The following is a 275,786-nucleotide window of genomic DNA, read 5'->3' on the forward strand; positions in this document are numbered from 1 at the left end:
AGAATATCGTTCTAATAATTTTGTTGAAAAAATTAACGGAAATACACAAACATGTATACTTAAGTTTATTTGAACCATATATACTTTTTTATATGTACGAGTATAATATTATGCTGTGTACTAATTACATATTCTGTAACTGAGTGACATAACTACAGTGGACCGGTCACATTACGAGTTCAATGCTACAATTCATAAAGAGACATGTGTTTATATGTATGTATATTTATATATGTATATGTATAAACGAGTATTTATTTCACATATGTAGCATGAAATCAGTAAACATAAAATTAATTATGATTTGTTTTCGTTTGGTTTTTGCGCGCTGTTTATGGTTATTCTTGTCTATGTACATGCATATTTATATTTACTGTTATAATTTTAAAAAATATTCTTAGCAACAAACAAAGCCAGGGTTATCAATTTGACCTGATTTTGTTTTTATTATCGAGTTTTTGCTTTATTTGTACTCACATAGGAAACTTAATACATACATATGTACATCCGATCAAATTTGATTCGGACTGGGCCAATATAAATTGACGCGCAAACGGAATCGATAAAACTTTTCTTCAAGATTTTTTTTATGTTCATGTGAAATTTGATCTTTGTATATAAATATGTTAGTTAGTGTGTGTGAGAGAGTTATTTGACGGGAATAGATTGACAGGCAATTCTTACTATGAAACAATGCGAGTCGGCCATACACCTCTGTTAATGAAGATGACAACGAATAGTTATAGAACCAATGCTGGAAAATCGTCGTGTTGGGATCGGAGAGTTAACACCTCTTAAGAATAGACTCAACAAAATTTAGCTAATGTTGTGGGACTTGAATCTTTTGCAAACCTACGTCCGACTACTAGGTCCTTAAGAAATGTTTGAAACCATAGCTGAGGCCCCTAAATTCATCAAACGCATCATTATTGGTGGCGTGAGGTGGATTTAAGGAGTAGAATAGGTTTACGGGTTTCAAAAAATCATTTTTTTTACTTTCTTATTAAATTCTACCACACCTCTAGAATAGTGTCAAGTTGATCCGAGTAATAGTTTCGGTGATACGGCCTTGTGAGCTTTTGCGCTCGAGGCTAGCTAGACTAAGTGCGCCGTCTTTAAACGCGTTTTTCTCTAAACTGTGTTTTTAAAGTCGGTTGGCAAAATTTCTCGAGAACTACTTCACCGATCTTCATGAAATTTTACACAGATTTTTGAAATACAATTCTTAAAGGCTCGGACAAATGATTTTTTTCCATGACAACTATTTGTAAAAAAAAATGTTATAATTTGTATGAATGTATAAATTCGACTTTCTTATAAAAAATGTTTACAATGATTAATCATTACGCTTATGTGAACAATTGTGAAGAAAACAAAACCTTCAAACCATCGAGTATATTTCTGGCATTAAACAACTTTCAGCTATACGAAAATATTAGGCGGTTGGCGTCATTTTTGCAATTTTATAATTTTTTTAACACCAAACATGGCACGTATATCATGATTCCTGCTATTTACGATCGTTTAGAAATATTAAGTTGCTTCAAAATATTTTTCTTTTCGGTACTCAAGATATGCGTATGCTCTTCAAGACAGCTTTTCTTGTTTTTTTATTTCTTTTTATGAATCTCCTCTTGCGTACATACGAACTATAAATAAAAAAATATCTTAAAAAGTGTGATCTCTCGCATCACAGGCAGCGGTTCTTTACGCTTCGCGATTTTTACCGTAAGTTATTACTTTTTATATAACGAAACATAATTGTGTGGGTAAATATATATGAACAGTATCTGCGGAAATTACGTATAAAATAAGGAGAAGTTAAGGCTTTTCTAAAAATTATGTTTTAAGTAAGTCTTTAAATTTCCTCATTTCGAGATTATTACACAGACTTCCAGGAAATATAATTTTTTTGAGAATAGAGGTGCAGTTTAGCAGATCGAAGGAAGGAAAGAAGCAGTGTCAATTTCAAATGAATATTAACAAATCGGTGAAGACGATTGTCCGCATAAACTTTACATACAGGGTTTGTCCGGAAAGTAATACGACTCAGTCGATTTAAAAAAATTTATTGAAACAATCGTTACAATACTTTAAAAACTTTTAAAATAGGTTCCTTCTACGCCGATGCAGCACTGCCAGCGCGATTTCCAAGCATTGCAGGCGTCACGGAAGGCATTCTCCAGAATAGCCTTGAGAGCCGATGTACATGCTGCTTGGATCCTTTTTCATCGGCCTTTTCGGACAAGTAAATAAAACAAAGTCCGGGGGCCACATCTGGGCTGTTGGGTGGCTGGGGAAGCATTGGGATGCCGGTCTTGGTTAGGTAGCTGTTCACAAGAAAGGCGATGTGAGCCGGGGCGTTGTCGTGGTGCAACTTCCAATTGGTTGCGATGTCTTATCAAACCCGATTGATTCTTCGTTTGAGTCTCTTGAGGATTTCCACGTAATACTTGGCGTTGGCGATTTGCCCAGAAGGAACAAATTCATGGTCGACAATGCCTTTGATGTCAAAAAACACAATGAGCATCGTTTTCTTCCCGGCCCTCCAAAAAGGCCTGGAGAAACCGAAACACACCATTTCTTGCTAAAGCAACATCTGGATAATCCTACTTGATCATATCAAACGCCTCTGTGACAGATTTACCGAGTTCCAGACAGAATTTAATCGCGTACCTCTGCTCTAACGAACGCTGCATTTTCGGCTTGCACCACTCACACAAACACGTCGCGCGAAAATGTTTGCCCTAACTCTCCAGGTGCTCGGAGACAACTCACCAGCAGACGTTCTTTAGCTAAGAACGCCCTCTACCGAATCCAGTCGTTGCGCGCACGCTCCGAATTACAGTCGCGGCGAAAGAAAATCAGTGCTATTACTTTCCGAACAAACCCTGTATCCGACAGGAAAAAGTCTGAAGGTGTGATATCACACGATCATGGTGGCCAATCGATCGACCGAACCGAAGTGTTCTGACGATAAATCCATTGATAGATGATATGTGTGTGGAGTGGCGCCATCTTGTTGAAACCAAAAGTCGCCGAAGCCACGAGCTTCAATTTTAGTCATCAAATTGTCGGTTATCATGGCGCGAAAGCGTTCCGATGGACCTGGACCTACTATTTCACCGGCCCACAAACGATACTCAATCGTAGATTTTCTGGATTAAATGGCAGCCCTTGAATCTCTTTAGGTTGCTCTTTGTCACAAATGCCAGAAATGAACCCAATCGCTGAACAAAATTTGGTTCGGAAACGTTAGACCCTCTTGGAACTTTTTAAGAACCCATAGAGCGAAGGGAGGGTCTAGGGGCTTCAGTTCTTGCAAAAGCTGTATTTTGTACACTTTCAAGATATCGACGTAAAATGCGCCAAGTCGTTCCATTCGTCAGTGCGAGTTACTGCGAATGGCATCGAGTCGACTCTCCAGGGTCTTTGTGTACACTTTCACCTACGGCTACTATATTTTCTTCACTTCGTACTGGATGTGGTCCGCTCGTTTGAATATTATCCAAAAATGAATGCTGGGTCTCAAAATAGGTGATGGGTGGCGAATAGTATGTACACTCAGTAGGTCGATTATGTTGACCATAAGTTGATCGAAGTCTCATACTCATACTTTACAGACTTTATAGAACATGAATTTTCGTAATAAAGTTGAACGATTTGTAAACGTTGCTCAGGCGTAAGTTTTTTCACGACGAAATGCCAAAAAAAAATAACATGACAGCGAGTGAGACGTGATCAGTCAAAAAAAGGCTGTTGAAAAAACTACCTTTACTTTTACCTACTGAAAAAAAATTGGTTTTCGTGTATTTTATGACAAATCTTTTTTATTGCCTTTGAAATAGGCTCTTGAGCCGATACATGCAATGCCACCGTTTAATAATCCATGCGGGTTTTCTGTTCCAGCTCACTTTTGGAGCGTCACTCGCTAAATTGTTGGACAGTTTCGACGTCATATTCAGGAATCCACATCTCGTCAGCAGCTATGCTGATACTTTGTTGCTTTTTGACATAAAAAATTGATTTTGCAAATTTAGAAAAAAATTGTTCATCGATTTAGTTTCCGCGCACACTTTAATTGGACCAATCCAGTACAAATTTGATAAGATGTATATATTTAGTAAAACTATATTTAACGTGTACGATCATTTTTATAACATACTGTACGTGTACAATCTTTATGTATGTACTTGTATACTATGTGAGCACCTAAATTTGTTTTCATGTTCTATTTTAAAGGTCGTTCGAGCCAACAAGCCCCCTTTAACGTACACAAAATGGACGCTGTGACGCGCCTCCATGCCGAAAAAGATCTCATTTTCTTTTTTAATGTTATTAATAACAGCATGTGCCATCAATTCGCTTTTTTCTGTTTAAATCGCTTTAGGCAGTAAATATTATATGCGCATACGAGCAGGAGAAGTAAGAACAAGTAAGGAAGGGCTAAGTTCGGGTGTCACCGAACATTTTATACTCTCGCATGATAAAGTGATAATCGAGATTTCATTATACGTCATTTACATATTTTTCAAATACCGTATTTTTGTAAAGTTTTATTCCGCTATCATCATTGGTTCCTAATGTATGTACTCGTATTATACAGAAAAGGCATCAGATGGAATTCAAAATATTGTTCTATTGCAAGAAGGCGTGGTTGTGAACCGATTTCACCTGTATTTTGTACATGTCATCAGGGTGTTAAGAAAATATTATATACCGAATTTCATTGAAATCGGTAGAGTAGTTCCTGAGATATGGTTTTTGGTCCATAAGTGGGCGAGGCCACGCCCATTTTCAATTTTTAAAAACGCCTGGGTGCGGCTTCCTTCTGCAATTTCTTCCGTAAAATTTAGTGTTTCTGACGTTTTTTGTTAATCGGTTAACGCACTTTTAGTGATTTTCAACATAACCTTTGTATGGGAGGTGGGCGTGGTTATTATCCGATTTCTTCCATTTTTGAACTGTATATGGAAATGCCTGAAGAAAACGACTCTGTAGAGTTTGGTTGACATAGCTATAGTAGTTTCCGAGATATTTACAAAAAACTTAGTAGGGGGCGGGGCCACGCCCACTTTTCCAAAAAAATTACGTCCAAATATGCCCCTCTCTAATGCGATCCTTTGTGCAAAATTTCACTTTAATATCTTTATTTATGGCTTAGTTATGACACTTTATAGGTTTTCCGTTTCCGCCATTTTGTGGGCGTGGCAGTGGGTCGATTTTGCCCATCTTCGAACTTAACCTTCTTATGGAGCCAAGAAATACGTGTACCAAGTTTCATTAAGATATCTCAATTTTTACTCAAGTTACAGCTTGCACGGACGGACGGACAGACGGACGGACAGACAGACATCCGGATTTCAACTCTACTCGTCACCCTGATCACTTTGGTATATATAACCCTATATCTGACTCTTTTAGTTTTAGGACTTACAAACAACCGTTATGTGAACAAAACTATAATATTCTCCTTAGCAACTTTGTTGCGAGAGTATAAAAATATTATATAAACATACACGCTTACGTATGTAGATGTTTTCATATTTATGCTAATTACGTATATTCGAATAAGTAGTGTACTAAATATTTCTGTATTTTTTCGAAAGCGTTAAGTAATCAAGATTTTTTAGACACTGCTCTGCAACAATAGTTCGAATTGCGCATGTTCTATTGCGTACTTTGCACTTTGTAATAACATTTCGCAATAGTTATATTACAATACATATTTACACCGATTAATATGTTTGTAAATATGTCAGAATTACACTACATACTATATTATAATACTTGTCTATGCTCTATCAGGGTTCTAATCTTTCTTCAGACGATATTCTCGTAAGTGCTGTGCTTTATTATACATATGTGTGTGTGTATGTAGATGTGTAGAGGCACTCGCCCAAGTCTGAACGTCTAAATGACGCATAAACGCCGGAACAGAGGTTTTAATTAATTCTCAATACAATAGCACTTGAAAACCTTCAAATCAAATACGAGTTTGATTCGCCTGACTCAGAAATGTTTGAATCTTTACATACATAAGAATGCAATTGGACGGCATAGAAATACTAATAACAAATTAAATTGTATATAAAATACACATACATGCATATATTTCGAATATTTAAAATTATTTATATTCAAAATATTTATATTTATAAAATTTATTATTTTATTCATTAAATATTACTCAAGCAAATTATATCATTGTTTTTTGTTATTAGACCCCCTCAAATTGAAATAAAAAAGAAAAAACGTTAACTCGGCTGAACAGAAGCAATAATACCCTTCAGAGATGCATTTCTTTTTGTAAAAAATAAAATAAAATAATTTATGAAAATATAAAAATATTTGAATTTTTTTTATTTTCCATCGGTCAGTTTGTATGGCAGCTATATGCTATAGTAGTCCGTTCTGAACAATATCTTCGGAGATTGTAGCGCTGCTTTAGACAATAAGATGCACCAAATCTGATCAATATCCCTTGTCAAAACGTTTACCACCTATGGACTTGATTTTATTCTGTTTGATATCATCATATTCATCATTTTCGTTACACGGCAATTCGAACAAATTAGCAGCATTTTGGTGAAAAAAGGTCATATGCGAAATTTCAGATCAATATCTAAAAAACTGAGGGACTAGTTTGCGTATATATAAAGCCAGAAATGGATAAATCGACGCATCTCGCCTCATTTGTCTCTATGGTCAAAAAATAGTAAGACTTTTGCGTGCGAAAACCCATTCGTCGAAATACTTCTTTCCTAGGTTGGAATGACTGTCAGTGACATTTGTGCCAAATATCACAAAATAATCAGTAGTGTTTAGTATACGCTGGGCTTTCTGAAGTACGTATATTGCGTCCTGCGATTATTACGATGAGTGAAATTTTTCAACAACGAAGTTCCATTAAATTTTGTGTGCGGAATCAAATTTCTTTTCTTTTTTTTTTTTGAGTGGTTGAGACGAAGCTCGTCCAGGACGGCCATCAACATCAACTGATGATAAACACGTCAATAAAATAAAGGAACTGGTGCTCGAGAATCGGTGACTAGCAGTTAGAGATCTTACTGGCATCATTAGAATATCGCAATGATAAGTGAAACCATTTTTACAGATCATTTCGAAAAGTGAAAGCAACATTGGTTCCAAAATCACTCAATTTTTTTTTCGAAAAATATCGTCCCGTTCAACGTCTGTGTAACAAACAATGCTTTCCAACTACCAGGATATCATGAAATGTATTTTTACTAGCGATGAGTTTTGGATCTCTGTTTACGACCTCGCAATAGATGGCCGAATATCGTGGCCAAGATGAGCCGAAGACGAAAAAACATGTCAAAGTAGGTAAAAAATCAAGGTTATGCTGACAGTTTTATTCAATTATCGATGTGTGGTGAACTCCGAAATCTTTTCGACCGACCAAACTGTCAACAAGGAATACCATTTGAGTATCGTTGCGCGAAGCTATTCGTAAAAAGAGCCCGAAACTCTGGGCCGACAACTCTTGGTTTTTGCACCACGATAATGCACCGTCTCATGCTGCATTGAAATTTACAACCAATATCGTTCCGCAACCACCGTATTCATCTGATTTAGGTCTGTGTGACTTTTGTCTTTTCAGCAAACTCAAACGACCGCTCCGGAGAAACCGCTTTGAGGCAATTGAAAATTACGTTTTGTTCTTAGTAGAGTCTTCGACGTTTCCTTCACGAACTTCCTGGCAAACTTAATATACCCTGTTCAGGGTATAAAAATTCGTCTGCAGGTGAATTATATTGTACATTACAACATTGTTTATAACATTTTTAGAACTACGTTGCTAGAAATGTGCGGAAATGCTGAAACAAACATCAGGAAGCGTGTAACTTACACACTAACGGCCATTAAAACCGCACCTGTTTTGAAAGATTTCCACGAGAACGTTTAAACAAACTCGTTCGCCGAGCGTCTCTTATAGAGTGTAACGTTCGGTTAGAAATTAAGGATCCCACAAGCTTTAAGAAGATCTGAACAGCTAATAAGCTTTTGTAAAAAGCTTTTCTTGACAAAAAATATGCTGAGAGATTTCAAATGTGCAGTTTAATGACGGTTGAAATGCAGTTTTCCATAACTTTAGTTTTTCGGACCCATATTTGTGCCCAGAACTGAAATAATGATATTCGGGTACCGTGCTGCTGAAACCTTAAGTGGTCTTATAGATAAGTAAAGATGACAACGTCACCTGATAACGACAGCACATATATGACTAGTGTGGCTGTTTGGTTGTAGAGCCATAAATTACAGTTTTCCCTCATTAGTAGCCCACTCAACCTTGAATCTTGTATACAATACATAATGCTTTTCCACTACGTGTTTTTGGTTAAATTTCTCTTTGCGTCTTCATTTGTCATCCTAAAATCCGACAGTAATTTCAATATTTAATAATTTCTTAAAATGTTTTCTTGATTTTGGAAAACCTGATAAGAAAGAGGAAATGTGATCAAACATAATTTTAGATTGCCTTGAACACTGGTTTCTACATACCGACATACTCTCCTGTGGTGAAAATACACAGATCGTACATAAGCACCTGCAATGCCCCAACCGGCGACATTAAAATCCTAAAATATATCTGACCTTACCTGGACCTCATTATCAGTTGTGGCCAGTAACTGCGCTGTGGTTTTGGCTCCATAACAATTATATATTTTAAATCACAAAAAAAAATTATTCCTGTGGTCTGTTGCGGTTTGGCGCGTGTCTGTTTAGACTACCAAGCTTTTTATGAGGGGAATTATCAATAAATTATGAACTTTTTGAACAAGTTCAAATTGATAAGAACTCATGATGTTCTCCATTAAGTTGAAGCACACTAAGAATACAATGACAATGGTATTTTACTATGTCAATTAGTTCATCAGAAGAGTATTTTCAAGATTCATGACATCCAACTTATAGCTCAAAGTTTTCAAACGCAAAAATATTAGGCATAAATCTACTATTTGAGTTGTCATAAATGTTTTTAATAATTTTTTGATTTTGATTTGGAAATATGCCAGCATTTGAGATTAAATCTCATAATACAAATATATATTTATGTGGTTATGTGTATAATATTGAGTATAATATGAAAGTATAAGCTATGAATTGCATCATTCTTTCAAGCAACCACCGATAACTGGCGCAAACTAAGTTTCTGTATATTTCTTCGGAAATTCTGAAATTCGCTAATTCATTCCCTAATTAATCAGATTTATTTAGCACGAATAATACGTTCCTTTAAAATTGGGCCGTATAGTGAAAAATCTTCTGTGATATTCAAGGTTTCGTATCTGTTGGATTCCAAAACTTCAATGTCTGATAAAGTTCAATAGTGATAAAGTTGAACACGTGCTATAGTGGGTCATTCCCATTTTTAACGCATGTTCTCTAAGTGATCAGTGTCTCGTAATGTTGGCTGTAAGTCAACTATACTTTTCCTTATCCTGTGTAATAAGTCCTTGGTTTTTGTTCTGTCATAGTTTGGCCATATCTCCTTCGTTATCTTGCATTTGGTTGTAGATCTATTCTGCGCTGTTCGTTCAAATTGCGTATTGAGCTCCTTCTTGATCGCTCCCAGCGGACTTGGTAATGGCTTTGTCTTGGATTCGTCTAGGAGGGCTCGTGAAATAAAGCACTAGTCTGCTTTTTCGCTGCCGAAAATGTTTCTATGACCGAGAACCAAAATTGTGGATAAGTTGTGTTGATCTGCCAGTGAGCTTAAAGCCGCTCTTGCTTTCTGTTCAACGCTGGAGATGATTTTTAGCGACGATAAGGCCGTTTGGTAAATGGTTGCCTTCTATATCCTCAATCAATGTATATCCCATAAAAGAACTTCACAGCTCTTCTCTATGCGCAGTACTTCCGCTTGGGAGATGCTAGCTGAGTTAAGTAGACAGTAACATAAAGACATATCAAGCTCTTCGGAGAATACCCCTGTGCCTAGACCGCAGTTCGTTTTGGACCCGTCGATATACATATATTGAGATAGTATTATATCATATATACATATATAAAATAATACTGAGGATTTATTATTTTATATAATGTAGATTGTTACGTTTTTAATGACGGTTAGTGTAGATACACACATATGTGCTATATAGCTTGTATGTTTGCGTCTACAGTTATTTACGGTTGTTACATAAAATGTACATGCCCCTTTACAAATACACACACAAAGCCAGTTTTATCTATCTATACACCAATAATCTCAAGTTGTTATTAAAATTTATCGCTTATGACTTTTTGCAAAGCTGAATGCCAATTAATAATTGCGCAAATTTATTGTTTACACAAGAGAAATTCCGTGAGTATTTTGCATTTCTATCATACAAGAATTTGTTAGCGAAAAAATTCCAAGTTCATTTCAATAAAAATAGTGTGTCAAACTCTCATTTCTGCTTAACTAATTGATGATTTCTTCTTTTTATTGCGTATTTGTAATCATATAAGTCACTCATCATTGAAATTAAGCAGCATTATGCAAATGCGGAATTTACTATAATCAAGCGCATGAGAGCTCTTCAATTGGCTATCATTTTCAAAGGAGGTTGACTTCTAGAATGTTTTTTAATCTGCTAACATACATACGTTGCAGATTCAAGTTTATGAAAATAGTAAAGTCAGTGACTTTTGAAATTTCTTGCAGGTGCATATTATTTCGAGAATCTTCTCAAATTTTTTTCATTTCATATCTACCACAACCTAAATTTTCTTAATCTACTGCTCCTTGTCTTGCCAGAAACTGTTAGATTTCTCCAAGAAACGCACTAAGTTCTCTTATAGATGAAAGAACAAATGAGAGAGTGTATTCTGTTCATTTTAAGTCAGTTATTTAAAGTCGCTGTTAAAATTATAAAACCTTCAGTTGTAATGAGTTGATAAGACAACGGAAAGAATACTTTAGTTTCCGCTTTAGTAATTTTTTAACGTTCTCTATAGGGTTTGTCCGGAAAGTAATAGGACTGAGTCGATTTAAAAAAATTTATTGAACCAATCGTTACAATTCCTTAAAAACGTTCAAAATAGGCTCCTTCTGATTATATATATATTTGTATATATGTATTTGTAGTCTTTGGAATAAACGCCGTTGACTTCACCAATTTGAAGGTATCATCTGATCGGCTGAAAGTCATTATATTTTGGTGGCAACTTGAGGTGAACATACCCTAACAGGGCGAATGTGACAAAAGTGGTTCTGGGCAGCCATACAATTTTAAGATGAAGAACTGGAAGCATTTCACGATGAAGATTGTTACCAAACACAAAAACACAGAACGTTTTAGAGTCACTCAAGCAACCATTTCAAAATGTTTATGGTAAAAGCAGTCGGAAATTGGTGTTATATGAATTGAAGCTTCGAAGTCTTGAAAAATTAATTTGCATATCATAAATGGTGTTGCATCGGATTGTGACTGTTGTTGAAAAATGGATCAATATCGACAAATGATAAGTGAAACTTACTTCTACTAAAACCGGGCGAAAGAATTATTAGGAAATGCTACCCATAGCAACTCATTAAATTTTAGCGAACGGTTGGCAGAAAATGCGCAGATGGTAAATCTAAAACACGAGACAATAACTTTCCATCGTGAAAACGCTGATGTTATAAGACAGACACCAGCTAAAAACTATTTGGATAACTTCTGGTCCATGCTAAACGCCCTTACTGGTATATGATTGATTCATTCTTGGCTCACAAGCCGGCTGGGTTGGGATGGGATCAACAAATTGCCGGCAGAAGAAGAAAATATTTTACATTTAAATTGATAATTCCATTGTTCATGTTTATCTTAAATGAACCTTCAAAATTTGCAGAAAACAGCACGACTATAGTTGGAGATCAAATAACTACGCTAAGCCCTGAGGTATTTAGTTGACTGACTCCTTACTAGCACAATAGGCTTGGCTTAGCTTATTCCATCGTAATTAGTCAATTTCAATAAGATTAATTGTAAACACGATAATCTAAAGAAGATATTTCATCTCATTAAAATAATTACATTGCTGCCTAGCTACGGGTGATGCAACCTTGGAGATAAGTGACCGCTGATGATTCTTAACAATTTACTAATCTAGTCTATAAATTTGAAAAATTTTAAACTTTTTTCATAATTTGATAGTTTAGATATTCAAAACAAGACAAAACGTTAACTTCGGCTGCACCGAAGCTAATATACCCTCACAGGTGTATTTATTTTAGTAGCTATGTGTTCAGTTTGTATGGAAGCTAAATGCTATAGTAATCCGATCTGAACAATTTTTTCAGAGATTACCTTAAGCAGTAATCCATGTCAAATTTCGTGAAGATACCACGTCAAAAGGAAAGTTTTCCATACAAGCCCTTGATTCCGATCGTTCGGATTGTATGGCAGCTACATATATGCTATAGTGAGCTGATCTGAAGAATTTCATCCGATATTACATTATTTCTATGAACAATAACTCATACCAAATTTCGTAAAGATATATCGTCAAATGAGGAAATATCCCATGCAAGCATTCGATTCCGATCATTCAGTTTGTATGGTAGCTATATGGTATAGTTAACCGATCTGAACAATTTCTTCGGAGATTACATTGTTGCGCTAGAAAATAATCTATACCAAATTTTGTGAAGATATATTGTCAAATTTGAAAGTTTTCCATACAAAAACTTGATTCCGATCGTTCAGTTTGTATGACAGCTATATGTTATAGTGGTCAGATATCGGCAGTTTCGACAAATGACCAGCTTCTTGAAGAGAAAATGACGTTTACAAAATTTCAGAACGATATCTTAAAAACTGAGGGACTAGTTCGTATGTATATAGACGGACATACAGACAGACAGACGGACAGAGAGACAAACAGACATAGCTAAATCGATTCAGCTCAACATACTGATCATTTATATATATACTTTATGGGGTTTTCGACGCATCCTTCAGGGTGTTACAAACTTCGTGGTAAACTTAATATACCCTGTTCAGGGTATACAAATATCTGCCTAGAAGCACTTTTCAAAATTTAAATTATTTCCGAAGTTATAGCAGTTTCAGTGTCGTGGCAACTGGACCGAATTAGCGAACAACCGCAAAAATAGGCGAAAAACAGGCGTTTTTCAAACAACATTTTCTCTCATATAAAAAATGAATTATTTTATTAGAATTTTTACTGTTACAAATATACACTATTAACAAAGAAATTCTGAAATTTTTGGGGAAAAAATATTTTGTACGTGTTATAATTAAAACCTTAACTTCTAACTTGGATGAAGGAAAAAAATGAAAATTGGACTTTTTTTTAGCAGGCATTTTTACAAAAAAATTTAAATTTAGCGACATTTTGTTATTTTTTTTTAATAGTTGTAATAGTTTTCTACATCAATAATGAAGAAGAAGGGCACGACATTTCCCCCACAAATGATTTTTTTTATCAAAATTAATAAACAAGATATTTATGTCCGGAATTTTGAAATTTTATTGTATTTCGTGTAATTTATTTGATTTTTATGTATATTACAGAAAATTAATTTAGAAATCGTTACAAATATGGTAACACTGCAGTGATCGTGTTTCTTAACAGAGCTGTATCTGATAGTAGTACGCTGCCTTTGCAGCAGAATGCTTATTATTATGAATATAGCGTCAAAACCCTATTCGGTTAAGTAAAAAATATCAACTTTTCGCTTCAGCGTGTTTAAATATTTATTTGTTTATGCGAGGTACAAAGTAATATTGACACTTTAACCAATTTTTCATAATAAATAAATATTGAACTCTACTAGATTTGTGAAAAGGCACAAGTGGCTTATTTATATTTTCATAAAAGCTGGTAGCACGGCATAGTAGAAATGTATATGTTCGAATTAAATTTGTTGATTTGCTCTCAGTGTTCAATTGGAGATCTTTGTGTATATTTTCAGTGAGAATTATACAAGTAAATTTAACAAAATATTAAATAAAACGCTAAATAATACGTGAAATAAATAATAAAGTGCCTAAATCACACGAAAGTAATTGAGTTCGTATCAAAACTACATGTTTGTGATGTGACTACAATTGGCTACATTTGTTTGCATATACGCAGGAGAAAAGCAAAACCGGAAGCAATTTTTAAGAGCGAACCACAGCGCGAGAGCAAAAAGCCAAAGAAAACAAAAACAAAACAAAACATTCCTATAAGCATTTCACTAAGCCGCCGCTGTGTGCCTGTTCGCGTGTATGTGTGAGTGTGGGAAGTAAAATTGTCGCAATACAAATTCGTTTGTTGCAAAGTTGCCGATCGTGCGTGAGTTTGAGGCTGTGAGAGCGCGCTAGCAAGAGAGTGAGCTCTGGAAATCTGCTATTTGTGCGTTTCGTGTCGCAGATACATAGATATTTAGATACATTTACCATTGGTTGCACTTGTATTCACTTAGTAGGTAAAAGATGTCAAGCATCTGCTTACAAAATTTTTTGTTTTTAGAATAACTGCAAGTTGAGTGAAGTGAAAATGCATAAAATACTACTTTGCGACTGAGGAAATGGAATAATTTTTTTTATTTTAAAAACAAATAAGTGCAAACTGCTCAATTTTCTTGAAAAATAAAGCGCGAATTGTGAGTAAAGTGTTGTGAAAGCAAACCCACACAAGATGAAAAATCCTACCTGTTGAATGCCGCTGAGCAAGTGAAGAAGCCCTCTAAATGTGGCTCAGTTATCGTGCATTCGAATAAATTGATATTTTTTATTCAATTCCAATTCAATTCGCGTAAAAAATGTGTGTTAAACTGCTGCTTAGTTAATGTCTACAATATTTATAGAAATCTAAAAGCTGAGTTTAATCTCGTGGAGCAAAATCTAATTGGCTTGTGCGCCACTCAAGTTCAGTGTGCAAGCAATAAGTGACCTCGATTCGGAGAAACCAGAAAAGGATGTTAGAAATTAATAGCAAGCGATATGTGCATAAACGCGACAATTTTTATTAATAAAAGCGCTGGTTTTTTCAACTACGTTTCATAAGCAAGATCAATATGCAACACCCCACATGAATAAATATATGTTTAAAGTACACACCCATACATACATGTGTACATACATATGTAAGTTAATGTATGCGTAGAAAGGCAAGTCAACAGCTTTTCGGTAAATCGCTTTTATCGCCAACGTAAATCTAATGACATATCACATATGTATGTATGTATGTACATTTAATATATGTACATATATACATGGGCACATACATTCATACATTTTATATTTATATGTATGTAGGCGTGTCTATAGCGCCTCGAAGTTGTGCGACAACTCTAGCAGACGTTCGCTGAAGTGTAACACTTTTCCTTTTGATACTGATACATCCATTTATGTAGGTAGCCCCATAATTACATGCCTAAATATGTAGAAAGGCGCATAGATCGGTATGTAGGCCTAAGGCACATTCCGGCTTAGCAAATATAATAATGCTGCGCATATTGACAGAATTATATTGTACAGATTTTATGCGCGGTTACGTCTCTTTTACTTTCTCCTCATAAGTATTTGATATTTCGTAAAATAAATTTTTTTTTATTATAATTTTTTTTTGGTGAAGTCTCTTCTGGTATACAACAAAGACATCTACCAGCTGTACTTGATAACCATAATAGAGATCGAGAGCACTGTATTGACTGAAAACTTGGTTTCCAAACCCTTGTTTAATACATTTACAGTTATTAGCAGATATTGATTTTCATAGAAATATGCTACTTGTTGTTGTAATTCGCAAAAGCCCGGCTTAAAATAAGACCCACTGTTACTGATTTTGACTTTTAAACCAATATTAGTCTCTATAAGACAATTCGAATGGAAAAGTTCGATATTAACCAATTATACCATCTGATCAAATTTGACCCGGACTGCCAAAAATTCTACGTGTTCCCGTATTTGAATGCCAGTTTGTATTATCGTCTTCAAAATAGATTCCTGATTTTTTAGAAACATGCCAACGCAGAATTTTCCATACATGTGTTGAAAGCCTCGGCTGGGATGGCATACAGTGCCTTCAGTGCAATGCGTTGGCCGAGCTTAAAAAAGCATTCCAACGCATAATTTTGTTATAAGCCCCGACGCATACAGTGCCTTCAGTGAATTTTCTTTTTTTCGGACTCGACTAATATTATATTTGGAGCGCTATTCGCTGAATTCTTCTACCTTTTCGCCGTCACATTCATAAACCCATGTCCCGTCACCAGTAATGAAGCGTCTGATAAATGTAGGGTCAAGCATGTCTATAGCAACGCCTACTCGATGTCGTTTTTGCAAAAGATTCAGGCATTTCGATAATAGTCTCGCATTGACACATTTCATATCCAAAACGTTAACCAAAATGCCGATCGATAAGAGATGTTAAGATCCTTTCTAGAGCTCCCTGATGTTTTCACGACGCTTTTCAAAGACTGATTCTTTCAATTTTAGGATGTTATCGTCATTAATAGAGGTGGATGGACGACTCCTGTGAGGCAAGTTTCGATGATTTATTACATTAGAAAGGCTGTACCAATCTAGGAAAAAACTAGTAGCGCCCCGCGGTATAAATGGACCAGTCCGGGTCAAATTAAATCAGAATATGTACTAAACAACGAGTGAAAATGGTCGAGAGGGTTAAAATAATTGATTGTCACATGTTACTAATAAGAGTTATTCCAAAGAGCCGCTTGAAAAGTTTTATTTTTAGGAGTTGAAATGTTTGCAAGCTTCTTAGCATCTTTAAGCTTTCTTCAACTTTCTTATTTAAATTTAAGAATTTTTTGCGTTCTTCGTCACCTATCTGGGTCATAACGAAGCACAGCTTGTCTAACGCCTCAAATTCGTTCATTTATTTTCATTTTATTGCCTTCTCGTTTACACTTTGTCGAAATTCTTTGCCTTTCATGGATGGCACGCAGAAAAAAAGCAACGCGTTAGATGTTATTTGCATAGACGCCAATGTCATAGTAATTTTTATTTCAACACATTTAAATATGTACAAATATATCTACGTTTATATGAATATGCCCGCTCATATTTAAATATGCCAAAATTTGTAGACGATTACAAAAGTTTTAGCAATCATTTGTACTAAACATTTCTTTGGATACTTATTCTGATCACTAAGCGTGAAGCGTAAAAAAATTATCGTTAAATATTTATATTTTGAAATGTGTGTAAGTGAAACTAATATGGTCGTTACTTAATCCTAGAGGAAATAATTACTCTTTGATTAAATAAATTACACTCTGATGCGCCTATACCATATTATGAAATCTGAAAAGAATTTAATTCTTGAATGAAAAAACCGGCTAGCTGAGAGACCTGTCCTTAGCACTGTTGGGGTTGTCTCGACTTCGTGTAAAATGTCCAGTACGTTTCTTCTAATATTTCTACAACATATAATTTCTGTCCATTGGATTTTGAAATCGCAATAACTTAGTAAAAATGTATATAAAGGGTGATCCATTGATTCATTTCAAGGTTCTCAACTTTTTTAAAGAAAACACAAAGAAACGTCCAACTTATTGGATAATGTTTATGATCAATCGAAAGAACATGGACCTCAAAAAAACTTGGCTCAAAAACGTCGGATCTTCTTGAAACTTTTCAAGAGCCCACAGAGCGTAGAGATGTCAGTTAGGAAGTTCGAGCGGCTTCAGTTCGTGCACAAGCTGTATTCTGTATGCTTTCAATTTAAGATCTTGACGTAAAATGCGTCAAGTTGTTCTATGCGTCAGTCCAAGTTGCTGCGAAAAGTGCCGAATCGACTTCACGGTTTTCGTGAACTCTTTCAGCTACGGCTGCTATATTTTCATCACTGCGTGTTGGACGTGGTCTCTTCGGTCGAAAATTATCCAATAGTGAATGCTAGGTATCAAGATGGGTGATGGTGTTGCGAACAGTATGCTCAGTAGGCCGACTATGTTGACTATAAGTTGAGCGAAACACATTCTTTACAGAATGTGAATTTTCGTAATACAGTCAAATGATTTGTAAACGCTGTTCAGGCGTAAGTCTTTCCATATTGAAATGCCAAACAATACTGAGCAAAAATAACATGACAGCTTGACACGACTCACCCATGATCTGTAAAAAAGGCTATTGAAAAAAGTACCTCTACTTGGATCACCCGTTATAAAAAAATTCTTTATGAGTAAAGATAAAATTGTTTTCAAATATGACAAAGCAAAAAAGCAACGACTGTGACCTAAACTATGACTAGCATTAGCTGTCTATTCTTTAAATAGTAGAGCTTAGGTTAGGTAATCAGGTAGATCTGAAGTCACAAATGATCGCACTTGAACAGCCAATGGCGTCAGTCCATTGTAATGCTGAGAACTCCTATGAATGGTACGAATAGGTCTCTGCATGTCGGGAAAGTCTTTGAACCTGTCACTATTATTTAAGAGGGCTAATATCAATTCGCCTAGTTCAGAGACGTAATGATTACCGAATTGATACCGAATTTTAACATTTTCAGTATTTCGGGATATGTACGGATAGAACAGTATCCAATAAGAACTCTTGCATTGAGGTATATAAACCTTGCTAAGACTAAGTAATTCTATAGACAACTCACGTTGTATCGCAGCCACGCGTATTCTAGTTGATAACCAACGCATACCGAGCTCGCGTCAGATCCGAAGGCCAAGTGTTAGAAAGCAAAAGGCCAGAGGAGCGCAAACTTTTTCCCAGTCTGATGAGATTTGGTTAAGCTCATCGATAACAGTAATAGAACTTGAAGCTCTTTATCAATTTGAAAACTTTGGAAAGTATGCTTCATCCAACATCATAGTCAATAACTCTTTAAACTTGCTTGGCCTTGACTCAGTACTTTCAGCTAAGACCCTCCTTGGTTGGAAAATAAAATTTCTTCTTCTAAAAAAACTTAAAAAGAAGGACAAGCAATAAAAAGTTTATGTTCAAAACAATTAATATCAATCTCAATTATTTTCGTTCCTTCTTTTTCGTTCTGTAGACTGCTTAAGTATGTCTAAGGGCAAGGAGGAGCATTGGTAGACTTTGGGGTCAACAATACCCAACTACAACATAAACAAACAGCAAATGCCTTAAGCAATGACTAAGACGTCTAATAAAATGTCTGGTATTACTAACAACAACAACAATAATAATAATAACAATAACAACAATATAAACAAACTGAGTGAAAAGTTTTTGAATGCAAGCAAAACAAAAACGATAGAAACGTCGTCACACACATTGCCAACTGGTGTCAACACCAACACAATCAACAATAACAATAACAACAACAACAGCAACGCCATCTCCCATAATAACCCGAAATCGAATAATAACAACGAGTGTGACAAAATAACACAACAGCAATTTTCTGCTACGATTTCGAGCAAATTACAAGCACCACAAACCCGACGCTCGCTGCCAGCTCCCAGTGCGGTGCAAACCTTGGCGCAACGCACACTCCAACAGCAACACCAGCAACAGCAAAGCGTGACGACAAACTCATCGGCGTTGCCATCAGCCAACCCAATTACAAAATACTCCAACGGCGCCACATTGCCTTCGCACCAGCTGCAAACCATCGCCACTGTACACCAACATCACCCACAGCAGCAACAGCAACAGCACACGACCGAGCCCACGACAGCTGCGTCAACTGGTGGCATTTCAACAGACGCACAACAGCAACAAACAACACACCTACACCCAACATCCTCGAGTAGCGCAAAGGATAAACGTCCCCACAACCATAACCAGCACCACCACCAGCAGCACCACCCACAGCACCAGCCGCACCATCACAGCCAGCAACAACAGCAGCAAACACCTTCGAAGCATTTGAGTGGCGAGAGTGAAGGCACTTCGTCTACGATAAACGGCGTCGCCTTGCAGCAGCAAAGAAACACATACAATCTGCAGGCGCTGAAAGCTGCCAATCATTTGAAGGCGCCAGCACATTCCATACCGCCACGCTACCAACCACCACCCCAACCGGCTGGCAACCAGGCGGGCATATTGAAGCACATAAATACGCTGCGCAGCGGCGGAGCGGAGAGCGCTGAGACCTTCGGCCAGCGCCAGTCGGCGACGGGCGGCAGCAAACAGCTTGCGTCCGCGAATTTCGATACTACGCATTTCAATCTTAAATATCCGCCGGACATACCACAATTGTCGCCTGTCTATATACCAGATTCGTTGAAATTAAACGGTGGCAGCGGTCGTTACTTACCAACGCATCAAACAGCGCTTGCACAGCGACAAAGTACGCGACTTGCGGGTGGCGCTACGAATCCGCAATACTTCTATAATTCACAACAACAACAGCAGCAGCAGCAACAGTACCGGCAGCAACAAGTGGAGCAACAGCAGCAGCATCAACAAGATATGCTTAAGTTTGTGCGTAAAAGTGATCAGGATCATCCATCGCCGAATGCTTCGATCACCTCGAGTGCCGCTGCTGTGTCGACAGGCACCACTCGTCTCACCGCCGAACAGAATCGACAACTGCAGGTAAATATTTGTTGAACGATCAATTCTTTTGTTCTAAGTTATGAATTACTATTTAAACACTAGACTATCTTAGTCCGTGGTCTGGGTTGGTTATTTAAGTTCTGAGTTTCGTGTTCCTAAAAGATTCAAAACTTCCTAATCAAAGGTAGATCTCATATTCGTCAATGTGAAATTTATTTTGTACTACAAATAACCGAGTCAATGGAAAAGTCCCCGGGGACACCATAACAAAACATATTTTTTTGGCAAAATTCGTTTTCTTTATTCAACATACTTTCTTTCAAGGGAGATTGATTATAGCGACCCTACCACTTTTCGATACCAGTTTTGTAGTACAATTTGTCGACGAAATCTTCCAGCGAATATTCTTTTGAGAACTGAAATCAGAAAATAGTCGTTGGGGTCTGATCTGGAGAATCCGTGTATGCGGAAGTAATTCGAATACTAATTCTTGGATTTTCGCAATCGTTTTCACTGACTTGTGACACGGTGCATTGGCTTGGTGAAACAGTACTTTCTTTTTCTTTAAGTGCGGCCGTTTTTCGGCGATTTCGTTCTTCAGACGCTATGTAATTCTCGCTGTCAATGAATCTTCCTTTTTCAAGGTAGTCAATAAAAATTATTCCATGCGTATCCCAAAATACAGACGCCATAACCTCGACGGCCGACTGTTACATTTTTGCAAGATTTGGAGTGGGTTCATCGTGTACAGTCCGCTGGGATGACTGTCGATTGGATTTCGTAATGAAGCCATGTTTCATCCATTGTCGCATATCGACGTGAAAATTTGGTTTTATTAAGCTTGAACATCTCCAAACATTCCTCCGAATCATCAACTCGTCGGTGTTTTTGGTCAAAAGGGTTCAAACCCAAAACATTAACCAAAATGGGTTGAGTCGATCCATAAGAGCTTAAAGCAAACTCATTAAATTTTTCCCACGGTAAAAATCGCGATACAAACTGTTTCGTAAGCAAGAACTGCCAAACACGTACTAATTAGTATATAAAGATCAAACTTCCGGTGACTTAAAAAAGCTTGTACCAATCTATAGAAAAAACTATCGGTTTCAGGGCACTCCTGGTTAAATTCGATCAGATGTATATAATAATACTTCCGTTACTTTAAAAATATTATATATTTTAACACTATTTTTCCAACATTTCAAACGATCAGGGCCTCATTAATGAGCTACGCGTCTTAAAGGAACAGAATCAACGTTTACTCGACGACAATCAGGAATTGCGTGACTTGTGTTGCTTCCTTGATGACGATCGTCAAAAGGGTCGGAAACTCGCAAGAGAATGGCAGCGTTTCGGCAGATATACCGCCAGTGTGATGAGACAGGAGGTGGCCGCTTATCAGGTAGGTCTGATGGTCTCATGATCTTAACTCTAAATACTTAACGAATGATTTCTCGTAAAGCACAAGCTACGTCAACTCGACGACAAACAACAAGAACTAATTACCGATAATCTGGAATTGAAAGAGTTGTGCCTGTACTTGGACGAGGAGCGCACACATATTGCGGCGAATGCGCTATGTGCCAATTGCGGTAGCTCGGTACGCAATCCGTTACGGGATGATGGTGATGGCAGCAGTTCAAGCACAAATGCAGAAGAAACTTTATCGGCGTTAAGGAACTATGAGCGACAAATGCCCGTAAGTACATCGTTTGAACAGGATGAGAATTTAAACTTTTTTGACGGGAAGTTATAGAGTTTCTTGAGCAACCGGTTCCATAAATATATCTTTTACAAAACGCTAACAAGTCTGTCAGGTGCTTGATAGAACTTACGCAGAGGGTGATCCATTTTGAGGTTCCCTACTTTTTTTTTTAGAAAAGCACAGAAACTTCAAATTTTATGGGTAATTTGTATTATCATTCGAAAGCTACATACGTCTCAGATGATCCATCCTTTGAGTCCAATTTTCGATGATTCGTTCGAGAATTTCGACTGGTAACTGGCGAATGACACGCGTGATGTTTTGCTCCAAGGCCTGAACCAAAGCGGGATTGTCGGCATAGACCTTAGACTTTGCATATACCCAAAGAAAAAAGTCTAACGGTGTGATATCACACGTTCTGAGTGGCCAATCGACCGGCTCAAAACATGAAATTATCTACTCAGCGAATTGTTCTCTCAATAAATCCATTGATTGATGTGGTGTGTGTGAAGTGGCGACGTCTTTTGAAACCAAATGTCACCGAGATCACGAGCTTTAATTCCAGCTATCAAATAGTCAGTTATCATGGCGCGTAAATGGTCGCAATTGACGGTTACGTTCTCACCGCCATAATTTTTGCAGAAATATGGTCCGATGATTCCACCGGCCCAAAAACCAAACCCTTGTTTTTTCTGGATGAAATGACAGCTCTTGAATTTCTTCATACATCCCCATTGAGCCAGAAACGGGCCTCATCGCTGAACAAAATTTGGCTCGAAAAGGTCGGATCTTCTTGGAACTTTTCAAGAGCCCATAGAGCGAAGCGATGTCGCTTGGGAAGGTCCAGCGGCTTCAGTTCTTGCACAAGCTATATTTTTAACGATTTTAATTTAAGATACTGACGTAAAATGCGCCAAGTCGGTCTATACGTCAGTCCGAGTTGCTGCGAGCAGTCGGAGGATCCATTTTCCACGGTCTTCGTGTACACTCTCAGCTACGGCTACTGTTGAAAAAAGTAACTCTGCGTGGATCACCCGCTATTTAGCTTATATCAAGTTCTTGTATGAAAGGATTTTTTATTTGTGAAGGATATTATATGGGAACTTCGGTTTAATCGAAGTTAACGTACTTTCTTATTATTTTCATCATTCGACGTGCATATAATTTACCTTTCCACCTTTCCTCTACACCAAAGTAAACTATACAAATTTGTATTATGCATAAAAAAACTTTATATTTTATTTTATTTGAATAGGAAGCAACGCTACGAACAACGCTAAGTGATCAGACCGTCCAATACGTGCGCTCGTTGGAACGACGCATACGGCAATTAGAAGAGGAACGCGTTGGCACAACAACGCCAACATCCAATATCCTAGCGACACAACATACCCAAACGCAAGCACCAACCGCACAAACACAGCAACATCAACAACAACAACAGGCGCAGCAGCAACAACAACAACCAGCACAAAATCCACTAATCGATCCGATATCGAGTCGACCCGAAGCTGTGGTGCGTGCGCTTCAAGTACTCGAGGTACGCGAACAACTGGAACGAGATCGTCTCAGTGGACTCATTGAGAACTCAAGAGACCAAATGGATGACGGCGAAAAGGCGTTGGTGCGCGAAATGTGTAATGTAGTGTGGCGTAAACTCGAAAGTAATGTGCCGAACGTGTCGAGCAGTATGTAACTAGTAATGTTAACGGAAAAAGTAAGATGAAGAATAAGAAAATATTGCCAATTTCAATCATTAAATGAATCACTAATCACGTGGAAGGAGTTGATTGAAAACACTCTTACATCACAACTTATTACATATGTACATTATTTATATACAAACTTACAAATGTACGTACATATTTTACGAAATAATAAAGCGTGTTTTTTAAAAATATGCAAATAATTAGTAACGGTTTTTAATTAATATTTATTGATGTGTAAATATTTATACCATAAAGAGGGGTTCTTTTCTCACCAAGAAAGAGCTCAGTTTTCGGAACAGCCGATATCACACCAGTATAGTATAAAGCTGCTATACAAACGGATCGATCAACATATAGTCCTCGTAAGGATAACTTGCATCGGATCGGACAATTGTAGCTTCGCTGGAGTGAATTTTTTAATTTTTCCATTAATTACGTCCGACGGGTTCGCGCAGCGGAATATGACGAATTGGTTTTTTTGCCGAAATAATGCATATATCTCGAAAACTATAAGTTTGCGGCGGTTATAATTATATATTTTCTTAATCTGGAGCATCAGCCCTATCCAACCATTTTTAACCCAGAAATCGTGGGATGGTATACTAAAGCCGACCCGAAGATTGACCCAGCTAACCACCTGTGCATATTGAAACCAACACAAAAACAAAGTTTAACTTCGGTTACTCATACGACTCATTAGTACGATTATCAAAATTTATTGAACAAAAATCTGTTTCTTTCAAACTTTTGCATACCTGACTTTTGCAGCATTTAACAAATCAGATTATCAAAAATTAAACAAGATTTTGAACTTATTCAAAAGCGACAAAAAGCAAACGAAAATAAAATAAATTTACATACTTACATACATATTTACATATTGCTAACAACTATTGGTAAGATAAACTGATATCTAAGCGCATGCTTTGCTTTACAGGATAAACAATCTCAGCAAGCAATGCTCACGGCGCACTACTCTCTGCTGAAGCGCTCGCCTTTAGCGGCGCTGCGAGGGCGTCTTTGTAATCCCGATACACGACAATTATTTGTGCTAGACATACAAATCGGCGAGACACTTGGCGGTTTGCCATACATACGCAGGCGCTCAATACGCTGTTTCGGCGTCGGATTCGATTCCATTTTCATTATGTTGCTACACGAGGAATTTGACAATCTGCTGACATTGAGCGAAGTGGCGCTTTTATTCACACTGTCATTTTCCCAATCAATATGCTTAAATGAGCCATCATTGGTCGGGGTCGTGATTGTTGTTTTGTCTTTTGTTGTAGTTGGTGTATTCAAAGCGGCTGCTACCAATTCCGCCCGCTTTCTGGCACGTGTGCTCATGCGCGTTTGCTGTCGTACTGGAGGCTGTGGAGTGCTGGTGCTCATGGCGGCTGAGTTGAAAAATTCTTGCAAGTTTGGTATAGGTGTGGCAGGTGGTGATTTGGGTTCATTGACCCTTAGCGCAGCGGTGGTGCCGCCGCTTCGCTTCGTTGGTGTTTCAACCATGCTACTTTCTGACTTGAAGTCGTGATGTTTTGAAAATTTCACCTTCAATTTGTTACTCATATTTAGAGATAGCAGATTCTTACGCGCTATTATGCCATGTCTAGCGCGATAATCTGGCGGAGTGTTTACTGCCATTTCGCTCAAACTGGAATGAATGATGGTCGCTTGTATGTGAGCTAGCGGACTACGTTCTCCACCAGTCGATTTGCAAAATAATTTTGGTGTTCGAGGTGGAGATGCAGATGTTCGTCGATTTTGTGCACTTTCGCTATCGCTACGCTTTCTCTTATTCAATCCATTCAATGCTGTTTCGGGTTTATCGGTCATTCGGTCTTCAATTTCTGTAGCTAAAGGCCATTCAGGAAAGAGAAAATTATCTAACGGTTTAGTTTCTGAATTACCTTTGATATTCTCAGTCTTCAATTTCTCAATGACACGCAGTTCTGGTAAGCTTTCTAGTATAACAGCAGCTCTTTGTTTTTTAGGTGCTGTCGAAAATCCAGGAATATTTGTTTTGTGTTCATTTGCAGTATTTGCATTTGTCCCTTTTTCATTCACCAATTCTTCTTCCTCTTCCACTGGCCACTCACTAAATTGTAAATTTTCTAAAGACCGCTTAACATCGTCCTCAACACTTTCTTTTTGAAATTCCATCACGTCTTCTAATATGCGCGCAGCTCGTTTCTTTGCATCATCGCTTATTTGTATCGTTTTTCTTGACACAGTGGCAAATCCTGTCAATTTTTTCGCATCAAGTTCCGCTTCCATGCCATCATTTGGCAGTTGCTCTAGTATTTTTAACGCACGTTCCTGCGCTTCTTTCGATATATTTATTAATTTACTAGAAGCTGTGCGAAACCCAATGAATAACTCTTTACTAGTCGAGGCATCGTTTGAAGTAGCGTCATTCTTTAGACATATTTCGTCCTGTGGGAGTGGCGTTAGCATCTCTAAAGCGCGTGCCGCTTGTTGCTTTGCTTCATTTGAACTTGTAATTACTTTATAGGAGGTAGTGGAAAACCCCCCACAACCCGGCATTTCTTTGCTGCCGATCTGATCATTCGGATTTGCTGAGGTATCAACTAAGTTATCACTTGTCTTTGAAATGGTTATTGTTCGGTTCATGACATTTTGACAACCTTCTTCTTCTCCTGCTTCGTCTTCGATAGGTAACTCTTCGTCACAACTGTTATTTATCGGTAGTGGCGGTAGATTTTGAAAAATGGACGCCACGCGTGCTTGAGCTTCTGCAGATATTTTTACTTCTTTATTGGAAGCAGTTCGAAAGCCTATTAGTGGCTCTGCGTTCATTTGCGCAAAATTACATCCGTTAGTATCTATTGTATGATTTGCTTCCGAAGTTTCAATTTTTTCCAACTTGAATGATGAAGCCGCATCCAAGGCAATACCCATATCGAATTTCGCGAATATATCACATTCATCATACCATTCATCGTTTTGCTCGTCATTATTTGTATCGTCTTCTATATTAAAAAAAAAAATATAATTAGAATGAATATGCTGTATGTAAAAGTAAATAAGTAGCATACCGTTAGGTGTTAATGTATCACAGTTTTGTTTTGTGTCCTCTTCCTCACTGCTGAAGCCATTAAAGTCTTCTTCGTTTGAAATGTGTCCATTGGAACTGGTCTTGGATTGTTCCTCCGTTTCCGGTACCACTAGTTCTTCGTCGATCTGCATACAATCATCTTCTACTCTGTTCGTTGTAAATGATATGAGCGAACGACTTTTAAATTGTTCCTCCGTTTCTGGTAGCACTAGTTCTTCTTCGATTTGCATAGAGTCATTCTCTGCTTTGTTCGCTGTGAAATATATTTCCGAGCTACTTTTTTCTTCTAATGTCCTTATGCCTAAGTAGTCTTCCGCTAACTGATGGTCCACAAATTCCGTACTTGGATCTTGTTTTTTATCTCTTTCCCCGGACGACTCAGTAAAATAAGCGCTCAAATTTTGTAAATTTTCACATAAACTCTGTGAATGCTGCAATACCACAACTGCTTCTTTCACAGGTATATGTTCAGTTTGATCCTCCTGCACCGAAAGATCAGTAGATGAATCATTGCTTAGCAAATCATCATTAAGCACGCAATGTGCAACACTATTAGTAGGCTTGTTATATTGCTCAGCAATATTTTGACGTGCCATTACGATTTCGTGTTTGCGTTTGCTGTACGTTCGCAAGGGTTTATTAGTAAAGCGGAAATTAAAATTACTCTCCTCGGAGGACTGCTGCAGTTCAGGAGATTGTGGAGAACTACAGAAATCCTCAAGTATTAAATCTACTATCGACTTTGTTTTTCTTTTAGGCGTTGAAGGCGATTTGTTTATGTCCACCTTAACTTCTTTTATACTTGACAAATCAATGGTTTTCTTTTCTGTTTCTTCGCATACTTGCAACAATTCAGAATCTGTGATTTCAAATACATCAGTCTTATTACGATTATTTTCACTAATTTTGTCTTCTCGCTGTTCGAGAGATTCAATTAAAAAATTATTACATGGCTCAAAACCTTGTGTAGCCTTAAAAAGGCGCGAGCTGCTGGGCATTGTTCTACTTCGATCGGCAAGGACAAGAAGACGATGCTCAGCAAATGGATCGTAACTCGTATTAACTTTTGATATTGGCTTTTCGTTGCGCAGACACTTATTTTTAATAGAATTTTCCATAGTCTCGTCGGAGTCATACATTACCAAAAGTGTGCAGGATAAACCTTCCTCCTCTTCATGTTTACATGATGTTTCCGAAGTTGTAGTGAACGTTGCGTTAAGCCTTTTATGTCTTCGATGTAAACGTGATTTGTGTATGGAGTTATTCAATTTTCGTGGACTAGAGTTAATACTTTCATCAGCCATCGAGGAAGTAGTCGTCAAAAATATTTTTAATTTAAGAAATAAACAAAACTAAACTTTCAAACATCACCAACAGACAGCTGTCAACTACACTGAGGAAAATAAGGTAAATGATGTAGATAAGTAAAGCACAAAATTTAATAACTTTTTTATTTTGTAATTAAAATATAAATTTTTTGCAAAGTAAAAGTTATTATTTAAATAACTACCCGCAAAATACGAGTGGTTGCAATTTTGTGGAAATTACTTTAATAATAATACATACAAACATTGCGTATATTGTGTAATATCAATGAGTGCATTTATAATGCATCCACTCACTGCAGTGACTGAAAATTATTTGAAAGAGTAAATAAAAATTATGTGATATAAATCGGGCTATGTTTTGTGACTCATTTGATAAAAAATATTAAATAATTTATAGTCGGTATAAATATAAATAAATTTATTATTACTGGATGGCAACATCTTTTCACTTACTGCTGAGTGGCCACAGCTTTTCACGTTGCAATACGTGCCCATTTTCTTTGCTCGCACGCAAGTTCGTGGCTCTAGTCTACAAATCGTTTTTTCGCAAAATAAATTTGTTAAATAAGAACTAAGTAATTTGGTTCTACTAAAGAAATTTAAGAAACTAATATTCTTGTTATGCGATTGTTAATTGTTGTAAAATAACATCAACACCATAATTTGCTATTATATTAGTAGGCAATGAAAAAATTCAGGTAGAATAAGAGCAAAGAAAAGTGTTAAAGCATTAAGTGAAATTTTGGAGAAAATAGAAAAGAAGGAAAATACATGAAATAGCAAAGGAAATAAAGTAATCAAACAAAGAAAAGTGAAGTGAAACAAGGCAAAGCAAGGCGGAAAAACGATTTTTTGCAAAACGCACACGCAAACGAAGACGAGAAGCGAAGCGAACTAGCGAACGGACAAGTTACGAGCAATTGAAAATTGTTAACACGGTTGGAGAGGTGTGTGGGATAAAAAAGTGAAAACTGTTTGTTGGGCGTCAAACGGTGCACATAAATTTTTAGGTAGCTGATCATTTACTTTACCGCTTTTCACACATATTTATTATAAATTGTTATTTTTTATTGTCTATTGATTTTGTGAACAAATAGTGAATTGATATACGTGCATGAAATATAGGTAAAGCATAACAGTAACTGAACGTGCGCCGGTGCTCCATTAAAAAGAAAAAAACTTCAAAATTCTTAGCTACGGCAGCAATTCTTACAATAACGCTTATAACAACTCTATCGTCACCACCACGCTCCATAAGCAGCCCGCAGTGCCGCCACTACCACCTCCAATTATGTTTGTCAATTCGATGACGTTTCGCGGCAATCCTGCCCCCAACCATCATTACGCTGGCCACCCATTGGCTACGGCACATCATCCACAACAACCGCAATTGCACCATCATGCTACTACGGGACAAGCTGGCGGGCCAATGGCTCACCATCCATCGGCGGCACATGGTACGCATCCGGGTGCCCATCCCGGTTCAGCCAATAACAATATTCACCATGCCGCTTCGGCTATGAATCGTCATGCACCTCATGCGCCCATGGGTATGGGTAGCGGCAACATCACTTCAATGTCGCCTCATATGCCAAACAATGGCAGCGGCATGCCAGGTAGCGGCAGTGGCAGCGGTGCAAGCTCTAGCTCACCGGATAGTGGTAAAATTTATATCAAGAATTTGGAACGCTCCATTGACAACAAAGCAGTCTACGACACGTTTTGCGTGTTTGGTAACATTTTAAATTGCAATGTTGCTAAGGATGAGGATGGCAATTCACGCGGCTATGGTTTTGTGCATTTCGATTCAGAAGAGGCTGCACGTATTGCTATTTCAAAGGTGGACGGTATGTTGTGCAATAATCAGAAGGTGCAAGTAGTAAAATTCATACCACGCCGTGATCGTGAACAAGAAAAGGCATCGCAATTTAGGAATCTCTATGTGAAGAATCTCAGCGAAGATTTCACTGATCAACATTTACATGAAATGTTCGAACCGTACGGACGCATAACAAGTCACCGGGTAAGTTTCAGCGACCTCATTCATTAATATATGGTGTAGTTGTAAAGCAATGTTAACTGATAAACAAGCCAACGTGAAATATTAATACATATTTAATGTTGCGCAAGTGTCTAACAGTGAAACTGAATTATTTGAAACTTATTACGTTATTGTTTTTTTTTTGTATATTAAGCTGACAGCTATGTATTTTCAAAAATATGTTAATTTTTTTTTGTGCTTAATACCATGCCTGCTCACTAGCTCTCCTGCCCTTAGTGCCCCCTGCATCTACGTTACTCTGTTACACAATTTTTCCTAAATCCTATGCTGTGGTATATTCAGTTTAATGTTTGCTTCGTAACAATATAGCGTTGCGCATGTCCTTGTTTATGCCTTGTGCTTTGGTGTGCCACCCCAACTGCCCCCTCTTGAACACCCGCCTTACTGTCCAGGTTAGGCCTTGGCTTGACAACTAATGGTATTGGTTAATCATGCATATGCCTCGTTTGATTGGTTTAAAATCAACTTTTATTGAATTAAATTTTCAACATCATAATTAAGTTGTTAAAATCAGAAAATAAATATTTGATGTTTATACGAATATGACAGTCATTGGTGTGTACATAAATGTATTTTAACATAATTTTGTTCAAAAGTCAATGTAAGTGTGAGCGAGCGTTGCAATTTGTAAAATGTTCAAAAATTTTTGTTTAAAATTATATATTAATATTTTAATTTCAAGTTTGGAAGATCTTTGGATTAGAAATTAAATTTAACATTTAAATATTTTCGATTAAAAAATTAAAATTTAAAATCTAAAATGTTTAGTATTAAAAATTGAGAAACTATTTAAAAATTAATGGCTGGATTGAGAAAAGATAAAAAGAAGGCAAAAAGAGCTAAACTATGTTTTTTTAATTTAAATTAAAATTTTAAATCCTAAAACAAATATTTTTTTTTAAATTTTTTTCCAGTTATAAGTTTGATTAAAGTTTTTTCAACCTTTATTTGGGATCAAAAATTTAAAAATAATTTCTTATTACGTTCTTCGGGTTTACAAGATAAAAATAATTTAATACACTTATTTTTAAACGCAATATTTGCAACCCTGATTAACTTAATACCACTTAATAATCTTAAGTGTGCATTTCACGCGCCTAGTACATCTTCAACTAACTCGGTACTTATTCATTTTTAAGGTGATGCTGGATGAAGAGGGCCGCTCTCGCCGTTTTGGTTTCGTGGCTTTTGAAAGCCCACAATCGGCTCTAGCAGCTGTTATCGGTCTAAATGGTAAGCAATTAGGAGACAATAAGTTCTTGTACGTTGCACGTGCACTGAACAAAGTCGAACGCCAACAGGAGATCAATCGAAAACTCGAAGAACGTAAACGGCAGAAAGCTGGTCAAGTATTCTACTATTAAATGAAAAAAATAAAGGATGCAAAATTAAGAAAATAACCGTTGATGCAGATAAGGATGAAATATGAGCCGAACATTGATTGCGAAGTGGATTAGTGATGAATATTAGTTTCGAGCTCATGAGGTGGTAAGTATAAGAAATATGTTTCAGTGAAGCATTGGTGAATATGCTTCAATGCTACAACAACAATTAGCTTCACAAAATTTAGTTGAATCGACGAAAGTTGATAAATGATCATGATAAATGATGTATCCACACATACATACATAAGAACTTTCGCAGGCGAGTCGATGCAACTTGATTGAAAGAAATTTTCGAATATCGTATATAATTAAGAATTATTAAAAATTTAAAATGAATATTATAAAAATACCAACTAAATACACATACATACAAACAAACACATATATGTACATGTAGAGATGTAAAATTTAAAGCAAATTATGGGATTTTTCAATTTTGGTTTTGATGTTAAATGAAAGTTTGCATTAGTAAAAAAACATAAATATATAAAAAAAAATGTATTGCTTATTGTTAACTTTTAAAAACTAAAAATATTCCGCAAGCAAAATTGAAAAAAAGAAATCAACTACCACAATGAAAAATGAATGGAAAAGTAAACTTTATATAGAAACGCCGTTTAACGTTGATTACACAGTAGAATTTATGAATGTCACATTGAGCACATCTCAATGATTTGCAGCTAAAATTAAACATAAATTTAACTTCGAATTAAATGACATATGTATGTATGTCTCTATCTATATATATATAAATATTACTATTATAGCTACTATTACAATTATTCATGCACTCCTCCTAAATGTACACAAACAAACAAAATTTTACACACACACACACAGCTTAAACAAACACATACTCACACAAACCCACACATACAACCATGTTTGCTTATATACATATGTATATGTAAAATGTATAATGAATTTTGTCACGAATCGGCAAGAAATTAATAAACACTATTGAAAACATGAAAAAGCACATTTCATAAATTTGAAGGAAGATATGACGCGAGAAACGCTAATATTAACATGAAAGTACATTTATATTAAATTACTCACTTTGCAAAAACAAAATAAAAAATAATATTTGTAATATTAATGATCCCCAATTCCATATTATGTGTAAGAGTATTTAATTGTATTGCAAAAAGTAAAATAAAAATAAAAAACGGAATCGTAATATTAGAAAAAAAAAATGGAAAACAACGTAAGATGTCTAAAAACAAAAAGAACAGCAGAAACCCAAATGCAAAGAAAAGGCAACAAATTTTAAGCGTAGTTGTAAAATCGATTCAAAATGCAAGAAATGTGTATTTACTGTAATTAAAAAGGCGAAGAAAAATAATACTGGCATAAAACAAATAAATGAATATAAAATGATAATAAAAACAAAAATATGTGTAATCAAAGGTGTAGAAAAACAAAAACAAAAAATGTAATGACAAAAGGTAAACATCAAGAAAACATTAAATTAAGCGAAGAGAAAAACAAACGCAAAGCACAGAAATCCAGATGAAGTAAACAAAAATATGACTAACCGTAATTTATTTTATTCTAATTAACCCAAAAAATACTGGTAATAGGAAAAAAAAAATTATGATTGAAATTATTATACTAAATGTTCCCAAAAAAATTTTAACATTTAAGTTCTTAACGTAGACAAAATGTATAGATATTACACAAAGAAACACACAAATGAAAATAAATGTAAAAAAAAATACAAAAACGCAAGTAAAACAAAAAACAGAAAGGACATTAATGAGTTAGTAAAGAAAAACAAAAACAAAAGAAAAGTGAAGTAATGCATATACATATGAAAAGCAAAAGAGCAGCAAGAAAAAACTGAAAATTTTATTATTAAGCAAATGAAAATTTACTATATATTTTTACTAGACGAAATGCAATTGCAATTCTTTCCATTACAAAACCCCTTTTTCTCCCCTCTTCCCTTAAAAATCTATAATTACAATATGATTAAAACAATGTATACATGTTGTATAAATATGAATTTAACTAGTAATTATTTTTTATTGAAACCAAGGTGTTGCAAAATAACTTAAATGAGGAAAAACAACCAAACTGTAACGAATTGAATACAAACAACTCGAAAAACAACAAATAATTTAGAAAAAAACTAAATAAAACAAAACTGGCAGTCAACAAAGCAAAAAATTAAAATTAAATAAAAACTCAAAGACAAAAACAAAAACAAGAAAAGTAAAGACAAACGTAATAACAATCGAATGTTACAAACTTGCCTAATGGCAGAATCATAGCGGTAACCGGCAGCAGTGGCCACAAAATATATGAGAAGAATAAGGAGAAATCAAATAAAATCTACGCTTTTACATTTTAACTTCATGGGCAGCTGGGGAGAGGGTGAGACTTTTTCCTCTTTAATCGCCACTGCCATGCCCAAGAATTGTCGTTGCTGTCATTACCCTATGATTCGGCTGTACCATATTTATATGTTAAATGCAAAAATAAAATACACACGTGTAAAAACAAACAGCTCGAAAGGTGAAAATTTTTGGACATCACTTAGAGCCATTTTCTATTTTTTATTGCAGTAAATTGTTGTAACGTTTTCGAATTTGTCTACAAGCAAGCAATTGGTCTCGTAGTTATTCAGTTATACATTCTTGTTAACGATTATTAACAATATACTATATGTACATACATACATATACTTTATTTTATTCTTTTATCTCCTAAATTAAGTTTAAGTATGACGCATTTTAGCGGCAACTATGATGACTTTATTATATTTTGTTTTTTTTTTTCTTATTATATATTCATACATTGGGATTTACATTGACAAACTGTTATACAAAAATAAATAAATAATAATAATAACAATGGGAGTGATAAAAATTGAAATATCGGCAAACAGAAAAAATGTACACAGTAGCCAAAAGAGAATCGACAAAGATTAAAGACATCTAAGATGCGATAAAAAGTATTACGCCTGAGGTATAATGCAGGAGAATACACAAGCAGCACGATTGTGTAAATGTAAGGCATTTGCAATAAAAATAAAACATATACACATACACACATAGAGTGTGGAATCGCGTTAAATAACCCGTTATGGGAGGCAATTTTGTTTTCTCTGCATTTAATGCACATACATAAGTATAAATGAATTGTAGCCTCGTGTTTGTTTGTTTTGCGATAATGATTGGATGTTTCACAGTGTCCCACACACCCTCCAAAAAAACACTTTAAGAATATTTTCACATTGTGAACGCCTAAAAGCAGGTCAATAAAAAAGTGCGACACATTTACATGTCGATCTGTTCACTGCGTAAATATGCCGTTAATGTACAATTTGCTAAAAAAAATATAAGTAAAACAAGCAACTATGTATTAAATTTCAAATAGCAGCAAAACACATTAAATCAATCAGTGCAGTCAGTAGTAAATTTTTTTTAACAAATTGACACACAGTGAAACACACCTACACACACACCATATATACACATACACAGGGAGAAAATTGATTCAAGCGATGCAAAACACAATCCGGAAAGTTGCGTACTTCATACCGACATACACAAGATTTATTTATCTATGACCATATATATGTATGTGATCTTCGTATTTTGTGTGAGATTGTGCATTTACAGTATTGCGATTTGCATCGCTAGAAAGTGACATCGATGATGTCTTATATACAAGTAAATAACTTATATACACACATTCATACATATTAATTCCATCAACTATCTATATAAATATAAAATATATAAATATATATATATACTTACTTGAAAGAGAAACAAACAAAAAAAAAAGTAATAAAAATAAATAAATAAAATGCTTTTGCAAAAAGTGTTTAACAAAAAATAACCGTATTTTGATTTATATGTTTGTTCTCGGATTTTATTGTAATCTTCTAAACCTGAAATATTTAGAAATGTACAAAAATTTATTAGTAAGAAAAAGTCAGAGAGAAAAGGCCAACAACTCCAGGAAGTAGATATTACATTAAGTGTGATCCAAAAAAATGCCAAAAAATTTGAATATTTTTTTTCATATAAATTAATTTTTACTTTCTCCTTTATTTATTTTGATAAAGACAGTTTTATATCGGTCTGCGATACGATTTCAGTTGGTTGTGGTCATAATATTTATGTATTATATCGTACATGTTGGCAAAGAAAAACAGCAAGTTATCATATTGTCCATTATAGGGCGCATCACGTGCTACATTTGTAGCCTCCGCGTCTACTAAACGCGCAGTCTCGTGAAAGCCTTGCCCAATTTCGAGATTATCTAAGCCACGATACTGCCTATTGAGGCCCCAAGCATTGACATGTACTTCCAGCAAGAACTGATGTACAGCTTCGATTGTAGCGAGATACCAACGCGGACTGCCACGTTGATGTCGCCAAAATTGCGAAAAACGATTTTGTAGAACTACGGTGGGTAAACCCTTTAAGCGTACGTCCTTATAAATACCGCGGCTTTGATTCCACGTGCTATCAATGAATATAGCACGCTTTACAGGTAGGTTATCATATGTATATATTTTATTTGTGTATTCTTCGCCCTCTTCTGGTTCATCTTTAATTTCATCTATGCGCCACCTCAACATTGTGCCAATATTGTGACCTTTCGGTAAGCCGTAATTGTTTTCCGTTTTTAATCGTACACGTTGATTGAAGAGCTGTGGTACCGTTAAGCTTTTAGCACTTGGAAATATCAGTATAACACCATCCATTTTTGAATAATCCGGCATATCTGGATATGCATAAACATGAACACGATCTTTAGCCAAAACTGCAGCGTGTGCTGATGTGCTCTTGCCGTCAATTTCCTTTTTATGCTTTATTATATCGATGTCGATTGGTATCTCAACGTGAGGTATGAAATCACCCACATTTCCAACCGGTACATAACAGTTGTAACAATAAAATTTACGTGACCGATTGCATTGTGTGCAGGTAAAGCGTCCTTCAATGGCATCCAATTGATGTGTGTCGTCTAGACGCATTTTTGCAAATGGATATTTCCTAGGTGCTGAAACATTCTCCACTGGGTGAGTCATTGCACAAAAAGTATATTATGAAAAATTGCAAATATTATATATATTTTTGCAATTTAAATAGAATTGTTTTCAATTCAATAAAATTAAGATATTGTAAACACTTGTTTCGGCGCCATCTAACTTGGCGAAATCAGCTGTTTGGATTTTCAGCATAATAGGTACACATGTGTTTACTTATCGATATTAATTTTTATGATTTTTGAAACAACGGTAAAAGTTTTCCCCTTTTTGTTAATATATATAAATAAAAACTAAAGAGTTGTTACATGTGAAATTAGTACAAAAAAACGCAATCGATGCAATTTATTATACAATAATCGTTTCGATTAATGGCATATTCTATCTTTCCAATAATGTTACACTCTGGTAACTCTCAAATATTGTTCTCTTATTTGCTATTTGCTTTTATAAATAAATTTCAAGTTTGTTGTTTTCCATTGCTTCTCATTTCGGACACACACATCATAAAATTGTGTTAATTTTTTCACAAATCTGGAGAGTAAAAATTAAGTGAAAATATTGTTAACAGCAGTGGAAAATGGAAAGTTGCTAATTCGTGTCATCGTCGTTTATAACATTTTACTCTGCGAAAATCTAATTAGATTGCTGAAACAGAAGTTGGAAGGAGCAATTGGAAAACCTCCGACGATAATTCATAAATACATTGCAGTTATTTTGGAGTTGCTGGAATAGGTAAAAAGATATTGTGCAAGTGTATTATGCACTTACATATGTATGTAAGTACGTATATTCACATATGTATAGAAATGACAGTAAAGAGGAAAGTGAAGTGCGCTGGGAGGAGATCTAAACTGGAATCATGTAGTTACATACATATATCAATATTATGTGATATGCTATTTTATTTTAGGAGAAGCAGGAGCGAAATATATACGCCAATGAACTCATAACTAATAAAATGCAATACAATTCTATTGATGTGCTACTAAATGCATATGTTTATATATATATACATACATAAGTGTGTATGTATATGCATCCGTTCATGCCGTGTCATATGTAATAGTATGTTGCTATTAAACCTGCATACAATTTACTAATGTGCATATTTTCTGAAAATGTAATGAGATGATGAATGAGGTACCCAATTGGCATATCTTACAAAATTGAAATTTGTAAAAATGGTTTTGGAAGATGTAAATACATATCCCGTTGTATGGACACATACATACATACATATATGTATGTATAAATGTGCATTGTTAGAACCTGGTTTGATTATCAGTATTCTACAAGTTTAATGCAATATTCCAAGCTTTTTTCCAAAGGTCGGTGACAAATTGTGACCTACAAGTAATTGGCTTATTCTCGTTGAATTGTTTTTCATGCTCAGTGATAGTTATCTGCCTATCAATTGGGGCTTTATATGATATATTTACTTATATAATAAATGATTTTATAATATTTTGGATGCCTCTGTTAATAAAAGAAGGGTGTAACTTAAATTAATTTTTTACTTTAACATTTTAACAATATATCCGGGCTTATGCTTTGGTATTTTTTATTTTTGTGTGGTCTAAATTAAGCCCTAGGCGTCCTTCCCGTTTGTTTTACTTGTCTTATCTCTTGCTAAAAAAATGTAAAGAAATACAGTGAAATGTTAGAAAATGATGAAAACATAAACATACAAACAATAATAATTAAAACTTGTCATAATGCCAGACATTTTTGCAAGCTACCCACAATTAATGTGTATTCTGTTGGAATTTACTTCGTTCAACTCGCATTTAGAAACCTTATCAGTAAAACGAGACGTGTGAGGAAACAATTTGTGTGTTTTATGAGCCGTAATTACACTCGATTTGTAATAAACTGAACAATTCAAAATCTAAGGCTACATTTCAAAGAGTTATAGAACTGTTTAGTTGAGGTAAAATTTTAATGAAAATAAAATTATTGTGTACGTATCTATGTATGTATGTACATACATATATGTTGGAAAATTATCTTAATAACACTTCTGTATAATAATTTTATATAAACAAACAAAAAAAGCAATGTTTTTGTATAGCAATGTTTTTGTATACATACATATATACTCTTGATTGTGTACATTAACTACAAACAATTAATTGCTATAATATTTTTAAAGCTTGTGGAGAAGACACGTCATTTACATATATACATTTTGTTTTAAGTTGACACCACACAAATAAACACGGATAAACACTTGATACCCGACTCTCTCACTTTGCTGGAATTAATTTAGATTTTATCTTGTATTTGGCAGTTAAACAAGCAATAGTAGTGGCAAACCTTTGAACGCACAAAAATGGGTGATGAATTTGATGGTTGCGAGTGTGTTTGGTCGCACGAGTACGCAATGCAGCGACTATTGGCGATGGTGAGTGGGAATCCTTGCACAGTTTTATGTGCGCGCTAACTTTCATCAATTGTTTCTCTTACAGATACGCCAGAGTCAGAATCATTGCACGGATACGGAATGCGTCGATAGTAAGTTTCTGGGGGTTGACATTTCTCAAATTTATTGGTATTATTACTTTTATATTATTTTTGCAGTATCGGGTCGCATGCGTGAGACCACTACAACTGGCACTGGAAATGAGGAAAGTAACTTCACTATGGTTACAATGTTTATGATCTTTGCGGTGCTTATGTATTTGATACGGCCAGAATCGATTATGAAATTAACAAATACAAAACGGCGTTCGCAGAGACAAGATCCTAATGGTGGCTTGCCACCACCACCGCCGCCACCGGCACCGCCTGCAGTCAATTAATATTGGCGCTTCGTTACGTGCGAACTGCAAACACTAAATTTTTTGTCTATCAACTGTAAATCAATACAAATAAGTTAACACCACCTATTTTTTCCAAGTATAATTCTAAATAATTGTTCCCTAAGGGCTTTCTATCATGCGAATTTACATTGCAACCGTTTTAAAATTATTAAAAGATGTTTATAATGGGTTCTAAAGAGCTTAAAAACAAACATTTGGAATAAATTAAATTATTGTGCAATAAAAATTGAAAACTTTTAGGCATGTTATAGATCACGCGAAGAAAATATATGTATTTATAAAATTTCTAAATAATTTGTAATTATTCAAAAAATATATAACAAACTTTTTCTGCAACTAATGCAAACCATTCCATACAAGGATTTCTCAAGTGAAAATTAGGAACACCAAATTTGCCCGCAAATCAATAAGAATATATTTGTAATTGAATATATAAGAATATATGTATATATGTACATGTATGTACATTCATATAAAATATTTGATTGTGCGAGTGTTTTAATAATGTGATTTTATTGTGAAAATTATATTGGCTCGCCCTTGGTGTATCTTAGAAGCGTGAATGAATATAAAGTGTTCTTTGTGAAAAGCATAAAAATTAAAAAAAAAAAAATCTAAGACGATTTAACAAATGCCACTTATTCAAAGCAATTAATATTACCACACATATATACATATATATGTATATATAAATGTGCGTATACATATCTGCATAAACATACTTTGTTTTTGATTAAATGCTGCAGCTTGCATTGTATATCACGAACTTGAAGTAGATAGTTGGTAATATTTCTTATGTTAAATTCTTATACATAATCTGAATAAATAAATTTACAACTGCACACATAAATTCTATCTCTGAACAGTGCATATTAAGTTTGTTTCGAAGTTTGTATTACCCAGAAAGAAACGTGGGAGACCCTTTAAAATATACGAGTACAAATATATATGTAAATGGTAAACACGAAGAGCCTTGCCCGTTTCCACGACAGTCGGGTCTAAGTAACTGAAAGGGACTCAAATTTCTATCTGGCCAAGGAATGTCAACTCGGCACCATGCCTCCAAATTTCTTTAGAAATGTTTTCTACCGCTACAACAACAACCATGACCGTCTTCCTTTGAGAAATCAACTTGAAATTTGGGTAGCGTCCTTTTCTAAGTAGTTTTTTTTGTAGATATGGGAAAATTTTATTCGTGCTTTGAGAAACGATCGTTTTTGTATAGAAATATTGTGTAAAAAATTTATTTTCAGTTTTGTCTTGAATAAATTGTTAGCGTTACAAAGATTTATTTAATTACATAATTACACTCATTATATTTATTCTACTGTAATTTATTTGTAGCTAAAATTAAGTAACGAAATCCTTTGTAGGAAAATCGCGGGATTTGAATTTTAGTAAATAATGTAATCATTTTATTTTAAAATTATTATGTATTTAACAATTAAAATTAACCACAAGCATACGTTCACACAACCATTCAGACATTTTACAAAATGCAATTTCAGACCGAATCCAATACTTAAACATGCAGTACATTGATATTCGCTGTTTATCCGTCGTCATCGTCGTTATGCAATTTGGTAACGATATTTCGTACTTTTTTAATAACCTCCTTCATTTGCTCATACTTGCCAGTTGAATCCGGCAGATTTTCAAAATTAATAACATCACTAACACCCACTTTGAAATTGTCACCAGCTGGTAGTTTTTCGTATGGTGAAAATTGCAACACAGGTGTACCCATGTGTGATTCCTTAATAATATCCAATGGCGTAGGCGTCGTTGGTTCAACTGTGTGTATTTCGTCCATATTTTTTGGTTTGGATATTTCGCTTGTTTTCGCCTCATTATTGCTACTTTCCAGTGCGAGTGATTCTTCGGTCGCACTACTTGAAGACAAACTGTCAATATCACACAGACCAGACTTCAATTCGGCAAGTAGCTTTTGTTTGCGTTCCTCCAAATAGTCTAAAGTGGGCGAACAAGTACGTTCATTTGCAACGGATGAGCTTTCTTCATTCGTTGCTGAGGTAGTTGCATCATCTGGCGATGTTGGTGGTGGTGGTGGTTTAATGTCGTTTGCGGGTTCCGGTGGTGGAGGAGGGCGAGTAAATACCACATTTTCATTAATCGCAACGTCGTCTTCAATTTCCATATCGGCATTGTCCAATATACTAGTTTTAATCTCAGCCATATTAGTTGTTTGTGGTAGACTCTTAAGTCTTTTATGTTTATAACCTTTTACAACATTGCTTCCCAATTTCTTAATGAACTCTTCTTTTCGTTGATGGCGAGACAAAGGCGGCACGTTATGGTGCTTATAGTCCTAGAATAATTTAATTTAAAGTTAAAACATTTACAAATAAATTATATATAACTTACATCATAGAAATTCGGACCAGGATCAACATTGAATCCTGGGAAGTCTACAATTTTAGATATGTCATATTTAATCTCATCGCTTTCCTGTGAATTTTCCTCTTCCGATGCCATCACTGCGTCTCCCTTCAACATAAAAATTTATAAAGTTATCGTTTGAACTAAAGAAAAAAAATATTTTTCTTACATCTGAATTAATTAGAGATATGCCAGAATGCACCACTTTTGCCTCCTCCAACCAACCTGGTGGATAACCAAGCTTTCTCATGCGGTAGAAAAAGAATGGCAGTTCTCCGCGCTTTAAACCAAGTGCTGTCTGTAGTTTGTCACTTATCTTACCCGGCCTTAAATGTCCAAATCTTTGTTCAATATCAATGTGGTATCTCTCTTGTTTACGTGCTAATTTTGCACGATTTATACGCGCGTTATTTCGCGGTTTAGGACATTCACGTAATGAGTGACCATTTACTCCACAATTAAAACAAGCGACTGTTGTTCGCACCCTTTGGCACTCGTTTTCCTCTTCTTCTAACTTTTGTCGTTTACGCGCTGAAGATTCTTCATTCAAAACATCTTTAATACTACGTTTATATGAAGGTACACATTGCGTGTCAAGTTTTTTCGAGCCAGAGGTATCAATTGTAAATAACGAAGCCAAGTCTAAATCCGGCGAATCATCTTCATTTTCTGACATATGGCGCTCAGGTGCTACTTCTGTTATGCTCACCGCCTCTTCACAATCACTTAATTCATCATCGGAGGGGTTGGCAGCTGATTGTTTTGCTATATAAGCGTTTATACTACTAACTGTAGTATTTTCAGAATTTGAAATTTTAAATGCAAAAATTGAATTATCCTCAGACATATTGAGTGCTTTATCAAGCGAGTCCAATATTTTATGTCCATATTCTTTGAAAACGCTTTCATTTGAAAACTTTATTTCAAAAGCCAATGTTGGTTTACTGCCTGTTGGTTCACATATTTCCGCAGCTTCTTGTGCTTCCTCCACCTCTCCTTCTTCGAAATCAACGCAGACAATTGCCTCTTTAACCGTAACAGCCACCGGCAATTTTTTTTCAGGAGTTTCATTCATACTAGTGTCCGAAGTTAAGTCAACTGTGGTGGTGTCACGAACACGGTCATCCAAATCTTCATTATCACTATCCAATTTGATTATATCAGCATTTTTGTCCATTGTGAATACAAAAATTCACAAAATATTGTCCATAGAAAGTAAACTTTCGACCGTGCTTAAATCGAATTGGGCTAAAATTATAGAAACGCAGTGGAATCAGTACAGCACAAGAAGCACGAAAAATATAACAGTTGGAAATTGAGAATGATAAATTTTCACAAATTTTAATAATATATTTTTACATACTCAATGTTGATCATATAAATTATTCAACATATTTTTATATAAGACTCCCCCCAAATTAATATTATGGTAGAGTTGAAGGCTTTAATGTTTATATCAAAAACTAATAGAAAGTATTAAGAATTATATTAGTTATTTGATAAATAATTTCGAATTTTGTTTCTTTGAAGCACCCTGTCTGAGGACATGGCCAGAGAACGTTTAATATAGAGAAGGTTCACCGCGTTGCCAAACTTACGATATTTCATTTTTTGGAGGGGTACTCGTTTCTATTAGTGGATTTCACCGCAAAAGTAGGGGTACTATTTTCTATAAGCGGATTTCACCAATATTTAGCAGGAGCGTCGAAAATAGCAGAATTGAGCATTTTCAGTGTTAAATGAGAAAAATAATGCTAATTTCAATGTACGCTTACAGATTCGCATATTTACAATGCGCAAACGGCTATGGATATCATTTATATATGTATGTACATACATATATTCTCCATATATTTGATAACAAAGCTCATTAGTATGTATGTACATATGTATGTATGTATGTATGTGTAATTTGACCTATTTAATGATAAATTCCATTAAATCTGTTGAAATGTATAATAAAGTGTAAGGTTTGTATTATTACTTAAATATTTAATTAATATAATTATAAGTAATATAGGTTTATTAAGTTATACATACATATGTATGTACATATTTAATTCTTTGGGCATTAGAAGTTTTGATAACATCTTAAAAGACGATGTCATATGCATGTAATCATGTGTATATGTAAACAGATTTTAAAAACCGTACGCATAAAGTTCACATATTCACATATGTATGTAATTTTGTGTTCATGTAAACAAATTTGAAAGAATTATTCGCATAATGTTTGTATATTTGTCTACACACAACTTTATGTGTAAATATATACACCCATTGTTTCATACATAAACTCTGTTGTCACGGACAACCAATGGCCGAACTTCACGTTTTGTCAAAAAGTCAATGTGTTGTTGGTAGAAAATCCGAGCTATACCAAAAAAAATCAAACGATTGTCACCGCTTCCCTTGCCGCTGTACAGCTCCGCCTACAAACCAGCGTAAATATGTATGTTTGTGCGTGAGCTTGCATACATATCGACGCAGCTGCGTAAAAATATTTCAGAATCACAAAATATTTTTCACATTCCTTGACAAATACAGTCAATCCCGGTTATGTGCCACATTGAAAGATACAGAATTTTGTGGTTTGTTAAAAATAAAAATATAATATGGTACATAAGCGACCGCGGATACTTAAACGAGTCGTACTTAAAACAATAATTTCTATATGTTTCAAAAAACAAACCGTGAGATGCAGCAAGATGTAATATAGGCTGTTAAGAGTGATGAGGGAGGGATTTGATTTTCATTTAAGCGGAGTACTACTTAACCGGGATTGACTGTGCACAAAAATCAGAAGAATATTGAATATTTTCTTTGAAAAATTTATAGACTTGAAATTCGACAAATAAACTATGTTGTCTATTTTATTATAATATTTTTTAATACTTATATTTGCGGGGTTGTGACTTTTTCCATTTCCAACTTTAGAAATATATTCAATTTATGATTTTTAGCTTTTGAAATCGTCGCGAAAAGACGCTTGTAGGCAAGGCATGCTCGGGGAGATGAAATGGCGTCTGCTTTTATGAATGAATCGAATATGCTTTTTGAAAGTACGTTTGCGTTCATGAATGAACATTTTGTTGTTGGGTAATTTACTGTAAATTTTGACGTCGGCAATTTGGCTACCATATTGGTTTTTGATGCTTTTTCAAATGATTGTTGGTTTTGTAAAACAATATTTGTAATTTTTGCGGGTGACATATCCACATGTGAACGCATGTGAGTATGTATGTTGTGTATGCATTGTTTGTGTGGGAATGCCATACGCACATATTTACATGTGTACTCATATTGTAAGTATGTATAATGATTTTTGAGACTATTGTTTTTTTCCAGAAGAATGTTTGTATTTTTTGATTTAGATGCGTACGCATATATTATTTGTGTGAGAATGCCATACGCACATACATACATATGTGTGTACGTAAATATAGAGCAGCGCGCGCCTTTTTATATTTCTGATAAATGATAATTTTTTGATTTGAAATTGATTTGTACTTGCATACATATGTACATATGTATGTATCTGCAGGATAGATGCGTATGAAAGTTTGAAATGATAAGAGGTGTGATTTACGTACATATATTATTATTGTAATATATTATGATTTTAGGATATTACGATAATATTTCATATATATGTATGTATATATAGCATATACATAATAATGGAAACTTCTAGCATTGTGGCGGCATTGTGGAATAACATTCGGCGTTATTTGGATGAACTGTATAAACTCTGCCGATGGTGTCTGCAAAAAAAACGCCTGGATGACCATCAACAGGTGTTCCTTGTTGATTCAATGCTGAGCACGTGTTCAGTATTCGCCAAAAAATCGAACAATTTACTGCAGTATAACGAATGCAGGACACAATGGAAAGTGTATTCAAGAAAATCTGTTGAAAAAAAATACACACAAATTCACACACTGCTTTCACAAACATGTACTTACTGCTTGAGCTTTAGAACCGAATATGATTGATCATTTAAAATTTATTATTTTATATTAAATTTATGCCACAATTATTAGCCCAAATATATGAATTCTTTTTTTTCTCAAAAATACATTTGTAAAAAAAAGGATCTTTATCCTTTGTTATTATTTTATTTTTCCCAGAAATACATTTGCAAACAAAAGGATCTTTATCCTTTTTTTTGCTTTAGCTTTAGAACCGAATATGATTGATCATTTAAAATTTATTATTTTAATTGGTATATTAAATTTATGCCACAATTATTAGCCCAAATATATGAATTCTTATTTTTCTCAAAAATACATTTGTAAAAAAAGGATCTTTATCCTTTGTTATTATTTTATTTTTCCCAGAAATACATTTGCAAACAAAAGGATCTTTATCCTTTTTTATTTTCCACATAAAAGATTTAAAGAGTTCAACAGCTCAAAAGCTCAAAACGTGCGCTACATCAGCTACCTACCCGACGGCATTTCGCAAATGATAAAATAAATTTTTCAAGAGCTCAAAGCATGGGCTACATCAGCTCGAACCTACCTACCCTACGCCTTTGCGCAAATGATTATATCATGATAGCAAATGCCCACATACAGATTTGGCAATGGCAATAGTTATAGATTTGACAGTTCGTATTCTATATATTCTATCCTGTCGAGATGCCTCGTTATGCATCATTCTTGCTAGCTAGCTGAGCGGCGACTTTTTTCTAATACTTACATTTTGCAGTGCAGTCCGTAGTTGAACCTTCTCTATATTATACGTTCTCTGTTGCTACTTATCATTAACCCTTTTTTTGCAATAATAACAAAAACAATTTATTAGAGTTTGAATTATACAATCTTTATTTTACGACTAGATCCAAAGAAGTTTCAATTTAAAAGTAATAATCATACAAAACTCAAAATCAAAAACAAATAAAATATTATTACAATCATAAAAAATAAAATCTTAATACGCGTTATGATATTCAATGTATGTATGTAAAGTGGAAAACAAAGTAAAAAAGATTGTACAAATCTTTAGCGAAAGTTACATTTATGTGTGTGTATGTAGTTGCAAACGTATTTTTTTAGTTATATTTAATGCACATGAATGTTAATGTACATAATACAAGTTTATGCACACACTTACATACTTATACATGTGTATATATCGCATCATATTTATGTTAACTACACACTTTCCGTCATTTGTGGTCTATTGAATTTACATATGAGTTTGTGTGAGGTGTTGTTTTTATTGTTTGTTGTTGTGTTATCTTATTATTTGCACAGTATAAAAATCATCGTAACGATAGTACAATATAGCATATACATACATACATATATATATATATATATTTACTATATATATGTAGGTATGTTTGTATGTACATATATAATTAGTAAAAATAACTTAAGGATATTATTGCAAAAATAATTTACAAATTAAAAATACTTTTATGTTTTCAATACAATGCATTCATATTATGTTCTGCAAGTATATTTATGTATATGTATGTAAAGTTATTAAATTGTAAAAAATAAAAACCTCACGATTCGATAGCTACTACTTATAGCACATAATCAATAATTTACGATAGTTAAATTTTAACATAATAATATTTATATTAATATAAATATAATTACAAATTATTACAAAATAATAATAAAAAATAATGAATCATCTATTTACATCAGACATTTAAAATACTTGTTTCTGTGTTTTTCCGTTATATTTATATATATTTGTCGCTTGTTTGTTGCTTGTTATCGGTTTCGATTTAATCGATTTGTTGCATTTAAATTTAATTTGAATGCAATCGGATTTTTGCTTTATTTGCATTTTTTCGTTTTAACGCACACTGTGTTTTAACAAATTGTGTAAATGGAGTATTATTTTACGCTGAAATTAATTTTTCTTTTGTAAATACTTTTTTGAGGCTGCAATTATTTTTTTTGTAAATAATTTTTTAAGTTATGAAAGCTTTAAATTAACCACTGGAGACGGATATATAACGCAAGAAACAAAAACTTTACACACATTGTATTTTGTTCAATACTCACATTTTGAAATTATTTTTTACATTTAACATTTTTGTGCATAAACTTAGTTTTATTTCATGAAAAATAGATATACATACAGAAATATAGAAAATATGTATTTTGTTGTTATTTTTTTTTAATTTTTTTTCAATTAATTTGCTAAAACTTTGCATTATGCAGACATCAAAGTACATCAACGAGCAATTTGAAAGGATTATTTTTGCTTTAAATTTAAATTTCAATTATTTTATTAATTTGTGCTAAATACTTTAGTTTATTTCATTAAATTTCCATTGATAATATGTACGTGTGTTTTTTGCTTATTCCTTTCTAAGTATTTTTTTAAACAAAATTGAATATAAAATTCCATAAATATTTTTTTTTAGTATTCCATTACTCCATAATCTATATTCATGCTTAGCTGCCAGTGTCGTCATCGTCATCGTCATCGTAGTCATAATCATCACTCCATTCATTATCAACGTTGTCATCATCAGAATCACATTGCCATTTTCGTTATACGGTTATACATACGAGTACATCACTTGTTTATTTATCGCCTTCATTTGATTTAACATTATCAGTGTTCCAGTCCAAGTCGTCGTTTGATCTTCATAAAAAAGCCAACACAATCGCAAAATCCACAATATGTACATACAAGCCACACACTGTTACCGTCGCATGAACGTCGTCCGCTGGTCGTCAACAATGAAATTAGTAGAACGCCGTAGAATGGCACACCTTACTTCTTGCCGAGAGTGAAGCGCCATTCATTGTATTTGTCCATCTCTTCATGCAGTTGTAGAGCCTCGACGCAGGCGGCGAAGAATTGTGAACCGAAGCAATCTTGCCTGTGTGTGAGAATGGGAGAACAGTTGCCGTTAGTCATGTAATATTATTGTAATTTAAATTTTGCAAAAATATTTCGAAAAAGTCTGTTTCAAGCGCATCAACAAAAAGTGCGTCTTCAATTGATAGTCAGCAAAATCGAACAAGTTCCGACAAAAAATGTTTGGAAATCTTGTTTCTAAGAGCGGACTTTGTCCGTCGTCTAAAAAATTTATTTACAATGTATGTACATATAATATTTATGGTTTGTATAGTTAATAAACTGTTAAAAATTGTATTTAATTATTTACAAAATTGCGACTAAAGAGCTTTGAAAAAATTATACTCTTGCGTGTTTGTGTCAGAGTGAGTGTACCGTTGACTATAATCAAAAGTACTAATACAAAATTAAAAAATAAAATAAAAAAATTATTACAAAAAAAATTTGTTATAAAAAATTTCTAAATTTATATATTTACATATATGTATGTACATTATTCTATTTTAATTCCAGAAATTTTTATCGCAAACTAATCACTAATTCAAAAAAAATCATAAAAACTTAAAGCATCATATTAAAAAAAAAATCTGTTGCAAAAGTTCATACTTCAAACTTTTTTACAAAAAAATTCAAAATCGGCAAAGTTTTATATACAAATGCATACTTCATTGCTCAAAGGTAGCCTAACTTCAGGCGCTTGAGCGCGCTGCAGCCTTACGGAGTGGGCAAAAATATATTTCGTTCAAAAAGCAGCCACACAAAGGGCCGTTCAACATTTTAATCAAATAAAAAAAATATTTTTATACATAAATCAAATGAAATAAAGAAAACAACAAACATACCAAAAAATCAAAAGTTCATTATTGTTGTTGTTATTGCACTGGTACATGTGTGTGTTTGTAATTGTAATGTGTTGATGCGCAAGTCCTGCAAGTTCAAAGCCATGCTGCGAAGCCAAGCACACGCAGACAAATATTTGTCAAATGTGTGTACTGTTTTTCGGTGCGATCTGTATTGTTGTAGGCACAAAACGCGCTCCTCTTTGTGGTTTCGCCACTCGGCCTCGCGCTGTGGTGCTGCCAAAGCCAGCTTACGCCAGTTGCTTGTGCGCTTGGTCGGCGTTATTGTTGCTGTGGTTCGTCTCGATCGTTTTCGCCGTTTCTTACAACATACTTTCTACTACATATTTATGCTTGCTTGTCGTTCTACTACTTTATCACAATAATTTTAGTAAATATTTGCTAACAAATTTCTTCAACCTTCACATACATAACCATATGTACATACATGCCATATAGGTGTGTGGTGTACATATGTATGTAAGTCGCTATGTATGTACATACATATATGTATGTACGTTTCATTACCATAACTTGATGCCATCTTTTTTTGATTTTAATATATTTTGAAATTTTTTTCACAGTTTTTCTTTTTATAAATTTGTTATAAATATAGTACATAGCTTTTGTAAACGATTCTAGCATATATTTATATGTATATTCTATATAAATGTATTTATTTATAAAAAATTTAGAAACTCTTAAAAGTGCTTCAACTGTCTTAGCAGTACATTCTGCATGTACCTGCACTGAGATAAATATTTTTGTGAAAGTGTTCGTATGTAGTTTTGTTGATGTTTGGAAAAATTTCATACTGGATTTTTATGTGTGCGTTTCACAAATTGCAAAATGTATAAAGGAATATTTTGTTGAATTTGTTTTTATTTTTTTGTTTTTAATTTATAAAAATAACATTTTTTCTAGATAAATACTTATCGGAAAGCACTTACTACAATAATAGTTTAATATTTCTTCATGCATTTATACCTACATATACACTTGTATATACTAACAAACACATGTAAATTAAAAACTCAAAGTTATGCTTGGTGATTTTTGGTTAAAAAAAATTCAAAAAAAGTACGAATATATTTATAAATACAAAATCAATACTTTCTAGTATTTAATATTCCCGAGACATGTTCTATGCTTGCGTTTAAGCTATTAAAGTGATGTTGCGTAGGTTGGAATTAGGTTAGCAGTACTGCATTTGAAGTACTGCAGTTAAACTACAGTTTTATGTAAACTTAACAGAACTGCCTTTGAAAATCTGTTATGCTACAGATTTATGTGTATTTAACAGTACTGCAGTTGAAATTATGCTATTTTACAGTTTTATGTAAAGTCAACAGTACTGCAGTTGAAATCAAGCTATTTTACAGTTTTATGTAAAGTTAAGAGAAGCAGCTTTGATATTCTACAGTTTTATGTAAGGTGAATAAAATTGCATTTGGCGCTCTGCTCAACTACAGATTTGTGTAATGTTACTGTTATTCTACAGTACTGCGTTGTATTTCTATTGATTGTCGAATGTTTTTGTGCAAAATTTTTCTCTAGACTCCACATTTTCCGTTTTACTTAGTGCAAATACAAAAAGCGTATTTATGCAAGTCCGTTATATTTAATTTTTGCTTTAGTTTTTTTTTTCTTTTTCCACTTCTAAAACTTTGAGTTTATAGTTTACATTATTTTTCACTTTTGCTTATGTCTCTTCTCTATAAAGTTACTAACTTTACTTATAGAATAAATAAGTTTATAAATATTTTGAATTTCCTTCTCTTATCTGCAAAGTTTCGTTTTGCGTTTTTCTATTGTATATATGTGTGTGTGTTTGTGTGGGTGTGAGTTTCATTTATATCTGTTTAGTTAGCTTTTAAGATTCTGTTGTGTTATTTAAAATAAATTAAGCATATTTTAAGCATAAACATAATTAATTACATATGTATGTAATAAATAACAGAAAATCATAAAACTCAAATGAAACTTAAACCATCGTAAAATACAATAATAAATAAGTACAAATTAATTGGAAATTGGAAAGTTTTGCATCTAAACTAAAGTTATGTTGGGACCGACTGTGGGAATGATATTGGAGAGCCGTTAATCACTTTAATAAAGTGCTGTAATTTCGAAATCTCTTCCGTTGGTATTAAAAGCACTTTCAGGCATTCTCCAAACCATTTCGAATCGAAGCAGTTTTTCCTAAAAATAAACAAAAGAATAAAACAACAACATAAGCATAAAGAAAACAAACAAATAAATTAATATTTAAAAGCAAACGTAATTTTATAAAATAAAATATACTATAAATTTAATATATAATTGAATCGACAAATAAACAAAACTTAAAAAAATAATGACTAAAACAATTTTTTTTTTAAATTTAATTAAAAAGTTTCGAAATAAATAAATTTAATATATAATTAAACTGACAATTAAACATGTCTTAAAAATTAATTATTTAAATACAAAAAAATTAAAAAATTATTTTAAAAAATATTATTAATAACGAAACCCCAAAATTGTGAAATAAACACATTTCATATGCAAAATATGTCTCTATATGTCTGCATGTATGTACATACATATATAATCTGTAAAATATGATATACCAAACAAAAAGTAAACTGGGATTGTGCAGTGTCTCCGTAATCTAACCAGAAGAAATAAATAAGTTTGCTTCCAACAATTTGAATGTGTGAGCTTCAATAGCACTTAAGGTAAAATGAATTTGTATGATTAAAGTTTACGATTACTTCCAGTTAAGTACTATCAAATAGGTATGTATGTGTGTAATTTAAAAGTATTGATAATATATTTATGTAGCTGTAAACACTAATACATTCTTAGCCGCATCTCTTCATTGCATGTTTGTAAAAGCGAATGGCATTGGCGAACCGTTTATAACCTTAACGAAGTATTGAAGTTGGCTAACTTCTTCTTCGGGTATCATTAGTACTTTCAGACATTCGCCAAATGTTTCGTGTGTAAAACAATTTTGCCTGTTTAAATGAGAATAATGCACAAAACGAACATTTTATGGTTTGTATTTAAGCTGAAAGGGATATTGGATAGATTTAAGGATTGTAGGATCATAAGTGGTGAAGTTATTTGCCTTTTGGGAGAGGAACATATTTACAAGTTTTTGCGCGACTTTTGATTAAATTTGCAGGCAAAGAGGCGTATGTAGAAAGATTTTTCTACTGCCAGTTTGATTTTATGGGTCATAAATTAAAAGTAGTAATAATAATATGAGCTCATAAAATGAACTAAATTTCATCTGAAATATGTTAATTTAACTAAAAATCTCCGAATATAAGCTATTGTATTACTTTAGTTTTATACTACCATAATTGAATGTAAATTTTATTAACCAGACTTTAAGATAAGAATATAAAATTTTTTGCTTAAGTAAAATAAGTGTGTAATATTAAATAATATATTATTTAATTATATATCAAAATGAATAAGATAAAATTATGGTAACCCTAGACTTAACAGGAAAATGCTATTAAAGGATAAGAAGTATCTCCTTACTTAACAACTTTTTGTATATACATATTGTAAATTCTTTATTTTTCTCTATGTAAACACCTTTTACCACATCATATTACGCGTCTTCGATTCGACTTACATATCTGCATTCTTTGCTTGAGCTCTGCTCGCTTGTCAGAACCAACAAATTGTCACCATTGAATTCAATACAAGAAAGTATGTTAATTATTTGATTCACTCTTATGTGACATATAACTGTTCTTTTCTCTCTCCGTTACTCTCAAAGAATTGGCGAATCGAAGACAGCATCTACAACACTTGTGATTTAATAATACTGTGAGAACGAATTAAGATCGGTTAAAGTTTGTGCAATAACTGTGATTAGCTCTAAATATGAAGCAATATTTTAACGAATTAGAACTAGGATTAAAGTAAGACTGACGTCAAACTAGCATATTGTTGTGACAGTATGTAGAATCATTGTGTAGAAAAACGTCTGTAACAGACAAGACTTTGAAAAAATAAAATAAATTGATACTAGTAAACTTTAGTCTATAATCTATTTATACCACAGTTATTGCACTCATTTAACCGACTCTATAGGAGTCTCAGTTCCCTCAGTGTTTATTAAATAACAAAATGTGTTTGGGTGTGTAACTTTTCCAGAGAACATGTGAGGCGACAACTTACTTGCATAGTCGGTGTATACTTGTCTCGCGGAAAAGTTGATAGCAGTCTTCGCAAATGCGATCCAAGCGGAAGAACATTGTTTTGTTGAAGATGCCTTTGCACTCTAAGTCGAAGAAATTGCTTCGCTTTGACAGATTGTGGTTGTTGTGTGGCAAGGCTGTGATAAGTGGAATCAAGACAAGAAACAGCACCAACGAGATCTTAATGTTGCGGGAACACATCTGTAATGAGATTGCAGAAACAAGAGATTTGTAGAATCAGTAAAAGATGTAATTAAGAGAAATTTGGAAGTTATTATAACAGGTTCTAGAATTGTAAGATTTTGAAATTCGCAATATAATGTAAAATTTTGTAAAAAACTTCTAAGAACTTGATTTATACATAAAATAAGTATTTTATCTTGAAAAATATGTTTCAAAACCTGAAAAAATGTAATAGGTATTATACGGATAGTAAACGTGATTGATCATTAAGCGGGAAAGCGAGGATTTTACAACAAAAAATTTGACTGTTGTGGTATAATTGAAAAAATAATTGATAGATAAATTTATAGTAAAAGTCTCCTAGTGTGAATATGACTTAAGCTTCATATGTCACAGTGGTTAGCATGCTTCCGATAGCGCGAAAACCACTAACTATCGTTAACACCATTGTGTCTGGGACGATTTTGTTTCAATAAAGTTGCAGCGAGAACGAATTGCGCTCGTATGCGTTACACACGCTACCTACACCTTGGTCACGGGCGTGATTTTTATTTATCTACTATTCTCATACTTTTTTTCGCTGTTTATGGTTCGCTATTTTTAAAGTTTGTCTGCCTACCGCTGTATTCGTTCGATTTTTTCGTTTTTTTTCGCTTCGTTTGTAAAAGTATTTATAGCTGCGTGCTGTCTGTCGTCTGGCTGGCGTATTCGAAGAATTGGGTAAATGGATATGGGCCAAGTTGAACCTTGAATTTTTCGTGACTACCCAGCTACACGACTGATTGTCGCTTCCCTTTGTCGCCTTTGTCGGCGGCAGGCGTCTGACTTCTGACAGCTAGCGACCGGCCGGTAGCCAGACGGCGTGCAGTTGCTTTGTTGAGCCGCTTGGTTGCTGCGACTGACCCATTGGTCAACACGACACGGCCGGCAGCTTGTCGACTTGAGCGCTTGTAAGCGCCGCATAGTCTACATTCTCGACATACATAAAAACATCTCGTGGTATTATCGACAAACGGTAGACGTATGCTTACCGCATGCAATACTATAAATAGCACCGATAGCGAAATACGTCGGTCTGTCTGTGGCGCTGTTGAGTTCATTGGGTGGCATTGCATAAAATTGTATTGCCACTTTCAAAGGCGCTACCGACAACATATATCATTTTAACATGTTATTGCTTTTTGTTTATTTTTTCTAGTTCTACCTTTACTGGATCTGGTTAGGTGAATTGATCGGTCGTCCATTGAAGTGGCCGCCAGACGATGTTATCTTTATGCAAAAAGGATAATACGTACGCAGAACAGACTAGACGTACCCATAGACACATATGTACGCACATATATACACATACACACATGTAGAGTAGTATAGAAGCCAAACCCTCCAGCTGCCTTGCGGTTAGTTGTGTTTGCGGCGCAGCGAGTCACGATCTGTGGGCAGCTCAGCAAGTGTGTAAAGTTTTATTTATGGCATAAGTTGTAGCTAAAAATAGCGTTATTCCTTGTAGTGCTAAGATTAATATTGCCAAAGAGGCAAGGCATCGCATACTACGAGTGCTTGCGGGCTTGTTTATTTATAGTTGGCGTATGAGCTTACAATATTATGAATTGCAGATTTAATCAATGGCTTGTAGTCTTAAAGAAAATATAATGCATATTATTTTATTACTTTATAGCAAAAGTGGGTTATTTTTAAATGTTAAATTATGACTTTGGAGGGCGTGTGTAATCTTTGCATGAAATAAAACATCCAATTTAGTATGCAAAGAGATTTAGGGATAATGGTTCATGTGTTGCCCCTGTGAGCAAAATACAATATAGTTTAATTTTATACCTTTCAGATTCTGGGAAAAGACGAGTCAAGCCAATAAAACTTTGAAAATATTGTAATACTGAACAGATTGTACTAATCAGACGTCGACGGATCTGTCAAATTTCAAAATTTCAGATCGAAAACTCGATTCTCAAAATCTGAAAGAATAGTTCGCGCATATACCGACAGGCAGAAGAAAGGCATGTATATATATACATACTCTTTAAGGTAACCGACATTTCCTTCTGGGTGTTACAAACTTTGTGGCAAACTCAAGAAAGCTATTATTATACCAACCATTTGAACATGTGTCTGAACCCTCGGAAATCCTCACACACTTTGACTTCATACCGGATCACTTGCAACATGGACCCACCAACCCGGCTCTTTCTCTATCGATATACTGGCGAGGGAGTTGTGGGTGGGAAGAAGCCGTTGGAGGGCCAGTGAACTTCTTTACGGATCGATCAAAGCTTGGGGGAAAGATTCGGCGAGGGGTTGGTGTGCCAGAAGCTCTCTATCAAATGCAGCTTCATACTTCCTGACTACGGTACCGGATTACAGCCTCCTTCAGAGAAGTGACCATCCACTCATATAGCAGAGCGGCGATACTAGTCTTGAACTCATTAACAGTGCGTTCAGTGTTGGTCAAGTAGTGCCTAACCTCGCCATCAATGGCATTGAGTGTTTTTGTGATAAGACTGGTATGGGTATCAGGGCAAAGCGCAATCGCAGAATATTGTAAAACCGATGAGCTAGCGATCTCTTTGTCCTCAGTAAGGCCAGCCTATTCCTAGTTGTGGTGCTTTTAACAGACCATTGTCGTATTGGAAGCTTACCAGACACCGACTGCAGAAGCTGCATGGAAGAAGATCAGGTGAAAACAACTCTAAACTTTCTTCTTGACAGACCCGCGTTTCGGAGGTCAAAACTTAAATACTTGGGACATGTCCGAATTTGTATTGGCTACTAAGCGTTTTGCTAATTTATATGTTCGAACACGGGAGTTCTTCTTTTCTATCGCTTCATGAAGGACTACATATAACAGTGCACTGGCGATCTCTCTAGATCAGCCACCTAACCTAACCTCATCATATTCTAAAAAAAAAATGTTTAATGATAGCTTGAATTCTCATTATAATATCTCATCGAACTGTTGAATAATTCCGCACAAATGATTGCACGCAAATTCTTTATATAACATTGTATGTATGTATCGCAACATTTTGATTAAATTACAACACACTTCTTAAGAATTGCTATACAATATTTGTGCCTTGCAAAATCTGATAAACAAATAGAAACACATAATAATTTTAATATAAAGATGAAGTCATTCGGCGGACGCTTTGAAAATTATATTGAAAACAAAAATATTATGCAAACAGCAAATAACAAATTGATCAACGCCTATCTATTTGCAATAAAAACACAAATTTATATTTTGTAACACACACACACACATAGACACATACAAATGTGAGCACAGCGTGCACGCGCGTCGCATAGAGATCGCTTTTGCATTTGGGAGCAGTGCGTCAATGTAAATTAATGAATGGCCGGTCACTCGTTCCCACAGACGTTTGTGTGTGTGCGGATGTGTTTGCTCTGTGTTTACACGAGTCTTAATTGAAATGGCATGCAGATAATGCTGATGCATCACTTTTAATTAATATATTTTATGCGACGACACTATGGCTGGCTGTGCCGCTGCACCCAACGATGATGAGCGATGCAATGATGAGGTTGCTGTGATGATTAACATACATATGTATATTAGTACATCTGTATGCAGATGATGATCGCAGTCATATAGACGCGAGCGATAATAATTTGTATTTCAGCGATAACGGCCGATGATGCATCACCGTGTGCCGCACTTTATTTGCATTTGTGAAAGACGCAATTCGTTTATGGGCGCGACGGTCGAATCCCCGCCGCCGCCGCTGCCGCCGTCGGCGCATAGCGTCACATAGTCAATGTGCTGACAAGCCCCCCTTGAAAAAATGTACAAATACAATAATAATAAATGCTGTTTGGCAGGCAGATTGGGTGGCGGTGTGCTGCGAGCGCCGAAGTGGTGACAAGTGCAAGGAAGCGAGTGTCGGCAGCTTCGTGAGCCAAAAACACCAAAAAAGCAGTAAAAGCGCGCGAAGTGCTATAAAAATACATTTACAGACACACCTTCATATATCAATAGCTACTAGAGGTCTGCAAGTGGCCGTGCGAAGGGGGGGCAAGTGCGTTGTAAATATACATATACCAGATATGTTTTTGTATGTGTGTTTGTAACTTGAATTGCGCGCGCTACTCGTGTTCAGCATGCTGTATGCATAGCGTACAACGCTTCTGCAGCGCGTATGTGTGTGTGAAATTAAAAATACAGCACACGTGCAAGCGCTTTCGTAAAACGCTGCCGCGTCGCGCTATGATATGCGTGGCAGATATGTAAATGCGCCAACGTTTAGGTGATATTACAGTAAAACCCATGCACACGCACATATATACACATACATACTATAAACACGTATTTATGTAAATACTTTCCCCCCACATTCATATCCTCATTTGAGCTATTTTCAGCGCGCTCTTTGCATACTCATTATTACTGCTGTTGTAATTTACGCGCTGCGCACCAGACGGTTGTGCGCCCACCGCTGAGTGGCAAGTGTGTGTCTGCGCGCCAGCAGCGCCAACGAGTTCGCCGTGACAATTTCTCAATGAATACGCGATACTAGTGGCAGACATTGTGTCTAAAATCAAATAATCGCGCTAAATATACACGGTGTCTAGAAAAGTAGGTACACATGTTCATTTATTTAAATACATACATATGCATGTATGTATGTATGTAGGTATGTTTGCATGTACTATATGCTAAAAATATAATTTTCACTCAATTAAAATAAACTGTTGTACAGTTTTAAGCGTTTTTGCTGCAAAGTTTAATGAGTTTAAGGTTATGTCAGTGAATTTTTGTACCAAAAAATAAAAGAAAAACCAGAAATAGTACTAAAAAAATAAAAATATTTGTATGTCTGTAAAAGATTTAAAAAGTAGCATTTGTAAAAAATATATATGGAATTATTAAAGCATTGTATACCTCAACTGTCTGTTATAACTGAAAGTCAGAGATGTTAAAATTACTGCAAACTGTATTTTTTTGTTTAATAATTTCAATAAAGGCATTTTTAATTTATTTTTATTTTTATTTTCATTAATATACTTAATATGTATGTACATATGTATACACACAGCGCTGCAAATAATGCGTCAAAAGATAATTGAATTGGACATTTTTTAATACGAAAATCTCAAATAATAATAATTTTCAAATATCAATTACAGGATTAAATAATAAAAAAAACTTCCAATTCAATTTTTCGAAAATTCAATTGAAATTAAAAAAAATTATCGAAGCTTTTATTGAAAATTCAAAAAAGCAAGTGATCGAAATTTTTATTGAATATTAAAAAAATTATTGAAAATTATAAAAAACTTAAAAGTAAAAAAAATATTTTTTTAAAAAGTATGTATATTGAATCAAAAATAAAAAAAAACGTTGCTCTTATTACCGGATTAAAACAAATCAATCCCAAGTTTATAATGGAAAATTTAAAAAATATTATTTTGGAATTTATATTTTTTCGCGCTTGCCTACTTTGTGTTTTGCCCTTTTGTACTAAAGCTCGCACATAGCCGTCATATTCAATCTTCAAGAGGAGTGCTCTACAAATTCACAAAATTAAACGAGTTATATTTTAATAATTTTTATTTCCAATTTAAAAATTAAATTACTGTTATTATGAATTTTTAAAATCAAAATTAAAAATTAAAAATCTAACTTTTAAGCCAAAAATGTTTAATTTGATTAAAATTCTCAACCCTGTATATACATAAATATGTATGTATGTATATCATATTGAGTTATTCAATTCTATTTTTTCGATTACAACTATTTGAAAAAAATGTCGAGAAATTTTCACCAAAAATGTAATTTTTTTTGTAAAAAAGTCTGCCGAAATTTCAATTTTCAGTTCTTTTTTTCTTCGTCCAAGTTAAGTTAAGTTAAGTTTAAGTTAAGGTTTTAACTAAGACACGTACTTTTTCACTTTAGATAAAGGCAGTTATCCAAGGCGGGTGCATCTTTTTTCCGAGGGGTCACCGCAAATGTCGTCGCAATGGCCGAGTTTAAAATATTTTTTTTACAAAAATTTCAGAATTTCTTTATTAAATAATAGTGTATGTTGGTACAATGAAGAATTCTAAACAAATATTTAATTTTTTATATGAGAAAATGAAAAGGCTGCTTTTTACCCAAGAAACCCATGTAACCCCTCAGGAAATTTATATTTTTGTACATTGAAACAGAGAAAACTAAACAATTTTAATGACTAATTTGTGTTTTAAAACGCAAATTTTTTATGCGTAGCAATTTTATATTGTTACTATTTTCGTTATTGTATTTTCGATGGAAATTCAGCATTCGCATTTTTATTTCGTTTTTTAATCATTTGTTTTCATGCAAAGGTAGAATATAATGCAATAGCTATGTAATATATCTTGCATTATTTTGTTCTAGCAAAGCAGCCAAAAAGTAGAAAATGTACCAAAAAAACGCAAAAACAAAAAAGAGCAAGGAATCAATTGCATTATATTTATTAACACCTCGTCGATAGAGATCACGAGTTACTAAAAGCAAATAAAAAGGAAATAAGAAAATAAACTTTCCGCATTGGACGAAATTGGCGGATGTGCCCAACCACAAACACACACATACAAACCATAATCACATATACATATGCGAGTAACAAAAATCTGTTTTCTCAATACACTTTGATTTCATACGCTTGTCAGCACGACTTTGCGCTCATTTATATACATACATATTGCTTATATATATATACATATATGTGTGTGTATGTATGTATATATGCAGCAACTTTCGCGCTTGTGTGTGTTTTCGTCTTGCTTAAGCATTTGCGGATGCCACTCAATATAAATGTCTGACTATCTGCTTGAACCCAAGCGACTTGCTTACATACATACATACATAGCATACATATGTATGCTTTTAATTGAATTTTTTATGAGCTTGTTGATGCTTTCAATTAAGTTGTTTAAGAAGAATATTCTACTTATTCTACAACGAAGATTGCCGATTCGATTTCGATGATTTGCGGCGCAAAAACTCATAAAATACTCGCAAGCGTCCTTTGAATGCTGAATATACTTGTATGTGTATTTATTGAAAAAAAGTGAAGGTTCATGCGAGTTATTGATTGAAACGGTTGGATAGTGGATTTTATATTTATAACCAGTTTCGGATTCCCATTTCGAATAATATTAACTATTTAATTTTTGCAAGCTTAAACTTGGTTTCATAGTGATCGGCTGATGCTGGCAAATATTAGGTTAGCTCGGTTTGTATCGAGATAGTCGATTCTTATACTTTTAAATGATTTGTGTTTTATCAATTTTTAATTCCGATTTTGCAATTAAAAATTTTTAAACCAAATTATCATAATTTGGAATCATCATTCAGATCAATATCGACACGAAGATTTTTTTTCATTCAGTAAAATTAAAGAAAATTGTTTACATTATAATTCGTTTATTCTCATAATTTTGTATTGTATCTCAAATTTTACCAAAAACCCTCCAAATCAAAATCGACGTAAAGAATTTTCTTTTCATCGAGTAAAATTATAGAAAAATATCTAGAAAACATATATTTTTTATTCTCATAATTTTGTATTGTATCTCAAATTGTACCAAAAACCCTCCAGATCAAAATCGACGTGAAGAATTTTTTTTTTTCATCGAGTAAAATTACAGAAAAATGTCTAAATTTTTTTTTTATTTTTATAATTTTTTTACTTTACCTCAAATATTAACAAAAACTGAAAACATTAGGAAAAAACAAAAATATAATTTATTTTTCATGGCTCTATCTGGCGTTTTAAGGCACGCGATAGCTCGCAAATAAAAAATATTTATTTATATCAGCGCTTAATTTTATTGTATTTAAGAAAGCGTGCACACGCCACATATACATACATACATATGTAGGCACATACATATCTATACAAATCTACGTACATATATTTGTGCAAATATAGTATAGGATAGCTAGCTAATTAATTAAGATGCTAGCCTCATCTACTTTATCGCTGTCTAATTTGCCAAGCGAAAATATTTATAATTATTTAATACACATTTTTGTACTACAAACTCTGCAGACCTACATAAATTTGAATAGAATTTGTATATATGTATGTATGTCTGAGCACATGTCTTATGCCGGCGCTATTTAGGAAATATTTGAAACACAAAATCATGTATCAAAACAAAACGCATAGAAGTTTTATATGTTCAAGGTGTCTGCCTCGAAATTGTATGCATGTTTAAGTGTACGTATGTATGTGGGAGCAAATATTTTTAGCTGGGTGTTTCCAAATTTATTATTGCGCATTAAGCATTTTGATTGCTAATAAAATTGTGTACAAAGCGAATAACTTTATATGCATGCAAATTCGCTAAGAAAATATTCAGAAAAAAAATGAAAAAATATTAATAAAAACATGCGCAATGTCTTCCTTGTATTTTTCGCACACATCTCATGAACTGATTTCATATTTACGGGCAGTTGACAATTTTATGAACTCATACATATATGTATGCATATGCCTGTACATATATACATATGTATATGTATATACCATATAAATATATACATACATGGTACACTCGCACAAAACCACGTAAAATATCGAACTCCCATTGACCGCATCCCATAAATGAAGGCAGTAGCCGAAATAGTAAAAAACAAACGCACAAATATGAGAAAAATCGCAAAAAATATTCACGCGAAAAATATGCATCGGCATACATATATGTATATATACATGTGTGTCTGTGTATTTGTGTATATATATGTATATTTGTTTATATGCATTTGAGTGCATTTGAGTGTACGCGTTTATTAGGCGACAAAAAACATGCCGCCTTGACAGTTATAAATTGCTATTAACCATTAAATTGCCAACTAATCAAAGCAATAAATTACACAGCGAAATGCGCACACACACAAACACAAGCAAATTTGCTTATATGTATGTTTGTAAGCCTGTCTATGTATGTGCGCATTCCAGCATTATCGTACACGCCGGCAATCAGATCCAGATCAGGGCAACAGATAGCACTGAACAACACGCAACAGATGCAAATGCTCGACAAATGGAGGCTTGGCGCATTCACATTAATTGCTCCACTTCAAAATGTTGCATGCACATGTGTGTGTGTTTGTGTGAACGCATGTTGCTGCCTTGCCTCCAATGCGTAGCCAATCAACTGATATTCATGCGATATTTGATATACCAACATACGTACATACATATGCAACGGTAGTTTGATTGACTCTTTGCAACAAATGCAGAGAGATAAATATGATTTTGCATATAACCAATATTAGTGCCGCTATTGATGCTCTGGAAATGTATCGCAGCAAGCGTGGACCCATCAGTGTACATACATACATACATACTATGTATGTATAGATATTCGCACAAACCGAGAAGTAAATAAAAAATAAAAAAATTTGTCGCCTCGCAAATTTGCTTCATGTCGCCATTGAAATTAAAAATATTCGCCATGATCACATAATATTTCCAAGATTTCACGAGTGTCAACAATATCGAATTTCTCGCTTGCGCCTCCAAATGTTTTCTATCGCCACGAAATTGCGCTCAAATTATTTTTGGTGTCAATTGGTGACGTTCATTGTATTTTTAGAGGAATTTAAAATAGATTTTTCATTGATGAATCATGACAGTGGCGTAAAATCAATGGTCAAATCGTTGGTCAAAATTTTAGGAGAACTCTTAAATTTCAATGCTGTATTAATTTGACGGTCATATTATATTTTCGGTATATTAATTGGAAAGTTAGTTCCACTTTTAAGCATTTGTATGCCACTTGAGTCCCAGTAATGTCATGTTCATTACGCGTATGTATTGATTTCATTTGCAAACGTCATTATATTGACAGCGGCTGTCATTTTGACACTGGCAGTTGTCTTTTTGACGTCAACTGTAATTAAAGTGGCGCATATTGACAGTCACTTTGACGTATGCATCTATTAAATTGTTGCAAATGTCAAATTAATCATTCGCTTTGACATTCACTGAAATAAACAACTTAATTTGAATCTGTTTGGCGTTAAGTGAACGGTTGTGATTTTTAAGCGTCAACTGAAATGTAGTTTATAAGGAAATGATGCATGAGGGGTTAATAAATTTATTGAAAAATATTTTAGCGGATTGAAAAAAAAAACATATTTATAAGATATCGAAAAATAATACAATAATGAAGTACATATATAAAGCGTGAATTATATATTTTATTTTTAAATATTAACTATATTAGGTGATTTTCAACATTTATCGGGTTTCGCTATTCAACATTCTCTTTCAAATTGCTTAGCAACATTTGTGTGTATTACTAGAAGGGTTTCAAGGCATATTTTGGGTAGTCGAAAAAGTATTTTCGTATTTCTAAGCATACTTCAACTTATTTCTTTTTTTATAACAAACTTAAACTTATTTTTTTTTTATATATAATAATAAATAAACAAATACCATTTTCGTCGACCACTTTTTGCCATTTTTCCGCTAGAGACATTATTCCATCGGTGTAAATCGAAATTTCGTAATTTCCAGAACGGAAGTGAGCGAACCATTGTTCTGCTATACAAACTGATACAGCATCTTCACCGTAAACTACAGAATTTTCATTGGTGGTTTGCGTGGCATTCTTCTCTTTTTTATAAAAAAAATTTCAAAATATAGCGAATTTCTTCATTATTTTCACTAATTTTTGAACAGTTGTAACTTTTTTTAACTTCCCCGAATTTAATTTTTTTCTGTTTAAATAAAGCTTAAAATCTCACCTTTCCAACATTATTTGGTATGACACAATGTGATTGATAGCACAATAAAAGTTCTTGATAATAAAAACAAGAAATTGTTAAGGCTTTGCAAACCTCAAAACTGAGCGTTCAAATTTATTGAAAACAAATTTAACGGTTTATCGATTAAACATAATGGCATTTGCCGGCCGGCATAAAAGCCAACAAACTGTCTTTCCATGAAAAATGATGCAGTCTTTGCGAAAATCACACAGCTACACAAACACATACACCTTAACGCGTATATGTCTGTTAAATGAAATGCGAAGAGCAGATTTTAAAAATAAAACTGTAATAAATTTTGCAATTGGATGCCAATTAGGCATTTGGCGGTACACGCCATACGACCCATGCCTTTAAGAAAGCACACAAGCACACGCACACACATGGGCACATGCCGCCAAGCGATTTCAAGCACTTACATGCCAGCGTTTGTGTGTGATGTAGCATTGTGATTTCGCTGAAGCGCCGTGGGTCTGCGGCTGTTTGGCGCTGCCAGTTAAGTTGCTCGTGTGGCCATTCGATGCCACAGTAGATTTGCGCGCGCCAGCCGTCGTGTGGCGGCAAATAACTTGAGAATGCCTAGGCAGCGGGCTGATCAAATCTGAAGTACCTACACACTTATGATGTCCCGGAACGATTGAAGCTTGGGCTTTAAATGATCGACAAAGACAGCACAACAACACAAACCACAGCAGTAGGCGGGTGTATGTAAGTATCTACGTGCGTTGGAGCATGTAGCAGCACCCACCGTACCACATACATATATATATTTATATATTATATGTTAGTATATATGCGCACACAATGCTTTAAGGTTGACTTTCGTTATGGTCAGGGTTGTGCTGTGTGTTGTTGTGGTCTACAAAAATAGCAAGAATCTGTAAATCTTCAAACGTGTGACATTTCTTGGAACGCGCATTTGAGGTCATCTAACATATGGCAAATAACAAATGGGACGAATTTGGTGGAAAGTATAAAAATAGATAAATGATGCCGCTGACGGCGATTGGCGATTGTGACAAGTTTGCGTATTCGTTACGCCCAATTTATTGATTTCAAAGAAATTGGGTAGTTCGGTGGTATATACATGTACGGTACACATATCTACTTACACACAAACATACATATAGTTATAGAAATATTTATGGAAAAAACGTTAATTTGGTAACTTTTATTTATTTTATTGAATTTCTCAGAATCCAATTTCAGTTGAATTTTAAGCTCTTCAGTTGAAATGAATTAGTTCACTATAAAAATGGAAAAATGTTACATAACTGCTATAAATAAATCACTTTTTAATGTCTTGCTGATGGGTTGTATGTGATATTAAATTTCATTAAAAAAAGCTTTGTGCTAGATTGTTATATTATAAAACCTTTTTTTGACAGAAATTGTAATTAAATTCCCCGGGTAAATGATATTGGGTAGTCGAAAAAGTCTTTTCGCATTTCTAATCAAACTTCAACTTATTTTTTATATTTATACTAATAAATAAATAAATAAACAAATATGTACTATTTTGGTTGACCACTTTTTGCCATTTTTTCGCTAGAGACGTTATTCCATCGGTGTAAATCGAAATTTCGAAATTTCCAGAACGGAAGCGATCGAACCATTGTTGTGCTACACTAACTGATACAGCATCTTCACCGTAAACTCCAGCAATTTCATTGGTGGCTTGTTTGGCATTTTTCTCTTTTTAATACAAAGATTTCAAAATACATAAGTATAGAGAATTTCTTCATTTTTATCATTAATTTTTGAAGAGCGGTAACTGTTTTTCAACTTCCCAAAATTTTACTTTTTTTGGTTAAATCAAGCTTAGAATCTCACCTTTCCAACACTATGTGGTTTAACACATTGTAATTGGTAGCATTGGAGATACACGACGGCAACGACATCTATTGACAAAATACGAAAATACTTTTTCGACTACCAATATTAAATTATAAAATTTGCATAACGGTACGATTTAGTCTAAACTCAAAATATGCACTTTTCTAAAAAGAAATCGTAAATTTTTCATTTCTGTATTTTTAATACAAAAATTTGTTTAATATAGTATAACACTTTAGTTAATTTTATTAGAAAAAAGTGTTTGAAACATCTTTGGAATGTCTTTAAACGCATGTTCATGCAATTTTAAAGTTTATTACTTTATTTATAACAATTATAGTAAACAAAAAGGTATAGGAATATTATCAAATAATTCTTAGTTGAATAAAGTAAATTTCTAACACAACGCATATTTATTGTATTTTCGGACTTCTTCTTCTTCTGTGAAGGACTTAAAATTGTTTATAGTAATCTAGAATGAAATTAATTATTTCTCAAAATTTTATAAATAGATTCAATCGTTCATTTTACTATGTAATAAAGAACACTCCTTTTTAATGCCATATTCCAGTCTTTTACTCCGAAAAGTAGGCTATATATTTGAGAAAATTTAATTTATGTGACGCACCTGTGCTATTGTTTCTAGTTTAACGTCACTTAATAATACAAAATTAACTACCAAGGTACTTCTTCAATGTTGGCATCTGTCTAATTCTGTCAAAGAAAAAATCAGAAGGAAAAATTTACTACTGAAATGCTAAGAGGTCTGTGTGGCATCTGTCTAATACACTACTCAACAAATCTGAACGAAAAATTTACTACTGATATGCTAAGAGGTGCGTGGAGTGTTTAAGATGTCGGTGATTACGAATTTGATTTCAAAATTTTTCCATCACGTACAGATATTTTGGTCATTTTAGTAAATGCTGATCATTTTAGTAATGGTACAACACAAATATCCTACGTGTTAGTAAATTTTTACTATCATTTTTTTATCAACCCAAAATAAGCAGGAAACAGCCACTAGCAACACAGTCCTAAAATGACTGTAAATTAGTAAAATCAATGAAAGGTTTTTTATAAAAGTTGCTAACCTTTGAAGAGCTCTAAGCGTGCAAAAACAATAAGATGAACAGCTCACCCAAGCAACTGACCAAATTGTAAGTGTAGGATATGATCTGTTTGAAATTCATTATAGTTATTCAATTTTGCTAAAGAAAATTTAATAAGCTCCAAAACCGGAGAATTCAGTTGATGTAATACACTAGATCATTAAATTTTTATTAGCACTGTCAAACGCTCAAATATACATGCACTAAGATTTGCATACTCAAAAAGCCATAAAATTATCCAACCACACACACACACACAATTATGCACATAAGTGTGTCCATTATTAATTGCAAGCAATCAAAGTATTTATTTCTCAATTTAGCTTCCTACAATTTCCTTATTCGTGCACTTGACCAACAACACACAGGTAGCACATATTTATGGCACACACACACACTTCATTATTATGAGCAAACAACTGATTGAAAGCGAAAAATTTAAATTCGACAAAAAGTCAGGCAAGTGACTTGCCCGGCAACTGATTGCATAAATTGTTAAAATATTTAATAAAAACCGTTAAAATGAGAGTAAGAAAACTGCGATTTCTTTCGAGGCGGTTCATTTCGGTTTCCCATAAATTGGCCGCTTTTGAAGGTTACACAAAAGAAAACAACAACAAAAAAGAGATGCGCGCAAAATCAAAGATGTCACACGCCCACATCAACATTACTTGCATAGTATGTGTTGGTATATACAAAAGTCGTATAAATATATACATGTATACTTATATGTACATATGTGCACGCTCTAAAGTATGTGTGTCTGTGTATAGCGTTGCAAAGTTGTGTCTATCTGCTTAGTTAGTGAGCGTGTCGCAAGCGGTCATTTCTGGATACAACCAACTTTTGCAGATCAACGGCAATGCGACAACAACAATGCGTTTGTGACTAGCGCAGCTACGCACATACTTACATACACTCATATATGAGTTGACATGTAGTCATATATGTATGAGCGTGTGTATGATGCTATGGCAAATATTTTTATCATTGAGTAAAATGGCAAGTTCAGGCGAACATTGCTATGCACTCACACGCGCATAGGCATTCATAAAGCTGTATAGTATATATGTACATATGTGTGAGTGATGACATGCGTGTATGAGTGTATCGATACACAAAGCTTGCTTGCGAATATTGTAGTTGTTCTGAATTTATGCTTTGTGTGCGCTAAATTTGCTATTTTCTTTTTCACTATATTCTTTATAGCAAAATGCAAAATAAAATAACTAATAAAAACAAACTAAAAATATGTACAAGAGATTCCCATACATAAATTAAGCGCGCCAGAAATCAATTGGACTTTGTGACAGTCATTTGTAGAGATTTAAAGTAAGTCAGTGCAAAAATGAACTGCTGAAATTGTTTTTTTTTTCTTATGAACGAACTAAGACAAAATACTACATTTACACATATTTTAATACAAATTTTTAATATTGACTTAAAAAAAGACTCATGCGACGGAATGTACATATGTATGTAACTCATAATTCAATTTTTCATACATTTGTGATAAGCCTCGGCTGTTATGACCTCGCTGACTTCAGCGAGTTGTGGTGTATTTTCGTTCAGCTCATTTTTGGAGCGCCATTCGCTAGACAGTTGAACAGTTCCAACGTCATACTCATAAACTCACGTTTCGTCTCCAGAAAAAAACGTGTGTCGAATCGATTTGCGCGAGCAGTTTATATGGCTCAATCCGGGTCAAATTTGATCAGGTATTACATATGGCGAATAAGTTCATTTGGTGGCTGTAATCCTCTGTACATAAACAGAATTGCGAATAATAATTTTCTAATAACATCAATGGCGGTAATATGTACTAATTTCTAAACTTCCGCTGACTATATACATATGTATCTATATATATGTATATGCAAATACTTGTATTACCATATTTTGGGTAGTCGAAAAAGTCTTTTCGTATATCTAATTAAACTTCAATTTATTTTCTTATATTTATACTAATGTACCATTTTGGTCGACCACTTTTTGCCATTCTTTCGCTAGAGACATTATTCCATCAGTGTAAAACTTTCATGAGTGTAAATTGAAATTTCGAAATTTCCAGAACGAAAGCGAGCAAACCATTCTTGTGCTACACGAACTGATATAGCATCGTCTCCAGAAACTTCACAAATTTCATTCGTGGCTTGCTTGGCATTTTTCACTTTTTTATACAAAAATTTCAAAATATAGCGAATTTCTTCATTATTTTCACTCTTTTTTGAACAGCTGCAACTTTTTTTCAACTTCCCCGAATTTAATTTTTTTGGCAAATAAGCTTAAAATATCACCTTTCCAACACTATATGGTTTAACACAATGTGATTGGTAGCACTGTAGATATATACGACTGCAGCGACAACTATTGACAAAATACGATGAGACTTTTTCGACTACCCAATATTATTATGTACATATTTGAACTTTTTTGCGATTTTCCCTTACTATTTTATTGCCTAATTATTTCTGCATATTTATTTCAACTTTGATAAATAATTATTTGAACAAAGTTTTCCATGCTTTCCACATAGCGTTGACAGCGTTGCGTCGCCTTTCTGCATACATTTCATGCTCTGTTGTGCATGCTGTGTGTAGGTAATGCGAATAATAAAAGATATTTGAGGTAAAATTTGTGCACAGAATGTAAGCCGAGTATGAAACCCAATATAGCACTGCAAGTTAGGAATATAAAGGGTGTATTTTTAAACGTATAGAACTTTTATTTCAATTGAATCAAAGGAAGAGGCTTGAAATTGCTGGTATGTTGGCTTTATTAAATCGGAAACTATTTGGCATTTGGTATTTGAGCATATTCTCGGGCATAAACCAATCCCGACTGCAGTAAGCCTAATTAACAGTTAGCCTAAATTTGCTCCAGTTTTTTGCAGAAAGTCAAACTTAACTCGACAATAATGTGACTCGACAACAATGCGAAGAGTATTGGTTACTCTCATTCTTCATTCTCTAACTCTCTCTCTTTCTTTCACAAACATTGGTCTAAAGAGTCAAACCACATAATTTCTTATTTCTTTAAATTATTTAAATGATTGATTCATTTCGTTCGTTTAATTTGTTTTTTTTTGTATCAAAAAAATTATGTTTAGCATCAATTCCCAAATTTTAACAGTTTTTAAATTTAATTTTTTTTGTTTTGTGTATAAATAGATGGCAAATCTCCAAAACAAATACAATGTGCCCATATTTGCCAAATTTTACCACTGGGTTTTACGCTGTCACATTTCTAATTTTCACTGCTGTTGTGGTTTTTCGTCTTCGCGTACGTGCAACTTCACGCTGCAACTGGAAAATGCGAGACTGCGTGGTACCAACATGTGCAACGCGCACAACAAACGCAGAGCAGTACAAAAACACACGCAAATACATATGTACATGAGAGTAAAAAGCTCACACATGCCTAAGGGAAGGAAATGCAACTGGTTTTACAAAAACAAAATATATATAACAAAAACAAGAGAAACAACAGCAGTAAATAAAATCGCTACCAGGAAAGCGTCAACAATTTTACGGCGCGGCACATCTGCCACAGCGTCATTAATAGCACTCTCGATAGCAACATAAAAACAACAACGACAACATACACACCAACATGCATACAGACATCAATGTGCTATAAACATCGTACAGTTATTAATATATACTTATGTATATATGTATATGCATCATAGACACCTGTTGGCTCGCCGCTTGCCACAGCAACTTGCAACATGTTGTCGTGCAATGATCTCGTTCGCAACAATTTAATGTCGCACAGCGAGTAAACTACACATATGCAATAATATTTTGTTTTATACAATTTTCCATAGAATAATTTGCGCGCCACCCAAGTGAGCAGTTAATTTAATAAAATAACAAAAATAAATAAATTAAAAAATGTATAAAATAAAAGTGGAAATTTAATTGAATTAACTACACCGGCGGGCAATAAATGTGCACAGAACAAGTCGCAGCTGTGTGTGGTTGGCTTTGGCCAGAGCACAGCACAGCAACAGGTTGGCGTAGGGAAGACCATTACATACAATAAAAACCAGCAGCAGCATGTTTATAGCGTTGTGGCTATTATGGTTATTATGGTTATCACTTTAATGATAATCATGTCGTTGACCATCATGTTGTTTGTTTATTAGCATTCTGAGGCGATTCGTGGAACGTCTGTGTGCGCTGGTTGGTGTTGATGGCACAGTAAAGTAGGGTGAATGCGAGTGAATTGGAGTGGCTTGTAGCAGACTTATGTTGTAAGGCTTGTCTAAAAATTAACTGCCGCTTCAATGTTGCCTTTTTGAGCGTTTGCGTGTTGCTTTAGGATTGCCAACTTCATGAGAATTCTGATTGTAGGTTATATTACTTGAAAATGTTGCTTAGAAAAGATTATTAAACGCTTAGAAAATAAAATAGCAATGTTAATTTCAGCGTAAGATCAAATCTTTCTTAATATTGAGATGCTCGAGGTTGAGGAAAATATTATAGACTGTCTAAAAATATATTACCAACAATTTTATATTATTAAAAATACCTTGAAAGCTTACTAGCACACTGAAACTGACATATTTTATGTATTTCCGTCTATCTGTCGGTCTTTATGTACGCAAACTAGCCCGCAGATTTCAGATATCGAAGTGAAGCTTTGCAAACACCTTTTTTCTCCAAGAAGATACTCATTTGTCGGAACCAACGATATCGGAACATTATTAGACGTGGCTACTATACATACTTCTCGGTCAAACTCAAGTCCTTGTATGGAAATTTTTTTATTTAACAATCCAGCTTCATGAGATTGATTGTAAATTTTTGTCCAAAGTAAGACGGTAAATTTCTGAACAAATTATTCAGATCAGACCACTATAACGTATACCTGACATACAAACTGACTGCTCAAAATCGAGCTGAAAATATTTTTATTATCTTTTATGCTAAAAGAAATGCACCTGTGAGGGGTATACTAACTTCGGTGCAGCCAAAGTTAACGTGTTTTCTTGTTATCTTAATAAAAGTATTTGGCAACTCTATTTGCAAATTTTGTGGAGCTCAGCATTTATTATTTTATTTTTTTTAAGCTTAAATTTTCAGCTTTCCCACTAATAAAATTTGATGCATGGAAAAAATTAAAAAATTTAATTTCATAAAGTTGGCAACCCTGCTAAGCTTACTTATATCGTTTATTAGTGTATGCGTACAGTAGACAGCGTGCTTGGCGTATATAACAGCAACAATGGTTACGATTATGCTAATCAGAGTGAACGTTCGAGACAATGTGACGCGCCAACAGTAGTTAAGGTAAGTAAACATACTACGAATATAAGCGATAACAACAAAGATAAAGTTATAAACGATCGTACACATATACGTACATATACTTAACAGAAAATACAACAAATATGCACATACATATATAACAGAAAATAAAACGAAAAAGCATAAAAGCTAAGCGAACATTGATTTTATGCCTTTTTGTTGCTTTTAGGTCGCCAATGAGTACATATGAATTGAGCGCTCACAGTCTGCTCAACAAGTGCCGCACACGCAAGCCAAACGTTCGCCATCAAACGGCTATCGAACTTCCACAACAATGTGTACTTGAAGTTTCCGCAAGCATTCAATTACGTATTTAATTAATTACATATTATGTACGGTGTATTTGTAGTGTATGTAAGTAGGCTTGTTTGGCACTTGTCTGAAATTGTTTTGTAATTGCGCAAACATATTCATTTGCTCAATGCTAATTAGTTGATTAATGAATTCTGTAATCTTCCGAACTGTTATACCAACTAGTTAATGAAAATGTTAACATTTATATCGGCATAATTTGCGTCGCCTGTCACATATAATTCATTTAATATGCAATTGACGTGAGTTCGCTTACAAAACATGTGTGTGTGTGTGTTCGTGCTGAAACTTTTTCTCAAGCTGCGGCATTTGCCCGTTGAGAAATTAATTTATGCGATTTGCTTTGCTTGACAAAATGCCACGTGTCATTCACTTCACGTTGCCAAATGACAGCGGCAGGGTTGTCAACAATTTTGCATGGCAAAATTAATATTATTTTCACTTAATCAAAGGACAGCAATGATTTGCAGTTAGTTATGCGCAATGAATTCATAAAAGCTTCAGATTTCTCTGCATTTTTGCCAAGCATATAATTAATGTAAAGTAGTTGCAGTATAGAGTGTGTCAGTGCGTATGCGTGACATTAAATGCTCTGTGTGTGATTGCACTGTATGATAGTTTTACTTCTTTTGAACGACAAAAATGTTGAAATTTTTTAGTAATGATAAATGCTTAAAGTTGTAAACTATCGAAAATATATAAAATTTTATTTTTGAAAATTTATTCTTATTAATAAAAAAAATTTTTACGAAATGAATTTTAAGGATGAGCAAAAAAAATTACAAACTATCCAAAATATATAACATTTTATTTTTTAAAATTATTTTTATTTTACAACTCCTTAAAAGAGCAAATATATTTATTTTTCAGTACGTTACTGTTGATTTTCAAAATAAAACAAAGTTAAGACTAATAATGTTAAGATTCACTATTTTATATAAATAATAAGTTTTATAAAATAAAAAATACCTTAAAATTTAATAAAAAAAATACAAGCAAAAGACCCTAACTACTCCAACTCCAAAGCCATAATACACAGGTGTATTTCTTATACCAAAAAATAAAAAAAATGTTCATCTCTACTCTGATCCGTCAGTTTGTATGGCAACTATATGCTACAGTATTCCGATTTTAACAATATGTTCGAAGATTATACTGCAGTCTTGGAAAATAGTGCATGCCAAATTTCGTGAAGATATCTTATCAAATAAAAAAGTTTTCCATACCAGAGCTTAATTTTAATCGGTCAATTTGTATGGTAGCTATGTCTAATAGTGCTCCGATATCGGTGATTCCGACAAATGAGTAGCTTCTCGGGGAGCAAAGGACATGAGCAAAATTTGAGATCGATATCTCTATTAAGCGTGTGTACAGGCCGAGATATAAACATCGGACAAGGTGAAACCAAACGAAAAATACACTAATTTATAACCAGTTCACACTTTTACCCGTTAATAAGTAAATGAATCATTATATAGAACAACTAGTTGCTCTAAACTAATACACAACTACTTTGTAACCAGTTCAAAAACTAGTAAACAGACGAAAAATAGTCGCCTACATAAGGTTAAAAATATATATATGTATGTACAAGCGAACACGCCAACTATATACATACATACATACATATATAACTAAACGTACGCATCAACGTCAACTTGGTGGTCGCTTGTTACGCTGACAACAATGCATACGTTGACATGTTAGCGCAATGTTGTTGTTGTGCTCCAGAGCTTGTGTCTAAATTTAGCAAATTTTGCTACAACCGGTTGCAACTGGTTTTCGTTACACTTTATTTTGCTTTCAATTAAAGTAATAAAATTCCAATTGCACACGAAGCTAGTAAGCACACAAGCCCACAAGCCCACATGGCGGTATGTGTGGCGAATTGCCTGCAATAGAATATGCATGAATGTAGAGGTAAATGATATGGCCAAAGGTATGCCGCGCATGCGCTCTACGCGCCACTACTCCCAAGCACCCAACCGGCTAAGCGCGAGCTAAGACTCTGCAAAAGACAGTCGCCCAAATGGCTAGCAGACCCACACGAGCGCGGCGAGCAACAAGCGCAGCCATGCGCGGCAACGGCAACGGCAACCAAGCGACTTGGCCCGCCAGCCGCGCCATTCACAACATTGAATAGTTTGTGCCGTGCACTAAATCACAGCGAGCTAAAATTAGACAAAATGCAAGCGCAAGCCACAACAATAGCAAAAAAATGACAAAACACATACACACACACACGCATGTGGTTTATATTTGCATTGCAAGTTGTTGTCGTGGCTTGTGAGTCGCGGTCGCGGCGGCAGCTTGTTTCGGCTCACCTTGTTTCTTGCTTTTGCTGCGAGCGTACGGCGAATTGCAATTGACTTTTTATTGTTGTTGTTGTGTAAGCGCGCTTGTATGTATGTGTGTTTGCGCAGTGTGGCATGCAGCGCTGTTGTTGTTGTGCTGGCTCGTTGGTGGTAACGTGGCGTGACCGGGCGTGCCGTGTTACTGTTTGTTTTGTTGTTTTCGGTTGTTGCTGTTATTGCGGCAGCTGCAAAAAAAGCCGATGCCGCTCACTTCAAGTTGTGCATAGGTAAGCGGTCGCTGGCAAGCAAATTAAAAAGCGCAACTTGTGTGGCTTGCCGCGAGCGGGTGGCCAAGCCCCACATGCGCAAAAAATTGTACGAGATAAAAATACAACGGCAACAAAAACAACAACAAAATATAAAACTACAAAAATTGCCGCTTGCAATTCAGTTCAAGTTGTGTATACATACATATATATATATACAGACGCACATACACATATAAATGTATATATTTTTTGTGGCCACATGAAGCTGTGGTTCGACGCAAACGCGGCAATGGCAAACGTTAAACGATATAATTTTTATACTCTTGCAACACGTTGCTTTAGAGTATAATAGTTTTGTGAGATAGATTTGGGGTTATGATGACGAGACGAGTTGAAATCCGGGTTACTTTTTGTCTGTCTGTCCGTCCTTCCAAGTAAAAATTGAGATTGAAATTGTATGATAATTCCATCAGCTCCCACATAACTACACTGTTAAAAAGTACTTAAAGTGCGATAAATCAATAGCTAAACAGGTCAGAGACATTAAATTTTACGCCCAAGATTTTCACAGGGCTTCATACGAACCGGGTAAAAAATGGACAATAGGCGTGGCACCGCCACTTTTAGGTAAAATAACATATCTCAGGACCAACAAACGTTTGCATCTTAGGGTCTTTTCCTGGCTTTAAATCTTGCAAGTTGCGGGTATATAAAATATACGGTTGCACCCGAACTTTTCTCTCCCTTACTGGTTCATTCAAAACTTGTGTCCGTAAGAGCGCATATTTGTTAAGGAGAGTTGACGCTGTGTATATTTTACGACAAATTTACTTTTGGTATCTTTACATATGCAAATATTATATGCATTTGGATACATACATATGTATGTATGTATATATACATATCTTCTTCTTCTCTTTTTGTTTTTGTTTTTATTATTAGTTATTAATTCTCCAATTTTTATGAATACTATTTTCATTTGAATTATTTTCTTCAAAATCAGCTTTGAAAAATCACGTATCCGCCATGATGTACCCAAATAAATATTATATATGTATATATAAGTATACCTAAAAAAAGGATCTAATACAATAATACGTGATCTTACAGTGATCTTTCTGTAAACTAACCTTCCAGAAACATTACAACAATATTCACTAATTTATTCCCTTTAGTAGCCAACTCGGCTATAGCCGCGTAAGCGGTGTCTACGCCAGTAAAAAATAGGAAGCTAGGACTTGCACTAACAGTTTTACATCATATGCATATAGTGAAAATTTATTTGGTTTTGAAAATAGGAATACTATTCAAATGGCAATGTCTGTTCCCTGTGGCTACTATATGTATTATTGGTTCAAAATTCAGTTTGGAGGAAAAATTTCAAATTTTGTACGAAAGGTTTGGTCGTTTGGCTTTTTAACTCACCGAACGTTAGTTGATACATAATGCTGATATTGTTTAAATATATAAATGTGCAAAAATTAAATAAAATGTTGCTTTTATAAGATCTACATATATAAATATAAATAAAACTTGCTTCAGGAGAAAATATTGAATAAATGCGAGAAAAAAATAGTAAGAATTTGGAGTCAACTCGGTAGCGGCTGTAAGTGAGTGATTATCTGTATTTGCTCAAAGGAAACATAATTGTAGAGTAATCGTTGTTATACTTATGACTAGATCTGCAAAATCTAAGCTTATTTTTTCTAATACCAAAGGGTTGAATTACGCCACGATCATAAAAAACTCTTTAAGAAGCACTCAGGTACTTTTCATTAGTGATTTGAGGATTGAAAGTAGTATTGCAATAAGTATATGACATTAATTGACAAATGCAAAATTCTTATATAAAATGTCTTAGTAAAGAAATTGTTCGTACAATGATCTACGATCGAAAAAAATTAAAGTTGACGAAATAAGACATTTTATAAAAAGTTGAATTTTACCCAAAAAAATTCAAAAATGAATACATTTTTGGGCAAATAATTTTATTTTTGATCAGATTAAAAATTGGTATGTCATAGCGTGAGGAACTATATATAGATTAAGTAAAAAAAAATTGATAATGATCGGTTCATTTGCCAACGAGCAGTCATATCTTTCAAGCGTATTTAGAAAATATAGTTCTGAGGAGAATGCTTTTAAAGGCAAACTATGGAGATGGTTGAACTAAAGGGTTATCCATTTTAAAGTTCCCTACTTTTTTAAAGAATAAACACAGAATTTTCAAATTTTATGGGAAATGTTTATTGAACTGAGCAGCTGCACACTCAACAACTCTTTGATATAACGTTTTCAAGTTTTAATATGCTATTTTTTAAGGTGTAATCTAAGGATATATGAAAAAACTGTTTTTATTTTTGTTTATTTATATACATATGTATGTATGTGTCTATACAATATATAGTGTTCATACAAGTATTTTATCGATAAAGATAAAAAGGTAAGTTTTCAAAAAGGTTCCATGTTCACCAAAAACAAAATATTTCGAACTTTACGGAAAAATAAAAAACGTTTTTTTCATATATCTATAGATTATATATAAAGATATACATATAATTTTAAATATATATTTTTTTTCTTTGTACACACGTCATATTAAAATTTTATCAACTCATTTCCTCCAAACTTGTGAAACAAAAATCTTAACGCTTTTCAGCATAAACTTGTTTACCTTTAAGTTAATATTTATAACTATATATTGTCTTATATTACATGATCTGATGATTGTCTAAGTGCTTGTACAGCGTCAGACTGTCTGTGTTTTCTTAACTGAAACGTTTCACTCTGCGAATTTAATGCAAAAATGCAGATTTGCGTACGTGTTAAGAATGTAGATACATATGTATGTATATACATATGAATATCGTATATGCAAAAATGTGTATATATGCATTTACATACAAAACTGTGAACATTGCGTTAATTATAAGTATATTTGGCTAACTTATCAGCACTTTTTGTTTACCATCTGCATAGTTTTGCAGCTTTTATTGCGAATTAAAGCAACAACAACTTGTTTACATGCAAATATTATAAATGTAAACTATAATTGTAGGTAATTACTTGAGTGAATCAAGTATGCGTGAAATATGCACACACACATGGAAAGCCATTCACATACACATATGTACATATATGTATATAGAGACATACGCTTGCCTATCAAGTACTTTGAGTATACAATAAAAAATTAAGCACTAAAATAAATCTTTAAGATAAGGCGTTCAGATTTATGCATGTAAATTTAAAAAACAAAACTTCAATTAACGTACACCTACCTACAAACAAACAAACACACACACATGCAAAGAAAACACGTCAACGGACCAGTTTAATATATTCAACTATCCCACACACACAAACACACTGCCACAAATAAGTGTACGCGTGTGTGTTTGTGTTCGAAAGAAAAAACAATGAAGCCAACGACGACACCCAGTCTGCCATGAACGCTGACGCGATTGCGGGCATGTTAAACACATACATACATATAGTATGTACACATACATATGTATTATTTATGTACTTGTGCTGTTGCTTGTATCTAGCGCAATAGCTGCTGAAGAGCCAGCTAGAGTTTTGCATTAACTTGGCTAACTGGGTGGTGTGGTTCGTTGCGGTTGTGGGTTGGCTTGTGCGTCTGCTGTTCGCCTGGCCACCTGGTTACATGTTACAAATAAGTTGTTGTTGCTCATTACAAAACATGCACACGTTCGGACATATGTATGTGTATGCAAATGTTTTTGCTGATTGATGTTTGACAAATTGCTGGCTGGCTGGCTCTGTCAAACAATGTACGAAACTCAATTTGACGATCTGTCAAAGTGCCAATGCTGTCAGTTATAGATTATGCCAGAAATTAACTGTACAATCAGAGTGGCAGGATTATATGAATTTTTATACTCTCGCACCAAAGTTGCTAAGGAGAGTATTATAGTTTTGTTCACATAACGGTTGTTTGTAAGTCCTAAAACTAAAAGAGTCAGATATAGGGTTATATATACCAAAGTGATCAGGGTGACGAGTAGAGTTGAAATCCGGATGTCTGTCTGCCCGTCCGTCCGTCCGTGCAAACTGTAACTTGAGTAAAAATTTAGACATCATGATGAAACTTGGTACACGTATTTCTTGGCTCCATAAGAAGGTTAAGTTCGAATATGGGCAAAATCGGCCTACTGCCACGCCCACAAAATGGCAAAAACCGAAAACCTATAAAGTGTCATAACTTAGCCATAAATAAAGATATTAAAGTGAAATTTGGCACAAAGGATAGTATTAGGGAGGGGCATATTTGGAGGTAATTTTTTTGGAAAAGTGGGCGTGGCCCCGCCCCTAATAAGTTTTTTGTACATATCTCGGAAACTACTATAGCTATGTCAACCAAACTCTATAGAGTCATTTCCTTCAAGCATTTCCATATACCATTCAAAAATGGAAGAAATCGGATAATAATCACGCCCACCTCCCATGCAAAGGTTATGTTTAAAATCACTAAAAGTGCGTTAACCGACTAACAAAAAACGTCAGAAACACTAAATTTTACGGAAGAAATGGCAGAAGGAAGCTGCACTCAGGTTTTTTTTTTTTAAATTGAAAATGGGCGTGGCGTCGCCCACTTATGGACCAAAAACCATATCTCAGGAACTACTAATCTAATTATATGCTGAAAAAGCTGAAGGCCATCCTATAAGAACTGTAAAAATTGCTGACATAAGTGTATTACTTCTGGTTGGAATTACTTTGAAGACGACAAAATAAATAAACTAAAAGATATTGATGAATAATTAAATATTTTGAGCTATATTTACAATTTTCGGTTACTTTTTTGTCACAATGTATGTAGCAAGTAACGTCGAAAAAAGACTCTTTATCTATGCTCATTTACGAAGTTCGAAGACAAATTTTTTCGATTTAAGAGTTTAACTTCAACAAAATCAGAAATTATTTTTTTATTACTTATGACTCTTCAAAAAAGTTGACAGGGGAGTATCGTACGATTTTATTACTGGAAATATGTTTTTAAAATTAAATTTCGTGCCTGCCATGCTCATTAAGTGATCAACACTTCTAAGTGACCATCTGCATACAAAGAAAAAAGTGGAGTGAACAAGAAGAGGTCATAAAGTAAGAGTCATAACAATACACAATTACACATGGTCACCCAAAATGCAACAACGCATCATCAAAAAAATTAAATTGAGTTTTTATTGTTTACGATTAATTACATCATATTACATATATGTAGCATACAATTTTCAGCTACCGCTGATATATAACCAATATATAACCATTATATAACCAATATATAACCATTATATAACCAATACATAGCCATTATATAACCATTTTATAACCAAAACTCAATTTTTGTTTCAATACGAGTGGTTTTTATTGTTTTTGGTCTGTCGAAATTTGGTTTTGAGCAGAACCGGCAGGCCATTAATTTTAAAGGTATAACCAAAGCAAAGAATATCAAAATTTTGAAACTTCTATATTTCTATATACTGCTTAAATTGGAAGTTAAGCATGCAACAATACATGTTACTCTCAATTTGTGCTTTTTTTACAAAGTATGACTCATATGGAGAAGGGACGGAAAAATCTAAAAATCTCAAACACAGCAACAAAAACGACACAACTCAGCTGTCAGCGCTACTGGCTAACTGGAACGTTCTCTGTCAACGGCAAATGGAGATCAAACGAAAAACCAAATACAAATTGCAGACAGCAGGCAGTAAGTCACCAGCGAAAGGAAACATAAAACCGTACTCCACAATATGACACTTAACTACATGCCACAGGCTTGTGTATGCATGTATGTATGAATGGTATATATGACACCACCACTAGACAAGCATATTGCGGCCAATGAAACCATGTCCACGATGATCGACAAGACAGACGCCACAAGAAAGAGCAACAACACCAAACGACAGCAGTAAATACACATACTCACATACATACAAATATATATATACATGTACATGTATGCGGTGACTATGACGGCGATGAATGTGGCATGTGGAATTTCTTCATTCTCAATACTTTATGTTGCATACAACATTGCGGAGCATTGCATCAGCATAGCAACAGTCGCAAAAGCAACGGCATGTGGCTACTTGACCAGTTGAAAATTAAGCGCAAACGAGCAAAGACCAAAGCATTAGTTTGGGGGCACGTACCACACACGCACGCACAGTGCTGTGGTGTTGCCGAAAAAAGGTGTGGTGCCGCAGGCATTATAATATTTTTTTCAGCTCATTTCTCATTTCGGTTAACAGCAACGCACAGCATAGCAACAAAACCGCAAAGAGACGAGTGTAAGCGTTTTGCGCATGCGCGTCATATCTCGGCCAATAGGTATGTGCATATGTTTTTATGTGGCTGATACACGGTTGCCGTTGTTGCTGGTGTTATGAATGTGTGTTGTATGAATAGTTGCAACAACGCAGGTGACTACCTGTTGGCTCAACGGCCGAATGGGGCGACGAGCTGTACACATACACACAAGTTTATATGTACATATGTTGATATGTGTGTCGGCACGCATGAATAACCCCAAAATACAAATACCGAAAGATCTAAATTTTTTATATGCGTACGAATTTCGGCCGATCGAAGCGCGCCGGCGCAACGGGCTTTCAAGCAGTTTCGCAGCGCAAGTGTGTGCGTGCGTGTGTGAGTGAACGATTGTGGCAATGCAAAAACCCGAATGCATTTTTCGGCAAAGCGGCATTTTTGCTGAGTTATGCGCTCATACACATAAATATTTAAGCGCATTCACATATACATACACACAGTTATGAGGAATGAGTGCGCCAGCTTGCGAACCCACCGCTCAACAGTCGCTTTTTAAAATAGTTGCGCGCATTTTTCTTCAACTGTACGCATTTTTCAACTTTACAAACTGCTTTTGCAATCAATTCTGCAGTTTTTGTTGTTGTTTTCGGTTTCATGTTAACTGTTGAATGTCGTCGCTTGAAAGTGATGAAAGATTGCAATTGTAAATTTGCACATAGCAGACATATACACACATACATACGCGCATATATAAATAGCTGTAAGTGGCATTATTTATACATAGCACTATGCCCGCTAAAATTGAAGTGTGTGCATGTGTGTTTCTGCACTTATGCTGTGACACACCCGCAAAAATGACTTGCAAACGTTCACTGCCTGACCATGAACTCGATACGTCGCAACAAATGTGAATGCCAAGAATGAGAGCTCCATCATGGCAAACACTATAAATATGAATGTATTTACATACATGCATGCTGACATACAGACATGCACTGCTGCTAACTATGTGAGTGCTAAGCAAGCATTTACAAGCTTATAAATAATTGCGTGTACTTTATATGCAAGTATATGTACATATGTATATATACATACATACATATACATATATATTTATGTTTAAAGTGCAGCTTGATTGAGATGTTAGTGAGCTCGATACTTGTTTGTTATAGTAGAAGATGCAGTTCTGCGACCTGAGTATAATCTACGGTATAATAAAATGTTTAATGTCAGAAAACTTAAAATTATTTCTTTTTACTTTTTTTTAATTTAGGAACTTAAAGTCGGCATCTCAAAAATTTAATTTAATTTTTGATATATTCAGAAAACATAAAATTATTGTTTTTTACTTTTATATTAACTTCTAGATTTCGGTATTGGAAGTCAGGATCCCGAAAATTTAAAACAATATTTTTATATAGCAGAAAACTTAAAATTGCTTCTTTTTTATTTTTATATTATCTTCGGGATTACGGGATTTGAAATCGGGATCCCGAAAATTTAATTTAATATTTTTATATATTCAGAAAACATAAAATTATTGTTTTTTTACTTTTATATTAACTTCTAGATTGCGGTATTGGAAGTCAGGATACCGAAAATTTAAAACAATATTTTTATATACCAGAAAACTTAAAATTACTTCTTTTTTATTTTTATATTATCTTCGGGATTACGGGATTTGAAATCGGGATCCCGAAAATTTAATTTAATATTTTTATATATTTAGAAATCATAAAATTATTGTTTTTTACTTTTCTATTAACTTCTAGATTTCGGTATTGGAAGGCGGGATCCGGAAAATTTAAATATGTATTTTTAAGCGTTTTCCTATTAAGCCAATACTTCGCAGCACCTATTACACGAATATTTAATGTTGCAGCATCTGCTGTAGTATATTATACCTAAATATTGTATGCTATAAGATGCATTTATGCGACTGTATGTATGTACAGATTATTAACGGCAAATTTTTAAATCCTTAATGGAAAAAAAAAATTATTTCAATGATACTTTTTATTAACTTCTGGATTACGGGGTCCCGGGATTTAATATGGGCTCTTGAGAATATCCCGAAAATTTAAATTATTTTTAGTTTTTCTGGTATAAACTTCGTGGTTTCGGGATTTAATATCGTGATCGCGAAAATATCCCGAATATTTAAATTCTTGTTTTGGTATTAACTTCGGAATTTAAAGTCGGGACTATGAATTAAAAAAAGAATTAAAATTTCCTCAATTTGTTTTTTATTAACTTCGGAATCTTGAAAATATTCCGAGTATTTAATATATTTTAAGTTTTTTTAGCATTAACTTCGGGATTTAATTCGGGATCCCGAAAAATCCCGAAAATTTAGAATAATGTTTTTAAAGCTTTTCTTAGTTATGAAACGTTTCGGAGTATACTTGAAATTATAACTCTAAATACCTACTAATTACCTAATGTTCTAGCAGCTGACGCTGAATATTTCCCTAACTCCATAGGCGCTGGTTGTAAAAGCGATGATGAACTAACTTTCCATTTATTTAAATAAATAAATCATTGGAATGCAATGAAATTATCAAAAGAAATCTTGAAATTGTGTAATATACTAGAATTAGTTCTCTTTCTGATAGACGATCTGGTGTTTTGGGAAATATAAACTACATATAAGAGGAAATAGCTAAATTTTGTAGCGGAAGAGATTCTTACAAGATGATAAATATTGTTAATTTTTATAATTATTTTGAAATTTTCTGTAAATAACATTCGAATTTTAGAAGACTTTCTTGGAAACTATAAAAAAATATATAGATACAAGAAATAATCTCAAATTTTTGCGGTTTTGCTGCAGTTGCGCTCCAGTAGCACCCACAGTGCCCGCTTACTTCTGCTTGGCGAGCCAAAAAGACTTTCTCCTAAACAATTCACAAGTGCGCTTGAATGCAACGCAGCCACAAATTTATGTGTGCTTGTCTGCACATACTTACATATGCTAGATATACATATACATATATATATAGATATACATATACATATGTATGTATACACATTTATATACAAAAAGTTTACGCATGTCATTTTTGTCTTAACATAATTATGTAGTCACCACACGACAATTAGGAAACAGACGGAATGAAAGTTAAATTTCATTAAAGATCGCCACAAAAGTTAAACCAAAGCGAGCCCGAAGCATATGCTTATACAATATTACATATGCAAGTACAAGTATATTATATACATATGTACATATGTGTGTATGTATATGTGTAAGTATTTAACCAAGTACTACCGCAGCAACACGCCCACTTTTCTTATAGTTTTGCGCCAAATGTTTCATCAGCAATTCTGCGCGAATATTCAATTTCATTACATTCAAGTCCACACACACTCACACATACTTGTGTACATTTAGTACATGTACCTATAAAGAAAATGTGCAAAACTAAGCTATTTGGAATTTGTATTTCAACCTGCAAGACAAAATTCATTAAAATTTGTTTTATAAACAACTCAATCAGCGGTTTTTAATTTTGGAAATCGCAAAACATTCATGTGTAGGCAACTGTGCATTGGTATGTGTACGTACATGTCGGCAGGAAAACGGAAGTGACTCACGCGATCCCGTGAAATATGCGCAGCCTGACAAAAATTTTGCAGAGAAAAAGAAAAAAAGTAAATGCAGACGCACATATTTGTGTCAGTTAGTATATTATAAGTTTGTGTGTGTTAATTTGTATTATCTTCACTTATAAGCAATGTCATTGCTGCAAATGTGTGCGTGTGTTAAAGCAAACTAAAATTTAAAATTGTATTTTTGGAATTTTCAATGATTCCAATTTCTTTCAAAAAAGACTTATCGCACTGGTAAATATGCATATGTATGTATACGTGTGTATGCGGCATATTTCTATTTACGCACATATTTATATTTAGTTCCGCTGAAAATAGCAAATACTTTTTGCTGGAAATGGTGATGCATCGCTGAGGTGGCTGCGGTTGCCACTTGTGTACATACCACTTACCACATAAATATGTACAAACACGCATATCATATGTGTACAGTCTTATGTAAACATTATGTGGGTAAACTCATAATAATTATTAGTTGGCAGCCATAAATACAAGTTCAACAACGCGATCTATGAGGCGTAGTCTGGGCAACGGCAGAATTTGCTATTTGCGTTGGAATAAACGAAAATAAAAACGCGAAAAACGTTAGCTTCGGTTGCAGAGCAGCTATAACACCCGTTACAACTGCATTGATTAGGCCAGAAAAATTGTATAAAAATAACTTTAATTTGCTTTGAATGGATACCAGCTTTGTGCTATAGTCGTCCGATCTAAACTACATATATGTTTGGAGATTGTAGCGTTATATTGGACTATAATCTAAGCCAATATTGTGGAGATATCTTGTCAAATAAAAACATTTTCAATACAAGGAATTGATTTTGAGCGGTTAGTTTTTTGTTAGTTTGTATGACAGCTATATGCTATAGTGGTTCGATATAGGTGATTCCGACAAATAAGCAGCTTCTTCTGGCGAAAAGAACGTGTGCTTATTTCAGGTCGACATCCCAACAGCTGAGAGCCTAGTTTTCGCATATACAGACTTTCCTTCTGGGTGTTACATTTTTTTTTCAAACTTAGTATGCCCTATTGCGGGGATAAATATCATATAAAGACAATCATAAATATTTATTTTTTAAACATATATTTTTGTTGACTACAACAAACATTTAACTTTTAGCAAAACATGTTTTTAATATTAAACTGTATTAAAGCGGTTAAAAGTGGTAAATATTTAATTAACTTTATAAGGGATCTATTCTTAAAAAAAAATAATATGATTCATAAACTAAAAAAAGTATGACATAATTGAAAAAGAGATAACGATATGGTTTCCAAATATTTTTAAGCATAAAGCTAACGTTTGTCAGTATTTTAAATTAGAAGTCAAAATTGTGTGATTTTTTTAGCTTCAGTAGCTCTCAATTGATTTAGAAATACATTCTGAAATTATAATTAAATTCTCCGGATAAATGATATTTCAAAAAAATGTATTTTTATAAGTTGGTAGGACAGACCTTGTTTACAGCAGCTGCTTAAGTGAGTACACCTCAGTCGTGCTTAGCGATTTTTGCAATGCATAAAAATATTGAACAAAGAATTTGTCCAAAATTTTGTATTTCTAACGAAATTTCGTGTGCGAAACCGTTGCGAATGTTGGAAAAGGCTTGCGGATATTCAGTTTCATCAAAAAAACAAGCCTACGAGTGGTACAAAAATTTCAAAGACGGTCGAGAAATCGTTGAAGACATGCCTCGTTTTGGACGAGCTACGATCTCTTCAACTGATGGAAATATTAAAAAAGTGAAGGATATGGTGCTTGAAAAAGCGTCAGGCAAGTGTTAGAGAGATGGCAAAAAAGCTCGACAACTCTCGCGAATCCATTCGAATGATTTTGAAACGTTTATGACTTGTAAAGTTGTTATAAAATAATATATAATTGAATTTTGTGTTTGATCGCTATTTCCTTATACTGTTGGCAAGCTTTTAAGCTTTCGTTTTAAAATTGAAGCCAACAAACTTAAGCAAACTGTATTGTATTGCTTTGTTTATGTCTGTGGTTATATTTTTTATTTGTGTAAGCAATAGATATTGTAGAAAAAACCACAAACATCTAAGATTGAACAGTTTTTTGAAACAAGGAATTTTATGAGCCAGTGTTAAGAGCAAAAAATTAACACTTAACAACTCTTAATAATTATAGAATGACAGTAGGAAGGACAATAACTATTTTGCTGCAAAATTTTTTATTTAAAAAGTAATTTTTGCAAACAGCAGCAAATATCTTAAACAATTATTAAAATCTACCACCAACGCCGCTGCACACCTCGCTGCACTGTGCACTTAGCCAGCGCTGAGACCAGCTGACAACTGCCAGTAGCGTTACCAAAAAATCACACTCCAATCACCAGATTCAGCTCTTATGCTAATTAAGTTTTTCGTGTGAAATTAAGTCAGCATTTAGCGTTTAATTCTTTGAACACTTAAATCAATATTAATGACGCTCAGCCAATTAAGCTGCACACGACAGCAACTGAATGCCTGAAATACGAGCAACACAAAATGAAACCATAAATATATGCAACCGATTTAGGCGGCAAAAAGCTGTTAAAAGCAGATGATAATCTTAATTTGGGTTTACCCCATGTAAACCACAATGAAAATGAGTTGAACAAAGTACAGAGCTACATACTTACATAGTATGTGTTTATAAAACAAGTTTTGAACTTTATAAATACATGCAGGTAAATGTATCTGTAGGTCAAATGTGAAGAAAACGACGCTTAAGCACTTAAAAGATCAGCTGATGTTGCAGTGACATTGCGTAGCACACACTTATATACCTACATATACATGGCTAGCGTATACATACATATATACTGCGTTCTTTTGTACAAAAATGATCTCTTATTGTGGTGCATTCCAAGCTTGTGACGTCATATCTAAATTTCTTGCTGACTTATCATTACCATTACGCTGCAAGGCTTATATTTATGTCAATTTGTATGTGTACATACATATACATATGTATATAAGTGCCCGCGTTTGTGTTTGTGTGTCTCGCTATGTGTACGTGAGGAATCACCACTGCTGCTTTGATTTCATTTACCTTTTCTCTTTATCTGCTTTTTGCTGACTGCTGATAAAATTGAAAGCAATTTCTTAGAAATTTTATTAGTCATTTGGAATTATCGATTTATTTGCAGCGATTTTAACGACTCTTTTCTGTAAATGGTTAATTTTACAAGTAGTCATCATATTGTTTGATTTTGGTTTGTAAAAGATATTTTCGATTATAAATATATCAGTTTAAGATAACCAATGTCAAACACTTGCTTACGCATATGTTCCCACGGCAGTCGGTTTAAGTATAATAACTGGAACGGACCCAGATTTTTATTCGGCCAAGGACTGTCAACTCAGCACCATTCCTTGAAATTACTTCAGTGATGTTTTATGCCGCTACAACAGCAACAACAACAAATACATGAGTACGCATCACCGATGACACAGCTAGATGAAAGCTAGAATTGAACCTAGGTCACACATACATATGTATGTACATAATTGAGGTGCGTAACTCTAACTTCAAGATAGGACATAGCAATTTTACTTAAAAGGAATTTCCATGGAAAAAAATCAATAAGAAGTTTGCATGAAATTTTGCGATTCCAGTGTAACCACGACTGCGAAATCGTTGAGAATGTTGCTGGACTGGGGCCCTATTCTGTATCTCGATTCGTAAATGTATTCTATTCGAAATTCGGATCTACTTTATCATTATGCGAAAGTTGTACCACCCTGTGCCAGAATAAATACGTACAATTTTCGTCTTTACTTTCTAAAACTCAAAAGCTAACGAATATCTTATTCGAAAATTGGCTTGAAAATCCGAAAATCGAGTTACAGAATATAAAAAATCCAAATTCGAGTAAATTTTTTTTCGAATCGAGTTACAGAATAGCCCCTCTGTTTTTGTGAATCTACCTTATCACAAATCCAAATATCTGAGTAGTCGTGAAGTCACCGAAAACTTGCCTCCAACGAGTTGTTCGTCTATCTCTTTTAATGTTGATAATATAAAAAAAGTTAAAGAAACGACGCTTGAAAGTCATCGTGTTGGCATCAAAGAGATTGCAGCGAGTCTCAACAACTATTATGGATCGACTCAATATATTTTGTTTAATGTTTTGGGTATGAAGCGTGTCAATGCTATACTCGTAGCAACATGAAGCTGAATCCTGTAGAAAAACGTCATAATAAAGCAAAAGTTTGCAACAGAGATACTTGACAATGTAGCTAAGGATCCCACAGGCATCAATAGCATTATTGGTGATGAAACGAGGGCTTATGTATAGCGAATGGCACTACAAAACTGAAACGAAACTCAAAAAAAAAACAAAAAAAAAAAACAAAAAAAAAAAAAAACAAAAAAAAGCACTGAAGGTCAACTCAGCCCAGGCTTACAGCAATTGCTTGGAAAATTGGATTAAGCATTAGCCCACCGTTATTGGCTCCGGCGACTAATTTGTAGACTAATTTATTCAGTCAAGTTTGATCAGTTGGTAAAACAGTGACTTCCATTATCATCAAATCACATCGTTAACATTTCTATATCATTTTATGCCACGAATATTCCGCAACTCTTAGTTTACAGCCGTTATTTTTTAATTTCTTTGTAATTATCATGGTTTTCGCTTTCGTTGTGCCTATGTAAGTGTCAAATAAAAAGGCAATAGCTTAAATCGCAATATGGCCGATTACTATGCGCAATCACTGTAAGTGCAGCATAAATTTCTCCGAACACAAAAAAATATTTATTGCGAGTTAATAAAAATGAATTGATTTGGCGACAAATGCGCGAAATTATGCTTAAATAGGTTGATTGCGCACATGTGTGATAGTAAAGTAAAAAGCGCGCCATAAAAGCGAAAAACTAGTGTAAACCGGTTGCGGCATTTATTGCATTGTTTTTGTAGCAAAGTGTGCACAATTGCACTTAAGAAAAGTTTGAATAAAATTTCGCAATATCAGCCGCGTGCAATAATAATGGCACATATTAAATAATACATAACTATAAATATTGAATCATGCCGGCCGTTAGCGCAGCTTGCTCGCCAAAAATGGTCTAAACTTAATTGGTTCAGTTTTACTTATGGCATACTTATTTTTAAATGCCCCATTCGGGGTTGGAAAGTGCAAATATAAATATATGCGCATGTATATAGATATATTGTATATATGGCCAATCAAACCGGCTTTTTTGATTTATAGTTCAGTGGAATTTCGTGCACAGCTTTTTATAGTATTTATAGCGCAGAAAAATAACCACAAATAAAATTAACGTATATTTAACTATTTTAGCAGCTGCTATATTTATAAAAGAAACAATTAAGACTTTATTGCTGTTGTTTGTGAATTACGACTGTGCCTACGCATATGTATTGAGTGCCGAAAAAAAGCGGTGGCGGTGAAAGCGAAGAATGGAAGTAGCTGCCAATATGCATGCAGCCTTAATATAGAGTTTGTGCGGCTACTTTGTGTCGCGACGATAACCTTGTGTTAGCTCTAAACTCCAAAATTGCGTATTTTGAAACGAAAATACATTATTTTCTAAGAAAAATGCAAAATTCGTAGCATTTGGTTGTTGGTGAAAATGTTGGCGAATTGCGATGTTCTGTTGCAGCTTGTAGGCCGTCTGCAAAACGCGAACTTGGCGCTCAGTTTTTGAGTTATCGATCCAGATGTCCTTTCTTCCCCAAGAACCTGCTCATTTGTCGGAACCGCCCATAACGGTTTGCTATAGCATACATATAACTATCATACAAACTATTTGATCACATTCGAGCCCTTGTATAGAAAACTTTTTCTTTAACAAGATATCTTATCGAAATTCGGCACTGATTATTGTCCTAGGTAGCGCCACAATCTGCGAGCTTATTGTTCAGATCGCACCACTATAGCATGTGGCTGCCATACAAATTGACTAATCAAATTTCACGTTCTTGTATGAACAACTTTTTTATTCAGTTATTATATAGCTTCGGTGCAAATGTTTTAACGTTTTTTTCCTGTTTTAATAAAAAAAGAGATGACAAAAGTTTTCAAGTTCTACACCCTTTTACATTCACGCATGAAAGTTTAATCCCCAGCAATACATCACCATATGGTAAGTTCAAGTGCATTGTCGTTGAGTGACGTCAGACCCTCATGCTTTTCGCCAATTTCCGAGCACTTTCACGTGATAAGAGTTTATCAAACAAGCATATTATGTCACATATACCATTTAACGGAAATTGATGATAATATATCTTTTTGTAATCAAAAGAGACAGCAAAATATTTATCTAATCAATGCCATTGATGACTTGACAAATTCCATACTATTTATAGCTGTATTGCGTCATTGTGGCAATTTATTTATTTATTTGCGACATATAGTACACGCCTACCGCAAATTGCGGAAGCCACATAAATGTACTCGTATTCAGCTACTATTTCGTTATCATTTTTATGCCCATTGCGTGTGGTCCTTTGGATAGTGCTTCATAATCATTAGTTATCGTTTAAGCTAGCAGACTTTGGTGGAAATCAGAGCAGAAACGGTAGGTTGATTTAGGGGCCGACGCTCTGATTTTCACTTTAACTCAAGCCTGACAATTTCTGGAATGAATACCTAATCAATTTTGTAGCTGCTCGGAAGTACTACTTCTTAGTTCCATGACAAGCTAGTAGAGATTCTTCGGTAAATATTTATCTATTGACCTAGAAAATATATTTTTATTATCTCTTCTAGCACAGGCCCGCCCTAAATATATTTTCGCTTTAACCGTTAAATTACTTCGTCTGAAAAAAGACACAAGTCAAGTGGCATCAATTAACTACTCCAACTAGGTATCAATAGTAGGTATAATAATCGCTTCTTCACAATGATTTAATTAAATTTCACGCATTTATCTTTTCACCGCTTAATCGATCAGTGATTATTGGTGGAAATTTTTTCGTTGTAATGATAAAAGCTCATTGACGCAATTGTAATGAGTTCTTATCCCTGCAATCAAATATTATTGAACTTAGTCTTGTGCGACTTAAAGCAACAAAGATTAATTAAAGATAGAAAAAAATTTAATTTTTGAAAATTTTAAGTTTCCATGAATGCGCATTACGAATTATATTATATTATCAAATGCAAACAGTTTATTGTAGAATAAAAGCTTTCTGTGGAAGCGGATTATGAAGTCGGGAAAGCTTTTATATAAAAGAAAAGTTGTAGAAAATATTTTTGGCAAAGTAAAAGTTCTCAGTAACATTTTAACCTTTCGCTTAAATTCCAAAGCTTACTCAGTAATTTAAAAATTAAAATATAAAATATTTTTCACATTTGAAAGCTTTCAATCAAAGCATATTTGAATTCGGTTATATCCCAAAAATCTATCTGGAACTTAACAATTAAATTAAAAAAAAAAATTGCTGCAAAGGCAAGGATTTCATTCGAAAACTTACTCAGTAATGTAAAAATTAATTCGCCGAAAGCTTTCACAATTGCAGGCGTCAAATTTATTTACCTTAGCTCAATGCCAGTTCGCTTAGAATACAAAACTTACTCAGTAATTTAAAAATGTTAGTTTTATGAAATATTTTTCGGCGTCGGAAAGCTTTCAATGAAAGCTCAGAGCGAATTCGGTTATAATCCAAAAATCTGACCGTAATTTAACAATTAAATTATAAAAAATTGTTTTACTGCTGGGCGAAAGCATTTAATGAAAGCTCAGTGCGGATTCGGTTATATTCAAAAGAGCAATAGTTTAACTTTTAAATGATTAAAAAGTTGATCTGCAAAGTCAAGGCTTTCAACGAAAGCTTATTGGCAATTCGGCGAAAGCTTTCACAATTGCATGCGCCAAATTTATTTATTTTATATTTTTATTTTAGATCACTGCGAATTCGCTTAGACTCAAAAACATATTCAGTAATTTAAAAATTAAAGTTTTATGAAATATTTTTCGGCATTGGATAGCTTTCAATGAAAGCTCAGTGCTAATTCGGTTAAATAAAAAAATCAACAGTTTAACAATTAAATTATAGAAAATAGTTTGGGTGCTTAGTGAAAGCATTCAATGAAAGCTCATTGCCAATTTCGCGAAAGCTTTCACAATTGCATGCGCCAAATTTATTTTACATATTCATATTCGAAAGAAAATTGTTTTTCCCTCGCTCGCTCCTCTATCTCCAAAAGTGGTGACCTCTTTTCAAACAAATCACATCAACCTTTTGAGGCCGGCAGACAACGTCAATTGCCAAGCGATTTGTATTGTGTTTTATTTGCCTTTTCTGCTTTTGTTTCGGTTTTTGTGTGTTTGTTTGTTTGCCTCTGTAAATCAAACACTTGCCTTCCGACACCACATGCTTAAGTGGCACGGGGTAATAACCTTTGCCGCTTTATTGCCAACACGGTAGCGCTCGCAGTATGCACATACAAACTTACACGCACATACATATGAGCATATATCTGTATGTATGTAAGTGGTACAGCTTGATGTTTGTTGGCCGCTGCCGGCTGCACATGTTGCCGGCTTGATGGAGGCTAATGAAGGCAAAGTCTGCACAATACAACAGCACGGGCACATGCACACATACTTATACACACATAAGGTATGTACATACATATGTAGATGTAGATGCTCGCATAAGTGGGGTTAATTGAAATACAACTGCAACACAAATCGAAAATTAATCGAAAATGTACAATTAATAAATTTAAATCAAAGCGAAATGAAAGCAAAAAGAAAGAGCCAAAAAAAAACCGAAAAAAACGCGAGCGCAAACGTGCGATTGCAATTGCTTGAAATGAGTATGGAAAATGGAAAATAATACATTATTTATGCGGAAAATCTCAAAAGCTTCGATAATTGCTGCCAGACACAATAGACTGCTTTGGGAGATCACTTTATTAGTGGTGTATGTATGTATGTATGTGCGGTGTATAAGTTTATTTTTCTACACTTTTGACTTGTTGCACCTCAATTGCTGCAATTAAGAGATCGCATTTCCATACACACGCACACACATACATTCATATACATGTATATATGTATATACGCATCGTATCTTCACTACAAATTACAATAACGCGTTGACTGAAATGCGCACAAGCCATTGGCAAGCGCAGAAATGGACCTACAAGATTTATGACGAAAATCAATTAAGTCATAAGTATAGTAGACATACGTACATACGCACGTATATACCGAAAATGCACATTGTGTATGCATTTACAGTTGGCGGTCGCAATATGACATTCAAATAGATTTTAACAACTCGCTCAAGGTCAGACTGCTTGAGGGCCAACTATGGTTAGTGGCTCTGTTGTGGGTGAAAATGCCGTTAATGCGGGAAATTCTTGTACACAAGCAGACACACAGAAGCGTGTGCGCAGCAGTATGTCACAGCGGAGTATTTTCATTAAAAAATTCTTAAGTTAAATTAGATTAGATTATGAAAAGATAATGAGAAGACACGTCTAGCCACTTATGGTAGACTATTTCTACTTTTATTTCTTACTAATTATTCAGTTCAAAAGTTTTTAAGGTGAATTGGCCAATTTTGATTTTTACTATATTTTTCACATTATTAATTTTTTCGACACCGATTTTTTCTCGAATCTTTAGAGAGTGATGAATCGAAGAAGTAACCGGCATTAGTGCATATTTTTCGTGTTGCATGCGATCTCCGCGATTTGAAAATGAAACATAAAAAAGTCTTACTAGCATATACCATATTGATCGTACAATGACTCCCGGTAAAAAATTAGCAAAATAAAAAAAAATTAATTTTTCAAAATTAAAAAAAAAAATTAAAAAAAATTAAGTTTTTTTTTTAATGATAATTTTTGTTCTGTCGCTCAATGACTTTCGGCAAAAAAATTAGCAATATCAAAAAAAAATTAATTAAAAAAAAGGTCTAAAATAAATAAAATTAATTTTTTTCAAAATTATAGTTTTTGAAAATTTGATTTTTGATCAGATCAAAAAACTGGTAGGGCAGTATATGAAAAAATATATGTGTACGAGTATACATCATCATACTTTTTCGAGTAGTCCCTCAAGCATTTTTGTAAAATGTAACTTTGGGAAAACCTGTTTAAATATAAACTTATTGAGCAGATTGAACTGAGCTCTTACATTTTAGAAGGTTGTAGCTGTGAAGCTATTTAAGTTATCAAAAAATGTAGAAAGAAAATGAATCTGACTGCCTGCTGATTCACTATGTACATTTCCAGTATTTCTTTAAAGCATTAAAAATTATTTTCGCGCAAACTTTTCCAACACATGCTTTATTTCCTACAGGGCACACATCATTTACAACATACAATGTTCAAAGCGAATGTGTAAAATTACTTAAGCAAGTGTTAAATGAATTATTGTGTGATTGCCTTTTGCCTTTTAGGCTGTCGCATATGCATACTCCCACACCACAAGCCATTACAAGCACACTTCATTTACATTAAAATCGTTAACAGTTCATTTGTTTAATTTTATGATTACGTTGAAAATATACGCGTAAAAAGGCGCACATATTATTACATACATATATGTATATGTATGTAAATAACTATATATGAAATTATATGCGCAGTTATATGAGAAATATTGACTTTCTAGTACAAATCCAGAAATCCACCAAACATACATACGTATACATATGTACATATATTTGTATAATGCAAAATCTTTTCTACCCAGAATATTCGGTAAGTTTTGGCTGCTATGCTGTTGCAAGCATTCATTTACTTCTACAGTTTAGATATTTGCTAATTTTAAACTTTTATTTTTTGCAAGCTTAAGTACCGCTAAATTCCTTTTCAAAGAAATTCAAAGTGAAAAATGTAATCACATAAGCATAGTGTTTATTTTGAGTTGCCCGTCAATTTAGGAATGATAAAAATTTCCGTAGTAAATAAAGCTGAACATAAACAAATATTTCCAAAAACTCTGGACATACATGCAAAGTTTTTGCAAATTCTATTTATATTTAAGTGCGACTGATGGAAAGTTACTTCGAGGTATTAGTGAAATTCTTTTGTTGCATTGTTTTAGTAAATTTAGCTGCAATAAAAAACGGACTCCAGACTATTGATGTCTAAATTTTTGCCGATATTGCTTGATTTCACTGGACTGTTCGATTTACTTGAATTATTTTCCAGTTAATCGGTATACTTATTTTTTTTATTAGTATATACAAGTCTTACGAGAAATAATGCAGTTGCTTCTTCATATCAAATCAATACGTAGACTATGTAAATGATTCGCCGCAACCTAGCAACAGTGTGGTAATACTTATTTTCCATTTTAAGCTGAAGCTAATGTAAAAATATGTCAGGATTTTTCACATTTTTCTTTAAAAAAGTTAAATTAATAATGTAAAAATTGCTGTCACCCATCTTTTGCAACATTGAAGTCAAATACCTCGCAACATATTAAGCAACATTGTAAAATAATTCTGTAAAATGTCGTTTACCTAAATCTTTGATTTTAAACAATTATTTCATAATATTTTCAATTGAACTTTAGCAACATGATTAGCAATCATATCATATTTTGTTTAGTACTTTTTAATTAAGTCAAGGGCAACATGTGGCGAGCAACATTGTAAAATAATTCCTTAAAATGTCTTTTTATCTAATTCTTTGATTTTATAAAATTTTCAATTAAACGTTTGCAACATTTTCAAATTGAGAACTACTTTTTCAACCTTAATGTTGTTAAAAACTTTAAACAAATTTTACAAAGTTTTAAAAAATAATTTCGCAACATTTCGGCAACATGTTGCTAGCAACATTTTCATAATGTTAACATTGATTTTGTTGTAGAATTTGAAAAAATATGTTTAATCTTTTAATTCATAATTTCGCAACATTTCAACATGTTGCTAGCAATATTTTCATATTGAGAACTACTTTTTCAACATTCATTTTATTAAAATTTTAATATAATTTTTGCAAAAATTAAAAAAAAATAATTTCGCAACATTTTGGCAACATGTTGCTAGCAACATTTTCATAATGATAACATTGATTTTGTTGTAGAATTTGAAAAAATATGATTAAACTTTTAATTAATATATCCTCAACGTTTCGGCAACATGCTGCTAGCAACATTTTCGTATTGAAAACTACTTTTCAACCTTAATTTTGTTAAAAACTTTAAAATAATTTTACAAAACTTTACAAAATTATTTTGCAACATGTTGCTAGCAACATTTTCATAATGATAACATGTATTTTGTTGTAGTTTTTGACACATATCAGCATATCAGAGACAGTTAGGCATTTCTAAATACTATTTAGCATATATAGTATACTCATAAAGACTTCATTTTTGAAATTTCATTTATAACTTCTACGAAAATTACTTACATTTATTGAGAACTTCATTTGTATGCAATTCAAGTACAATGCCTTTTGCTGGTTTGTAGTAAATTGTGGTGTTTTGTTGTTGTTGATTTTTATTTTTTCTAAGCAAATATACAGTTATATGTATAACTTGCTTTCAGACAGCGCTCGTTTAAGTACACAGAGTTGCGCCTCACTTTTGTTTCGAATTCACTTTTCACACAGTTGAAAAAACTTAACGAGTTTCTTCTACCTTTTTTACCGGAGGTGCGAATGTGGCAGCAGTATTAATTTATGAAATCTTTCACTGCCGCTTTGCTTCTTCTTTTTTTACCAATAAATACATATATATTTTCTACTTTTTTGGCCAACTCTCTTTCTGTTTATTTGCCTTCGGTGCAAATATTTGTGTGCGTGTGTGTGTGTTATAGCGAACTTTTATGGTATTTATTAAGTAACTTTTGCCACAAATCAGTTTATCAATATTTGTTTAATTTAGCAATACTGTGACCGCTGGCCGCCAGTTAGTATTGTTGTGGTTGTTGTTGCGACGAATACTGCTCAATCTGCATCAATAAGAAATCAACTCAATTTAGTTTAATTTAGCGCATTTTTTACACACAAGCTTTACATACAAATGCATACAAATAGACGCACATGCGACTATACACACACATATATATTTATATACATATATATATATGTATATATGTTGTATATGTATAATACATGTGGCTATGTTTGGTTTGTATGCAAAGTCTGTGTGCTTTCAATTTTTTGCGTTGCCTTTTCGTTTGGCGCTTATTATTGATTTTGCTATCTCTTGTTTTTGTTGCATTTTCAAAACAATTAATATTTATAAAACAAAGTTTATTGTTCCGCTAGTCGACGCCACTTTGTCACGTGCTTCAATTTAAATGATTCACCGGCTACCAGAGGCTTCGCTTTCGATAGACTCTGAAGAAAGCTTTAGCTTTTAGTTCGGATTTTTGATTTATTGTAAATTTAATAATTTTTTATTTTATTTATTCATTAGATTTATCAATGTATAAGTACCGATGTTAAATATTTTATAGGTTATGGTGTTTAGAAGCATTTTTTAATTATTTTTTTTAAGGTGTGAAGTCTTACAGTTTTTGAAATTCCTATCACATTTTATATACTTGTGTGTACATTTTTGCTTTTGTGTTTGAAATGTTTTCTTACAATTTCAAAATTTTTAGAAAATTTATAAATATTTGAAAAAAATATAAATTTTTGAAAACTAAAAATATCTTTTAAATTGATTTTAAGATATATGTTTATTCGAGAAAATCATAGTTTTACGGCTATTGAGTGCAAAAAATTACTTTTAATTTTGAATGACAATATTTAAAATATTTGCAAGACCGGTTAAAAACTATTTGCAAACCAGCGCTTCAGAAGTTTTGCTTCACCCACCTTATAGGCTAGACCCAGCCTCTTCGAACTGCCCTTTATTCCTCAATGGATTGTGGTTCACATCAGACCTGGGTATCAAAAATGAGCTTGCTTCGTTCTTGCGCGCTAAGTACGTAACATGTTGCTAGCAACTTTTCGCTTGTTACCACTTTTTTAATAAATCATTTCGTAGCTTTTAAACAATATTTTCAAAATAATAAAAAAAATTTCGACCCTGTTTTTATTACATATAGAATTTAAAATAATTTGGCCAGGTTTTTAAAAATCAGTTCGCAACATTTCGGCAACATGTTGCTAGCAACATATTGAAAACTATTTTTTCAACCTAAATTTTGTTTAAAAATTTAAAATAATTTTACAAAATTTTAATAAATTATTACGCAAAATTTCGGCAACATGTTCCTAGCAACATTTTCATTTCGAAAGCTAATTTTTCAAGCTTAATTTTGTTTAAAACTTTAAAATAATTTTACAAAATTTTAATTAATTTCATAAAATTTCGGCAACATGTTGCTAGCAACATTTTCATTTCGAAAGCTACTTTTTCAAGCTTAATTTTATTTAAAACTTTCAAATAATTTTACAAAATTTTAATTAATTTCGTAAAATTTCGGCAACATGTTGCCAGCAACATTTTCATAATGATAAAAATTGCCAGAAAGATGGGAAAATCTTATAGCTTGAGATGAAAAGTACTAATGTACCTATTTTTCTAAAATAAGAGCTCACATTTTGAAAATATAACTCTTATTTATTTTAAAATTATTATTTTTTCTGCTTTTTATAACTTCACTTTCCAAATCCCTATCCCAATAGTTTATTTCGATGGTGCCCGTTGCGAGCAACTCTAATATTTAATTTCCTTTCATTTCGAATTTCGTAAACATTTGTTATCTCCTCCGTCTACAAAGATTGTCTTTCTCGGTATATGCTTTGCATTGATGCTTAGTTGGCAGCAATTTTCTCTGCTTTTGTTTTAGTTTTTTGTTTTATCGCTAAAAGTACAAGCGTATTTTCAATTTTGCGAACATTTGAAATGTCGGAAGTGTTTGCTTTGCGCAAAATAATATTTCCTGTTGAGTTCAAACAAGCAAATGGCTACAACACACTGACATGCGAGTATATACATACCGACATACGTACAACTGTGGCACAAAGTACAAGTCATTGTACCTGCAGCAAGACTGGGACAATTAGAAGTGCGAATGACTTGTCTAAAAATAGGGCCAGAGTGTAGGCCAAAAGGTACTGATAATCAAAATAATATTGTAATTTAATTTTAAATACTTTTGTATATATTTAATATTAAATTTCAATTAACTGTCATAATTTTGGTTTGAAAACAAATAATTTTCTAAAATAAATATGTTAAACGCTTCAAAAGTTGTTCACGCGATATGCAATTACACATTAGTATATTGACTAGATTATCTCGCTAACTGAAAGTAATGCCTTTTAAGTAAAAATTTCAATTTTATTCTAAAAATATATTCATTAAATGTTTCTGCATATTATAAATGGGCATGTGTGTTTATAATTCCAGCTCCCACACACTTAGCGCATCACGTGCTATGCATGAGTAAGCGGATTTGACCTCAAAAGGCCTAAAAAGATTCGAAGAGTGCGGCAAATTTTTGAAATGCAATTTCCTTTTCAATTACTATTTTTGAAAATTCTATTTTTCCAAGAACTATTATTAAATAAATATCTTCGAGCATTTAAGAATTCATGAAAAGACTAATTTCAGAATTTCCCTAGTAATTGACCAGAAATTTCACTCTGGTGGCATAATTTGAATAATTTTCATGTGAAATAGAAGTAGTTTAAAAATGGAGAATGATTTTAAAAATATTACTTTGATGGCATAATTTCGGCCGCTCAACGTAAATTATTTTCAATGATCTCAACAGATTTGAGCCGGACGGAATCGATCAAAAACTTTTTCTCAGATTTATATAACCTTTTAAAGTTCGTTATATTCTTCCTTGTTAATTGTTAAAAAGCGTGAAAATGTTTTTTTTTTTCTCAATCCGGGTCAAATTTGATCGGGTATATATGTAAATACATATGTGTCAAGGTTATAATACCTAGTTTGTTTATGTTACGTATGTGTTAAAAAACGTGAAAATGTTTTTTTCAATACGGGTCAATTTTGATCGGGTATACAAATATATGTCAGGGTTGTAATTCCTAGTTTTTTATGTTACGTATGTGTTAAAAAACCTGAAAATGTTTTTTTTTCTCAATTCGGGTCAAATTTGATCAGATGTATAAATATACATATGTCCGGGTTGTAATTCCTAGTTTTTTATAATCATGATTTTTATGTTATGTTGATATAACCTTTTTATGTTCGTATAAAGTTTTGTGTTAAGAAACGTGAAAATGTTGTTTTTTCTCAGTCCAGGTCAAATTTGATCGGATGTATAAATATGTGTCAGGGTTGTAATTCCTGGTGCTTTATGTTACATATGTCAAAAACAATGCTAGGTTTCTAAGCATATTCTACAAGTCTAGTCCAAAATTATTTAATAACGAAAAAATTGTACATTTGTATGTACATATGTATGCGCTCTTAAATACGCAATGAAGTAATTGATTTTGTGTCATAATTGGACGTGTGCTCGACGTAAATCATAAAAAAATAAAAATTTTATTTTGAAGAAGCACAGCTTACAAGACTGTTACCGATAAATCTAACAGTAGCAACATAATTACACGCACACCAGAATTATTTACAGACATACATACATACATACAAATTTATTACAAATGTCTATACATATGTGTATGTATATGTATGTCAGTTACTTAAAAAATTTATTGTGACTTTGACAGTTGTTGTTATCATTGCTGCCGCCAGCGTTAACGATGCGGGCGATGGCACTTTTGATAGACCAATAATGAAGCCGAAAATCGCTGGCCCCTGAAGACATGAAACCAATAGGTAAACAAACACACACACATATACATATGTGCGCAGCAATTACTGTCTGTCTGCAAGTTTAGAATGTTTCAAGAATGTTTCTGCTACCAAAAAACACGGCGCTCGCAGGTAAGAGTAGTAAAAACCACTTGACAACAGTGGCAACAAAGGAACAGGACAATACAGCAGAAATGTAGTAAAACATGAAAAAGAGCAAAAAAAAATGTAAAAATCACTATTGTCTAGGAGAGTTGTGGCAATGAAGAAAACTATAGAAGGAAAGCAAACGCACTAATGAGCAAACAAAACGAAGTCCGCGTGTAATAGGGATGTCATTGGAGAGATTGTTGAGAGATATGAAACCGTGATAAGATCATTAAACATAGAGCATTGTGAAAGCAAACAATGGGCAGCGAGCTACGCTGTGTCAGTGACTCATTGACTTAATAATAGCTAAGCAAATAACGGTTTAACTTGTTGATTTTGTGCGATTGTAGGCGGCGCAATGGCTTTGGTGAATTCTGTCTTTGGATAGTTGGTGTGAAATATAGCTTCTTGAAAGTCATGCAAATATTTGGCAAGTTCGTTATCATTTCTATATTCAAAAAATTAATAAACTTTGATTTATATAATCCACCGATTAGAAAAAAAATTCTTTTTTTCAAGAAACTTATAATTAGAACAAATTCAACGCATAATAAGAGCACACATCATCAAACTGCCTTAGTTCTTTCTTTTAAACAGCAAAATATTCAAGCTTAAAAATCTGCGTTTCCAAACTGTATTAACAGTAACTTATCTTACTAAAAGCCAATACCGGCTGAAGAGCAACACACACGGCACCATCTGATGAGCAACCAAATGAGCCTTAAAACAAAATGACAAACAGTGATCATTTTAGTATTTTTCCATTGCAAATGCAAGTATGCGAGTTAAACGAATGCTAATTCGAAATTAAAAATTTCTCACTTCTCAAATATTGTCAATAACTACATACTATATGTCAATGAGTTAGTGTATGTGTGCGTGTAAGTGAACATTTGCAGTTATTTTTGTTGGTCTGCAGGCGCGCACGCCAAATAGCAATGAAAATGAAAATTTTTCAATTAAATAAACTACATCTCTTTATGAGACCTGCCGTGGGATGCCTGCTTTCTGTCGAAGAACAGAAAACAAAACCAAAAAACACAAGCAAAATCAACAACAACTTGCTGACAGCAATAGTTGCGCGCTGCACGTGCGTAATTAACACTTGCAATTTATATCTTTGGCGGAAAAATTGTTGCTTTTGCACACACACAATTGCTAGCGTACATTCTTACATAGTGCGCTGGCGTGTTGTTGCTGATGGAAGCTATGTTATTAGGCTTATTTTTGGGGAATTGAGACGTACTGTTGGCAGTTAAAAAAATATTTTTGGAATACGTTATTTTCGCCGTTAAAGAAATTATTATTTTTTATGAAGAGAATTAATTAATTTAATTTAAAATATATATTTTTTATATTTTTTCCAGTTTTAATATATTTATATTATATAAGAAACTAATTTTTTCTTAGAGAAAATTTTTTTGTAATTTAATTTAAACTAATTATTTAAAATTTTTTTTTCATTTCAAACAAAATGCATTTTTAATTGAAAAAACCTATTTTTTACTTAGAGACAATTATTTTTTTTTTACTGAATAATATATTTTTATTTCAAAAAAAGAAATTTTAGGATTAAATATGCTTTTTAATTTATTATTGAGCCTTCTAATAATATATTAAAAAGTAATAATCTTTTTCGTTACACAAAATTGTTTTTTAACAATTTTTATCGAAGGAGAATCTTTATAAGTAAATTTGTTATGCTTTATGCTTTATTTTTAATTTTTAATTTAACTTTAATTAAACTTATTTATTGTTAGCATACTTTCCATTTCTTAACACACTTTTTTCAATTTGCATATATGTACATATATACACATACATATATGTATATACATATAGTAAATAAAAATAAAATTCCTCATACACACAGTTTTTTAAAGCAAAAATTACACATCTGCACTTTTTTTATAGAAATTTCAAAATTGTAATTTTCGCATGCGCATTCTAAACACCGTTATTTTACTGTTTTATCTTCATATATTTTTTAGGTTTATTATTATTTTTTTATACAGACAGCTACGCTTATTGTATTAAATGAACAAATTTATTTTATTTTTTATTCAATAATTTATTGTTCCTGATTCATTTTCAAAAAATATAATTTTTTTTTATATTTTGTGTAGATTATTTTTTTCTAGGTATCAAATCAGATATGAAAATATTTTTTAGATTTTTTTTTAATTTATTATCATATCATTTCAATCCAACGAGAAATATACGAACTTTCTAATACATGTACAAAATCATTTTAATTTTATTAATTTTTTAAGCAGACATCTACGATCATTGTAATAAATGTACAAATTTATTCTATTTTTTATTTTTATATTTTATATAAATTATTTTTACTAAGAAATATCAAGTTTTTATATATATATATTTTTATATTTTTTTTTTTTTATATATTTCAAAAAAAATTTTTTTGTAACTTTTCTCGATAATAAATTATTTGCAATTAATATTAAAAAAATACATATGTATATTTTTATATCTTTTTTTAAAAATATAAATATTTTTATACCTTTTTTTAGATTGTATTAATATTTTATCCAGACATCTACGATCATTGTAATAAATGTATAAAATTTATTTTATTTTTTATGCAATAATTTATTGTTTCTGATTCATATTCAATAAATATAAATATTTTTATATTTTATGTAAATTATTTTTTGTAAGTAATATCAAAATTTGTTTGTAAATTTTTTATATTTTATTTTAATTTTTGTTTACTTTTTTATTTTTAAATTTTTTTATATGTTCTCTTATATTTTTTATATTTTTCAAATTTTTATATAAATTTTGATATTTTATTAATTTTTTAGTACAATTATTAAAATTTGTTTTATTTTTTAGTACAATTATCAAAATTTGTTGCTCTTAGGTCATCTCTCTGCATTTTTTGTTGCCAATATTTATTGGTTAATAGTCCGTTCGCCTAATGGCCACCTCGAAACCGCAAAATGCCGTCGCCACAAACAAACGTCGACGCTGACACGGGCAAAGCGTTGTGCGCTGTGCGCTCAAAAGCGTTTACATAGCCAAAAAAACGAATTGGAATCAAACTGGTAACGTCGCTTAAGCGCGCACAAACGAATTTTTTTCTAACTTTTTTTTCAATTTATTTAATTATTACTGACTAATTTATTTTGATTTCAATTTTATTTATGCATTTGTTTTCGTTGCGCATTTTTTACTTAAATAATATTAATTATATTTTTTTCTGTTGTTTTCAATACAAACTGTTGTTGTTATGTCGCAAATTTGGGAACGCTTGCAAAAAATCGTAAAAAAAATATATAAATCTTGCTTTTGCTTACATCTTTCAATTGGTTGCTTTTTTAACTTCTTGTATTCTTGCACTAGCTCATTGATTTATATTTATTTATTTAATTTCTTTCGTGTATTGCACACTGACACTTTTCGCTTTGCTTTGACTTTTTTTAAATTAATATGTTGTTGCTTTTTTGTTGTAAAACTGCGTTTGATTATCTAAGAAACAAGAAACTTGTTGCTGTTGTTATTTATTGAATTTGTATCTCTCGCGCAGTCAAATGAATTTGAGCTGATGTTAACTTGTTGCTTCTTATTTAAGGACTAAAGCAAATGCGACGTCAGACATTGTATTTTAAACCGCTACCAATGCATGCAAGCAATGCCAAGCATTATTGAAACAGTCAAGCGGCCAAGCAGTCAAGCAGCAAAGGCAAAGAGGCTGCCGGCTGGTCTGAGCGCGAACGGCAGCAAAGCAGCAAGCAAATCTACTCGCGCAACTGGCTCATAGAAGTTCCCACTACTGTCCCAAAGATAGAGACACTCGCACAAATCGCGCTTGCTTAGCTCACCCTACATATGTACATGTGCATGCGGAGTGGCAACAACTACACACATACAGCGTTACATGCCCACGTGCGTTCGTATATCCATACACGCATACATTTACTCGCTCACTTATCAAAAGTGCTATCCAATCTCGTGGTGGCACTCTCTTTGGCAACCAATAATTTTGGTGAGTAGAAGTCAACTCTTGAAATGCATGGCTCGCATAGATACTAATGTGTACACGAGCGGCCATATGCGTGCATGTGTGAGTGAGTGATAGTTGATAAATATGTGAAATGCCCAGCAAGAAATTTAAATTCACAAATTGTAGAGAAAATTGGTTTCGCTCATTTCTGTGATAAATGAGACTCTTTGGTAGTCTGATAATACATACTGACCAAAACGTTCTTTATGGTCAAAAATGTATTGCATAGAAGTAGAAGTCAGGTAATCACATTGGCATAGTTCTGCTCCATCAGGGATTCCGAAGAAGTATATCTCTAATTTTACTGGGTTTGTTGCAAATATTTCCGTAAAGCCGTCCGTTAGAGCTTTTTAGAATTCCTTAACGAAACAATTACCAACCTTAAAAAGTCTACGTAATTGTGTTAAAGCATGGGGGAAGGTTGGCTAAAGTGTCTACTGCCAGGAGCTCTCTATCAATTTCAAATTTCCTCACTATTGCAGTGTCTTCCAGGCCAAGGTTGTAGCCATTAAGGTAACAATAGATTTACTGCTCTGGAGTGGAGTGTCCTTCAGAGAAGTGACCATCCTCACTTCTCAGATAGCAGAGCGGCAATACTAGCCTTGAACACATTAACAGTGCGTTCCGGGCTGGTCAAAGAGTGCCTAACCTCGCTATCAACAGCATCGAGTGTCTTTGTGATAAAGTTGGTATGTGCTCCCATATATGTATATCTTCTTCTGTTCTACCACTAAATAGCTGGGATTCGCGATAAATGCGCTGTCTCAAAGACTTTTGGCCCAACATCGATGACAAGAGGTTTAGTGATCTCTTTGCCCTCAGTAAAGCCAACCTTTCCCTAGTTTAGAGCTTTTAACAGGCCATTGCTCTATTGACGTCTACACTATAAGGCGCTCGGAATTCTACCAGATGCCATCTGCAGACGCTGTGTGGAAGAAGATGAGGTGGAAACAACTCAACACTTTCTTCTTGACTGTCCCGCATTTACGAAGACAAGACATAAGGAGATAATAAAATATACAAAAATATATACAGAAGCTTCTTGTGTCATCAACTGGAAATCCTAAGACTTATTTATCTATCGTAGACGCTCAAATATCTAAAAAAAAAACAACTGTAAATCCAATGCGTAACGCCTAAAAGCACACCACATTTTCCCAAAACACGTTGTTTTCAAAAGAATTTTGATTTAGTTGTAATTTTCTTCCTATGTGAAAACCAATTCCACACACTCAAGCAAATCTCCTACGCGTTCAAGGTTGAAAGTCCATACTGACTAATAATATTTCTGTGTAATTATGTAGATATTTTCGATTAAAAAGGAGTACAACACTAACAATTACTACAAGTTCTCAAAAACTTTTTGAAAATTCATACATACATACATACCTACGTAACTGCATAAATGAATGTATTTTACGGGTTTTACCAAACGCCAAAGAGTCACAATCAACTATATTGACACACTTTCATATATAGCTTCGTGCATGCAAACACCGTGAGAGTATCACAAATATCGCAAGTACTCTTTTCCGTACTTGGCAACACCAGATGTGTGGCGCGACAAAGCGACAAATGCACTTCTCTTTAGCTCAACATATCTGCTTTAGCAATCAGTGATAAAAAAGGTTGAAATTTTTGTCAGTAATTAATAAATAGCGCTCTCGCTCTCTTGCACGATCTCATGCGCTCTTTTTTGTGCCCCCTTTTTCAAATGCTCTCACTATTTCGAGAAGATTTTCATTTTACAAGCAGTCAATGGAGGAGCGGCATATTCAAGAGAATTTTTGTATACATTTAATTTATATATGTATGTGTGTGTGTTCATGAGTTTGCAGCGTTGTGACCACTTGTTGCTTGCTACTCCAACAACATCAAATTGGAAAATGTTCACTCCAGTTCGAAATGCATATTAGGCACAGAGCATGCCACTTACTCGTACATACTTTCAAATATATATGTGTGTAATAAACGTTTATTCTTAATGTACATACATATATGTAAGCATATCTTATGACTAATATGCTCTTAACTGATGTTTGGAGTTTCCCCAAGCCTTTGCTATGCGGCAAAGGAAACTTTTTGAACTTTGTTAATTGCGGTACTCTGAATATTCCGCAATTTAATTTACTCGCTAAAATAGTTAGTCGCATTTACAATTTTTGAAATTAGAAAGCTTATTTCTCTTAATTTAAAACTATATAGAAAATTTGTTAGTAATACCGGTGGAATATTTGCAAGTTAGGTTTGGGTGCGTCTATAAACATGACATACATATAGAAAAGTTCTCTCAGTATTACTACGAGAGCTATAAGATAGTTTCAAACTCCTTTATCATGGTTACAAGTCTCAAGCAACATCTTAAATTTGCGTCCGTGAATACTTTAGTTGAAGTATGGATCAATAATATGTTATGTGGCACATTAAAGATTTCCATACTCTTACAACATACTTCAATACTTCTACTTCTAGATTTTCAACTTTTCGGGTAACTTTCGGGTACCGTATATGTCGGCCAATATGTCAATGTAAATGTAGTGTATCTTTGTACATAAAATGGGTAAAACTGGGTGAAAACTTTAAGTTGGAGTATATATGTAATTGTTTATTGATTAAAAAAATTACGAAAAAAAATATCAGCGTTTCCGAACTTTTAATTTCGGACATGCTTTTTGAGTACTTCCAATATAAATTTTTCAACAAATAACGAATATTTTTTTACTTTTTTCTCCACTAAATACTGAAATATGAAATATACTTAAAAAACAATATCCAAAATTTTCGGGATCCCGAAATGCTCTAATCGAAATCCCGAAATTAAAAAGATCCACAAATTGCATAAAAATTATGAATTTTTTAAAACAATTAAGCAAATTTATTTTTGTTAATTGTATACATACATATGTATTGTACATGTACATACATACATATGTATCTAAACACTTTAACGATATCGAAGTGTTAAACCCGAAATCCTGAAACTAAAAAGGTGTCAAATTGCATAAAAGTTATGAGTTCATTCATTAAAGACATTTTGTTAACTAAAATTATATCTGAAAGTTTGCGGGATCCCGATTAAAAAATATAAAAATTTAATAAATATTTTGACTGCTTTGTTTTTAAAGCAAATTTATTTTTGTTAACTAAATATATGTACATATTACAAAATTTTCGGGATCCCGAAAATTTCATTCCGAACTCCAGGGACTTAGCAATTGAAAAATTGAATAAAAGTTATGACTGTTTTGTTTTAAAAGCAAATTTATTTTTGTTACTAAATATATCTGAAATATTTCCTGATCCCGAAGCAATCAACTCTGGAAATTTTAAATTATTTTTTTTTTAAATTTCCATGATTAAACAAATCTAAAAATCGGATAAGAATTATAAACTACATTTTCTGAGGGTACTATTTTTGCAAGCTAAATATATTTGAGCAATGTCGGGATCGCAAAAGTTTTGTCCCGAAATCCCGGTAATAAAATTAACTTAAAATTGCATTCACATTTATATACTTATGTCTGATCACCTTTTTCACGAATGCATTCACGCGCATAGCTATTATTTTGCATTGTAATTATGTACTTATGTCTCGTGCTTTTTTCGATATCGCAATGTTGCCATGAACTTTTGGCTGCATAGCATGCGAAGCAACACCGTATGCCGCTTGTTGCTGTTGTTGTTTTACAAAATCCCATTCAACAGTAAATGCTCAATGATCGTGTACACGTTCGCCACAACGGTGGGCGATGATGCGTATCGGGAATTTTGTGAAAATAAACACAGATTACACAATCAACCAACAGGCAGGCATGTAAACATAAACAAAAACAATAAAAACGCAACAAAATATATTATAAACCTGTAATTCGAGCTAATGGCAAACGATCAATGCTCACCGAACGATCGTTAAAAACTAGCGCCTTCTTACACACACACACACTGAAGTATGTCTGTTGGCGTGTTTGTATGCGTTTGCATACTTATGTATAGTATGTTTGTAGGTTTGCTTGTAAAAGGAAGCAAATCCGTACACTTGGTCACACTCGCAGTGACGGCATGCTTGGAATTGCATCGATCGGTTGACTCGGTTGACGGTGCGCTGCAGTTGAGTGTGTGCTTGTTGGCGGTGATTATGCATACCCCTTGGGAATGGTGGTATTTGTGGGTGTTAATTGCATAGAATAACAAAAGCAAACATTTAAATTGGAATTTGAACATGACTAAATAATAACAATAGCGAAGCAGTCAAGTAGAGTTTAAGGGGGGCGGGTGACAGTTATTGCCTTAACGCTGTGCAACACCTTTACACTCCACTCGATGGATGTGTGTGTGTGTGTGTGTGAGTGTCTATGCAGCACTGTTTATATTGCATAATCGTTCGCTTCGTATGAATCAAACCGTGTTGCGTAGACATTTTCCGAAGCACTCACATTCAAGCGCACAATGTTGTCGGCGGCTTGCTCGCATAAATATTTGTTAGAAGTATGCACGAGTTTGTAGAAATATTTAGATTTGAAAAAAGTGATTTATTGGGCGCACGCTTCGTTGACATTTTCAATTGAGAAGTTTACTATTTGGCCGTAAACATAAACAGGATATTATGTACGTAATGAATAGCGGTATTGGGTGTCTGTCATGCTCAAGTGGTCTCTCAGTTTTGGTAACTTGCTTTGGTGAACTTTGCAACTGATTGCAAAACGTTTAGAAAGTACTGAGGCAGCTGGAAACATTTGTGTACAGACTCAGTCGCAATTTATGTGGTCTGAAGTTTGTTTACTACGAGCTAACCTATTTTAAGATTTTATGATATTTAAAAATTATGGAGGGAACACTTCTCCAGCCTTCTGAATGGCAGAAAGCATAACACCAGGAGATGGTCAACCCGATTCCCCAATCGACAGACGTTCCATTGCCCGACCACGAAGAAGTTCAAATAGCATTACCGTCTGAAGAACAACAAAGCAGCGGGGCCCATGGATTCTCGGCCAAGCTATTCAAAAACGGCGGCGAAGATCTGATAAAAGGCAGGCATTAGCTTCTTTGTAAAATATGGTCAGACGAAAGAATGCCCGACGATCTGGAATTTAAGTGTACTCTACCCATTCCTGATCCAGAAAAAGAGAGACCTCCGAACCTGTGCCAACTACTGTGGGCTAAGTCTCCTTAACATCGCATATAAGGTTCTATCGAGCGTAGCGTGTGAAAGATTAAAGCGCACCGACAACAAACTCATTGGACCTTATCAGTGTGGATTTAGACCTGGAAAATCAACAACTGACCAGCTATTGACCATGCGCCAAATCTTGGAAAAGACCCGTGAAAAGAGGATCGACACACACCACCTCTTCGTCGATTTTAAAGCTGCTTTTGACAGCACGACAGGAGCTGCCTTCATGCCGCGTTTTCTGAATTCGGTATCCCCGCCATATTAATGTTGTGTAAACTAACGCTGAGTAATACCAAAAGCTCCAACAGGAATGAAATGGACCTCTCCGAGCCTTTCGATACCAAACGAGGTTTCAGACAAGGGGACTCCCTATCGTGCGACTTCTTCAATCTACTACTGAAGAAAATTATTCGATCTGCAGAGTTGAATCGAGCAGGCACAATCTTTTATAAGAGTGTACAGCTGCTGGCGTACGCCGATGATGTTGATATCATTGGCCTCAACACCCGCGCCGTTAGTTCTTCTTTCTACAGCATTAACACCAACAACAATGTCAGCCTCGAAATTAAACACAAAATCTCTCTTGCCAACAGGTGCTACTTTGGACTGAGTAGGCAATTGAAAAGTAAAGTCTTCTCTTGACGATCAAAAACCAAACTCTATAAGTCACTCATAATTCCCGTCCTGCTATATGGTGCAGAGGCATGGATGAGGACAACCCCTGATGAGTCGACGTTACGAGTTTTCGAGAGAAAGGTTCTGCAGAAAATGTATGGTCCGTTGCACATTGGCAACGTCGAGTACTGCATTCGATGGTATGATTGGCTGCTCGAGATATACGGCGACAATGACATAGTTCAGCAAATCAAGAGACTGCGACTGGGCAAGCTAGGTCCACTTCGTTGGAGAGATCAGATGGAGAAGAACTGGCTACACTTGGAATCCACAATTGGCGACAGACAGCGAAAAGGAGGAACGACTAGCGCGCCAATGAAGAAGAAGAAGTGTCAAAGATCTTCAATTTTAATTGTCTTCTTCTAAATCATTGAGTATGAAATGATGAAATGTAAAATTTTTTTATAGCAAATCAATTGTTCTCATAAAACCAATGGACTTCACCGGAAACTTAGTTATTTAAAAATAAATGCTCACACAAAAAAATCCCCAATAACTTAATAACGATTAGAAAAATACAAAAATTCCGAAAAGTAATTATAAGTAACGTACCATTATTAGTAAAAGATTAGCAACCCCTTTAATTGCATACAAAGAATTCGAGTCAGGTGCTGTTGTTCGGTTGAAACGCCTACTGAGAGGTACAGATCTATGCATGATAAATCGCAAATCAATACGCTACAATATTGGTGAATAAAAAACATAAAAAATTTATTGGGAAAAGAAGGTAAACAATTTATGTAATTTACAGCGAAAACTTAAAGCATTCCTTTTGTCATAGAAATACTCGAGAATGGTGTAATTCAGTGAAATTAGCCGTGGGCAACATAGGAATCTGACTTGCATACCGAGGCACGGAAAATTTTCTGTTCGAGACGGTTATTGTGTCAGAGGCGTTCAATATTTGCAATTTCATGCATAAGTTGCAATAAATTGTTAGAGCCATGCAAACGCAGGAATAACTTATGAAATCGCTTAAAGTGTTTTGCAATTTGTTTTGAATGAATCATTTCCGAACATTTAATTGCCACATTTGCAGGCACTCGAATGATCTTTGCCGCACTGCAATGTACATATGTACAATCTGTTGAGAATTGCTCGCATTTGCTTGCGTTCTTAGTTCATATACATTTGAAAAACATACCGATTTCTCAGCAACAACAATGCATTGCGTAGATGGCGCAGATCCATTCACTCGTTTCTTCATTCATTGGCACGTTCGTTTGCGTGCCTGTTCGCCGTGCTCGCTTGTTTGCCTGCAATTTGCACGTCAAATGATCATGCAATAGAATTTAATGTTTATTGCCAGCGACTATTAATTGAGTCACAAGTCAGACAAGTAGTACTCGCAATTTGTTATTCTAATGTAATTATTAATTTATTGTTGCTACGTATTAAAAAATTGCCGAGCGGCAATCGGTCTGCCGCCTAAAAACACAGTGTGTACTTTTCCATTTAGAAGTAATACTGCGAAGAATGGCTGCTCGCGCTGATCATTTGCGTCGAGAAGCCCATTTTGGTAAGTCATTGAGTCGAGAATCAACTGAATTTTACAGTACCGAGCTGGCCAGAACTGGGTCGCAGCGGCTCTGTCATTTGTCATAACGATTGTGACGTCAAATGCTAACGACTAGAACGCGTCTGTTTTGTTATTATTTGCGCTGGCTCTCTAAGTCAGCGGTTCACAAACACTTTATTGATTGATATAATTTATGATTGAAGAAGTTTTTTGAAAAGAAGTAGTATTCTTACTTTGACTTGCTAATTTCCAAATACAGTCAAACCTGGATAAGCGAGAGTTCAAGGGAGCACAACCTCATTCTCGCTTATAGAGGTTTCTCGCTAACCCGAGTGCGATAAAATAGCAACGTTATTTAGTTCCACACAATATAATAGGCACAATATTGACAAGAAAACAATACAAAAACAATTGTAGGAAGTTCCACGAAAGTTAAGAATGAGCCATAAAATAGCAGATGTTAAATTTTGTAATTTGTTTTGTCATTTGTTACTATATGTGTGTATTTTTTATGTAGGTAGGTATTCTTATTGTAATTATAATTCCTCCTGAATAACATAAAGCAGCAAAAAAATTTAAGGAATATAGTTTTAAATTGAAATTGTGCCCGAGCGGTCCCATAGCAGTTTAGGAGCCCCTGCATTAAGTAATCTGCCAAGGATATTCTAAATCAACCAAAATTTATGGAATGCATAGTTAATAATAATAATAATAAATTAAATTTGTGGGCCCCTAGCAGTTTGGGAACCCATGAATTAAGTAATCAATGCCATATTTGTTACATTCAACTGTTATTTAAAGTACAAAAAAGATATATTTACATCATTTGTTGGATATATCGATCAAGGTTGTTTGGGATATAAAAATATGTATTAAAATACTATATATCTGTATACATATATACATATACATATGTATATTCAAATTGTTATTAATAAATAATTACACAAATATTGCAAATTACTCAGTGTTATTGGCAATTTCTTAGATTTTTCTTATCTTAGATTTCTCATTAAATAATGACGGTGTTCTCATCAGTTGATTTATTAAGGCTTTGAACTATTTAGTATTTAGATCACTGATGAAGATAAGTTCCTAGAATTTCGTTGACTAATCAATCCGTGGATTACGAGATATTAAAACAAAAACAATAAGTTAGAAAAGGCTGTTTAATTCGATATGGGTAAGTGCTGGCGGAAATTGCAGTTATATTTTATTTGAGAGCAATTCAAGAAGAAATTCTTGCCAAGCAGGTATCATAATATACGTCGAAAATATGGGTTTTTGGCATCATTGTTCCGATTTCATTGGATTAGGAACGAGTTGGGTCTCCGTTGTACTTTTGTTCTAGCGCTGGACTTCTGGTCTTTGCGTAAACTTGGCAGGCTCTGGTCAACAACTTCCTCATGTTCGATGCAAGTTCTCTTTGCCTTAGTGCAGAAGTGGATCTCCTCCACCGAAGAGCTTGCTCTCAGTAAGTTTCATCTTGCTTGCATGCATTAAAACAAAAAAATTTTGGCGGACGCTAACTTTCCAAGTTATATGGATTAAGGTGCGGCTGAAACAACCTGTTATTTTCTCCCGAATTATTTAGCTTTTGTGAAACTGAAGTTGAAACATCTCAGCAGTAATATCTTATAAATCGAACATGACCGAATAGCCGGAATTTTTATCAGCCATTTCAACAAATTTGTGGCAAGTTAAAGCTACTTTTAGATTTTTGATAGTATTTTCAGTCAATACTATTACATGTTTAGGAACCCCAAGTGGCCGACTGCTTCAGCTATCAAAGGTGGATCCATTTTTATTTATTTATTTATTTTTTTTTTTGATCGACCTAACCTAGTCTATCAGTATATTGTATTATTTTGGGTAGCATATATCAGAAAATTAACTTTTATAATAGCACCTCGAATTCTATACCGATTGTAGTTGAGAACCCAGAGAAAGAACTTTTGAGTTAGATAAATAAATAAGGAATGCCCCGCAACCTCAGATCTATTGTAGTAGAGCTACCCACTAGGCCACCACTGTGCTTTCTCTAATAAAAATACATGTCACTGCAATTTATAACATAAAGTCGCTCTTCGCGGAGAGCCAACTTTTCCATTACTCAAGATTTGTAGGTTAAGTACACATCGGTCGCCAATAGAAATTAGTTTCGTACATTATTTCATAAATCAGAGTAAAAACATTCGGCGCGATTGCGTTGGAGAGGTCTAGACAGTTGACAATATTGTTGTAACGAATGGACTCTCTTTTACCATCGAACTTTCAAGTGTCATTCAATTAAAATACCGTTGTTCTATGCCGTTTGAGTGCAATCATTTTACGAGCATTATTTTGTATGTAAGTGCCTTCCTGTACTACATATGTATAAGTACTAACTCATTTGTATGTAAATATCTTATAATGTATAAATAGTAGCACTATTTGTTATTTCGTGTACGGAGCCGACAAAAAGCGATTATTTAATCACACATTACTAAGCGTTTCCTTTGATTATAAAGTGCACAGCATTCGAAAGCCGGCTTGAACCTGAAATAATCTGAACAATTAAAAGTTTATCTTTACCGCTCTCCGTAATTGCAGTCATTTTAGCAGAGATTTTTTGTAAGAAACACAAAACAGAAATAAATTGAAAGTCATCTTCATGAAAGCGCTGGAAAGTAAAACTAACGTGTTTAATAATAGCAATGCATACAGATACTTATACCTGTTTATGATCGTGTATGTAAATATATATACATATATTAAAATGACTGTATGATCACAAGTGGATTGCCGTGAATCTGCCAACTAACGGCGCTCTGCTTATTGCTCTCTTTTTCTGTGACAGAAACAGTTGACATAAATCAGTTTTCCGTTTGTAACTTGTTGTATTTATGCTCAAGCTCGATACTAATAATTTCAGTCAAATATAACCGGTATATAACCATTTCATAACCAAAATATTTGTTAAATATAACCAATATATAACCATTTTACAACCAAAATATTAGTCAAATATAACCATTATATAACCATTTTATAACCAAAATATTTGTCAAATATAACCAGTATATAACCATTTTATAACCAAAATATTTGTCAAATATAACCAGTATATAACCATTTTATAACCAAAACTCAAATTTTGTTTCAATATGAGTGGCTTCTACATATTATATTGTATAATTTTTCCTTTGCCTGTAAATTTATGAAAAGTGATGTTACGTTATTTTGCATTTTAGTTGACGATATAAATATATACAAGTACATATATCATACTTATGTATGTATTTGGTTCGTCTTTTAGTTTAAGCTTCGGAAATTCTTACCAAAAAATGGCAAACATACTTATCTGAAATATTTAAAATGCCTAAATTCCATTGCAACCACGCCCACTCAACAGCTGCCGGTGATTTCAAGTTTTACATATGGTTCGCCTCGCATATAGACCCACCTTACATTTATGTTTCTAATTTTAGCAACAATTGCTAAGCGCGCAATGTTAATTACAGTTTTTGCGACGGAACGGCGACAACAACAAAAACACTAATAACAACCAGCGCGGAACTGTAAATGCAAATAGCGCACATATCTCAACGACATACTCATAACCGTACTTGACGGTTATTAAGCAGCGACTTTGAGATAAAATGTGTAAATGATTACAAATATACCGTATACATACATACACACAGATATTCGCGTATGTATAGAAATTAATAGCTGAATATATTGCCGGTGAATGAAAAGTGCGCATTCCATGCAGAACTCAACTGTTCGCTTAAATATTGTAAAAACATAAGACTTTTATATCAAATATTTGTTACTAACAGTATGTATGTATGTATCTACGTTCATATGTATGTATTTATATGTATGTTGATCTTAAGTACTTTATATGGAAATAAGCTGGAACAAGTGAGTTTCTTTGCTTGATGTTCGCCACCGCTGCCGTCATGATTGGCAGGTTGCGTATACGCCATGTACAATGCACTGAATATACTACATACCTTTATTTATTATGTCTATTTTTCTTATTTATATACATTACAGAGGATATTCAGTTTATAATGAAGTTTGTAACACGCAGAAGGAATGGCGGATGCCATAAAAAATATATAATAAGTATATACATATATAGTATAAATGATCAGCGTGACGAGCTGAGTCAATTTAGCCATATCCGTCTCTATATAGTCACTTGAGTTTTTGAGATATCGCTCTGAAATTTTGCATGCGTACTTTTTTTATCAAAAAGCTGCTCTCTTCTCCGAACTGCTGATATCGGACCACTGTACGCTATAGTTCACATACAAACTGATCATTAAAAATCAAGTTCTTGTATGGAAAACTTTTTTATTTGCAAAGATACATACATATATTCACAAAATTTGGCATGGATTATTATTTGAAGTAGCGCTGTAATTTTAGAATAAATTGTTCAGATCTGACCACTATATGTAGCATATAGCTGCCTTACAAACTGACCGTTCCAAAGTAAGATAAAAATCTTGTTATGCCCTTTTGGCATAAAAAATGCAACTGTGAAGTGTTTTCTATAGCTTTTAGCAACAGAAGTTAACGTTTTTTCTTCTTTTTTTCTATTTCGTATATTCTCTTATTATTAATTAATGATAATAAAAGAGATATAAACACCTGCTAGTAATTAAAACAGTAATTGTCAATAACACTTCATATCTCAATTATCTGAAATTATCATACTATAAAAGAGTTTGTTATAGCGAAACCTTTATTAAAAGCCTGTATTTCAGTGGTAGTAGTGTTGGAGTAAATTTACACGACCACCTACATTGAAAATAATACAGTATGACAGGTAAATATTTATATGAACTGTGTACTTAGAAGACACTGTGTGTCTGTGAGCGAAAATGGATACCCTATAGGAAATTTTTTGGATTTACTGATAGCTGGTAGGAGAATTCTTAATCGACAAGTGTTTAAATAATTAGTTTTATTAATTAATTTATTAATTATTTTATATTATTATTGTTAATTGTTTTATTAATTTTTATTTCAGTATTTTAATTGGGAAGCTAAATATCTTTAAATATTAGCAAGCTTTTATACATCATACCTAAATATTGGATAGTCGAAAAAGTCCTTTCGTATTTCTAATCAAACTTCAACTAATGTATTTTTTTTGTCATTTTTCCGCTAGAGCGAAGCATGAAGTTGCGCTACATGAACTGATACAGCATCGTCTTCGTAAACTTCACAAATTTCATTGGTGGCTTGCGTGGCATTCTTCTCTTTTTTATACAAAAATTTTAAAATATAGCGAATTTCTTCACTATTTTCACTCATTTTTGAACTGCTGTAATTTTTTTTTAACTTCCCCGAATTTAATTTGTTTTGGTTAAATGAAGCTTAAAACCTCACCTTTCCAACACTATATGGTATGACACAATGTGATTTGTAGCATTGAAGATGTACGGCTGCAACGACATCTATTGACAAAATACGAAAAGACTTGTTCGACTGCCCAATATTATAAAGATAATACTATCTAGATTGTAAAACAAAAAAAAATTCAAAAAATTCAAAAAGCTTCATTTGACATTATGAATTTAAATATACATGTTTCCATAAGAAAAAGCACGCACACAAGAATCATGCTTTTAATTTAAGTTTTTTTCATTCTAGTTTCACTAGAATCGAATAAGTTTCGTAAGCAGTGACCTGCCTACTTGCTACCTACAAAGCAACCACGTAAGCAGATCTCATGTGAGTAAATAAAATTTAAATTAGTTTTTATTGCTTAATTGTTTTTGAATAATTTAATACTTTTCCCAATAATTAATTAGTTTCTAATTTATACAATAGTCTATAAATTCGCTGTTAACTGTGATTTTCTGTCTAAACATGGATTGTAAACTAGCACTCTTAAATACAACGAAACACGAATTACCTTTCAATAGCATGTACTTAAGTAATTATAAATCATAAAGTCTTGCAGTTACGACATATAGTAAATCCCCAGAGATTTAATGTTTAAAAGCGATCATAACGTGTTTCATAACGCGTAAGATTTTATCAAGTTATGATTAAAAAAATTATCCTCAACTGAAATTTACGCTAAGAGGCAAATTAAATTAATGTCAAACAAGAAAAACCGTTAACTTTGGCCATACCGAAGCAAAAGCATGCTTCACAGGTGCATTTCTTATAAAGGGTGATACAAGTAGAGGTACTTTTCCAATAGCATTTTTTTTTAAAGATCACGCGTGAGTAGTGTCAAGCTGTCATGTTATTTTTGTTCAATATTGTTTGGCATTTCATCATGGAAAGACTTACGCCTGTACTTTTGTTTACGAATTGTTCAACTTTATTGCGAAATTTAAGTTCACGCGACCTACTGAGCGTACTATTTGCAACACTATCACCCATCTTTGGAGCCAGCATTTATTATTGGATAATATTCGACTAGATAGACTAAGTCCAGTACGGAGCGAATATACTTGTAATATAGCCGCTCAAGACTGTATTGCGTCGATTCAGGGCCGTTCGCAACAACTCGGGCTAACGTATGAAACGACTTGGCGCATTTGACGTCGAAATTGAAAGCGTAGAAAATACAGCTTGTGTAAAAACTGAAGCCGGTCGACCTTCCCAAGCGACAACGCTTGACTATATGGTCTCTTGAAAAGTTTCAAGAAGATGCGACGTTTTCGAACCAAGTTTCCTTCAGTGATGAGGTTCATTTCTGGCTCAATGAGTATGTAAACAAACTAAATTGCTGAATTTGAGTAGAAGAGCAAACTGAAGAGATTCAAGAGCTGCCACTTCATCCAAAATCTAGTGGATCGGTGGAATCATCGGTCCATAGTTCTTCAAAAATGTTGCCGGTGTGAAAGTGAACGCCAATCCCGGCCGTATATAGCAATTATTTGACGCCTGAAATTAAAGCTCCTGATCTCGGCGACAACAAGACGGCGCCACTTACCACACATCGCACCAATCAATGGATTTATTGAGAGAACACTGCGGGGAGCAGATAATTTCACGTTTAGGGTCGGTCGACTGGTCACCAAGATCGTGTGATATCACACCGTTAGACTTTTTCCAATATTCGCGAATATATCGGCTCAAAGAAAATTGTTTACATTTTCCAAATTGATTGATCAGATTGTGGGACAGCTATTAACTATAGTGGACTGATATCGACTGTTTCAACAAATGAGCAACTTCTTGGGGAGGAAAATATGTGTGCAAAAAACCAGTTCGATGAACTATTTTCATATGTAGTGTACTGGCAGACAGACGGACATGACTAAATCGATGCAGCTCATAACCCTGATAATTTATATATTTTATAGAATCTCCAACGTTTTCTGCTGGGTGTGTAAACTAATATATCCTGTTCGGGATGTAACAAACCCTAAGTAATAATAATAATAACTGACATAGGAAATACTTTGGGCTAACAACAAACACTTTTCTTCTGACAATTACTTAAAGTTGCAAAGCCTTGGAGAATAATACCTATGTACCTATGTATATTTATTTTAATGCCGATGATGAATGCATCATTTATTTAATATCTTTTACTCAGTTGCCTAGCACATAAACCCTAATATACATAAATATATTTCTTATACATATATGTATTAACACACACAGCCCGACAAAGTCTTCTTCAATTTTAACGCATTAATATTTGAGAATTGGAAAGTACACTTTACTTCCTCACATGCTCGATGCGCTAGGCAAACATATGACTACATACATATGTACATATGTTAAGTGCGCTACATTTTTTAAAACGTCTCTGATTCACTGCGGAAATTGGTGACGCTGCGGAAGTGTGCGCCCTTAACACAATTACCCTCATTAAATTAAATAATTTCCTTTTTAAGTTTCATATGTGGTGCTATTTTTACGCACAGTACTAAAAATAAATAGGAAATAACTAGAACCTTGTAACATATATTTGCCACCGCAAGGTAGTACTTCAATTATGATGGTAAAAATTAATAGAAAGTGTTTTTTACTTGAGATATACAAATTTTTGTATTAAATTTCAACCACAAACCTCTAAATTTTAACCTTGCAATCGTTTCTTATCAAAAAGTATTTTGAATAATTACGAGAATATCTAAGAAGCAACGAATTTGCTGCGCTTTACACTTTTCGAACTTACTACGTTTTCGAATATGTAAAACGGTAAACATAGACAAAGTAAATTAAATGCTAAAACACCTCAAATCAATCAATATTTCATATCAAGATAATCAATGCCCACAATTGCAGCAAATCGTCGCAAAAATATCCGAACTAAATGCAAACACATAATATTGACTCGATAATAACTTGAAAAAATGCAAATTAGGTTATTAACAAGTAGACTATGACAATATGTCAAATGGGAGTGTCCGTCTTGAATCGCAACCAAGAACTAAATTTGAAAGTAAATACTTGTATTAATCCAGCCCATATATCTAGAAATTAGCATAAAAACCTTCATATTTATAATAAAGTTGCTAATATGTCTTCCAAGCAAATGTGACTTTCAATTGTTATCGCGTAGAGCAAACACAAATGAACGTGAAAAAAGAGTTTCTGGTCTTGAATACAGCAAATGGACGGCAGTGAGTGAATTGTCAAGCCAGCACCAAAGTTAAAGTTTTCGGCTATCAAAAAGTTTACTCGAAATACATACATTCGACTTGGAATCTTAAGGCACACAGTTCTCGTTTATTCAAATTTGGTTTGTAGTGAATCAAGTTCATTCAACTCACGCTCGCACAGCGCTCATCACTTGTGCAAATTATTTGCTAAAGTTTCACTTTGATTTAAATCAGATAAATAATATGATTGACCTTTTTTACTAACCCAATTTTTGCTCTTGAAAACAAATTTTAGTTCATTGACTGCAGAAATTTGACTCTTTGGAGGACTAGCAACAAGTTTTCTTGTACTCGTACATATTGCAGTTGTATCAGATACAAGAATTTCAACTAAAGTTGTAAGGCTGAGAAGATAGCGAAGCGTACAATAAAATAAGTGGAAGGTCTATCGTATATCTTTATATTTTTTGAACTTCTGATTCCACTAAGCCGAACAAAATTTATTTAAAAATAATATTTAATGCAGTATTAGTACCTGTACTCCGATATATACATATACCACGAAAAAACAAGTCAATTAGATGAGACAATTAGGGTATTAAATGACAAAATTTCAATTAAACATAATATCAAGTATATACATACATACATACATATATACATACTACAGTGTGCAAAAAATAGTAAGATTTTTAAACTTAAATTTCGCGTGACAACTCAATCGTTGAAATAATTTTTTTCTGGGTTGGCATGACTGTCAGTGACATCTATGCCAAATGTCACATCAAAATAATCAATAGTGTTTAGTACATACATACGTATTTGTCTTTCCGAAATACATAAAGTGAATTCGGCGATTTTTACTCTGGGTGAAATTATTCAACAAAGAAGTTCCATTAAATTTTGTGTGCGAAAGCAAATTTCTGGTGCCGAAACGTTTGGAATGTTGGAAAAGGCCTTCGGTGATAATTGTTTACCGCAAGCAAGTTTTTGATTGGCATAAATTATTCAAAGAGGGTCGAGAACGCATTGATGACGAACCACGGCCAGAACGACCATCAAAATCAACTAAAGATCATCACGTCAATAAAATAAAGGAATTGGTGTTTATGAATCGACGATTAAAGTTCAGAGATCTTACTGGTATCGTTGGAATATAGAAAGAATCAGTGAAAACTGATTTTTTTTGAAAGATTATTTGGACTAAAGAAAAGTAAAAGAACGACTTGTTCCAAAATCACAAAATTTTTTCGAAAAACAGCGGACGCGTTAAAGTCTGTGAAACAATGCTTTCCGACTATCTGGATGTCATGAAACGTATTATTATGGCGATAATTCTTGGTTCTATAATTACGACCCGGAAATAGACCATCAATGGGCCGAATATTGTGGCAAAGATGAGAAAAACCACATCAAAGCAGGTCAAAAATCAAGGTTAGGTTGACCGTTTTCTTCGATTTGCGAAATGTGGGGCACTACGAATTCCTTCTGACCGGTCAAACAGTCAAAAGGAAACAGGTGTTCAGAAAAAGAGGCCGCAATTATGCGCCGACAACTCTGGGTTTTTGCACCACGAAAATGCAGCGTCGCACACTGCAATGATTCTTCGTGATTTTTTAGCGAAATGCCACAATATTCGCCTGATTTAGCTTCGTGTGACTTCTGACTATTCAGTAAACTCAAACACCAAAGATTTTTTATGCAAGGTAGCGCTAAAATCTTCGAACAAAGTATTATGCCTTCGGTGCATCCGAGGTTATTGCTTTTTCTTGTTTTAACTGATATTAACCGCAGATAACCGAGACATCCGGAGGTTACATGTGCAGTAGGCCGCAGCTCACAAGAAGATGTAGCGCCAAAAGATGGTGATAATGATGAAGCCTTTCTATACCCTGAACAGGGTATATTAAGTTTGTCCCGAAGTTTGTAACACCCAGAAGGAATCGTCGGAGACCCTATAAAGTATATATATAAATGATCAGTATGTCTAGCTGAGTCGATTTAGCCATGTCCGTCTGTCTGTCCGTCCGTCTGTCCGTCCGTCTGTCTGTCTGTATATATACGAACTAGTCCCTCAGTTTTTAAGATATCGTTTTGAAATTTTGCAAACGCCATTTTCTCTTCAAGAAGCTGCTCGTTTGTCGGAACGGCCGATATCGGACCACTATAACATATAGCTGCCATACAAACTGAACGATCGGAATCAAATACTTGTATGGAAAACTTTCACATTTGACAAGATATATTCACGAAATTTGGTATATATTATTTTCTAAGGCAACAATGTAATATCCGAAGAAATTGTTCAGATCGGTTAACTATAGCATATAGCTTCCATACAAACTGAACACATAGTTACTAACAGAAATGCACCTGTGAAGGGTATTTAGCTTCGGTGCAACCGAAGTTAACGTTTTTTCTTGTTGGTATTATCGGTGAAGTGTAAATATGTTATATTAAAAAAAAGCATAAATAACTTGAATAATTTGAAGGTTCCCATTGTTTCTTACCTTAGACACAACCAAGTTGCGTGTGTATTGCACTGCTTCTTGTAAGAGTGTAGCCAGGTCTCGTGCAAGTGGATGCCACATGAGGAAAAATTTACTGGTTTTTGTTTTCGGTGAAATATTAAAGGATTTTAAGTGCTAATTTCACTCTTTGCTGTATTTTACACTAACACTAATGGCTGGTTGACAGCGAAAGCGAGCGAAAACTTAGCGCTACACTTTTCTAATTCAATAATTTTTTAACCAATTAAATTTTGGGATAATTCAACACACTCTTTCTTTTAGTAACACTACTAAATATTTGCGTAGTAGGCGTATGTTGCAACACTATACTAATATTTGGAACTGCACCAGCACTGGTAATATTTTCTTTCCTTTACGCACTACTTTCGCATATAACTGCGCTAATATTTGTATATAAATTTAAAAATTCTTTTTCGTCGAGATTTTTTCAAATCACTCGTTGACGGTGACACTCACTTCGTAACGTTTATCGTAGCGCCTCTCTAGTCGTCGTCGATCGGGTGGTGTTATTAATCGCCATTTTGTATGAACTTTTGTTAAATCTTTATGTGTGCGTTGATACAATCGGCACAGCTGATACATCAAGTTGATTTTTTTATACAAAAGCGTCGCAACGAAATCAAACCGTATGCAACTTCCTTGGGGTGCTGAACTTCGACGAACGTATTTATGTGTATTGGAACTTCTCGTATTCTACACTTAAGTGGCAATTGTCGGTGCAGGCGCGTAACGAATGTTGGCGTTTAAAATTGCAATGGCAACGCCTATAAGAATGCCAAAGCTAATATTAGCGTTGCCGATGATACTATTGTTGTTGTTGATGTTGGCATTGGCGTTGGTGTTGATTTGTATGTTGTTGCCGTCGGCGGCGGAAGTACTTTTCTTGCGAACGAAAATTGCGTAAATCAAAGTCTTGAACATCGCGCGTTTCCCAACTCGTGTTTGTTGCTGTATCAGAGCGTGCATTCAAATGTGTGTTTGTTTGTTGTCAACTATGTTCGTTGTCTGCTTCACATGTGTGCTTTCAAGCTCACAAAACGTACACTTACACATTTGTAAATGTCAATTGCGCTTGTTGTTGTTGTATTGTATGCGGGTGACTAGCAACAATTGCAGTCAATATGCGAATGCGTTGGCTCCTCTACGAATTACATACATATACAATTTTTTATATCTCGAATATTTGGAGTAGAAATGACACAGCGGCTCAAAATGATAGCAACACCCCATTTGTTGCCACTAGACTTTACTCTCGAGACAATCTAGTAACTTAACATACAGTAGAGGTCCGCTAATCCGGATCAATTAAAACGGGCCCCTATCCGGAATATCAGGGAATCCGGATTACCAAAGACATATCAGAACTATGTACTCGTATTAAGAAAAAATATTTATAAATTTCTGTTTGTTTATTATAACAAATAATACACATGTTCAAAAAAAAAAACTTAAAACAATAAAGCATAAAAGTGAATGTAGTGAATAATAAATATGTGATCCGGATTAGAGAATACGGATAGAGAATGTCGGTCCGGATTACCGTGGATTAGGCCGTGTCCGGATTAGCGGGCCTCTACTGTACTAGCATTAAATTAATTTAAAATTTCTGTTCTATCGCTTCGTAAATAACTTAAGAAATTGTTTTTTTTATGATTTTTGCTTGCCACGAAGTTTTTAACACCCAAAAGGTAACGTCTGAGACCCTAAAAAGTGTACAGTGTTTGTCCGGAAAGTAATAGGACTGAGTCGATTTAAAAAAATTGATTGAGCCAATCGTTACAATTCTTTAAAAACTTTCAAATAGGCTTCTTCTGCGTCGATGCAGCGCTGTTCACAAGAAAAGCGGTGTGAGCCGAGGCGTTGTCGTGGTGCAACTTCAAAACGGCTGCGATGTCTTGTCGGACCCGATTGACCCTTCGTTTGAGTATCTTAAAGACTTCTATGTAAAACTTGGCCTTGACGGTTGGTTCACGGGGAACAAATTCATGGGGGATGATGCCTTTGATGTCAAAAAAGACTTTGGATTTGCTCATTCTTGCTTTTTAGGGCGGGGAGAAGTCGGCGTGTGCCACTCGGAAGATTTGTCTTGAGATCATACTCAAAGTTCCATGACTCGTCACCTGTTTACGATTACGTTATTCAAAAATGGGGGGTCATGTTGAAGTTCTTCAACAAGGTGTGAATTTTTTCACATAGAAACTTTTTTTCTAAAAGTCGATTTGAATCTAGGTTATCTTTTTCAAATAAAATGTTGCAGGAGCAGTCAATAGATCACGTCTGATCCTATGTGTGTGTCTCACACCTAACATAACCAAACATCACCTAAAATATCTCAGTGGCATTGAGATTACTCGATGTAACTATTATTCTGAACCGCTGTGTATCTCTATATAAATTTATAAATTCCACATACGTGTGTATGCGTTGGTGTGCGTGAGGTACAGACCACTCAAGCGAATGATGCGTGAGAAAAATTATTTAGCAACTTTCATTTAATACTGCTATGTATAACACTTCTATTAATACATGCTTTGCTGTGCTGAATTTATCGAGTTAGTTAATGGTTACTGGGCACGAGATACACCGAAAAATCTATTAAATAAATAAATAACTGACTAAACTTGAAACGAACAGGCGAGTGTAGGAACCGATTGACCGGCGAGCGGTTGCGTGCGATCGCAACAACAAAAGGCACACAACATATACACAACATTCTGCAACAAAAACGAGCAGCAGAAGAGCCGCAAAAAACGAGCAATTGCCACACGAGTGCTGACAATCACAAACAGGCAATTACACATTAAATATTATCACGAGATTCTGATTTTGTATCATTTACCGCTATATATGTGGGTTTGTGTGACATAATAAATTATTTCACTTTTGCCACCAAGACTTTATTTGGCATGCAAATATGTTTGTTTGCTTGTTTGTGCTTTCTCACTAATTTATTTGCTTCGTTATTATTGCTTATTTTCTTTTGATCATTATTTGCTTTATTTTTTCGTATTTTTATCATTTGCCTTCATTTGCCGCAATTGCAGCACAAATGTGTGTGTATGTGTGTATGTATGAATGTATGAATGTATGTACACATTCAAAAATTTGCTGACTCGAGTGACTTTAATATCACCGATATACACTTACGATAAGTACACACACAAACACACAAATATGTATGTGGGATAGCACTACTGTGCTATTGTCCAGCCTTTATGCATATTCATCATTATATTTGTTGATTTGTTTGCGTTACGCATAGTTCATGGCATTTTATTTTGTGAGCTTTTTGTTTTATGCCCATTAATATGTGATCATATGCGTGAGAATGTGTGTTTATGTATGTATGTAATGTGCATAGTTGAGCAGGAGCCGCTAGAGCAGTGACATTCAGTGCCAGGCTACTTGCCCCCGAAGCTATTTAGATTAGTTCGGTCAAATACGTTCATACATATAGTATGTACATATGTATGATACATAAGTACATAATTTGTATATACATACATATTTATTTTATTCTCTGTGTGTGCTTGTACAACGTTGGTAGCGAATGTGAAAGAGCGTAACTTCGCTCGATCAACTGTCAAATGTCAGTTGATGTTACAGTATGTACAAGCGTATAGTGATTACAGTGTTTCACAAAAGACGGTTTATGAAAAATGTATTAAATTCAGTATACTCATACCCTGAACAGGGTATATTAAGGGTTTGCAACAACCAGAAGAAACAGCGCCCTATAAAACATACATACATACATATATGTATATTAATAATCAGAGTGATGAGCCAAGTCGATTTAGCCATTTTCGTCTATCTGTCATTCCGTCCATCTATCTGTACATATCCGAACAGCTTCTCAGTTTTTCATCAATGTCTTGAATTTTTATACCCTTTATACTCTCACCTTGAAGCTTTTCATTTCACGAGATATCTTTACTAAGTTTTTCATTGATTATTGCCGAACTCTGGCGGCTCCTTCTCTGCCCATATACCGACGAGGGAGTATTGGATGGGAAGAAGGAGGAGAGGAGAGAGCCAGTGAACTTCTTTACAGATGGATCTATGCTTGGGGGAAGGTTGGTGGAGGGGTTTACGGTCGGAAGCTCTCTATCAACTCCAGTTTCAGACTACCTGACTATTGCAGTGTCTTCCAGGCTGAGGTTGCAGCCATCAAGGTAGCAGTAGATTTGCTGATCCGGAGTACGTCCTCCTTTAGAGAAGTGACCATTCACTCAGATAGTAGAGCGGCGATATTAGCATTGAACACATTAACAGTGCCTTCAGGGCAGGTCAAAGAGTGCCTCGCCTTGCTATCAACGAGAGTATTTGTGATAAAACTGGTATGGGTGCCTTGCCATAGCGGAATCGCAGGTAATTGCAAAGCTGATGAGCTAGCAAGAAAAGGCACCCCAGAACTGCTATCGGTAGAACGGCTGCGGGTCGGTGGTCCCACATCTTCTTGCGTTCTACTGCTGGTTAGCTGGGCCTCGCGGAAGCTTGGCCAACACTAGGTACTTGCGCAGTCGCCAAAGCCTTTTGGCCCAAGATTGATCGCAGGTGATCTAGCGATATCTTTGCCCTCAGTAAGGCTAATCTCTCCCTAGTCGTGAGACTTTTAACAAGCCATTGCCCTATTCGTCATCATGCTGTAAGATTGGGAATCTTACCAGACGTCGTCTGCAGAAGCTGTTTGTATGACTGTTAAGAATTACAAGTATAAATTATAAGCGAGCAGAGTAGGCATTAGAAAGAGAAACTAGTAATTAAAGCAAAATAGTTTTCACCACTGAAAACTGTTTCAAATTTTTTACATGGTCTAGGGTCTCTATAGAAGTAAAAATATCATATTGTACGAATACTTTTGTCTTGTACTGTCTGTGTGCATATTTGTACTCGCGTCATTTTACTTTGATTTTAGTGCTGATTATTTTCACGAGTTCACACACATTTTTGATGCTTTTTGTTAAGGTCTTTAACCATTTCTCTCCATCTACTACTTTTTATGTGGATATTTATTTAATGTGCCTTAACGAGCAATAATCGCAGGAATTGCAAAAACTTCTGGACGACACTAGGAAACTTTAGTGAATTCCGTTATATTAACTACACGTGTTTGTAGAAGTAGATAGCAAATAATTTGGGAAATTCTTTTTAGTTTTTAACAGACTCGAAAGCAGTTTCTATTGATACGGCGATTGATCTCCGCTGCATGTAATCTGCATACAGTGGAGGTATGATAAATATCTAGTAAACCAAGCCACTTACATACATAAAAGAGAGTCGTATCATTTAGCTATCTATCGCTGTATTTGCAGAAGCTCCGTTTGGTAAGAAAAGATCGCATTTCCGCTACGAAATCAACGTATCTATTTTGACGCGGCCTTAAGAGAAGAACAGTATAAATCCCAAATTTTTAAGTTCTCCTTTGTGAAGCTGTGTCGGTGTCGAATACCCATTAACCTATCTATCACTCCACAGATCTTCATTTATAAAAGTAGTACACAACGGTCTAAGCAATTGCAGTAAATGACCGAAATTAAATTTAAACTCAAACGAAGATCTCAGTAAACTTAGAATAGTTTTCTTCTGGTATAATAACTGAGCTCAATGTCAGAGAGTGGTGCCAGAAGAAATATGATCTTCGCTCAAAACAAAACTCCAAAAGCACGAGGTTACAACAGTAAGGTTTCAAATAAAAATCTTATTTTTTGAAGTTAGGTGATCGGTCATTAATGTGACCTAAAAAGGAACCCTGAGTCGAATGCGTTTTAGGCTCGGGCAGATTTACCTTGCTGATCAGGAGCGCTAACCTGATTGATTGTGTATTTGAAATACATTGCAGTGATCGAGATTTCGATTTCGACTCGGCTATAATCGCGTAAAAAGAAAGTGAAGATCGACATTTTCAGCTACAACGCATTAGATTTCTCGTTCTATTAGTCGGAATGACTGGAAAATCGTATGTGAGTTATTAATAATAAAAGGTAAAGGTTAAAGAACCGATTTTCACAACATTACATAGTAACGTGCTGTTTTTCATTATTTTTTCTGTGTTAAGCAAGAAATAAATATTTTTTATCATTCTAAGCTATGTTGCAATCGCAGAAGCAAACGTTTTGCGTTTCCACGTCGCAATTAATTTTCCAAAAATTTCCACGCATCATTCACAAGAGGCTCGTACGCCTTGTTTTACCTTCCCCTTTGCGTCTTAGCCATTTTACGGCGACTATTTTTAATCCGCACAACTTTATAGCTTATAAAAACAAGCAATTAAATAAATTCTCTTAGCGCGACGCCGAAGTTCCCAGACATTTGCGTTTTATTTGATTTTTTGTTCTCGCGTTTTTTGTATTTTATATTTTTTATTTGATTTCTGGCTTTACGAAATTCCAATGTCGCTCAAAATTGTGCAAGTGCGCCGACTATATCCACCGACTGACTATCGGCTCATGGACTGCAATAAATTTTCGAAGAAAATGATTTTCGCTACACTTGACGGCACAAAAGGTTGACAGCAAACATAAGCAACTTTTATTTTTACTTAAGCTTTTTTAATTTTATTTCTTTTTTATGAAACTGGTATATGTATGTACATACATACATGCAGATATGTGTGCGTGTATGTTCAGTTGCGTACGCGCGCACTTTCCCACTTCCGTTGCACACACTCAGGGCGCGTCACTTTCAACGTTGTTGCACGCAAGCGACACACGACGCATTGCGAAAGAGCTCTCAAACTCGAAAAGTATTTAATTTAATTTTCCACTTTTATGCTTATTACATATGATTTTATTTTATTTCAGACTTCACTAGGCACCAGCTTTTATTGATTTAATTGGTCGCACATACACATGTATATTCGAAACTTTGTGTGAGAATTTCACGCATAAAAAATAATTTTTTTCGAATACGCAAACTTTACTTTGTGATTATTTTTTGAAAAAAAAATATTATTTAGAATTTGTAGAATTTTATATTTTGCTCGATTTAGTTGAAAAACAGACGACGCGTTATGAGCGCATAGACGCCACAGACTAAAGAACACTGAGAGTTAGACCAAGTGACTAACTAGCTAGCTGGTTGACTGGCTGCAGGCTAAGTCGCTGCAGACAGAGAAGACGACACTCAGACAGCAGACAGGCGATAGGCGACAGGCGACGGCGGAGACAACGAAATATGCAAACGGGCAACTGGCAATGGGCAATGGGCAATGCCGGAATATGAGGGAACGAAAAAAATTATAAAAAACACAATGAAAAACGACCAAATCCGAAGAATTAACAGCAAAACAAAAACAAATCCGTTGAGAATGCAAAAACACTGGCCTCATGTCACATACGACGACGAGTCCACTGCAAATGCGAGCGAGCAGCAAGTGAATGAGTAACTGAGCCAACGGAGGCACTGTGGTTACTGTAAGGCAAAATATTTCAGAGCGAAGTCGAAAATAGATACTTATGTATCTCAAATGGTTGTTGAGTTATAGCCTTCTAAAGCGTAGGCGCTCAGTTCAATCAGCTCCTTGAGTTTATTTCAACGCTAATTTGCTTTCACTTCCCCTTTTTAAGGGGTTACATGGGTTTAAGGGTTTCAAAACAGCGATTGTTTTAATTGTCTTATTAAATTCCACTTCTAGAATATTGTACTAAATTTTCAAGTTGATCCGAGTAATAGTTTCGGTGATACAGCCTTGAGAATTTTTGCGCTCGAGTCTACCTAGGCTAGGTGCGTCGTCTTTAAAAGCGTTTTTCTCGAAACCTTGCTTTTGAAGTCGGTTGGCAAGATTTTTTGAGGTTTTACTCAACCGATCTTCATGAAACTTTACACAGGTTTTTGCGATACAATTCTTAAAGACTTGGACGAAGGAGGAAAAAAGTTGTATTTTACCCGAGGAAACCCATGTAACCCCTTAAACTACACCACTTTGTCATAAATTTGGAAAATATCTACAAGCAGAGAATTTTCATCACGTCGAAGATCGCTAGCAACTTGAAAATAATTTAATTTTTAAACTTTTATTTGTAATTCTAACCTACAAATTTTAAAATACTCAATTAAGTACTTTAATTCCTAAAAATCACTCATTTTGCCAGCCCCACTAGATATTCCACTTAAGGCGTCTGTTTTATGAGAACGCAAATACTTGAGTGGCAAAGCAATCGGTAAGCATCGTGAGAAAAATGAAAGAAAATGTACTCGAAAATAGTTTTCTTAGCACTGTACAATCAGCAAAGACTCTCAAAAACTCTTATGGATCAATCGACTCGAATCCGTAACCTCACTTTTGATACCTCTAAATAGCACATCATTAAAATGTGTTCGAAATACATGCGTCTATCACCTTTGACTCACTGTATTTACTCCTACAAACCCCCAACGCTGTATTTTGCATGTAGAAGTGGCAGCAAGCGGGGAGCAGACAGTAGCGTCGACATTTTCTGGCAGCAGACCATCACGAAATGTCTGCGCGTGTGTGCGTATGAGCACCTACGCATACATACACACACACACTCACCTAAGTATGTTTCAACGTGAGTCTCTCCTAAATATACTTATTAAAAACAGTTTTCTGTTACAAATTTCGAGAGTACGCGTATTGTAACAATATACAATGGATTTAAAATTTGTTGCTGACATACTGTAACTATAGCGAGATGGCTATTGAAAAGGGAGCAACAATATTAAAAAGAGTAACAATAATACTCGTAATAGCAAAGATTTGCGCTGGCAACATATGATAACAATGAGCAACACATCAGCAGCAACAACAATAAGTTGTGATTATGTGAATGTGAATGCAAAAAAGGAAGCAAAGAAAACGCGAACAAAATTTAAGCGATGAAGCGCTAATGTCACCACTGTAGAATATAAAAGGGGGAAAGAGCTCCCGCTGAGGGACGGTGCGCTGCGAACAGCGGCATAATTCAGACATGCAAGCGCAGCGCGACATAATGATTTCTTTGTTGTCATTATTATACGAATGCGATTATATGGCGGCACATGACGATTGAGTCAAAGCTGAACCAAATCAACGAACAAGCCAGCGGGCGCATTTACTATATGTAAGTATGTATGTATGTACCAATATGTAGTATCTAGTACACATGTACATTTGTAAGGGGGAGTGTTGTGGCGCTGGCATACGTATATACACATGTAAGTGTATAGAGTGCTGCCATTAAGTTATTGAAAAGGCTACATTTTCATTTTGGAGGAGTTTTTGACTTTTCGTAATATTTAAATATGCCACCAATAGCTATTATATTCTTCACAGGGGCATTTCTTGTAATATGAAAGGGTATACAAAGACCTTTATCTTGGTTGTATGTGATTGTAGCGGTTCCATAGACAATAATCCATGCCTAATTTCCTTTATATGGGAACCAGCATCAACACCAACAACAATAGCAGCCTTGAAATCCAACGCAGAATCACTCTTACCAACAGTTGCTTCATTGGACTGGGTAGCCAATTGAAAAGTAAATTCCTCTGTCGATGAACAAAGACCAAACTCTGGAAGTCCCTCATCATTCCCGTTCTGCTATATGGTGCGTAGGTATGGCCTACACTTTAGTATGGCCTACACTTTACGTTCAGATCCTCAGACCTTTACTCCTAAAACGAATAATACCCTTAAAATTCTTACTAAAGCACACTTGGCAACCATGTGTGAGAAATATATTGTAAAAAAAAAATTATTCCGCTTTTATAAAAATTTAATAATATTATATATATTTTATTTTATTTCACAGATTTATATTTCACGAACAACTTTTAATAAAGAAATATATATCGTCACTTAAAATGCAAAACAACGTATCATGAAAGCAATTTTTTAATTTCAATTCATATCCACCCTAACCTCCCTATAATGTAGTAACAGTTCTTCAACATTCAACAATCGCACTGTTAATAATAAACGAAATACCCAAATTACAATGTTTTATTACACGAAACGAAAGTGAAAGCGAAATAACATTTACTCGTTATATGAACATATAATAAGTCTGGCAGCAACTCACACTCGCATAAACGCACGTGTGTGTAAATGTATGTTCGCTTGCGCTGACAATGTGAAAATTATCAAATTGGTGCACCCACGAATGTCTGTTAGTCACACACACATAAAGTGCATATATGTAGATATGTATGTAAATATGTATAATTTTGTAAAAGTGGAAACGAACTACTTCTATTCACATACATATGTACATATGTATGTAAAAATTCATTTGCTTGCTAAACCAAGCAGTGAAAATTCGTAGTAAAAATAAAAATTAGAATATAAAGATCGTGTGAAGGCAGAGGAATGCATATACATACATAAAAAATATAAACATATAAAATTTAAAACATATATTGGGTAGTCGAATAAGTCTTTTCGTATTTCTAATCAACCTTCAGCTTATTTTTTATATTTATACTACATACTAAATAGATAAACAAATATGTACCATTTTGGTTGACCACGTTTTGCCATTTTTCCGCTAGAGAAATTATTCCATCGATGTAAATCGAAATTTCGTAATTTCCAGAACGGAAGCGAGCAAACCGTTGTTCTGCTACACGAACTGATACAGCATCGTCTCCGTAAACTTCACAAATTTCATTGGTGGCTTGCTTGGCATTCTTAACTTTTTGATACAAAAATTTCAAAATATAGCGAACTTTTTCACTATTTTACTCATTTTTCAACAGCTGTAACTTTTTTTCAACTTCCCCGAATTTATTTTTTTTTTTTGGTTAAAAAAAAGCTTAAGATCTCACCTTCCAACTATATGATTGGGAGCACTGGAGGATTTGATAATGGATTTAATTTTTTTTTTTTGGATAAATGAAGCTTAAAATCTCACCTTTCCAACACTATATAGTGTGACACAATGTGATTGGGAGCACTGTAGATTTATGACTGCAACGATATCTATTGACAAAATACGAAAATACTTTTTCGACTATGTTATTATTTTTATTATTATTAAGAGCAAAAAAATTGTGAAATTAAAATAAAAAATTAGTTTTATTTTTTGATCTAATATTTTCTAATTTTTTTTAAATGTCATCATTTTGTGTATTTTGGATTTTCTTCCACCGTTAGTCATTGTATGGACAATATCATCTATTCAAGAATTTTTTTAGATTTCATTCACGGAGAAGGCCGGAATCACTGCTAAATGGGCGATCTATGTTTTATCGCAAGTAACGCGAAAATTATTTAATTGTTTCAAAAACTTGACTGTCTGTTTTTTAGGCTGATACTCAAGGTGTGCCTCTTAAAGATTTTTTTTCATAGATTAATTTAATATACTATTTGGAAACTGAAACTTTTTCGAATATAGTCGAAGCTTAAAGTATTGACAGACATTCGATTCTCATATATTCCGGTTCATTGTTCAGTTGCCGTTGCATTTCACTGCCGGGTGATGTTGTAAGAATAATATGGACAGCTAACTAAATGGAATAAATGTTACATGTATATGCCTATTTACGTACATATATGTATATTTGCAATCTACCATTCATATTTGTCTGATTCATAAATAAAGAATGCTGCTGCTTCAAATGTCATAGGAATAGTCGGCATACATTTAGTCGATAGTGTGGTGTTCCTATATGCTATTGGATAAACAGATTATAGATTTATGAATGCATTTATAAATTATACTCATGAAAAGTATTAGAATTCGAGAATCATGAAAAAGCCATGAACGGAAGGCTTCTAACCATGTTTCAAGCATGGACGAAAAAAAAGGTTGTTGGAAATAGTAAATTATTGGATAAGCTATTCAAACTCGGGTTTCGGCTGCAGGCATCTACAATTATCACAGTATTCACAAAACGCCAAATATTGGTGAAGACTCAAAATAGACGGATCGGCACTCATTGTCTACATATTGCCTTACTTTCTGTAGTTTACGAGGTTGTTTTCTAAAGTTTTAAAATTAAGTAAATTCCGTATAAATTGATAACACATGCATCTCAATGAGTGTTGGGAAGATACACTATATGTCAAAAATAATTGCACGAAACTAGTTGTCCTGTGATCTCTTCAAACTTGGAGTAAATGATTCAAGCCACCTAACATGGGTTTACGGGTTTCAAAAAATCAATTTTGTTTATTATTTTCTTAAAAAAAATTTCAAGTTGATCCGAGTAATAGTTTCGGAGATACAGCCTTAAGAACTTCTGCGCTGGAGCCAGCTAGGCTAAGTGTGCCGTCTTTAAATGCGTTTTTCTCGAAACTGTGTTTATGAAGTCGGTTCTCGAGAACTCCTCAACCAATCTTCACGAATTTTTTCACTTTAGAAGATTCTGTAAGGAGTTATCCTGCCAACGCGGGCGCATCTTTTTCCGAGGGGTGTTTGGAAATGGCGTAGCAATGGCCGAGTTTAAAATATCATTTTCGAAAAATTTCAGAATTACTTTTTTAATAGTGTATGTTTGTAATTCTAAAAAAAATTGTTGAAAGAACGCTGTATTTTACACGAGGACACCCAAGTAACCCTTTAAGTCATTCAATTATCAGCACTTCTTGTTTTTTGTAAAATGTTGCCTACATTTAGGAGTGTAGCAAGAGATGAGTAAGGGTGAACTTGAAAATGCAATTAGTAATCTATTTTAAAAGAATTTTACTCTTTAGACTTTAAATTTTTAAAATCAAAAGAGAATTGCAACTCAAAAATATACATTGTAATTATTTACATGTACTTCAAAGAGGTACTTTAAGAGAAGTTACAGTTAGCTTAAAAATTTGTGATTTTAAACACAAAAAAAAAAACAAAAAAATAAATGTATTAAAAATATATGAATAACTTTAGAAGAATACTTTTTCCTTAATATAAATATTGCCTTACCATTTAGTCTGTATTAGGACCCACCAATCGTCAGCTCAAATGCGAGTTAATAAATTCCATTGGTCACACATACAAACATGCTTGTCTACTTTTTATATCAATTCATTTTTTATAATATCAATTACCGTTTAACTGTGTAAATTTTTAAAGTAAATTCCTTAACAAATGATTGAGCATAATAAACTGGAAAAATGTCGCTAGTAATAAAGCTGCATAACACACACAAACACTCATACCAATACAGTCAAGCTTACATACCGGCGGATATTTATTAATAAATACGAATTACTTGTTTAATTAAAAGGTGGGCGCGGCTGCTGCGATTTAGATTTCAACAAATACAAATCCATTGTCCCTTCTCAGCCAGCAACTTCCGCATATTTGCATATAATTATAGAATTTAATATGAAATTGTATGTACAAATACTTATAGTTGTGTTGTTGTTGGCCGTATTGCAGATATTTAGCAAAAGTAAATCTGTTAGAAAGCAATGCAGATTATAATTTATATTATTTACCCGCAAATATTTGCAAAAAAATTTGAAGTGATCGGAAGTGCTTATAGTAAGAGGATTTGCTCACAATTTCTCATCACACTAGACACGCCGGCATTCGGAGGTTTCGTCGTGTGCTTTAGGATGAGTTGAGTTCCATACAATGATTAAATAATCTTTTTTGTCTGAGGACCTAAAACTGTTTAAAAATCGTACTGTAGGTATCACAGAGATACCTAGCAGAAGTTCTTAACATCTCTTATGGATTCACTTAACACATTTTGATCTATGTTTTAGGTATAAAACGTGCCAATACTAGACGAACAACGCCAGAGGTTATAAAAAAATGGTTGCCAACGTAGCTGAGGACCCTACTTTTATTAAACGCATCATTGCTGGTAAGAAGACGTGAGTTTTTTTATACAATCAAACAAATGGTGCACCAAAGATTAGCCAAAATCGATGTAAAAGTTGATCGGTAATCAGTAAGTGATGCTCTTCTTTGATTACTGTGGTGTGTTTCACCATGAATTCGTTCCACAGGGCCACAGAGGTGAGCAGAAAGTGCCGAGATTTATCACCAAGATAATGCAGCGTCGCATTATCGTGTGATTGTGATTAATTTTTTTGCTAAACACGAAACATTGAGTCTTCGCTCAGCCACAGCGTCCGCCCGATTTGGCTCCCTTTCTTTTTTCTGTACTGCAAAATCTACTTCAAAGAACGCGTCATGTGCCACTAAAAGTCATTCGCTGAACGCTCTGATGGCCATACCAACCGAGGCTTATAGATAGGTAGATATATAGAAAATTGAAGCTTTGCATTGTTCTATTGTGCCCCTCCAATATTACATAGGTCCAGCATTTTAAACAATTCCAGGAGCCTGCTAGGCGCGACTGAGGTAATGTGATCCCAGTCCACGTAGATGTAACCTAGGGCCTTTAGCCTGCTTCTACAAATTGCTCATCAATACGGAATCAGGTGTTTTTGAGTTTCCTGTTTCATGTCGCAAAACCGGCAGTTGCGCAAGAGACTATGCCCATGTTCGACAAGTGCTTCCTGAGATGCCATGTAAAGAGCGCGGCAAGAAGGCGGAATTTGTATCGGGGAAGGTTGATCATTTCCTTAAACCTTGCATGATTGTACCCTCCCAGAAGTACCTTGTCATGGCGCATTTCTGCTGTCAATACCGTTCTCTCTCCACTCTCTCCTTCGTGCCGAGCAACTCTTTTATAGTATGTTACCCCACAGCAATGCATAGTTCTAGCCCCATTATCCTGGACGCTGCCGCAGAGGCGGCTAGTTCGTCGGCCAGCTCATTGTCGACTAGCCCTTTACGCCCCGGCACCCATATTAGCTTTACACGGTTGCAAACTGATAAGCGGTTCAGCCTTATCACACGCTGAGATCGCCTCTAGTGCCACTTGACTATCGCTAAGTATAGCAATACGCTGATTAAGATAATTGCGGTAGATATTGATTTCTGCACTCTGAGTTATAGCAAAGACTTCGGCTTGAAAGATACTCGGTAGACGTTCCATTGGTATGTATAGCTTGGTATACGGTCCCGCAATGTCTGCTCCAACGCCTTCCGGTGTTTTCGAGCCGTCAATGTACCACTGGTTAGTGCTGCCCCTCAGTAGTAGGTCGTGCGTGGAATAGTTCCACTCCGCCTTAGTGCCGAGAGTAACTCTAAACTTCCTTATAAAGTTAACGAAAGAAGGGCAGTTAAAGAAAGAAGGGCCGGTGGCGTGTCTTCCCCCAGGGCCTTCATTTGTTGATATGTCATTATCTTCCCTTTGTCAATCTTGCACAAATTTCTTTACATTAATATTATACCTGATTGTTTTACTAATTTCTAGCCTTTCGGAGACAGCTTTAAATACAATTTCTATTATATTCTTAAGTGAGAAACGTTCATAAAAGTAGTGCATGAAATTTTTATAAGCATGAGTACAAAGTACTCTTAAGTACTCATAAATGAAAGTGCACTTCATGCATTTCATGCACTTCAATATATGTACATATTATCAACAACACCTTAGTACTGAATAGTAAAATTATCATTAGTAATGTAAAACTCAATATCAAATTATGTATTACTTTTATGAAGTGCTGACTTTGTTCGCTTAAGGGCACCTAACGCTCAAAATCGGTACTTTAGCAAATCAACTCAAACTTATTGCGAAATATGAAACATATTACTAATCATTCCTCATTTTCTTTTTGCAATATCAATAGTAATTACGCCAATTTCAAATATATATGTAAATATAAATCAGATGGTAGGTAAGTGACAACCAGTTGCATTTCGATTAGCAGCTGATCAACGATCTGATTAGCCATTCGCTGTGGCCGACTAGTGTTAAGAGCATCTGCAAACAGCGGAAATTTTCGCAGCACAATTCTGGGCAAATACAAATAACATACAAATCCAAGTAAATATATGCAATTAAATGCATGTGACGGCGCATATATGTACATGTGTATGTATATACAAAGTATATACATACATATGTGCATATGCAGAATGTTCAATATTTGTATTTTACACCTGCTTATTTAGCATTTAACGCCGACGGCCAATTCGACAGCTACACAAATATGCACATACAAACATAAATTTATGGCATATATGTATGTAAGTATGTATGTAAGTAAATGATTGTAATTTATCTAGAACGCAAGGAAACTGCGTAAAACTCAATCAATTTTTGCTGTAAAAGTTTTGTGACACTTAAGGTGTGAAATACATATCTTTTGATATTCTTAAATTTGCGTAAAAAGTAAATATTTAATGCTAATTACAGGTTAAGGCTAAAACTTAGTAGAGTGTTAAATAGAGTGGCGATAAATCGATTTTTATACTCGTTCAAGAGTTTGTGGGGTCGAATATATTTTCTTCAGATTACCGTTGACAACTGAATTTAACGAATGAATCATTCACATTTAACACACAGGTATATAAGATTTGACTATAAAAGAGCATATCAGAAAAGTTTAAAATTTTTAACTATTCTTATTAGCTATTAAAAACTCTAGTACTTCAAAGCGCGTCAAAAAAGACAATTTTATAAAATGTTGATGGCACTTTTCCTTAGATTACGAGTACATGCCATCAAAAACATTAAAACGAAGTTCTAAAACCTTGTTTTGAGGGCTAAATGTTGCTTGCAAAGACATGGATATAGTCGATATAGCAAAATTTTACATAATTGAGGTTATGATTTGCTTCAGCAGCAATAATTCCTTACAAAGCAGACACGCCAAACTCATTTTCACTTTTAAATTTAAAAAATAAATTAAGAGTGATACTAGCTTTATCTCGATTTGTGAAAAAACAACAGGTCCGATAAAAGCATTAAATTCCAAAGTTGAAAGTAATAAATCTAATATTTTTTGTCAAAACTTTTCTCGCTATTGGTCCATAAAGCGCCGCGAGGATGAAGGAGTGGACAGGAAGGAATGTTGGCAACAACTCCAAGGCATGCGCCATGCCAATTTGCAAATGGGTGGTTACAACCTTAAAAAGCTTAAATATGTAATCAACCGCCCAAGGGACAAATTCAGGGTACTTGTCGCCTTCTACACTGACCATTTGTAAGCTCAAGAAGCACTTACACATATACAAGTATAACGACATGGAGCCTGAATCTCTAAAACACCTGCTAATTGACTGACCGATTTCGACTAAATTTAGTATGTGACATTTTTCTCATATTTCTATGTCCAAGTGTGAAAATGGGAAAAATCGGATTACAACCGCGCCTACTTCCCATATAACACAATTTTCTATTTCACTTGATTCTTTCACTTTCCAGTACACAAATCAAGAAGCAATTAATATAACAGGATAAAACTTTGCACCCATAATTTCTGTAGTGTGTGCCACCTTACAACCAGAAGCTTTACAAATCCAGCAAAAACTGTTCCAGCCGCTAGGAAGCGTATAAGTGAACCCCAGAATCCATAGTTGACTTTGACCGAAAATATGGGTCAATGTGTGAGATATATAATTGCAATTCACAAAAAATCCTTTCCTGACAATAGCGATGCTGTGTATCAAAAATGGGTTGAGTCGCGTCAATACTTCTCTGACCCCCAATATACCTAATATAAAGATTTTCGAGCTTCCAGCTGACTTTATGCTGCATACATATATCGGCCAATATTTGAGTTATCTCAATGAAAATTGCAGAACATACAAGGTCTGTCGCAAAAGAAACAGAACTTTTTAAATATAACTGTTTCTGGTGGCGCCACCTATTGGTGGGTATATGAAATAAAAAGTTTGATCTCTTGTTGACATTTCGTAAAAATTTTAAGACAATTGGATAACTACAATCGATGTTATCGATCAAAAAGTGACAGCAGCTTTTGGTCATCGGTCGTAAAATGCAAAGAGCAAATATTAAATTTTGTTTTAAACATTTCAAATGATGAAAAAATTTTATGGTGATCAGTGCCTATTCCGCAGTAATGTGCATGAGTGATATAAGCGATTCTAAGAAGGTCGTAAGGACCTCTGTGACTATCAGAAGTCGGTCGTCTTCAGAAGTCAAAAATAAAGACAATGCTGATTTGTTTTTACGATTCCGAGGGTATTGTACACCGAGAGTTCGTCCCACCTGGCCAAGCGATTAATACCGTGTTTTGCCTTGGTATTATGAATGCGCCGTGTCATCGGTCGACGCTTGTCACTGATTTTTTTGACAAAAAACTCCATCACTCACCCTACTCACCGGATCTGGCACCCTGTGATTTTTACCTATTTGGAAAACTTCATTTGCCCATGAAAGAACACTGGTTTCAGGGCATTTCAGCTATCCAAAAGGCGACGACCGATATTCTCAAGAGCATTCCGAAAAATGACCTTAAACACTCATTTCAAATACTAATTGACCGTGCTAAACGCTGTATCGAAGCACAAGCAAACTACTTTGAATAAAAAAATATAACTTTTGAAAAATATTAATATTTAGTCGTTTTTTTTAACAGTCCTGTTTCTTTTGCGACAGACCTTGTATATCGGCCAATATTTGAGTTATCTCTCAATGAAAATTACACAACATATTTTACTCATAACAGTGTATGTTTGTGCCTAAAATAGATGAATTTGAGCGAAAACTTGGCCTAGCCCTTATACATATAACTAATATCAGGATTATCGAACATCCTGCTGACTTTACTCTATATGATTGGTCTTATATGTACTGCTTAAAGTGTTTCCCTCGCTTTGATTCTTGCAAGTTGCAAGAGTGTAAAATGTTCGGTTACACCCGAACTTAGCCCATCCTTACTTGTTTGTTGTATTTAGTTCCTTTTCAATGAGTACCTCCATGCCCCTTTTACTATTTTTAGGGACTTTAGCCGTGGTCTAGTGTGGTATCTGGCACGGATAAAACGAACTTGAAGCTGTATTCAAACAAATACATATATAGAGGTCAGTTTCGAGAAATAATTATTTTTCTTATGAAAAAAAAAATCAAATTGCACTAGTAACTAGTAAATAAAATTAACTTTGAGCTTTGAAAAACCGAAATATAGCACAATTACTCGATTCCAGTTAATACTGCACTTTCGTTTAATTCCTGTCTGACTTTCAGAGCTGACTATATTCATCATGTTCGTAATATTTACGGTATTTTAAATCGAAATTATTTGCAGCCAATTTAAATGCAAATTAACTGTGAATTCTCACTACAGAAGAAAGTAATAAAGCTTACCATTTTCAAGTCGTCAAAATAAAATCACAACACACCAGTAATTTCCTATTATCACCTCTTAAATATTGTCGTTGTTGAGGTTAAGACGATTTGGATTGCACAATATTCATCTTTTTAAACACGAATAATTAATTAAACAACATTTGTCGTGTCGATCGGCAACACGAGCGTTTTAAAAATGCATGCATTATGTTCACATGTTCACATATATCGGTGCATATATTGGTCTAAAAATAACAATGGCTGCTGGTTGTTAACCGTAATGCCTAACGAGTACTGCAAGCGAATGAAAGTCGGTCTAAAAATAGCTACACAACTCCGCAATAAGTACAAAATACGGCAATAAGTCGATATAAGTTGATACTAAAATAGCAGTAAAAAACGGAGTACAGGCGATGACTGTATGGGTGTGACTGAGTGTGTGTGTGTTTGTGCAGTTGTTAATAGATATTAAACGATTTAATAACTGCCAACAATTCGTCGAATGTGCACACGTGAGAGCAGAATACATAGATGCTGGGCATTAGCTCCGCATTGCTGCGATTATTCGATTTTTACAAACATTTGTTCGACTAAAAACCGCAAATCTCAATAGACATATGTATGTATAAAATGCAATACGATTGTGAAATGTGGTTTGTAATGAGATATCCAATCAAATGTGAACTTTTGCATGAAACTACGAGCAGTCCTATATACACCTACATATATATAGTATATACATCTTCCGTGCATAAATATATTTATAAGACTACATATGTATACTATACATTGTATAGACATATATTAATAAGATTAGAGCGTGTTAAGCCCACTAGCGGCAATTCGAAAATTATCGATAAAAATAAATTGATTTTTTGTGTTTACATATATTTAACCAGAAACAATATTCTTGGGAACAAAGGTGTAAGATATATGTAGTTGAATATATTTTTCGATCTTAATATAAAGTTTTGCATGTTAAACTGTTCTATTTGAGTTTTTTACAAGGTGATAACATTATTGTGATATATTAGCTTGCATTTGAATAAAGGTCAGAGTCTAATAAATTCGTTCAGTAAAGTATGGCATGACAAAACTACAAAAGAGAGGAGGTAGGTTAATATTTTTAACACCTTTAGGCATGGCTCCTTAGTACCTACTCTTTTAAAAATATGAATTAAAGAAAATCAGGGTTGATTTATCAGTAGAGGTCATTTTGACACTCACTTCCTTGTGCCACTTTCCATATACTTTGAAGAAGGAAATATTTTTTTATATGTATATTTAAAGCTAAACTACCAGACTAGCTGGATGAAAGATAATACCGGGATTTTAATTGAGAGCCACTTTGAAATTTTTTTAAATCAGGTAGGATTTCATCATGCATCCAAAGAGCACACTCGTGGATCACACACAGATCTGCTAAGGCGACTGATTTCGATTGGCAGGATGATTAAACCACTTTAGGTAAGCAAAATAGGGTTAAGAGGAAGAAGGAAGCAGATACAGGATTGAAAAATACTTCCCAAAAAAGGAAGGATTGTGATTTTTTAATAGCCGAGTAGTCAACGAAGTGTAACTTATGGAAATACTTATTAATGAGAGATTTCTATAATCAGTATGGCTTGGATCCTTTCAAAATATAAAAAAAACAAATTTTTTTACTTTATATGTTTGTCTTCACATTGTTTTAAATATTTTATTACAAATTTAAAAATCCACTACTTTCGGGATCCCGAAGCTAAAATATTCCAAATCCCGAAATTTCGGGATTTTAAAATGTTAAATATGTAAAAATTTTTACTCAAACTTATTCAACACGTTTTATTAAACCTTTCCATCACTTTCGTGATCCCGAAACCAAAAATTTTACAATCCCGAAACTTCTGTTTTCTCAATATGTTAAACAACCAACTTTTTTTAATTTAAAGGTTTCTGTCAAAACTATTCGAGACCTTTTATTAAACCTTTTCAAATTCACTACTTTCGGGAGCCCGAAACTAAAACTTTCCAATCCCGAAATATTAAATATGCAAAATTTTTACTTTGAGGGTCAGTTATTATTATAGACCTTTTCTTAAACTTTTCAAATTCACTACTTTCGGGAGCCCGAAACTAAAACTTTCCAATCCCGAAATATTAAATATGCAAATTTTTTTACTTTTAAGGTTAGTCTCAAAATTATTCTAGACCTTGTTTTAAGCTTTTTAACACTCACTAATTGCGGGATCCCGAAATTGCAATTTTGCAATCCCGAAATTTCGGTACTCACAAATCTTATTAAAATTACTTGCCCTAGCGCGCACACACAACAAATAAGTAAGCAAATAAGTGTGAACACACTTTTGTCGGTTACTTTGTATGAGCAAATAACGGCGGCAAGTTTGTTTTCTAAGTCTTCGGTTTCTCGCATGACAAGCAAATTTATATGCACTCGATATACAACTTCCACACTGTACACACGTATATATGTATGTGTGTGTGATTCGTACATTTGCTATTTTTATAACAATTGATTCTTTATAAATAGTTGAAGTGGCTGTGCTTATTAATGAGGCTAATTCTGTGCACGCTTATTTTTTATGCGACTTCTATGTGTGTGAGAATGTACATATATGAGTGTGTTTGTTGAGTTATTGAAAGGATTAGTAAACTACATCGAAAGAGCTGTCATATTATGTCGGTAGTCAATAATGTATTTCTGTTCGCAGCTTTAAAAGTAAGAGATCTCAATATGATTAGCAAATAATGAGATTATCAGCAGAGTAGGAAACAATGGGTCATAGGCTAGCTGTAGACTAGTTTATTCAATTAAGATCATGTTGGATGTTAGAAAGCTTTCAAATGGTGAATTTAGCTTGGCAGCTAAAATAAGTAAGAAATTTATAATTGCAACTGTGCTTTCGATTTTCTTCTATTCGAATAAAAATTTAAAAGTACGATTTCATGGTTTTTTTATCCACATGAACTCAATTGCATTCTGGAATCTTCAAATTAAAGCACTTTTGAAGATAATTTTGAGTTGTTAGCGATGATAACAGGAGACAAAAAGTGAATCAAATACGACAATAATGTGTGAAAAAGATTATGATCCAAGCTTGGTGAAGCTCAACAAATGGCCGCAAAACCAGGATTGACGCCTCGAAAGGTTATGCTGAGTGTTTGGTGGGATTGGAAAAGAATCATCCACTATAAGCTGCTCCAGCCTGGTCGAGCTACTGATTCTAAATTTTGCTGTCAATAATTGATAAGATAGAAGCAAGAAATCGAAAAAAACGGTCAGAACTGATCAACAGAAAGAGCTTCGTCTTCCATCAGGACAACGCTAGGCCACACAAATCTTTGATGGCTCGGCAAAAACTGGGAGAGCTTGGCTGGGAAGTTTTGATGCATCCACAATATAGCCTTGACCTTGCACCATCGGAATACCATTTGTTTCGGTCACTGCAGGGCTCACTTAATGGAGTAAAGTTGGCTTCAAGAGAAACCTGTGAAAATTACTTGTCGCAGTTTTTCGCCGAGTAACCAAAAAAGTTTTCCACTGATGGAATAATGTCCCCAGCGGAAAAATGGCAAAAGTGGATTACCAAAATGGTATATATTTGGTTCATTAAAGTTCATTATAAATAAAAAAAATAAGTTGAAGATTAGAAATACGAATAGACTTTTTCGACTGTCCTATATTTTATTTTTTCACTAAAAAAAATGTAAATTCAGAACCAAGTTCTGTTTGTTTAGTTCTTAATTATATGCTTGAGATTAATTTTGTTTTTTTAATCAGGTAGTTTTTGGGACCAATTTTTTTTTCGTAATCACGTGGTTTTTGAGTTTAATTTTTTTAATCCGATATGTGTGATTACATTTTTTTTTAATTTTTGTAGGGACTGAATTTGGGATTACAAAAAAAATATTTATTATTTTAATAATTTTTGGCAACCCTGAACCCAAGTTTATAAGTAAAAATAAAATAATATTTTTTAGTTCCTAATTATATACTTGGTATTAAAAATTTTCTTTTTTCTGCCTACTTCGCGTTGTACTATTGAAAATGAAATCTTAAAAAAAAATAACTTTTCATTCAATTATTGCTAAATTTTTAATTGCGATTTTGTGATTCAAAATAAAGTTTTCTAGTTGAAACAGAATTCAAAATTTAAAGTTTTTAAAATTTGTTAATCAAAGGAATCATTTTTTTGCAAATTGGAATTGAAAAATCTAATTTTTCATTTAAAATTTTTACACTTAACTAACAAATTACTACTTTTTAATAAAATTTTGTAGTGAAAGCAATATCAATGTGCTCGCGCCTAAAACTATACTACTTTTGTGTATGAACTGATGTACGTCACTTACCATTTTGCTAATGTTGTTGTTGTTTTTTAAGTAAACGACAAGCAAGTGTTGCTCAATGCAAGCTGTAAAATAAAGAATAAAACACTTGTTTTATTGAAATTCCGATAATTCAATACAGTCAACTTTCTTAAGGTTAAATATATTACCTTTTTGGTTTGTTGACTTGTTTTTTCTTGTGTGTGCTGCACCAAACGTGGTCAGATGTCGCTTACGATGTGTTGACTTAGGAAATTTGCAAGCGGCTTATATACCGTTGATATGCCACAGGAGCAGGCGCTAATCCTTCGCAATTGCCGCATCACTTCCTCGCACTTCCGACTTTCCGCGGTAGCACAACAAAAAACGAATGCAAAAGAAATAAACGAACACCAAACACACCCACAAGGCAATCGCATAAAGATAATAGCGATGCTAGAAAGGGATGCAACCCTTTTGTGAAGAAAAGTGACATTGCTGACATGTTTGTGTGCATTTGATGAAATGCTCAAAATATGGGAGACGGAAAAAATTTTGATTTTTTATTAATACAATTAATTATAAAAAATTGCCGTAGAACAGTATGTCAAGACTTTGGTCCAAAAATGTGCTTGAAAATTCGGTGAATCATTTTTTTATGGTTAAGTTGATAATTTCAAAATAAATTAATAAATTTGTTGAACAAAAAAAAATATTTTCAATTCTAAATATAAAAATTCTTAAATCTCTTCTCTTCTATACCCAAGACATAATTAATTATCCTTTTTTTTGTTTTAAGTTAAAGTTTCAAACACCTGGCAACACTCCTCGAAAAATATATTAATCTATGAACTTTTTAAGGCCCTTTAATTTATTAAGGGCATATCGTTTTTTTATATCATCAATTAATAAATAAAAAAAATTCCAAACAGGTGGCAAGGTAGCAACTTTTTCTGAGTATTAAACCCGGCCATCCAAAAACAAAAATTATAATAATTTTGCTTTCTATAATCAAGATCTATGTTCTATATTTTTTACCAAAACTACGAATTATTAACCTCCTACTTTCATACTGTTTCCCATTTGGCGAAGATAAAAAGTTGTCGAGCTTTCAAGTGAAACACACAACTATTCTTCAGTGTTTTAGTGTTTCAGTGTCTTACACGGACGCAAGCCAAAAAACATACACACAAATATAAGTGATACACTTATTTGTCACAATGTACTTGTGTGCGCTTTTAAAAGATAATAAGTTTTGTTGCTCACTAGATTAGTTGTTGGGCTGTTAATACGCGGTTAGATCTGCTCCTGATGCTGATTACAAAGCGCGCTCCCAGCAGATGATAAAATACATACGGGTAACCAGGAATTATTTTTTCTTTATGCATACACTCATACGACGGGAAAAAGTAAGCATAAATTGGCGTGAAATTCGTAACTTTCTTTCTTAGTGCTTGTCTTGCATTGAACTGAATGAGGTTACTAATGTCGTTGATATGTATGTATGTACATACAAATATGCTATATATGTATATTTTCGAAGCACTTAATATTGGAGTAATGTGCGATTCAAAGTGATTTTGATTCTCATATTTTTTTTATATACCACCTGATCAAATTTGACCCGGACTGAGACCGAATAGAAAAAATTTGTATATTTGCAAAAAAACAAATATGTGGGTACTGTGGGCTTTAAGGTTGAGAGAGATTTTGATTCTTATATTTTTTGTATGTATCATATGATCACATTTGACCCGGACTGGAACCGAATAGAAAAAATTTGTGTATTTGAAATGCAACGAATTTTGGCGAAATGTGGACTTTACTGTTCAGAGAGTTTTTGATTCTCATATGTTTCGTATGTATCATATGATCAAATTTGACCCGGACTGGGACCAAATAGAAAAAAATATCTTATATTGGCACTATCTCATTTATGTTGAAGCTATACGCGACGCGAAACGTGTCTGAAAGTGTTTTGGGGTGTCTACTTTTTTACGAACACAAGTATTTGAGTAGGCATTCAGTGAAGGTCGTAAAGCCATCGACAACTTTCCTCATGCGTGGCGTCCATTCACACAACATCGATAAAATTAAAGACGTAGTGCTTGAAAATCATCATAATGCTAACGGAGAGGTAGCGTAGGTCGAGTAGAGGTCACAGCAGAGATGTTTAACAACGCAGCCTAGGATCCTACACTCATCGAAGAGGTTATTACTGGTGACGAGCCGGGGTTTATAATTATGAAGTCGCAACTGATCAATAACCGAACGAATGGCGCTCAAAAATGAGCCGAAGCCGAAAAAACCGAAATTCCCTGAAGGCACGGAAGGCACTGAGGGTCATCCCAGCCGAGGCTTATAAGAAGTGTGTTGGAAAATTGGATCAAACGTAGTATGTGGTAGCTGAAAAGGGGCCCATTTTGAAGGCGATTTTAAAAATTTATAATAAAATATTGGTTTATTAGCCAATCAAGGTCAAATTTGATAAAAAAAAAATTGTAGAAAATACAATTCAGAGTTGATAAGCCGAATCACAAATATTTCTGTGTCATCACGTATATGTATATTTTAATTGATAAAATCGAACTTAAACATAAATATATAGGGTTTCCCTATACGGCACTACAAAAGTAGACCGATAGGGGCAGCCAATGACGGTATATTTTTTCCCTCTCTTTTGACATTTCTCTTCAGTAATGCTGGCCAGTTCATCATGGAAAGATATACGTTCCAACAATGAGTCGAAATTATTAAAATTTACTACCGAAATTCGGAGCCAGTGGCCCCAACTTTTAGAGCTATTTCTGGGCGATTTAGATTAGTTTAACTTTTTTTATGTGATATTTTATTTGTTTAATGATATTCTTATATGTTAATTAGTAGTAAGTTGCATCATTAAAAATACCAAAAAGAACACAAATGTTATATTTTTTCAGTTTTTACAAAAATAGTTTTTTTTTTTTACAGTAATTAGCCAGACCTCACAAGCAATCACAAGTCGCTTCCAATAATCTGTCAGCAAGGGTTCCGTGGATAACAATAATTATGAATTTATTATCATTACACTGCCACTTGATAGTGCAGCGCATAATAACGGTACTTTCATTGATTATAATGACAATTGTAGATATCTACATACATGTGTATATACATATGTATTGTATATATGTATATATGACAGCATAGCAGATCCTTTAAGAAAACGCCACAAAACAAACAAAGGTCATTCAAATGTTGTCACGCTCATTGCGTCGCCATATGGTCGAAATGGCGTATGAATGGCGAATTGTATTTGATGAATTGTACTAACTACCCTTTCATCACAAGGCGCAACCTGTTGCCACAGCCCCTTAAATGCGACACGAGCGCGCCCGCCAAATAATGACAGCGCCAGTGAGTTGGCGTTCGCCATCTGTGAGTGTGAAGAACATCTTCTAGTGGTGGCAAGTAATGCAGTTTTCACAAAGTGCATACATATACATACACAAACGAAGAAACGTAGTTGAAGATGTTTGGAGACGTAACATGCTTTGTATTGACCTCGCTTTAGTAAATATAACGGAAATTTCATTTGCCAGGAAGAAGTTATGAATATATTCCACATTTACTAGGTTTAGGACTAAGATATCTTTGCGGCTTTATTGTAGGTAGGTCAGGTAGGTGCTAGCAATATTAGGTTCCATGTGAAACCCTTACTAACCTTTCAATTACACTTTGATTTGCTTACTCTTGCGACTTCCATTTAGTTTGTGTAACCATTGTAATTCTTTCAAAAGGAGCCAAAATACTTGAGAACCAAATTATAGAAATTTTCATCATATTTTTCAGTTCAGGATATATTAGCGACTTGAGCACTGAACTCGCCCGCTAGTATTTCATTATAAATGAATAAATGGCCACACATTGACCTAGAGATCCTTTGTAGCGCAGATGGCGTATCAGTATAATACGAACTATAAGTAATCTTACTATTCTGTCCACAGTTAAGTTCGTTGCCGTGAAAGGAAAGTAATCGGGCACAAGTTGCGCAAAGTTTTAGAGAACATCAAATAACAGCATTAGACTCAAGGGAGCCGCAGTCGATAGAGACCAGAAAATACGTGGAGGCGACTAGTTGAAGCAGAGTTGCAAGAAACAGGCCATTCCTTGAGACAAAACAAGTTCCAAGCATTAAATAATTAATTTATAGTTTGTATATTGAGGTCCTGTATCCCACGTAGGAACTCTGAGAGAATATAGACTTGATAGATATCTAAGCAAGTTCTTGGCAAGAAAGGACCGAAACAGAGGTATTCCAGCAAGATTCGTTTGCTGTTAGAAGAAACTATGTAATGTTAGTCCAGGTACTGTAAAGTAGTACAAAGGAAAGGAGTATCTTGCGCTCAGAAAAATAAATATGTATATCCAGAACATTTAGTCTTTATACAATAGTATGCTCTAAAGCCAAAAAAATTTGATTTTCCGTACTGTCGAGATGAACAATAATGTGGAATGGCGTCGATGACAATGTATTCTTGACAGTTCTGTTGCTTCGGAATAGAGGCGAAACTACCTCGGCTCTCGTTTTTTCAGACATTCAAGGAATTTATCTGGAAATGGAGTTAGATGCTCGAACTGATTTGCCTAGGGATCAATCAAAGTTAACCTAACATAATAAACCAAATATCAAAGTCCATTTACCTATGATTTGGTGGCAGAATCATACAAGTACGAACGCAGGGGTAGGATATCCACCGTCTATTGAAAATTTAAAAATTCATTACAGCACAATTGGCGGGGGATTTATTGACTAATAAACTTTAGACTAGTAGAACAACAAGCGGCAATAAATGAAAACCATTTGTTTAACGGACTCTAAGGGTGTAAAATTCCAGGCAGAGGATCAAAAATTAAACACCCAATCGTCTATGCGACCAAGAACGTTAACAAAACATAAAGAGTAGGAATCATTAAAACCAATTGACGTAGGTAATAAAATCATGAAAATATTTTAAGGCTCCAGGTTTCTAATGAGGACCTTATCTCTTGCAGAATTAAATAAATTTATTCCCGAGAGAATGCAGAATATTTTCCCAAATATCTCTCAAGTTCTCATCTCTGAACGATGGCATCAAAATCATATGGATGACGTAATTAAAACAATTCCTGACAAAGACGCCACTATTAGAAGAATTTTGGGTCATAGTGGTGGGGTCAGGGATCTAATATAAGTTATGAGTAGCCCTGATAAAATGCCAATTTTAAACTTAAATAGATAATAGGAATTATTACCGGAGCTTCGGCATATATGTATTATATGAAAATTGATATTTCAAAAAACAGTTGCAATTACCTCTCATTTGTACTCTATTAACGCGAAAGCCGTTCAATATCAAATGAAATTTCAGACAAGGCGACTCCCTATCGTGCGACTTCTTCAATATACTTGTGGAGAAACTAATTCGAGCTGAATCGAGACGATACAGTCTTCTATAAATGTGTTTAGTTGCTGGCATACGACGATGATATTGATATCATTGACCTCAAATTCGCGCCGATAGTTCTGGTATCTCCAAATTGGATAAGGAAGCGAAGCAAATGGGTCTAGTAGTGAACGAGAGCAAGACGAAATATCTCCTGTCATCAAACAAACAGTCGTCGCACTCGCGACTTGGCTCCCACGTCACTGTTGACAGTCATAACTTCGAAGTCGTAGATAATTTTAAAAGCCTCTCTCAACGAACAAAGACCAAACTCTATAAGTCACTCATTATTCCCGTCCTGCTATATGGTGCAGAGACATGGCCGATGACAACATCTGATGAGTCGACGTTACGAGTTTACGATAGAAAGGTACTGCGGAAGAAATATGGTCCTTTGCGCAATAACAACAGCGAAAACCGCAGTCGATGGAACGATGTACGAGATATACGACGACATTGACATAATTCAGCGAATTAAGAGACAGCGGCTACGCCAGCTAGGTCAAGTCATCCGATTGGATGAAGACACTCCAGCTCTGAAAGTATTCGACTTGGAATCTCCAATAGGCGCCAAACAGCGAAAAGGAACAACGACTTGCGCGCTGTTGTGAACTCGTCTATAATCGCGGAAGCGGTGTCTTCGTCAATAAAGAAGAAGAACCGAAAAGCTTCGCAGTAAAACTTTCAACTTTTGTCGAGTTGAGAAACACAAAATCACTTTTTGGTTACACTAATTTTTTATTTTTTAAAAGCAAAACTTCGAAAAGACTCCTAAAATGCCTAAATTTACAATTTACAATTAGCGCTACTTGCGTATATCCAGTAAGATTTACATAGAAAATAATTAAAAACATTCAATTATATTAATTTCAGCCATGATGTCCATGATGACCGTGACCGTGACCATGGCCATGAGCATGACCACCCCCACCACCGCCACCAACGCCAACTGGAAGGACCACGGGCTTCACAATAATCGGCTTTACAATGACGGGCTTCACCACGACCGGTTTCGATATTATCTTATTTGGTTTGCCGAATGACGGTATGAATTTCGAATGCGCCGCAACCGAAGTCAATAAAATGGCCACCACCAAAATGCGCAGCAACACAGTCCGGGTCTCTTTACTTTCCATTTTTTGTGCGGCGGCGTCGTTCACCTGCTCCTTTATACAATTAACTACTGAACCTTAGGCGGCAACGAAACTGTTTATATATGACAAAATAAGGAACTCGTAGAACGAAATGAATTAATTAACTGCTTTCAATCATTTAACGCACTTTTTAGGAGATTCGCGGCATTGATTTGTATGCAGTAGAGGCGCCCGTCATAATCTTACGAATTGCGTGTGTCCATTTTATTTATTGCCAAGTTGTAGAAATTATGAAGTCATTGAATGTGATGTCCAGTTTCTTGCGGTATTTACATACGAGTGTTGCGTGTCGGTAAGGTGAGATTGTTGGTTATTTGTATGCAGAAGGGGTTGAAAGTAAGCAAAAACCCCAAGTGATGGAGATTTGATAAAGCTTTTTATTAAAAATTCTGAGTGCACATTCAGCGTCTGGCGGCATATAGTAGGTAACTATCCACTATTCAATCATAAAATTGATCAGATGTTACTACAAACAAGCTATCTATTGTACACCCATTTCACATTTAACCCACATTTCTAGATCCAAGGTCACACCTACTATTTATATGAATTTATTCAAGATCCATAAAGATCGTAGAGATTACTCCATGAGTAAAATGCACAACCAAAGCTTGTCACTTTAAAGAGCTAGCCAATATTTAAGCTGGCTCAAATGTTTAAAGCAAAATTGAGAATGCCGTAAGCTTACCAAAAATGTTTCATTGTTCGGAATTCCTGTCACGAAAATCTATTTACGTCATTTGTGAAGCGTGCGACACCAACAAACTATGAATTACTAATAGTAGTTTACCCAATAAACCACAACTCATCAAATATTTTGACGTAACTCAACCGTAAACTTCAAATATAGGTTAAAATATAAAATTACTCTTGACACTTCGGTTCTCGAAAAAGAAAAAAATTTGATTTGAAATGATATTTAGATTATAAGCAGCAAGGCCACGCAATGAGCGATAGAGTGCCGATTTTCGAAAGATTCCTTTTTTAAGAATTATTATTTTTATTTCTTGCTTAAATATAAAAATGATAATTTTCTTAGTTAAACTGACATTTTACTATTTTTTTAACAACACAATATGAGCAATATAATTTTGCAATCAACTGACCTACATTTTTCAAAATCCTATCCTGTTTTCATTCTATTTTGAAACATGCTTCTTCTGGGTTCACAAACCATTTTGAGGTTTTATTCAAATTTAATGAGAAATGTTTATTATCATTCGAAAGAACATTATTTGGCATTTACTTTTTGAAGATTATGTCTTTCAAATGTTGACCGTGGCTACGTCTCAAATGGTCCATCCATTGGGTCTAATTTTCGATGACTCGTTCGAAAATTTCGACTGGTAACTAGCGAATGACAAGCGTGATGTTTTGTTCCAAGGCCTGAAACGAAGCGGAATTGCCCGCATAGACTTTGGACTTTATATATCCTCACTGGAAACCAGTTTAACGGTGTAATATCACACGATGTTGGTGGCCAATCGACCGGCTCAAAACGTGAAATGATCTGCTCACCGAAGTGATCTCTCTACAAAACCATCCAACCAACCAACTCTTGAATCTTTTCAGGTATCTCTTCGTCCCAAATGCGGCAATTTTGCTTGTTTACATACCCGTTGTGCCAGAAATGGGCCTCGTCACTGATCAAAATTTGGCTCCAACACGTCGGAACTTCTTGGTACTTTTCAACAGCCCATAGAGCGAAGCGATGGCACTTGAGAAGGTCAAGTTCCCCGTTCAGTTATTGTACAAGGTGTATTTTGTACGCTTTCAATTTAAGGTCTTGACGTAAAATGCGCCCAGTCATTCCATACGTCCGTCCAAGTTGCTGCGATTAGCTCCGAATCGACTCTCCACGGTCTCAGCTACAACAGCTATATTTTCTTCACTGCGCGCTGAACGTGGTCTATTCGGTCGAATATTATACAATTATGAATGCTGGGTCTCAAGATGGATAATGGTGTTGTGAATAGTACACGCAGTAGGCCGATTATGTTGACCATAAGTTGAGCGAAGCGTGCGAAACACGTTCTTTACAGAAAGCGAATTTTCGTAATAAAGTTAAACGATTTGTAGACGGTTTTCAGGCGTAAGTCTTTTCTTGATGAAAAAATAAATACAATACAATACAATGAATAACATAGACAAACGAGGGTGGTTCGATTATATGTGTAGATCACAAAATGAAAACGAAAAGTTTGAAACCAAAACGATTTATTTCTCAACTAAGTCTCTTTTTAGCTGATACACTCCCTAGCGGCGATAACCACCTCATTTGACTTAAATTTCTGACCAGCGAATAAATTTTCGAGTTTGAAACCAAAAGGATAATTCGTCCAATTTGGTCACGGCGACTGCTACAATTCAATTCTACAATTCGACAACGGATTGCTGTCTCACAATTGAAATTGTTGTCCGGGGTGAGCAAACGCGACGCCCAACATTTCAAGCAGAAGACCCAAGCGGTCTTATGAGATGACTACTGCCTCAGCTGTTTAGCACACCTTCAGTAGATCATCTGCCAGTACAAAAACTTGGACCGTTATCGCCTTATCCTGCATTACAAGCAGTTTCTAGGCACCTGGACGTGGTTCATCAACGTACGAACACATTGAAACTCGTTAATCGAAGGAAAAGTATTATCATATACAAAAACATATATCACCGATCGGTTTTGCTAATTTTCCATTTTTATAAAATCCACGGATACAACCGCTTTCACAAACGATCAAAACAACATTTCCTGCCCGATTCCCTGAGCCCGAGACAGAAGTCGCTGTTTATGATGGTGATAACGATGGTAAACTTTTCTTCCGAAGGAATCGTTATCGGACGATGTCACTAAGCATATAGCGGACCGCTCTCGTGGATGGTTTTTTTTAATTTTGTGCGTAGCCAATACAAATTTGCACAGGCGCTTAATTTGTATTCCCGCCAGTTCGGTGGTATGTTTGAAGGTTTGCGATCCCAAGTATCTAAGTCTTGGCCTCCCAAACGCGGGACGGTAAAGAAGTGTTGAGTTGTATCCACCTTTTCTTAGGGTAATGACCTATTAAAAGCCCCACAACTAATAATAGGCTAGCCTTACTGAGGGGAAAAAAGATCACTAGATCTCTTGCTATAGATCTGGGATCAAAAGGCTTTTACGACAGTGCATGTACCGATGGTGGCCCAGTGCGTGCCAAGCTCCCGCGAAGCCCCACTATCTAGTAGTAGAACACAAGAGGATACAGGAGCACTGGTCCCATTTTACTGATGACAGTTCTTTGGTGAGTGATGCTTTGTCTATTATATACATATGTATGTATGTACCATTTGATACCGGCTCCTATAAAGACTTTTTGTATCATCTCGGGTGTAAAAAAAACTGCAAATCTCAGTAGCAACATGTTGCAAAAGTATTAAATTACTTTCATAAAAGTCACAAGTTTTTTTTTAATTATAAAATACATATATAAAGTATATACAAATAAAATATATAATATAATTTTAATATACATTATGATTTGAATTGAGATCTTATTAGATTTTTTTTTGTGCATATTTGGAAATGCAAATTTTTATTTAGTCAGCTTGAAGTCTTGGCAACTCTATGCAAGCAAACAGTTCACAATGACATCTTCATAATGTTTCCAGTTGGAATTTGTTGACAGTTCTGAAATATTTACTATGCGTGATGGTTTATTTTATTTTACATTATTTGCAAGAAAATTATATCTTAAATGAATATATTCTTGAATTTTTTGCTAAATAACAGAAAATAGTGTTTCCGAAATGAGTATTTGTTCGGGGTAAACAACTGTTATTCCAATAAATACTAAACAATTACATGCGACATAACATAATAAGTGTCAGTGCTAATAGCTAAAAGCATTTATAAATATTCAATACTTATAAGTTGTGTCATAAGAGATTATGTTATGTTCAAATTATTGCGACTAAAAATAACGAATAAAAACTTTGAAGTCGTAAAGGCTATGTAATTAATGAAGTGTTTTTGTTTTGTACATTTTATAATTTTGCAGAATATTCGATGACGAACGGCTAATCGAATTGGTAGAGAGCCATGAGATTCTGTACAACAAACATTGTACTGGGTATAAAGGTGCTGGAGAAAAAACAGAGTCTTGGATTAAAATCGGCGAGGAATTGGGGTTAACTGGTTTGTAGAGTGTGCTTATGTTTATACTTTCAAGAATACTTTTTTAATTTTTTTTGGTTGTTATGTAGCCGATGATTGCGCCAAAAGGTGGAAAAGTTTAAGGGAACGGTATTCTAGAGAACTCAAATTAGTTGAAAATAACGACAACTTTGTTGTGGAGTGGCCTTTATTTGCCGCACTTTCATTTTTAAGACCATTTGTAAAACAACGGCAGTAAGCTTATATTAAATTAAAAATTAACAATTAATATATAAAGTATAATTTCAGGGGGCGAAGCACATTGAACGAAGGTAAGCAAGTGTTTATGTCATGTAGAGGACTCTCAAAGTGTAATACTATAAAAATGAAATAACAACAAGAAAAACGAAACTATAATAACCTACTGAAATAGAAGTGATTCCATACAAGGACTTAATATATTATAGTGATCCGATCTGTCAAATTTCTTGAGATATTATATCGTTGCTTTAAAAAAATTGGAACGAAATTTCGAGAAGATATGTCATCAAATAAAACAAAATCTATATAGGGACCTGATATTGATTGATCAGTTGTGTAGTGGTACTATATCGGCGATTCCGTTAAATAAGCAGCTTCTTGGGGAGAAAAGGACGTGTGCAGATTTTTTTCAGTTCGAAATCTTAAAACTGACTAGTTCACATATATTCAGACAGCCGGACCGACATAACTAAATCGCTCTGCTCGTCATGCTGATCATGCCAATTTCGTGGCAAACCTCAAATATATTTTTCAGGTTAAAATAACCAATTTATGAATTTCTGCATTATTTTTCAGTGAACGACGAGTTGTTAATCCAACTGGTACGTGATCATGATGTACTTTACCAGAAAAGCTGTTTAGGGCTTACGCCGTCTAGTCAAAAGGCAGACGCCTGGCTTGAAATCTCCGAACAGATGGGTATAACTGGTTAGTTAACAAACTTACCTTATTGTGGCATGAAATAAATTTACACGATTTCTAGCCGAAGGATGTTCTAGCAGATGGAGAAGCTTACGAGAACGTTATACCAGAGAACTAAAGCAAGCGGAAATGCTTTCTGAAAGCAATGATGAGGCAAGTTTATGTGTTCAGTGGCCCTTATTTAATTCGCTATCGTTTTTAAGAGATTCCGTTAAGCCACGACAGTAAGTTTACAGTTATACATATGAATTGTGCTTTTACTAATCAAGTTATATTACAGTACCCGTGACTCTAAGGATTCTGCTATTGTTGCGATTAAAAGGAAGAGACGGAAACTTGTCGGCACAGACCATAATGAGGTTTCAGGCGCATGTAAATCTCCAACCTTAGTATGCAAAAAGGAATTTTGTATAGATACAATGTCAATGCCTGCAGATAATGAGCTATTTGCTCGAACAATTGAAGATTGTAGAGAAAAGATGATAATACCAAATGGTAATCAGGAAAAGTTCTTTGAATCACCAGAAACTTGCAGAGATAACATAACGACGTTAAAAACTAATGATTCAATAAATTTATTTGGTCAAACAGTGGCTGCAATCATTTCGGAAATGAGTCAAGCGAAACAAGCAAAAGCAATGCGGGTATTGTTCAATGCTTTAATAACAATTAAAACCGAACCAGAAGAATCCTAATACAAATATTTAAAGATAAAATAGTATTAATTTCGTTTAAAACTAATTTTAAGCCAACAGAAATGTATATAAAAACGAAGGAAAAATGTCCACTAAGTTTACTTTATGAAATCATAACTTTTATAATCGCTGTAAGCCAAAAATTGTTTTTAAATTGCAATAATTATTGATTTTGAATGAATAAGCATTATTTTTGTTAAGATCTCAACTTTAAGTAAAACTGAACTGAAAACAATAAAGACATGCAAATATATGGTACATACATACATGTTTGGAAATGGATGTGCTCCACTGACTTGAAAATCTTTTATAATGTATGGGTGTTCATCGAATTTTCGAATGGCTGAATGTGCAAAGCGTTAGGAATAAAATTAACTCGAACTTTGTCCATATTTCAAAAGGCGCATTCCTTGAAAAGTTCACATTGTTGTATAAGCTATGGAACATAAGAAAGCATTTAAATATACTTATCTAACTTTAACCAAGTTTTTTGTAGAAAACCTTACCACTTTTGCCTTCGAAGTTTTCAATTGACAAGATTAATTCGGCATCCATCCAATGTCCACCCTGACAAGCTTTTACGGTCTTTAAAATCTAAAGAAATGCTAGAAAACAAACAACCAAGACCTCTTTGGTCTTTGGAAAACTACTTCCATTTGTTTTCTTAAACATGCGTATACGCTTTGCGCCTGTTGTGTTCTGTTTGATGACATATTGAACTTTTACAACATTTAATAAAACGACTACTAAAACTTATTTCACATTTCTCTGGCAGACAAGTCAAGAAAATAAATTCAAGCGGAAGTAAAGAGACGCTAAGAAAATTTGGCGGTCTGCCGGAATTGACATATCACGGTTGATGTCTTAACCCTTTAAATGCTCACTTTAATAATCTTTATGCATTTTAACATAAACAAATAGAGTAAAAATACAATCAGCACCGTGAACACTGCCAATTGACATATAACAAATCACAATTTTGATGTTTTCTTATTCATGACGTTTGTGAAACATGTGTCAGATTCAAAGCTCATTCCAGAGTTGCCTGAGTCATTTTTTTGGCGTTGTAAATATATCGGTCGTTTCCCAAAGAGCGGATTATTATAATAATGTGATGATGCAACCCTAGCTTTCATTCCAATCAGATTTGAGTAAAATTGTTGGACTTTCACATAGAGTCGGCAGTTGTTTTTACACATCTCTCGCGTTTAGTTGGCAAATTTTAAAATAAGTGAATTAATACAAGGAACGCTGACTTGCGGGAATATATACATAAGTTTTCTATTATTACATTGCTTACATTTTAATACATTGTGAAAATTTAAAGATATAAAAATAATATAGTGTGGTCTATCAAGGGATATCGCACCTATTTAAGTAGAGAATAAAAATTGTACATAAAACCAAGGTCATTGAATAGGATACGAAATTGAAAGCAAGGTTCCGCTAAAACAGTGCAAATAAAGGAACGTCAAAGAAATTTATGTTTGAGCCAAATTTTTGCAAAGACCGCTAAAATCCTAGAAACAATACGAATTACGAAATTCCATTGCATAAAATAGTGAAGTAAAATAAATAAATTTGATAACGCAGATCGTAATTGCTGCGGTGTACGTGTGTGTGCGGTTATTAATTTAGACTGTTTGGAATTTTTACAAAAATTCCACGTGAATGTCTTCACAATCGTCGGCTCGTTATTTACCAATAAGCAAAATGGACAATCCCGCTTTGTCTGGGTCCAGTGGTGATGTGGAGGCCGATAGTAATTCTGTGGAAGCTAGTCTACCCGCCACCTGTTCGTCGCAGCAATTAATGCCTCCAAATTCAGACACGGATAGCGTTGTTGTTCAACCGCCAACTACCGGCATCACGAGAACACAATGGTTCACAGTGGTGGTGTTGTGCTTTGTGAATTTAATCAACTATATGGATCGCTTTACTATAGCAGGTATGTAAAAATAACAATAAAACAAATAGGGCAGAAATATCACCTCATTAAGTTCGAAAATACGTGACGCTAGTATAGATTGTGTTATATTTATTTTTGCATATCTAACAGGTTTTTCATATGAATTTATTTATTAATTGACAATAGTATGTGAGCTAGAAATGCTGACTCAGAAATATGCTAAAAAATACTGATTTAACAAAATCGTAGAAATGACACGTTGGCGGCTAAACATCTTCAACGCGCATAGCACGAGTTCACTGTGTCAAGAGCTTGTACGTTCAGCTTCTGTTGTGCTTCTTGCTTTGTTCGCTTTTAAAGCTAATAAATATATTTTATTTCCATTAAAGTACGGATGTATGCTTCTTTAAACCTCGAGGGCATATCTGCATTAATTTCCATGATAAAGTCGTTCTCTTTTGTCGTACATACAAATGGTTTTTCTTATATATGTACATACATACATATGCAAGTACAAAGATATATATGGGAATATGAGAGTATATAGCATAAACAGTTTCCTTTCTGAGATATAGATATGTATATGTACATATATAACATTTCCATATACATAAGTACATATGTATGTACATCTCCACTACCGCATAGATAAATATAATTTTTGCTGCAAATTAATGATTAAAAATTTCTCTCTTAGCTGAAATTGATTAAGCATAACCTTTAATAATATTTATTTAATATAAATCGTAAAGTAAAATATACTAAGCAGGTAGATGCATTTTCTTCCAATTGCGTCACTTGTCTTTGCGCTAACTTATCCTTCCTTCAAGTATTTCTGATAACTAAATAAACTCCTAAAATACGCAAGAACGTTTTGTTTACTTTCGCACGCAATCCAGTGTCACTAGATAAGATTGATTAAATTAAAAACTGCTCTTTAGTACACCTACACTTAACAATTTTGAGGAAATATTAACTTATTACATATACATGTACATGAAAGTAAAGAAGAGTCTGGTTCTTTACTTTCATAATCTTGAAGTGGCATTGAAATTTTGCCGAATGTTATCTGCGACGAACCACTGACGTTAGTTAAGTTATCGGCATTCATGAAATTGAAAGATTTGAATTTTGTGAAGAAGGCGCTATATGCTATGAATAAATGAATTATAAAATTATGAAAAACAATTATTAAAATTTTCATCCAAAAATAAAAAAAAATTAAATCATATTATTTCCCACACAAGTAAAAAGTATTTTGTTCCGTAGGTTGTATTTGATCATACGAATATTAAAATCAAAACAAACAAAAAAATATCTTGTGATGACTACTCTTAAAGTCAATCAAATATTGCGTTAATTTCGCTTGCTTACAGATAAGCAAATAATCAGTTTAGCTAGTAAAATTAGCTGATAAAAAAATGTTCACTAGTTAATATTGTCGATAAGCAAAGCAATGTAAATAACATGGGTAAATGCAATCTACATATGTATGTACATACATATTCTCTTTATCTCATTCAAAAATAAGTTTGAGCCACACCCACGTTCAAGGCGGTTAGTATGTATGATTGCATGTACATACATACATGTATTGAATTAATATTTTAGAAACAGTGTGTTCCACTGATTTTAAATCTTACAAATATATTTACAAGTTGTACATAAGTTCTTTGCTATACTATATTATTTTTAATAGTGTACAAACATTTTCAACATGCATACATACATACATATGAACATATATTTGACATAATTACTGCATATCTGCGTATAAACAGTACATTCATGAATGACTATTATACCAGTTTATCAGTGTTTTAGCCACATTGGGCGTACGTAAATACGTGCGTACATATGTATTTGTATAAAGTACATTTAATTTGCGTGAATCATGCCATCAGTGTTGTTTGTATATACATATGTATTTATGTACTCTCCATGCTCTGTGTGGGTCAGCATGAAAAAAGAGAAACTTGTTTTTATTATTCACCAATGGATTTTGTTTGTATTTGCTTGCGAAAATGTGGCGTGATTTTACTGTATACATTGGCAATTGTTGTCTTGGCACACAGCTCATCATCGACCGGAATTTTGTTTTCGCATCTCACACATAACATTGAATAATAGCGTATTTTTAGTTACACGTGTGCAGCTTCGTCATCATGGTTAACCAAAGATTCACCTATGTATTTCGGCAAATTACATGGATGTAAAACGAAAAATAAACAAAAACCAAATACTGACTATTTGTGATAAAGTTTCGAAAGTATTAATGCTTAAACCAGTAATGGTGTTATTTTTAAGTTCTATGGCACTTCCTAAATTTCCAATATTGACCGCCAACTAAATTAAAAGTTCAGCACGTGACCGGAAAGTTCTAAGATTCCACAATATACATACATAGCTATTGATTGTAACGATATCGGTGTATACAGGGAAATGAAAATAGAATTCAGTTACATAGTTTGCATTGAAGAAATGCAGTTAGCATAGCAAATAGACACGCCTCGCCAGAAAGGCGACAAACCGACTGAATTAATATTAAAGTAATGTTGATTCATAGTTGAATTTGCATAGGCATATACTTGTAGTATGTATGAATATTTAATTAAGCTACTCCCTAACGTACATATGTGTAAAGAGTACTAATATTTGTGATGATTATGGCTTATTATTTGAAAATGATTCTTTAATAACAGACTTTTTGTTATAAGTTTTGTTTATTTTTTCCAATAAAAAATAATTGCTTAAACCGGCTATACTAATATTGTCACGAAGTTTATAATGCTCAGAACGAAACGTCGGAGATCTTATAAAATGTTACGAGCTGAGTAGATTTAGTCATGTCCATCTGTCGTTATACACGCCAATTAGTCCCTCAGTTTTTGAATTGTTGATATGAAATTGTGCACACGTCAGGAGTCAAGAAGCTGATTATTTGTCGAAACTGCCGATATGTGATCACTATACGATATATCTGGCATGCAAACGGAATGATCAAAATGAAGTTCTTGTACGGAAAGTTTTTTTTCGTAAAGGGTATTATAACTTCGGTGCAAGCATGCCTTAAAAATTTAAAATCATCCAAACTTCGAAATCAATTTACCAACAATTTTTAAATCCCTTAATGATAAACATTTAAGTACATGTCTATAATTTCAGAAAATTGCAATAAAAAATATTATTAACTTATGCACAAATCCAAACAGAATTCAATCAAAACTACTTTAGCTATTAATAATCCTAACTTCCGTTAATTAGATGATAATTTGTTATCAAAACATCACATGAATAAATCGTTTTGTGCTTTTGTTGTAGTTTTATGCCCGTGACATTTTTAGAACACAGCGTTCTTATATTCATATACATATGTATATGTATGTAACTAGATATTTATATATTATATTGTCAGTCATACATTTTTTGATCATTTATATCAATATAAAATGATAACACTAATTTTTTGTAATGTGTCAGGTGATCACAACCTTCAGCTAAAATGTAGACCAAGGCAAGTTTTAAATTACATAAACATGTACTGTGAGTGACTTCGAAACCGGAAGATCGTAAAAAAATTATAAATATTTTTTTTTAAGTTGGATAAGTAAAATAAAGCGTTCACTAACTGAATAGTTTTGTTAGTTTAGTGTATTATTTTCTTGAGATAAGACTATTGCTTTCGAAATTAAATGGTATTTTTCAATTTTAAATATGAAACGGTATCAGTTGCAAGGTGTTAGATAGTTATATTTTTATTTTAACGTCACATATTTTATTTATTTTTATTTTTGTTATTTATTATCGTAGCTTTCGCCATCTTACGTCATTCCAACACAGTTTGTGCCGGAAAATTTCACGAAAAATATTTTAAAACTCAAACAAAAATATTTATATATTTTTCAAAACACTTGCTGATGTGTGCAAGTATATAAGGCTGTTTACAGCTGTCGTGTCCGTTGAATAAAAAAAACACTGCTCTAAAAATATTTTAAAGTAACTAAGGAAAGCAAAAATATTACATGCAATTTTTAAAAAACTAAAATTTTAAAATATTACGCTGTAAATCGCTAGCGCAATACACGTGTATGAAATATAATATATCTTTTATAATTCAAGCGCATTATTTGTTTACAATTAAAAGTTGTTAATTGCGTTAGTAAACATTGTGAGCTTTTACCTTGTACAAGCGTACACACATATCCACATAGCCACGTTTGTACTTGTATTCTCGAACATTTGTTAAAAGTGGCGTGATACTACGAATATGGTATGAAAATGCAAAAGAAAAAGAGCAATTGCATAAGAAAACTGAAAATGTGGCGCATGAGTGTGGAGACCAATTGTTGTTGAATGCTGCCAAAAATACATGGCATTTGCATTCTGCATTTCAACGCCACGTCATTACATTTCGTACACAAATTAGCATACAATTTACAATTGATTTAATTTAGCGATTAATTTTGTAATGTAAATATTTGCATTCTGACCATTTTGCATAAGTATTTACAAGTTTGTTTTTCAATTTCAATTTTTGCATATACATATGTACATACATAAATGCATATGTATGTTTGTATGCTCATATTTATTCAAAACTATTCTTCGAAAGGTCCTTGTAACTGGAATACAGAACATAAATTAATGTCAATAAATAAATAAAGGAATCAGTATGTATGTATGTATGTACATAGATATGTGACGACCTTGCCATTTTGCCCGCCAGTGCAAAAAAATCAATGCGAAAATCGTATGTTGTTATACATACATATGTACATACACTTGTTCAAACAGTTCATAAGGCAATGAAAGAAATTGTAATTCAAAAGCTGCCCACTGCAATCGTGGATTTGGCTGGCCAAAATTTAACCGTTTCGAAAATACACGTTATATTTTGCAAACGACGCATTTCGTACATACAAAATTGGTTGCAAATTAAAAAAAATAATATATGTATAACACGTTTATATTTTTGGGCATCTACAAAATACTAGTATGTATATTTTTGCTGCGACTTTTTGATTCCAATCGATTACATATTAGGTTTAGGAGGAGTTGAACTGAGTTTTCAATAAAAAATAATAAATTATACATTTGTACATATATAGGACATATCGTCATCTAAAATGCAAAATAATATTATTTTTCATAAATTTTCTGAAGAAGAAAAACGCGGTATGAAAAAGAAAGTCCTCTTATTGAAAAAAAATTAAAATTGGTTGCAACTTGGTTATCAGTTTCTGAGAAGACAACTTTAGCATATACATACATAGCTAGCTACCATAAAAACTAAACGAACAAACTAAAATAATTTTTTATTTGACAAGATAACTCCAAGGACCACCGACTTATTCGTTGCAGCCAAAGTTAAAGTTTTTTCTTGTTTTAACGGTTGCTTCTGCCTTTATGTACTTAAATCAATGCCAAAACGAAAAATTACTCAAATTTCGAATGTCAGCTGCTTTTCATTAATATTCAATAAGTTATGAAAAACTTTAAAATAAATTTTACTTAATCATTCTTCCGCTAATTTTGATTAAAAATATTATTCAAGTATATATGTACATATCTATATACTACGGATATATGGTATGTCTATATATAAATTTTTTTTATATGCTAGATGTGAAGGCCCTGTTTGGCCACCTCAAGCAGTGTGTTTGCACTCCATTGATATTCTAATGTCATAATTGATATGTAGTTAATGCAATTATCAATCATATAGGATTTGCAGTACTTAGTTATATAAATAGTTAAATAACCAAATGTGTTATAAAGTCTGTGTTTTTGTAATTTTACTTTTTAATTAAGTTTATCTAGCTTTAAAAGCTACACGAGCGCTTAAACACACACTACAACACATATACATACATACATGTTTAATAAAATCATTAACTTGATGTTATATGTAACTTTTAATTATAATATAATTACCGTGACATTTGACTTTCCCATATTTGTAAAAATATTACAATGTAAACTTACAGAAAGCTTTTATAATGATGAAATTACTTAAATAAATACATAATGTATCTTTATATTATCTTTATATAGTTAGCTAAAGTATTACTTAATCTTAAATAATCTTTGGTGCCCTTAAAACCAAACTATAAATTATGGGCGAGGTTGCAAATGTATTAATTGAAAAATTTTGGTTTAAAATTTAGATTTTGAATTCCAATTAAAAATTACAAAAAAAGGAATTAAAAGTTAAATATTTAAATTCAAGCTGTTTGCAATTAATTATTAATGTATTATTTTTATATTTTACCTATTTATATTATTTATATATGTTTGTATTCATATATACATATATACATATTTTATATATATTTGTAATAATAAACACCCACTCTCAATATGTTTACGTGATTTAGTACCACCACCTACAATATTTTGACCTTGGTACTCATCTGCGCTCTCAAAAAAAAACATATTTGCATTCATATTCGAATTTCTCCACTCAGCAATTAAATTTGTTCGCACTTTGTACTATGTACTATTGTACAAATGGATTACAAGAAAGGAAACGTGGCAGAAATAAATAACTTTGCCGTTAAAAAATAGCCGTTTTTCATGTTTCCTTTAGTAGCGACTTTAAACTGTTCGCATTGTTTCGTGTGTTTAACTGTGCTTTATTTCTGTTGTTTATTTCTCTTATTTATATTGGCACTTTTCCAAAAAGAAAAAGTCATCGTAAAGAAAAACGATTTTCGAAAGTTGAACAAGCAAAAATAGCGAACAGTAAAAACAAATAAAATGCATTTAAATTTTGGTGCTATGTCGCTGTAAATATATAGCTACAAATGTGTAAAAAAGTTGCTACAACTGCGTTCTACAAATGTGTACGTGTTTTTGCAACGTATTGTTCTTGCAATATATGTATTTACATAAGTATGCAATATTTGTTGTTGTAGCCACACCCCCACAAATCTCTCAATAAATGATTTTAAGCTCATAAGGTCTGCAGCAAAGGAGGAATAAGAAGAAATGCATTAATTTCGGCATTCTTCTGGCCTGTGGGTGCAGCGAACGCAAGCAGATTCACGCTTGATTGCTAATACTTATTGATTTAAGATCTTCTTATGCTTGCACATTAATCCATTTAAGTGCTTTTATGAAATATAATTTATTTCGACTTTTATGGTTTTTAATTTTTTTCGAGGAATTAATTAATTGAAGAATTAATTCAACGCTTTCGTTGCTTACGTATACAAACATACATAAATGTTATTGCATATTTTTTTTGTTATGTCTGAGCTTTTCATTTTTTTGTTTTTTGGCTCTACACGCACAACTGTTGGTGGCTTTCGGCCATAACCTCTTCACTTCTGCATTCTTCACAGGTGTAAACAATTTTCTTTCATCACCTTTTGGCCATTCACAAACTGTTGCCTACAGAGCGTATACTCACAGATACATGCTTGCAAATACACATACATATGTATGTATGTATATATGTACATACGTATGTATGTATGTACATTCATACAATTTATTTCTCTAAAGAAAAAGTTGTAAATTCGGTCAGTTGAAAAATGCATAGCAAAATGTGATAAATTGTTGTTTTTGTATGTGTTTAGGCGCTATGCTTTTAGTATAGAAATACGCTCTTACATACATACAATTTATGTAGGTAACTCTGTACATTAAATGCTTACGAAAGTATCCGCTTTGGGTAAACGAACTTTCTCTTTTCCGCCTTTCTTGCGCTTAGTTTTTTTTTCTTTCTTATAGTAAATAGTTTTGATTTTTATTGCTCTTTACGGGTTTGTTGACATTTGTTGTGATAGTAAAAAATGTTTTGATTTTGCATTCAAGCGGGGCGCTGTTTTGGTCAACTAGGAGATGCCTGACAAAATTGGTAGGCTCAATTTATGGTTATGATTACTTAGGTGTCCGTTCCCACTGTCGGGCCTACGTATCCGGAACGAACCCGAATTTTTTATCTGTCAACTCGGCAGAATTCTGCTACTACTTAAGTGTGGTCGAAAGATCACCTTTTGTGCTTAATAAGGATTTTTCGCCAAAAAAAGAATTTATTTGTTATAATAAAATTTATAAACTCCCCATATCTGATTTCAAGTTCAAGCTTGCTTTATTGCAATTTTCTGTATTTTGTTGGCGAACAGTCAACGAACTTATCGATTTTACATTTGTGTGCAATATCTTATAAAGAATTAACAATTGTTGGATTAAAATACTCCTTAAACATTTTGTTTAATAACATATTTTACTGATTACATACATAGCATACTTTGCTTACTAAATCATATGCAGACATATTTGCTTCTGTCAAGGATTTTGTCCGTGCTCAGCACCCACTCATGTCAATCACTCAGTTTTTACAGCAATGTTTATACATGTAAAAGGAATTTGGCAAAGTAAATTTGCTGTGATAATCTGACATAATCTTTTTAGTATTTCCGATTTGTAAACATACATACATATACATAGCTGGTAAATATATGCATACATATGTATATAGTATGATTTTTGTATTTTTTTAATATTTTTTTTGGTAATTTATTTTTTTTATTGTGTATTATATAGTAAATTTCTCTCATTTGATTTCATAAAAATTCAAATATACACACACTAAATATATTCAATTTGATTTGCACAACCTTCTGTTATGCTTAACATGCAAATAACATTATTCGATGCAAATTACAGGGGGCATGTTAGAGCAATTAGTAATCGTCTGTTATTTACAGTTTGTACAAATTAGATTTTAAATAAAATCAATATATTCGAATTTAAATCAAACGCACTAAAAAAACATGTTTATTCGAAAAGTCTGCGCAAATAAAATTACTATGCAATAATTGAGAATAACACGAATTAAAATAAGAAAAAACAGGAGAAAATGCGCAAACAGAAGCGCCAATTTATTCAATGCTACATATTTGACAATGGAAGTTTTTTTCATAATATATGCAAAGAATTATTTGCCAGACGTTTTATTTTACATTAATTATTTTGACCGCCAAAGTATTATTGGTACTTTTCCTCGATATTTACTCGCAAATTTTACAGCTGGAAATTTTTAAGGTCGTTTTCAGTAGCCACGAACTTTGCTTATTCCTATAATGTATTGTTTACACTCGTGAATATTTGCATCTGGTTAAAACTTTTCAAAGTTTCCTTATTTATGCAATTAGTCAATGAAATTTTAGAAATTTCTAAGTGATCGTTTTATTATTTTGGGGAAAACGTAATATTAGTTGTTTATTTTTACAGGTACTTTGTTTAGATTAATTTAATTGCATACAATAATATTGCAATCGAAGATCCTTTGACAGATAGTAATTGAATAGGTTACAATTTTATTTCTATTTTATGTCATTTTCGGATAAACTATAAACCAGCACAATAAAATAACACGTAATAACTTAGTTAAGTGTGCAATTTTTTAGAGTTCAAGTGGCGTCATCATTTCTGAGTCATAGGAAAACTAATTTTTTTACAATAGTTTATTGTAGTTATATATGCATTATTTCCACTCATTCTCTATAGGCTACTTTCGTTTTACGATTCGAACGTGAAATGATTGAAAAAAAATTAAATTAATAATTATCTATATATTTTTAAATTCACAATAAATATAAACTCACACATTACTATAATTTTTTTTTTTTAAATCTACCGTCTATATAACAATAATTGACAGATATTTTGTTAATTAAACTCCATTAAATGATTCATTTTATCAAAATATAAGTATGTTTATGTTAATGTATATTTGTGGGTTTACATTCTTTCATTTATAATCAAATTAACACATTATCATATCACACATTCATTTCCCATTATCACATGACGATTAAGTAGATCAATAATCAGGCATCAATCAAAAATTATGAATTTAACTTTCAATATACATACATACATAAATATACATAATTATAAATCACATTAGTCTGATGATCTCTGACAAACCACAAACCTACTTAAACATGTGATTGGCATTATCGCCTGACATACAAATAATGCCTTTCACGTACCAAACATACAAACACAAACATGTACATTTATTATATATGTATATTATTACATACGAATGATATGTGAATGATATTTAAATATTCGTATATTATATATGTACATACATATGTAGGTATAAACATATATTTTCTGTCTGGATATTACCAATCGGCACATCAATTTTAAAACGACTATTATTGTTTCCAACCTTCCACCTTTTGTACGCTTGAACCTCATAAAATGTAAAACACTGCAGAAGTCGTGGAGTGTGTGCTGTAAAGTGCGCTAAAGCGATGCAAATACCACTATTTACTCGTTCAGGTGTCTGGCGTTTAAAGTGACGCCCGAGCACCGCCTTCCATTGCCGTGCAATTTGGCGTATATTCACACCCTAAGCCTTCACATATGTATGTAAATAGTTTTGAGTAGCCTAGGTGCATGTCATTGACCGAAATGCATCTCTCCCTCTTGCCTTTTCTTTACAAATGCCGCAGTATGTTTTTACGTAAATGCATATCAGTATAAATTTTCAGTAGCCTCCGCTTGGCACCTACATACATATTATGTATAGAAACCGTTGAAAAGTGCAATAAGCTGCATTAACCCTACCACGATATACACTAAATTTAAATATGTAAAAATTGTATACATTGTATATATACATATATACATATTTATTGATATAGATATATTTATTTAAATAGAATTACAAAATGTCATGCCTCTTTTTGAAATTGTTGAAGTTATCGCAAAAATTATAATGTGCAAGTAAACGTTGAAATATATAACTTCATGCCGCTACTTCCAGCTAAAAATTCATAATGAGTCACCACATTTTAATAAGTTCAACGTGGAATAAAACTTGTTCGAATAAATTAATATTTAATTGGTATACAAAAATACAATATTGTCAAAATGAACCGTAAGATGTTTATTGACATCAATTCAAAAATGTTAGAGACTCGATTTTTTCTCATAATGACATCGAATAATGATGCAGGGAGTTAAGGGGGAAACAGAGCTTTTGAATTTATAAAATTAATTGTATTTTCGGAACAATTTGCAGTTATGTATCTATTAATAAAGTCAATCTCACAGTTATTTTTTTAATAATAATAATTTACCTTTGAGATTTCCTTTTTTTCAAAACTATGCCTAAAAGGAAATTATTACTATTTTTTAAGTATAATGTATTGTAATTTTATTAAATTTGACCCGTAAAATCTCATTCCGACAGAGTATGTATCTTCATATACTCCTCCGATTTACATAATTATTTGTTCTCTCACGTTTCACAATTAACCATTGCCCGATCATAAGACCGCCACCAAATCTACAATGGTTAAGTACATGTGTACCTTGTAGAATTGTATTGGTGGCAGCATTCTCCCATTTAGTTCGCCGGTGCCGGCTTCGCAAACTGGTTCTCTTGAGCATATTAGCAGGCTATTTCCCATTTCTGCTTCTTTTCTGATACTAGATTTGTGTGCCAGCTTTTATTTCTGTTTTGCTACTATTACTTCTTTTCGCTATAACTTCATCATTATGTTTGCTTTCCATTGACATTGAACGCAAGTCTTTCTGCTTCTCTACACTTCGATTGCTATACGCTTTCTTATTTTGATATAAAATCCCACCTTAGCCGCTTAGCTACTTCAAAAGCGACGAAACCGTGTGCAAGTCAGTGAGCCAAGGCTTCAATTCGTCGCCAAACACAAACACAAACAAATGTGTGCTAAATTCAATTTTGCTAAATGATATTTATTTTATTTTAAAAACATCATTCCTAAAAGAAATCTTCCTACCCACAACTTCGACTGCAATAACGCAATCTTCTCGTTTATGAATGCTTACGTGTTGACGCGCATACCAATTCTACGTATGCACATACATATGTACCTATTTGCATACGCATGCATATATGCATGTCTCTAGAGTGCCACCTAGCTTTACCAACAACGGCCCCCAACCAATTCGTTTTTAGCGGTTGATTTTTTTTCTGCTTGCCGAGTTCACTGCTTTTGGCTTGCTTTGCCTACGTAGACATCGTTCGTCCGTCAGCGTTGTTAGCCATTACGTCACTTATTCATTGCTGGCTAATACCGGCGAGCGCAAGCGCTGATTGGTTGAAAAAATCGTACGATAAATTTCTCATAAAAAGACCCAGATAACAACGAAAATAATTAAATACAGAAAGTAAAAAAAAACAAACGCGAATATGCGAGTAGTAGCAAAAGCGCTAAAAACTTGCGTTGAAGTGCGTTAATGGCAAGAATAGCGGGAAAGTTGCGGGGCAGTGCGCCTGCTTAGGTTTGTTGGCTTATTGGGGTTTTTTTTTTTGAGTGCAGTCGTTGCGGCCACGTCGTGTGCTGAAGGCGGTTGGCAATTATGGGCAAGCAGTTTGGCGTTGGTTGTCTGTTGTCTGACTCAGCGTTTGCACTCGCAAACTTGTTCATAAAACATGCGCTGCAGCGAACTAGTTCTGCAACTCATTGTGTGTTTTAGATGTTTAAGTATGTACTATATTTATACTCGTAATGTATGTCGGTATATACATATGTATGTCACTTGCTATTTTTGCTACTCTTCCGTTTACTTGTTGCGTTTTGCGATGACAGCCAAGTTCTCTCGACCATGCGCCACGCTACGCTTTCATTAACTCTCCTAGACGCTTTGGTTTGTGTTTGTTTTTATACTACTTTACTATGTTGTGCTGCTTACATACATACATACATATACTCGTATATACATATACATATGTACATAGGTAGAATGTAGCTAAATGTATGCAAACATTGAATACTTAACCTGAGTAAGTGATTTTTATGGTGATTTCAGGTAAACAAATGTATGTATGTATTAGTGTATGTATTAATTAACTACCGCAAACTTTACATTTTTATATTCGCTACGATGGGTGTTTGGGGGAGCGCAAGTACGCAAGCAGCGGAATGTGCCTCTGCGTTTTTTCTTTTTTGTGTTTTTTATTTTTATTTGTTAGAATACATAGTATTATTTTTTGCTGTGAGTGGGCGCCACATTACACATATGCTAAATAGCCTATCATATTGTCATTCATGTGATCATTATCAAGGTTGTGCTGACACATTGATAAGTGACGCTTTTAGCACCCAACTTATTAAATTTGGACGCCGCTCGCACACTCCGCTGCCGGTGTGAAAATAATGAAGTAATAAACATATCAATGAGGTAAAAGCATTTGAAATCAGTTGTTAGTTGCTAACTCAAAAGTTGACTATTAAAATTTACTGAAAACAGTTTTATTGTCTCTCTCTCTATCTAATGGAATCAGTCTATTGTCAGATATCTGAAAGAATATTTTCGTAGACTTGTGCTAAATTCTTTGTAGAATGACTGATCTTGGGTAAACAATTTATTATTTTTTTTTTTTGTGAGATTTTTATTCTAAATAAATGACAAATAATCGTAACTATAAAATTGTGTACTATTTAAAAGAAATCTATAAAAACTTCCTCTTTGATAAGCAAAGCACGCACTTCCGTATAAGGTGCGGTGTTTCAAAGTTAAACGAATGGATTCGAAAACAAATTACTAAATATGTACATACATATGTATATCCATTACATAGGCACATATTAAGCGGAGTTTGAAATACCTATATCTGATCAAATTTGAACCGGACAACCAAAAAATTATTTTTTCACATATTTTAATATAAATCTTTATTACCACTTTCAAAACAGCATACTGATACTGATGATCACTTTGATGTCAACACGACGATTTCCAATCACTATAACATAAACTTCTTCGCTGTTATCTTCATTAACAGAGAGATAAATAGATGAACGATTCAATTCGCACGATAGCTGGTTCTACGTACCGGAATTGACCCGAATTTTAATCGGGCCAAGGGCTGTTTTTTCGGTTATCTGACCCTGTTTGGAAAAAAATTAACGATTCACATAAGGGAAGTTTTCGATGACTTCACGTCCTTCAGTGAAGGATTTTACTACCCAAATATTTATGTTCGTGATTAATTGGAGTCCCCAAAACACTTCCGTAACAGTTTCAAAATTCCAAGCATACATATGTACATACATATTAGAAGCATTTTTGTAGAAATTCTTTGTACTTGAGTTTATTCAATTCTACGAAACTTTTTTTGTAATCAAAAGTATGCTCTTCAGCGGTTTTCAGATATATTAATAAATATCAATGCAAATGCAATTAGTCACGCCCAGCGGCCAGCTTGCAGCAATCCGCATAAAGTTATTGAAACAAAATAAAAGTATTTGACCGCAAAAATCAAATCATCTAAGGTTAAATGCACGCAAAAGATGAACAAAAAGCGAAACTTAGCTGCAAGCAAAGCTTAAGCCATCAGCAAATGTACTTCATTATATTTTATTTTTTCTTCGCTCAAATGCATACTTTAACTAGAAATTAATATACGGACGTTTAAACTAGTTTTACTTAATTAGGCTTAAACAGTTTTGTATTGCGGAATGAAAATGATTTGCCAATGAATAACTAACTGACCGTTTCCGAAGCAAGTGAACCGCTTTTTGCTGAAACACCACTCAGAAAATGATGATGACTAAATGCGCATGAGACTGATAATAATTGATTGCCGCGTGCAACCTTCAACGTCAACAGGGGCGCTGCAGTTTGATGTCGCCACCGAATGGCAGTTGTTGTTTTTATAAAGCTTTCTCAAAGCGAAAAACCATTCTGTTGCCGGCGCTATTGACTCTTGCCAATGCACTGCATACAATGACAGTGTTCGAAGATACTTAAAACTTTGCTTGCACAATATTGCAACGATTTCTTATTAAAGTATAAATTATAAGAATTTAAATGTAAATCAAACGGCAGGCTATGCCTCAATTATTACTGGATTTATGAGTGTATTGTTTGTAGAATTCCCAAAAATTTTCACGCTTTAACAAAATGCATTATGTTCTAAGTTTTTTCATTCCATTAGCACTCTAGTTAATGGAAAATTGTATAACTTTCTTCAAATAGCGCCACTTCTGCGAATATCACACGATAAAGAAATTCAAGTGTCAATTAAGTTTCCATTAAAGGTTCGCAAGTCAGATACTCGTATCATTACACACTCGCGAGAAGTGCACAACATTGTCTTCTACTTATTCATTTTTTTCTGATTAAAACTCACATACATATAAACAGCGCAATTGCAATAACGTCAACTGCTGGATGTGTTAATTAAATATGATCATTGTAATTATCATTACGGTGTGGTCATGTTATGTGCTAAAATTAGAGTCGTCGGGCACGCGGCTCCAAAGCTTGAATGGCATTTATTCATTTATCGATGAAGCGTAAGCTGCACACAGCAATTTAGCATGTCTTAATGCAATTGAAAAATGCTGTTTTGAAAAGAGTTGCTAACCGATATGCGAATGTAAATGTTTTAGACATTTGAGATATCCAAAATGTATATGAACCCTAAGTGAGTGACCTTCTTGACCATTCTTCAATAATTTGTATGCATTACGCACCCTATTGCTGTTTGAAAACTTATAACAGGTGATCCAAGTAGGAGTGTTTTTTTTTAATAGCCTGTTATGTTATTTTTGTGCAGTATTGTCTGACATTTCATGGAATCATCGTTCCGTTTTTCTTCAAAAATAATGCGGGTGACAACGCAACCATCAATGGCGAACGTTTTCGCGCCATGATAATCGACTATTTGATGCCTGTAATTGAAGCTCGTGATCTCGGCGACATTTGGTTTCAACAAGACGACGCCACTTCCCACACATCACATCTATCAATGGATTTATAGAGAGAGCTCTTCGGTGAGCAAATATCACGTTTTAGGCCGCTCGATTGGTCATCAAGATCGCGTGATATCACACCGTTAGACTGTTTCCTGTGTGAATATGTAAAGTCTAAGCTCCATGCAGTCAATCCCGCTTCAATTCAAGCCTTGGAGAGTGTCATTCGACAGTTACCAGTTGAAATTCTCGAACGAGTCATCTAAAATTGTACCCAAAAGATGGACAAAGAATCTTCTTTCTGGGGTTAATAAACATTCCCCATTAAATCTGAAGTTTCTTTGTTTTTTCTATAAAAAAATAGACAACCTTGAAATGGATCAGCCTTTAAAAACAAGAAAGAAAGTTTACTTCAGCGGCACCGAAGCTATAATCCCCTTAACAATTCTATTTCTAAGAGCATAAAAGTGTATAAATCTTTATCTTGAGTCAGTTTTGAATGACAGCTATATACTGTAGTGATCTGATTTGAACAATTTGTTCAGAGATTGAATCATTGCCTTGGAAAATAATGCATTAAATTTCATAAAGATAATTGCCAAATAAAAACCAATTTCATATAAAGACTTGATTTTGACCGACCAGTTTCTATGGCAGCTACATATATACATATGTATATCGTATAGCGGTCAGTTCTTGAGAAGAAAAGAGCGTGTGCGAATTTTATCGATATTTCAAAAACACAGACTAGTAAGAGGCGTTTATACCCACAGACAGACGGGCATAGCCAAATCGACATTATATATCATATTTATAAAAACATCGCGACAAACTTAATATACTGAGTTCAAGGTGTAAAAATAGGAATAAATACTAAAGTTTAGTTGAGATAATGTCTCCAATTTAAATATCATACGAATTTGTATTTTAGATTTCATTAATTAATATTTATTTTTAAATAACCTTTCTTTTAAAAAATTATTTTCAAAAATAAATTTTCTAACCTATATTTTTCTTTTTATGAATATTTCAGGTGTTTTAACAGATATTCAAGCAGATTTTAAAATTGGTGACGATGATGGCGGTCTGCTGCAGACGGCTTTTGTGCTCTCATATATGGTTTGTGCGCCACTTTTCGGTTATCTCGGCGATCGTTATTCGCGTCGTTGGATTATGGCAATCGGTGTTCTGTTATGGTCGACAACAACGTTGCTTGGCTCATTTATGGGCGGCTTCGGTGGTTTCATCACATTCCGCGCGTTAGTGGGTATCGGCGAAGCCTCGTATAGTACCATAGCGCCCACGATTATCTCCGATTTGTTCATACACGATTTGCGTTCGAAAATGTTGGCGTTATTCTATTTCGCGATTCCTGTTGGTTCAGGATTTGGGTAAGACTTGTAGTAATATACAATATTCTTTAGCAAAATATTTGTTTGAATTGTAGTTAGCGTCGCTTATGTTTATGTCGTTGTTTTTATAATCTGTTTATGTTTAATTATAGCTTATGTCTACTTTTGTTTGTTATTATATTATAAATTTGCACAACTTCGCTAAAATTAGTTCTGATAACCTTAGTCTACGCACATTCTAGTATTTATGGCACTGGATCCGGTAATCTCATTGCTGCACTTCTAGACTTGTTAGCGATCACAATAACATTGAAAAGTTTGATAAGGATTTTATGAATATTTTTATAGTAATATTACTAACTCAGTCTTAAACATATATGAGCGGATTTATGTACTTTAGTATATTTCTTTCTGTTGAGTCATTCACCCCTAGCTGACTTTTCAAACTAAAGTTCAAAAGCGTCGATCGCGTGATTTCAGCAAAATTATGCAGTGGAAACCGTAGTTAACATATTGATTACGATTCATAACAGAATTCCGATCAAACGGCCGATCGCGTGCTTTCTCATGCACTCCCATGGCAATAAAAAAAATTAATTGTCTAAAACAAGGCAGGTCAAAGCGGCGTTGGCTTGCTTCAATTGAATTAAATTTTTGGAATTTTTATGATGAACACGCTTAAATGCCATCTGTAAATATTAACGTAATAAATTTAAACAGTGGAAATCAATACTAAACAGACGAGCCTTCACCAGCATAGCAGTTTTCCCCTGCATACCAGAGGGTTGTTTATGGGTTTCTTAAATTACTCTGCATGTTAAAGTGTTAGAGTGAAGAAGGGGGAATACAGTGACAAAAATAATAACGCTGTTATTTTTCATAATTTTTATGCAAGAAAGTTTTTAAAATGTGTATAAAAAGAAGAGACATATTTTGTACTGTAGACTCTAGTTAGAATAACGTGATCAGCCGATTCTGTATATACGCGATAGTACCTTAGTTTTTTTAGATATCAACTGAAACTTTTCACACATCCTTTTTCCCCACAAGGAGACACTCATTTCTCAGAACCGGTTATACCAAACTGACCGATAAAAATCAAATTCTTTTATGAAAAACTTTTTTATGTGACAATATATCTTCACGAAATTTGGCACGAATTATTGTATAAGGCAAGAATACAATCTCCGAAAATATTTTTCAGATCGGACCACTATACCATACAGCGGCCATACAAACTGAACGATCAAAAAAAGTTTTTGTATGAATAACTTTTTTATTCGGTAAGATAACTTCACGAAATTCGGAAAGAACTATTGTTCAGGGTAATGGTACAATCTCTGAACAAAGTGTTCAGATCGGATCACTATGCCGTACAAACTGAAAGATTAAAATCAAGTTCTTATATGAAAAACTTTTTTTATGACAAGATATCTTCACGTAATTTGGCACGGATTGTTGTCCAAGGTAAAGATACATTTTCCGAACGTATTGTTCAGATCGGACCACTATAGCATATAGCTGCCGTACAAACTGGACGATCAAAATAATGTTCTTGTATGGAAAACTTTTTTATGTGACAATTTTTATTATTTTTTTTTTTGCGGCGTCTCTTGAATGTACTATAATAATAAAATTTGAAGTTAACTTACATTTCTAGGTTTTTGAACAGCAGTTTTTTTATGATAGTAAACACCAGCTTTTTACCAATCACGGCATCCTCTCATATGTATGCATGTTCCACTCAAGGAGGCTCCACTGTAGCTTTATCGCACCAATTGCTTGCAACTTATTTCCATAATATAACTTTCTAAATTGCACGCGTTCAAAAGGTTAATTAATAATAGAAATTTTATTAGTGACATTGTCAATTCAAATCTAAATCAATTACTTTATTTTCTTTCACATCAAATACGCACATAAGTACATGTATTTATGGGCTACAGTCAATAAGTGCAACGAATTCGTCGCTTAACATCATTCAATTTCGTCATGTCACTTCCATAGAGGTCATAACGTAAAAGTTATAAGCGATAAGTGCGTTCCCCCAAAGAAAGTCACGAAAGGAACCTCCCCTAAAACAGTTCGAGGCGAGCGTCGCGTTGTTAGCGTGTGAACTATGCGCATTTAAGTTGTTCTTGTAATAATTAGTAGTGTACGCATTGTTTAATTAAGCCTGGCATAAATTAAAAAATTACATGAATACGCTGCTGCGCTTCAATTTGTAGTCAATCAATTAAGTATACTTTGTGATTGATTGATTTCTATTCAAACCATTACGCAAAAGTCGACAATTAGCGCTAATTTACTTTTTTTTTAATCAGAATAGTATACTTCCAGGGAACTCTTAATGTGCTTCCAGTTATTCTAAATCTTTTCCTCTATTAAAATAATTAGTCAATTATAGTTATCTTTATTATTATTTATTGTTATTTATCTTAGTTTATTTCTATATTTATGCATTATTTATGAAATATATTAAATTATTTTCTAAAGTATGCATGCTAATCTGCATTTTCTCTATTTACACAGTTATATTGTCGGCTCGGAGACTGCCCGCTTGGCCAATAACTGGCGTTGGGCGCTGCGTGTTACACCCATCCTGGGCATTGTGGCCGTTGTGCTGATTATATTGATCAAAGAGCCAGAGCGTGGCGAGAGCGAAGGCTCACCACATTTGGAACCCACCAGCTACACAGAGGATATTAAGGATTTGGTGAAGAATCATTCGTTTATGCTTTCGACAGCTGGTTTCACTTGCGTTGCCTTCGTAACCGGTGCGCTCGCCTGGTGGGGACCTAAATTCATTTACCTAGGCATCAAAATGCAGCCAGGCAACGAGGAGCTGTCGCTGAATGAGTGAGTATAGTAGAAATGAAAAAATATGTAGATATTTATACATACTTATGTACATATATACTAGAAGAACATTAATTTTTGGCTTCCCCAAAAAATTTCGATTTCTATGTGTTTATACGCTGTGTAAATACATACTTCAACATGTTTACGCACAAAAATTTAATTTACAAAAATTTTAGCATATAGTATTTAAAAATTTAAAAACACACATAAATCCTATTCATAAAATCAACTAGCGTATCGTACAAGTTTGGCATCATCGCCATGATAGCCGGATTGATTGGTGTGCCAGTGGGCTCGTTTCTGGCGCAACGTCTACGACCACAACACGAAAGCTGTGATCCATACATTTGTGCCTTCGGTCTGCTCATATCAGCGCCTATGGTCTACTTGTCGCTGGTGACACCACAAACCACAACCTCGTTCTGCTTCTTGTTCGTCTTTTTGGCGCAGGTGACGCTGAATCTATGCTGGTCCATAGTGGCGGATATTTTGTTGGTAAGAAAAAGAATAAGAAAGAAAATCAATGAATGAATGCGGGCGTAATGCAATCATAAGCAAATGCGTGAAAATATGCAAAACAAAAGCAAAAACAATGATAAAAAAACAACACCACCACTGTCTGCTCCCTCAAACACACACACTGAGCGCGCAACAATAACAACGAATGAGCAAAGAGCTTGTACGATCGCTAAACGCAACAATATTTAAGAATTTCAGCTGTTCGAGTTTTCATATAAAAGTTTTTTATTATATTTTTTTGTTATTGCAATTTTTTATACTTAACACGAGTTTTTTTGTTTAAACGCTTTCAACGTTCTTACTAAATTTTGTTCTTTCTATTTTCTTTGTTTTTCCCGCCTACATTTTTGTACTAAAAAAAATTCAACTTAAAAAACGCACCTTAAAAAACCCGTAATGCTTACCTGTTCGAAAAAATAAAAAATTGAACAGCGTTTCGTTACGTTTTGGCGTTATTACAATGGTAGCTGGTCTAATTGGCGTGCCGCTCGGTCCAATAGTGTCACGTGCGGTTGCCAGTTACAAGAACAACGCCGATCCCTTGGTATGCGCCTATGGATTATTCTTTAGCTCATTTTTCCTTGCTGCCGCGATGCTGTTTGTCACAAAATACGTCGTTATGTCGTATATTTTAATGTTCATCGGTCAATTATTTTTGAATCTAAATTGGGCACTAGTGGCTGATATTTTACTGGTAAGAGAAATGCAAAAAGTAACTGTTCTAAAAAAAGTACACATGTTTTGTTGTGGTGGTTTTTGTTGTAATCTACTACAGTCATACAAATTTACATGCTTACATAACAAATGTAAACGTTTTATAAATTACATACATACATAAATGCTTTCATAGATAAAATATTGTAGTAAATACATAAGTATCCATATAGTTAGTACATTTGTAAATACTCATTATACATATATTCATTATCAATTATTTTATAATCTATTATTTAAAGTGTATATAAGTTATTTTTTCATTTTTTTTGTGAGCGAACGGCAAAAGAAAGCTCCGACTTAGCATGACGAGCTAGGTCGATTTAGCCATGTCCTCCTTTTTGTCTGTCTGTCTGTATATATGCGAAATAGCAGCTAGTTTTTGAGATAGCAATCTGAAATTTTCTTCCCAAGAAGCTTCACATTTGTGGAAACTGACAATATCGGATCACTATAGCATATATGTACATAGCTGCCTTATAAACTGAACGATGTGAATCTTCACGAAATTCGACACGGATGATTATCCAAGAAAAGTATATAATCTCTGAATAAATTGTCCAAATCGGAGCATTATATCATATAGCCATCATACAACCTGAACGGTCAAAATCAAATCCTTGTATGGAAAACTTTTTTATTTGACAAGATATCTTAAGGAAAGTTGGCAGGAATTATTTTATAAGGCAATGCTACCATCTCCGAACAAATTGTTCAAATTGGACCACTATAGTATATAGCTGCCTTACAAACTTAACGATCAAAATCAAGTTCTTTTATGGAAAACTTTTTTATTTGACTCGATATCTTCACATCTATCACGAAACTTGGTATAGAAAGGTATAATCTCTATATGAATTGTTCAGAGCAGTAGCATTTTTTTTTTGTAATTTTCTGCATTTTAATCAACTATGTAGATACTCGAAAATATAGCAGAATTGATTATGTTACTTTACATGCGTTTTGTTGTTGTCGCAAGTATTCTTTTGCCGCTTATTTAAATAATTATTTTTTAGAACGCTTCTTACCATATTATTTAAAAATCATAGTTTAGACGAGGATTTTTGCAAATAAGCTAAATTATACAGAAACAATTTTTTCTTCATTTATTATCTTAAATTTAGAATATTTAACTAACTCATGAAGTAATTTTATTTTAGCTTATATAATTGTATAATATTTATACAATGTCCTGTAATGCTATTTTTTAATTCTTCATTTGTCACCCTTAATTTCTTCGCAAAAAACTTCTTTCTGTATGCTTAAAATTATTTTTTTTTTATATGCCTTGTTCTTAAGAAACTTTTGCCATTCTTCACTTCATTTTAATTAAACACATTTATCAGTATTAAATAACGAAATATACGAATGCATATTATTCGCTTTTATTACCGCACAGTGAAGCACTTACGCACCCAGCAAACTTGGCCCAGTCCTCGCCCACATGACGCGAGAAAGTTTTCTGTCCCTTTTCGCTATGTATGTATGTATGTGCAATAATAAAGTTTTGCAATTTATTTATATGCCAAAATGCACCACTTATCTGCTTTGCAACCGCGTGACAACAACAAAAAACGTTTAACAGTAACTCTACACTCATACACACATACACACGTATTATAAAATACTCCCCTCGGCACTTGTGCTTTCAGTTCGCCGACTCGAATATTTGTAATTTGCTGGCCCTCGAAACAAAATGTAGAAAAAAACATAATAAATGCAATAATGTCGAGGGAAATTACACCCCATGGAGTTGACATATTGCACTTACACTCATTCCTTTACATATATACATATGTAGAGTATATATTTATGAGACTCACTGACTTCCAGCCTTTATATTATACATCACGTGCTCTATTTTGGCGCCAACTCCCCCCATTAAGCTCATCGACTTTCTTTGCATTTTTTCCTTTTTTGTTTGTGGCTGTACACCCTTCCTGGTAGCAGTTGGATGCGTGTGTGTGTAGGTGGAACCTTTGGTGCATTGGTAATCCTCATATTTTACGTATGCACGTGCTGTTCCCTCATATTAAAGGCTCTTCTGCTATAATTAAAGTACCCTGCTTAGCATATAAATACAAACGCGTTAAATATAGAAGCACATATTTTGTTAGCTCGATAAATCTTATTAGCGCTGGAGTGTGGAATCCCCATTTTCTTTACTCTCTAGAGAAATGGTTTGTCACTTCAACAGCACATTTAAGAAAATTGACAGCAGAAGTAATATTACTTCAGTCTTAGCTATCATAAATCTTGTAGACTTTTAGCTTAGCAGGTATTTTAAGCTTTGAAAAAAAAGATATTAAACACGTTTTTAGATGAGTACATACATCTTTTTTTATCCTGAACAAGTTAGAAAGTTTGTCACAAAGTTTGTAGAACCTACAATAGCAGGAAACGTCGAAGGAACTGTGAAGTGAACATATATCATATAAATGATCAGCGTTACGAGCTGAATCAATTTAGTCATCTCCATCTGTTGGACTGTCTTACATGGGCAAACTAGTCCTACAGTAACCTTGATTCGACTTGAAGGTTGTATGGCTAAAACTTCCCCGTTTTTAACATTTTTTAAGTTCCAAACAAATCGATAACGAACATTTTTAACCGAACTCTGCCATTAACACCTTATTTCTTAACAATTTTATGAAAAACTTTAAACATATTATTTAGTTTTAGCAATACTTTTTACATTGCAAACTAATTTTTTAAACACAAAAACCATTTTGAATTGATTTAAGAAACATAAAAAAATTTAAACTCTTTGATAATCATAAAATCGATCATTTTACTCAAGTTGATTCCTATTTGCAATTATTTCAAAATATTGGTGTATATTTAACCACAAAGTCAAAAATCTCGCTAGAAACGCGAAACATCGGTATCTTCCAACTAATATTATGACAGTCTTCTTTGTAAAAAATATGCCAAAAAAGCTCTAATATTTCTTTGCATTATCTAAATCGCATATAATATACCTACACATACCTCTGAATCTTATCTATGCGTGTAGTTCCTTTTTTCTATCTCCATACTAATTACTATTAGTTATCTCTTCGGCTGTCTAATTTTATCACGATCAGATGTTTTATGTCATCCAATCCAATTCACGCATACGCGCACATACACTCGTTATACAAATGCATATCTGCTAAATATATCTTTACATATGATCAGCTAGAAATAGGAAGAATATCGCATGTTATCTTGATGTACGAGTGCCAATTATTATCTAATGAGCTGTTTGGTTGAAAATTATATTGTCAAATAGCAAATAGGAAAGAAAGACCTTTTAGCTGTATATTTATTGCTAAGCCAAGCACAAAATCTGTTGCTATATTTTATAAAAGCTATTTTTTATCACCATTTTTTTATAAAGTTAGTGCTCTTTTTCACCTTCCGCTTTTTTTCTTAAACACAAGTTCTAAGTTTAAATATAATATACGCATACATACATATATACAATGTATACACACATACACACATTTGTATATTTATTCTTTATCTTTTCATATAAATTTCTTCAACTACTTTAACTCTTTACGCAATGAACTATTTAACAGATAATTTAAAAACTGCGTGAGTTGAAACGTATGTATGTGTGTATTTACATATGTAGGAAGGTATTATATATAATTACTTATCACCTTCACGAACTTGAACGTGCTTACGTATTATTATTAACAATTTTTTATCATTGGTTTCATAAGTAATTTACCAGGTTTTGCTTCAATTTCGTCAGCAGATTTATTTGACAATAATTATGACTTTGGCATATTCCCTTATACGCTAGTATGTGGTTTATTATGTTTGACACGAAGTTTGTAACATACAAAAGAAAGGTTCGGAGACCCTATATAATATTTTTTATAAATTATCAGCATGACGAGTTAAGCCGATTTAGCCATGTTCTTCTGTATATATGCGAATTAATCCCTCAGCTTTTGAGATATCTATATGAAATTGTACAATCGTCATTTTCCCCCCAAAGAAGTTGCATATTTGTCGGAAATGTCAATATCGAACCACTATAGCATACATATATCTGTTATACAAACTGAACGCTCAAAATTAAGTTCTTTAAGGAAAACTTTTTTATTTAAAAAGATATCTTCACGAAATTTCGCATTGATTGTTTCCCAAGGCAATGCTACTATATCCATATATGTATGTATATTTATATATTTTCTGATTAGACCACTATAGCAAATAACTGTCATACAAGCTGAACGATTAAAATCAAGATAAAAATCTGTTTATGTTGTTATTGTTGTTGTAACGAGAGAATTCTGCCCAATTAACAACCCTTGAGCGGATAAAAAATCCGCGTCTGTTCCGCTTACGTACATAGATACGACTGTGGTGGGAACGAAAGAATCTGTTTATAACCTCTTATGCTAGAGGAATGCATCTTTGAAGGATATATAATCTCTTATAATACTTCTGAAAACATTGTTACTGCTATAGACATTTCGTTTTGCTGACTTAATAATAGTTTAAGCTGCTGCTGTCTTAATATTATATATGTTTTTTTGTTATTAGATAATTATTTCATAGTTATGAAGTAATTTGAATTACATATGGGGCCATAGATCACTAAGTAATTACTTGAAGTGGTCTAATGGGATTCAACCTTAGTACTTTCCAGCTATTATAAGCGCACATTAGCTTATTTTTAATATAATTGCTTTAATAGTGCAAATATTATTAAATATTTTGAAAGAGTTTTAGTTTCGACGTCAACTACAATATTGTTCCTTTCATATATGCATAAATAAATAAGTGTTTACATATGTTTGTTAGGTGCATACACCTCGCTATTGAAACAATTAAAGACTCGTGGATCAAAATTGTCTATAATGCCTACAATGTTTGAAAATTAGCAAGCTGGGTTAGTGTGGATATAGAAAATTTACTTAATTATTGTTTCATTCACAAATTTTTGATGTATTATACTATATATTATGATGACTCTTTAATCTTTCAATAGCGATGTATATGGTATGTATAATTTTAAGTAATAACATTATTATAAATACTATTTTCTTTAATTTATAAAACGTTTACATTTGCACAACAAACCTGTACACACAAGCACACTCTTACTCCAAAACGCTTTTGATGCACGCATATCATATTAATTTTAATACAACACAAATTCCCTTTGGCCCATAAGCCCGAAGAAAGCAAAAAAAGCAAAACAACTCGTTAGTAATTTCATTACAAAAAAAAAACTAAAATAAATTTTTTCAAATTGTTGCGCTGTCCTGGTATGTGCAACTCATATCGCTTCTAATGCCTAAAATTATGCAATTTCAATTGATAAGGAACGCGCATTGCAACAACAGCACACAGTGGTGGCTTCGTTTAATTCTCAAAAAATTTGCTGCGCCACACTCTTAATTTGCTGCTGGTTGAATTATAGCCTTCGCTTTCATAACGTATGTGATTGTTATATAAACTTTTTCAATAATGCATTATCCTGTACACAAACCAGATGCAAGTGCATGTGTTTCGATTTTTTGCTTTCTTTACGCGTTTATGGCCCCATCTGTGTGTAGCTTTTTGCAGTTGTGGTTAATTTCAGTGTTTCCTGTTCGCTCAAAAATCCTACCAAGCACAAAAATAATACTTTTTACGATTTTGTTTTGCTCGCTTAATTCGCATAGAACATGCAAATGCGAAGGCTTTACTAATTTGAGATAAATAACATAATTTTGCACAGTAGAATGTTTTATTTATGTTGATTTAGCACATACCTTTTCGTTGTATTTATTATGTAGAATGATTTAATATAAATAAGTAGCAACAATTTTTCAATTTCTTAATGTTTTCTTCACCTTTGCAGTATGTTGTCGTGCCGACACGTCGTTCCACCGCCGAAGCCTTCCAAATTCTGGTCTCGCATGCATTAGGTGATGCTGGCAGTCCCTACTTCGTTGGCTTGGTAATTATTAATATAGAAATGTGTCTTTATTTAATTAAATATTAAAATTTTAGAAACAAGTTTTCTTATTTTGAAAACAAATTAACATATTCTTACAATTCCTTTCAGCTCTCTGAAGGAATCAAGCGACATTTGCGATCCACTAGCACTCAAACTAGTGAATTCAGTTTGGGTATACCTAGCATGTCACTGACTTTGGAAGACAGTAGTCAAAATATTACCGGTACCTTATTGTCGAGTAACGCCACGGCAGAAAGCTCAAATCTCTTAACGCAGGTCGCCAGCGTGGTGAGTGAAAATGTCACAGCGCTGGTAGCGAATGCCACAAGCTTATTACAGCAAAATGCCACCGATTTCGTCAGTGAATTACGTGACGAGAAAATATTCGAAATCGACTTGGAGGTGAGGGCTGAAAATTATTGCATGAATTTGTTTTTCATTTTCTCATACACTTCATTTGGTATTTTTAGGATACCGATATCAACAGTTTCAAAGCGCTGCAATATTCACTCTTTTCCACAAGTTTTATTGAAGTTTTGGGTGCCGTTTTCTTCTTTTTAACTGCCATCTACATATTGAAGGATAAACGTCGAGCGACGCGTTCCACACTTGGTGAGTTTAAAATCTTTAAATACACCGCAATTTGTGTTTTGTAACAAAATATTTAATTTCTAAGTTAAAATGCGCTTTTAAATATTTCAACTGTTCAACTGTACAAATTAAAAAAAAAAACTTTTTATTTATTTTTGTTTATATATTTTGTTGTTATTTTTTTAGTTAACGAATTAAACGATGTTAGCAATACAGCTAATAAAAATAAACAATTCGATTTCGAAGATTCCGAATGTATCGTCCTTTGTACTGATATTTCGCGAATACAACGTGCTTAAGGGGAAACAAAATTAATAGCAAAAGTTCATTTGCTCAAAAAAAATATTCAGATTTGCAATTATTGGGTTTAATCGTGAGTTTGGTTTACCTTTTTTGTTCTGTTTTTGTTGTTTGTCCTTATTGCATTCGCATTTGCAATCACTTGTTGAGCGAAAATCAGTGTTTAATGCTTCCAGCTATCATGCGTGCTAATTTTGTTACAATGACCGCTTCTTAAAATTATAAATTTTCTTCTATATTTTTTTAATATTGATTTATATTATTTAAAATGTATATATATTTTTTTTTTGTATATTTATTTAAATTTTATTTTTTTATTTTTTATTATATTTCTGTTCTATTTTATATTAATTAATTATTAATATTAAGACTTAATATTTAAAATGTCTACATTTTTTTGGTAAAATTATTCTTTTATTTGTTTTTATATATTTTTTTCATTGTTTTATTTTTACGTATTAATATATTTTATATTTACATAATTTTTTGATATATTTTTATAAACGTTTTTTTGTTTACATAATTTTTTTACATTCTTTGAAGTTTTTATTTTTTTATTATTGAAATTAAAATTTTTAAAAATATACATACATATATAACTTTTACATACAAACTTTTCTTTCATTTACAATTATTTACATTTTTTATAATGTTCTTTAAATTGATTGATATTTTTATTTGTTTCAAATTTTATTTTTTTATAATTATTTGTTTTTTTGCTCTTTTATTACATATTGATTTCTTTTGTTTTAATTGTGTATATTTTTACATAACTATTCTTTTGTTCCATTAATTTTTTTTGTAATGTTCTTTGAAATTAGTAATTTTTTATTTATTTCTTTTTAATTTTTTACTTATTTTTTTTTTAATAATTTTTATTTATTTTTTTTTAATTTCTTATTTATTTTTTAAATTTTTTATATATTATTTATACATTTTTTGAAAAACTTTTCAATAACCTATTTTTTTCTTTTTCTTTTATTTTTTTTGTTTTAATTTTTTAAATTAAATGTTATGACTTTGCTTTAAATTTTTTTTAAATATTTTATTAATTTTTTAAATTAAATTTTATTCTTTTATAATTATTTTTAACTTTTATTTTATTTATTTTTTTTTTTTTTTTTATTTTTTTAGTTTTATTTATTTTTTTTTTAATTTTTATTTTTTTTTTAGTTTTCATTTTAATATTTTCCATTTTAATATTTTATTTTATTTTTGTTTTAAATTTTATAATTATTTTTATTTATTTTCAATTTTAATTTTTTTTATTTTTTTTTATTTTTATTTATTTTTTTTAATTTTTTTAATCTTTACTTATTTATTTTCTCTTTATTAATTTATTTTTTTAATTTTTATTTATTAATTTATTTTTTTAATTTTTATTTATTTTTTTATTTTTATTTCCGATCTTTTTATTATTATTTATTTTTTTTATTATTATTTTTTGTTTTTTTTTTTGTGTTATTTTGGTCTAATCGTTATCTATGTCCACCCTTATTCTAAAAAAAGATTTTTCAGAAGATATTCGAACTGTATTGCCTTAACATGTCCATTTGTCGTTCTATTGTGTTCTAAAAAAATGATCTATGTACTTTTTTAATATCTCGCAATAACAATAATTTGAAAATATTTATTTTTCCATTTTAGGCAGTCAAGCAGCTGAGCAGTGAAGTGCACTTCCATTAAATTATGCTAATGAATAATTGATATGCCAGTCAACCGATCAGCCAGCCTATCAACCCACAAGCAATCGACATATAACAACCACATAACCCGCCTAAGCGGCCGATGTGTTGCGCAGAAGGCAAACATACATACATATGACTGAAATATTAGTTTTAACTAATTATTTTGTAGTAGTAATGATTATCATAGAATCATGTGTGCCTCAAGAAGTGGGTGTGTTCCTATTAGAAACGTGTAAATGGATTATAATGCAAACATCTAATCATTCAACATTAAACATACATATTGACATGCATGTATATACAACAAATAAACATTGATCATTCTCATTTAGCAAACACCATTCATAGTTAAGATAATTCCTATTGTGTATTTATTTGTATTATGATTTTGATATTGTCAAAATGTATAAGTTTGTTAAATGCGCCACATAAAAGCATAACTCATATCACATATACATATGTAAGTGTGTGCATGTTCAGTGGGTGCATGGGCATAGATGAGTGCTGCGCGGTTATGAGTGTGGAAATTGCATATGCTTGTGTATGTGGTCGAAAGCTCAGTGATAGAAATCATAAGAATTACAATAACAAAAAGTAAACACCAATTTTTTTGTGCAAATACAAACTGTAAATTTTGCTGAATAGTATTTAGTAATTTTAATTTTTTGTTTATTACAATTTTTTACTCACGAAACCACTCATTGCCCTGTGCGGTGCACATGCTAATTTAACCGCTAACTCAACATTTTAAAAAGTTTAATATTTATGACATGCATACATATGTATGTACATACATATATATACATATGTATATGTACATATGTATATGTTATTATTTTTTTAATTTTTAAATATGTCTACGCAGACAGCAAGCATTGTATAAAGAGGAGTATAGGTACTAAATGCACATTAGGTATATAAATTAGTTAGCATTACAATAATTAGATAAAAACTAATTTCTAAATAAACTAGTGGAATAAGCAGTGAAGTAAGCAGCGGGTGTGCATTACAACAATTTCTCTAGTATTTTTACTCTAACTGAAAACTTCCAACTTATCTGAAAACAAAATTGTATATGAAAAGCTAAAATTCTTTCGAAAATTTTTAATTCCAAAAAAACTGAAAAGTTATGTCTCATTTATTGTATGTTAACTGCCTTTTCCAACTATTTTGCTTAAATGACTTACTTTGCCTGCCGTTTATAAATTGTTGTATATATATGCATACCCCTTCGCTACCGTAATGAATCTGTTAGTTTTACCAAATTTCGCAATGGAGCAGAATTCATGAAATAAGACTGTTTTAGGATTTGTTATATATACATTATATATAAATTTAAAATAACTTGATTACAAATATATTGTATTGAATTAAGCTTGTACGCATACTAAGTAAATACATAAATATTCTTATACATATTAAGTATTTATGTATGTATAGCATAATTTTTGGGTTTATTGAATGCTTATAAAGAATAAAATATATTAAACAAAATTAATTTGTTTCATTTCTGGTTCCGAAATTCCATTTATTTTTTTTTATTATTCATTATTATTTTTTTTTATTATTCATTATTATTTTTTTTTTCATTCGGTTTTATAAGAGATATGCGATATAGGTGTCCAATCGGACCGATTTCAATAAATGATCAATAGAATATCAAAATGCACCTATGTATGTATTAAACCTCTTTCGGATATCTCAAAAACTGACGAACTAATTTTTAGAATCTCTAACAAACTTCGCCGTATAGCAGGACGGGGATGATGAGTGACTTGTAGAATTTGGTCCGTGTTTGTCGAGAGAGAACTTTACTTCTCAATTGCCTACTCAGTCCGAAATAGCACCCGTCGGCAAGAGTTATTCTGCGTTTCGAGGCTAACATTGTTGTTGCTGTTAATACTGGTTGCAATATAGACGAAATTATCTACGACTTCGAAGTTATGACTGTCAACAGTGTTGTGGGATCAAAGTCGCGAGTGCGACAACTGTTTGTTTGATGACAGGAAATATTTCGTCTTGCGCCCGTCCACTACCAGACCCATTTGCTTCGCTTCCTTATCCAATTTGGTGAAAGCAGAAGAAACAGCGAGGTTGTCGACGCCTATGATATCGTTGCCGTCGGCGTACGCCAGCATTCGTACACTCTTGTAGAAGATTGTACCTTCTCAGCTCGAACTATTTTCTTTAACAGTAGGGAGACGTCTTGTTTGAAACCTCGTTTGATATCGAACGGCTCAGAGAGGTCTTTCCCGATCCCGACGGAGCTTTTGGTATTGCCGAACGTCAGTTTGCACAGCCATTAGTATTTGCGGAATAGCGGGGTTTAGCGACACATCGTGCTATATGGTGCAGAGACATGGACGATGACAACATCTGGGGAGTCGGCGTTACGAGTTTTCGAGAGAAAGGTTCTGCGGAAGATTTATATTAACATAGTTCAGCGATTTAAGAGACATCGGTTACGCTGGCTAGGTCATATCATCCGAATGGGTGAAACACTCCAGCTCTAAAAGTATTTGAAGCAGTACCCCCCGCTGAAACGAAGAAGAACTCCCCTCCTTTGGAAAGATCTGGTGTAAAACGAGCTGGCTACACTTGGAATCTCCAATTTGCTCTGAACAGGGAAAAGGAAGAATGATGTCATAAACTCGTCTATAACCGTGTAAGTCTATGTCGGTGTCTATGCCAAAAAAGAAGAAGAAAACATCAGTAATGCGTATCTCGTGTTGTATAAATGCGATCGGGTTCCACTACATCACGTTAAAAAGGTAAGACTTTATTTTAAAAACACTTTCTACACGGTTTTATGATTGTTTGACTCAGAATTGTTTAAATTTGTGTCAAAGACGGATTTTAGCAAAGATAAAATACAGTTTTTCTTCGCTAAATGCGAAAACTCAAGCCAAACGCCGAAAAAAATTGAATACTGTTTATGGCTCCGCTACAACCAATCACTAAATATCGACAAAATAATAGAAACCGTCAAGCCCAACCTTCATGTAAGCTCTATTTTAACTACCCAAGAGCTAAACATTGCACAAAAACCACTTTGGAACCATTTAAATAAGGCTGAATGCAAAAAGCAGCTCGTTATAAAGACGATAATGGTGAACGCAAAAGAATTCATGGACAGAATTTACATTTGCGAATCGCTGCTGCATCGCAAGAAAATCGATCCATTTCTAAACCCGATGATTGCTGATGATGAAAGGTACGTCACTGACGGCAAGGTCAAGTTAACACTTTCGCGGTGAGCTACCGCAACCTGTGAACAAACCAGGTTTGATAGTCAGGACTGGCTTACCGCGTGTTTGGTGGGATTGGCAGGGAATCGTCTACTATGAACTGCTCCTCTACGCCCAAGCTCTCTCAATTTGAACTTAACTGTCAAAAATTGAACCGTCTTTTGAAAGCAATAGCCCCGAAGCAGTCAGCCTTGGCCAATAGGAGCGGAATTGTGTTTAATAACGGCAACGCCCGACCACACACGTTGATAGTGCTTCGTAGAAGCTCCCGTAGCTAAGTTGAGTTGTTCTTATGCATCTATCTTTGGACCAAGCGACAAGTGATTACTACCGTAGTTCAAGTAAAAATTCAAGTTCAATAACGGATTTTATTTGTTATTGTGTACATTTTGTGTACAATTTTTCTATTTTTTATCACCTTTGCCATCGCATTTGCTTTTACTACCTGATTTTCCTTTCACAAACTTCATTAGTGCATCGCTGGTGAAGCTCTTCGGTCGTTCAATGGGTATTTGTAGGGCCCGATGCCAGGTTATGGATGATAACACACCAATTGCGCGTGAAACCCCAAACAGCACCGTATAGTATTCCATTTCCTTCAGGCCGTAGTAGCGCAACAAGACACCGGAATGGGCATCCACATTTGCCCAGGGATTTTTAATTTTCTGCATTGATTGCAGAATGGGTGGCACCACTTTGTAAATTGTCTTCACCAACAGATAGGTTTCGTATTTCGGCAAATACCTTTCGCCGAATGCTTGCAGCGCCATATAGCGTGGATCAGTCTTACGCAAAACCGCATGCCCGTAACCGGGTATCACATGGCCTGATTTCAACGTTTTCTGTACATATTCTTTGACTTTGTCCTCCGGTGGATTTTTACTACCCAATTCTTTTTGCATTTTTCCAATCCAATCTAATACTTCTTGATTGGCCAACCCATGTAGTGGACCGGCTAAGCCGCTTAAACCGGCTCCAAATGCAAGAAACGGATCACTTAATGCCGACGCCACTAAGTGGGTGGTATGTGATGAAACATTGCCCGAATCGTGATCGCTATGTAAGAACAGATATAGACGTAAAAGTTCGTAGAAGAATGGATCGTCGAAGCCTAGCATGCGGCCATAGTTGGCCGACCAATCCAGCTTCTTATCGATCTCATCGCAGCCCTTGCCGTCAAGATAGATGTTTCGATAAATTCGCGCCGCTATATTTGGCAATTTGGCAAGTAGGGTTATGCCGTCTTCCAGCGAATATTTCCAGAATTCAGCACGCTTTACGCCGGAATGGTAGGCTTTTAAGAATTTACTATCTTTGTTGAGCGACGTGACGGCCATTGACAACTGTGACATTGGATGCAGATCTTTTGGTAAATTATCCAACATTTTTTTAACATAATCCGGCAGTGCGGCCTTTGCATTCCATTCGTCGGTCACCATTTTTGTCTGTTCTGCAGTGGGTATATTACCTGTCAGTAATAACCAAAAGATGCCCTCTGGCAAGGGTTCGTCGCCACACTCAGCCTTTGGCATTTGTTTTTGACATTCTGGTATGCTGAAACCTCGGAAACGTATACCTTCATTGGGATCCAGTAACGAAGTTTCGCAAAGTAATGCTGGTATACCACGCATACCACCGTAAATTTGTGATATCTTAACTTCGCCTAATTTGGTGTTACCATGCTCTTTGACAAACTTCTTGAGTCGTTCTTGTTCGGATTTGATTTTCTCGGCGAGAACTGAACGAAGATCTGCTTTACCGCCTTTGCCACCCTTCGTATCGCATTTACTGCTGTTCCACCGCATACATATTTTGCTCACATTTGGTGCCAAGGACTTGACGCACTGATGCGACGAACCTCTAAAGAAAATCATTGCCTTTAAATGTTTGTATTTTTAATTTTTTCCAAAAGTTGTAAATTTTTGTTTATTTTAAGAAATGAAAACGAATAAATAAATTTATAATATTTATTTTTTTTTTTGAAAGAATGAATAACATAAGATACAAAGCATATATTAATTTACCTTATAAACTACCTATATGATATATGGTATTAAAAAAGGCATGTTTTAGGTACCTTCTTCTTCTTCTTTAATGGCATAGACACCGCTTACGTGGTTATAGCCGAGTTAACAACAGCGCGCCAATCATTTCTTGTTTTAGTAATTTGGCGTAATTTGAGACACCAAGTGCAGCCAGGTGCTTCTCCACCTGATCTTTCCAACGGAGTGGAGGTCTTCCTTTTCCTCTGCTTCCCCCGGCGTGTACTGCGTCGAATACTTTCAGAGCTGGAGTGTTTTCATCTAATATGGACGACATGACCTACCAAATGCAGCCGCTGCCTCTTAAATCGCTGCACTATGTCAATGTCGTCATATAACTCGTACAGCTCATCGTTCCATCGAATGCGATATTCGTCGTTTACCATGCGCAAAAGACCATAAGACCTTTCTCTCGAAAACTCGTAACGTCGATTCATCAGTCGTTGTCATCGTCCATGCGTCTGCACCATATAGCAGGACGGGAATAATGAGTGACTTATAGATTTTGGTTTTTGTTCGTCGAGAGAAGACTTTACTTTTTAATTGCCTACTAAGTCCAAAGTAGCACCTGTTGGCAAGAGTAATTCTTCGTTGGATTTCCTAGCTGATATTGTTAGTGGTGTTGATACTGGTTTCAAGATAGACGAAATTGTTTACGACTTCAAGGTTATGACTGTCAACAGTGACGTGAGAGCCAAGTCGAACGTCTGTTCCATCGTCATCGATTGGAGAATCGGGTTCGCCTTCTCCTAGCGTTATGCTTTCACTGCCATTCAGAAGTGTTGTCTCCATAATTCTAGTATGCCCTGGGTATCGGTTACTAGATCACCTCCTTGGGTTCTACAAGAGTATGCTCCGGTCTTGAAACCTTCTGTTAGTCCCCGCATTTTTTCTTAGAATTTTCGAGCATTATCCTTGAGGGCCAGCTTGTCAAGCTGAGTAAAACACGCTCTGTAATTTTCATTGAAATAACTTGAATATTGGCCGATATACATATGCAGCATAAAGTCACCCGGAAGTTCAAAAATCTGTATATTAGGTACATATATAGGGGCTCGGAGAAATATTGACCCCGATTCAACCCATTTTTGAAACACAGAGCTGCTATTTTCAGGAAAGGATTCTCTCTGAATCATATACATTATCTGATATTTTCGGTCCAAAGTCAACTATAGTTGCTAGCGTCCACATAATCAATACTTAGAGTCTTAAACTGTTTTGGTTGGCCTTGGACAATTCTTGGTCATAAGGTGGCATTACCTTAATAGAACTATTAGTACAAAGTTATACTAGAAAGTGAAATAATTAAATGGAATTTGAAACTTGCTATATGGGAAGTAGGCGTGGTTAGTCCGAGTTCGTCCATTTTCACACTATGGTATAGGAATATAAGAAGAATGTCATGTATTAAATATAATCGGTAGGTCGGGTCTGGAGAAATGTGATTTCACCAAAAAGTGGGCAGTGCCACGCCCATCGTCCAATTTTGACCGCAGCCCCTTTAAAGCCTTCTCATACCATCTTGGAAGAAAAATTTAATGTCTCTGGTTATTACATATTCGTTATTGATTTATCGAACTATACTGCTGTTATATGGGGAGTAGACGGGGGTGAAATATCCGATTTCATCCATTTTTACAGTGTCGATGGGGGAATTAAAGGAATTTGTCCAAAGGGATTAAAGTTTTATTTATATCTTAATTTGGTGCTTAGTTATGGCACTTTATGTTTTCGATTAATGGCAAACAGACAAACAGTCACCCGGATTTCAACTCGTTTCGTCATCCTGATCATTTATATATATACATATGTATATTAAAACAAAATCTTACTGCCTACACGAAAATATCAATTTTATTTGTTGCTTACAGATCGTTCACCAAAAAGGCCGGTTCGGGTATGGAACACAGAGAATCAAAGAAGAACGATTTTTCTTGTGACTTTAAGTCCGTCTGCAATCGTATCGGTATTTTAAAATTTTCCAAAATGATAAACACAACGCAAAGGTCGGTGTTACTTTTAATAACTAGATCACACGTGACAGATTTAAAATTCAAATTCGAACACAGCATGCCATGTCACCACCTCTTTGCTGTTGACTTCACCTCTGCCAATCGTTATCGCCGATTGCGTTGGTGTAAGAAATAGCATCGCTTTGAGCCCCTCAAAACAGTTTCTTCTGAAATTTCAACGCGATCGGTACTGTCTAAAGACCATCGGACTATCAATTCTCGCTTGTTAATTGTTGTTTGCTCCCCAGCTTTCGAATCTTGCAGTTACAAATTGCGAATTTTTGCTTGCGCTTGCCTTTTATTATTAGACGATTGAGCAATTCTCATAATCGCGGCTTATCACAGTCTCCACGGCGGACAATAACAAGCAATTACACAACAAGACGGCAAATTTGCATAAATAAATATAAATACAAAGTCTCGTTTGCGGAAGCTGCTCTTCGGCCGGAAAATGCTGTCACAAGTTATCGTTACAATCATCGCTATAACAGTTATGTTGATGTCGATGCTCAGTCACGCTGCACCGGTGCTTGGTACATACATATTTATTTACACACAAGTATACTTTTAAATGCAAATACCATATAAGTATATGTATATAATAATATACATATATAAGTACATAGACTAGTACCAAAAGATTTGGGTGTGTGATTTTAACGGGTTTTTCAGTAAGAGTGCTACAAAAGTTATTTTTTTTTTAATAAAACAAAAGCGTGATATCAATGAACATGGCCACCACGGGCACGCTTGCAGAAATCCAGACTCTGAACCCAATGTTCGATGGTTTTCAAACATAAATCGGCCGATACAGCTGCAACTTCACGTTCGATATTCGTACGAAGTTCATCAATTGTCGATGGATTGTTGGCATATTCCATAGACTTGACGTAGCCCCACAGAAAATAGTCTATCGCGTCAAATCACACGACCGGGCGGCCAATTGACTGCGCCATTTCGTGAGACGTTCATCAAACTTGGTCAATAAATTGATTGTGACAATCGCTGTATGGCTTGTGGCGCCGTCTTGTTGGTACCACATATTGTCCAAGTCCATATCATCCAATTCGAACCAAAAGTATTCGGTTATCATTGAGCGGTAGCGATTTCCATTCTCAGTAACGTGCCGGTCTTGATCATCGCGGAAGAAGTACGACCCAATGACGCCGCCAGCTCATAAACCGCACCAAACCGTAATTTTTTCTTGATGCGATGGTGACTCATGGAGTAAGTGTGGATTGCTTCCTAAACAATAACTCATATTTTGCTTATTGATGAAGCCAATCAGCAAAAATGAGCTTCATCGTTGAAGATGATTTTTCGAAGAAAATCCGGTTGGTCAAGCGACTTCAGTTCATGCGTCAATTTGATCTTGTAAGGATGTAGGCCAAGATCTTTTCGGAAAATTTGCCACAGCGACGTTACGGAGATGTCCAACGCTTGAGAACGACGTTACTGATTTGGGACTTCTTCAATTGATGCGCTAGCAGCAGCAACATTCTCGACACTACCGGCACTTCTTTATATCATTGGCACGTGAACATTTTATACTAGAATTTTTCCACTAGACGCTCAATGGTTGATCTGACAGGATGATTATGACGACCATAAATAGAACGAAGCGCTCTTAAAGTCCTGTCCCTATCGGTCTATTTTTGTAGTGACCCTATTGAAAAACTCGTTACTTTCGTGAGTCACTCTTTGAAACTTCGCATGAAAATTACAAATAATGTAAAACATTCTCATAGGAACTTGCCGAGAGCCCAAATCGTCAATAGTGTCTCTGATATAAGGGATTTTTTTTCAAGATTCCAACAGATGTTCGTTATATATTTTCGGATGTATCGGTTATTGGAGTATTTATGATTAAAATTACTCCGAAATTTTCCAGAGTCGACACTCCTGGTCTTTCTCTCCGGCAAATAGTTACAGAATTATGAGCATATTTATAAGAATTTTTTAATTTAGTGTCGACGGCTCCCAAAATTTTATCGTTGTTTTCAGAACATTTCTCCGAAACTGAATATATTTGTTAGGTAATGATCGAAGGCATACGATTTTGGATAATAATGTAAGTATTTTCTCAGAAAACGTATTTTTTAGAAAGCCAAATCAAAAATCAATCAATTTGAAAATCAAAATTTTGACTAGTCCTTGGATCATTCCTGTTTCCATAGCAATATTAAATATGTTTGGTTTTTGGATTTGATATAAGTTTAAATCTTTCTGACCGCCAGACACATATTTTCGGTAATCCTTCAGGAGATTTGAATACGCGATCAATAAAATCCAAGTTTTTTCAAAATGAGTGGCAAGATTTTGTTTCGGCACTTTTGAAACCACAACCCATAGCAAAGTAAAGCCCACAACCCACATTCACTTTGCTATGGGCTGTGGGTTCAATAGCTTCCGTAACAAAGGACACATGATTTCTGGGCTGCGAACTTAATTTCTGCATTTTTTCCATTTTTTCCTTTTATTATTTATTTATTTAATTATCTTTTGTTATTTTTTAGGGTATCAAACCATTTTCGAAGACGATACCCGCAGTCAAGGGCGCCCCAAGCCGATTTTCGTGCATTGTGACGAAATAGGAAATCACTTGAATTGTATGCTCTATTGTAAGAGCAGGGGCTACAATACCGGAAGTTGTGGTGGCGATTTTACGTGTAACTGTTTTTAGCTTTAATTATTCGAACTTATTTATTTTTGTATAGTTAATTAATATTATGCTAAGGATCTTTGTAAATTTGTTCTAAATACATTTGTAGTAACAAAAAATTTTATTCAACTTTATTTGAATATTTTTTTAAGAAAATAGTATACTTTGAATTAAATGGGTTCTCTTTCTATAAACGATCTTTTTAGCCAAAACTGTTTGGTCAAATATTTCGTGTAACGGTTATTTATTTCATAGGAATGTTAATAGTGAACGTTAACGTTTCACAAAAATGTGGATATGGTGAGCCCGATTCCCCAATCAATGACGATGGAGTGGACGTTCCATTGCCGACCAGTTCGAATAGCAATTACCCGTCCGAAGAACAACAAAGCGGCGGAGGCGGATGGATTGCCAGCCGAGCTATACAAATACGGCGTCGAAGAACTGATATGGAGCATGCATCAGCTTCTTTGTAAAATATGGTCGGACGAAAGCATACCCCACCATTGGAATTTAAATGTGCTTTACGAAATCCACAAAAAGAGAGATCCCACAATGTGCGTCAGCTACAGTGGGATAAGCTTCCTCAACATCACATATAAGGATCTATCGGGCAAATTGTGTGAAAAATTAAAGCCTACCATCGACAAACTGATTGAACCACTGTGTAACAGTGTGGCTTTAGGCCTGGAAAATCAACAACTGACCAGTTATTGACCATGCGCCAGATCTTTGAAAAGACCCGTGAAAAGAGGATCGACACACACCACCTCTTCGTCGATTTCAAAGTTGCTTTTGACAGCACGAAGGAAAGGAGCTGTCTTTATGCCGCGATGTCTGAATTTGGTATCCCCGCAAAACTAAAACGGCTGTGTAAACTGACGTTGAGAAATACTAAAAGCATCGTCTGGATTGGGAAGAACGTCACCGAGGTTCAAGACATGGCGACTGCCTATCGTGCGACTTCTTCAATATATTCCTGGAGAAAATAATTTGAGATGCAGATTTGAAAAGAGAAGATACAATCTTTTTGTAAAGCTACTGGCGTACATCGAAGATATTTATCATTGGCCTAAATAACCGCGCCGTTAGTTCTGCTTTCTCCAGACTGGATAACGAAAATGGGTCTGGTAGTGAACGAATGCTCCTAAGTCACTGTTGACAGTCATAACTTCGAAGTCGTAGATAATTTCATCTATCTTGGTACCAGCATTTACAGCAACAACGATGTCAGCCTATAAATCCAACGCAGAATAACTCTTGCCAAGAGGTACAACTTTGGACTTCTCAATTGCCTGGAGATGTAAAGTTCTCTCGACGAACAAAACCAAAATTCTACAAGTCACTCATCATTATTGTTGCAAATGATGAGTAAGCATTACGAGTTTTCAAGAGAAAGGTTCTGCGGAAGATACATGGTCATTTTCACATTGGCAACGAAGAATATCGCATTCGATGGAACGATGAGCTGTACGAGATATACGACGACACTGACATAGTTCAGACAATCAAGAGGCAGCGGCTAAGCTGGCTAGGTCATATCGAGTTATATTCACGAAATTTGGCGTCGATTATTACCTAAAGCAGTATGTCTGCAGTAATGCGATCTCCGAAAATATTGTTCAAATCAGATCACTATAGCATATACATAGCTGTCTTATAAACTGATGGATCGGAATCAAGTTCTTGTAAGAAATTTTGAACTCGTGAAGGGTATTTCTCTTTGGTGCAAACGAAATAAACGTTTTTTCTGGTTTTCTGTTTTTTTTTTTTTAATTTCGCACGCACTAGGGAGAAACAATTGGGCTAAATAAAATTGACCATCACTTCGCATGGAACTATAATTTCTGGTTGCGAACTAATCGTAAAAGACCGCCTTAGTCTCCACATGACATTTCTGATAGCATGGATCTAAAGGTAATATGTTTAATTCAGTGCGCAAATGATTCTCAAAGGTCTTCTCCTAGCGTAGTTAAGAAAGAATAAACACAAACCACAAACTTCTGCAGTTTTCTTATTTAATTTAATTTAGCTTACTGCATTAAATTTATTAAAAATTATGCTTTTATCCACAATAGTTACAGTTACATTATTGTTTAGCATATTTCTTTATACATATACAAATCGGTTTGTATGTATGTATATAATGTAAATATAGGTATATATTTATAATTGCATAGAACCGCTAAAACCGAAAGAACTTAGCCCTAATACGTATGTATATGTAAGAATAATTCAAAAATTACTAACACATGTATGTTTTTTTGCTTAATTAATAAACAATTAAAATCATAAAAATATTTATTTATGCTTGTGCAACTAACCAAACAAATTATGTGGAAAGACTTTTAAATGTAAAATCTTTGAGACACATTGGTTCAAAGCATAAAATAGGCGACTGGAAAAGCACTCAAGAATATTTTAAAAAATATATGCATACATATATGTATGTATATATTTAACGGCTTTTTGTTAACATTACAAATTAGAGAAATTACTTTCCATTTTAGAATAACATTTTAGAAATAAATATAATTATTTTCACTTCGCAACGTTAACAAACAATATAAATATTTTGGCTGATACAACTAAAAAAAATATATTTTAAGCAAATTTAAAAAATGATGTTGGAGGAAAATAATAGTTAGTGCATACTATGCATGCAATTATATATTGGTTCTGTCTGTTATTACCCAAATTATTTTGTTTTTTTTGCAAACGCTTCTTTAACTTGCAGTTTTTGTCTTAAAAAATTATGCATTGTTCATCATCATCCAGCTCTTTATTTTCAATTTGAATCGTGCCTAAATCATTTTACTTTTCCCATAGATTTTACTTGCGATTTTTTGATATTCTTCAGTAAAATTTTAACTAATAAAATTAAAGCATGATATACGATATTTCCGCTCTACATAAAGGGTGATTTTATCTAAAAATATGCCTTTGAAAGTTATAAAAAGTTGAAGTTATGCATCAAATATTATCTATTCACATAGTACACCATGTCGTATGAGCAACACAAAGTGTATAAATCACCTGTATGCTCAAAACACTGGATGTATAATTTTAACTGCATATAACTTTTGAAGGTGTGTTTAAAAAAAAAAAATTTATAATAACTTTTTTGTAGAGCGATTTTTTTAATAAAATACCATATTGTCAAGCTACTTAATGCAAAACACAAATTGTCCTTGTTACATGTGTACATGGGAAAAGAAATATGAATTAAGCAACATTTTACTGAAAATAAAGAACTTTTTTACATTGGATCAATTCTTTAGCGCAAAACCAGAAACTTCAGTTGGCGTTTGAAAAAAATCAACTTTGAAAATAACCCTAATATACATATCGTCACCTAAACCGCTCATATTGGAACAAAATTTGAGTTTTGGTTATAAAATGCTTATATCTGACAGCGGAAGCTGGAAATTTAATGCTAAATATATGTAATATGATGTAGCGAATAGCAAGCAATAAAAAACTCAATCGATTTTTTGACGATACGTTGTTTTGCATTTTAGGTGACGATATTTATGTATATATGTACATTGTATACAATACTCCTATATGCTAACCAATTTCAATAAGCAACTAAGAAAACATACTAAATAATAACTATTCATTTATAAATTTCCTGCTTAACCTAATTTCTTATATCAGCTACCACATTTCCATGCCATATATTCTTTATTTATCGCAATTCCCGTAACAAATTTCGTTACTTTTCACAATTCTTAACAAACAAAAAAAATGTATATAAAGAAAAAATAAATATGCGCTCTAAAATAAATTTCAAATCGCACAACAAACGTGATTTTGTTTCTAAATATTATGTTTTATTTTCCGATTATTAAACACATTTAATATATATTTTTTTAAATTAAATTAAAACAATGAAGCTTTCGTTGTAGTCACCACACCTTGCATAAAACCAAAGCATTTATTTAAGTTATTAAAAAAAAGTGACAACAAGGAAAATAAAAATTAAAACACACGCTTTCATATCAAATACGAAGCACGAAAGTTTTAAAATTTTAAATTACAAAACAAACAAAAAATAATAAAAATAAAAGAAGAATGCATGTGGAATTGGAAACTTACTTAGGCATTAAGATGTTTATAATTTATTATTATTTTATTATTTATTAATTCCCTATGTACAGACAATAACACAATTGCATTGCTAAATACGCGTACTGCAGCAGCTGCTGGCTAGAATGTTTCACACTTTTTACTTTTTACTCAATATTTTAACATCGTTATCTCGTCTACTAAATTATGCATTCGTTTGTTTCTATAATATTGCCTTCATCAGTCAAATGCGCCCCACATGCTGCGTTAGTGCTCATCAATATGAATGAGACTTATGCCATCTTCCCCTCGCTCTCGCACTACACAACTTTATCGGAAAGATTATCTATTTAACTTTGAACAATGCAACGGGAAATAAGGTGTTACAAATATATGTATTCGCATAGTACCACAGCTGTTTATTATTGATCTCTTCGCTACTTCGCTACTTAGGCACGCAACAAACAAAGTTGAATTTCGTTCACGTTTTCAGCTAATTTGCTCTGGCGATATGCCGGTTGTGTTTTGAACACGCTTTTTGAAATCGCATTTCTGTATATTTGTTTGTAAGTATGTATATTAAAAACCCCGTTGTAGTTACGAGGCGTTCTACTCCGCTGCGTTGTTTTAAGTTTGTAACTAATATATTTTTATTTCAATTGTTGCTGTTTGCTGTTTACGCTATTCAAAGGCGTCGTTTACTCTTCGCTTCTCCGTGCTTATAGACTACACATTTTTAGTACGATTTCTTGCTTTCTAAGTTGTTTAAGATATATTATATATATGTATATATATGTATATTTAGGTATATTGTTAGTTTTCCCTTTTATCGTTTATAATCTAAAGTTAATTGTAATTATTTATTTTCGTATTTGCTTGTGGATCATATGCGTACTTATAACTGTAAATTCCTTATTCGTATATCAATCAACCACATAATAGGTAGTAAGTAGTTAATTGTTTAGCGAATTTATTGTTTGTTTATATGTATAATATATTTATATTTATAAGTAATTGATTACATTCATGCGCTCTTACGCTTTTACATGTAAGATAAGAAATCGCTTTTTGTATTTGTTATCTTCCTTTCATCATTTGTGGCTAATTTCTTTAAATTATTGTATCTATGTATGCATGTATATGGTAATCAATTAATGCGTTTAATTTCCACTTATAATATACTATTTAACCTGAGTCCGTATATGTTGCAAAAATTCATAATACGATAAACTAGATTCACTACGATCATCGACTAATTTCTCAATAAACTGTGGCTTGGCCGTACTTGTATCCCTGGAATGATAAGAAAAAAGCAAATTAAGTTTTGATGACATAATAGAAAATGTGTAGGAAAATATGTTTTAATTTAAAAAGAATAAAAATAAATTTTTTGTTGTTATAGAGGCAGAATTTTGTCGTATTAACAGTCCGGATAAAAAATCCGGTTCCGTTGCGGTTACGTAGACCTGACTGTCATGGGAACGGAAGAAAAATGGTAATTTCGGCTGCACAGAAGCTATACCCTTCCCAGTTGCACTTAATAGTATATAAGGCTACAAAAATACGGATGGGTTAGTTATATGTCAGCTATATGCTATATTGCACAATCATCGGTACATCGGGTAAAATAAAAAAAGTTTTTTATAAAAGAACTTGATGTAGATCGTTGCGTTTGTATATCAGCTATATGCTATAGTGATACGATATGAAAAAAAATTCTTCGAAGATTGCATTATTGTCTTATACAACAACCCATGCCGAATTTCGTGAAGATAACTCTTCAAATGAAGCAATTTTCCATACAAGCTCTTGATACCGATTGTTCGGTTTAAATGATTGCTATATGCTATAGTGGTCCGATAGCGGCCGTTCCGACAAATTAGCGACTTCTTGGTGAGAAATCTCAAAAAAAGAAATCGATATCTCAAAAACTGAGAGACTAGTTCACGTATTTACAGACAGAAGAACAGTCGGACTGACGGACATGGCTAAAACCATGTCAAAACAGGTCAAAAATCAAGGTTATATTGACAGTTTTTTTCGATTTTCGAGGTGTGGTGCACTCTGAATTCTTTCCGACCGACCAAACTGTCAACAAGGAATACTATTTGAGTGTTATGCGCCCTTTGCACGAAGCTAATCATAAAAAGATGACTTAATTATGGGCGGTTAACTCTAGATTTTAGCACCATGAAAATGCACCGTCGCATACTGCATTGAATCTTTGTAAAGTTTATCGCACAAGTGTATTGGTGCCAAGGGGATTGCTTTCAGGTGGCTATTGCTATTTTGACAGCCTAGTCGACAGTCTTGGGCCGAATAAATATCCCAGTTCGGAAAACTGGACTACACTGCTCATAAGTAAGCAGAATACCATTTGATCAAATTTGACCCGAATGACTTTTAATGACTTCAATGGGCTGATAGCATATTTCTTGAAATGGATTATTCAGTTTCAAAAACATAAAAAAGTTACAGGGAGCGAAATCTGGCGAATACAGTGGCTAAGCGAAAACTCTCTTTTCGTGTCTAGCCAAAAAGTCAGTGACGATCATGCTAGAATGCGATTCTGTGGAACGAAGCGAAATAAAAGAAAACGGTAAGCATCACCCTTCGCTAGATTGTTCGACAGATTCAACGATTCATAAACCAACGTCTCGTCACCAGTATTGATGATCTCGATAAATATAGGGGAACGTTGTAAAGATTGTTTTTTGCTACCTCCACTCGAAGTCGTTTTTGCAAAGGTTTCAAGTGCTTTGCTACGAGTATACTATTGACATGCTTCATACCAAAACATTAATCAAAATATGTTGAGTCGATATAAGGCAAGTTTTCAATGACTTTGCTACATTCACTGAAAGCTTTGTGCCACTCAAATTCACGTGTTCGCGATAAAATAAAAATTTCAAAACAGTTCTGCTACATTTTTAATGATTCTTTAGCCACGATTATATTAGGTTGGAAAATATCTGCTTCCGTCTTTTTGTCTTTTGAATTTCGCGGCTATGTATAAAGCGCTACAGAGCTCGTCAAATTTCGCTGTTATGCTCTTTATTCAAGGCTTTATAAAAAGTGGTACAGTGATCGGATTTAGTTCGAATATGCGCCGTTTCGTTCGATAATCGATAAACGGCTACTTCATAATATACCCCTCTAGCGAATTTGCCTTTAACGAAGGAAAACCTTAAAAAAGCGCGAATTTCGGCGTTAGTTAACTTCGAGTCAAATTTGATCAGATAAGGCATAATTGCACTTATTTAGTCACTTCGTATCGTACTATAGATTGAGTTGCATTGGCCCCATGTTTTGATACCAAACGAGGACGTAAAAAGTTATATTTGTCGTTATAAATTATAATATTCAACCCAACTGTATGTATTCAACAAAATTGTTTGCAAATGATGTTAAAATTATTATAATAACTAATTATATGTATTGCTGTTAACCTTCTATTTACAGCAACAAATTTTGCATAGCCTTTAATTTCACAAAAAATAAGCAGCTTACCTTATAATCTGTACCATTGGCGGATACGGTTTGTCATCATTCAGACGCAATATAAATCGTTTTAATATATCGTTGGCCGGACTAGTCACATTCGGCAAGCCATACAAATAGTCGGGCAATTCTGCGGTAGCTTTAACACCTATTAAATATAATTAAGAATCAAAGTTAATCACACAAGTAAACACAATAAAATGAGAATTGATAAGAAATCAGATATAAGTAAACGCAAAACATACCAAATACACCTTCCAGCACATTGACGGGCACGTTAAGGCCAACATAGATGATAATTAGATTACCGCAATCCAACAAAAATATTGAACGCGAATCCAAGCTGTGAAAATGTAAACAAAAATATATAGTAATGCGGTTTATAATGTCGGTGTGTTTGTGTGCACTTACAATTCAGCCGATAGCTGCAAACGCGGCAATTCCGGTAAATCTTCCTCCTCGTCATCTTCTAAAGCATTCGCATTCGGATAGAACAGTGCGTCGATTAAATAAAATTCTGGATAAATGAATTTCATCAACTGATCCAATGGCAAAGTTTTCATGCAATCCATCGCATATACGCGATCATCTAGACGAGTGCTGGTGCCGACGCGGAAAGCCGGCTGTGCAAATATAAAAATAAGGAAGCGAAAAGCAAAAGCAACTTGTATAAACAAAACATTCTTTACATTCAGACTTGCGCTTCAATTAACGTGTCACTTACGTGCTTGAGTAACGCCGATATATATAATGGCATCAGTGCCAAACTGCGCGGCGCAATCAATTGACCACTCTGGCCGGAGGGTAGATTTTGTGCAATTTTAAATGCATTAAATATATCTACAGTTGCGTTGATGAATGCCTCGCGCGCATCGGCAACATTCGACGTCAGCGACCGATCAACTGCCATTTTCGAAAGCAAACCAATTATGGCTTCCGTATCGGCGGCATGCATAACTTCGGGCAGTGAGCCGGTTACGGGTAAGCACATTGTATGGACACGTATGCGACGTTCACCCTCACTGTTCGTGTACAGCAGCGCTGCTTGGAAGCAGACCGTTTTCGCTTCACTCAACGACTCCTCGTACGAAATCTGAACGTGTAACATACAAATAAACTCAAAAATATGTAAAGTATGTAGGTAAGTTAAAGGTAACTAACCTGCATGCCATAGCCGGCATCTGGATTGACATTCGGCAATGAAAGTAAATCGGTTGAACGTACGAAGAAATTGCCATGGAATGTGTGCACCTGTAGGCCACGCGTACAGCGTATACGCATCACTGCTTCAAAGCCTATCTTGCGCACCAGATAGCGTTTGAAGCATTGCCTCACTGAGTCCACAATTTGCGGCTTCGTTTTCTGATAGAGCGGGAAGTGATGTACGCAGCCGCCACTATATTTGCTGATGCCCGCTGAAAAGGTGGATGAAAGAATTGATTGCTTCATAAACGGTTTTTTTATATTTTGTTAGCAATAATTGTCTTATTACAATTTAAATTTGTAAAATGCAAGAAAATAAAATCCAACTAGTTAATCGAAATCATTACTTACATATCGTTGCCATATCACTATACTGTTGATTCAGTAAAAACAAATCCACTGCAATTTGGTAGCCCGAACATTCCAAGGCAAAGCGCTTATAGAAATCTGTTGCTGGATTTAGATGAGCCACATCCTTGGCGGATCGATTATTGGGATCTTCCCGCGGTTCCAGCGAACCGGGTCCTTTATTAGGAAGGCACGTTTGGAAAACAGTCACACGACCGCCCGATGCTTGCTATTAAAGGTAAGAAAATACAAAATTTAACATAATGAATAATAAACATACAATGTATTGAGCGGGTTGGCTCTAGGAACATACCAAACAAATTTAATATTCAAAACTCTGAATATGTTTTTTAATAGAGGTTCAAGTTTTTTGTTGAAAAATGGAGTGAAACGAAAATCATGTTATAAATGGATTGTCTTCAAGGTTCCATATTAAAAATTTCCAAAATATATTTTTCTGTAAAATTTGAAAACTCTGAAACCCAAAATTCAACTTTTTCAAAAACTCTGCATTTTAGTAAAAAAAATTAAAAAGAAAAAAAAAACAATAAAGCTTCTTTATATCTCATTTGTTTAGCTAACTATCAAGAACAGTTGCCGCACTGTATTATCAACCTAAACGACTCACCATCAGCTTATAAGCAACCTGCAGAGCAGAGCCGAGTGCTGAACCCGGATCGTGTGTGTCGGCAAAACGCTTAGGCAGTTGTGTTAGTAAATCTTTTACTAATTCCTTGCACTCCTTCAAATTGACCAACAGATTGTCAGGTCGCGGCAGAAACGGATCTTTAATTAAAAATATATATTTATGAATTAAAATTTTAACACCAAAATAAAAGAAAAAAAAACAATTACTAACCATCTATATCGAGCAACGTCAGTTCGTGTGGCTGATTATAGCCCTCGGCCATGCTGTAGAAATGCACGTGACTGTTGTATGCAATAAAGCCGATTTGTGTGCGTGCATCACCCGGCATATCGTCCAAATGCTTACTCAGTGTGGCGCAAATATTCTCCAGATAACCGCTTTGTTGGGCAATAATGGAAACATCGAACAGGAACAAATAGATGGCGGGTTGCGGTGGGCGTAACTAAAAGTTTAGTTCAATAATAAGATTGAAGAAGGCATATAATTTGAAGCAATTATTGCTCACCATATACTCAGAAGGCGCAATAAATTCAATAGTGCTCGAACGCACTTCCGGACGACGCATTACATCACCATATGTTTTCGTTGCTGGATCATATTGAAAATCTTCGGGCACTAAAATGATGTTAAATAATGCAATAATTAACTTTGAATAACGGCATTCGTGAATAATGGGCACTTACATTCATTGACCCGATAGCAAAGATTACATTTCCACATTTTACTGTCGACGAAATATACAAAGGGATTTATGTACGTGCGACACAAACGACAGCGCACAATGTTGGGACACTGAATTACTGGTAAACTCTGCAAATGAAAATACATGTTGTTTATAAAGCGCTAAGTAGCGAATTTGAATTTCATAACTAGAGATAAAAAAATTAAAAAATATTAACAAATTAAAATAGCATGAAGGGGAAAGTAGAGTTCTAAATTAACTATTATTATTTTTATACTCTGAACAGGGTATAATAAGTTTGATACGACGTGTGTAACACCCAGAAGAAACGTCAGAAATTGGCCACGACAGTAGGACGTTCCCCCGACAGTAATGCCATCCGGCCAAGGACTGTCAACTCGGCAGAATTCTGCCGCTACAACAACAACAACTAACGTCGGAAGCCCTATAAAATATTTACATATAGTACTATATAAATTATCACCGTGATGAGCTGAGTAGTTTTCACTTGTGTGTATATACTGAACAATGAAAATGAAGTTCTTGTATGGATAACTTTTTGTTAGACAATATATCTTCACGAGATTTGGCATGGAACATTGTCTATGACAATCTCCGAAGAAATGGGTCGGATCGAACTACTATAGCTTATAGTTGCCATACAAACTGATAGATCGAAATCTAGTCCTAGTATGGAAAAGTTTTTTATTTGACAAGATATCTTCACAAAATTTGGCACATATTATTGTCCAAGGCAAGGCTACAATCCAAACAGATATTGTTAGAATCGGGCAACTTTTGCTTATAGTTCCCATACGAACTGATCGATCAAAATCTAGTGCTTGTATGGAAAACTTTTTTATTTGACAAGATATCTTCACGAAATTCAGCATAGATTATAGTGCAAGTTAATCCTACAATCTCCGAACATATTGTACAGATCAGGCCATTCTAGCATATAACTGGCCTATCAAAATGTAGATAAAAATCTTTTCATACACTATTATGCTTTAAGAAATCTACTTTTAAAGGGTGCAATAGCGTCGGTGCAACCTAATTTAACATTTTTCAATATAATTTCATAATATTGGTGCTAGCTCTATTCTATACCAGACTATTTCGATACAACTATGATAAATTTACTGTTACTCCATTATTATAGGGTTTATTAACTGATTTAATTTATTTTTAGAGATCGGTAATTCTATTTTAAGGCAATTTTAGTAGTTTTACAAAATACCGTTACTTAAACTCGAACAAGGCAAGCATTAAATTATTTTCCATTTACTTACATTAATATCACGGAATGGATGTATCAAAATGCCCAATGGCAAACGAGACTTCTGTAGCAAGGCATTGCTTTCTGGTATTTTGGCAATAGTACTACGCATTATGCTGTGTGAAAAATAAAATAAATTAACAATTTTCTTTATTACCACTTTACCATGTAACGAACTTACTTTGGATTGCAATTAATCGATTCGTGGAATTGATTGTTGAGTACAATGCGGGGAGGTGTTACAGTGGCAGGCGACAAAATATGACGATTTTGCGTTAAATCAATTGTATCTTGACCCCATAGCCGACTGAAACCCGCCTGTGTGACACTCATTTGCTGATTATATGCGCCACCGCTTGGTATAGGAAAGTTTTGTTGTTGCTGCTGCTGATGGGGCTGTTGTTGGGGCTGAGGGAATTGCTGCTGATGCACTGGCTGCGGTTGCTGCATATAAGGCTGTGATTGATATTGTAATGGTGCAGTGCTAGGCTGTCCATTGAATAGACCCGGCTGTGGCTGATACACTGGCGCATAGGGCTGTTGTGGCTGCTGTTGCGGTGTAGTCGCTAGCGTTGGTGGCGGTCCAGAGGGATACATCGGTTTTCGTAAAGTCGACGTTTGTTGTTGGGTATTGTTATTCAACTGATTTTGTTGCAGCGCTGTTGCGGCAGCACTTGTGGGCGGTAGTGGTGACTGCATGCCACCAATTGCAGTGCTTGGCGCGTAATTGGCATTCGTAAGAGTCGCTGCCTGTGGCGGCTGTGGATGTGCACTTGGTGGCGCATTTGCCAAAATAGGCTGCGAACGCGATGTTCCGAACATAGCCGCACTGCTGGCTGGTAGTTGCGACGTTGGTGGCTGTGGCTGTGCACCCGCTGTAGAGTTCAAAGTTTGCGTTGGTGTTGTTTGGCTGAACGATGTATTCGTGTATGGTGTTGGCGGCTGCAAGGGTTTGCCGCCAGCATAAGGGGCAGTCGAGTGCGGTGGCGGAACGTTAGGTTGCGAAGTTGGTGGCTGCGCTGACAAAGGTGTGGGTGCATTCATGGCATTCGTACGGAAATTGGCCTATATAAATATTTAGAATAATATTTATAAAATATGAATAAAGTAAGTAAATAATTTCTGCGCACCTGGTAATTGCTTGGGAACGGCGTTTGCTGCTGCTGCGTCTGATTTGGCGGTAACGACGGTTGCCGTTGTTGCTGCATATTCGTTGGAGGTGGCATGTTCGCCGGCGCTGCGCCATTGGTGCGATTAATACTTAAGTTTTGCATACTGCCCGACAAAGCTGTAGCGCTTGCTGACGAGTATTGTGGATTACTTGCAGTCACATTGCCACTAGGCGCATGACTGAGTGGCGGTTTGGCGTTATAGCCGCCAAACTGTGCTTGCTGCGCCAGTGAAGGTGATGCTGTGCGCGACGAGTTCGTACTCAAATCACCGCTACCGCCTCCACCATTGGTCAAGGGCATAGCTCCCTGTGGGCCATTCATGCCAGGCGGTCGCATATGTGGCGGCAAATTACTAGCTGCTGCTTGCGCTGTTGCTGATGGTGGTCTCGTTGGTCCATTAAGTGCTGCTGATGACGCTGAATTTGACGTTGGTGGCAAAAATTTACTCATATTACTTTGCAATGTTGGAACCGGCTGCGACAATAATTGCTGTTGTTGTGGTTGTTTCTGTTGAAGTATTTGTTGTTGTTGCTGCTGAATTTGCTGTTGATGATTTGCAGATAATGGCGTAGGTGGTGCGCCGGCAACTCCTTGGGCTGTTTGCTGCTGCTGTTGTGTGGCTGGTAAGCCATTCACCAAATTTGTTTGCCCCATGGGCGGAGGACCGTAATTAGTATTCGCATAGCCAGACATTTTCATGTAGCTTTGCTTAATTCATAGAAATGAAAACACCTGTTGATGAGAGACCAAAAGTTGTAATTAGGAAATATAATATAAAAATTTTTACTATAACGCTGAGCTCGACAGTCAAGCAGCATCAACCATTAGCACGCGCCAATTTTCACGGCCGGTTTCTTAGATATCACAACTCAGCGTTTGTCAGCACAAATTTTTAAGTAATTTTCAAACACTTAAAGTGTTATCAAAGACAATTGAATACAATATATACGAACGCAACTCTTATCTTAGTGTACGAAAAACAGTAAATGCCAACTTTAATTGCACGAGAAGCAGACGTAAAGGTTATCTATGTTTTAATTGGCCTTGCGGAAGTTTAAGTAAAAGGTCCAGTAAAGTGATATATGAATTATTTCTAAAAAACTGATAAAGGTTTGTTTTTGTTATAACAATTTACATAGTGACAAAAATACTTAAAAAGCAATGTTTTAGCATTATGATTATGATAAAAAAATTTAATTTAGCAAAAAAAGGGATAAATGTATTGAATGCAAATAGTAAGTAAAAGACTAATTTCCCGTTGACATGGCAGTGGGATCAACGTTACCAGAAGAAACCAGATTTTTATCCGACCAAGTACTGAAAACTCGACAGCATTCTTCAAAATCATTTATTATATTTAATAAAAATTTGTCCGAAAAATAGTTCAGATTGGATAAATATAACTGCCATAAAAACTGGCCAATCAATATTCAGATAAACATTTGTCGCGAAAATTTTTTATATTTTTCGAGCAGCACAATTTCATATTTTTAACATATACTTAAAATGAATAGAATGAACGTATAATTTTGGATTTTAGGACAAGGTTAATACTGTTTAAAACTTAATATTCAACCCAATTTTATGATATTTGTTCTAAAAGATACAAATAAGTACACTTTTAATTGTAATTCGCTTCCAACTTTTTCATATTTTATGTCTATTACATAAAATGCAATACCAAGATAACATATCATATTTTAATTTCCCATTATCTTAAACAAATCATTATACATTGTAATTCATATTTTAGTCACGAAGAATAAGTGGAAATGAAACATGAAAAAATAATATAAAATATAAGCTATCTGTTAGGTAGAAAAACAATTATTAAATAAATTATAAAAAGCATGTCGTCAAAAACGATTACGTATTAAAAAGTGAGTCTTAACCTTGACCTTAACCCAGCAATAGCTGGTATAAAAATATACTTTCCGCAGTGCTTATATGTTATGCATACATAATTTTCGAATCATCATTGTTTCCATTATCTAAGCCAAAAATTTTACTATAAGATTTGTTGTTTTCGCCGTAAATACAAATCGACAAATTTGTCTGTATATGTTGGTGGATGTAGGTATGTTTCGTTTTTAATATATGTATCAACGTACATGAATATGAAGGAATTAAATATTAAGAAAATCGTTGAAAAGCAAATAGCCACACACATAAACGTATGTACATTCATAAATATTCATATTGCATGAATTAGTAAGCAAAATTCAACAAAAGCGTTTAATTGTTCCTTTATACAAAGTATTGCATTCCGATGCACAAAACATCCCTTCCTGCATTTTTAATTACACGCAATATGAATCAATTAAACGATTGAGAAGTTGTTAGAAACTTTATGGGAAAATTATTCGTAAAATTAATTAATTTCTAAGTGAAAATATTCTTTATTTTAGGAACGCTGCTGATTTCGAAAAATTATGGATTTGCTTTGAGCCAGTAGCTTGAAAAAATTTTCGAAATGCATTACAATGAAAACGTTTTAGTCATTAAAAAAATCGTCCGGGCATGTAAATATGTTATAGATGGTTCTATGTACACTTTAACTCTATAATTTGGGCTATCAGTAGGGTCCGCCGCCCCAATTTAATGTTGACATGTCACGCACAAATGCCTCCACTATTGCGACCACCGACGCAATTGTTTACTTTTATACAGTTGTAAGAATATATATGTACATACGTCTGCCAATACACAGTATTACACATAGTAGTTACATATAATTAAATATGTCCGTAAATCTGTAAATAAAAGCTTTTAATTCGCATGACAACTGGTAATACACACATTTGCAAGTTTAACCGAGTTTTGAACGTTGGACCTTCAATTAGAAATGTGCCAGACGATTTCTCTTTGTTGTTGTTGTTGTTTTTGCTACGATACCTTCAATTTCATTAAATGTAGACAAGTTAAACTTTATTTCCGGAATCCAAAACCGTTAAATTGTAAAACACATATTTCGTCACGTAAAGTTAAGTTTTTTTTTCGAAAGATAATATCCGGTAAGTTGTACGTGTAAGGAACAAATTTAAATTTTTTATGTTTATTTTGCATCGGAGAAATATTTATGGCACGTCGAATGTACATACAATAAAAATTTCACTAAAAAATGTTGATCAAGATAAACCAAAATGATATTGAATTTGATAAGAACGTGTCTACCTATACCTACGCAATCAGTTAAGACATTATGAGAAGCAGAAATTATGCGTGTGCCAATTTATCGTAAAGGTAGGTATACACAACCGGTTGAGAGTATTTTACTGAAGTGACGACAGCATAGTTGTGACGTATTTCGGGAAATCTCTTATCTATACTTCCAGAGAAGCTGTTGCAACGATTGGTTAAATGACGTATTGCACGTTTTGACAGCTGCTTTCCGCGTGTACTTTACTATCCTATCTAGCGCACGTTTGCTGTTAACTTGCACATCTCCATTGTTGATTTACTAACCCCACAGTGGCGACGAATGGCGAATATGTAGAAGCAAAAATGCAAAATCACTAACGCGAAAAGCACGAAACCTAGTCAAAAGAAAGCTATGAATTTAGGCAAGTTTTCGCCTTTCTTCGCGTGTACGTATTAAATGGCCCACTACTGACGACTACAGCAACCAGCTGAGTGGAAGAGACGTTCACACAAAATCGAAGGGACGAGAGCAACGCCAGTGTTAGATTTTCATTCCAATAAGAATAATTTGTATATGTGAAAGCGTTTATATACCGAAATTTCGATATGATTTTTAAAAAGGACGATGTGATACGTCAATTTAATCTTTGTTACTTGGGTCAATGTTCGCTATGTCCAATCATCATGGGTACATTTGGGCGTTGTATTAAATTGCGATATGTAATTATTGACTACATCTGTATTATTACGTGCACTTCAATACACTCTTCAATTGAATTTTCACAGCACATCTGAAATTATCTCCGAAACTAAGAAAGCGTGCACATTTAACTAATGTTAAAAGTATATCTAATTATTGACCATATAATAAGTCGATGATACTTTTGCATATTTTTCGAGGCACTTACACTTTTCTTTGCTGCTTTTGTTCAGCGAAATTTTTATCACCAACTTTGGGGGCAATAGCAATGAAACTAAAAATTTCAGCAAACACGCACACACGTTGATTATAACTATTTCAAGGGAATTGTTAACGCAAATCTTGCTTTTAATCACACGGTTTAAAAGATATATCTAGTTTTATAGAGTTAATTAAACCCCAATTTAATTTATTGGCACCACAAAATTAGCCCGACAAATTTTCATTGAACTGCAAAGACGAGCAAAAGCGAAAAATAATGCAATACGAACAGCAGAAACAATTGGGCTACACATTTTTTAGCAAAATTTGACGTGGCCTTTGGTGATGCCACATTGCTTTACAAATTACATATGCAATATAAACAAATTATTTGTACAAGGGTTATATGAAATAAGAATTTTTATTTAATTAGTTATTAAAAATTTACATTATTTGTTTTATATGTTTTTAATTGTGATAAAATGACAAAAAATACCGATCACCTTAAATTGATTTTGAGCGACATCTACCAGTCGGTAGCAGTTATACTGGGGTTTTCAATAGGGATGCAGCAAAATTAGACAGATAGGGAAAGTTTTTTTTCGATTGCCCAGAAGCTACACACTGCACAAAGACCGTTTAAAACCATCAAGGACTGAATTTTCAGCTTAATCTTATACTATTGACAACTGAACCGCTACAAGAAGTTATTCACATAGAAGCGGTCAACTTTAGCCAATGGGACAGAATTTGTCTTCCATTAAGAGGCACACATACATTCAACATAGCGATCGTTATTAATAATTGTTTACTTAATACAGTGAGTAGTTCATTGTAAAAGCTTTGTAAGCATGAATTAACGGACCCAACGGACCAGTTACTTGGTTAAAATTTTCAATACGTTGTTGCGACTGACATTTGTATGCCTTACAATTATCCCCCTTCGCGGTTTAAACTTTTTGTTTTGTTGCCCAAAGCTGAGAGTATTTCTTAACTCACATTACAAGTAGACGAATTTCAAAATATAATAATATTGAAAAAAGCCACCATTTATATTTTCATCAAAGCCATAGTAAATAAAATACACATATTCTACTATCATCGATTTATTGATTTTGAATTTCTTGGTGATTTATTTTGTGGTGTTAGAGCAGTTTTAACAAGGTTTCATTGCTTAGACTATGTTTATTTTCGAAAGAATGTATGATGTATAATTTCTTCACTTAAAATTATTATTATTTTCAAATTTTATTTGAATCTCTTATTTTTTTATGCTCAAATGTAATTATCAATATATGTATTAAATAATGACATTGTATAAATGCCGCTAACCGATTTTATTACAATACTTTGTGTGGCTGATTTGACTCAATTCAAATATAAACTTGCGTGCATGTTTATCAGTATGTATGTGCGTACATACAAATGCACATATGTATATATTTAGTTCAAGTAAATTAGTTTTTGCGCAAAACATTAAATAATCAATATTGTGCATGTTTAAAATTTGATCTTAGAAAACGTTTTTGTTTTAACACCCGTTTTATGTTTCGTATTGTGCTGATTGTTCTTAATATTGGAGTTGAATACCGTTCATACAGTTGCTGCTTGATTAAATGCTATTTACTTTACTTTCACTATATTGTTTTTGTTTAAAATGCTGTGGGTGCAGTGTGTGTTTTTTAATAATTGTTACATTGCTTTATAATTGAATAAAAAAGCTTTCATTTTAAGAAGATGTTTGCTTCACTATGTAAATAACCAGGATTTATGTATGTAGGTATGTAATTATATATGTATATACGTAAACATACCTTATATACATACTGTGCTTTTATAAACTTTTTAAAATAGAAATAATTTATTTGTTTTATTTAAAAATAAATAATTAATACTTTGCGAAACCATAAATATATTGTTATGTATGCACATGTGTGCTACACCAAACATCTCCAATGCACTTGCATTTTGTTTACTTTGGAGATTAAATCTATAAATATAAATTCCAAAATACTTTTTATAATAATTACATACATGCAGTAGGAAGCGTTGATGAGGAAGAGAAATGCAAGTATTCCGTGTATATAATTTATATCATAGATTATTAAATAGTAGTCTTCAAAAATAGAGCCTTTGGCATAGTGAAAGATGTAATTTGCACATAAAAAAATATATATTTATGATTCATGATTTTTTAATAAAAAAAAGTGGTATTAAAAAATTCGACTTTGTATATGCCAGAAACCATTTTAGTTAAAACAAAAATATTTCTTTATTTGGTAAATTGAGTTTACATGCTTTTAATGCATTTAATTGTGTACGAAATGGCTTTTGATTGAAAAAGTAAATGAAAGGCAGCAAATGCAAATTAAGTTTACCAAAACTGTTGGACTTAAAAGAAATTATTAATTTTTATTTTACTGAGGTTTGAATTTTATGAGACTTTTTTCTTCTACTACTAAATTACCATACAACGGTTTAATATTGTATATGTTATTACTAAATTACTAAAAACTACAAGTCTGACTGCAAATCGTTGTTCTAGCGCTAGTGCATGTGCGACACTACGACTCTCTCAACTTTATTATATACTTATTACTTATAAACTAATGTGCGACATTAAGTTTTTTAATAATACAATATATGTATATATTGATGAGTGTATATTAAAAAAATTCACAATATACTGTTGATTATTTAAAATAATTTGTATTGGTGCAGATGACGGTATATTTCATATTTTTGTGCCACCTATTTGTATTATGTAAAATGTATGTATTAAGCGAGCACATGCGTACAGGTGGAAACCAAAAGTTTGGTGTGGACGAGTGTCAAGAAATTGGCGTTGGCAAAGAATGTTAACTATTTCAGAAAAATTGAAAAGTAAGCCTCGAAATTTGTTACGCAAATAAGTATATTAAGGGGTATAACTAGTTTGAAATAAAAAAAAAAATAAAGTAACTATAAAAAATAATAAAAAAAATAATAATAAATAAATAGAAAAATAAATAAATATAAAAATAAAAAAAAATAAAAAAAAGACGTGTGCTCTTCCGATCTAAAATAAATAAAAAATAAAAAACTTTATATTCATAGTTCCATAAGTTGTACCTTTAAAAATAAAATACTAAAATTTTAAATCGATATCCGAAATATATTTTGAGTTACGGCTTTCTAAATTATAGCCGCTAAATTCAACCAGTGTCATCAGTTTACCTTTAAACGCGTTTTTCTCAAAAAAGCACATTATTCGAATTTGGTTGAGTGATTACCCGGAGACAAATAATCCAATCAATACAAAATTTTTTCTGCACATTTTTTGTATATCGTACTCCATACAATACCTTCCATTTTTGGCAGGCCAAAAAAATTATAAAAAAAAAAATTAAAAAAAAAATTATAAAAAAATTATTAAAAAAAATTAAAAAAGAAATTTAAAAAAATGTAGAAAAAATTATAAAAAACATTTAAAAAAATTATAAAAACATCATTAAAGAAAAAAATATAAAAAAAGTGTATTCAAAACAAAAAAGTAATGCAAAATAGTGCCTTATAAATTTCTCCTATACGCATTTTTACCGCCGACACATTTATAACTTCGCATTTATACATTTCTGTGAGTATATATGTATATATAAGTGTCTAAATGTACGTATGTATGTAAGTAAATGGTCACAACACTAAAAAATACGCGTAAAATGCTAAAATGCTTAATCGTTCGCTACGAAATCTTTGCAAATCTACTTCACACGTGCTTACTGCATAGTGCCGAAACATATATTCTTGAATATCAGCACTTCTATGCATATATAATTGTGTGTTTAGAGAAATAATAAACTAGTCATTATATATGTATGTATGTATTATTTTCGCGTTTTTTCTTTAACAATTTCAACAATTTGCATTTGCCAACATTTTTCCCTAAGTTAAAATTTTATCTCTTTCCTCGACACTCGTGTGTTTAAACCTTCATCAAATCAAATTGAATTTGCCAATTCCCTAACTGACATGAGTACCCAACCCGGCGGCAATGGACGCACAGCTCGCATCCTTTTAGAGTGTGCAGTACTCGGTTAGTATCGGTATCGACTTCAACAACTCATTGATATTGTTCTCCTCCAGATGCGTCACCAATTTACCGGAAGTGCGCAGTAGATTATTAAAGTTTTGCAAATTTTCCACAATCTCCTTTGTCATTGTGTCCGATGATTTACGTATTAATTCCGCCAATTTCTTACCAACTTCATATTTAATATAAATCTCGGCCAGATTCACATCATCACTCTTGGCGGCAGCGCTATTCGTCAAATACACGACAGACAATATACATAAGGCAATTAGCGCTTCGTTTTGCATGACTAAATGTTGCGATGTCAACATGTTGATCATAGCCTCGACGGTGCCTTCAATGGCGATGAACGCTTGCAAGCTGCTGCGATCGTAATCCTCCGGCGGCAGCTTGTCGGCGAAATGTTCAACCGGTGCATCGCCTTTGCGTGGCAAGGCGTAGGCGATGCGACCCAAATAGGCGTGCTTGATTAGCCAAGCCATTAGCCTCAGCGATTCGCCTGTGACGCCAGCATAGTCGGAAGATTTGCTCCAGTGTACAAGTTGTTCGATAAGTGTCTTATTGCGTAGCAGTTCCAGTGCCAATTTCTCTGCAACATTAATAAATAGTAAAAATCATCGAGTAATAGATATGTATGTACATATATAAGTATAAGTATATATTATATGACAAACCTTGACCATCCACTGTCATGCGCAAAGTACCCAACAGCTTGAAGACGACCGGCGGCTGATGTATCTCCAGCATTGGCAGTATGGTTTCTACAAGTCCAGCTTGTATGACAGCATTTTTGTTTGGCTTCGGTATGACAAGATTACGCAATGCGCTCAGCAGTGCATGCTGCAGACGCACATCGTCTTTTACGCCATTATTTTTGGCCAAGACATCGAGTAATTTGTTCATAATCTTATTTTCCACCATATAAATGCAATGACTGTCTGTGCGCGCGAAATTGCCCAGCGCAAGCACACCGGTGGTGAGCAGATCGATATCCTCCGAGTCGAGCCAGTCCTCCATGCTCTTTAGCAGTGGCGTCGAGTAAAGATAATGCATAGATTCGTCTAGAAGTGTATGAAGCAATAATAAATATACAATTTAATAATTATGCATTTAATATAATACGCTGCGTGATACAAAAAGTAAGGTTAGGTATAAGGGTGATTTCATTATTGAAGAAAATATAGCAGCCGTAGCTCAGAGTATATACGAACACCATGGAGAGCCGTTCCCAGCAACTCGGTCTGAGGTATGGAATGACTTGGTACATTTTACCTCGAGTTCTCCGAGCTCCGCTCTATGAGCTCTTGAAAAGTTCCAAGAATATCCGACGTTTTCGGGCCAACTTTTTTTCTGTGATGAGGACCATTTCTGGCTCAATGGGTATGTAAATAAAAAATATTGTCGCATTTGGGATGAAAAGCAAACTAAAGAGGTTCAAGAGCTGACATTTCATCCAGAAAAACAACGGTATCCTTTGTGGACCGGTGGAATTATAGGTCCATACTTATTCAAAAATGATGCTGGTGAGAAGGTAACCGTCAATGGCGATCGTTATCGCGCCAAGATTTGATGCCTCAAATTAATTTCACGTTTTGGGTCGGTCGATTGGCCACCAAGATCGTGTGATATCGCACCGTTAGACTTTTTCGTGTCGGGATATGTAAAGTCTTAACAGGTTCCCTGTCCCCATACAAAAATTAATTTTTAACGGTACACGTGCAACACTTTTGAACTATCCCACACATCTTGACAGCGATATAACGGTAACAAAAATCATCATGTATCAGCTATGATACACGAACGTGTCACTACGAAGTTGAATTGCATACGCTCAATGTATCATTAGTGATACATATCTTATATTTTTTAATTTATTTGTATATATATATCAAATATCATATATATGTATCATATGTATCATATATGATACATGGACGCTGTACACATGGTACAAGAAAATAATTTTGTATCACATGTGATACATTGGACAGGGAACCTTTAAGCCTATGAGGACAATCTCACGTCGAGGCCTTGGAGCAAAGTTTCCAGTCGAAATGCTCGAACGAGTCATCGAAAATTGGACTCAACGGATGGATCATCTGAGACCTAGCCACGGCCAATACTTGAAAGAGATAATCTTCAAAAACTAAATACAAAATAATGTTCCTTCGAATGAAAATAAAAATTCGTCATCAAATTTGAAGTTTGTGTTTTTTCTTAAAAAAAAAAAATAGGGAACCTCGAAATGGATCACCCTTTTTAACAATATGATCTAGATTTCAAAGTCACTTACCTCCCGTGAGTATTAATACAATCAATTCGCATGCCAGCTTCATGAGCGCACGCGCCTCACTGGTACTCGCCAAAGTCTTATATTTCTCAAGCAGATTATAGATCGTCTCGCAGAGGCCATCCTTTGCCAGCAGCAATTTCACATCATCATTTTCCGCCTGATAATGCAACAATTCAAGGCACATTTCCGCTAAATCGGGATTTGTGGAGGCAGCCAAAATATGCGACAACTGTATGTTGAGATTCGCATCGAAATTCAAATCGGGCGCATTTTCCGTTAGTATGCTCAACAGCGGTAGAGTATTCAATAGCAGATCCTCACGCTCCTCAACATTACCCATACCGATTGTAATGATCTGCTGTAGCTTTTGCATAATTTCCAACTCCAGGGCACGTTTAGCCAAACCCTCGCCACCCAGTAAATAATTCGAAAGCAAACCGCCGCGCACTTTAATAAACTGCAATGCGTTCTCCGTGTCGTCGACTTGCGTTATGTCGAGCAGACGCACGAGCACCTCATCGCCATGCAGCTCGAGTATGAGATCGCGCGCCTCATCGTTCAAGTAGCAGATATTGCCGAGCGCTCGGCATATTTGTATGGGCAACTCCAAATTCGCATCGGCCGGCAGCTCGCGCAGACATTGCAGAAACACTTCGATAATGTCACGTTTTGTGAATTTCTTGCGTTGCACTTCGGATTTTGTGATTTCGGCAATGCATTTGGCTGCCTCTTTGCGTATGTTCAATTCCTCTGACTGTGCCAAGGCCATAAAGAGATCGGCCAATTCATGTTTGTCGAAGAGTTTGGGATCTTTCGTAGCGGATATTTGGGTGAGTAGGCTGTTGGTGTTGCTATTGCTTTCGCTGGTCGTGTTCTCCGCACTCACCGAGGTCGATTTCAGTTTCTCTATTAAATCATCGATTTCACCTGAGTTTGGGGGTAAAAAGTGTGTAAAAAGCGAAAATTAGTTAATGCCAATAAATTAATGTATTAAATTGGATAGAACCTCTTATTTATGTTGAAAAATGTATATATATTTGTCTAAAGCTTATGGTAAGGTTGCACGCAATCCTCATTGCATGCCTCGGCGAAGCGGTTGACCTAGTTTTTTGGAGACATCAAAACCATAAAAATTGCTCGAAAATTACATGCCTTTAAGCTACATACACATACACATAGTATATTTATTTACGTTTATTTCATTTGCAATCACACTGCATAGTTCCAACACACGAATTTTCTACCTCCACTTGCTTGTTGTTTTTATTGTAACTGCATGAAGCATTATGCAAGTAGTTCTGCAGCACTGTCATGGTGTGAAAGTCTTCAGAAGGATATACCATCTGATCAGATTTGACCCGGACTGGTGCATTTAAACTGCACGCGCATGCACCATCCTTAAAAAAAAACTCCAACATTGGTCCAACCTTCGTTTATGTATGTGTGAAGCTTAGTTTTTATATATACATTTTTATATTTATTTATTTATATTGATTGGCACGAAAAATTTGTCTAGAGTTTCTATGGTAAAGATCATGGAAAAATCGAAAAACGAGTTTGCTTGAAATTTTAAGTTTTCAAAGAAAACACGACTACGATATCATTGAAGATCGTGAAGTCATCGAAAACTTGCCTCATGCGAATGATTTATCCACCTCTGCTACTGACGGTAACATTGAAAACATTAAAGAAACAGACATGGAAATCAACGTGTTGGTATCAGGGAGATGGATTATGGACCGAGTCTACACATTCTATCCATTAGTTAATGTTTTGGGTATGGGGCATCAAATGCATCATTACTGGCGACGAGACATGGGTTTATATTATCTAGCTAATATGGCTTCAAAGATGTGCCGAGACCGAAAGAACCCAAAATTCGCTTGACATGCTTGTATTGCCGCAGAAGCCGATTTTGAAGGTGGTAATAAGGATTTGTCTGCCGTTCCCACAAGAATCGGGTGTTCATAACCGGAACGTACACGGTTTTTAACCGTTGTTAATTTAAATACAGTTGAACTTGCATAACACGAACCTCGATAACTAGATGTTATCCAAAACTCGAACTCTCGAAATTTCCCTCCATAACTCGAAGTCTCTCTAATACTTAGCCTTGACAGAAAACAGCGTTAATCCGGTTTAACTGCGCACTTAATCAAATCCAAATTTGTAGACGGCAGCTATGAGAGTTTGAAACTCTCGTAAATAGTTGATTATCATTTTTATAATATTTTCAATGAAAATGGATAGAAGATAAACATTGCGGTTGTTAGCCGACCAATTTTTACAAAACCATTTTTTATTACAACATATCAACATGTCACTTTTAAAACTTCATAACATAAAACTTCTTGTTTTATTATTGAAAATTTAAAAAAACAGCTGTCAGTTGCTGTTTTTCATTCACAATAGATTAAAATTAGCCATTTTTAACAATGTTGCCAACGAAAATGCAGGCAACTCTCTAAAATGTTGACGATTAAATGGTAGTTATCTTCACTAACTCCTGAAATAATTCAGATTAATGTATTTAATCCGGATTAATTCCGCCGTGTGTCTATTTTTTGTGGATTATGGTGATTCGAATTAGGGAAGTTTAACTGGTTATAATTTATTTCTTGGCAAATATGTAACAAATGCCACACAAGCGTGTTTTCCAACAGTATTTTCATCGCTCAAAATAGTTTGCCATATTCAGTCTCCGTTTATTTCCTTCTACTTAATTATATACCATATGCAAATATGTGTTCAGCAATTTAATGTTAATTTTGCAATGGAAAGTTTGTGTTGTCTAATCCCCTAATTAAGTCCTTAAAATTATTTCTAAAGTTCAACGAGTCATTAAAACTGCGATAAGCAGTAAGTAAAGACAACACAATTCAACCCCAAATGGAAGCAGATCTCTGATGTCTGTGTGTGTGCGGCCTGTAGAGCACGCACATATGAATAAGAGTTAATCCGTGTCCGCCAGAAGGATGCATTCCTTGACTGCTTGGCCGAATTTGTTTACATTATTTTACATCATCAGCATGAAGCTGCTGTGATGTGCTCTTCCACAAGTATGTGCGACAAGTTTGTCCAAACAAAAAAGTACAAATAAACTAACACATATTCACATACACACTCGCATTCACACATATATATATTTATATGCATGTGTGAATATATGTGGGTATATTCCCTTGCTACACCCGAGTTATGTCGATATGTATGATAAGTGTCCGTGTATGGCCATGCCACACCAACGGCTTGAGCTGACTCACAAATTGTGCCACCAACACAAACAACAACAGCGACAGAGGCAGCTGTAGGAGCAGCAGTCTCATTTGTATTTCATTTGTGCGCATTGACGCCTCGCAGCTCATCTGCTGCTGGTTTGCATTTGCCCGCCCGCCCATTATCACATTCACATATGTACATATACACAGTTCCACTCATACACACCAATACACATGATGGAAAAACGGCAAATTGTTGGTTTGTGCCTGCTGAAATGTCCTCGTTCATCCGACTGCATACAAATTTCCTGCTTAAGTATGGCCAAACGACTTGAGTGTGCTGCGCCAGTGTTGACAAACGGAGCGGAGTAAATGTCGTTTGTCTACCAACACACAAATACACACTCACACATGCATGTGGGTAAATGTGGGGGTGTTTAGAAGTGCGAATGGTTTCCCAGTGAAAAATTTTAGTAAATTAAAAAAGTGTGATTTATTTTTGATTAAGGGATCGTCTCAGTGCGACCCTCCGAAAAGTCATTGATTTTCTCTTAAAGCAAAATTGTAAAATTTATGTATGTGTACTCGTTTATGCATTGTGTATGTAAAACAAGCAGGAAGCCTAAGTTCGATAAATAATCTCAATTCCACGACAGGAATTAAGCTCGTTTTCCCAAATATTCGCTGCTAAGACCCTGAGTCTCGTCTTAATGGGATAAATACTAGGGTAGGTCAAAAAGAGCGAATACTTTCTTTTTTCGTTTGGTAATCTGAATAGGTTCTTAGACACCTCTAAGAAAGTCTCTCCAAGTATGAGCTTTTAATTGTAATTCGAAAGTCTTCGGCATTATAGTTTCTTTCTTATTCTTCCTCTTCTTTAATTCAATAGACACCGCTACATGGTTAGAGCCGAGTAAATAACAGCGCGCCGTTTCTTCTTTTCGCAATTTGGCGCCAGTTCGAGATAGAAAGTGCAACCAGGCCCTTCTCCACCTGATTTCTCCAACGGAATGGAGGTTTTCCTCTTTCTCTGCTTCCCCCGACGTGTATTGCGTGGAGTTTTTTCATTCATATGGACAACATGACCTAGCCAGCATAGCCTCTGTCTCATAATTCGCTGAGCTACATATGTATTTCAATGTCGTTGTATAATTCGTTCAGCTTATCATACCATCAACTTCGATATTCGCCGTGGCCAATGCGCAAAGGTACATACATCTTCCGCAGAACCTTTCTCTCCAGAACTGGTACCGTCGGCTCATCAGATGTTGTCATCGTCCATGACTCTGCACCATATAGCAGGACGGGGATGATGAGTGACTTATAGAACTTGGCCTTTGTTCATCGAGAGAGCACTTCTCAATTGCCTACTCAGTTCGAAGTAGCACCTGTTGGCAAGAGTTATTCTGCGTAGAATTACGAAGCTGACATTGTTGTTGGTGTTAATACTAGTTCTGGTTTTTTTCTTATTATCAGATAGAAAAAATGAAAATCTCAATTCCAAGTACTTGAAAAAATATATCGTTTCAGGGTTAGGTAGCTCCGAAGCGGGATGCATCAAGAAAAACATTTCACCCGCGACTTTGAAGGTTTCTTAAACTCCCGTAAATTTTGTAAATTCATGTTTTCGAAAGTTGTTGATTACAAAACTGCTTCTTTTAAACTAAACTATACTATTATAATAGATGTTGGTTCTTTACCAAATTTCTTGAAAATGTATTGTCTAATAAAAGAAAACTTTTTCCACTAGACTAGACTAGACTAGATTTCAATCGATGAGTTTACATGACCACTGTACTCTTGAGCTCTAGCATTGGATATACTATAGATCTCCCGTGAGCTTGGCAATCGCTGGTAAACAACCAATATTTGTGCGGCTCCATAAGCTTCTGACCCGAAGTTGAACAGAAGAGGTCCTCTGAAGAACTTGCGCTTAGCAAGGTTCATTCCGCCGCCATGGTTTCTGATTAGACTATGTCCATTACGATCAGATGTAGTAAGGACTGCAAAACTATATATATACGAGCGAAGTGGAATCATTCAGACTTACTTCTATACTGTTCAGCTTTTGCCAGACTGAGATTGAAACATCTGGATAGACAGCTGCGGCGAACTTGGCGTAGTTGCTGGGTTGATATTAGCCGCCTTAACTGACTTGTGATAGACTAAAAGGTTTCGTCGATCAATAAGGGTCTTGTGATCCATATTTAGGAGTTTTGGGAATCACAAACGATCATCGTTCTCAGCCGTCCAGTTTACACATACAAAGCAACACACACTTCGGAGTGATTCGGATTCGTGCACTGTTGGGTTTGTAAATTTAACTTTGTTTACTTAATGCACGCTGTGCGGCTACGTGAAACGCCTGGAGATTTCCAGCAAGCAAAGCAGAATAAATATAAAAAAATATGTAAAAAAAATAAAGTAAGCAAAGATAGAGGAGGAGCTGAAAGCAGAAAGTCAATTGCTGCACTTTATTTACACGACGCATCCGTAATATTTTCGAGTCAGTCGCTGGCGAAGTGGAGCGGCAGTCCTGCTTTTATTTATACCTCTACATGTATGTATGTATGTGTGTGTATGTAATTGCATATGTACATATTAAGATAAATATCTAAGTTAGTGCACTGTTACATTTCGAGTCCAATTCTTCATATTCTTTCATGCTTTGCTGTTTTTCTAGTTCATAGCAGCGCTCACACTAGTTTCATTCCCTGCTTTTGTTTACTTCATCTCCTGTATTTTTTTAGTTTAATCTAGAATACATTGCTGCCACTGCACGTCCCATTTTTATTTCCTTTCCAAGTCATTTGCCTCATTTTCATATATAATCTCTTTCCTCTTGCTTTTATTGGTATCTCTCATGTCGAACTGCCATATTGCTTGAACTTTTATTTAAACACATTTAATATGGAGTCCTGTTACAAATACACGCACACAAAAGCTTGCACAGACACACACACACATATATAAACACACACGTGGCGCTAATGTGGTCTATCCTGGTTGTCAACCCTATTAGGCCAACTGAAAGGGTGATCCACTCACTTTGTGTCAACGAATTGCTGCGCTGTGGGATTAGAAGTGTCGGACTTAATGGTTATTTTCCTTTTCCATTTCCATTCCCAATGTTGTTTTTCTCTTTATGTTCTGCAATTGTCCTTGGTTTCTGGCTATCAAACCATCATTAGGACCCTCTAATAGACGCCAATGGTCGTGGTGTTGGCACAAAGGTAAATATAAATATACAATTGTATGCAATATTGTATGTTTGTGTGTGTATGTGTGTGCGTGTGTAAATGAACTGAGTCATTTGTAGAGAACTGTGACCAGTTGCGTTGCAAGGCGTGATGGCGTTAAATTTATTAAAAAGCTAGAAGCAGACAAAAAACGATTTACCCTTTTATTACACAATTGCTTGGTCCCTTTGTCCATTGTGCCCAAAAAGAAAATGTAATAAAGGCAAACATGCGCCTCTTTACCCCCCTGTTGCTTTTGTTCCAATACTCGATGGATGTCCATTGGCAAAATCGTTCCGCATTTCACTTTTGCATTTTTTTGTAAGTCAATTTTCCACTCTTTATTTTTGTTTTTAGGTCGCCTACTCGTTTGCAGTTGCAACGTTTTGTTATTCTTTCGTCTCGTTACCTCCTGCCTGTGAAAACAATGCGGGCAAATGTCAATTTAGCGTCCAGTCGCCGCTGTTGTTTAGTAACCTCCGAGGCTATTTTCGTAAGTCTACAAGCGTTTTGGTACACACTTTGATATTGGAATTTGAAAATATGTAGTATCAATTTCAGTGAACTGGAGTTCTTGCTTAAATTGCAAATGCTGTGGTGACTTTAAATCTCAATTAATTTGTTGCGAGGATATTAGATATTCCGTAAACCACTGACTTGCCAATCAGTTCAGAACGAGCCTGAAGAAAAAAGATGTGACATCTGATCGATGGAATGCTGTCGTTTCTGCGACTTGGTCTTCTCCTTGATTGTTGTGCAATCGCAAAAACGTGTCAGTCATCGGAACGAATTATCCGAAAGGGAGACCAAATTTCGTGCACGTACAGTTTTATCAAAAACAAAAGTCCACGAGTGGCATAAAGCCTTCACAGACGGCCGAGAGATTGTTGAAGACAGACCTTGTTCTGGACGACTGATTGATGAAAATATTAAAGAAGGCAAGAATTTGGTGCTGGAAAATCGTCAGGCAAGGAAGCTGGACATCTCTCGCGAGGCCTTTCGAATGATTTTGGTGGATATTTTGGGTATGAAGCTGAATTTAAAAAAAGGGTAGGATTGTGACCGAATTTGAAACCAAAAACGCAACGATTACTATCGATCAACCACTGTTTTCACCAGATTTGGCACCGTGGAACCTGTTTTCAGTCGATCGAAGAAATAAAACAAAATTGCCTGAAGGAGCCGAAGGCCATCCTAAAAGGTGCTTATGAAAAGTATTTCGAGGACTGGTAAATCGTTGGCATCTGGTGGGGATTACTTTGAAGGCGACAAAATATATAATAAATGATGAATAATTAAATATTTTTCGTTTTTTTATGATAATGTATGTTTCCGGGTATTTTTTTGTTATAATGTCTTTTAATACAATCCTTTTTATTGTCTTCTGAATAGGATCCTTTTGAGTTAATACCAGCAAGCAAATTGGATTAAGTTCCCATGCACTTGTTTTAAGCCTCGTTTGGATGGCCTTCATCGAATGACTTTTAATGGCTTATGACCTCATGCCTCGTTCCCTGAAGGCGATTTTTCAGTTTCGAGAACAAAAAAGTCAATACGATGGCTGAGCGTTTACTCCCGTTACGTGTTTGTCAAAAAAGTCAAATCAAATTTTTCTAGAATCTGACGGCTCATTATCGTGGTGAAAGATCAATTCATTACTGACCGTTTGGCCCTGTAGAACGAGTTCATGGGGTACCACAACACGGTAATCAATTTTTTTTTATCTTTACAGTGGTCTATCAACTCATTTTTGAAGAGCTATTCGCCAGATTTTTATACCCTGAATAGGGTATACTCGTATTAAGTTTGTCACGAAGTTTGTAACACCCAGAAGGAACTGTCGGAGATCCTGTAAAGTATACATATGTATATATAAATAATCAGTATCTTGGACAGAGTCGATTTAGCCATGTCCGTCTGTCTGTATGTCCGTCTGTATATATACGAACTATTCCCTCAGTTTTTAAGATATCGCTTTGAAATTTTGCAAACGTCATTTTCTCTTCAAGAAGCTGCTCATTTGTCGGAACGGCCGATATCGGACCACTATAACATATAGCTGCCATACAAACTGAACGATCGGAATCAAATGCTTGTATGGAAAACTTTCACATTTGACAAGATATATTCACGAAATTCGGTATAGATTATTTTCTAAGGCAACATTATAATACAATATAGTCTCAGATTGTTCAGATCGGATTACCATAGCATATATGTAGCTTTCATACAAACTGAACACATAGTTACTAAAAGAAATGCACCTGTGAAGGGTTTATTAGCTTCGGTGCAGCCAAAGTTAACGTTTTTTTATTGTTTTCACAAAGCCACCAGTGACGGAGATATTCTCGTCACCAGTGACGATTTGTTCGCTGAATGTAGGCTATTCAGCTACGCTGTGAAGAATTTCTTTTGCGATCTCTACTCCACATCGCTTTTCTGCTTTAGGTGTGAGTCTAACATTGACAAACTTCATGCCCAAAACATTAACCAAAATGTGTTGAGTCGTTTCATAAGATATGTTGACAACCTCTGCTATTTACCTCACGTTATCACGATTTTAAAGCTTTGTTTCTTTAACTATTTTGATGTTATCATAATTAACATAACATTGTGGATGGATGATCTTAAATTGAAAGTGTACAAAATATAGCTTGTGCAAAAACTGAAGCCGCTCGACCTTACCAAGCGACACCGCTTCACTCTATGGACTCTTGAAAAATTCCAAGAAGATCCGACAATTTCGAGCCAAATTCTGCGTTGATTCCCATTTCTGGCTCAATGGGTATGTAAACAAGCAAAATTACCGCATTTGGGACGAAGAGCAACCTGAAGAGATTCAAGAGCTGCCATTTCATCTAGAAAAACAACGAGTTTGTGTGGTGGAATTATCGGTCTTTATTTCTTCAAAAATGATGTCGGCGACATTTAGTTTCAACGAGACGATACCACTTCCCACACATCGTATCAATCAATGGATTTATTGAGAGAACACTTCGGTGAATTTCATGTTTTGAGCCGGTCGATTGGCCATCAAGATCATGTGATATCACTCCGTCAGACTTTTTCCTGTGGGGATGTGTATAGTCTAAAGTTTATGTGGACAATCCCGCTTCGTTTCAGTTCTTAGAGCAAAACATCAGCGTGTCATTCCCCAGTTACAATTGGAAATGTTAGAACGAGTAATCGAAAACTAGACTCAACGGATAGACCATCTGAGACGTAGCCGCGGCCAACATTTGAAAGAGATAATCTTCAAAAAAATAAATGCTAAAGAATGTTCTTTCGAATGTTAATTAAAATTCGCCATTAAATTTTAAGTTTCGGTGTTCTTTTTAAGTAAGGAACCACGAAATGGATCATGTTTTATATACTTTTTTCTTTGTTATATTAGGCAATACACTTTTAATTGAGTCCATTAAGTGATTATGTATTGGATTAGGAAAAATTATCAGTTTTAAGAAATCATTTAAAGCTAAATCTTTTGTGATATTTTTCGTATATTCAAAGACTGTCGCAAAGTAAGTGTAAAGGAGAAAGAGGAAAGTAGAACCGACCAAACATTGAGAGCATTTAAATATATAATAGTTGGTCCACATTCACCGCTTAAGCAAATACTTAAAAAAGTAATACACCGTTTTTGCAACCTGGTCGGCATATATATTTTGACATGGCGATGCCTCAGTTTCGGTTTGAAATTTTATTTATTTTAAAGAGAAAAGTATTTATGGATTGTACATAGTTCATTTAGTTACAATATATTAAATTTTCAATATAACAATTTTTCATGTTTAACATTGATTTAGATTTTTTATTTAATTAAAACTAAAAACAAAGTACTTTCATGGGTGGCATAAGTATTTTGACAAAAATTTTTTTTTATCTTAATTTACTATTTTGTTTTATAAATCTATTTTAAACTGGAAATTAATAAAAAATATAACCTCCTTTGGTGTCTATGACCTTTTGGATGCGATTCGGGACGGAATCGACCAAGTTTTGGAGGTATTTCAAAGGAATCTCTTTCCAATTCATTGTGACCTCAGTGATGGTTTCAGGTTTTGTCCTGGTCAGATCAGTGCTTCTATTTCGCTTTATTAGCGACCACACATTTTCAATAATGTTTAAGTCAGGACTTTGTGGTGGCCAATCGAGGGTTTCCACCCCAACATCTCTTAAAAACCTAGTAATTAATCTCGCCTTATGGCATGGAGCATTGTCCTGTTGGAGAATAAATTCTTTTCCTATTAATCTGTCGCCGGAAGGAAGTGCATAATTGTTTAAGGTTTCTAAATATCGGTTCTGGTTCATGGATCCGTCTATGGGAACCAAGTCTCCCACACCATTGTATGAAACTGCGCCCCAGAACATTACGCTCCCATGCCCATGGCTTACTCTTTGACACACAGGAGCAATTTTTTTACGATAATTCTTGTTAATTCTTACAAAAGCTTTCTTTTGAGATGCGTGGAATTCAAAACTACTCTCATCCGTCCACAGGATTTTACGCCAAAATGAAGGGGACTTGGTGATGTACCCTTTCGCGAACTCCAAACGCTTTAGTCTATTTTTTGGGGTGATAAAAGGTATTGGCTTTGCAATATATGTTTTCATATCTGCTTTAATCAAACGCCTGCGTATTGTTCTCTCACTTATGGAAGTGGATGCAGTCTCATTCCATTTCAAGGACACAGCCTTTGGTGTTATTAGAGGGTCCTTCTTAAAAGCACGGACGATAAGACGGTCGGCATCAGCTCCTGTCTTTCGATTTCTGCCTTTACGGCGAACATAGATGACATCGTTACATTTTTTATATTTATTGATTTGATAGTAAATGGTCTGACGAGACAAATTATATTCCCTAGCGATGTTTATTACGGAAAAACCCAAGTTGTAGTTGATCACAATTTCTGATCTTATTTTGGTGCTCAGCTCAGATGTTTTAACCATTTTAAATATTAAAAGATCAACTTTATGCAATGTTAATGAAAACTTGTAATAATATTCTTGAACCACACTTTCAGCTTGCCTAGAAACAACTAAATCACGCAATGACAAAATATATATGCCGCTGCAAAAATCGTTGCTTGCCGGCATTCTTATCAGCAGAACGAAAAAACAAAAGACAATTGACGAAATATTTCGCATATTTACAGTTATTAATTTGCACTTCTCTTTCATCATCATTTTTGGTTCTAATAATGCACCGGTACTTAGTTCAAGAGTCTAAAGGTCAAATGAATGCTATGACAAAATATATATGCCGACCAGTGTACTTTGAAAGAAGTTTAAGTATTTCATTTATTTATTGCAATTAACTTCTCAAAATTACACCAATTTATCGATCTGACACTTACTATATATTAATACTTTGACTTTGAGTCTCGTAAACGACAATTTGTGTTTCATAGATTGCTTTAACGATACCGAGTAAACGAACTACGCTTTCCTGTCTGATTGACGAATAAATTTTGAAGAGGATGTTTTATGAATACATAACAATTTAGAGCTTAATAAACAGCTATTCAAGTCTTCGATAATTATTTGCTTTATTTATATGTTTCTATAATTAAATTGATATACATGAATGTATGTATGTATATATATGTACGCATTGGTTACCAGGCTTGAGCCAATGCTGTAAATATGACACACAATAATTTTTATGAGCACACATGCATTAATAGTTCGGTCGCATTCAGAATCAAAAAGCGTAACTTCATCAACTCCAATAATTCTAATTCGAGTAATTATGCGCGATTGCCGCACGTTGCCTTTACAATTCCATACTACATACTCTCGCTGGCGTCAGCAACTGCACAAACACTTAGTAAAGCGAATAGCGTGTTATGCCAATTTTCGATAGCTTCTCACATGATGGCATTTTCAGTGCTTGCGCCTGTGCGAACTTCATGCTGCTGCCGTAACTGCGTGCACGTGCCATCATGCCTTCACCTGCGTGCCGATGTGTGGCGCAATCATCAAGTCGCCGCAACCACCACAACGTATCAACCAAGCCAGCAACACAGGCGAAAGTTGCAAATCCGGTGATTGCGGAAGTGAGGTTAAAGTTGGTCGCCGTGGTAAGTGGATGACGAAGGGTGTTAGTCAACACAGGTAGGCGATAACCGAGAAGTAGAGGGGAAATTTTGTTGTTCTTTTTATTGCTATTGGTCTGTGTTGGTCATAAATATTTATGATTACTTACGGTAGCTGCGTTCGCGATAACAGTTCTGTTTCATCGTATAGATAAAATCCTCCTCGACGGAATTCTCTAAACGTCCCAATGAGCCCTGATAATCGCCGCTGAAGCTTGTCTTCACATAATATGGCACGGAGAGGTGTTGCGTCTCACGTTGCACGGGATATTTGCTGTTAGCGTGCATGCACATGTGTGTTTGTATGTACGGTTGCAGAGTGGTTGTTTTCATTTTATTTTTAAGCGACGGAGAAAATTGTGGTTAGTCGAATTTTACTTGCTTATAGTGGCAAAAGATACATGTAAACGTATGAATGAATGAATGAAGAAAAAACAACAACAAAAACGCATTAAATACAATGGCAAGGGTAGGGAATTTGAGCGGCATACCCACGCACATCCCTACCACACCGCATGTGCCCAGGTTAAACAGAAGGCAAAATGGAATATTCAAGAGCGCGGGAAAGTCTCGTTACTGAAATGAGCGCGACAGGTGACAGCTGGCCAGCGGCTTAGTGGTGGCATTAATTTTAAATTCCGCTTTTTTTCGTATTTTTCATCTGCCTCAGCTGGCCTTGCTTCAGGTGAGAATGCATCGGTGTGCAGATTTCACAAATCCATTTATAGACCGTGTTTACTTTCGCAACAAAGTCCCGCGCAAACAAGAACTTGAATGCCTCCGCTTACAGGGTGGGTAGTTGCAGCAACATTATTCCATAATCTGAGATATGTATGAATGGTATTTATTTCAACGAGAATTATTTGGCTCCAATATCGAGCATTAAGGAATAGGATCAGGTTAGGTTCTGACGATCACCATATCCTGGTGGGTTTAATGAAGTTACCATGAGTCATTTTTAAATAATCTGAAATTACTTAGGTTTAGATCCGTTGGTCAACATAATCGGCCTTCTGAGCGTAGTATTCGCAATACTGTCACCCATCTTGAGACCCGGCATTCGTATTTGGATAATATTCGACTAAAAAGACCACGTTGAGCACGCAGTGAAGAAAACATAGCAGTCATATTTAGCTAAGAGTGAACACGAAGACCGTGAAGAGTTGATTCGGCGCCGTTCGCTGCCACTTGGACTGACGTATGGAACGAACTGGCGCATTTTACATCGAGATCTTAAATTGAAAGCGTACAAAATACAGCTTGTGCAAGAACTTAAGCCGCTCAACTTTACCAAGCGACATCGCTTCGTTCTATGGGCTCTTGAAAAGCTGAAAGAAGATCCCACGTTTTCGAGCCAGTGAGCGAGTGAGCGTTATTCAGCGATGAGGGCTCTTTCTGGCTCAATGGGTATGTAAATAAGCAAAATTGCCGCATTTGGGACGAAGAACAACTTGAAGAGATTGCCATTTCATCCAGGAAAAACAACGATTTAATGGGGTTTGTGGGCCGGTGGAATCGGCAAACATTTGAATCGAAACAAATATATAATTTTGACAGGAGATAGGTGCTTTTTGCCCGGATATAAATCAGGTGGCTTAGTAAAGGTGAAATAATTTATAGAACTTTGCTTTTTTATCGACTATTTTGCATTCTATTTAAGCTTGGACACTCAGAGCAAATAAATGTAGAAATAATATGCAGAAATAAACAAAACACAGAAGATATAAAAAAAGCAACAAAATCAATACACAAACGCAAAATAAGAAATTGAATAAAACAACGGGAAACACAAAACTCACCTCGACTGCACCAAACTGTAAAATGGATCTGATGTAAGGAATGACGAAAACATCGAAATCAAAATCAACACCAAAATCAAACCAAACGCCAAGCTTGGTTGTTGATTACGCTCCTGTGGTTGACGCTGATTAGCCGGCTGATAGGGGCGCCTTTGCGATGGGCGTGCATGTGGCGGAAAGTTGCCAAAGAATATATTGAATAACTCTTCTGCAGTGATATCATCGCCGAAGGCCGATTCAAAAGTGCTGCCAGCATGGAAATAAGCGCCGTTGTTGTAGTGTTCGTGCTGATGGTTGGCACCCAAATTCGTGCTGCTGGCGTGTGTCGTCAATGTATTTGCGCCGGATGCATCGTAATCCTTGCGACGCCGCTCATCGGTAAGCACTGCCACTGCATTGGCTAGCAGTTTGAAAGCCTCGGCAGCGCCGGGCGCCTGATTCTTGTCCGGATGCAGTTGCAATGCGAGCCGCTTGTAGGCGCGCTTAATGTCCGAATCGGTAGCGGTGCGCGACACATTCAAAACCTGATAGAAATTCTTGCATTTATTTATGCGCTTCACCAAATCGAGTTGGTCCCTGGTGTAGCCATGCGCAGCACTTGCTTCGCTTTTGTTATTGCTGTTGTTATGCGAATTTTGACCACGCTGACGCAAGCGTGTGGGCGAATCACTGCCGTTAGCTGCATTAGCAGTGGCACCATATCCCGAGGTGGTAGCCCCTTCGGCGCTTTGCTGTTGTGTTGCCGTAGCGCTGGCGTTTAATTTGGTTAGCAGCTCTTGTAGCTCGTCTGCCTGCGAATCGGGGTAGAGCTCCTTTGCCTTTCTAAGCAGTTTAATGGCATTATCATAGTTGCCGGTGTTGATTTCACGCAAAGCAACGTTGATGTAACGTTGTGCTTCTTCTTGCGGCGCATCCATACGCGTTGTCTTTGCTGTTGTTGCACTCGGTGGCGTGTTAATTCCGTCAGCAGCTTGTTTGAAGAATAACACAAATTGTTGGCGCTTTATTGTTTTCAGAATTTATTTTCGTATTTATCTTTTTTTTTGTAATTTCAATTTTTTTAGGTAAAAGTTCCGAATTGCGTAGGGAAATGTCTGAGTGAAAGTGTGCGTGAGTGTGAGTTAATTTAAAAATTACTTCTAGCGTAGTAAACAGTTATACTGGACATTTACATAAGCGTTCCAGTTCCACAAAAGTTTTGATTTTCAGCAGCAAAGCTTTAAATTTAATCCAAAATCAGATTGTATTTAAAACAAAATTTGTTGGCAAATCCCGAAAATTCTTTACAAATTATATGTATAACTAACTGTACTATCGTTTTTTAGCACACACACACATACATAAACTTGTGTAAATCGGACACAATCGGTTCCTCGTAATTGCCTTTATTTCTCCTTTGTTCCAATTCAATTTAAACCAATTTGATTTGCGACTCCAATTCGCCAATATTATTCGTTTACACAGGTTTAGGTTAGAATTTGTCTTCCATTCATCTACATACACCAATACACCGACATTTAACGAATTAACGAAAATATAATCAAACACTACACGTGAAGGAGAATCGCAAAGGACAAAGATGACATTTGTACACACGAAAATATTAATAATGATTTGTTAGGCGTCGAAAAAATTTCAAAAGAATTCAATATTTGATTGAAGTCTCGTAGCATTTGTGAGGCTTGAATTGCTGTAAGGGTTACACAAGCGGAGGTTGATGAACAAGCAATATTCATTTCGATTAAGCAAAATGTACTACTCTATTTAGGATCAATTAAGGAAGTAAACAGTTTGATGATGTGACTATTTTACGGTGTAGAAATCCTAACGGAAACCACAGATCAGTGAGATGCCAAAACTCATTGATCCCTCATGTATCGACAAAGCGCCATGAGCCTCTGAATAATTTTTTGAAGGGGTTAATATCATTTCAAGCCGATTCAAAGGGTTCACGGAAGGTTAGATGGGTAAGATCTGTCTAACAGACTACTCTACTGAGTAGTCGAGGATAATGTGACCAGATATCTCCACATCGTCTTCCTTCCCAGAATTTGGACAATTGGCGTAACTATTAAAACCAAAAAGCCTTTGCTTCCTTAGCCCATCCGTTCAGGAGGACCTCAAACAAAAATGTGCCTGGCGATGAGGAAGAGTTTTGTGCTAAAAATTGTCTCAAATACAAAAATAAAATTCAATATTACTATAATGTTCGAAGGGCTAGTCAAAATTTTGAATTTAGAGAAAATGACGGCTTATAAAACAGTACATTTCAGAGTGGGTTAAAACATCGAAATTGTAGTATAAATACGTTTTTCTTCTTTCATATCGGGTCATATCGTCCGAATGGACGAAAACACTCCAGCTCTGAGAGTAGTCCACGTTGTACCCGCCGGGGGAAGCAGAGGAAGAGGAAGACCTCCATTCCGTTGGAAAGACCAGGTGGAGAGGGATCTGACTACACTTGGAATCTCAAATCGGCGTCAAACAGATAAAAGGAAGAACGACTATCGCGCTGGTATAAACTCGGCTATAACCGCATAAGTGGGGTCTACGCCACCTTCCTTACCTAATCTAAAAACAGTATTTCGAAAAAAAAACGAGTAAAGTTATCAGATTGGAGGATATAGATGAATCCATTAGCTCCAGTTTTAGGCTTTTTGACCACTGCAGCGTCTTTCAAGTGGAGGTGACTGCCATAGAAGTAACAGTAGATCTACTGCTTCGGAGCGCAGCCTCTTTCAAAGTGGCGACTATCGACGCCGATAGTAGGGCTGCGATATTAGCCTTGAATTCGATGACTGTGCCTCAGAACTAGTGTAGTGTGGTGTCTCTAGCATCGAGTTATTTTATGATTAGGCTGGTGTGGGTGTCTGGCCACCCAACTGCAATGCTGTCGAGCTTGCTAGAACTGGCACTGCAGTCTCAATAAACCCTGAGTGGAAACAGGTTCCTGTGGTTCACTACAGGACTAAAAGTTGGGCCGCAGATCACATCAGCAAGCGCTGTTCCTGGTAGCTGTGCAGTCTCCAGGTTCTTCTGGTCCAAGGTAAATATCAGAATGTCCCTGAACCTCTTCGCTCTCTGGAGAGTACACCTTTCAGTGATTGTATGAGTCCTGACTGGACACTGTCCGACCGGGATTCATGCAGTAAGATTGAATATCTTACTGGAATATGAGATACAACCATCTCAACACTCCCTCCTCATATGCCGCGCTTTTGCCAGATCTAGGCAAAACACCTTGGGCACAACACACTTCAGACATGCACTGACCGCCATTCATAGTGGAGTCATTAACAGGTTTTTTGTTTGGCATCTCAAAGTACGTAGCGGTCTTAGTGTAGTCCCGGCAATGTTGTGGGATCAGCCCCTTAACTTAACTTAACTTATGGGAGCGGATTACACTAAGCTAAACAATTTTTGAAAAAAGAAAAATTTTCAGAGAATATTAGCCAATATATGTATGTTACATTCGATATACATAAATGCAAAGCAAAATATCGATTTTGTGAAATTCACTAGTGGATATAAGCCCTTCAATGAATTGTGTTCATACATATGTATGTATATGCCTTAAAATTTATGTACTTCAAATTTCTAGCCCACTTAACTTTAACCTTCCTAAAGTCCATTAAATTGGGTTCAATGTAAAGTTGCAAAGAAGGACTTTTGGCTCTTCAGTATACAAGTTCTTCAAAAGGGAGATTCATAACTTATTCAATAAAGGGTAAATAAGAAGTGAGCTCTGAATTTACGAAAGACTACATAACGTGTTATATAAGTACATATGTATACTTGTATAGAAATAATGATAATTTTGGGTTTATAGTTTGTAGAATACTTGATATTTTGTACTTATGTAATTTTTTGAGATTTTGATGCTTTTCATGCATTTGACAATATTTAGCCATTTACAACTTACTCTCGAAATCATAAATAAAATTGTTTGTGAAATTCCACGACAATTTTCCAAATGATTTAAGTACAATTTGGCTGCGCCTTTATGACTGGCTAACGAACTGAGGGAAATTCCAATTAAAATTGAAAAAAAAATGCAATAAGACCAATTCATTTAATTGCATACAATAACAGCAATGACAACTTCAAATGAAAAGTAAAACTATGTTAAGCAGTGCAAATGCAAGGAAGTAAGGAAAGGCTAAAGCCGTTCGGCATGGCACATGCTTTAAGCAGGCATATGCAAAATGTTTACAAATAGTTACATTACATTATACATTAGATCAAATTTGACCCGGACTGATTCATATAAACTGCGTGCAAACCGCCTCGAAACATTTTTTTTCTAAATTAGTAAAACATTTTTTTTATGTACGTGTGAATAAAGTTAAAAAACAGTGTTTGAAAATCTTAGTGTTTGCATCTAGCATCTCTTATGGATCCACTCAATGCATTTTGGTTAATGTTTTGGGTATAAAGCGTGTGAATACTAGACTCGTATCAAAAGACCTGAACCTTTTGCCTGACTGAAGTCGAGTAGACGTTTCATTATTGATGTCGAGACCAGGGTTTAGGAATATGACGTCTAAACTGTTCAATAATCTAGTTATGGCCGCTCTATTCGAGAGCCGAAACCTAAAAAAAAAAAACAAAACCATCCCTTCTTCTTCTTCATTGGCGCAGACACCGTTTACGCCGTTATAGCCGAGATTAAAAGAGCGCGCCAATCGTTTCTTCTTTTTGTTACGTGGCGCCAGTTGGATATTCCAAGCGAAGGCAAGTCCTTCTCCACCTGGTTCTTCCAACGGAGTGGAGGTCTTCCTTTTACTCTGCTTCCCCCGGCGGGTACTGCGTCGAATACTCTCAGAGCTGAAGTGTGTTTGTTCATTCGGACGACATGACCTAGCCAGCGTAGCCGCTGTCTTTTAATTCGCTGAACTATGTCAATGTCGTCGTATATCTTGTACAGCTCATCGTTCTATCGAATGCAGTATTCGCCCTTACCAATGCGCAAAGGATCATAAATCTTCCGCAGAAACTTTCTCTCGAAAACTCGTAACTCGTCGACTCATCAGATGTTGCCATCATACATGCCTCTGCACCATATAGCAGACGAGAATGTGGGCCTTATAGAGTCTGGTCTTTGTTCAACGAGAGAGGACTATACTTCTCAAAAAAAAGCATCCCTGCAGAGGCAATAACAAGTGTATGGAATATTGTTTGCATTGGCTCGGGAATCTCTTTGAAAACCGATAATAAATATTTGCATTAAAATCTCTGAAAACGTTTTCTGTTTTCTAAGTCAGTCCGGTTCAAATTTGATCAGATGGTAGTTAATTATTTAAAAAAGTTGAAAAAAATAATTTTACGCGAAGTTGGCTGCGGATGTTTGAACAAGAACAAAGTAGCTGTAATTTTTCAAAGTCGTTTTTTTTTAATGAAGCTCTCGGCACTCATTAAAATATGCGAGTGTCTGTTGCTGATTTTATTATTTCACAATAATTCGTTGTTACTATTAACAACTACTGACGGGCGAACAAATTTATAATACCCTTGCACGACGTCTGATACCCATGTAAAAATTACGGTGAAAACCAAAAATAATACCAACAAAAAAAGGAAACAAAAAAGTTCAGTAACTTTAATCCAACAAGGTGCCCCACTAAATTTATATAGCTCATTTATAGCACATAGCGTGCAGCAGAAATAAAAAAGACAACATAAACCTCACAAACAAAAACAAAAAATGTTAAATTTTGGTATGCAAGTGAGCATTTCCACCAGCAACACAAACGACGGGGTTGAATGGGGAAGCACATGCCAGGGTGTATGATGTAAAAAATCTTATTAGCAATAAAAAACAACTTGCGGCAATTCATAAGCAACAACGTTAAGCAGTTACGACGCCGGCCAACATTGAATGGACTGAGCGAACAAAGGCACCAACAATTGTGCGGCGGCTGGAACTGCGCGCACTGCCAGTCAGTCAGCCAGTTAAGCTATTTAATAAGAGAACAAATAAAGCATGGCAGCTAAAGGGCGATCTAATTTAACCCTCCGTTCTGCCGTACGCCTAACAGTAGGCAACGAAAAGTGAGCAGCAGCGGCGGCGGCACAATTACTGCGATGCCACATAAATTTCTGAAGTGAATTTCAGCTAATCTAAGTAATCTGCGTGAAATGAATAGACCCCAAGCACACACACACACACACACACACACGCAGACACCAAGGAAAGATGATGGGAAGCAAAAACAAGCACAAATACAAAAGTAGCACAGTTTCTTCGAGAAACCCTTGCAGGTTACACAATGCACAAAGTTTGCTATTATGCCGTGAATAGTTTCTTCTTTTTTTGTTAGCTTGCTGGCTTGCTTACTTGACTGGCGGATGTATAGTCATAGATATTTCTTATCAGCAGCAAGTACAAATAAGCCACCACCGCGTTGGTGGCGAAAGGATGCCGGCTTTATCATAAACTGCTAGTTGGCAATTGTTGCAGAATCTACATTGCGTAAGCAGACTACATATATGTATACAAATATGTACATATATAAATATCGATATACAGGCTTATAATACAATAGTTAAGAAAAGTGCTGAAAAGGCGTTGAAAGCGTTAACTGGCAATCGTCCTTGCGCGGTGTAGGAACAGTGAATCATTCACGGAGTCGAAACAAATATATCAACCGATCAAATTTGACCCGGACTGATAAACAAAAACTATATTTTCCTGCTTTTATACACAAATTTTTATTATCCCCCTCAATCCTAAGGCAAAGCAACATACTCACACTCTTCACACACTTGTTATACATATGTAAATCTCGGTTTTTTATACTCTCGCAACAAAGTTGCTAAGGAGAGTACTATAGTTTTGTTCACATAACGGTTGTTTGTAAGTCCTAAAACTAAAAGAGTTAGATATAGGGTTATATATACCAAAGTGATCAGGGTGACGAGTAGAGTTGAAATCCGGATGGCTGTCTGTCCGCCCGTCCGTCTGTCCGTCCGTGCAAGCTGTAACTTGAGTAAAAATTGAGATATCATGATGAAACTTGGTACACGTATTTCTTGGCTCCATAGAACGGCTGTTACATCCTCTAAAGGTCAATGTTTGGTGTGCTCTGTGAGCAGAGGGAATCGTTGATGCATATTTCTTCAAAAACGAAGCCGGCCATAATATTGCAGTTATAGCCATGATTAATGATTTTTTCGTCTGAATTGCAGGATGTTGATGCGGACTACCTCTGATTCCAACAAGATCAATTTATCGAAGATCGTGTGATTTAACCGCTGCACTATTTTTTGTGGGGTGGTGTAAATCCCTTGTCTAGACAAACCCGAGACGGCTGACTTTCATTCCCGTGACAGTCCGGTAAGCGGTATGGACCCGGATTTTTATACGGCCAAGGACGGACAACTCGGCAGAATTCTGCCGTTGCAACAACGACAACTTACGCTTTGGAAGATAATATTCCGCGCTTTAAAGCTAACATGCATGCCACAATTGTTGCAAAAAATGATCGAAAATTGAGCCTCTCGGCTAGAACTTATTGGAGCCAGCCATGGCGGTCATGTGCCGGAAATCAATTTAAAAACATAATAGCCATCTCATATATTTATATTAAAAGTAAATTCTTTACCATAACTTAACAATCATATGCGTTTTATTTCCTCGCAAAAACCACAAAACTAAATAACAAACCGCATTTTTAACTTCTTGCAGGTCTTTTAAAATATTTTATAATATTTTAAAGAACTCGCAAGGATAGAGTTCTTGTTCGCTTTGTACACTCCTTACACCACATTCTCCTCAGCTTAGTGTGAGAAAAAACCCGAGTTCTTCGGCGCACTTGTGTTGGTGGTTAGTGTTGACAGCCGCTGTCAAACTCTCTGTAGGCTTGCTGTGCCGCACAACACATAGCCACACAAAGGACCAATTAAAAGGTGGTAAGCGATGGCGGGGGGTTTCGACTTGCGCGGCATCACTTGGTTATTGAGCACAGCTGTTACTGTTGCTTACCGAAAGCTAAGCGCAATGAGACTCTTTGGCGCGCACAGTGTATGTATGTATGCTCAGAGCATAAACATATTGAATGCGTACATATGTATCGGGTGATTTTTTAAGAGCTTGATAACTTTTTTTTAAAAAAAAACGCATAAAATTTGCAAAATCTCATCGGTTCTTTATTTGAAACGTTAGATTGGTTCATGACATTTTTTTTTTGAAGATAATTTCATTTAAATGTTGACCGCGGCTGCGTCTTAGGTGGTCCATTCGGAAAGTCCAATTTTGGGCAACTTTTTCGAGCATTTCGGCCGGAATAGCCCGAATTTCTTCGGAAATGTTGTCTTCCAAAGCTGGAATAGTTGCTGGCTTATTTCTGTAGACTTTAGACTTGACGTAGCCCCACAAAAAATAGTCTAAAGGCGTTAAATCGCATGATCTTGGTGGCCAACTTACGGGTCCATTTCTTGAGATGAATTGTTCTCCGAAGTTTTCCCTCAAAATGGCCATAGAATCGCGAGCTGTGTGGCATGTAGCGCCATCTTGTTGAAACCACATGTCAACCAAGTTCAGTTCTTCCATTTTTGGCAACAAAAAGTTTGTTAGCATCGAACGATAGCGATCGCCATTCACCGTAACGTTGCGTCCAACAGCATCTTTGAAAAATACGGTCCAATGATTCCACCAGCGTACAAACCACACCAAACAGTGCATTTTTCGGGATGCATGGGCAGTTGGCCACCAAGATCATGCGATTTAACGCCTTTAGACTATTTTTGTGGGGCTACGTCAAGTCTAAAGTCTACAGAAATAAGCCAGCAACTATTCCAGCTTTGGAAGACAACATTTCCGAAGAAATTCGGGCTATTCCGGCCGAAATGCTCGAAAAAGTTGCCCAAAATTGGACTTTCCGAATGGACCACCTAAGACGCAGCCGCGGTCAACATTTAAATGTAAATTATCTTCAAAAAGTAAATGTCATGAACCAATCTAACGTTTCAAATAAAGAACCGATGAGATTTTGCAAATTTTATGCGTTTTTTTTTAAAAAAAAGTTATCAAGCTCTTAAAAAATCACCCGATATAAATAGCGTATCACTTACGGCTTCACATAGATGACACACACAAGGGTGCTCCATCAGCAACACCACCACCCCCAACCGTAGCTTCATACATTGCCATTGGCGTTACTTGGTTTTTTATGAGGATGCTTTCTCACATACCACTACATACATACATATGTACTTATGTACATATGGCAAGGAGCTCAACCGTAAGCTTCACATCAAATGCGGCGTCAGGCATCTGATTGCGTGCTGCGTTGGGGAGCGGTGCGTCAACTTCACGTGGAGACACATCTGTACCTGTGTGTATGTATATACATATATACGCATGTGTATGTGCCTCGAATAGGCTATGCGTCTATTATGTAACATAGTTTATGAATGGCAGTGCTTACAAGGATGTCGATGTTGGTGCTGCTACTAAGGGCTGTTCACTGACTATTGTGTGTTCGCTTGCTGCTGATGCTGCCTGCTTGATCCTCAAGGCGTCGAGAAAAAATGTAGAGGATGTGTTGTTGATGTAAAGCATAAGTTGTTATGTTATTTGTGGGCATGTAGGAAGCAAGCTGCTGAAACTCGGCATTGATTTTGTTGTTGATACATACCACAGGCATTTATGTATGCAAAAACATCCATACCTATGTATATATAAATGTTTGTGCCTAGATATGTTTGCCTGTATATATGTATGTACATTGAATTGTTGTGATTGCTGTTGCCACTCTTGTCCTTGTTGTAATTTTTCCATTTTACATTTTGTTGATTTTCATTTCACCCTCCGAACATACCATTTTTATTCCCGTTTTTTATTGACATCACAGAAATGCATCCATATGTGTGTACAGACACGTGTGAGGATACTTGAAGCGGCAAGCCACTACAGACAGTGCACTTTTGCATTTGCATTTCTGCACAAGTAGCCGTACACATGCATACATAAGGCCACACATACATACATATACATATGTGAATTCGCTTTTTCCCTGTGCTACATGTAGGCTTGTCAACATTTGCTACAAAAATTGAATTTGAACTTTATTTTGAGTTTTCATTCACCTTCTACATAAAACTGAAATCCCATTTCAGAGTAATAACACACAAATAAAAGCTTAGAATTTATATCGCAAGTTTTTTGGGGAATTCAGAGTCAATAATAAAGTCAGAGTAGAGTTTCATTGTAATGTATAGATAAATGTTAAGCTTTATGAATAATATTTATTTCTTGAACAAGGTATATTGTACTAAGTTTCCAAGAAAAATATAAATTATACCTTAACTTAGTATATTTATAAATAAACAGTTTGACGAGCTAATTTGATTTAGCTACATACATATGTATCTCCGTTCGTCTGTCTTTAAACAGATAGCAATCTGAAATTTTGCGCTCGTCATTTTCTCTCCAAGAAGCTGCTCATATTTCAGAAACGCCGATATCCGATCACTACGGTTTAGTGTGTACTGCCACAAAAAATTACTGATTTTGTAAGCAAAACTTATATATTTGATAAAAAGTTCCAGAACTTTGGTAAGAATCATCGTTTTTGTTGTTTTAACGACATAAAATATCCCAAAAGTAATTTCGAGGAATAAGAAATGCAACTCTGAATGGTTACAGCTTCGGCACAGCTGAAGTTTTTTTTACTTCTTTTAATTTCTTTCAACGATTTGAAAATTGTACCAGAAAAAATAAGTAATTATAGAAACTAACATAAAAGTGCACGTATATTTTCGGAATATGGCGTGAAGAATATCGACCAAACACATTAAGTATGCATAAAATTCAAACTAACACACATATTTACTTATATTAATCTTATACATAACGATATTCAAGTAATTTTTTAAATTTTTATAGTTCTTTTTACATCACTGAACTTTGAAAGTCATTTTTAAAACGCAAACAAAAAACTTTCTTTATTCTATTTTCTTATAACAGTTTGACTTCGAAATTCCAAAACGCAAACGTGCATCATTTATTACTTGTCATGAATTTTAAGAAGCCTGAAGTATATTTTTTAGTTGGTAAACGTATCACTGATGACTCTTTTTGCGACATAATTGTACTACGAGAAAGAAGTGATTTGATTCCAGTACTTATAATATAGCGATATTTCAGAGATGGTAAGTAAAAGTATTTATGAAAAAATTAATATTATATAATCAAATATTTTACACTATAACACTAGAACGGGATAAGATGACTACGATGAGATTATGCAGTTAACTTAAAATCTAGCTACGTGCGCAATACGTGGTCAACTCTATTTAATGATTTGATGTAAATTTGAAAAAAAATTCAAACAGAATAGAGATTAAATGCGTCACAATTTAGCACAGAAACAAGTGTGGGAAATTGCGATGGAATCAATATCAGCCGAAGCAAATAGTCAGTCTATAAAGGAGTAAACCACTTTAAGATATGAACTTAATCATGGATTTTATGTACATACAAGTATATCAACGCAACCAACTTTACCTGCTGATTACTTTTTTTATACTTCCAAAGCTTCATATTAGGCAAATGTCATTTTATAATTTTATTTGGATTATTTCAGAATTATTCAGAATATTCTTTTAAGGTATTAATAAATCTTCAAAACTAAAGGCTAAAACTACTCACATACAAATATTACATTATGCTTTCACAAATGAACTACATTTGTTTAATGAGCACGACTTATTGTGCGATGGATTTATCGTGCGCGGTGTAAGGGAATGATAACAATGAGTTAGATAGGAAAATTGCAGCACTCTTACTATATGCGTTCATGTTTACGGTGGAGATAGAGGATAAACTGTGGTAAATATTGATTTTTCACACCAGAGTAAAAAAGCGCAAATGCAGATCTCTTTTAATTAATGTAATTAATGCCAAGAAGTGCAGCACTTGGGACACCTGACGGAACCGGAACACATGCTCATATTTTTAATATGTGTGAAAGTGTGTAAGTTAAATAACGTGTTTAAATTACTTTAAAGCAAAATGCTCTTGCCTACAAATGCAACAGCAAAAGAAGCTAAAGGTACTTCAAAAAAATAAATACGACTAAAGTAAATAAACATAATTCAACTAGCAATGAAGTACAAATGCTCCTGAATGCTGTTAATGTTGCATGTATAGATAGGTAGCTACATATGAGATACAATGGACTGGTGAGTATAAAAACCTCATTGAAGCAACCATTTGAAATTTGCTTTTGTTTATTTTGTGTAAGATAAACACAACTGCAGCAAGCGCAGTCTCTGCATTCAATTATATCCATTTTTTCACATAATCATTTAGGTTCAAGCTATTCATGAAGTTATCTAGCAAACAGCACTAATAGCTAGGCAAGCTAGACGCTGTTAAGCATTTCCAATTATGTTGAAATTTATGAAAATGCATTCTAAAAATTCTTTACTTGCTGCAATACTTACTCGCCATGTTATTTGTCTGGTTGCTTTCCTGGTTGATGTTTTGCTATTTGGTGTTACTCCTTTGCTTGCCGCTGCGGGTCTACCAATATACACACAAATATACCTTCCGTTGGTTTTCTTATTGGTCACGATATTGATATAGAAGTATTTGAATTTCCGCTATGGTTTTAAATTAATTTTATTTTGTTGAAACATTAATTTCTCTTTTTGTTTATTACACGACTTTTGTCTCATGCAACTATCAATTTATTCGCTAGCCGACAGAAAACAACGATGTAAGATATTTTATTCACAACTAAATCGCTTATTCTTTATCGAATATCACTCCTTTTGTATCACATTTACTTTATGCTTAGATTTTACAGCTTTTTATTAACTTATTGTATTTTAATTTAATAAATACATAAATCGTCATGCACATTAAACACCAGCACTTTTTACTTCTTTCCTGCAACACAAACGATAGAACATTGATTTGTCTCCCTCTTTTTGTCTGGCCAAAATACCTTCGAGCAGTGTTGCCTTATTCTTATATTTGGGACGGCACCCGTTACATAAACATAACTTCATATTATGTGATTAACATTTAATAAAAACTTAAAACTAATAGTTTAATGTGAATAATTCCAATGTATGATCATATCTATGTTATTATAAGATATAAAGAAAATAAATCAATTTACTATTCTAAAGAATTATTTCTGTTGCGTTCCTTAAAGAAACAGCATTGTTTCAATAGCAAGTGCTGCCCAATTTTCGAAAAAAAAATTGCGTGCAACTTTCATAAATTTTACCACAAACGTAATTTATTTATAATATGTATGATATATTTTAATAATTCAGTCTATTAAACAACTATCTAGCGCAAATATTGTGGTTTCTTATTATTTTTATAACCCGATTTACCGGTCAGAACTAATTACATATTCCGAAAAATGGTAAATATTTCCAATTTGTTTTATACCGTTGGGCAACCTTGCAAGGGCCAGCTGATCTGCGTTTTCCATCGAAAACGAAAATATTTTTTATTTGTGGTTTTTATGAATAATTTTAAAAATAGGTTTATTTAATAAATATAACCGTAAGAAGGACGAGAAGATGACAGAGAAGAAATTTAATTCTAAAATGCCATCTGCTTCGGCCTCAGCTGTTAATAATAGCAATAATAATAATAACGCAGCTGCCGCCAAGGCTGAAAGGGAGGAGCGCCTCAGATCAGCGCTCAAGGCATTCGTCCTTAAGGAACGACAACGTAAAAAAGAAGGTACGAGTCTACTTGAAGTATTTTGATTTAAAATAAATCATTTGTTTCATTATTATTTATTGTATAGAATATGATGCAAAAGAAGAAGAGGAACGTCTGCGAAAGGAGCGTGATGAACTTGATCATCAGAATGATGTCTCACTTGAAGATACACGTGACAAAATTGCCAAACTTGACCAACAAATTAAGGATTTGCATAATCAGAAGCAGCAGTTATTTTTACAGTTAAAGAAAGTATTAAACGAAGATGAAAACCGTAAAAAACAACAAAAAGATAACGAATTATTCGCAATGCAAGCTTTGCAAGCACAACAAGTAAATGTTGCACCGCTGCCACCACAAGTTTTTATACCACCCGTTCGTATGCAGCACCACCCAATACCCATTATACCCAAGGTACTGAAATACCGGCAAACTATTTGTTAATAATTTATTATGCTCTTTAACAGCCTGTAGCAAATCAACCGGTCAAACGAACGCGAAGTCCATCACCTCCGTCGCACCAAACTTACTATAAAAATGCGGCCTATCCTCAACCGAGTAAGTAAATTTAATTCGTTTAAAATCTAAGTAAATCATATTTTGCAGTATACATATGTATATACAGAGCCGATATCAGTGCAAGTGTAAAAATAAAGAAGTCTTCATTAAAACCAATGTAGTGGTAATAAGTGAAGTAAAAATGGAATTAATTTTTTAAGCACGATTTAGACAGCAATAATATATTTTTTAACACACAATACAAAAACATTTTTACTTTGCAGAAATCGATGATGGTCGTCGTGGCGCTGAATATTCCCGAGTTGCATGGAGTAGTAAGAATTTATTTTATTTCAATAATTTTTTTTTAACTAAAAATTTTTCCGTAAAATATTTAGAACCACCTGCACAGTATCAAGGACCCGGTGCATTATTCTATCCCGCAACCGGTAATGCACCACCACCACAACCAGATGGACGCGGTCCAGCTATAATATATCCATATGGCCTACCAATACGACAGGGCTTCCACCTAGATCTGCAGTCAGCACCCTCTGCACCTGTGTCAAAATCAGATCAGGCACCATCGAAACCAGCACAAGTCTATCATATTAGTTTGGATGCACCACCCATATCACAATCTGGGCCAGTTTCATCTGTACCGCCAGGTGTGCAATCGCAAAAACCACAAGTTACAATGGAGAAAATCAATGATCGTTATCATCCTGATGTTAAGCACGACGGACCACCAAGCCATGGACCACCGCATCAATTGCCAGAGGGTGTTGTGTACACACCAATGATGCCTGGCATGACGCTTCATCCCAACATTATGCAAATTAGTAGCAATCCAGGGCAGGTTAGTTATTACAGTTTACAATTTTAGTAAAAAATATTGAATTAAATGTTAATATCTATAAATATTTTGCCATTGTTAGAATCCCAAATCAGGGTCAAGTATAACCCAGGGCTATGCAACTGGCCGTGGTGCTGCTGCCGCACACGAGCATATGGCGCGTCAACCGCAAATAATGCAAGGCCAACCGGGACAGCCACCACAACAACAAATAAATTATACCAGACGTATGTACTAAATGGAAAATGATACGCTTAAAATAAGTAAATCTTAGTTATGCATAAGTGTACAAGTAAATGTAACAATTTTTACAATATTCAAAAGATTATTTGAAACACAAGATGAATAAAAATACATATGTATGAGTACATATACATAAGCTTGCAAAAATGAATTATAGTATCTGTTAATATTTTTTTCAAAATTATATATTTAGGTTGAATTGCATTACAGCCATAGAGTGGAGAAATGTCAGCTGGTGAAGAGTTTAATCACAAAGTACTTTTAAAAAATATATGTACGTATGTATATGCATACTTTTCATACGTCGAATCGACTTAAATGAAACTCGTGTTTTTTATTTAGCCAATTAATTATATGTTTTTATATGCATGCAACTGTTTGCTCAGTGAGCATTTAAATCAATTTAGCATTGAACTTGTCTTGATGTAAAGCTGAAATGTAATATTGTATATACATACATAAAGGGTAGACGAGAAATCGGCAGATGATTCATACAGTATACAATCGTTAATGACTTGCTGGCAAATTAATGACAACAAATGAAGCAAGAAAAACGCTAACTTCAGCTGCGCATAAGCATTCATACACTCCACAGGTGCATTTCTTAAAACATAAAAAAGGTATAAAACGACTTTTTATCTTGATTTTGAACGACACTTTGTATGACAGCTACGTATATGCTATAGTGATCCGATTTTAGGAATTTGTGTGTGTAGCGTTGCCCTAGACAATAATATATGCCAAAATTGAAATGCAAAAATTTTTCATTCAAGAACATGATTCATCGTTTGGTTTGTATGACAGCTATATGCTATATTGGTCCGATATCGACAAATTAGCAGCTGCTTGGTGTGAAAGAACGTGTGCCAAATTTCATTTAAATATCTCACAAGAGTGTGACTAGTATAGACAGACAGACATGGAGATGAGTAGACGATTCAGCTTGTTACAATGATCATTTATATATATGTATGTATGTATGTATATACTTCATAGCATCTCCGAAGTTTCTTTCTGGGTGTTATAAACATCGTGTCAAACTAATGTAACCTGCTCACAGTATAAAAATGCCATATATACGATCATTTTCGCTATATATGTACAATGTACATATGTATGCCCATATTCCTTTTTGGATTTGCGTCATGTTCATCGAATATCAAGATTTCGCCGAAAAAAACTTTCAAAAATACAAGTTATTAACTAACATTTTTCGTTGTCCTACTTCCGTTGGATTTTGGCTATGTTGAACTATAAATTTAAGTGTAAGAATTTGTGATAAGAATAAATGAAATGCTTCCACGTTTACAATTTTTGTTAATAAGGAATTTCATTCATTTATATGTACATACATATGTATTCATATAAGCAAACTGATTATCAACCACCCCTTGATATATAGACCTGATATATGCGCGCATGTATATGGTAGTATATTCTCAATTTCCATGTCACGTATACGCAGTGCTGACTATAGAAGTTCACTGGCCAATTCCAATTTCACAAGAGAAACTTAGTGCGGTGGTTGGTGGAGAACACGTTTCAACTATAAAATACTTAAATAAACACGTTTTCCATATATGTAAGTAATTGCAAGCAGAGCACACTACGATTTTTAAATACCTTAGAGCATAAATTCTCTAGCGTATAATGAGTGGTTCCAAAAAGAAACGAACGGGTGTTCAGTTTTCATTGAGCGCCCTATTCAAAGGCAGTGAGATGCATAGTTTGCTTTGTTACTAAGTAAAAATAGAATTTTCGAAAAATATGTTTTGACTTTAACAATTGAATTGTTCCCGGCCTCTCACAGTAAACACATTTTTTTGACAAAATTCGTTTTTTTTTTTTAACAGAGTTTTCTTCAATAGCAATTCTTCAATCTTTCGATACTATTTTTATAGTACGTTTTGGCATTTACTTTGAAATAGGCTTCAGATTCGGCGATCACCTCTTCATTCGACGAAAATTTCTTCCCAGCAAACATTCTTGTGAGATCTGATAACAGGGGGGTCGTGGGGGTCAGATATGGAGGATAGAGGATACGATGGATACGGAAGCAGTTCGAAGCCCATTTCATGAATTTTTGCCTTCTTTTCACTAATTTGCGACACGGTGCATTGCTCTTCTTCATACGCGGCCGGTTTTCGGCGATTTCGTTCATCCAATAATGCTATGTAATAGCCGCTGTTGATGACCCTTCCTTTTTCAAGGATGTCAATAAAAGTATGCGCATTCCAAAATACTAATGCCATAACCTTGCCAGTCGACTGCTGCGCTTTTCCACGCCTTGGAGCGGGTTCATCGTGTTCAGTCCGCTTGGATCATAGTCGATTGGACTTTCGAGTAAAATAATGGAGCCATGTTTCATCCATTGTCACATATCGAGACAAAAACTCGGGTATATTACGTTCCAACATCTGCAAACACTGCTCCGAATCATCAACCGGAAACTCGTCATCAAGCCAAGTTTTTGCTTCAACTGTATTTTTCCCTTCAAAAAACAACAAAACACGCAAAATTTCTTTTTATTCTTTTTTTTTTACAATAACAAAAGTTGCTTCACTCAAAATGGTATAATTCAGAAACAAATGATCTGACAGCTGTCAAAATTTACATATATACGCGCCTTTCGAAGCTCTAAAATAGGGCTGTAGTTGTAGTACTCATCTAAATATGCCTCAGGCCGAGGACTTTTCAATTGATATGTTAAGATTAGGAATTAACTTACGAAATTTCTCGGTATTTAAAAAATGTTCCTTGCTGAAAATATTTTTATAGATTTAGAGATAAAAGTTATTCGAGCGCCATGGCTATACAGCCTACTCCAAAGACAAAAGGGTACACTTTCCTACTTATACAGATCTCTAAGTTTGTGACCATTTTCTTTAAAAATTATTTATTTTTAGACCATTCGTTTGTTCAGTTGGTTGAAAGCAGAGCTTAATACGATTTTGGAAACACCGATAAATATTAACTGAGGAGTGGTTAGTAATTTTTGAGCCTCTCGTTAACTTAAGCAACGTTTTTTGTGAGATTTGATTATGAGGTAACCATTTCACAGTTTTTTGTAATGTACTACTTTTATAAATTCCATAAATAGGGCTGTAGATAGTTCGCTGCTGGGAATTGGCGGTTCTTTTTTAATGGACTCAAAGTTTTAACCGTTCAAGAACGAAGAAAGAAAAGAAAACTAATTAAATCAAGAACATGAAAAACTCCTAAGCGATCGTCTCAGTGTGACCCTCCGAAAAATCACTGATTTTCGCGACTTTTTTTTAAACGATTTTTCGAAAATTTCACACTGAGACGATCCCCTAACTTCGGCTGCACCGAAGCTATAACACCCTTCACAGTTACATTTCTTATAGCATAAAAAGGTATAAACAGATTTTTATCCTGATTTTGATAGGTCAGCTTTCATGGCAACTGCATGCTATAAAAGTTCAATATAAAGAATTAATTTGAAGATTGATTGAAAAAAGAGATTGCTAACTCAAAAACTCTAGCACTGGTTCACGTATACACCCACGGACATGAGTAATCGACTCAGCTCATCACGCTGCTCTTTTCTTTATATATGTATATTGTAGGATCTCCGACATTTCCTTGCGGGTGTTACAAACTTCGTGGCATAATTTAGCCCGTACAGGGTATACAAATTAATGCAATCAAGAACAATGAATATTAAACAAGAATTGGAAAAAATAAAACAAATAACAATCAAGTAAATAGGTTAAGTAAATAAAGGCCTTAAAATCGATTTGAGAGCATGCAGTTGAGATTTCTCATATAAAACTCACTTTTTAAGCCATTTGTATTTGATCTCATTGTGGGAGCGACCAAGAAACAATAATCATTAAAAACCGGTTATAAGAGTTGACCGAAAAGCAACAAATTTCAAACGACTACAAGCTCGTGATTTGTAAGCGTATTATTAAAAGCACGCGCATACGTATTTACTTAAGTACTTACATACATATGTATGTACATATATACATATTTACAAACTTAAAAAACGTAAATATATAATTTTATTTGCACGCACATACATACATATGTACATACCAATGTCGACATGTACATATTTACAAAGTACATAAGCTCGAAGTTGCTGTGGCGCGCTTTTCCGGTGTAAGCAGCTTTTCCGTCACCAGACACGTACACACTGCCAATTGCTTATATATGTATGTATCTATGTAAATAATGATATATGTATGTATGTATATGTTATAAATACAGGTTTATTGGATAGTTTGCCTGTTTACTTGGCGTACGATCGAACGTGTGCATTTGTTTTCATTTTATGCAATCGGTCACAGTCAGTCAGCAGCACACTGGGCAAAACAAATAACAACAATAAGCGAGTTAACAACCGTTGCGCGACTGGAAAAATAATCAAAACAAAAGCGAAAACACTATTTGACAATGCATTTTTTAGAAATAAAAAGTGGTTTAGTGTTGTTATTGCACATAACTGAATATACTTATGTACATACACATTTGTGTATGTATGTATTTATGTTGAGTTAAAAACTAAACAAAATGTTGCTTATGCGGGCGTGGTAGCATATTTTGAATTTAGTATGCTTTAAATTATATACATATATGTACATACATATATGCTCTTGGATGCATGTATGTATGTACATATGTATGTTTAAATGCGCGTACATTTGTTTGTTTGTATATTTGTGTGTTTTTTTTGACACTTTCACTTATTAACGAGCTATTTTTATGTTTTCCATTATATTATACACGTGCGGATACATACATATGTATGTACATACATAAGTACATACATAATGCATTTATAACAAGATTTTGCAGATGCAATTTTTTATATTTTTATATTTGTTTACAAAAACATATTTTACCACATTAATTTAGATAATATAAAATATTATATATACATGTATGTACATATATTTCAATATTAAAAATATACATATGTAAGTACTCTTAAATAAACTTATCAATTCAAAATTTTAATAGACATAATGGTATTAATTGTTGGTAAAGGCAAATGATAACCTTTCCACCTTCTTATGGGCCTTGAGTTCGTTCGTCTCTGATGACTGTAAATTAAATGCACTCAAGACAAATAAGATGTACTATCAGCGAGAACCAAAAAATGTATGTAATATGACTGTAAATATACATAAGTATATAATAAATGTTTTGATTCTAAAAAAATTTTAAGAAATAATTTTTATAAAATAAAAGGGGGTAGTTGTATTTTTTAAATGACTTGAAGGGTATTTAATTTGTGAGACAACCCATTTGTACTCTTACCGATCAGTCGAAGGTTTCTAGGTCAACCGTTAATAAAAATTTAGTGTTTTTTCTCTCCGTAAAATTTTAAATTATAATATTTTATTTGCTTGTGTACTCTGAAATCTAAATGTCGCCACGTGTCAGTTGTTACCAACATTTTTTAAGCAATTTGAGAATTGCGAGATATAAAGTTTCCTTAACCAAGCCACGTCAACTGGAAAATTGAATGTCTGAAAATTAAATATACATACATACATACATATGTGTGTATACTAGGAATATTACTTTTGAAAGCAGCTATCTCTCGATAGCGGTACTACTCATTTTTATAACATTTTCCTATTGTCATTTTGATCATTATATGCATAATTGTGTTTTATTTTGTTCTCCATTGACATAACTGACATTAGACTAGGTTTCGTTGCGGCAAACAAACACGCTTCCTAAATAGTTATATACATACATACATACTATATATACCTACATATGTATGTATGTACATATACAGATATTCGCTATAACCGCAAATATGTATAGATTCTCGCTGGTAGTACAAGTCTCCGTTATTAATCAAATTATTTGATTCTTTGCTGTACAAAATAGACGTACGTACATATACATATGTATGTATATACACATACAAATACATATCGTCACCTGAAATGCAAAATAACGTAACAACATTTTCGGAAATTTACAGTGACATGAATGAAACACGAAATAAAATGGAACATGAGTGAAAAAAACTATTAATATCGGTTAAAAATGGTTTATATCTGAGCGCAGAACCTGAAAATGTTGAACATATGTAATATTATGTATGTAATTTGAAGTAGTGAAGCGTAATCAATAAGACACTCAATTTCGAATTGATACGTTATTTTGCATTTCAGGTGACGATATGTACATATGTATAGACAATCTAAGAAAAAAGCAATAAAATTGTCCTTCACCCAGATCGAAGAGATCAGCATTAGTGCATGAAGTAAAGATTTTGAACTTTACAGAATCATTATGCTCAAGGTAAACGCATGCAATCTAACGTTGCTGATGGCAACAACATAATGAAATGTTTGTGCAGCTTTAGAATAAAATAAAAATTTGTGCTGTATTAGAATAAAAAGTTGTTATTTACTCTTTCAACAAATAAAGTAGTTTTTAGGTTATGCCATTGCCAATTGACAGATGGTTTTTTATGACAAGCTTTTTCTTATGAAAAATATGTTCTTAGATTTGTTGTTGTTTGTGGTTTGTATTTATAAACTGAATTTATGCAAAAATATACATGCACTTACATACTTATTTGATGAATAATTATTTATGACAAATAATTTTATATAGAATAAGAAAAAACGTAAGCTTCGGCTATACGGAGCTATTATACCCCTCATAGAAGCATTTCTTATAACATAAGAGGGTATACAAATATCTTTATTGTGATTTTGAGCGGTCAGACATTTAATACTATTGAAGCATGTGTATTAATGAATGGCAGGCGAAAAATATTTATATTTTTATGAGTCAAACGATAGTTTTAATTACTGGCAATATAGACTGACTAGAGCTATTTTACCCCACAATCAAATAAACCAATATCTTCAGTTTTTCATACGAACTACAACAATAGTATGATATAATGTAAAAATTTTATATTATATTTAAAATATTTTTTCCACGCAGTCACAATGGAAATAGAAGAGGAATCAGCAGACGTAGAGGTGATTTATTAATGTGCGTATAGTTGTACGCATTATGGCGCGTCAAAGACAAACTCATAACAACAATAAAAGCAAAAAAACATGGAATAATATAACTTACTATATTAACAATATGTGCTAATGCCGAATAGGCAATCAGCAACAACAACAAAAGCAACAGGCGGTTGTTTTGGCACGAAATCACACAGCTGAGCTGTTGCGAGTACTTAACTCCGAGGCGGCTGCTTGCCTGTTCGCATGGCGTTTATTCGGCTACCTCTGTTAGCTGGCTGTTAGCTGCTTGGTTGACTCACTAACTGACTACGGCGCTGTGACCGTTCACGTTTTGGAGCATCGCCACAAATCCACAGTACTTGGAGATTTCAGTCTAAAATAACGACCGAACTGGTGAACAACCGCTGCGGATACAAATTTTAATTCAATAAAAGTACTGTACTAACGGAAATATAGAAAATTTCTGTTGAACGAAATTTGAAATTTTTTGAATTCGCTTACGTAGGTACGTCGTTATTGTGTTTTCGTGAAAATGGTTTTATTTTAATTTATTTATCAACAAGTGGTTACCTGTGATTGTGAGGGCTGGCTATACTGTTTAAGTATTTAAATAAACATTTTTGTTATTACGAAAATATAAAGCAAAACAAGAAACAAATTTAAAAATAAAAAAAATGTATATGAAATAGTGGCAACTTGAAGTAAAATACAAATAAACCTGTATAGCAATGTTGTGAAAGAGAAGAGATGAGAAAATTTGTCCCGCTTTGGGCGATGCGTTTGTTTTTATCATGGTGATCCAATGCTGCTGTGTCTTGTTTTTATGGTAGCTCGCACTCCATCCTCAAATGTGTTGAAAGCACGATAAGCAATATTGTGATCAACGAACGACAAAACGACGAGGTGTGATGTGTTTCTACAGTATCTTTGCGATTCAGTCATCTATTTTGTGTTCGCTGAGATTTAGTAGCAATTCAAAAATTTACGAAAAAATACGATTTTGAGCGAACTTAATTTGTTTTGAATGAAATTCAAAATACGCACCGTCACAAAAATACGATTGAATATAAGATAATATTGTCGAGAAGGCTTTTAAGTGTACGTAAAAATTATATGATGTCATCGATAATTTGGAATGAAAAAGTTACACAACATTTAAATTAGATTTGGTTTATGCAAATAATTTAAATTCAAAATCGATTTCTATGTTGTACAGTGTTTAATGAACACTTTTGGCATTTTAGGCAATAATCACACACACTCATACGGATATAAACAAAACGATTACGTGTAACTCCAAACGATAACTTCGTATCATACCGTACCGAAGTGGAAGTATATTTGCGTACGTGCCGAAAGTGATAATCTAAAAGTAATTTCAAGCAACAACACCGTCAGCGTACTAAATAAAATTAGTATTAAACACAGCTCTGGAAATCAAAACAAAGCAGAAGCTACATTAAACATAGCGCTGTAGCTAATCTGGGCGTCAACAGCTGGCAAGTGCATTTTTCAGCCACAAATTCATAAAGAAGTTAAGTTTTACCGGCTCTTAAAATGGCGACAAACAGTTTAACATCGTATATAGTTTCCAAATACGAAGGTTTATGCAATTATATGGAGCAAGACACAATTGGCACGCAAGCTGCTATATATGGTACATCCGGTCTAATGCTACTGATTGCATATATTAAACGCAAACCGGCATATTTGGTGCGTCCTTTCAAAAAACCTTCGCACATCCCAGAGAAGTTGATAAATGAACGCATTATGCATACTGGACTAATACGTGAGATAAAAATGAAAGATCAGGATACCATATTGCTCATCAGCCACAGACCGCTTATACCGATATTTGCCAGCAAGGATAGAGTATTGCCCGTTAAGTTGCCCGGCATTAGAGTGAATGGTAATGGTGTATCTTGGTTGCAATCATGCATAGTTGGTCGTCGTGCTACTTTCTTACCACTGGCAAAAAGTAAAAGTGATGATTTTGTTGTGAGTCAACTGTGTTTAGTGCACCCGCCCAAAGGTGGACGTCTAATCGACATATCCGAAACCTTATTGAAATTATGTTTTGCACGCTTTGCGCCCGACGAGGCTGCCGCTGTGAAGCGTAATGCCAAATATTATGATCATCTAAAGAAAGTGGAAGCGAGCGCATTGACAAAACAATCCTGGATGTATTGGTTAGCTAAGCATCCATCACTGTGGAGTATGCTGCTTGATGCAAAGGCCAAAATATTTTCGCGAAAGTCTTTACTGCCGGAACTAGTACGCTAAGGATCCGTAAATATAAGCAAACGTTTGCTGTGTGGTAAACAGCGTTTGGATCTTACATAACGAACTTAAATTTAAACCCTGTGAGGAAAGCCTGCGACTTTTATGACATTATGATTGCGTGCTTCTGCATTGAAAACAATACGTTTTTAGTACTTAGAAATTTTAAGTGCCTACTTTTATGAATGCTTGCATTTGTTTTGCAATTTTTGTTTAATGAATTTTAATTTTTGAGATTGTATACACATTGCTCCACTCACAATCTGGCGCCACTTTAATGTCAATAAATACTGTTTATAAAACGGTAGAAATTATTATTGAAATTCTGGTTTCATTTTTTATTATCCGTGTTATGTTGTCTTTTTTCTGCAGCTGTAACTATAACTCAAAAGTTCGCACAATGAGTTGTGGCATCTCTTTGGTTAAATACCTTTTGTTCTTGTTTAATTTGCTATGTTCGGTAAGTCTTTTTTTATCTCTTCAATCTCTAGATTGGCTGGTATATAAAATATTGGGAGATTATTATTAAATTTTTAGTTTTTAAATTAAATAGAAATATTTTTTAGAAATATGCAAGTTGCATCCGAATTATTATAATTAATAGTAATTATTAGCGCACAAAATGATTGCAAAATTGTGAGATCATCAATTTCTCGATTTGACATAATTTATATTATTCAGTTGTATTTTTTAGCCAGTTTACATTCGACACTGAATTTGGATGCACGAACCTGACCAATTAGCATACTTATTTGGAAGGTTGCGCTTTTTAATTTATAATTCAATTTTAGAAATAGGTGCATATATTCGCATACAAAGGATCGGTATGTGTTTTTAATTTATATTGAAAGTTTCGTATATGTATACAGTGTTCTTATTGGACTTATACCTGGATGTTGTGTTCTTATTAGATTTAAATCTAACTTTATTAAGAAATAATCCAAGCATTCTTTTTGTTTTTGATTTAAAGGCGATTCTTTGTTAATATCTTATATAAAATTCAACAATGATTTTAATTGTGTATAGATTTTATGGAAGCTTTTTCTTATGTACATATGTATATACATACATAAGTAAAATTGTTAATAATATTTTCACAGATCTAGGTATGTATGTATATTTCGAATTGTATAATCACTTTATAATTTAGTAAAACCATAACTTTGTAAAAAAATATTTTCAAAATTAATTGCTGTGTATATAACACAGGTACGAATATACATTTATATATGTATGTGTTAGTAATACTAAGTTGTTTGTAATGATATAAATATGTGTAAATATTTATGTGTATGTATATACAAAATTAAGCCCTAAGCCAGTTGAATTTGAAAACAATTAAGAATGTAGAAAATTTTTTAGCTGCAAAGCGCAAATCTAAGTTCTTTGAACCGGTTTAAATACATATTGTCATGTATGTATGTATTTTTATAAAAGGGGTTCAGCTTCAAAAGCATAGATTTGTTTATGTACAAACATTTTTAACACATACATACATACATATGTATGTAAATATTTATGTCAAATTCTGAAAAACTGGTTTTTAAAAAACTTGTAAATTTTTGTTGAGCTTGAAGCAAATTTAAGGTGTAAAAAAGACATGCAACAAAGATGGCTTAGAAGCAATATTTGAAAACAAGTTTACTTTCAATCCAACGGTAAACGTCATCGTTTTATAAATAACGCATATTGTTTCACTATTGTATAGATACGTAATAGATCTTATACATATGTATATGTACGTATGTATTATATAAGTAAATATTAAATATATACCTTAGAGCATATTTATATGAGAAAATAAGTAATTATATTTGTATTCGCTGACTGAAAATGCAAATATATACACATTTTTTATTAGCTTCGCTTGCGAATACAAATTATTGACTTAGTCGCGGCAATTTACAGTTTGAAGCTTCTCATAAGCGTGACAAATTTTCTTTTCGAAAAATATAAAAACAGACGAGTTTTCAGAACGAAATTATTAAGTTTTTTCTACAAATTTGTGTGGTCCTAAAGCTGGTATTAAGCGGTTTAAAACATTATGTGACTTGTCGTTTCTTAAAAACGGTGCTTCCAGGTATAAGTAGAGTAGTTTTTTGATTAAGCATAATTTCTGATTAATCCATACGAAGAATTCTACAACTTTCTTTATGCTATATAGAAATATTGTATGTAATATTAAAATGATTAGGCATGAGTGGATGATTGAAAATAAATTAATTTATTCATGAATCCAATGTGAGTAATTCAGGCTATTTACGGATATCCAGAGAACTTGAACTTTCAATTAAATTAACGGTAAATTATGCGATTTCTCAATTTTGTGCAGACCACATATGTATATAAGTACATACGTTCATACATTTATTTAAATATGTATGTACTCGCGTCAAGCTTTTTTCGAAAAATTTTGTCAATTAACTAACAACTCACGCCTGGGTTTGCCACAGTTTCGTTCCATACACATGAGACTTAATTGCAATTATTAATAATTACACTTGGGTCAATACGAAAGTCAAGTAAATAATTTAATAGCTATTGTACTGGGTGTGTATAAACATATGTATGTATAACTAGGCTAGACATAACAAAGGTATATTTGTATGTATGTAGATGAATATCTACTAACAGTCTTGGCTTAGTGCTGATAAATTTTTGTAGATATGGTACGCATATGCATATGTACATACGATTTTTAAAATGTGTTTCTAATTTGTGCTAAAGCTAAGCTTCATTTTGTGCTGAGTGAAAAATGAAAGAAGCAACGATTATGTTTGCAACTTATACACATATGTATGTAAGTACATGAGTACATATGTACATATACATAAATATTTGTACGTGCTTTTCAAGAAGTCCATAGTTTAAGGTCAGTCTGAATTAAGTAATACAGTTAATTTTTTGTGAAAATTGAATTGGTTTTGCTCGAAGTACACTTTTACTCAATAGATGAATTATGCATGCACGTACATATATATTATACGTGTATATGTGGGTAAATAGCACATTGAGTGAGGTTATGTAATAAGTTTCTATATTTTTGTATATACATAAGTACGTCACTAATTGTTGAAAATATTATTAGTATTTAGGAGTTATAACTATTTCTTAATATTTACTATTTTTTCTTTGTTTTTTCTATATTTTATGTAAGTACATTTTCATATACATATGTACATATATATTTGTATACATTTTTTTTCTTTAAAGTTATATTGTTAGCTATATTATTATTTTTTATGAGACTCTGTTGTTTAGAGTTTAGTCACATTATTTACTTACTAATGTTATTGATGTTGTTGTAAATTTCTATATAAATATGTATAATGTATTCTAATTGCGTTGTCTAGAAATTGTTGTTTACATTGAATACATACTGGGAAAATGAGCTATTTCTAATAGTGAAGTCAATCATTAGAAAAATAATTAAAATTTGCACGAAAACCGTCAGTAATAAATATAATATATAATATAAAGTATATAATATAAAGTTATAGGTATTATATTGCCAATAAGCATGTATTATTTTCAGGGTTGTAAATAATGCATTCAAAAATAATTTAATTACCATTTGAATTAATTTATTTTTAAATTTTTAATCGCGAAATAATCTTTATTAAAACCTTTATTAAAAATAATTTTTGAATTTCTAATCACACATATCGGATTGAAAAAAATGAAAAAAATGAATATTTAATCCTAAATGCCATATTGAGAAGTAAAACTTGAACTTTCAATTAAATTAACGATAAATTATGCGATTTCTCAATTTTGTGCCTGTGTAATTTGCGTTTTTTGCTTGTGATTACTTTGAGTTAAAAAACTTTTTAAAGTTCTAATCCCAAATATCGGGTTAAACACATTTTTAATCTCAAATACTGGATTGAAAAAAAAAAATTATACCAAAAAATTAAAATTTTTATCTTTAAAACCTAATTAAAAAATTATAATAATTGTTCTAAAATTTCGATTTTCTCGCATTTCCGTACTTAGTGATCTACCATTTTGGTTATCTTTTGTAAAAGGCCTAAAACATTTATTTATTTTAGTTTTTTTTTTGTTTTATTTACAATAAATTGAATTGCTTTAATTATATTATAGTGTTTTAGTTAGAAATATGAAAATCTTTCCTTTTTTAACACTTTTTATTTCAGCTTTTCATTTGAAAAATAATTTATTTGCTACTAAAATGTTTAAGTTAAAAAATCTTTTCTAAACTTTTAATCCATGATGTTTGAAATTAAATATTTGATTTTTAACTTTTAATAAAATAATTTTAAAATTTAATTTAATTTTTAATATTAAATAAAAATAATAATTTTAAAAATTTAAATTAAAATCGAAAATCTTTATTAAAAAATAACTTTTGAAAAATTTAATTTTTAAAATTTTACTTTAATTAATTAATCAAATTAATTATCAATTAAAATTAAAGTAATCTTTTAAAAATTAATTTATAAAAAAATTTAAAGGTTAAATAAATAAACCAATTATTTTTCAAAATAATTTTAAAATTTAGTTTTTAATCTCAAAATCCGAATGAAATCTTTAATTTTTAATCCAAATATTTTGAATAATTTAATATTTTACATATTATGTTGTATACGAAATGTGTGACTTATAACTATATAAATTATACTTTTAAGTAGAAATGTCAATAAATTATTAAATTTTTTTATCAAAATTACAATTAAATATATATATGTATGTATATAGATATGCGGCATATTGCTGATCGTCTTTGGCATCCTGCTCTTCAGCAATATACACAATATCGATGACATAGCGGAGGCAGTGCAAACACAGCAAGTGCCCATTACAATGATCGTTTTGGGTTCGGTGATATTGCTGATCTCCTTCTTCGGTTGCTGTGGCGCGATACGCGAGTCGTATTGCATGTCGATGACGGTAACAAAAACTATCTAAATAATGTTTTTTATTTTCAAAATCTCTAAATTCTCTGTATTCTCTACTTTAGTACTCTGTGCTGCTCTTCGTGCTAATGATCGGACAACTCGCCCTGGTTATATACATGTGGGTACAAAAGGACCGATATCTGGTAATGATGGGCGATGTCGTCGAAAAGGCATGGGCGCGTAGAACTCATAAATCGGACTACATGGATGCCATACAAATTAGTGTAAGCAGCTTTTTATATTAAAAATAAATAAGAATAATAACTGATTTATGAAATTTTATGAAATTCTAGATGGAGTGCTGTGGTAAGAACTCATACATTGACTACTCATTCCAAGGCTACTTTCCACCATCATGCTGCAAGGACAATCGCTGCAGCATTGAGAACGTCTATCGTCGTGGCTGTAAGCAGGCATTCGTCGATTTCTGGGATAAGAACAGTGATGTCATCAAATATGCGGGTCTGGTTGTCGCAGCTATTGAGGTGAGTTTTCAATATCGAAGTAAAAAAATATGTATACCGTGTATTAATATCGGAAAACCGTCTCACTTCCAATCGGCTAAAATTGGAGAATTGGAGTCATCGGGCTCAACTCCAGTATAGCTGCTCGGCTATCAAAAAGAATGCATATCTTTCTGAAGGAAGCTTCGGAATGGTACATCTACTGCTACCTTGGTGGGAACCACTTCCATTTGAAAGACGATATAGTGGTTTATTAGTCTGAAACTAGAGCTCCACCACTTACTCTCCATCTTAACTTCGATCCATCCATGAAAAAGATCACTGCCCCGCTTCTCCAGCGGCTTTGCCTGTCTATAAATCTCTCGCAGGTGTGTGAGCTGAGAAGAAACGGTCAGGAGAAGGTTCTGTGTTTTTGTGTTCTAGATTTTATGGAATGTAAACGAAGCAGTATAGAATTTTAGTGTGTCACTGTCCGAGACCCCTCATGTACCCAGCTACTCTATGTCTAATAACAAATTTTGCTGCCAAACCCTACCAACTATGTCTACATTGAGTGCCATTTTTGGGGTTTTTGTTATGGTATCATAGATGCCGATGAGGGTAGCTTTAGCTGCTTATCTAGATTGGTTTTTAGAACATCCTCTGACAGACAACGGCCTCATAAAACATTGTACGGTTTCATAACACCAGAACACCACTTTTGGTGAGAGACTCTATCACTTCCCATTTACTCGTCTACAACAGTATAAGGCGACCGCAGACTCTAGAGCAAAGGGGAAAGAACGCTACCTTGCGGGGTGCCCGTATTTATTTTCTGAATTGTCCCTCTTCTCTGTAAACAAATATGTATCTCTTAAAAATTTTACTTTCGAACTGTACTGTATATTCTTATCAGTTGTCCAAAATTATTAAAAATTATTAATTTTAATAAAAATATACTAATTCCATATTAAAAATGTTTGCTTTCAGTTTGTTGGCTTCATCTTCGCCTGTTGCTTAGCGAATAATATTCGAAATTACAAACGTCGCTCGGCCTATTGAGTATTTTGAGTATCTGCTACTGCAACAGAATCTCAAATTAATTTTGCAAATATGTATGTATTTATAAAGAGAAACAATAGCGGTAATGTTTATACATAAATTAGTTATATGTATAATCCAACGAAACTGGCAACAAATGTACAATAAAAGTCGAAATTTTTAAACCCGCACACCGTTGCAATTACAAGAGTATACTTACCTTATATATTTATTGTAAGTGTTTTATTAATTATGATACAAATAGCGTTTAAAACTATCAACTATTGAAGAATTGAAAATAAAATTTGTAATTACTAACAAACTTCACAAAAACAATAAGCTTTTTTCTTGGATTCAACTACCATAAGTAACTGAGTGCATTAAACCTTATTTCTCCTCCGAATCTCATTTGCTCCGATATTTATTCGTTTTCCATATCAGCAAAAATATCTCAGCATTAAGCGTCCTGTCTGAAATGAGAAGGTAATCTGGAGGAGGAGGGCTGTTTAAGGAGCGACAGTGAATTTATTATAAATACTATTGGAGAATAACATATTCGGCTTCGCTTCGGATCTTAGTATATTTCGAAATATAATTGTTTTGATTTATTTTTTTTTCTATTAGGCTTGTAACTTTTGCGACTATAGAATGGCATGTGCCATAGAAAATCTGCGTTAATCGTGGCTGTACACTACACACAAAAGTAAAAATATTGTAGCATACATTTAGGCACGATTCAAGCATTTTTCTGTTTTATTTGGATGAATAGATGAAGCCACGATCTCATATATGTTTATGGATGTATGTATATATTACTGCTTAAGAGGTTATATCTACTTGGAAAAAAATTAGATTCAGTGAAAAAAATTTCTTCGAAACGTGTGGACCGATCGACTTGAAATATTCGCACGACCTTCTTAGAAATTCTTGTTAAGTCATGATCGAAGATATTACATTTTTAGCTCATTTTTACATTTTTAGCTCATCAGTTTTACAGTTTCCTGCGATTCCTCTGTGGCCTGGCACCCTAACCGGTCTTATTACAATGGCATTCGATGATGTTAAGAGCGAGTCCAGCCCTGAACGCACTGTAAATAAGTTCAAGCCTAATATCGCCGCTCTGCTATCTGAGTGGCTGGTCACTTCTCTAAAGGAGGCTGTACTCCGGAGCAGTAAATCTACTGCTACCTTAATGGCTGCAACTCTCCATAAAATAAAAGTTTAAATTTCATTTGTTGCTTTCACTCTATAATATTTAATTCAGGCACCAATGAAAATATCGGCAAAACTTTCTGCGAATAGTGTTGCCCTCTCAACTGAAAATCGTCGAAATCGCAACATAACTTTTCAAGACTTCAGATGCCGAATATATAGACCACAGTACTTATGATTGAATTTACCGAAAATTTTGTTCAATCTGTGAGATATGTAGATGAAATTCAGAGCGTGTCTAGGAATTTTCATTAAAATATGGACTTTATAAGTATTGGCAAGTAGAGTGTAATTTCGAGGCAGCGGAAATGGTTATTTATGCCGCCTATTACAATGCTCCATTACCCTAAAAATTCGTATATTTGTTTATACTTCGTCCTGCCATAAGTTTTGTTACAAATTCAAGCTGTTATAAATATGAAACTATACAACATTTTTTAATAAAGTTACCTTTAATAAGCGGTGTTCAAAATTTTATTCGAAATAGTCACCTTATGCTTTCCCACAAGCCCTAAATTGATTCGGCCATTGATTAATAGAGATCATCTCCAATAAGCCTTTACAATGATCTGGTCGAGATATTCATTTTCCTCGACAAAATTTTCAGTTTTCTAAGAGGATTTCTTCGAATGCATTCGAAAACAATTTTTAGGGGTGAATTGATTCAAAGCACTTCTCTGCATCAGCTGTAGACGTTTGAGAAAAACGATCAATAGTGTTCATAAATTTCACTTGCGCTTTTTTTACACTTATGGTGTAACATGGGTTCATGGGTTTAAAAAAATCGATTTTTTTATTGTCTTATTAAACACCGCTAAAATAATATTAATAAAATTTTCAAATTAATTCGAGTAATAGTTTCGGAGATACAGCCTTGAGTACTTGTGCGCTCCAGGCTAGCTAGGTAAGTGCGCCGTCTTTAAACGCGTTTTTCTCGAAACTGTGTTTTTGAAGTCGGTTGGCAAGACTTCTCGTGGACTACTCAACCGATATTCATGAAATTTTCCAAAGGTCTTTGAGATACAATTCTTAAAGACTTGTACGAAAAATGTATGGCAAAAATCCAACTTTCAGTTTTTTCTCTTCGTACAAGTTCTAAGTTAAGGTTTTAACTAAAACACGTATTTTTTCACTTTAGATGATCTTGAAAGGAGTCAGCGGATCTTTTCAGAGGGGTCGCCGGAAAAGGCGTCGCAATGGCCGAGTGCAGAAACTGTCAAAAACTGTAAAATTAATCATTATCAATTGATAACTAAATTCGGCTAAATCAATTTGGCACTTGAATTTTCCCAAAATAGTGAAATAAATTAGACAAACTGTTAAATTTGATAAGGAAATAATAAAACAATACAAATACCTTTCCAAATTAGTACAAAAAATAAATAACTTTTCTTAGAAATTCATCAATAAATTTTATCGCTAAGCAAAAATTGATTATTTCGCCACACATACACATTAGAGCGGATCGATATTTTACTATAAAATCGCCCATGCGGGGAATGTTCTACTGATCATTCTGAACAACTTTGCTTCAGAGACTACGAATCCAAAACTGTAAGGGAGTTAGTTTATATATATTTTCGATCTCGCCGATTCCGACAAATGATCAATAGTAAATTTTTTTGGAATATCTCAAACTGCGAACTAATTTTTAGAATCTCAAAAAAATTTCGACATATAACAGGACAAGGGGATGAGTGACTTGTAGAATTTGTTTTTTGTTTGTCGAGAAAGGACTTTACTTCTCAGTTGCCTACTCAATCCGAAGTAACACATGTTGGCAAGAGTTATTCTGCATTGGATTTCGAGGCTAACGTTGTTGTTGGTGTTAATACTGGTTCCAAGATAGACGAAATTATCTACGACATCGAAGTTATGACAGTCAATAGTGACATAGGAGCGAAGTCGAGAGTGCGACGACTGTTTGTTTGATGACAGGAGATATTTCGTCTGGAGAAAGCAGAACTAATGGCGCGATTGTTGAAGCCAATGATGTCGTTGTTATTGGCGTCCACCAGCAGTTGAACACTCTTGTAGAAAATTGTACCTCTAATTAGCTTTGCAGCTTGAATTTTTTTTTCCAGAAGTAGTTTAGTCACACGATAGGTAATCGCCTTGTTTGAAACTTAGTTTGGTATTGAACGGCTCAGAGAGGTCATTTTTGATCCTGACGGAGATTTTGGTATTTCTCATCATCAGTTTACGCAGCCGTATTAGTTTTGCGGGTATACCAAATTCAGATGAAGCGACATATCCTACTATATTGTGCAGTAGAAGTTTTCGAGAGAAAGGTTCTGCGGAAGAGTTATGATCATTTGCGCGTTGGCAACAGCGAATATGCCAGTTAATGGCTGTACGAGATATACGACGATATTAACATAGTTCAGCGATTTAAGAGACAGCGGTAACACTGGCAAAGTCATGTCGTCCGAATGGATGAAAACACTCCAGCTCCACATACGCGATTTTTTCGTTTCTTTGGCTGCCTATAAATCGACCCGCTCTAGTAAAATATACGGAGCAGTTCTCAAACAAAATAAAGGTGGAACATTTATGAATCACGTCCAATCTCATCGCGCTGTTAATTATAGAAACTTAGTAGCATATACGCGCTTACTCATACATATGTACATATTTGCTCTCCATAATACATATTTTATATGTGTAGATTTATAATTCATAACTTTGCAATCGGAGAATGCGTCACAACTTTTCATACGGTGTCCATTGAACCGCCAATAAACACGTAAGTTATATTGAACCACTCGCATATATGGTATACAGGTATATGGTACTTGAACACAATTGATGTGTGAATATTAGGGTGTGCAATTTTTAGGTAACTTTCTTTCACTTTTTTTCAACCAAAAACAGGCTAAAAACTTGCAAAAGGTAAATAAAACAAGTTAGGAAGGGCTAAGTTCGGGTCGAACCGAACATTTCAAACCCTTACACTATTTCCAATATTTATTGTAAAAAAATAATTGAAAAATCATCCTTGCCGGGGATTGACGCTCTATAAAAATGCCCAGACATATTTTCTTTATACCGTGAACTATTTTGAATATCCAAATGTATGAATTTTTTTTTGAAAACTTAACTATTGTCAACGCCTAATATTAATGTTAAGAGCTTGACTTTTAACAGCTTATTTTTTACCCTCGTGTAAGTTTTTAGCCTGTTTTTTAGATGAAAAAATAAAGCTCCTTAAAAATTACCCACCCTAGTATGTATGGTATACAGATCATATTGGGTATTCCAAAGGGGGATTTTTTGCCCCTAAGGACTTCTGTACTGAATTTGTCATTCTTCTTTTTAAAGCTGGAGACAACAACACATTTCTAATTCAACAACAAAGCCAGTGATCGCAAACGATCGTGCGCACTAGTACCACACGATATATGAGTACATACATACAT

General features: G+C 34.3%; 15 protein-coding genes across 29 annotated transcripts; 8 read left to right on the plus strand and 7 right to left on the minus strand.

Moving 5' to 3' along the window:
• Window positions 1–13,912: 13,912 nt before the first annotated feature.
• Window positions 13,913–24,033, plus strand: LOC120772248 (putative uncharacterized protein DDB_G0271606). 7 transcript variants are annotated; one of them, XM_040100747.1, is made up of 6 exons: window positions 13,913–14,020; window positions 14,095–14,295; window positions 18,976–20,486; window positions 21,661–21,849; window positions 21,910–22,146; window positions 23,408–24,033. In XM_040100747.1, the coding sequence occupies exons 3-6, from the start codon at window positions 19,074–19,076 to the stop codon at window positions 23,846–23,848; spliced, it is 2,280 nt and encodes a 759-aa protein (XP_039956681.1). In that variant the 5' UTR covers window positions 13,913–14,020; window positions 14,095–14,295; window positions 18,976–19,073; the 3' UTR covers window positions 23,849–24,033. The 7 variants fall into 7 exon arrangements, with proteins under 7 accessions (XP_039956681.1, XP_039956679.1, XP_039956680.1 ...); XM_040100745.1 differs by having other exon boundaries at window positions 13,913–14,295; XM_040100746.1 differs by having other exon boundaries at window positions 13,913–14,232.
• A 497-nt stretch (window positions 24,034–24,530) lies between these two features.
• LOC120771608 (breast cancer type 2 susceptibility protein homolog) lies at window positions 24,531–28,319 on the minus strand. 2 transcript variants are annotated; one of them, XM_040099693.1, is made up of 2 exons: window positions 26,924–28,319; window positions 24,531–26,854 (listed from the first exon to the last, which is right to left on the minus strand). In XM_040099693.1, the coding sequence occupies exons 1-2, from the start codon at window positions 28,245–28,247 to the stop codon at window positions 24,834–24,836; spliced, it is 3,345 nt and encodes a 1,114-aa protein (XP_039955627.1). In that variant the 5' UTR covers window positions 28,248–28,319; the 3' UTR covers window positions 24,531–24,833. The 2 variants fall into 2 exon arrangements, with proteins under 2 accessions (XP_039955627.1, XP_039955626.1); XM_040099692.1 differs by having other exon boundaries at window positions 24,531–26,857.
• Window positions 28,320–28,763: 444 nt separating this feature from the next.
• On the plus strand, window positions 28,764–33,012 carry LOC120771126 (polyadenylate-binding protein). Of its 2 annotated transcripts, none has more exons than XM_040098982.1 (3): window positions 28,764–29,281; window positions 29,369–30,294; window positions 31,473–33,012. In XM_040098982.1, exons 2-3 carry the CDS (start codon window positions 29,563–29,565, stop codon window positions 31,695–31,697), a joined length of 957 nt encoding a protein of 318 aa, XP_039954916.1. In that variant the 5' UTR covers window positions 28,764–29,281; window positions 29,369–29,562; the 3' UTR covers window positions 31,698–33,012. The 2 variants fall into 2 exon arrangements, with proteins under 2 accessions (XP_039954916.1, XP_039954917.1); XM_040098983.1 differs by having other exon boundaries at window positions 29,397–30,294.
• Window positions 33,013–35,762: 2,750 nt separating this feature from the next.
• LOC120772824 (tRNA-uridine aminocarboxypropyltransferase 1) lies at window positions 35,763–36,892 on the minus strand. The gene has a single exon (XM_040101632.1). It carries the CDS (start codon window positions 36,769–36,771, stop codon window positions 35,806–35,808), a length of 966 nt encoding a protein of 321 aa, XP_039957566.1. The 5' UTR covers window positions 36,772–36,892; the 3' UTR covers window positions 35,763–35,805.
• Window positions 36,893–37,196: 304 nt separating this feature from the next.
• LOC120770912 (small integral membrane protein 14) lies at window positions 37,197–40,417 on the plus strand. 2 transcript variants are annotated; one of them, XM_040098590.1, is made up of 4 exons: window positions 37,197–37,464; window positions 39,023–39,136; window positions 39,201–39,246; window positions 39,313–40,417. In XM_040098590.1, exons 2-4 carry the CDS (start codon window positions 39,065–39,067, stop codon window positions 39,531–39,533), a joined length of 339 nt encoding a protein of 112 aa, XP_039954524.1. In that variant the 5' UTR covers window positions 37,197–37,464; window positions 39,023–39,064; the 3' UTR covers window positions 39,534–40,417. The 2 variants fall into 2 exon arrangements, with proteins under 2 accessions (XP_039954524.1, XP_039954525.1); XM_040098591.1 differs by lacking the exon at window positions 37,197–37,464 and adding an exon at window positions 38,305–38,662.
• Window positions 40,418–41,026: 609 nt separating this feature from the next.
• On the minus strand, window positions 41,027–43,187 carry LOC120770911 (zinc finger CCHC domain-containing protein 8 homolog). Its single transcript, XM_040098588.1, has 3 exons — window positions 42,124–43,187; window positions 41,940–42,062; window positions 41,027–41,883 (listed from the first exon to the last, which is right to left on the minus strand). The coding sequence occupies exons 1-3, from the start codon at window positions 43,129–43,131 to the stop codon at window positions 41,107–41,109; spliced, it is 1,908 nt and encodes a 635-aa protein (XP_039954522.1). The 5' UTR covers window positions 43,132–43,187; the 3' UTR covers window positions 41,027–41,106.
• Window positions 43,188–47,772: 4,585 nt separating this feature from the next.
• On the minus strand, window positions 47,773–148,848 carry LOC120770590 (ion transport peptide-like). 4 transcript variants are annotated; one of them, XM_040098181.1, is made up of 4 exons: window positions 148,757–148,848; window positions 148,611–148,672; window positions 53,819–54,039; window positions 50,007–51,835 (listed from the first exon to the last, which is right to left on the minus strand). In XM_040098181.1, the coding sequence occupies exons 2-4, from the start codon at window positions 148,611–148,613 to the stop codon at window positions 51,694–51,696; spliced, it is 366 nt and encodes a 121-aa protein (XP_039954115.1). In that variant the 5' UTR covers window positions 148,614–148,672; window positions 148,757–148,848; the 3' UTR covers window positions 50,007–51,693. The 4 variants fall into 4 exon arrangements, with proteins under 4 accessions (XP_039954113.1, XP_039954115.1, XP_039954114.1 ...); XM_040098180.1 differs by lacking the exons at window positions 148,611–148,672; window positions 148,757–148,848 and adding exons at window positions 98,212–98,753; window positions 106,024–106,349; XM_040098179.1 differs by lacking the exons at window positions 50,007–51,835; window positions 148,611–148,672; window positions 148,757–148,848 and adding exons at window positions 47,773–48,816; window positions 125,184–125,337.
• Window positions 148,849–158,840: 9,992 nt separating this feature from the next.
• LOC120771110 lies at window positions 158,841–161,260 on the plus strand. Its single transcript, XM_040098960.1, has 7 exons — window positions 158,841–158,978; window positions 159,213–159,349; window positions 159,418–159,562; window positions 159,617–159,639; window positions 160,145–160,276; window positions 160,332–160,494; window positions 160,551–161,260. The coding sequence occupies exons 1-7, from the start codon at window positions 158,962–158,964 to the stop codon at window positions 160,963–160,965; spliced, it is 1,032 nt and encodes a 343-aa protein (XP_039954894.1). The 5' UTR covers window positions 158,841–158,961; the 3' UTR covers window positions 160,966–161,260.
• An 880-nt stretch (window positions 161,261–162,140) lies between these two features.
• Window positions 162,141–194,043, plus strand: LOC120770851 (protein spinster). 2 transcript variants are annotated; one of them, XM_040098455.1, is made up of 8 exons: window positions 162,141–162,913; window positions 179,624–179,981; window positions 182,475–182,801; window positions 183,756–184,017; window positions 189,889–189,987; window positions 190,096–190,389; window positions 190,458–190,599; window positions 192,526–194,043. In XM_040098455.1, the coding sequence occupies exons 1-8, from the start codon at window positions 162,637–162,639 to the stop codon at window positions 192,546–192,548; spliced, it is 1,782 nt and encodes a 593-aa protein (XP_039954389.1). In that variant the 5' UTR covers window positions 162,141–162,636; the 3' UTR covers window positions 192,549–194,043. The 2 variants fall into 2 exon arrangements, with proteins under 2 accessions (XP_039954389.1, XP_039954388.1); XM_040098454.1 differs by lacking the exon at window positions 183,756–184,017 and adding an exon at window positions 183,038–183,299 and having other exon boundaries at window positions 162,143–162,913.
• Window positions 194,044–196,218: 2,175 nt separating this feature from the next.
• LOC120773065 (probable citrate synthase, mitochondrial) lies at window positions 196,219–197,744 on the minus strand. Its single transcript, XM_040102003.1, has one exon. The coding sequence runs from the start codon at window positions 197,686–197,688 to the stop codon at window positions 196,219–196,221; it is 1,470 nt and encodes a 489-aa protein (XP_039957937.1). The 5' UTR covers window positions 197,689–197,744.
• Window positions 197,745–207,540: 9,796 nt separating this feature from the next.
• On the minus strand, window positions 207,541–219,758 carry LOC120770582 (protein transport protein Sec24A). The gene is made up of 15 exons (XM_040098162.1): window positions 219,485–219,758; window positions 215,394–216,167; window positions 214,445–215,328; window positions 214,277–214,379; window positions 212,986–213,112; window positions 212,808–212,917; window positions 212,513–212,744; window positions 212,282–212,439; window positions 211,657–211,882; window positions 211,264–211,517; window positions 210,827–211,195; window positions 210,514–210,725; window positions 210,348–210,445; window positions 210,112–210,250; window positions 207,541–207,894 (listed from the first exon to the last, which is right to left on the minus strand). The coding sequence occupies exons 2-15, from the start codon at window positions 216,132–216,134 to the stop codon at window positions 207,783–207,785; spliced, it is 3,765 nt and encodes a 1,254-aa protein (XP_039954096.1). The 5' UTR covers window positions 216,135–216,167; window positions 219,485–219,758; the 3' UTR covers window positions 207,541–207,782.
• A 3,606-nt stretch (window positions 219,759–223,364) lies between these two features.
• On the minus strand, window positions 223,365–253,097 carry LOC120770980 (rap1 GTPase-GDP dissociation stimulator 1). The gene is made up of 4 exons (XM_040098721.1): window positions 252,644–253,097; window positions 225,840–226,766; window positions 224,221–224,607; window positions 223,365–224,135 (listed from the first exon to the last, which is right to left on the minus strand). The coding sequence occupies exons 1-4, from the start codon at window positions 252,648–252,650 to the stop codon at window positions 223,531–223,533; spliced, it is 1,926 nt and encodes a 641-aa protein (XP_039954655.1). The 5' UTR covers window positions 252,651–253,097; the 3' UTR covers window positions 223,365–223,530.
• Window positions 253,098–253,741: 644 nt separating this feature from the next.
• Window positions 253,742–255,637, plus strand: LOC120772592 (programmed cell death 6-interacting protein). Of its 2 annotated transcripts, XM_040101303.1 has the most exons (6): window positions 253,742–253,907; window positions 253,975–254,303; window positions 254,357–254,447; window positions 254,672–254,722; window positions 254,786–255,246; window positions 255,326–255,481. In XM_040101303.1, the coding sequence occupies exons 1-6, from the start codon at window positions 253,742–253,744 to the stop codon at window positions 255,479–255,481; spliced, it is 1,254 nt and encodes a 417-aa protein (XP_039957237.1). The 2 variants fall into 2 exon arrangements, with proteins under 2 accessions (XP_039957237.1, XP_039957236.1); XM_040101302.1 differs by having other exon boundaries at window positions 254,672–255,246; window positions 255,326–255,637.
• Window positions 255,638–262,805: 7,168 nt separating this feature from the next.
• Window positions 262,806–271,379, plus strand: LOC120770516 (23 kDa integral membrane protein). The gene is made up of 6 exons (XM_040098054.1): window positions 262,806–262,977; window positions 265,125–265,212; window positions 269,472–269,663; window positions 269,734–269,895; window positions 269,965–270,156; window positions 271,105–271,379. The coding sequence occupies exons 2-6, from the start codon at window positions 265,153–265,155 to the stop codon at window positions 271,174–271,176; spliced, it is 678 nt and encodes a 225-aa protein (XP_039953988.1). The 5' UTR covers window positions 262,806–262,977; window positions 265,125–265,152; the 3' UTR covers window positions 271,177–271,379.
• LOC120770515 lies at window positions 263,426–265,075 on the plus strand. The gene is made up of 2 exons (XM_040098053.1): window positions 263,426–263,570; window positions 263,717–265,075. The coding sequence occupies exon 2, from the start codon at window positions 264,030–264,032 to the stop codon at window positions 264,753–264,755; it is 726 nt and encodes a 241-aa protein (XP_039953987.1). The 5' UTR covers window positions 263,426–263,570; window positions 263,717–264,029; the 3' UTR covers window positions 264,756–265,075.
• Window positions 271,380–275,786: the final 4,407 nt, after the last annotated feature.

The sequence above is a fragment of the Bactrocera tryoni genome, chromosome 3 (genome assembly GCF_016617805.1).
Source record: "Bactrocera tryoni isolate S06 chromosome 3, CSIRO_BtryS06_freeze2, whole genome shotgun sequence".
NCBI lineage: Eukaryota > Metazoa > Arthropoda > Insecta > Diptera > Tephritidae > Bactrocera > Bactrocera tryoni.

Bases quoted from the DNA above. Each gene is read 5' to 3' on its own strand.
- LOC120772248 (XM_040100745.1), top strand. From the start codon at position 19,074: ATGACTAAGACGTCTAATAAAATGTCTGGTATTACTAACAACAACAAC. The intron at 21,850-21,909 runs GTAGGTCTGATG...TTTCTCGTAAAG, and splicing joins AGGAGGTGGCCGCTTATCAG to CACAAGCTACGTCAACTCGA. The intron at 22,147-23,407 runs GTAAGTACATCG...TTATTTGAATAG, and splicing joins ACTATGAGCGACAAATGCCC to GAAGCAACGCTACGAACAAC.
- LOC120771608 (XM_040099692.1), bottom strand. From the start codon at position 28,247: ATGGCTGATGAAAGTATTAACTCTAGTCCACGAAAATTGAATAACTCC. The intron at 26,858-26,923 runs GTATGCTACTTA...TTTTTAATATAG, and splicing joins TGATACATTAACACCTAACG to AAGACGATACAAATAATGAC.
- LOC120771126 (XM_040098982.1), top strand. From the start codon at position 29,563: ATGTTTGTCAATTCGATGACGTTTCGCGGCAATCCTGCCCCCAACCAT. The intron at 30,295-31,472 runs GTAAGTTTCAGC...TTCATTTTTAAG, and splicing joins GACGCATAACAAGTCACCGG to GTGATGCTGGATGAAGAGGG.
- LOC120772824 (XM_040101632.1), bottom strand. From the start codon at position 36,771: ATGACTCACCCAGTGGAGAATGTTTCAGCACCTAGGAAATATCCATTT.
- LOC120770912 (XM_040098590.1), top strand. From the start codon at position 39,065: ATGGGTGATGAATTTGATGGTTGCGAGTGTGTTTGGTCGCACGAGTAC. The intron at 39,137-39,200 runs GTGAGTGGGAAT...TTTCTCTTACAG, and splicing joins TGCAGCGACTATTGGCGATG to ATACGCCAGAGTCAGAATCA. The intron at 39,247-39,312 runs GTAAGTTTCTGG...TTATTTTTGCAG, and splicing joins GGATACGGAATGCGTCGATA to TATCGGGTCGCATGCGTGAG.
- LOC120770911 (XM_040098588.1), bottom strand. From the start codon at position 43,131: ATGGACAAAAATGCTGATATAATCAAATTGGATAGTGATAATGAAGAT. The intron at 42,063-42,123 runs GTAAGAAAAATA...TTTATGTTGAAG, and splicing joins TATCTCTAATTAATTCAGAT to GGAGACGCAGTGATGGCATC. The intron at 41,884-41,939 runs GTAAGTTATATA...AAATTATTCTAG, and splicing joins CTGGTCCGAATTTCTATGAT to GACTATAAGCACCATAACGT.
- LOC120770590 (XM_040098178.1), bottom strand. From the start codon at position 125,264: ATGTGGCATCCACTTGCACGAGACCTGGCTACACTCTTACAAGAAGCA. The intron at 54,040-125,183 runs GTAAGAAACAAT...ATCTCATTACAG, and splicing joins GCAACTTGGTTGTGTCTAAG to ATGTGTTCCCGCAACATTAA. The intron at 51,836-53,818 runs GTAAGTTGTCGC...GTTTATTTTTAG, and splicing joins AGTATACACCGACTATGCAA to GAAAAACTGCTTCGATTCGA.
- LOC120771110 (XM_040098960.1), top strand. The intron at 159,563-159,616 runs GTAAGCTTATAT...GTATAATTTCAG, and splicing joins CCATTTGTAAAACAACGGCA to GGGGCGAAGCACATTGAACG. The intron at 159,640-160,144 runs GTAAGCAAGTGT...ATTATTTTTCAG, and splicing joins GCGAAGCACATTGAACGAAG to TGAACGACGAGTTGTTAATC.
- LOC120770851 (XM_040098455.1), top strand. From the start codon at position 162,637: ATGTCTTCACAATCGTCGGCTCGTTATTTACCAATAAGCAAAATGGAC. The intron at 162,914-179,623 runs GTATGTAAAAAT...TGAATATTTCAG, and splicing joins GGATCGCTTTACTATAGCAG to GTGTTTTAACAGATATTCAA. The intron at 190,390-190,457 runs GTGAGGGCTGAA...TGGTATTTTTAG, and splicing joins TATTCGAAATCGACTTGGAG to GATACCGATATCAACAGTTT.
- LOC120773065 (XM_040102003.1), bottom strand. From the start codon at position 197,688: ATGATTTTCTTTAGAGGTTCGTCGCATCAGTGCGTCAAGTCCTTGGCA.
- LOC120770582 (XM_040098162.1), bottom strand. From the start codon at position 216,134: ATGAAAATGTCTGGCTATGCGAATACTAATTACGGTCCTCCGCCCATG. The intron at 213,113-214,276 runs GTAAGTAAATGG...TTTCATTTGCAG, and splicing joins ATCCATTCCGTGATATTAAT to AGTTTACCAGTAATTCAGTG. The intron at 211,196-211,263 runs GTTAGTTACCTT...TTACACGTTCAG, and splicing joins ATGCCGGCTATGGCATGCAG to ATTTCGTACGAGGAGTCGTT.
- LOC120770980 (XM_040098721.1), bottom strand. The intron at 224,608-225,839 runs GTAAGTGACTTT...ATACACTTCTAG, and splicing joins TGTATTAATACTCACGGGAG to ACGAATCTATGCATTATCTT. The intron at 224,136-224,220 runs GTTTGTCATATA...TTAATGTTGCAG, and splicing joins CATGACAGTGGATGGTCAAG to AGAAATTGGCACTGGAACTG.
- LOC120772592 (XM_040101302.1), top strand. From the start codon at position 253,742: ATGACAGAGAAGAAATTTAATTCTAAAATGCCATCTGCTTCGGCCTCA. The intron at 254,304-254,356 runs GTACTGAAATAC...GCTCTTTAACAG, and splicing joins CAATACCCATTATACCCAAG to CCTGTAGCAAATCAACCGGT. The intron at 254,448-254,671 runs GTAAGTAAATTT...TTTACTTTGCAG, and splicing joins TGCGGCCTATCCTCAACCGA to AAATCGATGATGGTCGTCGT.
- LOC120770515 (XM_040098053.1), top strand. From the start codon at position 264,030: ATGGCGACAAACAGTTTAACATCGTATATAGTTTCCAAATACGAAGGT.
- LOC120770516 (XM_040098054.1), top strand. From the start codon at position 265,153: ATGAGTTGTGGCATCTCTTTGGTTAAATACCTTTTGTTCTTGTTTAAT. The intron at 269,664-269,733 runs GTAACAAAAACT...TCTCTACTTTAG, and splicing joins CGTATTGCATGTCGATGACG to TACTCTGTGCTGCTCTTCGT. The intron at 270,157-271,104 runs GTGAGTTTTCAA...GTTTGCTTTCAG, and splicing joins TGGTTGTCGCAGCTATTGAG to TTTGTTGGCTTCATCTTCGC.